Genomic DNA, 249,564 nt, shown 5'->3' with positions numbered 1-249,564 from the left:
AAAATATATGTATATGGAAGTATTCCAATTGCTGTTAAACCGTGTATGATGTGTGTGTGTATATAGCACGATCAGCTATAACGATTGGTAAAAAATATAAATGAAGAATCTTCTCAATAGACACCGTAGACATTTATAAGTGAATATTTTTTATTGTATTTAAAGGAAACGTGTTATTACTATTTGGCCTGCTTCTGAAAACGTACTGCAACTTCTATTTATGATGTTCCCTCTCTCTGATATTCTGTTTTACCGAAACTCTAGCCGTTATCGAAGTTTATTCTTTGCGTGCGCACATGGGAACAAAACCTGGAAAGAGTTTATCAACAATATATTTCAGATGATGTTAATATTCCATGGGAATATTGTTATGTTTCACGTATCAGTATGTTTATTTTGTTTTGTTTGTTTGGGGTTCTGTTTTTTTGTGTGGAGGGGGTGTATTTAAGGTGCACATAAAAAGCTATAACATTTCCATCAATATGACCGCCCTTGTAGCTTAGTGGCTAGAGCTTCCGCCTCAGATGCGGGAGGTCATGGGTTCGATCCCCGGCCAGGTCATACCAAAGACTTACAAAAATGGTACTAACTTGGCGCTCAGCATTAAGAGGTTGGTGTTAGGACTGGTCGGCCTGGTGACATGATAATGTGACTGGGTGGGGCATCATGTTACATATCTGCGGAATGATGTCCCAGTGCTGGGCACTACTATAAACTGCCATACTGCAGACATCGTAGCGATATGACTGAAAAATTGTTAAAGCTACGTTAAAAATCCATATCACACACACACACACACACACACATCATATTCAATATGAATGCATACTGTAGGCTCTACATTTATACTTTCTTGATTTGAAGCTGTAATTTGTACAGTTTACTAATCAGACCATGTCTCTCTAATTGTTACCGCTGACTACCGCTACTTAGACCATGCTATTACAATTGACTAATTAGACCATGTCTCAAGTAGTTACAGTTGACTACTTTGACCATGTCCCTAGTTTGTGATGTTGACTACTTAGACCATGTCTGTAGTTGTTACATTTTACTCAGACCTTGTTTCTAGTTGTTACACTTAGCTACTTTGACCAAGTATCTAGTTTGTGATGTTGACTACTCAGAGCATGTTTCGAATTGTTACTGTTAACTACTTAGACCATATCTTTAGTTTGTGCTGTTGACTACTCAGACCATGTCTCTAGTTGTTACAGTTGACTACTTAGATCGTGTCTATACTTGTTACAGTTGACTACTTAGATCATGTATCTAGTTTGTGATGTTGACTACCGAGACCATGTGTATAGTTGCTACAGTTGACTACTCAGACAATGTCTCTAGTTGTTACAGTTAACTACTTAGACCACGTATCTAGTTTGTGCTGTTGACTACTCAGACCATATTTCTAATTGTTACAATTAACTACTTAGACCATGTCTTTAGTTTGTGCTGTTGACTACTCAGACAATGTCTCTAGTTGTTACAGTTGACTACTTAAACCATGTATCTAGTTATCACAGATTACTATGTAGACCATGTCTCAAGTTGTTACAGTTGACTACTTAGACCATGCCTCTAGTTTGTGGTGTTGACCTCTCAGACCATGTCTCTAGTTGTTACAGTTGACTACTTAGACCATGCCTCTAGTTTGTGCTGTTGACTACTCAAACCATGTTTCTAATTGTTACAATTGACTGAATACTGAGACCATATCTCTAGTTATTACAGTTTACTACTTAGACCATGTTCTAGTTGTTACAATTGACTGAATACTCAGACCATATCTCTAGTTATTACAGTTTACTACTTAGACCATGTCTCTAGTTGTTACAGTTGACTACTTAGACCATGTCTCTAGTTGTTACAATTGACTGAATACTCATACCATATCTCTAGTTGTTACAGTTGACTACTTAGACCATGTCTCTAGTTGTTACAATTGACTGAATACTCATACCATATCTCTAGTTGTTACAGTTTACTACTTAGACCATGTCTCTGGTTGTTACAGCTGACTACTTAGACCATGCCTTTAGTTTGTGGTTTTGACCACTCAGACCATGCCTCTGGTTGTTACAGCTGACTATTTAGACCATGCCTTTAGTTTGTGGTGTTGACCACTCATACCATATTTCTAGTTATTACAGTTTACTACTTAGCCCATGTCTCTAGTTGTTACAGTTGACTACTTAGACCATGCCTCTGGTTGTTACAGTTGACTACTTAGACCATGCCTTTAGTTTGTGGTGTTGACCACTCATACCATATTTCTAGTTATTACAGTTTACTACTTAGCCCATGTCTCTAGTTGTTACAGTTGACTACTTAGACCATGCCTCTGGTTGTTACAGTTGACTACTTAGACCATGCCTTTAGTTTGTGGTGTTGACCACTCATACCATATTTCTAGTTATTACAGTTTACTATTTAGCCCATGCCTCTGGTTGTTACAGTTGACTACTTAGACCATGCCTCTGGTTGTTACAGTTGACTACTTAGACCATGCCTCTAGTTTGTATGTGATTTAGGTGACACTAATAAGCAAGTTGAAAATGTATATCTGAAGTTTTTGAAACAAAGCATTTTCTTTTAGTTCTTTAAATTTCTATCATGTCCTGTATGTCCACCTCCTTTTTATATGCTTTATAATTTGTTCCAATTCCTTTTAATCCATCTTTGGACTTCTCTTTTGAAGTTTTTATTCATTTGATATTAAATTATATTCCTTCGTCATTGCAATTTTCTACCTCCTTTAGCAGCGCGTTTCTTCCTTGATCTCGTTAGGCTGTTTGCTTCCGACATGTTTTGAAAACTTGTTGACGTCCGTCGATGAGTGAGGATAAACAAAGCACTGATTAGGAATTCTTGCCTGTTTCAGAAGGGAAATGGAAGTGACTAGTACTTACTTAGACAGTCGTTAACTATTTCTCACTAAAACTGCTAATACTCACTTCTGTTAAATTATTTTTGAATATTACAGAAATTGTTAACAAATAAATACACCTGAAACAAATATACTGTATATTTCTCAGCTACGATAAGAAAGCATTGAAAAAGAAAGCAGCAAAAATGGCTTCTTGAAACTATAATAAACAAAACTTTGCACACGAAATCGAGAAAAGGCAACATACATGAACAAGATATACAAGATATTCAAATAAACAAAAAGCTAAATGGAATTGTAGGGTCAGAAGATCCAGATAAGCTGAACTAGTTCAATGCAAATACGGAAGAAATGAAAAATTTCATTAACTGGGAATTAACTTAAAAAAATAATTTAAAAAAAAACAAACGAAACTGAGCTGTAAATAAAATATCAAATACAGCTAAATAAGGCCCAACAGCATAGACAGCGAAGCTGTGAAACAGAAAAAATATAGATGCAGCGTCCAACGTCGAAGCAGGATTTGACTGTGAAGACAGTATGAGTTTTAACGACGAATAGGATGGAAACGAAATGATCATTTTAGAACAGAATTATCGAATAGAAATTATCAGATGGTAATGAGTGTTATTCAATCAATTTATAGAAAGGAGAAAAAGAAACGAAACAAATCATAAAAAAAAATACTACTTGATAGATACAAACTTTGGTTTGATAGCTGTCCTGTACAAATAGAAGATATTGACAAATTTGAAGATGAATTTGGTATATCAATCATGTGTATGAGATAGTGGAAGATAAATACATTAGGACAAAGAGAAGAAAAACAACCGAGAAGAAAAACATCTTAATACGACACTTGTGTTTAATCAAGGTTGCGACGAAGGCAGCAACAAAGAAAATAGAATGACGTTGGAATGAAAGGTCCCTTGATATTGGCGTCAAGCCAGATAATCACACGTCACCGACAAAAGCCGATCTTAAAGATGAGCTTCATATTTTCAATATATCATGGCAAAATTATTAATGCACAAAATAGAGAATGTTACAATATAGGCATTACAGTCAATATTATGTCTGAAAAAGGTTCTATCGTAAAATTAAAGTATTTTGAAAATCAATTAAAAGTTACATTCATAATTTACTGCGACTTTGAAATCATTTTGGATAATCATACAAAGGATGGATTAGAAAACACGCAAAAAAGAACCAAACAAAAGGTGAAAAAAAGCCAAGCGCATTCCGTCAGGGTTATTTTTGTCCCTCCAATCAGTACACGTGAATTATAAACCAATAGTTTCACGAATTACAGTCTGCATTCAATGCGTTAGGTAATAATACAAAACTAGTGTATGGAGAAATAACACCGAAGAATGCAAAATCTATGATCTCCACATGGAAGGATGAAAAACATTTTACCTCAGCCAACATTTGTCATATGTGAGGGACATAAATCGTCGCCCTAGGCGACTTGTTGTAAAGTAGCAACTTGGCAAAGGCAGCTAGTGCCGAAGGTACAATGATTTAATGCAGAGTAACAGTTCATGACTGGTACATTCAGAAATTCTGAACATTATAAATATTCAAAATAATACCAGTATTCATTCATTGCTTGTTATGGTATGACTGGAATCAGTTCTTTGTGCTAGTTAGAAAACATAATGATCAAAAAGTAACGATCGTACCGAACAACGAGGAGAAATACATATCATTCTGCAAGAATTTTATGGATCTTGTATAAACTCAAGAAATGAACAATAAGGTTTGTAGATAGCTTTAGATTCATTTTGGGATTGTTGGAACAATTGTCAAAAAATTGTGAGTGACACAGATTTGTATAAATATATGAGATGTTGTCAAAAGCTACAACTTAAGTAGTTGAGAAAAGACATTAACTCATAAAAATATAGAGATATCCATTGGCATTTATCAGTGTATTCATGATGTTATGACACATTTTGAAGACATATTCAGGATGTTATGACACATTTTGAAGACATATTCAGGATGTTATGACACATTTTGAAGACATATTCAGGATGTTATGACACATTTTGAAGACCTTCGTGACCTTTAATTAAAGAAAGACAATGTACCGCAAACTTGATTCTACTCGCTAATACAGTACTCCATTTTATCGCATGATGCTAGTTTGAAGCTTGTGTTGAATTTAAACTGTTAACAGATTATGACATGTTTCCAAAGACTGAGAGTTGACGACGAGGAGGAGTTAACATGATACCAAGAATTATACGAAGCTGCTGATGATAAGGGAAAAATTGAAAATGACCACGATTATAATAAATCTAAACAAAAAACATTCATATGTACGTAAACATTAAAAACTTTTAAGAAGTGTCAATGTATCCATAATACCTGTAAAAGGTCTTAGATGGTCAATTACTGAACAAATTATATGGGGAAAATTGGTAAAAATACACGAAAACAATGAAACCGGATATGTCCTAGAGTATGATTTGTGGGTACTTAAAGAGTTATATATGTTCTTCAAGGATATATATATATATATATATATATATATATATATATATATATATATATATATATATATATATATATATATATATATAATAAACAGGGAACACAATAACTGTATCAAAATGATTATCTACGTTGAAAAACGAACAAGACGATTTACGTCATTCACTACAGACATTTAAAAGTTTTACATAGAACTAGGTCAAACACTTCAAAAGGTTTACAGAGCCTTTTGTTTTGGTCAAAATCCCACACTGAGTTCAAAACGAGGTAGATATAAGAGTCATTAACGATTTCTAGAAAGAGCTTTTCAAATGTCTGAACAACTTTGTATTTTGTTATCAGACGGAGAATTTGAGAAGAAAGAACAAGTCTTAAAATGTCTTCTTGTGAAAGTCAATTTTCAAATGTAAAAAAGGATGTTTCATTCACTGAGAAAATATTTCTATATCAGAATTTTCTTAAACCAATTCACGATGGTTTCGTCGAGCATGTGTTCTGGAAGTGGTTAATGTATTAATTCTGCTACAAGAAACTGATAAACAAGTATGATGAAAGAATTAAACTTTTTATGATTGATACTGAGCCATTGTGTATCTGCGCTGAAACTGACAAATTTTACGCTGACATGAGTGAAAACATTTGACATCATGACAATAATGATACTAGAAATACAACGCGTTCAACATACTACGAGACAACAAAATGATACGGGGATTTGTACGAAGTTGCTGTTACGCGTAAATTTATTTACGTTTAAAAATATGATACAGATATTGAAATGTTTGATTTTATACTACCTGCATTCATGGGGGGGGGCGTTTCTTTTCATGTCTTTTTTTTTTTGTTTCGATGTTTTTTGTCTGGGTTTTTTGTGTGCCTTTTTTTAAAAAATTATTGCACAGCTTCTATGTTATCTATATAGCAAACCTCAGCACAAACGGCACTGCGGCAAAAACAATGTACGTAATTAAAGACTGCATACATAGGAGTCTAAATCACTCGAAGACGTGAAACTTGTTTGAGAGTATCCTACTGGTCACTAGCTTTTATAATAAGCATCTCTAAAGATCTTATTCCACTAAGAAAAAAATATAATGCCAGTACATGTACCTTAAAGTTCGAATGCCAGTACATTTACCTTAAAGTTCTAATGCTGGTACGTGTACCTTAAAGTTCTAACGCAGATACGCGTACCTTAAAGCTCTAATGCCGTTACGTTTACCTTAAAGTTATAATGACGTTACGTTTACCTTAAAGTTCTAATGCAGATACGTGTACCTTAAAGTTCTAATGCAGATACGTAATAAATATACTTATCACATTCAGAGTCATAAACTTTAACTTATCATTAGTCAGTTTCGTTGATAACCGTGTGTTTGTAGTTACATATATACATACATACATACATACATACATACATATGCAGGTAATCAAGCATGTAAAAATAGAAAACTCGCACACATGTCCATTAGGCGCACTACTTTAACCGGATGTATATGGTATTTAGTCTTTTACTTCTGGTACTATTCGGCCTGATTCTGTTTCATTACTCTGTTACAACGAGTCATGATTTTTATTGTTCTTTCCAATTCAGGCTTAATTCTATTATTTGTATATCAAATATGATCCTCAGTTCAATGTACCAATAACCGTTGTCCTAGTCAGTATCTTTACAAATATAATCATACTTTAATACTGACTGCGTGTACTAACTTTATGAACTGTGCATTGGAAGAAAATAAAAAAACTCAAGCACAATCAACATAATAACAGATAACATTTCTGAACAATGGATAGACTTTAAACGCACCATTACATCGTGGAATTCCTGACACAACCATGTATACTTACGGGTGCAATTGCAGATTGACTTTTGTCATCTAGGTTATCCACGATACGGCCCCGTCCCCCCCCCCCCCAGGACAGGATCCATCTGCAAATATGCCCATAATAAATCGTACACTGCTTAGTGATTGATCTGTATGCAGTTGGCAAATATTAGTACGATTAGAAGTATTGGAACAATTGTCATCATATGGTTGTCCTGAGAAGAAGAGAGTAATTATTGTCGTATTCATACGCCCAGGAGCTTAAACCATTTAACAAGGCAAGGTAAAACAAGACAAGCATTTAAGTTTCTAAAATACACATTTTTTCCCAAAAATATTTAAAGAAACAAAAAGTGAAAGAATTTTAAAAAAACTAACAATGAATGAATTACTAGAATGTTATCCTTAATTGGACTATGAATTTCACATCAATCCGGAAACTATCCAAAGGTATTCCAAATGAAGATTATAATGTGTTTATGTGCTAACGTGCTAGCACCACTGAAGAATCACAATTCTAATTCCAAAAGTTCTTACTGCATGGTAATCACGTGAAAGTGGAACATCACGAAAGTCCTTGACAGTTTCATATCATGAAGTAGAACTATTTAAATGTTCAAATCCTTGAATACTTTCACAAAATCCTCAAAGTACTGTCTGTTTTAAAACAAATATTTTCCAAGTCTAACGAACATATAAAAATATAACTTTTTCCTCTCACGAATCTTACACAATTGGCATATGAACTGAAGAATCCTAATGTAGTGCTTTAATTTTCTTATATAGCTTCCATGTGTGTAACAAATCAACAAAATCTGAATCACTTTGAGTGACGTTCTAAACGTATTGTACATGTACTTTTACTATAACGCAGAATTTAAAGAATTAAAATCATCACAGTCCAAAGACTGAAATAAAACTGTATTATTAATTAATATATATTACAGATATCCGTAACAACATTCACAGCAACCATCTCTCCAACGAATAGCGCGATGTTCTGTCTATAAAACCTTAAGATGAACCTTTCATTTCTACATAAGAGTGCTTAAGAATACAGCTGACATTGTGAACTAACAAATTAAAACGGATATTTATTTTTTATGTATCAAGTTTAAACAATTTAAGAATCTGATTCTACCTATTTATCACATCGATTGTATTGTCACTGAAAAAAAAATCATGTAACGCCACCTTACTTTCTTAAGGAAAAGTCAAGACTGATAGAAAAAGCATTAGAATTCACATGTTTCATCCCATGCATATTTAAAGCAAAAAAAACAAAACAAAAAAACACAAATAAAACATAAACAAATGTACCTCCTGAGAAATGAGAGCCAAACATTCCAAGTTATAGAAAATCAGTTAATAAAAAAAAATTAACTAACGGTTCAAATCGCATTCTTGTATTTGCAATCTTGAAGAGTAAAAACAGAATTGTTCGTCTTAACTGTTGAAGACACTGAACTTCTGCATTTTGTTCCCACCCATGCATAGCTAGAAAAGTCCCTTTCTGGATCTTATCGACAGAACAGTGTGTGTGTGTGTGTGTGTGTGAGAGAGAGAGAGAGAGAGAGATATTTAGATTTATGGCCACAGTATTATCAGTGGAGTGGATGGTAAAAAATATCTATCTTGGGTGTACCAGTTTTAAATACAATATAGTTCATCCGCACGCGACTAGATAGCCCATATTATTTTAAAAATATGTAATAGGTATCACAAATGTCTTTGAGCGTTTTATGATACAACCAAGCGCGCACAAGATCTACCCCACGCACAGCTTTTCCTTGCCAGGAATAGTCATATACGCTTATGCAAACCTAACCGCTCATGGACGGATACAACCCTGCCCTCCCGAATAGTTACATAATGTATCTATACCAGAACGACTGGCATAGATAGGTGATCATGTAACTGATGCCTGTAGACGAGTTTCAGTGGGGGGATCCTGTGGAAGGGTCGCTTTTCACGGACTTATGCGAGGAAGACAGTAACAATGACGTTGGGTTCGTCGTCGAGGTTGAGCCAGAGTACCCAAACGGGCTTTACCATGCACATGATGATTACCCACTGGGCCCAGAAGCGTTGTCGGTGCACCACAGGTGGTTATCCTCGTATCAGGGTAAGTTCGTGAGCGGCAAGTTCGCTGGATGCACCAAGCTGGTTCTGCACCTACAACGGAAAATCAATTTCGTCTACGTACGAAACCTTGAGCAGTTGTATCTATGGTTGGGGATGCGTGTGTGTAAAATCAATCGGGTGCTGATATCAACAAAACATTCTTGGGGAAATTGAAGGATGAATACGTGGACAAGCTCATTTGGGGAATTAGAAGGAATGCACCAAAAATGTGCTCTATCTCGGTTGGTTTTATAAAGAATATTATGAAAGTTAAATCAGTCTTATGAGTGGTTGCGCAAAGGAATCTCAGGCAAGACATGTACATGGAGTGTCTTCTGTAATTACATGAATTCATGCACGCATCAAATTTTAACTTTTGGCGGAGACTTCACATGGATGTGTATAATTGCAGAAGGGTGAGATTGTCCCTTGTGGACACAAATTGATGAATTTTTCATGACGGAATCACTGCTTAATATTACGAGCACACACAGAATCCAAACTAGATCTGGGTGAAACTGTGTATTCGTGGGAATTACTTGTTATTCTTCTCGTGTAAACGCTTTACTAGGAGGCGTTGCCGGTCTTTGCCCACTGGTGCGTTGGTTGTCCCAGAATATCAATCCAGTCCGAGATTGTGAATGAATCAACAAACCACGCCGGAAGTAGCACGACATTTTCCTCCTTCAAACTCCTCCGGGGCAAACAAATAGCAGGAAAAGAACCTTGTGTGACCGTGATGCCTTTATGCTGAATCTCATCAGGGAGATTTATACCCGTGTGTTTTCGTTGTTCAATATTCTATGACCAAAAAACCGCATCACAAATTCTAGGGAGAGCGCTTCACGATCCAATAACAATTCCTGCAGTGATTGTTAGCATATCCACGAGGGACCCGCACATGATATTTCACCAACAACACAGCAATGGCTCCGAGAAAATCTATTCATGTGTTCGCCTGTAGAATCCGCGGCCGTGTTATTGGTTCACGTGCGTAGATTCGTTTAAACGCGTCAACGACACTTGTTGAATCTTTAGATGTCAGAGGATTAGTTACCTTGTACCTGCTGGATACATATACGATGTTAGTGCTTATTTGTATAAGTGTACCCGAACAAGCGAGAGAGAGAAAAAAAAGATCAGTCTGATGAACTTCTTTGGGGGTTCTCAAGTCACTGAGTTTATATCAAGATATAGCCTCCGTATTGCACCAGCGACCACCGAGTACAATCTTGTTTCCTTTGACAAATGTCAGGCGATTCTTTATTCGATGGCCGGTGGCGCAGTCGCATTCATGTCATGTCACGTTGGCACATTTACATGCACAAGGATCATTTGATGTTTCAGATCGAGATAATCTGGCCCAGCTATGATGTTTGTTAAGGATACAGTCAGCATAGTATTACAGACGTCCAAAAGGCGATACAGTATTATCTACAGTATCTTCCGTCAGAGAAAAGTTTAAAAATGGATTCGCTGAGCTTCGAGAAGAACTTCATGGTCGTTCATTGTCGTTTCCCCCTAGGCATATATTCGGATTTTGTAGATATGTCCACAAAGCTAGTTTCGGAGTCAAACACGGAAATATTAAGTCGAAACGACAACAATAACTACGATGCAATTAGGCGTAACAATGTTGTCGCTGCTGGCAAAGTCGTATTTTCAAAATCAATGTTGTGGATGCCTCTGATTATCAGTTCGTTGACCACAGAATCGCATTTTGTTCTCGTTTATGGCGTCTCGAGGAACATCAACGTTGTCTCTGGTGAGCTCACCACAGACTCGACAGAACAATACATTCAGCAGATATCAGGCAAATAACTATCCATTAAGGTATTAGTGCACCAAGACACGTGTTTGTGGCATTTCCATCTATCAATCAGATGCGTGGCGGACATTAGACTAGTGCAATGATATTTGACAATGGTGAGTGGCTGAAGTTTTATTGTGATTATGCGGTCATCATGAACCCTAAGAAGAAATTTTTCTTGACTTAGCAAACATCATGTAGGGACCAAAAAAAAACCTAACACGATCTGCAGATTTCCCAGAAAGACTTCACCGCACTTTTCTCAAACTCGTAATTGTTTTCACAAACTTGTAACTGAATAGAACAATTAAAACTTATGTCATATCACGAAGTTACTTTTGGCCTTATCCCCCAAATCAGCTTGCGAAAATAAAAGCGTAGTAAGAAATGAGTGTATGGTCAAGTTGAAACTTTCACAATAAACCTGACCGTAGTTATCCCCGTGTTGCTAACCCAAGCACAACTTAATCAGCTAAATGCGGGAAAAAAACTTTGGTAACAATAAAGCTGTCGAAGTTAGAGGTGACGCAGATGCAAAAGAGTTGTGGAATATTATCATTCCTTTTGGCGATTCTAACATTGTTGGTGATTGAGGTTCCCGCGATCGCAAAACCGGCCGCGTTTGAAGCTGTCGAAACTGTATTCGGGAAGGCTCTGAAAAAGGCGGTCGTGGAATTAACAAATAAAAAAGGCAGCATGTCTTCCTTTATCTGGACGGACTCAACAAATGCGGTCTTCTGCTTGGGCGTTTTGTGGACTTGCTGAGGCAACAACTTGGAATGGCGGGAATTGCGGCTACAGCGACTATCATACTAAATATAGGCACGCCAATCGAATTTGTCATTGGAGCAATACCTATAATAATTGGTGTCGTAGCAAAAACAACTTTCGTTACGATTACATCAACGAGTAAGTGTTTATTCAAAACTTCTCGTGGCCGCCCAATGTAGTCACTGATACAATTAGTAAACTATAATCGGTGGCCGTCGAAGATAAAACCCTTATCACGTGCGAGTTCGAGACCGTCTTGTCGGAAATGGAAAACTTTCGAGGACTTCGAGCACATATACATAATAAGATTTTTAGCGCCCTCGAGATACAACTGAAACAAGCAAATGATCTGCTTGCAATGAAATCGAGTAAACGGTACCGAAGACGCGGACCCGTGTTTGTATTCAATAATATATTATAAGTAGCATATTTACATCGTAAATATTTGGTAGATTATATTACTCATTGTTGGAACGGAAATGACCTTCCTTTTATCTTGTTTTCAGAAAATATCTTGATATACTTTACAAAAGTGCCACGTTTTCATTGTGTGACTTATTTCAAATTGTCTGCCGTCAAGATCTCTGCGTCTGCGAAACTCTTACAGGTAAGAGATATTATTCCCATTCTATTCCAAAGCGGTTAATATGCCTGGCCTAACAACAAAATTTCATTAAATTTGTGTCTTATTCATTGTTAAGAGTCCGTTTTTGAGGGGTGGGGATAGGGCTGTATTTTCTTTTGTTTTCTATCGATATTTTCTAAAAGTGAATGTTTGCTCTAAGTAGCTACTGTTCCTAATTATCGTCCCATATTTGCGGTAAATAAAATTATGATTCTTGACAAGGAGTGAAAAGAATTTAAGCCGTCTGTGAAGAAATTCCCATTCTCCGGCGATTCCCGAAACATTTTTGGTTGATGTCTTGTTGTGTGTTATTTTTGTTGTCTGATTGCAATACGAGTAACTTAGTCCTCCAGCGTATCAGAGAACTTAAGATGGAGCCTCAATTTCTGGAGACTTTGGGTACATGACTCCCAGTATAAAAAAAAATGTACAGAGAGCTGTGGTACCTAATATATTTTCAATATTAAATATTTTCGAAAGTAAAAATAATAAATGATTGTAAACTCCATATGAACCAAGTATTCTCTTAAAGAAACGTTGATCATAAATGTTTTTTTAATTAAAAAAATATAAAAAAGCAACATTTAATATAGCGACGTTTTAAATTAAAAATCTTATATACCTGTAGATGGGATCCTAGCTAGTAAAAACTTTATAAATAATGTGTGTATCGCTGGTTCTGTGTTGCAACAGTCTTGGCAAAATGTGTTGTGATAACATCAAGGCCATCAAACATTAAATATTACTTTAAAAATTGTTTGTTTATGATGATTGCACTGTAATGGTGTGTGTGTGTGTGTGTAGAAATTTGCCATAGATCTCGAACTTATTTGCCAAAAACAACAATCTTTGATAAAACAGCAGACTTATCTGCGTGTGGTCAAATGGAATTAAGTTTTATAGCAAGTCTTATGGAAAGTAAAGGTCAAATGATAAATCCATAAGGCATTCCTTGCAACTATTTTCAAAAGTTGGCTAAGAAACAATAGCGTGGTCCTTATTTGAATTAAAACAAAGAACTCGATCACGAATCATTTCTGCTTCTCCCTTTTTTCACCATATGTTTTGTTTGCAGCACCATGATATGTCGATGTCTCTTCGTAATGACTGACCAGTGTAGTACAAGTTCATGTCCATCATGCCAAAAGTCTTACTTCCGTTTGAGACTTGTGTTTATGTCACTGTTGCGGAGAATTAGTGTTCCATGAATGCTGGTTATTGCTCCTCGTTAATGTGCGGAATAAATTAAAGTGAGAGGGCATTATAGCTGTTAGTGGGTGTGATGTGCCCCCATATATAACTGCCGTTTTTATGTTGTTGTTGTAGGTTTAACGCCATTTTCAGCACAAGATAGGCTATACATGGCGGCCAGTATTAATGGTGGAGGAAGAAACTGGGAAAACCCTGGAAAGAACCACCGACCCACGAGAATCTACTGGCAAGCTTTCTCATATACCCACATTGACCGAACCTGAGACTCGAACCTACGCAGACAGAGGCGAGATGGCAGTGACCCGTAACGGTGAGCGCTTTTGACCACTCAGCCACTCGGCCCCCCCCCCCCCGCCACTGTTTTAATGCAAATGTGCTCCAAACTCCGAAAGTGGCAAACTGACGCACTGATACACTAACATCCACATAAGCGGGTACTTTACTACAGCAGTTTCAGTAGGCTAATAAGACATCAACCTTTGAAAAGAACAGAAATAAACTGATATGTGTGTATTTTTGTATACACCAATATGACTTCAATGCTGGTACGCGCATTTACGAATCCATGTAATGCCAATCTACGACGAATTCAGAAATTTAAGAATGTATCTATATAAAAAAAAAACACGATTCAAAGTGGAATTAAATCTACATGAACTAGGGATTTTCGGCAACAACTTGAATCGCGAGGTTATTTGGCACGTAAGATAACTTCGAGTATGTTCGTGTACTTCAGAGAACTATCGACACAAATAACCTGTTTAGCATGGGCACGCAAATAAAAGACAACTGCACACAGGATTACAAGATCGTGAAAAGAAAGTCACCGTTCCCTTCTCTTGGCAGCATTAAGTAGGTTTACTTAATCAAAATCCCACACTGGGTCAACAATTACAAAAACATTATTTCCTAAAATGGAATCCATGACCTACTTTTCCTGCCCCACCCCCACCCCCGCCGCCACTTATTTTTATGTTTGTTACACCTACTTGTTTTCTTTGTGTTTGGAGCTGGTGGTCAATTTCTATTTTTTTCTCTTTCTAACCAAACAATAGTATATCGAAACCTTGACGCTTTTTGAAAGCTAATGTTTCAGTTCTATTATATAGCTAAATTACAGAATCCCCCTGCATAAATATAACTAAAACGACAAATCGCCATGAAGCCATGTTGATGGGACAGTAACACGAGGAGGTCTCTGATATTTGCAATCTTTCTTTTCGCAAGCAAAATAATGACTAATTCATTTGTATTGATTAGTATCAACTTTACTTTGCTGTCCACGAAAACCATTGAAATGACACAAAATGAAAACTGACCCCGCTGTCATTTCATGATGGACATAATACTAACCTTTGGTGTTGTGGAAGAAAGAATATAGTATCACTGAACATAGCGTTGATATGATATTAATGTACCAATGGAAACGATAGTCTCCGCAATCGCCAGGATATCAGTTCAGCGAACGGCAGATCGATATTTGCATAGACCACACACTGTTTCAGTTCATTCTTACACGTTGTGCAATTTCATCGCTTTCTTGTTCGCACAGTGAATGTTTTATATATCCATAACGATAGTTTAATTAACTTGTTGGTTGGAAATCATCAGCGTATTATTTTTTAATACACGGAATTTCATTATCAACGTTTTTTTATATGCCCCAATGCCTGCAGTTTTGTACTTGTTCGTCCGTCTGTCAGTCACATGGATCTCGTAAGCACGAATATAGACAGATTAAATTTGATCGGCATGACTGTATGCGCATGAAGATGAAATTCATCCTCCTTTCCTTACCTTCCCCTTCTGTACAAGCAGATGAGTTGCCTCCCTAAGTATGTAATGCCAACTAACCAATAGCGTATAACAGCGGTGCATTATATATCAGCCGAAAATGGTGGAGGAAATTGACTTCAAAAGGATACTTAGTACGTTTAATATCAAAAGTAAAACTAGAGAGAAGACATTACAGGTGTATTTGCTAGGAACAGTGTTCAGATTTGAACAACTTAATTTTTTATTGAATGCGTTGGCTTGCAGTCGCATCCACTGAAATTCGCAGACCTTAAGAATAGAAATATCTGCTCGATCTGCCAAGGTGTAGATAGAGTGAACATATAGAGTGTTGCTGATGTCGTTCCTACCTTAGCGGTCGAAAATGAAACAAAATGCCAAAGGTGATACCACTCACCATCGGCGCCTGGAAATTAGCATCCAGATATCGGCCCTGAATGGAACTAGCCTAGCCGAGGAAGGAAAACTCACCGAAGAAGGAACCAGGTACGCATTTTCTGGAATAGCCGAAATAAAAAAGAACGACATGAAGCTGGTCTTTGATTTTCCATTGAATCACAGCTAAACAGCAGACTCACGAATCTCCGAAAGGGCATAAATGATAGGCTGGTGCAAATGAGACATACGCTGTCTAGAAAAAGACATGCAACGATCTACAGCATCTATACACCCACCATGACCAACCTATATGAAATCTGAAACAAATTTTATGAAAACATGGAGTCGTTTATTGTAGACGTGCCGGAGAAAGATATGCTCATCATCCTCGTTAACTTAAATTCTAGAGCCTGCGCAGGTTACCAGAAATGGCTGGGCGTCATCAGCAAAATTTCTTTGGCAAACCCCGCCTGCGTTCCAAGCACTGACATCTCGTTGACTACATCATCATGAAGAGAAGATACAGACATGATGTTCCAATGACAAAGGCGAAAAGAAGTTCATAATGATGCACTGACCACGGTTCGTCATATAAGACCTCAGTATTCGGATTCAGCCTAGCAAACGACCAAAAGGCAAGAAGGCGTCTCAAAAACTTAGTCTCAACATTGAAACAGGAGATTGTGAAACGGGTTTGTTGAAGAACTCTGCAGCCAACTAGTAAAAATTGGTGTGAACTCCAAAAACATCACAAACTGGCATCAGTCGGAGACTGTGTACTTGACTGCATCAAAACCATAGGTTCCACCACACGTAAACACCAAGACAGGTTTGATGAAAATGCAGACACAAGGAGACGACGACATGAGACACATCGACTCTAAAAGCTCTTTTTAAACGAAATCACGTCATCAGCTAATAAGACAGCCTCCAACAACATCAAGTGGTCTGTTCATAGCAAACTGAAGAGTTGCAAGATGGCTGAGCATAAATCAGGTTAGATTTAGTCCTATGCAGACAGGAATGACACAAAGAACTTATATGATTCGTTGAAGATAATCTATGGGTAACGGTCATCAGGAAACAACTCTAATACTGGGTACCGATGGCACCACACTGCTCATTGACAAAGAAAACATACTATAAAAAAGGGTAGAACATTTCAAGAAGGTCCTCAATAGAAAGTCAACAATGGTAAGGAGGCAGTTAATCGATGGCCCCAAACAGAAATACACAAGTCTTTCGCTGATCCACCAACGCTAACCGCAACTGAGAAAAGCAACTGACGTGATGTCAACGCTGAACGAAACCGAGAAAGCAACTGACGTGATGTCAAATGGGAACGCAAATGGAACAGATGCTATTCTAGCAGAAGTATGCGAAGTATGAGTATCACCAAAGGCTCAAAAACTAACTGAACTCTTCCAGCAAATGTGTTCAAGGTGCTGCAGCGACCAACAGCAGGCAAAATCCTAGCCAGAATGATGCAGCATCGATTAAAGGCCCGTGCCTGTGGGTCAGTGTCGTATCATAACAGGACGAGGGAGGATATATATGTGTGGTTTGCAGCTCATCAGAAGGTGAAATGTCAACACAACTCCAACATGATACGACACGAGAATTGCTGAGGCAGTGGATAAGCGAGAGCATCGTAACTCTCGGACTTCAGCAAGTACTCGTTTGATTAAGCAACCTAAAGCCGCAGTCCCTGATCTGTCAATCTGATTAAAATCAGATCTCCCCTGTCCTACGTGAAGATCTGACGACGACCGCTTAGGGGTCATGTTCTGGTGACCTCTGAATTAGCCAGTTGAAATTCAGCCTTCAAAAATCTGAAAGTGAATCAAATCGTTCGATATACATTCATGCACTTCATTCTCACTGCTCATTCTCCAAATGCAAACATGTAAGACATCTGATTGGATGACAAAATTAGAGTTTATGGTAATAACATAGGTTACGAGAACACGACTCCTAAGCTGTCGCTGTCTGATCTTCATGTATAACAGTGGAGATCTGATTTTAATCAAATTGCTGTCCAGTGTGCCAATTTGTGCCCTGAACTGTTGTTCAGGGCACAAATTGGCACAATCACTACCCGCCTCCGAGCTTAAATAATATAAACGTCGTGGTGATTTACAAGATTACAGGCAATTATATAAACGTTATAGCGCACGGGCACCCTCGCGGTTGAGATGCAGATTTTTTTCTCCATGTGCATTTGATTATGAAACTTTACCGTAACACGGATGATGCGTTTAAATCACAAGCCCGTCGATTAAAAGCGAATCCTCTTTGATTTTAAGCCGCATAGACACTGGGGCCATCAATGATGAAAATGATAAAACGTTTGCAAGAATTTCCGAGACGTTGGAAATATTCACCAACGCAGGGTCCGCATGAACTATGGACTAATTCACCAAAGTTCAGCTTCATAATTCCCCGTTAAAGTCATTCCGTGGGTCAAATTATATTAAAACACGCATGTATTCCGCGACGAGCAATAATCAATGTGAGAAACGATGGCAAAAGATGTTTTTAATGGGCGTGCACCCCGCGATTGATAACAACAACCTTCCAAGAAAATATAAACAATACCTGGGTGAACATAACTTTGCAAACATTGAATTTTCTGTACAAGTTACAGACATCAGTAAGTTTGAGCGACTTAACCCTGACCTGGATGTAAATGTGTTTGTTTGTAATAAAGGCATGCAGTCAACTCGATTATTAAGAGCGAGAAGCTAGAGTGCAATATTTATTTGTTATTGTTGCACGGTCATGGTCGCAGTAACAGTATGCAGGTATAAAAGATTTTCCATGAATGGTATACCGGCACTGTAAGTACGAAAGTAGGAACTGCATTTCCGTACATACGTTGTATACAGGTATGTAGCACATAACCTTTGATAGCTGACCATGACTTTCTCCGCACTGGAATCAACGAAAAACGACAACTCACTGTCACGCCAGAGCGAGGCAAAACATTATAAAATTTACTGCGCCACAACAAGAATTAAAATTTATGTATGTAGTGTACGCGGACATCGAATGTATTAAGATTCATGTGGACAGTCCGATGTTCTAACAAACAGTCGAGGTTGCAGAACAAATCCCGTGCGGGTTTTGTTATACTGTTATTAGATGTGACGGGCAAACTGAGCCCCCCAATGGCGTACCGAGGCAAGATCACTGATGAAGTGTTTCTTAAATCGCTAGAGGTTATAGCGAAATAGATCCAACCCAACAGTTCTCCTCGCCCGCAGTCACAATTATCACCAAAGATGACATTTGCGAGTTTTCCATGGCCACTCATTTCTGGATTTGTGATGGTCCCTTTGCTACTGATGCCAAAGTGAGCGATCATTGCCACATTACTGGTTTATACAGAGGGAAGCAAACAGCGCATGCAAGCTACAGTCGCGAAATGTTCCAAGTGAAACAAAAAAACAAACACATCTTGTGCTTCATAACCTGTGTGGATATTATGGTCACCTGATCATGATATGGGTCTCACCAGCAGCAAAGGCACCAATAAGGGTAATTCCCCAACAAGATAGAAAATTACATGATGTTTATGCTAGGCAATCTTCAGTTTACTGATTCGCTGAGGTGTTATAATTACTCGTGAGCAACCTTACAGCGAATGGTTATGGTAGTTTTAAAAATTATTGGACGTGAGGGTGATGCCAAAGATGGAACGTTTACCTTGGTTACTCGTAAAGGAATTTACTCTTACGGGTATATGATCGATTGGAACAAATTTGCTGAAACTCAGTTTCCACCCATTGAGGCATTTCATTCGCCGTTGTCTCGCGAAGGTATTTCCACCAATGACTATAAGCAAGAGAAGAATGTCTGTTCCAATTTGGTTGTAAAAACCTTGGCGAATGTCATGATCTGTACTTTTAGATCAAATATGATTCTGTTCGCGGATGACGTTGATACTTGTAGTGATACTGCCATGCGCGTTCATAAATTACATCATTCACATAACTTTTTCTTTATTTAACGCTACCGTTGCAAGCTCGGATGGACTACCACATAGGCGTACATCTTGTTACTAAAGTACTGCATGTAATTGAACCTTCACCAGCCCCGCAAACGCCTACTGAATTTACCGTGTCACTTAGAAAGTACGTTTAAAAGTATACAAAATGCATATTAACACTTACGGACACTCAACCACCCGACGATGCGCCCACGTGGAACTGACCAGGTTTCCCACTAAAGAGGATCTGATTCAGTTTACTGGCCGGGTTGTTGTTGACATCGACCCGCAATATCTTGTGAGTTTCCAATATCAAAATGGAAAACTGAAAACATCTAACGTCGACATTCCAACGAAGTATTTTTTTGAGCTGTGAGACGCCTTCGCCAAAACTTGTCCCAAATCAATGGATTCGGGGAATTAGAAACGTTGGCGTGTCGGTGGAATTTATCAAGGCTTATGATGATGTAGTCGAGGCTGTGGTGAAAGAAATACACGAATGCAAAGATCCCTGAGTTGCATTCACCACCGCATGTAGTAAAAGCATGGGGACCGATCAACGAAATATTAATCACCGTGTTAATCACACACACGCACAACGAACGTGCTAGCCGATTCATGAGAAATTGTAGACTTGTAATCAATGATACTCTGGATGATATCGATAGATCTAAACATCACTTATCGTAATGGTACACTAGTCTGGATCGTATTTATACATCTTAAGAGTGTTTCATACCTACTGGGTTTAATAAAAATGTAAATAAATGGTATTACGTTTCATATATCATCCATAACACATGTCTGACGTGACAATAAAACATCTTTCCATGTACAATATCAGTAAAAGTAATCGCAGTAGATGACATTCAGATCGAAGGACTCTGTGTTTATCATGACAGGTACTTAACCGTCTTTGAGTTTAAGATTAGATTTATCATTGCATAAATTATCGATTCTGATCGCGGAGAAGGGGTTGCGGAATTTGCTCACGTGATGTATCGGCTGACCAGTGATGCTAACATTAATAACAATTTCTTTCTTCTTGTAGATGCATATCTGCTTGTAAAATATGGGATAAACATACCTTCGTATATGTTACAGTGTATCTTTGTTGTGCGTCAAATAAAACTCAACAGCTGGGACCACCCTAATGTACAAATACCAACTCGATGCCAGCTTGGAAATATTGCATTAGCACGCGAAAACGCCCAGTCACAGATTTCACAGCCAGGTGTCTAAATACCGGTACTCAGGGATTGTTTTTACAGCGCAGAAGTGGAGCCCACAAATACACCCCGGTTGCATTCCCGTTGATTATGTTGCACAAAAATTTACTGAACCAAGAGAAAACTCTCCACTGTTATTCAGCAAGGATGCACTTGTCTCTGTAAAAGTGTTTTGGCGATGACATTCATTCAACTGGTAATCAATATGGTTTTATATAAACGTAATGCCATGTTCCACTATCGCCGAAGATTAAAACAATTCCTATGATTGTATGACTTCTGTACCAGTAATAAATGGTAACCGATTGGAAGTGCGTGTGCGTGCTCCATCTGAAGAAGGCAAAATTGTCGAGCTATTATTCTTCGCGATAACATTATTAATATAAAAACTATGATCAGGCCTCAAACTTGTCCATGTGAAAAAATAAATGAAATCACCAAAAGAACTGTGCTACTCAAACTACAAACGTGTGTGTGTGTGTGTGTGTGTGTGTGTGTGTGTGTGTGTGTGTGTGTACTCTATTTACGGAATGACCTCTGCGACTACTGTTGTCCTTGGTGTTGCTGGAATTCTGACCATATCAGGTACATCCATCGGATTTGTTGCTGGAGGCATAACAATAATATCCTGGGTTGTGGGCGGTGTAGATAAAATAATATCTCCCCGGTTGCATTCACGAATACATATCTAATCAGAACTTCTCCCGGCACAAACTGGTATTAATACAATTACCAAACTTGACTCAGTGAATACTGGAGACACAACGACTAGCATGGCTGAGTTAAAAACTCTGTTGGCGGAAATGGAAAACCACCGGCAATTCCAAGCACAAATACAGAACCATGGCATTAACAACCCTGATTTACAGGCAGTTAAAAAATCGAGTAGATAATTTAGGCGCGCTCATAGAAACTTCACTTATGGGGCTAAACTCGTATGGTTTAGGTATTTGGAACCATTTTTTATCATCACTAGTATAGTAGTATTATGAGAGCGGTTTGTTTGGTTCCGGATCGAGGTTAAAGCCTTCTGCCTCGCACGACTTTCCTCTTGCATAAACTCCTCGTAGTAGTGAAGTGGGTCACCCTAGCGTCAATGGGAATTAGCATTACAGAGACCCCTGGGTCACTCTAGCGTCAAGGGAAAATTAACATGGAGAAAAATCGTGGGTCTCTCTAGCGTCAAGGGGAATTTAACATGGGAATAAATCGTAGGTCAATCTAGCGTCAATGGAAAATTAACATGGAGAAAAATCGTGGGTCAATCTAGCGTCAAGGGAAATTGAATATGGGATTTTTTTTATTTTTAAAATAAAAAAAAATTTAAAAAAAAAATTTAAAAAAGGGGTAGGCAATTGAAAGTCATTCTCTTTTCGAGAAATGTGGGTGGCCCTGAAAAGGGCCTTTGGGGTTTTTCTTCTTCTTCTTCTAACTCCTTAACTTCTTCCACCATCCTCTTATTTTTTCCATCATTCCTTTCTTCTTCTTCTTTTCTGTTTCCGGCATCCAGTCCGGGTGACCCATGGCTCGGAACTTCTCTTGGATTTTCATCCAGTTTGAGTTTAGTTTCACTAGTTCTTCCTTTTTCTTTCTATTTTCTTCTTCTTTTCTTTCCTTTGACCACTTTTCTTTGATCTTCTTGACCTCTTCGGTCAGCACATTCCTCATTACTTCTTCCGCTTTCTTAAGCTTGTCTAAGCCCCACTTCACAAAAGACCAATCTGTCCATTCTACAATGTCTTCTAAAAAACACCTTACACTCGTCACATAAACTATGGCTTCTTTCAACTTACCCACTTTCACATACGGTGGGTTAATTAAACCTCTGATTCTCTTCTCCTAATCCTCTATCATTTATTTTACAATATTGATGGCTAAGTGGAGGCTGGTTACTTGTCTTGAGACGAAGTCTTTTGTCACTGCATGCCTCCATTCCTGTTCAAGCCTATCTGCTACATTCAATCTATCCACCATCCAATACCAACTTCCCACAAGGTTGTTATACAAAGCTGAAGCTGCTGGCATCTTCTTGTTTGCTTATTCCGTAGAATGGGCTCCAATGGCAAACACTGTTAGTTTTATAGTTAAAGCACGGACGTGATGGAAAACATCCCCCTAAAAACATAAAATTGATCTTACCTAGATCGTGACCAAAAAACAACGCGCGGACGTGAAGGAAAACATCCCCCTACTTTCTCATTTCATATAATAAAGCCCTAACTATACTCTCCACATACGCTAAGAAACAATAAAGAAACCCATAATCTACTATTCACACTAACTTACGTGAACTGTTACAAACACATACCCACTAACACACAAACACATACACTCACACTATTTAAAAAGAGTTAGTGTTTATATTCACACTACTCTACCTACACACACATTGGCAAATGGATAGTTATTTCTTTTCTTGAGTATTGGGTAGCCCTGAAAAGGGCTGTTTTTTTTTTAACTTCATGGACACCTGATTAATGGTGGCACCTTCCAGGCCTGGCGCCACATATACATCTTGTTCCCCAGTTGCTTTTTGCTTTTTTGGGGAGAGAGCAGAGGCAGGATAAATAGCTTCAGAATCCCAATTTTCGGTCTCTGGGATTCTGAAATTTCTTCTTCTTCTCTCCTTTTCCTCCTCTTCTTTGTTTCTTCTCTCCTCCTCCTCCTCTTCTTTGTATCTTCTCTCCGCCTCTTCTTTGTATCATCTCTCCTCCTCTTCTTTGTTTCTTCTCTCCTCCTCCTCCTCTCTCATCCTTCCCTCTTCGACAATGGCCTCCGCGGCCAGTTCGTTCAACAGCCGCCTGGCATATTCCAGATGCACATGAAGTTCCAACAGTTTCGCCAGTCTCGTGTTCATTCTGGTGTTGATCAATCAACAAGGGTAGCTGGACTGCCGAGCGAGTTTCAATTTATACTAAAAGTGCGGACGTGAAGGAAAACATCCCCCTAAAAAACATAAAATTGATCTTACCTAGATCACGACCAAAAAAACAACGCGCGGACCTAAAAGAAACACTCACTCACTTTTTTATGCTACCCATTACTATTGTAAAAAATTTTCATTAATCACTTCAATAGACTATTCACATACGCAAAGCAATCCAATCTAACCACAAATCTACACCTCAAACACCAAAAGAAAGACATGATCTTAATCTACTATCCTCACCAACGTACGTGAGCACTTACAAACACACAATCTTATACAAAAACACATACCCTCACATTTTAAAAAAAGAGTTAGTGTTTATATTCACACTACTCTACCTACACACATTGGCAAATCGATGGTTATTTCTTTTCTTGAGTATTGGGTAGCCCTGAAAAGGGCTGTTTTTTTTTTGGTTTTTTTTGTTTGCTATGGCAATCTTTTAGTTTCTAAGAATGCGATGTCCTCTGAGGATAGACTTTCTGGCGATAGGTCTGCTTCTTCGGAAAGAGAAGAAGAACTCTTTGGTGTCGATACGACAATTCGACAAAGCCTCTGTCAGGTTCAGGTTGTTGCTGCTGTTGTTGCTGTTGCTGCTGTTGCTGCTGTCTCTGAAGTCTGTACTTCTCTGTCCATACTTCTTTCTCCCTGTTCACTTCTTCTCTGAAGAGCTCTTCTATCAGGTCTTCAGTGACTTTTAACATTCTCACATTCTCTATTTCTTCTGGCTTCGGTATCAGACTGTGTCTGACCCTATGCAAATTCACGTAGGCTTCGTTTAGCTTAGCTAGTTTGGAGCACATCTTCGTAGGAGGATGAGTCGACAATGGATGGTTAGTCTGGAAACAACCCGGTTCTTAAAGTCAAAGCGCGGACGTGAAGGAAAACATCCCCCACACGGTTTTCGAGCCGCAACGTTCAATGAGTGTCATGAGAGGGATAGAGAGAAGTCAAAGAGCATCAATCCAACATTCTTATAGCCAAACAAAAGACAAAGGCATTTGTTTTCAAAACACAACATTTTTTATTCAAAAATCACTTAACACTAACCAACAACAACTCTAACATTTTTTAACAATAATCCAACATTATAACATCAAACATTTTTTTAAAAAATGACAAACATTTTTTCAATTCACAGTCTACTTTAAACAGGGCTGACAACGTTGTGAATGAAATTGTGATTTCCACTGTTGGAAGTCATTAGGCCATTGATGGACACTACGTTTCCTAGCTTGAGACAAAAGATAAGCATAATGGTCACAAAACCATCGATCTACTTTCACATCGTTTCTAGAAGAAGAACGAGGATCAAAATGAGTCACTAAATGTTCTAAGGAATAGCCCAGGCTGCGATGATGCAGAAAATACACACAATATTGTCCACACACCAAGGAATCTGTGCCTTGTAATTTCACATTATTGAATCGGGTGGTTTGAGCATTTCTTCTCATAAAGTCAATGATATCGTCTTCCAAAGGAGGCAATCCGTACGAATCGAAATATTCCACACATCCTTCTTGAGGAAAGTAGACGGCTACCCAGTGGGTTCCTGGGAGATGACTGCCGTCCGTGTTGATCACGTAAGCTAGATGGTCTTGAGGTTTGCGATGAGGGAGTTCATCTTTAGCACAGACGACAGGATTCCAAGAAGCCGTATACGAACTGTGGTTCAAAAGGTAATAAAGTTCCAGGTATCCATGTTTTGTGTGTGTGTGTGTTTTCTTCTTCTTCCTCACAGGTAATAATAAGTCATCAATTCGATCCTGACTTTTTGCTTGAAAATGTCTGACAAATAACCGTTTCTTCGTTTCGTCTCCATCACTCTGATTCAGGAGAGCTTCGATACGATGGATCTCTTGAGTGGTTAATGGTGGACAAGAATGTTCACGCAAGTCTTTATACCACTGATGCAACACGTCTTCGTCCGAGATGAGACTCCAAGCTTCGTCCAGATACTCGTCCAATTTTTCTTCTTGACTCAACATCAGGCATTTATCGTGTTGAATTTGACTGGGATGATCGTTTTGACATCCATAACACTCTTTTTTGATCATTTCCGTCATTTTTTCCACCAAGTGTTTGGCAAAACAGGAGATTAAATGGGCTTCTTGTTCTGGCCATCTTGACTTCATCATGATCGCTTCTTCTTTTTCCATGGTCTCCTCACATTCCATCTCTAAAGTTTCTTCTCTAGGCAAAGAGGGATAACAATCTTCCATGACTTCTAATAATCTAGAATCACTTCTCTCAAACTGTTGATTTCTATCGTATTATCGAATTCGGCATACAGGATGACGTTCACTGTGTCGTCCAGTGGCTTTGCAAACTGAAGTTCCACACGAATTTGGCCGGATTTTATAGGGTGGAAATGTCCCTCGTCGCTGCCTTGGTCTGGAGTGAAATCAAAAGCCCACAAAACGTAGCCTCCTGCATAATCATCGTACGTAATGCCGTGACTGGTGTTGGTTCCTAACTGACCGGTGGCTTCGTCCAGGGACAAGTACGATCTCAAGTAATTCATTTTATTCGGAGAAAAGTCAGGTTCGAAAGGTCTGGTACACAAGGTCTTGCCATCGCGACTGACTTCGATTTTCTTAACGTCGAAGTGTTGAAAGTTGAAAGGATTTTCAGCGAAGGCTCCGTTGAAGGCTGAATTCAAGACCATACCAAGGATTAAACGCTTGGGTAACTGTCCTTGAAACAGATGATCTTCGATCATGGAATGATGGCTAGCGGGAATGGTGAACGTTTTCACTTCCACGCGTCGTATGGGATACTTGGCGGTCGTTCTGCTCAACGTTTGACTGATGTCATTTCCCACTTTGGGTAACACTTCCACGCGTCGTACGTAGAGTTTGGCCTCCTCGATTTTGCTTTTAGGATTGCCAGTCTTAATAGCATCACCATCTGCCAACAAATGGAAAGCGGCACTGCTGAGATTCAGTCTCAAGCGGACATTGACCCCGTTCAGCAAATATTTCTCTTGTAACCACATGTCCAAATGCAAACGATCCATCAGTTCTAAATTCTGTCCATCTTTGATTTTGTTTCGTCTTTCCTCAAAGCCGTCATTGTCAAATTTTTCAAACTTCTTCGCTTCGTCAGGTTCCCATAGCACACAAGCATTGAGATGAGTATTCTTGGCATCTATTCCGTACGTCAAGAGATTTTCCAGGTAGGCACGGTAAGGGTAAGTATCCATGCTGCTGACCAGTTTGTTATTCAAGTACAAGTCCACTGAGCTGAACAAGGAATGCATGAAATTGTTGAGGGGAGCTATATTCTAAGCAGTGGCATCTATTCCACCGTTATCCTTATCTAGAACTTTGACTTTCAAGTACAAGTAACTGCTATTCAGATCGATGTAATCTTCGGGCTGTCCCTTGATTTCAAACTCGATGGGAGCGGAATCCGTCAATGAGGAAACGGGAGGAAATTCCACCCACTGGGATTCTTGCATGGTCATCATGGTGGGGGGCATGGCAAACAGATCCAGTTCCGCCTTGGAACAAGCGCAAGACTCTCGGTGCATCATTTTGTTCTGTTCTTTCTCAATAATCGAAAACGTCTAAGTCTCGAACGGTTCTTCTTTTCTTGATCTTTCTCGCTTGAAGTTTGGTGAAAGGGTGTTTTCTTCGTCGTCTCTTTCTGCCTTGTCCTTGCTGAATGCCTGACTCGGTAGCGTGCAGGGTATTTATAGGTGTGTCTCGGCGGCCCAAAAGGTCTTTGCCCGTTTGCAGCAAGACATTTTTGCCTGCCCTCATGAAGGCTTCTTTTGGGTTTTGTTTGTCGATGATGAAATTTTGGAGAAATTCTTTGCCTTGCGTCAGTGCCGCATCTTTCTAGGCGTGCAATCCGCGTGTCACCATCAGTTTCAGCACCGGGGCCACCGAACGAAAGGCCGATTTTAACATATCTCCTAAACCGTGTCCTCGCTGTCGTGCAACCCCTCGGTACACTGGATACATGACTTACGAGTCGTGAGAGAACCGTTTTCGAAAATGGAGTTTCACCGTGACTTTTCCTTTGGTGAATGGAATATTTTGTCCCAAATCTCCTTTTATAACAATGTTGACCGTGTCCAAATACGACTTGCTGACAGGCAAATAGTGAGGATGGACAAATTCGCGGTGGACGTGATAAGTGTTTCCACCTTCCTCGTCATTGGTCGTGGTACTATCCACTTTGAAAGGAATGACACGCAGTAACGGTAAGGAGGTGTGTCCCATCACGTTATACTCCACCACATCGGAGTACACAAACATCAAATTCAGTCCTTCGTTCACTTCTACCGGGGCATGAAAATACTGGGCAAAAGTATCGTTGTCGTAAATGACTGGTAATTCTCCTTTTTCTTTTTCTACTTTCTTCCTCATTTTCATGTTCCCGCCCAACATGTCAAACAATTCAGGACAAAATACAATGGACACGATTTTACTGTCAGAAAATTTCATCAGGAAGCGACGAGCTGCTTTGTGGTATTCCAGGGTGACACGTTTTCTGGCATTCTCCAAAGCTTTCAGAAACACGACATTAAACCTGGAGGCTATGGTGCTGACCAAATGTTGACCACTAAAATAATAGCGTTCGGGAATGAACAAGTGGTAGGTCCACGTTTGAGTTTTGTCATTATAGGTTTTCTTGTCATATTTGACATTGGGGGAATTCAAGTACTTTTGCACTTGCTCGTCATGAACTTCCACATCAAAAAAGTTTTGATTCACAAGGACATTGCAGACTTGGGTTGGGTAAATGATTTCCACTAAAGCCACTTCCCAATGGGCTTCGTGATCTAAGGGGATGGCTTGAGGTAATTTGGCCGTGTAACAGCACAACGTGTTCTTGGGAAACACCTCCATGGAACTGTCACTGGGTAAGGTTAAGTAAAATTGGTTTTGGTGACTCATAATTCCAGAGTTCTGTGGCTGTCCGAGGGGTTACTGGACGGCAGAGGCGTGTCTCCGCTCAAAATGGGGTTGTTGTTCTTGTTATTGGAGTGGTGACTGACACTGGCACTGGACACTAGGTTCCCGTTGTTCCCGTTCGAAGAGAATTTCAGGGAGGGATTGGGAAGCAGGTAACCGATGCAACTGCTCAATAAAATGGTCCACAATTGTTTGTCTCCTTGTTGCAAACTCAAATTGGCAATGGCTGCCCCGATGACACAATACACCACGAAGATTTGGCAGAAAAAGACGATTTGCGTTTTAGGCACACGTTCTCCACACCACACCCACAAGGGTTGTTTTTGTAAATCTTGCACAGAAGAACTGGGTGAAGGAGTGGTCGACGTAGCTACGTCTGTGTGAAAGGGCATGATGGTCACTTCTTTTTATAGTCGATGACTTGCGAAGCGTCGATCCAAGAATCAAAACTGGGTGGATATCCTTTCCAACGTACTTTGACTTCTTTGACACGTCGTTTGCCCACTTTACGGGTTCTGCGTTCGAGAATGCTTTCGATTTCATACACGTCGTCTTCTTTTTTGGTCACACGTTGTAACTCGGGCAAATAAAACGTTCCTTTGAGCACTTCTCCGTTCATGTCTTCCAATTTATAGACGGTAGGATGACGGCCATGCACTCGTTCAGTGACACGAAACAATTCGGTCGTCCAGTTAGGTAAGTAACCTTTGTCGAAAGTGCGTTTGGTTTTGCCAATGCGCACCTAATCTCCTACGGCCAAGTCTCCACTTTTCTTGGGGACAGCCCTCGTCGGGGACGTACCAAACAGGCGCTCAAACACCAACACTTCGTTGTCGGGAGTCACGTCTTGCGGGGCACGTCCAATGCTTCGATGGTAAGATTGGTTGTACGCTTGCACCAGGTGCGGTAAGATGTCGATGTACTTCAGAGTGTGGTGATGCGTAAAATATTTCCACATGCATTCTTTCAAAGTGCGTTGAAAACGTTCCACGATGCTGGCTTTGGTTTCGGGATTCTCGGTGGTAAAAAAATGAATGTCACGTTTCTTTAATTCTTTTTGGAAAGCTTGGTTCAGAAATTCGGTGCCTTTGTCCGTTTGCCATCGAAGAGGGTGACGACCGCTTTGTTTCAACACCCGTTGCAGGGCTCGCACTAACTCGCTGCTCGATTTGGAAGTCAAGGGCACGACCCAGGCAAATTTGGAAAAGACGTCGATGACACAAAACAAATATTTGTAGCCACGATTGGAACTGGCCAAATGAGAGACATCGGCTAAATCGGCTTGCCATTGATGATCGATGCCTTCCACTCGGGTGCGACTTCTGGCAAACTTGCGTCGAATGGGTTTGTGTAAAGTGTAGGTAGCTTGTTCTTGTAACCATCGTTGCACTTGAGGTAAACGGAGACTTTTCAGTCGAGTTTTAGCAGCACGATACAATTTTTGAACTCCTGTGTAACCTGCAGGATGCGAGGGATCGTAGTAAATGCTGGCTAAGACTTTTTCCATTTTTTGTGTTGGTAGGTGTGTTAATAAGTCACCCACTCTTCGGTGATGTTACTTTGGGTGGGTCGAAAGGGTGGTTTGGAAACGGATTTACGTGTCCGATGGTCTACGGGAGTAGAAGTCGAAGGTAGTGGTGGTGGAGGTGGCAATGGAATGGCTTTGGTCTTCTTTTCTTTTTTCACTTCTGGTTTCCCTTCTTTCTTTCTCACTTCTGTCGAAGGACGATTGGACATCATCTTTTTAACCCAAGCTTTCGTTTCTTCTCGTTGGGGTGTGGGGGACGGGGTCAACAAGGATGCTGCAATCTTACTCGAAATGGGAGCTGCTGACGGTGTTTGAAACACTTCTCGCATATCTTCTTCCTCAGGTCTTCGTGTGGTAGCATCTCTGGTGACCCCTGGGGATGGTAGTAGTTGTTGTGGAGTGATAGTGATGATGGTGCTGGACTTTTCATCAAGGTCTTAAAATCTTTCAGAGTGGGTACAGCTGTTTCGTCTAAAGCTTTCTGGTGAAAGAGTTGCAGTCGTTGCAAGAGTTCACCGTACTTTTGCGATGTTTCTGTTTCGGACAAATCTTGGCGATCCATCAAGGACTGCAATTCGTGTTGTAACTGGGACATCTCGCTCAAATTGGGATTGGGAGGTAAATGCGGGGTGCGTTGTTCTTGCCAACGATGGTATTCCATCCATCGTTTGTAAGGCACTAAAGCTAGTTTTCGTCCTTCCATGGGGTTGTCAGGGGTCGATTCTGAGATCTTGGGACTTCCGAGGGTCTTTTTATCTTGCTCCCACCAGTCCTCCCAACATGGTTCCCAAGACTCCTTTCAGCAAGGGACCTAACAAGAGGGGTAAATTGCATCCACGTTGGACCAACATCTTCTTCTTTTTACGAATCGGAATTTTCTTTTGAACCATTTGGCGAAGAACGTGACGATGTTTGCTTAAGCATTGTTTCTGGTGTTTGGACAAAGGGATCGTGCCTTTCAAGACGTTCAAACAACATTCGCACACGGTATCGATGACCTCTTTGGAGGCCGATTGAATGAGTTTTTTTCGTAGAGGTGGAGACGTTTTAGACAGGACAGATAACATGTCCCCATGTTTGACTAAACGTGGCGGTAGTCCTTTCCTTTTTGTTTCCTTGGGGTTTTCTGGAGGGTGACATTTTGAGTCTTCAGGAGCACCAAAACACTGATACCCCGACTTGGTCACAGGCCTTTTTTATACTGGAACGCGTCGCCACTGATTGTCTTTACGTCGTATCAACTTCAGGACAGGCATGACACGTCGTGCAGGGGTACGCAACGGACTAAATCGAGCCAGTTCTTGCATGGACAAATCCAGTAAACTTTGTAGCATGCCCGATCTTTCTTGGACTTTGATTTTGGGAGAAGGTACTTTGTGAGCAGCAGCCACTGCCACTAAATTGGAGGGTCCTGCCACTGGGGAAGTAATTTTTGGGGTCATCAACGGAGAAGTTCTTGGTGTGATCAACGTCTCCAAGTACTCTTCAGTTCTTGGTGTCATCAACGGAGAAGTGGATGAACGTGAGGCTGCCGGAGACACAGTCACTGCCGTGGCAGGTCGTGGTTTGCGAGTGTAAGGTTGCGTCCTGGCCGAAGAAGAAGTACCTCTCTTGCGACTAGTTTTCTTCTGTGGACTTTTCTTTTTCTGGGGGCTTCTTTTCTTTTTCCGGGGTGGTGTCTGGTAAGAGGAGGGTCCCGCCACTGGAGAAGTTCTTCTTCTCCTTGGGGACCTGGTCTTTTTCTTTTTCATCTTGGGGCTTCGTTGGACTTTTTTCTTGGGTATAACTTTGGGGGTATTAGGATCCCATCTTAAGAGAGAGCGAATGATGACCCCTCCTAGAGTACCACTCCCTCCAGGTTTCAAAATGATTTGTTTTTTGGTTTGAGTGTCGATGCGGGGATCGGCCAGTTGGACCAAAGCGACTTTGTTTCGATCGAAAAAGCGTTTGGTTTGATGAGGAATCTGAATGATTCCTTGGAGTATTTGACGTGCCATCACCGTGAACCATCGTAAGACTTCTTTGAGACTAGCTTCTAAGACACGAGCTCGTATTTGTGGATTTTTTTCTCGACTGATGCCATAAAAGGCACGAATCAATTTGACGGGAAGATGCGATTGAAGGGACGTCATGTTCACACTGTGTGAAACAGACGAGAAGGGTCTGAGGTTTTTATAGATTTTTTTATGTGGAGTGAAATTAAGTCGAGGACGGAGACGTGTACAGGACAGGCTCTCCGTCTTGGCACCAGTGGTGAAACAAGTGGGTACGAAATCGCAAATCCTCGGGGGTCGTAGGTTTCAAATCGACGAGTAAATAGGCGTGTGGAGTTTAAGTGGCATCGTCGTACGCCTGAGTCGGCCAGGGAGTTCCTAACTGTTTGGCTAAGACTTGCACTTGCGATTTATCTCGAGGGCTTTTAAACAAGACCACGTAATGCGCATTGAGACTGATGGTGCGATGGGCTTTACTTTGTTGAAACAAATTTTGGGTGATGTAAACGACACTGGCATTACGGTGATGCCCTTTGCGCGTGAACCACAGTTTAATTTCTTCTTCGTCTTCTCCTAACATGTCGTCAAAAATGACCAAATGGGTTTGACGGGAGTCAGAGACGATGCCGTCGTCGTCTTTAGGAATGCCTTCCACAAACACGATGGAATCGCCTTGACTTTCTCGCAAGAGGCTGTACGCCGATTGACACTCTTTGTAACACCACACGATCCGTTGAGGTGGCCGATCAATCAAATGATGTTTATGTTCGATCAAACGTTTGACGAATTCGGTTTTGCCTGAACCGCTAGGTCCAGCAATGAGCATGTTAAAGGGATGGCGAAGATACAAAGCCTCCCAACTGGCACGATCTAAGTGTTCGTCGATGACTTTGACAGTAGAGGAAGAGGGAGCAGAAACAGCAGAGGTAGCCATTGTGTGAGAAATGTCACTTGTGGCACGAAAACAAACAAGACAAGAGTTTATATACTTTTTCAGAACACGTTTATTGAATGTTTTTTTTTCAAACATGAATACGAAAGACAAAAATACATAAAAGCCAAAGGCTTAAGTACAAGGATAAAAGGCACATGATAACCATTAACGTGGAATAAAAACAAGTGTCTGTACAACATGTTTTGGGTAATGTTCTAACCAGTTTTATAGTAGGGGGTAAGGTCACACAAGTGTCCTCCCGAAAGGGTCTTTCAGGCTTGTCCACGACAGTCCCGTCCTGGGTGACGGGTTCTTCTGGCACCGTCACTACCACAGGTTGAAAAGTAACTTTTTTCCTTGAACAACTCTCGTGCTTACTGGGCCACTTCTTGGGTCCAAGCCTCAAAATCCCATTCTTTCCAGGCACGGACATCTGTCCAATGGGGATGTAAGTCACAAGCTACACACACATCGTCATACACGTCTTGGGTAGCTAAAAGTTGACGAATCTTTTTTTCCCGTAGAGGTCGAGAAGTATCCAGATGAAAACGCAAGGCTTTGAGCAAAAGGGGTTTTTCGTGACCATTTAAGGCCATGGGGATGTGGTAAGTACTGATCGTAAAAAGTCCACAAAGAATCCGCTGATAAACGAAATCCCAGAAAACAAGTCACTAAGACACACACCACTTGTCCACCCCAATTGAATGGATACAGTTCTTGTAATAATCGATGGTAATGATCCACGGTTTGAATATGGTCATTGAGTTCCTTCGACGGAATCTGTTCAATCACTTGTGACATAAGCCGTGGCATGGATTCCTGTTTTTGTACTCTCTTTTTTTCGGAAGCAATACACGTACATTCTACCCAGACATCTTTGTTCTCCAGAAGGAAATCTAGAATACTGTAACCTACAGTTCAAACTTCGATTAGAAGTTTTCTCTTCCACTAAGTAGATTCCATGTAACATATGTTGGTAATCCTTTAACTCGTCTTCCTCAATGCGTTGCTCTAGGTGAATCTCGAAGTAACCAAAATGATGAACATTTCGTTCATTCACTAACTCACAAACAAGGTCTGACCACTGAAACAATTTCTGACGAATCAGTCCTCTTATACCATTCAGGTACCAGTGGTTAAAGATCTGGTGACGTAACGGATGCAATTGTTCTTTACGTTTGACTTGTATTTTGACCAGCTCTCGGTAAATCCTTTCTCTCAGGCAAGCCCAAAATGTTCTCTTGTAAAGTATCCATAAGTATATACACTGTTTTTGGAATCCTTGGGTGGTGGCCAATAGCCTCGTTTACCTTTGTGCCTGATGTAATATCCACTCGTAATCAGTCTTCTTATACTTTGAAACGGAGCATAATTTAAAAACGGTTGAATAACTTTGCGTTTGCGTTTCACTTGTATTTTGATCAGTTCTCGGTAAATGCGTTCTCTCAACTCCACAGGCAAAGCACGAATGTTCTCTAGCAAAGTATCCATGAATAGGTCATACTAAATCCTCTTTGGTCTGACACAAGAAATGGACTCTTTGCTCAAACATGGTTTTACTTCAGTGTCGAATTTAAATCGTATAGTCACTAATTTACACATTACAATTCGTTCAGAAGTTTCCTCTTTCACTAAGTTGACATTGTGTTCAAGATGTTGGTAATTCGTTAACTCTTCCTCTGGAGTTCGATGCAGTAAGTTTACAATGATGTAGTAGATAGAATCGTCCATAACAAACCAATCCTTTTTAAAACTAGGGAATCGTTGATCAATGTCTGTCCAATGGAACACTTTCAATTGAATCAGTCCTTGTATAGCCTTCAGGTACCAGTGGTTCAAACACCGGTGACGTAACGGATGCAATTGTTCTTTACGTTTCACTTGTATTTTGACCAGCTCTCGGTAAATGCGTCCTCTCAACTCCACAGGCAAAGCACGAATGTCCTCTTGTAAAGTATCCATGAACAGATTATGGTAAGTTACTTCAATGTCTCGGTCCCACTAAGGGTAAGTAATGACAATTCGGTGACCATCGAGCATGTTCTACGTAGGCCGAATCTTGCGGTTCCCAGTGGTGAAGTGACACACCGCAACTGAAGCACTTGAGTTTATCTTCTTGGCCCAAGTAGAAAAATCCGGCTCTGGCTAATTCTTCGGGGGTCGGTCCTCCCAGATACTTAGGCCATTTTCCTTTGAACGATTGAAGACGATTTTCAAAGTCGCAGCATTCCGACAAACGCACAGGAAACGAATATTCGTCTTTCACAGGTTCGTTTCGATGAGGGTTGGGTGACATGAACAGGAGTTTGCTCAGGGCTGGATGACACCCGTAGGGGGGTAGACGTGAAGGTGAACATTCCCCTTTAAAACGAAACCCAGTAAAATGTCCAAGAGGACGAGCGGCATCACTTTCGCATCCCTCAGGTTTGACAAGCACAGCATCACTTTCCATGATAGGGGTAGTGACACTAAAGTTCCCATGATGCTTTACGGCATTGCTAAGGTCACAGCGTACAGCATCGTACCCATCGCAAGGCTCACAATCGCATTCCACTTCAGAAGCCTCACACTTGAATTGTGCCTTTCTAAAAAACTTTTTGTTTTGTGTTTCTCTGAAAGTATTCATCTTGTTCGCTCGGTCTTGGTAGTCACAATGAACTATCGATCTTCCCTAAGGTTCCTTTTTTATATACAGACCAACACCGACGTGTCCATCCGGCAAGGTGAAATGATTGGGAAGTCGCACTCGCTTCTGGTACACGATTTGATAGACTGTTTCCAAGGGCCGACTGACGTTGTGATGAGTGGGTAAACGTACAATCTTGTTAGGTTGGTGAGTGGTCACTTTAAAGTTTCCATCCTCTCCCGATTGCAAGGCTTCTTTCAATACCCCAAAGTTGACCACTCGACTGGTACGATAATTCAGAGTCAGTCCTTTCACTTTGCACGTCGTGTGCACTTCTCCTTGTTTGTCCCGGTATTCGTAGCCGTAATTTTTGGGACCGCCACTGACGTAACTTAGAATCTTGTCTTCGGGATGCTCGTCTGTCCAGGCTCCTAAATGGTCTCCTTCGATGTCAGGGTCCTGTTGACTCGGGTGATGGATGTAAATGCAACTGTCCGTGTCAAGGTACAGGACACGTTCTCCTAACAGTTCTAAAGCTTCGTACAATTTTAAGCGAGCATGAGCTGTCACGTAAGCCGCAATGATGACATTTCCAAAAGGGTCGTCTTGTACAAAGTCCAGATCTTCTTCGTAATTGACCAAGATCAAATCCTCGCGAACGACGTCCACGTGTTTCATGTATTTGGTTTTGTCGTGAATCATCTGGAAGTAGCGGGAAGGTTCTGTCAAATATTCCGTCTTGGGTAAACACGGTCGTTGTGCCATTTTACCCCAAAAGCAATTTAACATCACTTTGGCAAACGATCGCCTGCCTTCGTTTTTCTCGATGTGGTCTAAAGTGATGCCTTCTTGTTCATTGTATTTCTCTTTGAATTGTATTTGGTCTTCGGGACTGTGACACCAGGAAGGATAGCCGCTGGCTTCTTGTTTCAGTTTCAAAAAGGCATCCACGTAGTCAGCGAAAATGCCTTTCTGACTGGGATCACCCTTGTGGTATTGTTGTGTCTTGGGAAAGTGGCAAATTTCGTACACTTCTAACAGTTGGTATCCCATGTCCAGAGCTTTGAACAATTCTACGCTGACCCAGGTTCCCGTCAAGGCACGTTCTTCCTGGGTGTGCTGACAAGGTTGGTCTTGGTTGCACGTTTCGGTACAAGTACGGCACAATGGAAACATCAGTTTGCCTTGACAATGGTGAGGTAACACGGGATGGTACAAGTCCGTGGGCGGCAAAACTTTACACTTGATGAAGCCTTCGTATTGTCGAATGTTGACCAGGTCGATGTGTTCCGTTATCAATTGCGGGTGCCCTACAGGAAAGCGACAATATTTGCACACGTAGGGATACAGTGAACACACGTCCAAGTATTTGATTTCTTCTCCTTTCTCTTCCTCGGCTTGGTACAGCAAACAGGTGGCATTGGTCCTTCCTCCGTACAAACTATCCCTCGGGTTCAGCGGGTCCATGAAATGGTAACTTTCCACGAGGCGTTTAAACTCGGGATCGGTTTTCATACGGTGATCGTACTCGTGTTCCCACATTTCCACCACTTGGTATCCTTCCTGTTCTAACTTTAGGCGCCGCTGGCAAGTGTCCTGGTACAAGTCTTCCATGGTTCGTTGTAAAAACTGATTTCTAGTGCTACCATCAGGGTAACAGACGGGACATCCGTGAAATAAGTAACCGTTAAACTCGTACACGATCTTGGGGTTTTCTAAGTCCCAGCCATCGACCGAATACGTTCCGATGGTCTTTTCACCTCCTCCGTTCCGGGCATGCTGAATCCACTTGTCTTCCTTGTCGCACAAGTAATGTAACCAGCGTAGGGCTTTGACCGAGTATTGACGTTTGACATAGTGGGTCGTTTGGGGGCTGATGACAGCTACGGTGTTTTCAGGCATGAATCGTTGTATCGTTGTCGATACACTAAGGAACACGCTTTGGCAATGGTGCAAGCTTCTTTCAAAGGATCGACCCCTCCGTGTTCCATGAACAGTTCTCGAAATTTTCCACAGCAACGCCGTAAAATGTCCACGTCGGAACGACAATACTTTAGCATTTCTTCCTGAAAGTTGAAAGGGTCCGAGGCGTTGTTCGGTACGCATGTTGTCGGGGTCGTAATAGTGAGCCTCAGGTAAATGGGGTAGAACCGCGTGTTGATTGGCTTCCGTATTGAAAAAGTGTGGAAAGTACCCTTTAGCCATTTCTGTCATTCCAAACGTTTTAGGCATTCGACTAAAAGGCATGGCCAAATAGCTCATCGAATCTTTAAACTGTACTTGTCCCACTTGCATGAAAATGATTTTGGCTCCGTTCAAAGTCACTTGAGGACGTTCGGTGCCATGTTCCGTATAGTATCTGAAAAGAAACTGTCCATCGTATCCATCGTATCCGGAGAAATTGTGAGCCATCACCGTGGCATGACGATGACAATCTCCGTAACATTCGATGTCCTCTTGGCTCCACGTCTTGTCGATGGGGTCTAAGACCCATTGGGCAAAATCGGCTAGCGTGTTCGGTCCTCGAAAGATTTTTTCACGCCCTCCAGGAATCTTGCTGCAGTGAGGGCAATGACTGTAGATAGGTTCTTGAATGCACTTCTCGCACGCTCGATGAGCCACGCAGAAATTAGGAATGTGAATGCCAGTCTCTTGCATGCATTCGAAATCGAAAAAGACGAAATTACCTTTCTTCTTGTGACCGTCCTCTTTCTCTGGTGGGGGTTGGTATTTTTGCACGTAGCATTGGTGTTCCAAGTCCACGATGTGGTGACAAATGTGACATTTTTTCTTTCCTCGACATACGTGTGCCTTGGCATTATTGGTAAGTATGCCTTGTCCACAGGTAGGGCACATTCTCAGCAGTTGACAAGCACATTTCTTCTGTGAACCTTGCGTCTTCAAATGTTGTTGGTAACAGGCAGGGCTGACAAACGTGCGCAGACAAGTTGAACAAGGCACTGGTTCTTCGCTCAGACAGGGTGGAGAGGCCAAACATCCTGAGCATTTCCATCCACAATGCTTGTGTTGCTCTCGATTGTTATAACCATAATCACATTTCTCACAATAATAAATATATCCCAAGAATCCGGTGATAGTGGTAATGGTATCGAAATGGTCATCGTGATAATAAACATGAATGTATTTTCCGTCCTTAAAATCTTGGCCTCGAAACAACAGAGGCCCGCGCACTTCTTGAGGGTGCACTTTCAAGGTGTATCGTGGAGCTAGGGCATCTTGCAATTTTTGCATCTCAGGAATGCCACAGGGTGTGTCTTTGGACAGGCCAGCTTGTTGCAACAGGAGTTCTGCTTCGTTTCGTTGTTTGGCTCGGTCCGATTGCTGAATAGTTTTCCAGGCTCTTTTCCATTCTACTGTATCGTTCTTGTTGGCATAGGTTCGTCCCACCACGATGGCACGGGCTAAACACATCTGGTCTTGAGGGTTGTTAATTCGGACGAGACTTGTTTTGGTGTTGCGAAGGTCGTCCACCAATAACATCTTTTTGCGTCCAGTCCCTTGAGGAGGAGAGACGTGCGTCATTCTGCCTCTTACTTTCTTCTTCTTTCTTCTCAAATGAATAGGATCGTTTCATCTTGAGTGCAAAACGTCAAATGACTCAAGTTTAAACACCATAGACTAATTTATAGTCATGGCAGACCAGCGTATATAAAAGGGTGTGTGTCTTGTCCTTTCACTATTCATTTCACTCTCAAGCCGAGGACAACGATGGAAGAGACTAGCCAAATCGAACGTTTCGTCAGAGCTTTGCGAGGGGTCATTAGAAAATTCTCTTCAGACCAGCCCACGGAGTACTCTCCTTCCTTTCGAGATAAAAGTCAAGATACTTGCTATATCTGTCAGAAGAAAGGGCATTGATCTTCAGAGTGTCCAGACCGTCAAAAAAGAAAAAAAAAACAGGGGCTAAAAAAGACAAAAGTAAAGATACCTGTTATTATTGTCAAGAAAAAGGACATTGGTCTCCAGATTGCCCAAAAAAGAAACAAGAGGAATCAGAATAAAAGAGTAATTCTTCAGAAGAAGAGAGGGATTCTTCAGAGGAAGAGAGGGATTCTTCAGAGGAAGAAGAGGAAGAAAGAAGACAATTCTACTTACAAGAGGCAAAGAAACAGGAGAAGAAAAGAAGAAGGGAAGAAAATGAGGAGAAAGAAGAGGAAAAGACGGTGAAGAAATTCAAAAAACAGAGAGACTAAACAAGGAGAAAGAAGAAGTCAATGAACTTTATATTAAAGTGTTCTGTTGTGAATTGTGAATTGGATTGTAACAATGGAGAAAAGAATAAATTAATTATATAAGGTAAGTGTCTTTGAGTTTTGATTTTAAAATAAGAACGGACACTCACGCACTCATACACAGACACGTACTATAGGGGGTAAAATGGGTTGTTTGTTTTTCTTTTTTTTTTTTTTTTTTTAGTTTTTGGCAAATTGAAACGCTATCTCTTTTTGAGAAATGTGGGTGGCCCTGAAAAGGGCCTTTTATTGGTGTAGGGGTGAGTTTAAGCAATCAACTTTAACTGCCTTAAGCCTTTGCCACGGCCAAGGCCTACTTCTGGACTGCGTACTGTTGATGATGATTGGGTTGAAATCACTAAGGGTGGTTCGGTAGGCTTAGTCACAGGGTTGACGTGTTTAGCTCGGGAAGGTCGTATTCTCTTCGGTCGTAATAAAGAAGTCTGATACATTTGTTTCAGACTTCTTAACTCCGCTAAAATGTCCAACAGTACCGTGACCGTTTGATTTTCACCCTCTTGTTTCTTTGCTGCTACTTCTTCTTGCTGTTGTTGCTGTTGTTTTTTTTTTCTTACCTCTTCTTCTTGCTGCTGTTGCTGTAGGAGAAAAGCTTGTTCCGCTTCCTTTTGTCGTTGTATAAATTTCTCCAATTCTTCTTTCTGTCTCTGTCTAAAATTCTCCACTTGCGGTAACGAAGAAGGTAACGAAGGTTCCGGAACAAATTCTTGCGAGGTAAGAAAATCCACAAAATCCCAATTCACCTCTTCTGAAAGTAAGTCCGGGTTCCCTTGGGTGGTCTCCCCTGCTGGTGCACCCCAATGGATCGTTTTCTGAGTTTCCGTCATGTTGAATCACTGTCGCATAGATTGACTGAACACAAGCGCTAGCGAATCTATATAGACCACGTGACGTCACAGACTGCTCTCTTCGGATTGGATGCGGGCTGACTGAATTTTGTCACGCGTGTTCGGATTGGTGAATGAACTCAATCCGTTTCAATCCTTCCACTACCTATAAATAAGCGCAGTTCACTGCATTAATTCACCTGTTCTCGTCGCTTCACGATGTGGACCACAGTCGAATCGTCCACCCTTGTGTCTTCCATGATGTTTAGGACAGACATGCTCATGTATGTCCGGTCCAAGTGGACCGTTGTCGACAAGTCAGACACCAGTCTGTGGATACGAAGAGTGTACGTAGAAAGACAAGGTTGCCTCAAGAGGACACTGATTTATGGCCCTCGAGTAAGACGCAGCTTGAGGACAAGAAGATGCCGCAGATGCCCTTTATGTTAATGGATACATTAACATAAACCCAAAGGCCCTTTTCAGGGCCACCCACATTTCTCGAAAAGAGAATGACTTTCAATTGCCTACCCCTTTTTTTTAAAATTTTTTTTTTTAAATAAAAAAAAAAATCCCATATTCAATTTCCCTTGACGCTAGATTGACCCACGATTTTTCTCCATGTTAATTTTCCATTGACGCTAGATTGACCCACGATTTATTCCCATGTTAAATTCCCCTTGACGCTAGAGTGACCCACGATTTTTCTCCATGTTAATTTTCCCTTGACGCTAGAGTGACCCAGGGGTCTCTGTAATGCTAATTCCCATTGACGCTAGGGTGACCCACTTCACTACTCCTCATGGAAGCATTGTTTGGCGGATTCTCCTTCGCATGCACTAAAGTTTGACGTGATAACAAAGTAGGGGTGGGGGACAGACGACTCTGACCTAGAGAAAAAAAAAATTAAAAAAATGCTATTAACATTCTACTCAAAGAGCAATGGATATAAACTGACCCATTGCCTTTTAATTTTATTGTTTCGCGTACAAGCTCTGTTTTCTTGGCACTATATTTACCAAAAAAAATATTGTGTATACATTTATTTATGAATAACAAAGAATTAAAACTATCTTTACCGTTATCGTTTAATTGTTATATTCCAAGCAAAAACTCGAGAGCTGCGATGGTTCAATGCTTAGCGTACCGGACTCACGACCGAAAGGGTGCAGAATGGTATCCTGCCATCGGACCAGCCTGGGCCAGCTGCCATGGTGTGTCCTTGGGCAAGGAACTTTACTCCAACTGCATCGGCACAAACTAACCTATTTGCGTTGCTGTGCCGTGAAGCATCTAATTAAACTGAACCAAAATCTGAGTAAAATGTCAACCAGTAAACCAACTTATTTTTTTCTCCATTCTTACCTTTGAAAATGTTGTAAATATTAATGAACGAAAATATTGTAAGTACGATAATAACCCCATTAAAATTTTCATATATGAAAAAGAAAAAAGATTTTATTATATTAACACATTTATAATATTACACTATTAAGTGATCTCAAAGTTGTTCAAAGTCAACATTATATTTGTTGCTCTGGAATGGGATTCAATTCAGTAAATTCGAAAATCACTTAAAAAGTCCTTTAATTGTAGCGACATTAGTAAAACAAGTTTTACAAATTGATGGTTGGGTAATTTCACATTTACTGTTTGCAATCAAATTAATTAAGGGCTTACTTATCAAGCAGAGCATTAAACAGAAGGTGAGAGCATGAGACAATTATAGCGGCATCGATCAAACAGTTATTCCATTAAACGCGAAGAAAACAAAGTTACATAATCATTCTCAAAATCTATTATAGCGATAAAACTACTATTTTCCTTTCGTTATCATTTTCTTTATTATAATTAATACAAGGTCCACTATATTAGTAGAATATTGAATTATGATATTGTATTGAAGTAAATCGTAAATTTGACAGGGTCCCTTTTTCATTATTGTAGTATAAGTTTTATTTAGAACTATTAGGATATAGGATAATAGACGGGATAAAGATAAATTACACATAAATCTAACAAAAGCATGAATATACACAGACCAATATGTACAGAGGTGAAAAAAAAGTTACTGAGTGGGCCCTGTTTTCACGAAATTTGTTTGTCAGTGTTAGTAACTATTATATCTCATTAAAATAAAGTATCTGAATTTTTTCCAAGATAAATGAACTGGTCTAGAAACATTTCACTATTAAATTGGCTTTGCAATACGAAAAGTCTTACAGTGTCAACTTGTCTGAAATCAGCATGGCTTTTGGTCCGAATCGGCCCGTAATTTGGTTCGAATAAGCTTGGTCTAAAATTAGCCACGGTCTCCAAATCAGTCTGCACCCGAGGCAAAATGCTAATGGGGGTGTTTGGAAACAGCTCCTTGTCCCCAGCGAGAATTGAACCTGAGACATTTGAAGCTAGTGTGCAAACCATCTCTGATACATGGAATGTCTTCAGATGCTCGGAATTGATATTAGATTGAGAAGTAGCATGTAAGATCGTACAGAGTTTCCTCCCTTGTTTACGATCTCTACTGATGAAAGCATAAAATTCACTTGACGAGAAAGTGAACCGGTGGATGTTCATATGGTATACTTGATTTAGCTTTTGGAAAATGTTGAGGAAAGTCAACATTTGATCACAGAATTATGGATAGAGGAAAATCAGCACCACCCAAACGCCCCATGAAGGGGAAAGGTAATATTAACGTTGTGTGATTGAACTTAATAACTGGTATGACCTGGTTCGCTATTGTGGATTGTAAGTCGAAGGGGAAGTCTCAAATCATAATTTGATAATAATAATAATAATAATAATACAAGTCTTTATTTGATGAGTGTGATAAAGTTACTGCAAAAACTAATTTCCATTGTGGCCCTTAAATATCTACATGTGTACAGGCAGATATGTAAAATACTGTTCGGAAGCAGAACATTATACAAAAAAAGTTTACTGTATTGGTGTAACTGAGCAACTAAGTGTGGATTCAACACACAGAGCATTGTGTACACCAACATGCATGATTGAAAACTTTTTCATTCACACACACACACACACACTCCCTCTATCTTCTTCTTCTTCTTCTCTCTCTGTCTCTGTCTCTCTCTCTCTCATTCACTCACACTTTATATATACATGTGCATAAACAAATACACAACAAAGATGGCCATAACTAGGTAAAGACATGATCTGGATTGCATCTATATCAAACATCTGTGATGAAAGGAAAAAACTGATAATGTACAAGTATGTTCCAGAGGAACCCAGCACATTATTGGAAGAAGATGCTTCATTAACATCTGTAGGTACTAGGTAGACAGTTCCAAATGACTGAACCTGAGAAAGCCAAACTATTTTTAAAACAGTCCAGTTTTAGCTTAGGAAGAAGAAAGTTATTAGATGACATAGAGCATTGCATCGATAAGCTGGAAACTGTATAGATATTATTTGTCTTTGTACTGAACATATCTTTTAATATACTTAAGCATAGAACCAGTAGAAACTTTATTTAAAATTTTAGCCTTTCTTAAATATTGTTTCATAGATAGTCATGATCTTCAGATCCTTCATACATTAATGTACATTATCAACAGTGTTGTCGTTGATAATTCTGATTGCTTGTTTTTGAAGTCTTTCCACTTGTATCACATTTGTTTTAGAAGCATTACACCATAGAATGTTGCAGTAGTCCAGATAAAGTTAAATATAACTTTTGTAAAACACTATCAAGTGGTTTAAGGTTAGAAATTCTTTAATTTTTTATAGTAGTCAAATATTCTTAGCCATCTTTTTGGTAATATTAATGATTTGCTCTGACCATAATATGTTGTTATCAACTTGAGTTCCTAAAAGTTTGTCTTGCACTTGCAGTTCCACATCATTAAAATGGATGCTGAGAATATATCTTTAATTCTTTTATCTCTTTATGTAGTGGTTATCAGCATCACTTTGGTTTGGCTCAATTAATGACCATTCGATTATGTCTACACCATGTAGAAAGTGTTATAAGAGCATTGTGTATATTTCTTTTTACTGTAGTTTTAGCTGAGCTAATATCATATAAGGTGATGTCATTAGCATAGAGATCAATTTCAGCATGTACCATATGCAAATACAGATCATTAGTAAATTTAATAAATAGTAGAGACCCTAAAATAGATCCTTGAGGTACTCCACATGTCACAAGTTTTTTTGTCTGACAAATGTTTATGTTAAATTTTTGTTTTTTCCTTTCCTTAAACCAATTTAAGGAGTTGCTGTTGAGCTTGTAAAGTTTTAATTTTACAGGTAAAATATCAGGATCAACAAAATCAAAACTTTCCTAAAATCAACCAGCACAACTCCCACATTCTGGCTAATCATAGTAGTGAAGGCAATTTATATTTAAAGTTAGGAAGTATATCAGATTATAGGAGGTGGGGAAAGCGTTAATGGAGATACCAGTGAGTGATTTTGAACCAAAAAATGGTGTTAAATATGAATACAATATACTTACTGGATGGGGGGGAAAAAAACAGATGGCATACCAGTCAACCCTTCATTTCAGTGGAATTTTTAAATTAAACTTAGAAAAGGCAGATAAACAAGACAAATTAAAATACTGGCAATTTAAAGGTAGAATACATTTTTCATTTATTTTCTTGACACAATTTAGCCCAGTGGGATCCAGTGCTACAAAACCATATAGCCCTATAAAGAATAAAGATATTTATTGATCAAAATACCTTTGTTTGAAGATGTAGACTATGGAATTAATGGACTTCAAATCTTAACACAGAATTATGGAATAGTCAGTTTGGCATAGTAGTCAGTAGAGTGTTAATTCAAGAATGTTAAACTTTGGCAGTGCTGTTGTTAGTGAAAAATGAGCAGAGTTATCCAGAAGACAATACCTGTGAGCTTTGAAGGGGAGCTCTCAGTACAGTTGTTGTAGTTGTTGGGTTTAACGCCATTTTTCAGCACACGATAGGCTATACATGGTGGCCATTATTAATGGTGAAGGAAGAACCCGGGAAAATCCTGGAAAGAACCACTGACCCACGAGAAGCTACTGGCAAGCTTTCTCAATACCCACATTAGCCGAATCCGAGACTCGAACCCACGCAAAGGTGAGATGGCAGTGATCTGTAACGGAGAGCATCTTAGGCCATTCGGGGCCCCCTCTCAGTACAGAATAATATTCATACACAGATAAGAAACAGATTAAGCTGAGAAACAATTAATAGATTAATCAGGGTTCCTGTGCCCTCCAGATCTTAAGGAGGTCCTGGAATCCAATTGGAATTTGAATTCAGTGAAAATATCACGGAAACCTCCTTGAAAATTATTTTTTATTATAAAATGTTTTGGAAATTGATATTAAACAGCACAGCTAAAAAATTTGTTAGAGAAAATATGCTATTTTCCCACTGCTACTCTGCAGTGAATGATTTTGTATTAGTTATCATAACATGTTGGTAGCCATGATTTAATCTGGTAACAGAGATTTTTGCAATTGTGTCTTAAACTGCAGTGTTGACTTTAATCAATGTATCTGACTTGAAAAACGACTCCTGAAATTTGTCATTTTCTCATTAAAATCCCTTGGAAAACTGGAGAAAAATAAAATTATGCTGGTGCATGAGTCCTGATTAATGCTCATACAATTAGAGGCAACATCTTTTAAAGATTTTGATTTCAGTTGGGGTCTTACAGAGTTGAGCATGAAGAAAGATTTGTTGTTGTGATAGGGTTTAACGTCATTTTTCAACAGAAGATAGGCTATACATGGTGACCATTATAAATGGTGAAGGAAGAACCTGGGAAAATCCCAGAAAGAACCACTGACCCACAAGAAAGGTGAGATGGCAGTGATCCATAAAAGCAAGTGCTTTTGATCACTTGGCCACTCTGGGCCCCCAGGAAGAAAGAAAATCAAATTTTCCTGCTGTTCTTATTTCTATGATGTTAATTTTTTTTTTATCTTTTTCGTCTGTTCTAGCTCTGCCACCACCTGGTGACTTCATTGCCCTTGGAAAGCAAGCAAGGTGTGGATCTGACCCTAATCTTCAGAAACTGGGCACTACTTCAGGTGAAAAGAAACTTCCAACAGCAGGCATTAAACGTGAATCATCTAGCATTCTTAACTCCAGCTTGGCACCAAAGAAACCAAAGCTTCAGACACAGGGTCAGACATTTACCCCTTTGGGTAGGCCTGGTGAGACAGAGCGCAGGGCCTCCCCAGCACCCAGTGTCAATTTTCTCTTTGAGGAGTCGGCAATTGAAGGTAATTTATCTGTTATGGGTAACTATACTTTTCAATGGAACAAATAAAACTATTGTCAGAGACTAAAAGATGACTGTAGTTAAGATTTACTATCTAAGCGTAGTTATGTTTTTCAAGAAGTTTGGCTAATGATAAAATTATCAAGCTTATATTAAGTAAATTATACTGGAATGTTTATGCTAACTGTATCTTATCCGCTGTGACAGAAAACACAAGATTCTTTTGCAGTAATTCATTTTCCAAATTAGACTTGCTATGCCATATTTGGATATCCTACAATATGTTATGCAATGCATATCATATTTACTATGATCTGTTTGTGTTTCCAAATAAGTTAGCAATGTCCTTATATGGCGTACAAAAAACCAGGCTGAAAACGAAAGTAGTTATTGGTTGAACTGTGGCAGACAACCCAGGTGAAGATATTGGATAAAGAAGTAAAAGATATTTTACACCTTTTTCTACAATGATATGCAGCAGTTCTGGTATTAAGCAAGAGGAATATTTAATTTCAAGTGTATGTAAGGGACATGTTTTCAAAAGTCTTGACAGTAGGCTGAAAAAGCTTTGTGTGTGAATCACACCTGCTGCTCCATTGATACACATTGGTTCATGTTAGTACCTTGTCCACAAAGTAGGGGTACTAATAATTGTACTAAATTGGTAGCTAGATCAGGGATGGTCCTGGCTTTTAAAAAGCTGTCGCCAAAATAATCGCCAACCTCAATATTTTGTCGCCAATTTTCAAAAAGTGTCGCCAAAAAAAGTAGTGTACATTTTTCCAAGTGTTAATTTAGTCTATTAATGTAACAGGCAATGAAAATTACAAAAGATGGATTAGTTAATACTTTAATTACAACAAGCATTAACAAAATGTTACAAAGTGTTACATGAAGATCCGTCGCGATTTTAGGGCTGCCCACTTGTTGAATGCAGTTTCAAAGTCTAATTTTTCACATCTGTACATGCTGATTCTCATTAAATTCTCGAGAGATGAGATGCAGAGCTTATTTCTGATGTCAGTTTTCATGAGGTTCATCTTACTGAATCCACGTTCACAGTCCTCAGTGCTGGCAGGTGACACCAGTAGTCTCTCAGCAGCCCCCCCCCCCCTTTATGGATAGCTTCACAAAGCTTGTAGCGAATTGCTTCCTAAATCCCAAGAATGATCACTGAATGCTGTATAAATTTTCTCGACAAGAAAAATAGGATCTCCATTCCCACAAATGAAACTTACACGAGTCAATAACTGGCAATATTGGACCGTATATATAAGCGTAAATTCACACCCAATTTAGGGATTCTTTCACTCCTGTATTTTGAGAAATAAATAATTATTATTAATTATGCAAAACTGTTTTTTTTTTTTTTTTTTTTTTTTTGCTATTTCTTGTTGCGGAGTTTAAGTCTCTGCAGCCGTAACACGGGACTGATGGCAAAAGGAAAAGATCAATGAGTAAAATGCTGCACTGGCGACAGATGTAATTGTGATTGAGATTTTTTCCATTTGCTTTGTATTTATACACAGTAGTCGGTACTTCAAAGGTTATCAGTTTTCTATGAAGGTTCAGCAAAACTATTGTATTGGTATATGTATAAAAAAAACAAAAACAGAAGGATTAGCCATATAATTAATTGTATCTGTTTTATTCGCGTCTTCAGAAGTGGGTCAGTTGTAGGTATAGTGCGGTAGCATGATTGACTGTATCGCAGCATACAGTACTCAGCCCAGATGTCAGCATAAGCAGCAGGGGGGGCGAATCCGACATTTTGTCCAATCGTTATTTTGCTTAATTATTACTTTCTGCACTCAGCGGATCCGGTGTAGTCAGCGCCTGGTAAAAAAAAAACGACGACGGTCCATCCTACACGACGGTGACGTCATTTGGTTTAATACACTTTTCTGCGCGCCGATCCCAGCGTCGTCAGCGTCCGGTAAACACAGCGACGACCGCGTCGATGTCATTTCCCCCCCTGCTGCTAAAAAGTTATTTACAATGATTTTACAAACAGAGTGATCACTAACTCCTCCTCTTGTAGATCAATTAGGTTATTTGACTGATCAGTAAGTCTGAAATTAATTCTCGTTAAAAACCGATTATGGCATCGCATATAGACCGGATTAATCGGGCTCTCAACGATTAAGAATCCGGGAGGGGCTGTTGGCGAAAATGAATAAAGGATATACCCCTGTTGAGCTTGATTTGATTGCTTGGTATCTACCTGGTAACTCCCTTCGATAACATCACACACTAGATTGATTGCTATCACCGATGCGATATTTACGTTGTATGGAGCAATATGCCTACCACCATCTTCGTTATCGTGTCTGAGGATAATTGATGGACCGAGAAAATCATTAAGAGACTTTCTTAGTTCTGGCGCGTTGTATCCTGGAAACTTGAAATCGGGTAAATCGGCTTCTGTGATATTATACTCGGTTAGGAATTTTTGTTTATTATCATCGTTGTTATCGGATATTATTTTAACGATTCGCTCATTAATATATTCCATGTCTGATATAAGTTGATTTAACACCTCAACGTGTTTTCGTGCCTTTGTTTTCCGTAGTTGTTCTAGTTGCAATTGGTAATTATGATTAATCTCGATAAAAACACTAGCGATATCATTTAAATTAATTGTTAATATGACTTGCGATTCAGGAGTTTCCTTATACGGAAAATACCATTGCATGGTATCCCTGTCTTGAAATATAAACTTGCTGGGTAATAACGTGCTTTTTATAATAGACAAATCATCCAGATAACTGGTAATAATTTCATGATACGATTGCGCATTCGTGTGCAAATCCGCGGGGATTTCATTAGGTGGATTCTCGGGCCAACCTAGTATGGTTCTTATTGAACTGTTATAAATATCAACCATATACCCCGGTGTGCTTATTTCAATCGTCGACGATAACGTCGGTTCATGAACCGTAATATCGATTTTTGATTCTTTTCCTGTGATCGATTTTATCCTGCGTTGAAATTCTTTATTGATTTGTTCTACTTGGTATGACCCAGTTGGTATTGTAACCTCATTCCAGTCTGGGGTCCCATCGGGTTTATTTGTCCATGCAAAAACCAGCGAGTTATTAGGTTGTTGTCCGTTAAATGCTTCCGCTCGGATATTAGGCCAACTGTGATATACTCGCAATTTTGCCAGCGCTATTTCCTACTGGAATCGGAGAAGGGAAGTTTACACTGAATTCTGGCTTCGTTGATGTTATCGATATCATATTTGTTTGTACCGGAGTGGTGTTCTCCGCGATCCGTTGAAGTAATTGCAACCCTTCGGGGTTCAGCGACATTATTATTATTCGCTGTTTCTAGTGTTTAATTTCAACACCGAATATTAACAACCTGCTTGTTTTCAGGAGGATGTTTTAAGCCCATTGAAGTGGTTTCAGCGACGTGGTTTCCAGCTTCCAGTTGAAAATCCTCGATTTTTGACATCGCGGAGTCATACAACTGGACCATCGTGGAGAATTCAGCATCGGATATAAACGAATTATCTATCGCCAACGAGATAAACCCGGATAATTTCGAGTACGCGTCGGATACTATTTGATGTTTTACTGTATACTCGTTGAGTTTTTTCTGAGAACACGATGATATCTTTCTGGTGATTGCGTTGGCGACTCCAGCAATTGTTGTCGCCGCGGAGATAGCGATTGGAACAGCGATCGGGGCCATCATGGTCACCGTGGATAAAATAACACCGGTACCGGCTACTATACCTGACACCGAGTACACGACCGCGTCGATGGTGGTTATTTTTCGACGGTATTTTTTTATTTTTACACGGTATTGTTCGGAAAGCGTTTTCAAATTCGCGGAGAATTCTTTTACGGTATTGAATCGATATTGATGTGACGTCGGTGATACCTCTGATTCAATTACCTTGGTGGTCATTTTTATTTTAAAAGAGCTAGTGTTTTTAATTACTTAGATCCGTTACAAATTCTTAAATGTTAAATGTCTATCGACGGCATAAATTGTAAACTGTTCAGTTGCGTCCTTGTCTATAATTGTTGATATTGTATTGTTAAACCCGGATGAACTCGACGATAATATATTAAACTGCATCATTGAAACCAGTGTCAATCGATAAATACCCTTAATAGTTGCGGTGATTTTTACTGTATTCTGTGTAGGAGTCCAAGCGAATGATCCATGATGAATTGTGTATACTGTGTTGATGGTGTTTTCATGAGGGATTTTTATTTTTGTCACCTCCGGTAGTCTGTCTTTAATCGATTCAACGTTAATTTTGATTGTTCCTATTTCCTGTGTATGCGCGTCTATACCCTTTTTGTTCGCTGCAACATCAGTTTTGATTGTTTCTATTATCCGTTTATGCGCGTCTACATTATTTATGTTCGTTGCAACATTAGAGCTGATTTTTTCTATTATCAGTTTATGCGCGTCTACATTATTTATGATCGTTGCAACATCAGTTTTGATTGTTCCTATTTCCTGTCCATACGCAGTGATATCATTTATAGTTATTGTAATTTCATCCGGTCTGGTATTTTTTTTACCAAAGAATTTATCAATGGTGTTATCAGCCCTGTTAAAATTTTTTCGTAACGTGTAAAATTGGCCCGACAGCGTTGTAAACTCCGAAATAGTACTTTTTATCCCCACAAGATTCGGTTCGGTTACCGTCGGGGTTCCAAAAAAACTAGCAGTAGTGAGTTGTATATCGGTGACAGACTTTTGTATCCCCTCGAACTGATTTGCTTGCGCGTCAAATTTATCATACAAATTTTTTAACGAATCCGACACGGATATATAATTGTCGCCAAGTGTACTTATTTTTCCATTTATCGTCAAAATGGATTCACCTGATTTAAGTCGTCCGTCATCGGTATACAACACGATAGTGTTCTCGGCGGCATCACGCTGTCGTATTAAAACGTCATTCAGCGACACATTACTGGATTTCAGTTTACCCTGGCGGTCTTGAAATACAACTATTTCGCCCGGGTCAACACTGGTTAAATTTAACGTATCAGCGATTTCATCCTCAATTAGTTTTTTTATGTCATCGGTGGCGAGCGTTTCCGTGGGTTTTTTCAGCGCCGAAACCGGTCGTCCCCAGATATCAATCATTATTATTGTAAAAAAAACAGTGTTTTTAATTAACCCGCCGGGCCTCTACGACCCCACTAGTGTATTCGTTTACAACCACATGAGGTGGTTTCCGCGATGATGAAATCGCCGCGAGTACGTTCAATACCTCACGGCCGCATATCGGTGGGTCACTTAATTGTTGTGTTGGCAGCGTGGAATAAAAAACCGGGGCTGAACACGCCCGGATATACCGCATGAACTCGTTTGGCGGGGCTAACCCGTATGAATCAAAATAGACGATCGCACGCGGATCAATTGCGTATGCAACCCAATGAGTTCCCGCTCCGGAGGATTTATCGAGGTTAATTATACCGGTTTCAATATTCCTTGGTTTTGTCGGTAATCGATCCCTCATAAAAACACCTCTGAAGTTTTTTATCGCTAACGCGTTTGCGGCATCTATTAAATCAAAATTAGACATAGGAGTTAATAAACGGTTTCCGGTAGTCTTAGACCCTTTCCCGAGTACCATGAATACGGGGTTCCCGGTAGTCTTAGACCCTTTCCTGCTACGGGTCGTTTTTTTTATAGCCTTTCCCGGTTGCCTTCTTCAATGCCATTCCCGCCGCGGTACCAACGGCTCCTAACGCCGCCGCCTTCGCCACTGCTGGGGCCGCCGCGGCAATCAACGCTGGAATCGCAGCTAACAACGGAAATATCCCACCGGTCTTTTCCATGTTTTTAATCGCTGCAGCCGAAAAATCTATTTGAACACCCTTTTTATTCTTCATCGCATCATTGAAATGTTTTATTTGACGCGCCGTCAACGATATCTTATGATTACCACCTGCCATCTGTGACGGCTTTAACGTTATTGTGGTTCCACATTGTTTAGCCGACTTTGATCGTAATTTCTTGACTTGACCATCGGTCAACTCTACATCGGCAACATTATACGACATTTTTATTGTAAACGCGTTTATGTTTTCAATTACATGTTTTCCACTGGTGCATCAACGATTCTCATTCGTCCACCAACACCTTCCAACAGCATTGATTTATCGCTGAGAATGACAGCAACCGCTCTATAATCGGCAATAACGCCGCGAGTTACATTAGCTCGGAAGTGTATATCAACGACGGATTGTCTTGTTAAATCAAGATGTTCCAGCGAAAAGTAATAGATCGGATATAGTTCTTTGAAATCATGTTGTGATATTTGCAAACCAGTGTCGACGTTTTGATCACGACTCATATACGACAGCAACCGATGGTACACGCGTGCAATATGGTTTTGACCGTAATTAAGTTGTATATCCTCAGATGGTTCCTGCTGGCCGTTTATTCTCAGCGAGACGTCAGTAACGCCTAATCGATCAAATATCATATGGCTGGATAGTTGATTATCAACTCTCGTCATATCCTGCAACGCAACAAATATATGACGCGGAGCCGAAATGCCTTGTTGTGATGCCAGGTTCCATGTAAATATACCATTGATATTTGATTGCTTAGTATCTGTTGTTGTTGTTAGCCAACTTAGTAATGATTTTCCTCCCTGCTCCATAAAGGATAGCAATCGTGCCTCTGTGGTAATGGATGGAGTCATTACTGGCATCCACAATAATATTTTAGTTAAAACGACTTTACCAGGGTCATTATTTGGATTCGCAAGATCCGCTGGAATTCTCCAAATTGCATTTCTATCATCACCTTTTCGCACAAGCACCACGGTATGCTTTGCTCCGTAGATAACTTTTCGCACGTTCCTACAAAATCCAAATATATGATGCAGTGGAATCACGCATGAGAAAGATCTACGCGGCCCTGTTAACATTGATATGCGTGTTGCAGCTCCGATGTTAAAATTAGGATCGCTGTTTATAATCATATTCTCAACATCAGCGTTAGCGCTATCAGCATTATTTCTTTGGTCGTCTTACCACAAATTGCGAGTTTCCAGCAGTGTTTCTAGTATCCTTTGCAAACATCATAGATGGACCCGCTGATCTTGTATAATCGTCGGAATATCTTGCTAGCCCGATTATTGTTGTAGCAACATCAACATCACGTTCTATTGATTCAATTTCTCGCCCGTCAATGAGATATTTTGCGCTCTCAAATAGCGCCATTACGCCATTATTGACTAAGCCAACTTTGGTACCATCTGGATACGGTGCTGGTACAGCAGGAGTATCGGCCTCTGTTACAAGTTCTCCTTCGATTTCAATAAACGCTTCACACGGCAAAAAATATTTACTGGTATCATGGACTTGAAGTTCAATTCGCGATCGTATGTTGGGTTGTACTGCATGATAGGAATAAAATTGATAATTACGGACAGAATCATCCTTGTGCACTGGTGCGTCCATATCAAACGCCGGGTCAGCTGTTCGTTTAAACATTTTATTTAATAATACGTTGATGCATCTAAATCATCGTCGTCGTTTTAAATTCTTCGAATTTTGTCGTGGTTTTAAACCACTTCCCGCTATTATGTTTGCGATGTCATCTTGATTATTGTTTACCAACGACGCTAGTTTTTCTTCCACGGCGTTATTTATTACTTTACTGACATTTGCAGGCATCACTGTCGTTGATGGCATCACCGGTGGTTTCTGTTTTCTTTTTCTCACCAACGACATTAGTTTGTCCTTTGCTGCAGAAAACGCCCTTCCGGCGACATCTCCAATAGCACTAATACCCCTATCACGAATAACATCAGTAGCCTTCATTCCTAATTGTTTAGCTAACGGCGCCACTTTTGGAGCCATTCTTGTAAATAACCCCGCAATGGTGCTACCGAGACCGTCTCCGTACCACGCGCGGTATACGGGCAATCGTGAGTTTACCACGTAGACGCTGACTGGTTTATCATGGTTGTAGTGTATAATCATCTTTATTATAAAAAACACCAGTGTTTTCCAATTAGTGGTTGATCACCCCCCCCCCCCCACCGAATCATAAGTTTTGTCAAAAACATCGATTTTCTCTAAATGATTTCCTGGGGTTTTCATCGGCGGTAAAAATCCGCGTTTTTTGTCAATTTTTGTCGTTTTTTGTCGGTTTTTGTCAGTTTTTGGTAAAAAATATCGATTTTCTCTAAATGATTTCCTGGGGTTTTCACCCGTAAAAACTAACCAAAAACGACCAAAAACTGACAAAAAACGACAATTTTATAATTTTTTTAATCATCCACTAACTCGTCTATGAGCGTTCGATATGCATTAATGTCCATGATACCACCGGCAAATAACCACCTGCAAATATCAGCGGCCTCATTGATTATTTCCGGAGAGTTATTTCCGGCTCGTTTTCCTCCGATTAGTATTTCTAGCCGTGATATATCACTGAGAACATTACCAGGACAAGTAACGTCTTTACCAACAGAGTATCCTTTTCCGTGCTTTGGTCTTTCACTTTTTACTTTATTGTGGAATATTATATAATTATTATCACGCGGTGGTAATTCATTTTTATGTTTATTTGCCAAATACACTATTCTTGTCCAGTCCTTTAACGACCTTATATTTTTATCGTAGCCGCTATTGATATGCTCATCTCATGAATTCTTATCAAAATTTACGGCAGTAAAATCAATCAATTCTTCATCGCTGAAGGCTCTGATTTGATCTATTGTGCTCTTTTTAAGAACATTACGGGGTATATTCCCCTCTTTCCGTATTTCTTCCGGTATTTCCTCCGGTATTTCTTCTTCTGGTTCTCTTGCGGTGGCGCCTAGTTCTTCCTCGTCGGCCATTGTAACATAAGGTTCTTGTGGGTCCGTTATAGCGAGTGGTGGCGGCCTCCGTGTTGTAGCAACCGCTATTTTCGCAGGGAGTGTTTCCAGAGACTTTTTTGTTTGCTCGGTCTGAGCCGCTATCTTTTCAAGCGCATCGAGAACGGGTACAGTTGCCGCCGTAACATCTTTGGTCGCTTTAGTTACCGGAGCAAAGAGCTGTTCGCTTCCAACAGCAAAATCAGTTTGCATTTGCTGCCGCGTTTGAAGTTGTTTTCGGACCCTGTCTCGTAACGGTATGAACTTTTTAAGCGCTGCTAGCCGCTCTCTGGCTAGCCGAGTAGTAAGTGATTCGCCTACCATTATTGCAATTGCTCCGTAATTTCTAATTTCCCGCCGAGTGTGGCGGGGGGGATATATCCCAGGGGCTCCAGGGAGTTTTCGTCTATAATCCTTCTAATGTTTTTAATTTTATTAGAGATTTCTCGACGTCATTCAAAAGCCTGTCCGAGTTTTTTTTGTACTGTCTCAACGGCAGTAAATAGTCCAATAAATGCATTTACGTCATTGCCATACAAGTTTTCATTGATCGTATATTGTAATCGCTTTATAAAAGAATACTCGCGTGGCAAGGTATATCGACCTTTCTTTGATTGCTCATTAATAATTTCATAATCGGACAATATTTTTTGGTTATCAAGCTTATCAGATAATTCAATTCCTTGATTTTTTAATTTTAAAATCTCGGTTAATATATTATTGATGTCTTCGATATTCATATTCTTATAAAACATCTTATTTCTAATATCAAAAAAAAATTATTTTACAAAATGAACCCCGCGTATCAATCCCGAGGTGTGTTAACATTCGCTGAAACATAAAACAGAATATTACAGTTGTTTGTAAAGACAATTTATTCCATCAGTTTTCTTCCGGAAGAAACAATTTATTAATTGTAATAGACTGTAGCGTTCACACTGTCGGTAACTTTGTCACTCGGTGATATACCATCACGAGTTATGTTACATATGAAAATCGAATTCTGCGCCCGGTCTTTTTTGAGATCGCTGAATTTTGTATTCCTTCTGCAACAAATTGTACTGCGGGCACACAAATATCAAAATATCTACTGGCTTCATTCATCGACTGAAAAGTTCTTTCTTCGTGCGTTATTGTATCAAATGACTTTACGGGTTTTGCTTTTTTTGAGTATTTACCGGTTCCGCCTTTTTTGGTATTCTGACTTTGCGAGATAGCTTGCAAGTTTATAAGAGAATTATCAGTCTTATTATTATTAATATGATCAATCACAACCCCATTCTCGATTAATCCGTTAAATACTTCAAATACAATCCTGTGAACATAATAGCTTTTTCCTCCCGCAGTAAACATCAAATACCCGCGATTATTTACGGTACCAACCGGCTTCTTCAGTCTGCGGTTTCTAACAACGCCGTCGCGAGATGCCTCGTAATTAACAAGCACGGGATGCTGCTGAAATTCTTGGTTCATTTGTATAATAATACTACTTGTCTAATTCATTATTTGGTTTAATTATAAACCTTGCAATGTAGTCCTGAGGAGTTTTGATGACTGAGTCAGCGGTGGGGTCAATGACGGCGTTTTTTATTCGTTTGTCATAATAGCGTTTTAACTCTCTGTATCGCTTTCCGCCACAATTGATACACAACTGCGATTTTCCTCTTACACCAACGTGGCAAACCAAGCACGGTAGGGGGCCAAGAGAACCATTATGAACGCTTTGTAAATGATACCCGCAGAATTCACCTCTACATGATTTATTGCACGGGGTTGTCGACCCAATCATCAACCATTTGCATTTATTCATTATACTATATTCTTTTATTTAAATACTTGTTTTAATTATATGGAGGAGTTCGAGAGATTAGCAGCAATTAAGCCCTGGAAAAATATTAAGTTCAATCTCGATAGAGCCCTCAAGGACGCACCAAAAGCGTCAATAAACGATAGAACCCTGTTAAATAAAATACGCGATTGTATCAATGAATTCAAGCGTGATGGTGCATCTCATAGTTGGTCAACATTTCGAATTGATGGTGTTGTTGATGCTACCATGAACGACAACCGCGCGGCAACGATAATATCACAACTTGGCTCCAGCAAGTATTTCTTCAGAGTAAAATTCATTGTCTGGGTGGAATCAGGTAATTGGATCATACGTGATAAATTTGAACCGGTTCTCAGCGACAAGAAAACAGTCATTGTTAGCCGCGACTCCAAGCCAGGGCTGTTAACCGGAATTGACAGACCATACTATGAACGAGCGTATCCTGAAACAGCAGTTGTCTATGGAATATACCCGTTAAATAAGAAACCTGATATCGGAAAACTAGCGCCGATGAAACAGTCAACGGGGATAAATTGTGTAGCAGAACGAGTAATAGAGCATTTTACAAATGCGTGTCGAGGAAATAAATTGACTGATTTACGACGTAGAAAAATAAACCAATGGGAGAAGACAGTGCGCGAGCGAGGAGCAACCATCAGCGACATAGCGAGATTAGAAACGTCGCTGAGATTTCCAATAACCGTTACAACGATAACCGGTGAAGTATTATATGAATCAAAGTATAAATCAAATGGAGCCCCAATCAAAATTATTGATCATAACGAACACGCGTGGATGCCCGCGGTCACAATATTTCCACGGGATAGAACAGTAAAGTATATCCCGGGGGAATTCCTGGGAGAGTGTGGTTTTCTCGCGGAGAGGAAACTATTTGATGCTATTGCCTGCTTGTGTAAAAACGACCCTGTATCAGTGTGGTTACTTCGCAGCGCTGAAAACGACATGGATGCCTTTGATCAGTTTGTAAGACCAAACGGTGAATTATATCGCACTGAAGCGTTTCACAACAAGATGAAAAAAACCGCCATGGAATTTGAAGAGCATGATGAACAACTGCTAACAAATTGTTTTACGATTCCATCGGTTGCGGCTCATGTTGCAGCAAGGAAAAATGCGTGGAGACCAACGCGCAAGGAATTTCTACCGGATGTACAATCCAGTTGTTTGGAATATTATCACGGTGGACTATGGAACACTGAATACAACCGCGACGCTATGATCTCGGTTGATATGGTTGCCTGTTATCCAGCGAGTTTTCTCGGGTATGGATCCGCCGCTGTGTACTTAACGATTTGGACACCCCAGACATGAAATGACTCGTGTTGCTATTAATGGACCACTGCCTGATTTTGATTTAACCGGATTCGCTCGCATAGTATCATTTGAATTCGCGGCAGGACTTCATCGCTGTTGTTATATTTGGATCGGTAGACACATGGCTGAAAAGAGATGGCTTCCAATAGCGCTGCTACGGTTTATGATTGATTGTAGCATGCTTGTATCGTTGATTGTCAGTGACGCGATTATATCATATCGGGCGCAGACTGAAGTCTGGTTACCAGAACCAGAGCGTCTAGATAGCATAATTGCCGAATCCAGAAAACACATTGATGCCGACGAGGAATATATCATCGAATGGTCCAAAAAGATATTCAACCAACGAAACTGCGAGGCAAAAGATCTCGGTAGAAGAATAATCGGTAAGTTCACACAAGGTGGAAAAAACTGCGACTACAAACGATATTGCTCACGGCTGATTATAGATGACGCAGAATATGATTTCGTAATCAAGGACGCAGTGGCGAAAAATAGATACGTGAACTGCAAAACAGCTTTCTTGTCCAATGGAACAAAGTTGGGTACAGTTGTTACCTACTTCGATGGAGACAGCCCGGCATATCCACATTTGAGGGCGTCTATGCTGGGTTACGCCGCTATCAATTTATTCTCAATGATAAATAGATTTCCCGACACCGCGGTTAGAGTAGCTGTTGATTCATTTTATATAGACGTAAAGTACAAGGGAAACATAGCCGAGTTTACTAGTCCGGACGAGAGTTGGGGTATATGGAGAATTAAAAATGAAATACGACACGATTATTCCCCGTCAGCAGATGTCACTGTTGAAAATAATTACTTACGCGGTGATAAATTATCAGAATGGTCTAATGCACCACCGTGTTCTGATCCAATTTGTAGATATAAAACAGTTTATTTAAGCGGCTGTGGCGGGTCAGGAAAGACGACTCGGGCAATTGAATTATTTCGAACGCGGGCAAGTATAATCGTGCTTACACCGACCCATAGACTAGCGCGAGAGATAAAACAACGAAATGTTGACGCCGTTACTTATCACAGCTTTTTTCGATACAGCGGCGGTGAGTGGACTCCTGATCGAATGGGGGAAAAATTTATTCCTGAGGTTATCATCTGGGATGAGATATGTACTGTTTCGTTAGATACTTTACAAATGTTTCTTGAGTGGTTGCTGCGCGCGAATACAGCGGTAATCATGTGTGGCGACCATGGTCAACCACCACCATTTGTCGGCGAGGGTCCACATGATTGGTTAAAGGGTTTTGTGGACTATTATGAAGAAACCGATACTGATTACCGAGCACTTGATGAACAACTGCGCGAGGTTAAAAAATTAATCAGATTACAGCCGGATAGAGTTCAATGTGAAATAATCCGCGAGGTGATTCCGGAAACGCCGTTAAATGAATTCTGGGAAACATGGAGACCAAACGATTTGATTGTAGCGAGTAGAAAGATAGTCAGAGACACACTTCAGCGGAAGTTGTTTGCGTTGCATAAGGAAAAGTTTCCAACGCGCCCAGTGCCGTTATGTTATAGACCCGCGGACACACGGCGGCAGAACATTGAAGTTGAAATCCCGGGCCCGACAGCGTCAGGGACAAAAAAACAAATTCTTGTGCTGAATGATATTGTGCTCGTTGATATCAGCGTCGTCGAGGACGCGCTACGTGCTGATAAATCCCCGTGGACGCTAGGATACGCAACAACAATACATTCCTCGCAGGGATTAACCATCACGGACACAATTGTTTGGATGGTTGATAATCGCATCGAATGGTCAAATCTAGTCTATCTTGCAGTGTCCAGAGTACGGAGAATGAATCAGCTTTGAAGAATTGTTATTGACGAAGCCAGTGACAACGATGACATTATTGATGCTAGCGTCATTGATAGAAAACTCTCGGGTTACCGCCAACAGGATAAAAAAAAACAGCGGCATTTTGATATTGATGCCGAATTAATACTTTCGTTACGACAACAACAGAATAATCACTGCGCGAGTTGCAATTGTGTAATGCGCTGGCGTTATTCGGATAAAGACGCTCGCCAATTTACCGTGGACAGGATCGATAACAGTCTCGGTCATGTCAAAAACAATGTGAGGTTAACTTGTCTTGAGTGCAATAGACGCAACGGCGCTAGTTAAGACCACGCGGGGGCAATTGAGTATCGTCAGGTATCACTTGTAGTTGCTCGCGTGTAAACCCCCGCTGTGGGGCAGTTGAATCCAGTCTATAGATCGGTGGTCTACCAGTTGATCGTGTTATCGTTGATATGTTATGTGTGGTAACACTCCAAATAGGATCAGTAGCTCTTTTTTTACCGCCTTCAAGCTCTCCTGGTTCATACAGATATCTAACAGTGACATCACTGAGAATCGGCTTGGAAACGCTATCTAGTTTTGATCTTCCGGGTATATACTTCTTTTTAATCGCGTCACTGGGCTTCATGTTGATTGCTTGGGTAATCTCGTTATTTAATGCTGCAATTACACCTGGCAACCTTTTGACCCATTCACGAGATCGTTTTTCTTGGATGAATTCCTTCGCGTATTGATACCCAAATAACCGTTCAGCAAGAGTCCGATTGAATCGTTCAACAATTGCCTGATCACGATGTAGCGCAGTATGACCTCGTCGTATCGCGACGCTATGATGTTTCAGCGTTGATAAAACAGCGCCGCGAAATTCACTACCAGGATCAACTTGTAATAGATTTGGCCAGCGCAGAGGACCTCTTCGATAAATCCGCTCAAACGCACCGGCTACTTCAGTTGCTGACTTTGTTTTCAAGGGCTCCGCTTGTTTGTATCGACTCGCAACATCAACTACGGTTAGCGCGTATTTGTAACCGTTGTCATGCGGCAGAAATAGTATATCAGCTTGATGAACTTCATTGGGTACGGTAACATCAAAGTCCGAGAAGTTGATTTGTTTAGGCGGTGGTAGATAGATTTGCCATATAGCCTGTTTGGATAACCAATTAGCCGCAGTGGCCTTTGTTACCTTTGCAGCGCTTGCGAGTTTACCAATTGCGGCCTTCCCCTTCCAGTATCCTCTCGGAGAATAATAGATGGATTCCATGTTGTTATTATAAACGCTAGCGTTTTCAATTACCAGCGCAAGAAGCTCCGCTTCCAATCATTAATTTACCTTTCATAGCCGATTTTACCAACCATGAAGCCAATTTTTCTTTGAATGATTTATCAGGAATAGCATTTAACGCGTGAATTAATTTTACATCCGCGATATGACGCTGTTGCAAATCACCGCTACGATAAGCTATATCATGTATCCGACATGCTTCGTCGATAGTGTTTATTGGATACTCACCGGGTCGCGGCTGATTTTGATCATTGAGTCTGATATCTAATCGTGTTCCGGGGCCACAGTAGCTATATCCTGGGAGGTGCTTTTCTCCTGGATACTTTGCCCACGGTGTTCCGGGGAGTTTTGATAACTTGGCTGCAATATCACCTCCTCGCTTTTTTTTAAAGCATCCCCGGGTCTAGCAGAAATAAATCTAAATTTCTTTGTACCGCATTGTACGCACTTACCAGTAAGCGCCGATCTGTTATTTCTTGTTGTAACGGTTGTCATATCATTTGTGCCAGTACGCACTCTACACTTCACACAATATAGATCCATAATTTATGTATAGAGATATGAATATAATTGATTTTTCGGCGACTAAAACGAGAGAACCAGTTAAGCATGTTGCAGCGTTACCAAACTCGATCCGGATGATTATCATCGGACCATCTGGATCCGGCAAGACGCAATTATTACTTAATTTAATAATGAGATGGATGAAGTGGGATAAGTTGTATTTAATCGCCCCTAGCGTAGATGATCAACGATGCTACGAGGTGTTGAAAGACTTTAACGAGAATGCATCAGCGATCGCTGAAAAAAATGTTACTGAGTTTATTACAGATATCAATGATGCACCAGGTATTGATGATATTGATGGCGACGTTAACAATCTAGTCGTGTACGATGATGTTATGTTAGACAATCAAAAAAACCCAGCTAGGATATTTTCCAGAGGCAGGCATAAAAACACCGACGTGATATATGTCACTCAACGATACACTCAGATTCCAAAAGTAATCAGAGACAACTGTAATATTCTTGCTGTATTCAACGGCGTTGATACACACACGCTACGAAATATTTGGCAGACATGGTGCGGCGGTGACATGGACTTTAATGGTTTTCGAAACTTTTTTAGTCATGCTCAGTCGACCCCACATGGATTTGTAACGATAAATTTACATGATCCTCGGACACGATATCGTATCGGACTTGACCAAATATTCGGTTAGTTTTAAATAATTTTCATTGTAAATAACTTTTTAGCAGCAGGGGGGGAAATGACATCGACGCGGTCGTCGCTGTGTTTACCGGACGCTGACGACGCTGGGATCGGCGCGCAGAAAAGTGTATTAAACCAAATGACGTCACCGTCGTGTAGGATGGACCGTCGTCGTTTTTTTTTTACCAGGCGCTGACTACACCGGATCCGCTGAGTGCAGAAAGTAATAATTAAGCAAAATAACGATTGGACAAAATGTCGGATTCGCCCCCCCTGCTGCTGCATAAGCAGATTATGATGTAACAATGTACTGTAAAGATAGGGTTGTCAATAAGAACAAAGGATCGTTTGTGTAACAGATTGATTCCAATGCATTGCTTAGTCACGTTTATGGCTTCCTTTCGTTCTGGCTTTAAATTTATTCAGTCCAAATCCATGATTGTATGTACAAATTAAATAACCAAAAAGTATGTCGCCAAAAAAATCGCCAGATGGGATATTTTTGTCGCCAATAAGGAAAAAAAATCGCAATTTGCGACATTGGCAAAGCCCAGGACTATCCCTGTAGATACTCCAGTTTCCCAAGCTGCTTTGGCTTCTAAAAATGTTCAAAATAGTCACTCAAAACATCATTCTAAACTTTGCCTTGATATGTAATGGCCTCCATCTTGTTTTTTTTGTTGTTGTAGGAATGGTATTCATATTATATATTTGTATTTTGAAACATTCATATTTTTCGGGTGAATAAAGTCCTATAAAGCATCATTAATGACATCTAAATAACCCCCAATGTTCATTGCACTTGGCCACTATGATGCATTGAATGACATAAGTTTGATGCAATTATGTAATAATTATGCCATTTACAAAGTGAATATGACACTAGCAATTAACCTCAGTACTGTTATCATGAATTCCTTGCAGTGGATCCTGTTGCTATTTTGGAGGAACTGTCAGCAGCAGAGGATGATGAAAATGATGAGCGAGTGGAGGGACTTATCTGTGGAACAGTCAAACTTCTGCGCAGCAGTCGGTCCAAGCCAGATCATGTTGTCTTCCTCAGTCTCATGTACTTGGCTAAGGCCAAGCCATCAGTGTTCAACACAGAGTTGGTGATAGAGGTGAGTCATTTCATTGTTTTGTCTCATTTGCATTAACAGGTGGCAAGACCCAGATATGTATCTGGGAGGTTTTGGGGTTTCTTTTTAAAATGGCTGCAATAGTAGCTACATATGTACCTAGTACCTAGTGAGACTCTTGACTAACACTATGCAGTGGACACTATTGTAAATGCAAACGTAAATGGATTTTCAGGCTTTGTATGTGACTTTGAAGATACTAATATATATGAACATTTAAATATAGAAATAGGATGTCAGAATGATAAAAGTAGTATGAAGACAATCTCAGTGAGTACCCCATTGCATGATGACATACATATAATTGATATGAAACTAAATACAAAAGGTTTTAACATAGGTCACTTAAATGTACAAGGTATACAAGGTATAGTGGGAAAAATAGACCAGATTAAGTTAATGTTGTCTTCCGAGGAAAATAATATACATGTTTTAGGACTCACTGAAACCAAATTAAATGCTAACCACAATGATGATCTATATCACTATCAGGGCTACAATAAACCATTACGTAGGGACAGAGAGACAGCGTGGGGGCGGGTCTTGTTGTATACATTAAGGAAGATGTAAATGTAGAAAGGCGACTTGACTTGGAGTCACATGAAATTGAGAGTATCTGGGTGGAAATTTTTTAAAATAATGCAGAATCATTCCTAGTTGGTTTCATTTATAGGCCACCTTCCTCCAAAGCAATTTGGAATGATAACTTTTTGAAACAAATGGAAAATGATCTAGCACAGGACCAGTGATAGAAAACAACTTTAATGAACTGAAAAAGTTTTGCAGCAGCAAAATCTCTAAGAAAGTATGTTTCTCTATCCCACCAGTATCAAAAAACTTTGTTAAAAAATGTCTCAGTGAACTTGATAGCAAGAAAGCTACAGGACTTGATCAGATTGGTCCATGACTCATTAAATCTTCTGCCTCTGTTATTATAGATAGCATAACATTCATAATTAATTTAAGTATTGTAACCTCATCTGTCCCTAAAATATGGAAAACTGCAAAAGTAACTCCTGTTCACAAATCTGGTTCTAAGGATGACGCTGATAACTACCGACCAATCTCAGTGCTACCAAACTTGTCAAAAATTTATTGAAAAACTTGTCTATGACTCATTCATGTCATATTTAACCAAACACTTGCTGTTACACCCTAATCCATCAGGCTTTAGACAGAAACACTTCTGTGAGACTGCCTTGATCTTCCTAACTGATAAATGGCTTCAAGCACTTGACCAAGGTAGAATAATAGGATCTGAATTTGTATATTTCAGGAAAGCTTTTGACATGGTGGATCATGAAATCCTACCAGTGTGATGAAAGAACAATTAGATGGTTTAGTTCTTACTTAAGTGAGAGAACACAACATGTTTACATAAATAATGTTCTGACTGAACCTGGAACAATTAGATATGGAGTACCACAAGGCTCAATTATTGGTCCATTACTATTCATTTTAATTATTAATGACCTACCACTTTTACTAAGAGACTCAATATCATCTACAGATCTCTATGCAGATGACACAACATTGTCAGACATCCAAAACACAAAGCATGAACTCGAAATTTTTTTACAGAATGCCCTAAACAAACTGGAAAACTGGTGCACATGCAATGGCATGGTGGTAAATACTGGTAAAACTAAAATATTACTTATCTCAACACGGCAAAGAAGGACAAATCTTGATAGTGATGAAGTATGTCTGACATGGAAGGATAAAAATTTGCAAATGGTCTGTCATGATAGACTACTTGGTGTTTTGGTAGATAATAACCTATCATGGACTGAACATATTAAACATGTCAGTAAAAAGTCAATTCAAGTTTATGGCTTCTCAGTAGGATAAGACATTTTCTCCCAGAAAGGCACAGAAAACTATTTTATAACAGTTACATGCAACCCTATTTAGACTACTGTAATACAGTATGGGGTAATTCAAATGATAAAAACATAGCAAAGCTGGCACATCTTCAAAAAAGAGCATTTGGGCTAATATCAATCTAGAAAGAAAGCAAGGAAAATTTAGCTGGTAAGTTAAAAATATTACCTATTAAAGACCGAATCTGTTTGAGAAAAGTCAAATTAATGTATAGGATATCCCATAATAGTGCTCCTGAATATTTACAATCACTATTCCAGTATAGGCTACCTGGTAATACTCCCCATCTGTGATCCATGTCTACCAAACAGTATAAAATTCCCATTGGTCTCATTACTATTAAGCCGTTCTACATGTCTTTGTAATATGAACATATCTGACATTTTGTCACAGAGAAGTGAAATGGGGAAGTAATATGGACGTTTCTTCCATTTGTCTATAAGTATAAGGATTGGAAAGATATTTTTCATCATTTATGGAGGGCTGAGCTTAAGAGGTATGGTGTAGCATATTTCCTAACATTAATTTATTTTTTTTCAATGAAGACTTGCTTTTATTGGTAAAAAATAAAATATTTGTTAAGAAATGTCTTTAAAAATTATTAGTGTAAGACATTATTTATTTAAAATTTATTGACAAACAAGTACCCTTATTCCTGGGGCCCCGAGTGGCCGAGTGGTCTAAAGCACTTTCCGTTAAGGATCACTGCCATCTCACCTCTGTCTGCGTGGGTTCGAGTCTCGGATTCGGCTAATGTGGGTATGTGAGAAAGCTTGCCAGTAGCTTCTCGTGGGTCGGTGGTTCTTTCCGGGGGTTTTCAGGGTTCTTCCTCCATCATTAATACTGGCTGCCATGTATAGCCTGTCGTGTGCTGAAAAATGGTGTTAAACCCTACAACAACAACAACAACAACAACCCTTATTCCTCGGATAATGATAATCGAATGAATCAAATAAGGAAACAGTTTGTCCCTATTACTCAATCACAATTTGGACTAAAGGAGAGAAATTAGGTTCAATGATTTTGATTGAAATCTGTAAGATTATATGAAAAGTAAAAAATAAAAGGCTGTTGATTTATTTGTCCTTTTACACTAATACCTGGAATTATAGATTGTAAGTTTTCCACAGTCAGAATGTGTGTTAGTATCAAGATAATTCCATTTTCTGCAATAGTGGTCTGTATAGCAAATGGTAATACACTTGCCATACATTTATTTAGTCCAATGTTCAACCAAAAGAAGATGAAATCTTGCATTTTTTACCAGATGACATTAACTAGTAACATTTATTTGATACTGCGAATAGCAAAAATGTGGACTTCACATTCATTGTTCAAGTGCAACTCACTGATAAGCCATCCTTCAGATGGATCTGACTTAAAAAATACACCCAGACTTATTAGATTGTTAAAGAAAAATTGGCTTTTATTAGCCTCCTCCTCCACCCCACCCCCAAAGGTCAACTTATAATTGAGTCTATACAGCATCGTTAATATGCAAACTCTCATCTCTTTCTAGTCTATACACCTCATCCTTTTAATTTTTTTCCAAAATAAGGAGAAACACAGCTGATGGAACATGTTATTTATTCTAACAAATATTTAAACTCTGGAAATCATGCTGATAGCTGGTATCATATGGGTTTTCAAATGGTCAGCTTGTTAGCAGTACATATTGATACATATTACAATACAATTTGTTATAGTGCAGTATAATTTTAGATAGCAATACTAACTTCTACTGTCTACTTTTTGTGACTTTCTAGGCCATGTGTAGCCTGCTGAAGCGAGATCTGAGCCTGAACTTCAAAGCCAAAGGCAATGCCTTGACATCAGTGATGGCCTGTAATGTGCTGACAGTGGCTTATGCAGAAGAGGAAAACTGGCCTGATGAATTTGTCAAGGTTTGTTGCTTGATAATGTGCATCAGATGCCTGCTACATTTATGAATAAATGTGAGTGCCAAAGCAGATAGTTGAAAGTGGAGATGTGAGTACACAATGATCACTGCATCTTTTGATAAAAACTATTCCTGAAATGAAAACACAGCTATTTTTGGTAGGAGACTGCTTACAATTCTTTTACATGCAGAAACTTTTTATATTGAAATAAGTTGAAGGTTGGTCTGTAGTAATTATGCCATGTTTGGAGCCAGCAAACTAGTTTTGTCACTATAGGCATCACTATGATATGGCCTTTTCAATGGAGTTTTACACTGACCGTGAGCATGAGACATTTCTTATAGTATTTTATCTTGTTCTTATATCCAGATTTTTAGAAGACTTTCAGGAGATATTTTGAAGGAGATTGGCTTTCCTTGTCTTTGTTGGCCTTTCTTTTCTCTGTTGGTATTTCTCAGTGAAATACATTACTATATCATTTATTTTCATGAGACTTAATTTTTGTGGTTTTGTACAAAAATATAATTTTGTGGTTTTGTAAAAAAATATATTTTTGTGGTTTTGTAAAAAAATATATTTTTGTGGTTTCTTAAATTCATGGTTTTGCCTGTAAAAGTTTGCATATTAGTGGTTAGTTTCATGGTTCACCTCTTCGGATACCCAAATTAAAGAATACAGAAGAGCAAATGACGGTCACTTGAATGTTTAAAATAGTACTACCACATGTTTGAGCACAAAGCATACCCAACAAGTTCAATGCTTATAATGTTTTTGTCTGAGTGAATGGAAGCTGACACAGCCAACAACACAAAAACAATACTGCCAGCTCTATGAGCATAAATAAGACAACTGTCAAGATCAGTCACTTAAAATTGTCTTCTTAGTGCTGAATAACAAAGAAAGATGAAACCACCAAAGTGTGAAGATGCTCATTAAATTGAAAGACAGTGGAATCACTCCTTTTTTTGTATCTGCCTCATGAACAAACCAACTTAAACTAGTAGACTAGTAAATAAAGAATACCAAGAAGAATTAAAATCATACTTCCACAACCAGTATGCTAAGTCATGCATGCCACCATGGAAAGGAAGATGTTACTGGTGATGATTAGTACACTGTATTAGTGAACCTTGTGACTTCATTAATCATGCCAATTCACACAGAATGGATAACTGCAGTTCATGTAACAATGAGTGAAAGATTGACGTAATTATTAGTGGTTTTGGGAAAGCTGGACTTCTTTAATTCAACATTTGGAGGTCATTTACCTTACATACATTTGTGTGTACCATGAAACTTGGGTCCCATGATGTTGATACAGTGGCTTTGTGAAAAAATTAGTGAAGTGTGAGCTCTAATACTCTGCTGTAATTAGCATACCTACATAGTATTTCACTAACAATATGTTTCAAGTTCTAGTACTTTACATTTTTGTTCTTTTGGATTAAAAATACATGAATAAAATGAAATGTGCTTTCAGGAGAATTCAAATTGTTGTTTTTTAATGAAGGATCTTTTTGTACAGTATTACCCATTTGTCTCTACGTCCTCGAGCTTGAGGTGATACTGTCGACATAAGTGGCTCTTGAAGGGGCGGGGCTGGAAAAAATTCCAAATTTAACAGACATGTGAAATTCATCTTTGAGGTGAAACTTGTCATCAGTTCATAGGATGTACACTTAGAGAAAATAAACAATATAAATTTTGATCAAATGAAGAGAAAAGATGAAACCTGTTTGAAATACACTTGTATATTGACAACTTATATTTGTATTACCTTTGTGTTATATAATCCATGCACATAAAACAGTCCATGAATTTGGATATAGGTCACATGTTAGAAAATTCCTGTATCAGTACCATCTTGTTAGAAAATATACACAGTGTGTAAACACGTTTAAATAAAGGGTAGTTTCATTTTATGTACTTTATAACCATTGTCAGTCCTCGTGTGTCACGGAACAATTAACTAGCAGTGTGAATCTATTGTTACAATATTGACATGCATGTACTTAAATTTGCCTAGATTTTGGGTTACTAACACAACAAACTTATACTTTTTATTGAGGCTACCAAGGGAAAGAGGCAACTCATAAGGAAATGAAAACTCATCACCAAGTTTCATATTAATTAAGCACAAATTAAACTTTTTCTTTCATAAAACACTCACAAAAATTCTAGAATATGCAAACATAGTAACGCATATTATTAAGATTATCTATAGCATAGTCAAAACATCAATTTAAAATGGAATTTAATTAAAATTTAAATTAATTTAAATTAAATGCTTTCAGCTATCCTTACAGTGTTATGTTAAAATGAAAATTTTTCACACGTCTTTGAGAGATGCCCCACTTTCAATTTTCTTAGCGGCCAGATATTTAGTTTCAAGAGATTGCAGATTTAATTTGGGTTTTTTTGCTGCCTTTGGTACCCATTGTAAGCATAACGTTACTTTTTTCCTGTCAATAATGAAACTTTTATGACATAGTAAATTTGTTCCAATCATCAATAACTTTGGAAGATGCAACAATCAGTCAGATTTCATTGCTTTTATACAAGTTTGGTGCTGACTTCTTTTGATATAGGGTGCATTGTTTTTTTATAAGATTGTAGCTGGCTTGTTTTGATGAAGGGTGCACATTCTGTTGAAGTCCCCACAAAAACCAACTTCCTAGTACCAAATATGCCCATTTGTTAATTCAGCGGCAGCGTTACAGCCTAGTGGCAACAAACAATTGTAGTGCAAAGTAGGAGTCTGAACTGGCAGCTTGTCGACATAAACAATAAGAAAAAAAAGAATTTTTTCAAGTTGGGACTGAGGGATTCTGTTGACATGCACAGTTATGTTTTCTCTCAACATAAGCACAACAAATTTAGTAGTAGATATAACCACAGGTCTAGGACTTGGTATTTTGGTTGACATAGGCAGGTTGTGGACATAATTGATGTGGATAATAATGGGTAGGATTGGATAGGTATTAAATTTGATTTTCATATTGATTATTCTTTCTTTCATTTTCAGTATTACTGATTTTAAATACCTTAGGGTTTTTCTCATTTCTCTCTATCCTTGTCTCAGATGTCGATTTAAGGTAATGAGTGGATATTACAGCTAACGGATCCACTGAACAAGCATTCGAGATTGCTACTATTCCATCCATGTCCAGAGATTCCCTTATTTGCTCATTGCTCCTTTCAGGGATTTGAATTGTGGGGAGGGTTGCAACAGCAGAGATCTTTCATTTTGTGACATGAAAAAGGAAATCATGTGTTGTCAATGACTGGTGTCACATCCATCATGTCCACTCACAGCACTTATTCCCAGATGGCAAACATCTTTTGCTTTCACTTTGAAGACAAGAAGTTAGCAGTTAGCCTGTGTCACATTCAAGGGATAAGACTCATGATTTCAGACACATTCATATTTCATGGATGAGATGAATTGGGCTGCCACAAAGTAATCTCTGACCATTTTTGACATATCCAGATCACACTCACTCACATTATTCCTAAGTAGAATCTCTTCTGGGTTTTGACACGGCCAAACTCATCCAAGTAGAATCTCTCCTGGTTTTGACATGGCCAAACTCATCCAAGTAGAATCTCTCCTGGGTTTTGACATGGGCAAACTCATCCACATAAAATCTCTCCTGGTTTTGACACAGCCAAACTCATCCAAGTAGAATCTCTCCTGGATTTTGACATGGCCAAACTCATCCAAGTGGATTCTCTCCTGGGTTTTGACATGGCCAAACTCATCTAAGTTTAAGACATTGTCTTCTCCACTCGCTGAAGCAGCTATCATACATGACTTAAAGTTTTTGATAACATGAACTTCAGCATGCAGGACGAATGAACTACATATGAAATCAGTAGATTCAAAGTACATGCAGATCCTTTCTGATGGATCATTTGTTGTAATGAACAGCCTGGTTCCATCTCCAGAACAGCTTGCTGTCACTAGTCGTCCAACAATAAGTGTTGGTTCCCTCTCCTTTATCGATCTGTTGAGAGACACAAAGCTACAAGACCTGACATACAGTATCCACATAATCTGTAAAAGACTATTCCTACCGCTGAATGTAGGAATGCAAGACATATCCCAACAAGCGCTGGCCACCTGGCTGGAGGGATTTGTTGAATCAGTGTACTCTTGACTTTCACAGGCTCAGGTAAACTAATGAAAACTTAAAAGCTCACAAAATATGAGTGAATTCCATGATCCTGGCCTTGAACATAATGCCTCAGTTCAAGTCATAGTGGAGTCAGCTGACTGGTATGCCCAGTCTGCCATCTCTAGGTTCCATTTGCATGGAATAGCCTTTCTATGGAGAGAACTGAGTCTCATTTGAGTTAGTGGAAGCTGCATAGACTGTGACCACTTTTCATTCATGAAAGCACAAGCTTTGACCCAGACGTGAATTTGCCACTCTCGCTGGATTTGCCTGGGAAACTTCTGATCATGAGATCATAATCAAGTGAAGAATCTCACAGGGATCTTCCATGCACTTGTATAATCAAATTGTCTCTTAACTAACATTATCTATTAAGTAGAGCTATCATGCTCTGACACGGGTAGAGGTAGGATGTGCAGAATTTCCTTCTCTTACCTATTGTATTGATATTGGATCAGATAACATAATTGAAGGAGAAATATTTTTTTCCAGTAATACTTGTATGATCACATTACAAATAATCCCCCCCCACCAAAAAAAAATCTGAGCAACTTTTAAGGTTTCACTAAAGTAAAAAGAAAAACTGGCACATCATGGTACTACAGTTGTGACCAAATGGGTAGAAAGAGGAATTAACTTATAAGAGTTGCTTCCCTTAGTCTATATAGACATGATAATGCTTTTTCGTTTATGGGAGAGCAGGATGTAATGTGATCAGGTAAGTATTATTGAAGAAAAATAGTTTACTAAAAAAAAATTGCATTAAAAAAAAAGTTACAGGTCACCATGCTTAAAATAAACCTCCAGTGGTGTGTCGAAGGATATACCAGACTTAATGGAGATAGCAAGATACAGGTTGAAATATTTCAATTTTGCCAAGCACATGTATCCCGATGAGTCATTTGTTTTAACACATTCTGTAATCAGATTTACAGATTGAAGAAATTGGATTGCAGAGTAAAAGATTTTTTGTCAAATCAACATGTTATTCAGAAAGTTGATAGTCTTGACACGGTATATTAGGTTGGTGTAAAATGACTTGCTTTACTTTGCAGACTTCTTTTAAGATATGTACGATAAAGGCGTTAGTGATCACTAATGGCAGTTAGTGTTCTCAGATGTTGTTTCATTTTAATAAAAAGAACATTTTTGAAAGTTTAGAGGCATGTGCTGTTGTCTGCAAATTGTTGTCATGAGTATTTCCACAGGTGATGTATTTTTGAAGTAGTAGAAATGAACAAAATTACTCAACAAAGGACTATGCAAAACTTTCATTAGTTTGGAAAGAAAAATTTCAGGTAAAGAGAGGAATTAATGAAAGAAAATACATGATCTTATTTGATGACTATTATATATATGAGTTGGATCCAGAATAGTAAATTTCATAGTGCATTCCCATTTCTGGTATACTAGACAATAGTACATAAATATGGAATGGGGCATGCAAAATTATCAATGGTAGCTTTTCAATTAATTGTATTATTTTGTTGTCAATGCTAAGGTAACAGACTGTTCTTTTCCATTTTTCTGATGTCATAAAAGCTGCCATAAATTGGTCATCTGCCTTAAACCAGTATCTATCTGTGACTAAAAGGAGAACAGATAGATGAGTGATGTACCAGTTTCAAAAGTGTGACAGAGAATTTTAATCCATCAGACATGTGCATAACATCACATATGAGGCTATACAGTGTGCAGTTGGCCACAAGTAATATGCATTGCACAAAAACACATATGAGGATATAAAATCAGCAGTTGGCCACAAGTCATATGCAAGAAAGTACAGATATAAACAGTTCAGTTTATTGCATTCTTTGCCAATCATATTGATAACATGCCATTTGTTTTTGCAGGTATACATAGAGGATGCTCTTGGAGAGCGTGTATGGGTGGACCGTGCAGACTGTAAGGGGTTTGCAGATAACATCCAGACAGCATTTAATACCAACATCCCCAAAGGCAGCTCTTTAATGGGGCCAGAACCCAGCAAGGGGGAACAATCAGGACCAGGTGAGAAATTAAAGATTTATGACTATTAGTATCGGTGGTATTACCTTGTTGTCAATGATACTACCTGCAGAACCATGTAGATACCATTGTGTATGCATGGAGAAAAAATGTACACTGGTATGATTATTGCCATAACTCATACCTAATGGTAATACAATTTTCAAATAACATACATTTGTATAAATGCATGTTACATACCTGCCATATTCCCAGACAGTGTTGGTGGGGTTGGGTTGGGGAATTAAAAGTGTTTTGAGGTCTCAAGGTGTGTTGGTGCCCATGATCTCAAAAAGTAACATTGTCAAATTTGAGAATAAGTTATCTTTTCATATAAGCCTATATAAACATACTGGAAATTTGGATTTGATAAAAAAAGAAGAAACTAACATTTTCTTTGAAGCATTTAATATCAAACAAACCAGAAATGGTAGACTTAGCATTGTCCAGAATCATCGCCACACACATGGAGCCCATGATCACATAAACACAATGACATTAAATATAAAAAATATACCAAGGTTTTGTCTTTAAAATCTATTGGACAGTGGAATATGTTCTTAATTAGAAGTAGTCTTTGCTGCTTTCTACAGTTCGTTTGTGAGGAGGGAGTTGATAGTAATACAGATGACATTCATCTTGACACTTATTTGAGGTAAACTTCCCCAAAGACCTTGTTGAGTTTTTCTCAGCGTAGAAAAATATCTTTCTGCATCTGCATTGCTGTGAGAGAGTGGCAAACAAGCTGGCTAGTGTTGCTATGATGTACGTACCAGAATGAATAATATCAATATAGTTTTTGCAGTGTGAGAAAAAAATAAAATTCTCTCCCTTGCTGATGTGCTTCACAAAGTCAGAATCTGTCCAGGAGTTCTGAAATTCAGTTGTGCTGCGTTTTGCTCGTTCTGCAGATGCTCATCTTTACCTAAATCAGGCTGCACTATGATATTTTGCTAAAAAAATAAACCAGACTTGCACCTATTCCAGCTATTGAAATAATCATGTTTTGTATCTTAAAAATAGAGTAAAATCCAATTTAAAAGAAATGCTACCACAGATAATAAACTTGTCAATACTATTTAATACAGATGGCTTAATCGTTATGATTGTTCCTATAAGTCAAACTAATTCTTTTGTTTCACTTAGAGTACTTTGCTTATGCAAATTAGCCTAATGGGCTCTCCCACAGCCTAATGGGCTCTCCAACAGCAATGCTCAAAAGGACTTAACATTGTATCATCCTAGCTATTATCAACCAGTCTAATTAATCTGGGAAGTAGTGTTTTTTTTTATTTATCTCTGGTCACTTGTTTCACATATGTATAGTGGTGGTCCAAAAATTGGGGATTTGGGTCCCCTAAGATTATTGAAAATGTGTTTTTCTAACCAAATGGGGTTTTGGAGTCAAAACTAGGGTTTTTCCCCCCTTTTCTTCTTGTCTGGAAATGTCTGTTGAGTACAAGTTTATATTTTTGCTATGTCCAGATAGCCCTCCATTACTTATCTGCTTTTCACTCCACCCTGTCATGGATAAATTGTCTTCCATAGGAAGCCCATCATCTGTCAGCTGGCAAGATGACGAAGATTCCAGAGCTGGTGACAGTGAAAGCAGTGAGAAGTCAAACAGTGGGGTTACTGAACAACAGAATATTAATGTGTTTCCCAGGTAGGCAGAATAAAGAATTGGTAGTTTATTAAGAGGTTTTTTTGTAAAATAACTAAAATGAATTACATCATGTGTTGTTTTTTTTAAATATAATACAAATCTGTGCATTCACGAAATATGAATAGAATCTTGTACGAGTTCTTAATTTGCAAAATAAAATCTGTAGTGTTAAAGTCTAATGATTTCTCTCAAATTCGGCACAAATAAGAAGTGGAAAATCTACATTAAAATAGACAATTAACCAAATTACCTCTGATAGAGAGGTCTTGAAGGTGAGAATGGTCTCATATTAGCTGTCTTGGATTGTAGGTTTGCAAACTGAATATAACATGTTAATTGAAATATTAATTTTAACTGTTTCTGTGATTAATTAATAATACCCATATGTGTGAAATTAATTTCCACTCTTACCCATGAAAAGGATCCAACAGGTCTCATGTAATACATTATTCAAATTTTCTTTAGCTTTAGCTGTAAGAAAGTTATTGATAGCCAACATTTTCAGTCTGAGCAAATAACCTGAGTAAATAACTTGTAAACAAAAATTGCTTAATTCAGGCCAGAATGTATGTGCTATCTTAGCCTTGAATCCCTTTATTTCCCTCTGACCAATTTAAGGATTTTGATCAGTTGCCATCAGATGCTTGTCTTTTCTTGCCTTTGTTAATCAAGCACCAGTAAATTTTGCATGTTCTTTCCTTTCAGGTACCCCTATCAACATGATAACATTGAATCCTATGTACTGGAGGTAATTAAGGACCAGATGAATAGAAGGCAAACGATGGATGCCACAGCTCGAAACCTGATCCGTTTGATGACCACGACATGTGGCTATGGGGAAGTTCGGCTACTTGCAGCTCAGAAACTGGAAATGTGGCTTCAGAATCCAAAGGTACAAACAATATATGAAATCATGATAGACATGTACTCTATAAGTATAACATTAACAATTTACAGATTAATTAAGTCAGCTTGATTTGTTTAAATCCAATTTACAGCAAACACTTCTAAAAAGTGGGTTTTATTTGCGAGTCCAAACAATATCAAAAATGTTTATTGCATTTACAACAATTTGCTATGCCGAATTTTAAAAATCTGCTTGTGCTGGTTCATATTGGCTTCTCTTGATCTGCATGTACCACATACATGGTAATTACATGTATCAGATTAATGCTTTAATTTCACAGCATGTACCACAAACATTGTAATTACATTTATCAGATTAATGCTTTAATTTCACAGCATGTACCACAGACATTGTAATTACATTTATGAGACTAGAGCTTTAATTCACAGTATGTATGGGAAGTTTATCAAAAGTAAAATAAAAAAACAAAACAGTCAAATAATTTGGTTTATATGACATTTGTTATAGCTAACTTTTGTATAAAATTAATATGATTATTTGCTGCAAGAAACAAACTGCATCAATAGTATCCCAAAGGCAGTGAAATCAGCAGTAGTCATCTGAAACGTGTCAAAATTTGAAGGTAAATCTGAATTCCAGAATAGATCCCTTGGATTGTGTTTTTTATATTTGAGGCTTAAATCAAGTGTAGATACCAATTTCACTTGTTAAGAATAACACTACATGAGTAAGATTGTATTGCCATATTTCCCTTATATAATTTGCACTTGTGTAATTGCACCCCTTTCAATCTTGTGCCTATATGTTTTGCACATCCCCATCTTTGGCATACACCATGCCATGTACCATGTAAATTTTTAAAATGTACCAGCATAGATATAGTGTTGGAATTCCACCTATTGCAAGTTAAATACGAACATAAAATATATGTGAAAAGCTGAACCAGCAAGTTTTTGGAGTTTCATGTTCTGCAGTTTTTTTTTGGCATACTAGATTTTTTATAGTGCATACCATACTGACTGTCTTGGGACACTATAAGTCATGGAACACACTTAGTAGTTTTCAAAAGTAATTTTTTATGACCTACAAATGTTGGAACATGAAATTAATGTCATTTTTTCATGTCTTTGGATACCAACTTTTTTTACTAATCTATCTTAACATTTTTAAGAAAAATGATTTGTGGTTACTAAAGGACTATCATAATGAAATATTGCTTGGAAATGTTATAAATTAATATAATTTGTTTGAAAAGTCAATAAATATATTTAATATTCATTTGTTTTCTTATTTTTACCTGATATAAATATGTATGATTTTATTGGACAATGGCAAGAAGTGAGTGTTAGTGGGATGTTGTCCCCATATTAAAAGTAGCTTCATCCTTTTGTGCAATTGTCAGAACTGTAGATTTTTTAACAGTTAATTGTTGGGGATTAATGTTGTAGAAGATATTTGTAAAGACAAAAATTCCTCTTCACCTAGGTTAGTTTCTTGATTTAAACAATTATATGGCTTGGATCGCTGTCAGGAAACAAAAGACAAATCTGCCATTATAAACATATGGAAAGGCCCAAACAACCAGCTGGCCAAAGTCAAAATTGAAATGAATACTGTGGAAAGGTCAGCTGAAACACAAAACTAAAATGGATCGATGAGGATCAGTTATGTGAATATAAGTTTTTAATATGCCGTATATTATAAGAGATTTGGGCATGCTTGATTAATTCCCTTATATTAGTAATATAGTATATATCTGGTTACAAGCAAGATGAAAACACACATTGGATAGGACATTGAAGAGGTAACAAAATAGGCTATGATGGTTTAGTAGTCGAGTTCATGTATTTTTGTTTAAACTCTTTAATAAACATGCTGTTATTGATTAAGCCAGTCAGTGACTAGGTCTTTTTGTGACTATCTACTATTCATCAGGATCTTTCATTATGCATGCTGGAATGACTGATACTGCCAGAAAAATGATATTTAGCTTTTCTTTTCCTGCATAATTTGGGCACCCCCAAGAAATGAGCAATAATTCGGGTGAAAACAGTGTTCACAATCATGAATCTGTACCTTGTTTTAAAGATTTGCATTTAGTAGGAATTGCTTTCTAAAATTGGTATGTGTTGTCACATAAAAAGGAAGAAATAGTGTTTGAGAGAAATGTTTTGAAGTGAGTAAAATGTGTAATTTCACTATATTTCTATTTCAGTTGGCTAGGGCTGCCCAGGAGTTACTGATGTCTGTATGTATGAACTGTAATCAACATGATCAAATGGATCTGGATGTCATAGCTCAGATTATAAAAATCCGTATGAAAACCAAACCTCTTATCAACCACTTTCTCAACTGTATCAGGTATGTGACCATGTTAAACTGTCCTTAACATCTAGTAGGATCTGGATCTTAAAGCGTTTTTCACAACTCCATCACCCAGGAAGTTTAATTTGATTGGTCAACTCATGACCTTTACAAGTATAGGTTATCATTCCCATTCTTATTGAAGCAAGAGAAATATCCTACAAACCCCAGTTTCTGTTTTCCACATTTCAAGCTCAGAAATTGAATTAAATTTATGAAGAGTTTTTGAAGACCATATATCTTTTTTTAACAACAATCTTGATGATTTCATAAGTTATATGTATTTGTTTCTTTTTCTCCTTCTACATATGTACATCTGGAAGCTTGATGTTGTCAATTCCATTCTTTCCAAGACCTGCATGGATGTTTTGATAGTCTTTATTGTCCTTGAACCACTCCTACTCTGTTAAACCTAGAGAAAAGCTTGGGTCCTTGATAGTCCTGTAGAAAGTAAAAACATGTTTCGAATCTTGATCTTGCCCATTGGGGTGTGGCTTGTTGGATTGTTGTCTTTTACATAAGTTTCAAATAATCTGCAAGTTTTTTGTCAGACATGTTTGAGAATTGGCATGTATGATAGTGACCCAATCATAAACACAATTCAGACTGGTACCCCATGGTTAAGCTTTCCCACCATGATCTTAGTTTATTGGGCATAAAATGACACATTTATACCCCCAGTGACCTTGCCCCTGGGTCAGAAACTTGGAGACTATTGAGATCTTCACATTATAATCATATAATCAATTACTGGTAAAGGAAAAGATGTTATACATTGATTGACTTTGAGCTAGGGTCCATGCTTATCCACCAGGTAACTTGGCACCTGGGTCATAGTTTGGAAACTATTGAGATCCCACCATGTAACAGTTGGGCATGAAAAGCCAAATGCAGACAGCCAACTGACATTTGACCTTGGTCTTAAGTGTCTCAGACCTCATTGTTGAGGTTAGTATGAGCAAATGCAGAAATTCATGTTTTACAGAATTAAAGTTTTTTAAGTAATTGAAGTATGAGCAAATGCAGAAATTCATGTTTTACAGAATTAAAGTTTTTTAAGTAATTGAAGTATGAGCAAATGCAGAAATTCATGTTTTACAAGCACAGAATTAAAGTTTTTTAAGTAATTGAAGTATGAGCAAATGCAGAAATTCATGTTTTACAAGCACAGAATTAAAGTTTTTTAAGTAATTGCATCAGCAAAACTAAAATTGAGTGTCAAAAATTATTTTTACATCCCCAAATGGTTTCAGTGATTATATATAGTTTGACATCAAAGTACTCTTAGTAAAAAAGTTTGTAATATATGTTTGTTTCATTATGAATTTGTATGTGTCCAGAGAATTGCTGAATCAGCATCCTGAGAACCTGAAGATGGTGCTGACCCATACAGTATATAATGAACTGTCCACTGCCAGAAATCCAAACAATATGTCTATTATTGGAGTCATCTTCCAAACAACACCAGAGCAAGCAGCCAAGGTAAAGTGCAATATAATGAGATAAATTTGTTAAACCAATACCTCTTTGAAGTAGTATTTTGGTAAACTTAAGTTATTTGCAGTTATCATGGCAAAAACCTGTCAGCTAGACAAGTTTTGGAAAGTAGTGCATCATATATTTAATAACATCATTGACCAATGTTTTGTATGATGATTGGTAAATCTGTTTAGTAAATTCTTCCTTTGTCTTAAACTATTGGATTAAGAAACTAAGTTAAGTGTATGATATAAAACAAAGACAGAGATCTGTAATATTAGGTTTACTATTTTCTCAATACAGATGCCTTGTTAGGGTCACATGCTCTTTGTATCAAGACAAAACGCACATGGTTGCATGAAAATAAATGGCTAGTTAGTCCTGAATGAAAATGGTTCTACTGGGACATCCTGAAAATCTTTTTATTGTAACTCCTCCTGAATGGATGGATATATCAAAATGGAGTTTTCACTAAAAGACTCTTTAGGATGTCTAGTTGGTTGATATATGAAAATGGTGCTGATCAGATGTCCAGTATGACTGACATGTTAACCATGTTGAAAATCTGTTATGTCTAATCCTCATTAGTGGAAAGTCATATTGACATGAAGTTTTTACCAGAAAACATCTTGTGATATCTAGTTGAGCCTAAATGAAAATGATTTCTATACTCAGCAGTTAAAAAGAAGAAATGGTCTTATATTTTATTCATCAAAATTGCTTTCATCACCTTTATCCAGAAGTGCTACTTGTGTTACATTCCTTATGTCTGTCATCTTAGTTGATGATGCAGTGGAATGCAGAGTTAGTATGTACATGTTGAATGGTACTTGAGTATTGAAAAACAATTGTTGTATGTGCGGCATATGGTTGCACTTTGGCCTTAAGACTTGATAATACAGGTGCAAAATGCATGGATTGAATGGTTGAAATGTGGTCATCTGTGGAGCACATGTAAAACTTTTCTGCCTTGGATTCTATTCATACCTATGTCAGTAGTTAATTAACTTTTTTTAACCTTTGAAGCCACCATAATTTAGTTATCCATAATACAGTTGTAATTATTATTGTACAAATTTATATTTGAATTGTGTTTCTTTCTGATTTCTGTTCTGTTCTTTGTTGGCATCTAAGATGGCAACTTAGTTTTATTTAAAGATACATGTTCATTGTAGTAAGTTATGACTATGTGACTCTTTGCTGGACTGATCTGCCATATTTTGCCTTATAGGCTCATGTAAGTATGACTTTACAGCAGCTTGATTATTTCTAGCACCTCTGTTTACTTGAGATCACTGTCAAATCCATAACCCATTGTGGCTTTCTAACTAACGTGTGTTGGCTCCTTGGTCATCTATTATATTGCTTCCACTTGTATATCAGGGGGGTTAGCGCCAACTTACACAGTACAACAATATTTTCACATATTACTCGCAAATTAGGCACACTGTTGTTGTAAGAACAACTGATTCTAACATTTTAGGCATTGGAGTATCAAGAAAAACTTTCACCAGAACCCCAATAAATGACTTTAAGTTTCATTTGACCTAATTCACTGATTTTGAATTTGTGTTTCATGGGATGCACTTCTTTGTTTAAAAAAAGATACATGGAGCTGAAGACTATAGATGTTAATGAATGTTAAGGAATGACACTATCAGCATGTTTATAAATTTACTTAGAATTCATTGTTTTCATGGGGTAACAATTCTCATGGATTTCATTGCTGACACAAATCATGAATTTAAAGACTTCATTAGTTTCTAGAAACACTAAGAAACATTTTTACAATCCATGAATTTAAAGACCTGATGGAAACTGTAAGAAATGTCTTTACAATCCATGAATTTCAAAACCTAATTGATACCCACAAAAATTAAAGAATTCCCAGGTTATTCAGAGGTTTAAGACATTTTTATTTGTGCCAACTGTTTATTGGCCAAAGTATGGATCTTGCTCTGCTGTTCCATTTCATTCCTTTTTAAATTCTGATAAAAAAGATTTCTGCTCTTGGTTAAGCACAGTTACAGAATTGATTTTATTGATTTCTGGTCTTTTTTCCCAGATTTTGGCAGAAATCTTCCTTGATTTGTTATCCAACAAAGAGGATTATTTACGAGCTGTCCGTGCCCTGCTCCGTGAGGTAGTGAGAACACTTAGACACGAGATAAATTTTACAGCTTTCTGCCTCGGACTGATGCAAGACAGAAGTGATAAGTTATCTGACCTGGCAACAGACATCAAGGTATGAACCATGCATCAGGACTAATGCTGTCAAGGATGCTGAGGTTTAGGCATAAAGTGTTGTGTTAAGGTTTTGAAAGTGATGTAAAATTTGTCATACTGTTGTGTGCAGGGAACTTGAGTCTTTGTTGTTTTAATTAAATCCTTTTCACATGGATACTTTTTTTTAAAAATGACACTGGGACAATGATCCTGCTGTTAATATGTGAAATATCATAAGCTACCCTTCCTCTTTTTAGTTACAGGCTTTATAAAAATATTATGTACACAAGACTTTCAAATTTAAAGTGAGATGGCCACAATTTAGGTTTTCATGCAATTTTGTTTTTTTAAATGTGTCTCAGTAATTATAATGTGAATAGGATTTATGCAAACATGTGTCTTTCATATTAAATTAGCAGTTTAAATGTGTCTCAGTAATTATAATGTGAATAGGATTTATGCAGACATGTGTCTTTCATATTAAATTAGCAGTTTAATTTCTTTATGAATACCTTGTCTCATTACTTTTATTTCAGACCATTGACAGCATATTCATTGAGCTAAAAATGATCCTATCTAATACATTCAGATGCTGGTATTTATTTCATGAAATAGTATAAACATCCAAAGGAAATTCTGATAGATTTTAGCAGTGATCTCAACAGGAATATTTTAAAACGTTGGGGGGACGTGTGTGGTAGTGTCACAAAAATATTTTAAAACATTGGGGGGACGTGTGTGGTAGTGTCACAAAAATATTTTAAAACATTGGGGGACGTGTGTGGTAGTGTCACAAAAATATTTTAAAACATTGGGGGGACGTGTGTGGTAGTGTCACAAAAATATTTTCAAAATACATGATATCATTGCTTTCTTTAAGTTATATGATGTTTTCCTGACAAAACTCATTAAGGTCTTTCCATGTAGTACTCTGTATCTTTTGTTTCTTTAATTACCCAACTCCCTCTACTGCCATGTTAAAGTCCTTTTGGTAAAGCCTTGCTACAGGGTAATTGAGCATCCAGTGTGAGAGCCTTTCCATGACACACCCTTGATCCTGTTCATGGTTTAAGTGGACTTTTCATTATCTGAAGTAAATGAAGCAAAAAGTTCATTAATGCGTATAAGAAAATGTTGAAAACAACCTGAATCCTAATTATGTGAACTACCAAGGACAAATTCATCAAAGGGTCAGGACAGCGACATGTTTTTAAGTAATGAATGAATAATATGGTGATGCATATTCCTTTCCATTAAGAACAATATGATGCTATATTTGTTATGTTTAAAGTGTTTTATTTACCTGCTGTAGATGCAGCTTTAATTGCTTATTGTTGGAAAAATATTTCATATATAAATGAACATATAATCCAAAACTTTTTCTGCAAGTTTTCAAAAGAAGTAAAATTTGAAGAAAACAAATAGTCATTATTTTACTTGGATAAACAGATACAGAGATCCCAAGGGCAGCACCCTCTTAATATGTTGTTGTGTTTGTTTTAGTTTACCAAAACCATTTTTTTGTTTCTTGCACAGAGTGTATTATGTAAATTTAAGAGCAACTCGTGCAATTTTTGATCATGAAATTGTTCTCATCACATGTTCTGAAAACTAACAAGAACAGTAACAACTACAACAGCAGTAAGAACTACTACTACAACTTTAAAAGCAAAATAATAGATTGTAATAGTGCAATAGAAATTTTATACATTCACCTAGCTCCCCTGACCCCATTGTTAAGTAGATTCAAGCAAAAAATTGTAATATGGGAGACTTACCATCTGATTCAAACATTTCATTCAGGGTGTTTCAGATCTCTATATATAGTATAACTTATAATATAGTTTTTATTTAAGTCATTTAGGTCTAGACAATTATATTTTTAATTTTATAAATCAGTGGCTGGCAAGCACTATAGTAAAGTACAGGTACACTATGATGTAGGAATCTCATTCATAGGCCAAGGCCGATTGATAGGTCAAATCAACAAATATGTCAGTCAGGTATGCCCTGCTTTAATTCGATTGGAGGTCATGAAACATCACATGAAACTAGGAGTGCATTTGCCCTGTTAGAGCTATCGTGCATGCACTAATAATTGTTGATTGGTTTGAGATCATCACATGACTGTTTGAATTATTTTGAAATAATATGAGTTAACTGTTTCAGAGTCTTTTAGTGAATCAGATTCTGTTGATTTGTTGTAAGTATTGATCAGATTTATGTGAATTTATTCAGGGACTTGAACATTTAAATAATTATGTTGGATTCTGTGAAACTTTCAAGGACTTAGTGATATATGAATTCATTGGAGTAAAAACATTTGGATTTAGAACTGATTCTTCAGGGGTGTTAGCACATAAACACATTAGGACCTCTAGTTGGAATACCTTTGGACACTTTCCATAATAGTGAGAAATTGATAATACATTTTAGGATGATATTCTAGGAATTCATAGACTAAAAGTTATTTTTAATTCTTTCTCTTTGTTTGATTTTATATTTTGGGTTTACCTTAATCTTGTTACTTAAGTTTTAACCCCTAGACTTAACACATTGATCTTAAATCTTCCATTAAGTGTTCGACCATTACTTTGCTTTCATTTCATTGGAGAAATCCTGAGGATCTTAATTGGAATCCACAAAACCTGTAGCAAATCTTCTTAGCCAGTTGGGACTAGCTTGTGCTGGGTAATTTTATGTTTGAACAGTGGTTTGTCAGTTTTACTAAATGAGCACTAAGGATTTTACTAACCTGAAAAGTAATATGTGCCACACCTATGAATTGTGTACAAAGTTTGGTCCAAAAATATTAAAAATGTAACTGTAATTACAGTTTTGTTAGATTTGACCTATCACCCCCTCAGGAACTCCATGTGAGAGGCCCAAAATCTCGTACCCCTCTCACAAATGGTTATCATGTGGGAAACTTATGTACCAAGTTCGGTAAATTTCCAATAAGTGAATTAGGGAATTGATTATAGACAGATGAATGGACACTAAAGTGGGTGCATAATTGCTATATAATGTCACTAGATTCAAGTATGATATAGTTTTTAGCTTTACTGGTGGACCAATAGATATTTTGCAATGGCCTATTGTCCATTGTTGGTCATCTGTCTGTACAAATTTATTATGATTACTACTCTAAACAAGTTGGATGATTCTCATAAAACATTCATATCAAGATCTTGTTGGTCCTCAGTGAAAATGGGTGTCACGTGGGCATCCAACAGCCGACACAGTAATCTTTAATGGGTGTCACGTGGGCATCCAACAGCCGACACAGTAATCTTGAATGGGTGTCACGTGGGCATCCAACAGCCGACACAGTAATCTTGAAAATCTCCATCTTAATCACAATATTAGATTTCACCAGTAGTTTTTTGTGTGATGTATACTTGGTTTCAAAACATACAATATGGCAACCTTGGCAGACATCTAACAGATTTCATTATTGCTACATTTGTCAAAATGTAAATATTACTTAAATTGTTCAGATATGTGAGGTACATTTAGATTATAGCTTTGGCTGACTTTTGAGATTTAGAAAGCCAGATTCAAGAGGCAACACAAAAGGTAACCTATGCATATACCTGTGAATCGACTGTCCTTCAGTCTTATGACAATAATGGTGCACAGTACCTTTGCATATACCTGTGAATACACTGTTCTTCAGTCTAATGACAATAATGGTGCACACTACACGGCCAAACCACCCAATAATTTTACTGACTTGCACATTGTTTTTTTTTAATGTACTTTAAACTTATAAATCCAATATTTAGTTTTAGATGATAGAGATTTATTAGGTACCATTTGTCACAGTACTTTTGTCTTTCTTCACAGGAGCGATTTTTAGTGTCGATTGCAGACTTGGTGACCCTTTGTATCCTACTTGGAATAACCCCAGCTATCAGAGAGGCTGCTGCTGCTAGTACACGTGGGGAGAGAAAGGGTATGTGAAATCTAAATGTACATATTTAAATGCTAGTTACGAGTGCAGATGCATTGAACCTTGTGAATGGTTTGCACTTTACTGAAAGAAGAACCCTACTGGGTTGAAAGGTCAAGGTCACTGACTGAAGGTTGCTGACTGAAAGGAGAAAATAGTTTCTGTACAATAACTCAGTAAGTCCACTGTCCACAGTTAGAAACGTTATGAATGGCTTGCACTTTGGTGAAAGAAGAACCCTACTGGGGTGAAAGGTCAAGGTCACTATGAATGAAAGAAGAAAATAGTTTCTGTACAATAGCTCAAGAGGTCCACTGTCTACAGTTAGAAACATTATGTTTGGCTTTCGTTAATAAAAGTTCATCTGTCCTGTATGAACTATTAAAGTGATAGAAACTTTACAACAGTTTTACATTTTCAACAAGAGCTGTAAATATTGGAGAACTAGACTCTGTCTGCTAATGGACCAACCATTTGGTTTTGGGGGTAGGGAGGAGTTTCTTTCAAACTGTATTTTTTTTTCTTCTATTACCTCAACATAATTAGTTCTTTTCAACATATATAATTGGTATAATAAAATTTTTGTCAACATATTAGAGTGGGAATTTTTCTAGGTATTTGAGGGCTGGAATGTTTGGGTAAAATATTCTTGGCCCCCACCCCTTCAGAAAATTAAATGGGAAATCCCTTAGTTTAATGTAACAAGGAGAAAAGTCTTTTGACTTAGTTTATCTAGCAGAATACAATTTTGTTAAAAAAATTAAAGCATGTTTCATTAACCGAATAAAATTAACTTTCATGAAAAGTAGCCCAAGAGTTGTGATTTGTCCAGAATATTTCCTTTCATACCTTTATGTCAATATTATGGCAGTAGATGGGATTTCTTGGTCTCTCTATGTGTGTAGGTTAATCTGTCATCAGTGTCCATGCTTAAACTCCTATACAGGGTCACTTGCTAACATTAAACTAACATTGAGGGTGCACTTGGGATTAGTATGTGTTTACCATATAGATAAACATATAGAGGACTCATTCTTTTATTATTTTATTTTAGGAGAGATAGAGAATGTAAACTTTCAACCAGAAACACTCTGAGATGACCACCAAAATCCAATTACTTGAGAAATTTACTTGCTTATCCACTGCTCTTAAAGTGTGTATAAAAACTGCTTTAGTTCCTGGAAAATATATTACTATGTATTTAAACTCTTTCATCCCATGGGTGTTATGAATACCTATGCTATGTGTATTATTGTTCATGATTATAGTTTTTGTAAGTGTCATTTCAATAATGACATTTTTTGAATACTAATATCCTATGAATGTAGTTTGCATTTTAAACATGAGTTATGCATTGAATGGGTATTCATTTGTATAGTTCCAAGGTTGAGTAATTCTGTTAGTATAAATAAACATGTGATATGGTAAAGACATATGTTCTTGAAAAGGCCAGGATGACCTAATTTCAGATTAGCCAAGATTAAAACAGCTGATCTTGTTTACTTATGGAGTATTTTTAAAATGCCAAGATGATTAATTCAAGCCTCATATTGCATTTTCTATTGTGGTTTAGTAGTATATAAAATATAATTATTATTTAGAATTAGGCATTCTTTTTAGTACCACCTTTCTTGAAAGATACTGAGTTATATCAAGAGGAATTCATTTAATTTAATCATTCGTTGAAATTACAGTGATCAAAATATCACAGATTGATTGGAATATTAGCTGCCATGGAAATACTGTGAATTCATTTGGAGACTATTTGGATATTTATAGCTATAACGGAATTACTGTGAATTCATTAAAAGACATTTTGGGATTGTATCATAATGATTCTTCTGTACTTTTTTTATACATCGTTATGATTCAGACCATCATGAGGAATGCCTTTGGAACTCATTTGGATTACTTGATACTTTTGGAATCGATAGAACATTTAGGACTTATGGGTTTCATTTTTAATTCTTTCAGTTTGTATTTTAGAGAAATGAACAATATCATCAGTTTCTCTAAACTTGTTGGTTTTCAGTCTTTCTTATTACTTTTTTAAGACCGTAGAGTCGTAACATGGGTTACAGCAGTAGATAAATAATATAAATTAATGAGTTAAGTGGAGGCATCTTGACAATTTCTATGTAATTTTTGGCCATAGAAGTATCTCTGACCTGCATTTCAGGTTCTGTGACTTTGTTGAAATATTGTATTAAAAGTTCCCTTCTTCTTGCTGTTTATGTTCTAGTCATGAAAATTGATAATTTGATCCCTTTCATAGTGCTACAATGCTTTAAAACCAAAGAAGGTCACTGTTACTGACATTGTATGCTTTATTATAAGGAGTTAATTATTTGTATTTATTATCACATTGATCCATTCATGCCAGACCTATATACATCCTACTCAGAAAGCCCATTGTGACCAAGATAAATGGAAGAAGGAAACACGTCCATATTAACAACTATACTTACTATACTTATGTATTATAATGTGTTACTCTCACCAGGTTAATTGTATTGTACATGTGAATGTGTTTAGAAATTATGATAGTAGACTGCACACTGTTATATGGGGCCTTACCTGTGGTAAATGAAGGTAATTATTGATGTATGAACTGTGTACTGCTGACTATCACTCCAAGGTTACTCAAAGGCTGTGACTTTCACTCAGTAATATCTGACTTCTACAGGTGGAAAATGCTAATAGCTTTTCAAGCAGATTTTAAGAACAATGATTTTTTTAAAAAAATGAATACAAAATTACCTCTTATCTGTTTGTTATCAACTTGCTATCTCTATCTTTCATATACTAGAAAAGAATATTCTTTAATTTTCTTGTATGTCCTGCCAAATTAAGTAGGGAGGCAAGAGGGCGTGGATGTAGGTATGTGGTTTCATAATATTAGTATGCACTGCAATACTGGCCATATAGTACCAATTAAAAGTTCAAATTTCAAATCTTAAAATGATTACAAGCTAAAATATTAAGATAAAATATTGCATATATATATTTTGTTGGGAAAGGGGCCAATATCATTTTATTCTAAATTTCTTTTCTGCCTGATAGTGTTTACGATGGCTACTATAGTTTAGTGTGTTGTTTAATCAGTGATTACACATTCTGGTTTTTACACTGTTTGTGTATCTGTTATGTGTAGTAATTACAACAACAAAAATAAAAAAAGAGTGCAGTTTTCATTTCTTAATTGATTCAGCACTGAGGCATCTTTTGCTACAAAACTTTGTTGACTTTAAGGATTAAGGAAGAAGCATATTGAATTTGGAGTGAAAAGGTAAAAGCCAAGGTAACAGTGAGTGAAAGAAGAAAAATGGTTTCTGCACAATATTTGTTTTTCATCACAGACCTGGACCAAACTTTGTCAATGGCTTACACTTGGGGTAAGAAAGAAGCCTGTTGATTTTAGGATCAAAGGTCAGGGGTAGTGATTTGAAGAGGAAAAGAGCTTTCTGCACAAAAATGTCAGTTATTTACATAAAGGACTATGAAACACATGGGAGGCACATAATGTGCCATTCATGGGACTCTTGTTTCATATTATTATTGTCCTTTGCCATACCATGCATGCACATTTTAAAATGGCTGGATGGGCAATCAGAAAAATGTAATTAACAAAGGTTTGTAGTGTGCATAGTGTTGAGATATAAAAAAAAACTTTTGTTTGGAACATGGAACTTGAGATGTAACATTTAGTGAACATGTACTATCTGACTTTTGTACATGCTCAGCTTTGTGCAGACTGGACTTATCGTCAAGGTTTTTGACAAGCTTTTGAAATGCTATTTTGAGAAAAATCTCAGGAGGAGAATGTGGCATAATGACTGCAAATGACAAGGGATACAACTCTCTCACTTCTATTGTAATAATTATTTAGACTTGTTTCCTCAACAGTTGATTTTGTAGTAGAATTTAAAACCATATATACTTGCTTCTAAGGTGAGCCCATCTGCAAAGTGCACAGACAAGATCTGCCATCACATAATACGTCGGCAAATCTCTTTTCTGTGCAGTTAATTAGGAGTAATCAGTAGAACAAACAACATAGACCCTGATATGCAGAAACATTATACTATGGCAGATCAGAATTTTAGTTGTTTGCAGTTTGACTCTAATTACAAGTGAGTATATATGGTAGGTTCAGCTACATTTAACAGAGATTTTAATATAATTAAATCCTCTATATCTTTACCAAATTGTTTGGATTTGTATTGGTTGTATCTCTTTCAGAGTTAGAAATGTTGTGCAAATACCAGGACATGGTTGCCATGATAGAGCGGGATGCCATTTGGTGGCTACATGTGGTGGTACCAAAGTTTGGAGAACTGAAGGCCGTAGAATATGTTCACTGGTAAGATGCTAATTATTGTAGAGTTTACCTTTTTCTACAGGACAATTTTGGCAAATTTAGCAAGACACCATGTTTAAAATTTGAATAATAATTGCATATGTAAAATAAGTATAAATGTTTTTGAGAAATAAAGCACACATTGGTCTTGATACTTTTGTGTTATTTGTATGATGTGTGTGTGCATGCATGTGTGTCAAACCTGTCAATAGCAGCCACTCATGGGATAAGGCAGAAATAACAGTTGCATACAGGTGTCCACCATAAACAGGTTTACCCTTTAAAACTGATTTTCAAACCAATTCCAGGCACTAAGTACCATTATTATTATTATTATTATTATTAAGATTGTTTTATGATCATTTTACAACAAAATCATAATTATTGGTATATGTTGTTCTCTTCCAGATTTATGTTCCACACAAGATATGAATCAGTGAAGGGTTCATTTCATAAATCTTTCCTTTTTCATTTTGAGAATGACTCCACTGATTTTGTGGATCGCTCTTTACCCATGAAATTGAATGGTTTATTCCCAAAGTTGAACGAGGCAATTTCACACCAGCTTCTGTGTTCATCTTGTATATGTTATGAGGTCAATACAGTGTAAACATTTCAATTAAAATACAGTATAACAAGCCTAAGTACAGGTTTCTTAGTAGAAACTGACAGTGTCTGATTTGGACCTTTTTTATTGGTCAAAAAATCTGTCCTTTCAGACTTGAAAAGCTTATTAATGTTTCCAAAAATACAGTGTTGTATAAGTTAGTACAAGTATATTAGCAAGAAGTTGAGCTTTTGGATTTGAATAGACTTGGACTGAAAAAAAGTGGCACAGATTTGATTGACTTAATGTTATTGATGCAGTGAGATTACTTGATAATGTTTTCTTTCATAATGTACCAATACATGGTTCTCTGAAGCAAAATTAAATGAAAAATTGTATTAATGTTTTAAATACTTTGTTACTGAAGCCTCTAGTTTTGCGCCTACCCCATTCTCTCCCCCACATCTTGTATAGCCAACATGTGCACCATTTTCTTTAATTAACAGATTTTTCTGGATATTGCTGCATAGCATGATAGCTTTCTATTGACCCTGACAATCACTTTATAAACCCTGACAATCACCTTGTAGACCCTGACAATCACTTTGTAGACCCTGACAATCACTTTATAGACCCTGACAATTACTTTGTAGACCCTGACAATCACTTTATAGACCCTGACAGACATATTATAGTGGAGATTCATGATCATTTATTTTTAGCTTGATAAATGCCCTCATTAACAATGCTTAAGGGCAGGCATGACAAGCAATTTGTGTCCTATTGTTCTTTGTTTTCTTTCTTCAGTATCCACAAAGTTTTATTTATGGAAAGTGCAGAGCATTATTATAACAAAGACAATTGGCCTCCAGAATCTGATAGAATGTAAGTACATGGTGTTGATGATGCAGGGCTTGAAAATTTCACTTTTGACTCACTGGTCCAGGACCAGTAGGACCATACATTGCCTGTTCCAACTGCATTGCCTGACATGCAGATATTTTCTGCAGTGCATTACCGTAAATGAAAGACAAGAAAAATAAAATTAATGCAGACTCAAAATTCAGACAACTATTTTATTGCTTATTATATCATGGATATGTTTTATCAAATGTTTGGTTGATGAAGATCAAGCTTAGACTGGTGATCGTTGTATTGTACACTTAATTTGAAGATTTCCTTTCCAATTTTACGCCACCACTCTTTCACTATCGATTCACTTCCACTTTCATCATTGCACTTTTATGACCTTTTTCAGATGTTTTAAGGATTAGAAAACATATTTTCTTCTTTTGTTGAGTGCTGCTTACAGATAAAAACATTTTGTAGCTGACCTCAGACCACCATGATTTTCAGGCCCTGTGATGATAATGATGATTAATCTTAAATTGTGTTGAAGGAGTTGCATCTTTTTCATACATATATGCACACATGCATGGACTGATTCACATGGCTCAGGATGGCAAGCGGGTAAACATTATGTGTAGAATTTTGATTTATTCCTTGCGGGCACAGATTGGGGACATTTTTGCAATATTATATATAATGGATGATGGTTGAGTGTGTATACTTAATTGAGTATATTCTTTAATTGCTAACTTTTATATTTTACATGAAAAGGTCAATTTCATTTAAAAAGTACCATAACTTAGATCCTATAACTTACAAATGGATTTTTGAACTGTTAGTGCTTGCAGGAGATAGAGACAGTATTTCATTTTTGACCTTGTCCATCAGATGGTTTTAGAAAACATGTCAGTTTGATAGTAATTTATGAGTAGGATCCCATAGTATTTGTCTTAGACATGAATGAATTTGCTCACAAATTTTGCAGTATGAAATTGATAATAGTGTGATCTGAAATGCAATGCAACCAGCCTACACCAGCCACTGAAAATATTGGATCTCTACCAATTGAAGACTTAATCCCACCTTGGCCTTTGAGGACTTTTGCATGACATATTCCAGTTCATTCCCCAATTAGGCAAAATGTTTTGGTCACTTTTATTACTGGCTTCATTCTGTTTCAAATAGAGATAGGGAAAACATTTTGGCCTCAAATTACCCAATAATAAATTCTTGCGTTTTGTACATACAGCCTTTTATTCTCATTATAGACCCATGTTGCGGTTGGCCTCTGAGTGTCCAGTCCAGGAAGACACTCTGATGAGGATCCTGGTGATAGGGCTGTCCAGAGAACTCCCTCTTGGCCCTAATGATGCTCTCGAGATGGCAGATCAGCTGATGAAGCGGGCAGCAAGCCTTTATACCAGTGGTAGCTATATGTCATTTCATGCAAAGGAAATCTGATCATAAAAGACAATATTTATGAATCTCTTTTCTTAAATTTATATGAATATTTTATCTTTTTATAAGAGATTGACACCTGTCTTCAAAGGACATAATTGTCTGGACTTTTCACCAGGTCTGTCAACCATTCCTTCATTTTTTGTCCCTATATTTTTTTCGCTATAATTTGTCCAAAACCTTGTGACAGCTATATTTGTGGATGAACAGTTCTTTTATTGGAATGGAGTAAAGCGAGCTGTATGGAAACTTTTGGAACAAAATAAAACATTAGTCAAGTACATGAAGAGAATATGGTTCTATACTTTTTGCAAGAATTTTAAGTCAATTGCATTTTGTATGAAATCAAGAGGACCATGAGAACGGAACAGCGGAAGTTCATATCAAACAAAACCTGACTGAAAGGTGACAACAGATGATAACCTAGTCTATCAAGCTGGATGAACAGACAGATTGTTAGATAGATGTATAGATAGATGATAATATATATGTGCCTGAATATGCATGATGCAGTTATTACAAGAAACTTACCTTCTTATTCCAGGTAGGGCAGTGTTACATGTTGAGAGATTTGAGCTTGTGGATGCCCTTTTCAATTTGTGTACATACAGACACCCTGATAACATTGTTCTTCCTAAAGGGTAAGATAAATATGTGTTTTCTTATGTTTCAAAGTTTGATTTGTTTCTGTAATATTTGTTTCTGCAGAGCAATTTTTTTACTACTTTGATCACTCTAGTAATGTGAAAATAGGAAAGTTTAAAATTTCAGAATTATTTTGTATACTGTTATGACTCTTTGGTCATAAACTAAGTAACAGAAATGAGCAAAAACCAACAAGTTCTGTAAAATTCAACAAATAATGTATTTGCATGGAATACAAAGTGAAAATTTAAAAAGAACTGATAGCATTGTGAATTAAATCCTATATAATCCTAACAATTCAATCACAAGTCCAAAAGTATAGTGTTCCAAATGAATTCCAGTTTTAAAAGTCCTGATGTATTAATAGCCTCAAATATGATAATGTGCCAACAGTCTTGATGTATCACAGTGATATAATTCATAATGATCTTGAATGAAATAAAAATAATCCCAAAACAGTGATTTAGTCCAAGAAGTATTAATGAGCATTTTTTTAAATTCCAGTGAATAATTTAAATCAAATAATTCCTCTCAAGTAAAACCTGAGCACAACATTAAGACTGATTCCACTTAGAATGTATAGGTAGGAATGAGTAATCCTGAAGAAAAGAACTTAGATACCCCTCTGCTTGACCTAGGTCACAATTACCATTTTCTGAATAATACTCTGTCATCATAATGGAAAATTGCTCCAAACTAAACAAAATTCACTTCTGAAACCATTTAAAGTCATAATCAAGACTGTATCTATAATTCAAACTGAAGTAAACATTTTTAAAATTAATAATGATCTTAATACACAACTTATAATGGTAGACATGTATTAGCTACATAATATGTTGCTCACAGAATAAATATCACTGCTCATGTATACCCTTACAATCTATAGTCATGAATAAAACAAATCAAACATACAATACAAATTAAATATACATAACAATAAACATAATGTAAGGCAGCCCATATTATGATATTATTTGTTCATCCATTAGCAGTTTTGATTCTTCACAGTAACTTAGATCTCCACCATCTAAAATTACCAAACTTTGTGGAAGCTTGCAGTTGGGATAAGGAAGAAGCCTATGAATTTCAGTCAAAATTCAAGGTTATGGAAAGAAGTAAAATGGTTTCAGCAAATTAAAGTTAGTTCTACATCACAGACATGGATCAAACTTTGTGGCTGGCTTGCATTTTGTTCAAAGAAGAAGCCTGTTAAGTTTGGGATCAAAGGTTAAGATAATTGCAACTGAAAGAGGAAAATAAAATTGCACTAGAAATTTCAGTTCTTGGTAATTAGCCTTTACCAAATTTTATGGATGAATTACCTATTGATTTTGGAGTTAAAATATTAAAAGTCAAGGTCACAGAAGGAAAAGAGATGTTTTTATACTTAATAACTTTAGTTCTGGACCATATACCTAGGCCAGAGTTTGTCGAGTGGCGGGCTTGTGCTTAAGGTATGAAAGAGGCCTTTTGATTTGGGGGTCAAGATGTCAGAGGTTGAGGTCATGAAGGCTCAGAGACAAGTACATAGAGTTAGTACATAAAAGAAACCTATAAATCTTGAGGTCTAAAAGTCAGAGATCATGATCATGGTCAACCTAATAAGAAAATAATGGTTTCAGCACTGTAAGTTAGTTCAAGACTGCTTAGCATGACCAAAGGTCCAGGTAATTAGACATCTTGGTCAATAATCTTGAGAGTCGACTATGTTCTACTAGTGCCTACCTAGAGGACTGTTAAACTTGGAGTAGTTACATTCACAGTAATCCTGTTTTCTGAATTGTTGACCAAGTGCCATAGAGCCTCATTTGGTATTGTTTCATGAAGGTGTTAATCACAGTTTGGGTAAAAGGACAGTGTGAAATGTAGTGAAGCATGTCTACATTTTACAGAGGAGATATCATAGCATGGTATCCAGTAGCATCAATTTTGTTGCTGTCAGTGTTAAAAAGTGAAATTAGACGGGATCTTTTAACAGTATCTTGTATTCCATACATATTTTGCAGTTAAGCTTTGTATATGTTTCCCATTTATACTTTATATACTTGTACACATGCTTGAGCATGTATAGTTTATGTGCATACATATTTTCTTCTTTCAGGTACAATCCACCAACTTTAGCTATATCAGCATTGTACTGGAAAGCGTGGATCATGCTTCTCATTCTAACAGCCTTTAATCCATCAACATTTGGTAAGCTTTCTTTCATTTTACAGTTCTGTTATAGCAAAACACCTGCATTAAAAGACCACCTCAGTTGGTACCACATTATTTCTGCAATAATTTAATTTGTATGGTAATGTTTTGAGTAATAAATAAGGCCTATATTGGTCCAAAATTTACCATTTTTTATTCATGAAAATGTGTATATGGTAAGTTTTTTTACTTTTGTTGGAACAATTTTTAATGGTACATTTTCAGAACTTGTTGCTGGCACTATGTAGCTATTATTGTGCTTGTGAGCCATTAAACACTAATACATACATTGTAAAACAGCATTTGATGGTCTCAATAATGCTTACATTGTTAATCAGCTGCTGTGCTTCAGACTGATTCTTTAATTCTCATTAACTGGATAACAAAATTATACACTTGGTTCCAGTCCAATAATATTAATGGACCAGTTTAAGATGGATGACTCTGCAACCATATATTAATTTTGGGTGCAACATTTATGTTGCAACATGATGTGCTTTGGGGGTGTCAAATGATTTTGCAATAAGGTAGACCACAAACCATGCACCTTCATCTCTCCAGTCCTGGATCAAAAAGCCTGGGTCATGGATACTTTATCTTTTTGGATTGGTTTGGGGTTTTAAGCCACACCTCCTCTCCAGATATTTAGGTACTAAGGACCATACAGAAAATTACAGGCCAGAACAGTAAAATGGTTCTGAATTGACAAATCCTGTGTGAATTTTCTGCTCAGTTTTGTTAAGACATTTCCAGAAAAATCCTGGCAAAACCCAATCTGCTCATGCAACCCCAATTGTGGGTGTTTGATCCTTTTGCAGACAGGCTTCTTCTTGCCAGGATCAGGAAAATCATGGGTGGAAAGAAATTTGAATCTTCAGTTGTTGAGAGAATCTTTCAGGCCGGAATGCTTTTCACTTTAAGTCTTATGAGGGAGTGTGGTGTGTTTTCAAATTCTCATGAAGGGGTATCAGCATCATCCCTAAGAGTGCCTTAGTTTTGCAGATGATTAACTTTTCACTGGTTTGTTAGGAGAAAAGGTTAGCTTTTATTAATGTCAAGCTCTACTACTCCATAATTTCCAGTACAATCAGGCATAATAAGATCAAGGTCTGCATTGTTTGTTCTACTGATTTCTTTTAACAAACTAGGGTACCTACCCATTCGTAATTACCTGGGTAATCAAATTAGCCCATTTAGTTAAAACAAAAAATAACATGTTTACAAGTTCAGAAGTGAACAAGGCACAGAATACTAAGTACAGTTCAAGACTCGTGTCATGTGACATTGATCCGTCGTAGACCTCCATATGCACCCCTTTTCGCTATGTATGTCAAACATTTTCCTTATTTTCTATTTTTAGTATCTGTACATGACACATTTTGAAGAAAGCAGATGGGTTTCTTGAATTTGAAACAGTGTGTCACAAATTCTTTATAGCTTGATACACACTTATGTAACAGAGCAATCTATACTGAAAAAAGATGGTGCCAAAAAGTAAATGAAATGGGCTTTATCGATGTGACTCTTGGATGTTAGATGATTAAAAATGTTAGAGGAGAGGGATTTTACTAAACTGAAGACATGTTACATCAGCAAAAAGACAAATCAATAGCACTTTAAAAAAATTTTGAATGAGGCATTCGACAACGATGTAATGGAGCATTCAGTGTTGGTGGACTTGACTTTATGACCTTTCAGCTAAAATTGAACATGTAGACTAGTTAAGGTGTATAATGTGAATAAATAATTGATCATATTGTTTTGTGTCTGTATAAATATACTAATCTATATGGAGTTAGCTGATTTGTGACAAGAATTTTAACTAACTGCAGATCCCATTAAATAGTAAAAATAGATGTATGCTTTTCATACGCATTTTGGTAATTATGGCATATAATATATAGATTACTCTTTTTAAGTTCAGATTGCACTTTTATGCCACTCATATTAGTAATAATTATGATTACACCTCTCAATGGTGTTGACATGTATGAACTTACAACAAAGTAGTTCAGATTCACATTTAATTTAATTTCCCTTTGACTGGTTACCTGGGTAACTGATCATTAGGATTGATGGGTGCCTGTATGACTTTTCTAAACTTTTGACATCATTTAATTGAACTTACAAGTTAGTATATATGGTAACAAAGGAATAATTGGTGTGCAAAACTCAACTACCAAAAAAATTACAATAAAAAAGGTCACATTCATATTGCTGTTTGTTTCATCATCAAGTAATTTTTATTGCTGTTGTGATTAATGGGGTCAAGTTGAACACTAAAGGAATAGCAGTTAAACTCTTAACATCACAGAAAGTAAATTAGTTTTTGACTGAAAGGACAATAATTACTTTGGCAGTTTCTGTTTAGATGTATTGACATTCAGTTTTTTGCATTTACTATTTTGAAATAAACTACCAAATATATTTAACTTGAAGTTTCAGTCCATTTTAAGTATGTTGAAAAATAAATACTACAGTTTATATCATGCTAATGATTGAATGCCTTACAATGTTTTGTTCATTTATGGCAGGATTTGCAGCCTGGGAAAATTATCCAACACTGAAATGTTTGATGGAAATGGTTATGACAAAGTATGTTCTGATGATCTCTCTCTCTTCTCTCTCTCTCTCTCTCTCTCTCTCTCTCTCTCTCTCTCTCTCTCTCTCTCTCTCCACCTCCCTCAACAGACAGTTAAGCCCTGTTTCATCTATCATTCAGAAAATGTCAATCTGTCAGTGTCAGCTGTCTGTCTCAACAGCACTATTTAGCCTTGCTTACATTTGCATATGGTATTTTTTTTTCAGAGTTAGTTGCTTTCATCAGTGTAAATTCAAATTTTGAAAGCTGATGTTATCCAAAACTAAGTATGCTATGTATATGTGGTGACCACACACTTGGTCATTTAATTTGGTAAATTCTACCTTTTACAGGTTTATTAAATCTTAATGTAGTATTGCAACTTGATCAGATATAGCTTTCACTTGATGAATAAAATTGAATAACAATGTATCCAAATACCACAAATCTAATTTAAACAAATCTGAAGTAAATTGGGGGCCTTCGTTATAGTAGCACTGTTCCATAGTCACAGGGCTCCCTTCACTTAGTTTGGGCCATTACCAAGTTTTATGCATTCACAACTTTGCTTTTGACCCCCAATTTGTGTTAGTACTTAAATGTACTCAGTCAACTGTTATGTCCATATACTTCATACATGCTTCTTCCGGTGCATGTATGGAGTATCGGCTGATGATTGTTATCATAGCAGTCCTCGGGATCAGACATATCAGCCCCTTGCAGCTCCATATACAGGTGTTGGACACTCTTCACAGCCTTACAGACTCTTCCAGGTCTTTCTTCCTGAGGTATTCCCATAGAAAAATTTCAGAGCTCAGCTGGTGCAGTGTGCTGTGACAGGATTTGCCCCCATTATGCCAAAGAGTATTTATATTTGCAATAAAGTTTATGTTGAACCTATGTATTGTGCGTTATTAAAATTATAATTTAATTGATTAAATGTAGTTTAAGTAATACACAGTACATCCTTCTCTGGCCCCTTGCTGGGCCCCTCTTTGTCTACTATGGTTTCTCTGCCCAGACAATATATGTTAATAAGCTAATAACTAAATTTAGATACGTTGTCGTGTTGAACCAATCAGATGACTGGGTTGGAACATGTGATCAAACATTGTGTCAGTTAAGGCATCAGTCATATAGCAGCTAGGATGCCTGTACAGATGCATTCCTTTCAGTGCAGATGCTGCATTTAAATCTTTAACATTATTTGCGGAAAGAACCACCCTCCTCCCCATCTTCCGCCATGATGTTTATTTGGTACAAGACCAAATTTTACCAGTACCAATACTAATAAGCCATTCTCGTCAATGCATGTTTTATCACTTGCACAAAGTGTAGAAAATTATCTTGTAAACAATCCTTTAGAGTAAAGATATTGAATGAATGTACTTTCTACCTTTACAGAAGCTGCATTCAAAATGGACATTATCACATGTCAACACCACAACAATACAGTTCATCCCACACAGCATCGCGAATTTGTTCTTGTCTGTAACTTGGAAAATTATCTGGTTAACATCATTAAATGTAGCTAAAAATACCTAATTTGTTTACACAATATATTTAAATCATAATAGTTATAGTGTTTCCATGCTAGTTGCGAGTGTAAGCCTTCAACTTTAGCATCGCTAGATACTTGACTCACAATAATATATAAATAGAAACCCATAACATTCTAAACCAAGCTGGTACACCCCAGCTGGTACACCCCCTTTACCCCTCCCCACAATCACTTGATGATTCATTTGTTTTGAACAAGATGAAATAAAAGCACCAATGGCATTGTAAAATCAAATCCATAGTGCCCAATATTTTTTTTTAATGACATCGATTACTGTGCCATGATTATATATTCTTCAACACAACAGAATGAAGCAGAAAGTGACTGATAGGAGTAACATCTATGAACAGAAAGGGGAGTGCTTTCATTTTTATTATTTTTAGCTTGAATATTAAAGTCTTGCAATCCATCAAAGAGATATAGCCGACTCTCCTTCTGGTGCTGTGTTCTTGCTGATGGTCACTGATCAGAGTCTGGAGGGATATGGGACTACAACTGTATGAATGGAATAAGTTGGCTTCTTACAGATTTTGATGTTGAGACAGTTAACTTTAAAGACTTGAAATACATTTTACATGAATACTGACAGCCTAGTCTCTTTCTGGTACAGAGGCAAATTTTATCAGTAAAAACCAGCATATATGGCTGTAAAGAAGCCTCTGATGATCAACAAAAAGGATTGATTTTCATGCACAATATTGGTCAGTTACAATTTGCTCCTAGTCACAAGTCAACTCTAACAAAAGAAATTTTTTTTTTTAAAGTATAGTCCTACATGTACATGTACTTAAATTGGCCTAGATTTTAGACAGCAAGATGAAAAAATTATTTTCTTGCTGAGGCTACCAATTGGATGTCGCTATTTACAGTGAAATAAAAACAACTTTAAATCACTGACATTGTTAAAATAACTTAAGTGTTGTAAAAATGTGTGACTTGTTAATTAATTGCATTTAAAAGACCTCCTATCTTCTTTTTTTGGGTCTGCAACCAGGCATGAGTAGATTTGTCTGATATCTCGGGACCTGGTGATTTTTTGACACCCCAACATAATTGAGATAACCAGGTTTGACTGTATAAACACTGATAGTTCTGGACCATAGGGTACTAACAGTATAAATAATTATAGTTCCAGGCTATAAGATACTAGTGCTGGACCATAGGATACTAACATTACTAGTATACGCACTGATAGTGCTGGAGCATTGGGTACTAACATTAGTAGTATAAACTTTTAAGAGTTTTGGACTATAGGGTAGATTCATTACGATATCTCCATATATCAGCATTAGATGGGGGAGGGTGAGAGGTCATCTCTAGATGACTGTTGTTACATTTTGTGTTTAGGTTAGAAATTCACATTCTGTATTGTAAAACTGGTTTGGTTGGCAGTTATTTTCTTTGAACATGTCTTTTTTATTTTATCTAGATCTCATCACATTTTCTAATGTACAAATTCAAATAGACTGTGACATTTAGTCAAATCTGTATGAATTAAATCATTATTAAAATAATTTCAATTCATTTTTCAGTAATAACAGGTTTCCTCCACCTACCACAGCTACAGATGAAAACATGATTGAAGAAATTAGGAGTCGAGAAAGACAGGTAAAATAAATAGTAACAAAAAGCATTGATATTGGTCCATGCAATTACAATTTGTTATGTTGGAAACTAGTAATTCCTTAAGCCACTGATGTGGTACAAGGCTTTTCTGATTAGACAAAAAAGGTGAGTATGGGATGGCCTGTGGTCATTCATCTGTCATCTGTTTTCCATCAGTCATTCAGTGTCCATCCTTCTCTTAGCACAAATTTATTGCCACTACTTCTCATATTTTGTTTGGAGGATTGTCATGAAACCTTAAACACTCATTCACCCCATTGTCAAGTTGGAGGATTGTCATGAAACCTTACTCATTCACCCCATTGTCGAGTTGGAGGATTGCCATGAATCCTAACACACTCATTCACCCCATTGTCAAGTTGGAGGATTGCCATGAAACCTTACACACTCATTCCAGGGTTCCCACGCTATCAGGAAATTGGGGAAAAAGTGGGGAGAAATGATAATTTTTTCCTGACCGTGAAAAGTATTGATGAAAGTCGGGAAAAACATGGAATTTTCCACCACCACATTTACACCCGAAACACTCACGTAATTGAATCGTAACTAAACTGATCATGAGTTAAATTTATCAAGTTCTAACCAGAGGATACAGTATGGATCATTTGTTTGCTTGCCCAGTGGATTAGATTCATCTATAAGACTTTTATTTTCAAAGTCAGCTTGATATCCGTATCTTTCCTTACATGGAAGGTATGAAAACCAGTCAAGCATCACAAGAGGCCAACATGGTGGTGGCAAAATATAGCGGCTTACCGGATGGCCTAGCAAACTTTAAACGTTGTTAGATCGAGTGATACATGCATGAAATAGATATGAAAAGTGCTTATTTTCTCAGAAATTGTGAGTATTAAAATAATTATGTCGTCAATCTGCTGAAAGAGGAGATAAAACTGCATCGTTGATGAAATGTGACCTGGTAATCGCGATTTGCACTGCTAATCACATGAGTACACAGATCTAACAACCCACATTTTCAAATGTTGTAGAGAAGGAAAAAAAATATTAACTGGTTGTAATAAAAATACAAAAACAAAAGATCACAAAATTCTCCATATTTATATGTTCCGAGAACAACTTCTGGAGTTTTGTTGTATCATGTGACTGCCACGTTGACGTGTGCTCTCTGCTTGATAAATCAGACTGGCCAGATTGCTGGCTTTTACAAAAAGTATCTGCCTTTCATTTAATATAATTGAATTTCTGTACAACAACATTATAAAGGAGTTTGTTGCTGATATCACGTGACTATTGGACTTCCGATGTTGCCATTTGAGATTTGTGAAGTCATGTGATTAGTAATGCAAATACTGGATCAGGTTTCATTTACGCTGTAGTTTCGTCTTGTCTGTCAGCAGATTAACCATACAACGATTATAATACTTGCCATTTATGAGAAAATAAATCATTTTCCTTTCGATTTCATGCAGATATGAGTCGATGTAACATAAGTTCAGAGTTTTTAGGCCTGCTGGTAAGTGACTACCATATGTTGCTACTGCACGGTGGTGGCAAAATCCAAGCTTTCGATATGCAGTTGCAGTGACCCCACACACGTAAATAAATGTCCAAATACAAAAACTGGGGTGGGAATATTCGGAGAAACTCAGATTGGAAAACGGACTGCTATTCGTTTTAAGCCAAATTTGTAGTCGAAGTTGTTGAATCTCAGAGCTGAAATAAGACATTGTCGTCCCTTGTATTATATGTTTAAAAACAATACGAGCCCCTGTAGCAATACAGGTTTGGGGACTGGTTTAACGAATTACAAGTTGATTTTACAGAAAATTCAGTCCTTGTTTCTACAACAGTATATAATTTTGAAGGTCTTTTGTGAAAATTTAAATCAACTTTTTTGAAAATGTTTTTTAAATGATGGATTTTTAACAGAATTGTCTTAAGGAGATTAGGTTGTTTGAAAAATCTTGTTTGGGATTTTATTGGCACAGATAAATTTAAGCTCAAACTCTTTTTGTTACAAGACAAGATTCAGATTATATGCGTTTATTGTTTTATTTCTACTGTAATAGGAAATGTTACTTTCTATACAATGCACACACACACATATATATATATATATATATACACACACACACACATTGCTATAGAATTCTTTAGAATTAAAGGTTTGAAAGGAAACAAAACATAATTTATGCTAATTATATTGATCCCACTTAGCAACATAATGCAGCAAAATAAAGTTAGAATTTTTATTCAGTACACTGAAATGATTTTACATGCCAATTTATAGGACTAAAATCAAACTTGTTTCATGTGATACATTTTGTGGTTTTGTACATGATCATCTTTTCTGACTTCAATGTTTTTGGAGAGCCTTGACAGAGAAACACCTTTAGATTTAGAAAATGCATGTTTTATAATCTAAAATGTTCTTTAATTCCATTCAGTAATGGTTATATGTGAACTATAAAAATAAGTAATTTCATCCTGGAAATGACCTGGAAATTTATCTTTAGAAAAGCGTGGGAACGATGTCATTTACCCCATTGTCAAGTTGGAGGATTGCCATGAAACCTTACACACTCATTCACCCCATTGTTGAGTTGGAGGATCACCATGAAACCTTACACACTCATTCACCCCATTGTCGAGTTGGAGGATTGCCATGAAACCTTACACAATCATTCACCCCATTTTCGAATTGGAGGATTGCCATGAAACCTTACTCACTCATTCACCCCATTGTCGAGTTGGAGGACTGACATGAAACATTACATACTCATTCACCCCATTGTGGAGTTGGAGGATTGCCATGAAACCTTACACACTCACTCACCCCATTGTCGAGTTGGAGGATTGCCATGAAACCTTACACACTTATTCACCCCAATGTCATGTTGGTCCTAAAATATGGTGATGCTCTGACTTCCACAGCAGCCATCTTAAAAGACACCACTACTCCTTCAGAATGGATGGTCATATCAACATGGGATTTTAACAAAAATAGGTCTATGACGTGAAGGTGGTCCTAAATAAAAATGGTTCTGGTCTGATATCCAACATGGCTTCCTATGTAACCCTCCTGGAAATCGTATCACTGCTCAAAATAATGAAAAGTCATAGTGAAATAGGGTTTTCACCAGAAGATTCCTTATGACTTGTGGTTGATTCTAGATGAAAGTGGTACTTCTAGGACATCCAGTATGGCCACAACAGTGGCCATTTTGAAAATATTGTTATCATTACTTCCTGAATGGATAATCATATCAACATATGGTTTTCGCTAAAAATTTGTCATGGTGTCTAGTTGGTGCCAAGTGAAAATGGTGCTGATTTGATGTCCAATATGGCTATCACAGCAGCCAGCTTTAGATTCTTATCTCTGTTTCTCCTGAATGTAAAGTTATATTGACATTGCATTCTCACCAAAAGATTATTTATGATATTTAGTTGGTCCTAAATAAAAATGGTGCTGCTCATATATCCAGTATTGCTGGCTTCTACAGTTAGCATCTTGAATATCTTGTTGATGCTACTACTCCTGATTGGAAGGTCAATTGATACTGTGCTTTCCAATGAAGACTTTAATGATGTCTTGTAAGTCCTAAATGAAAATAGTGCCATTTGCACATACAGTATGGCCTCCGCAATGGTAATTTTGACAATATTGTTATGGCTACTCCTTCTGAATGGCTGGTCATATCAACATAAAGTTTTCACTACAAGATGTTTTATGATGGCTAGTGAGTTAGTCATAAATAAAAATGGTGCCAGTCTGACATCCAATATGTCCACCACAGCAGCGGCAAATTTGAAGTCTTTTTATCATTTAAGAATATTAGAGATGGTTTCAACACTAAGCAGTTGAAAGGAAGGCATGATCTTAGCTTGAATTCCTTGAAATTTTTTTGGCTATTTGATCATCAGTCCCATGAAGGGACTCATGTTTTTAAAAAGGTCTGGAATTCCATTATCATTTTATAATGGCAAGTCTTGTAGTTTTTGTTCCAAGTTCTGTATTTCTTTCATTGACCTGCTATGGCTCACATTATCTTAAATGAAATAGTAAATCAAAGAAAGTCCGGATTAATAAAAAAAAAAAAATGAAATATGAATTAAATATGTATAGTCTTTTTCCATGAAAGTCATGTCTCACAATATATGTGTATGTCACTTGGTGTCTTTTCTTTAAATTGGTAGGTGGCAGAACAAGAAAAACAGGAAATTTTGGAATTTGAGAGCTACCTGGCAGCATCTACCACCAAAGTGACCATAACAGAAGCCAACAGTCATCTCATTTCACAGTTGACGACACTGGATCCTAAGTTAGAATTACATCATATATTTAATTATTTTCAATATATGAACTAGAGTGAAGTACTCCCAGAGGCTGTCTGACACAAATGTTGCATAATGGTCAATACATTATCTTATTTTTATCCAACATTCATCAAGTGTTAACTTTTGATGAAAATTATTTTCCTTACTCCCTCTCTTTCATACTTCCTGCTTGTTTCCTTTCTTTTTCTTTCTTTCTAAACTATGTAGTACATCTAATGTCCTGACAGTGGTTTAGGTATACGTTCCCTTTGCAGTACTAATCTTGATCCCGAATAGCAGCTTCTGCAACAGCCAGTAGTTGCTTATAAATAGGTGTGTTTTCCTCATCTTCCAATAGACCTTTCCAACATGTCAGTCCACCTTAATTTGCATCACCTCACCTCATTACCTGTAGCCAGTGGGAGGTTATATTTGGCCATGGTCTGAATAAACAGTGTTATATATATAATGGGCATTCTTTCCTCAAACAGTACTTTAATAAGTTATATATACATCAGCTTTGAGCTGGAATTACTTGAAAATTATTGCTTGAGTCAGATTTGAAAGTTATATTTTAATTTCAGAGTTACAAGACTGTAAATTGTGCATTATTGTTTATGTATTACAAAATTATCATGAAAGTTCCTTTAAATTCCACATAATGCTAAGACTGTTAAGAGTAAAGATGGAGCTTTTTAATGATTGAAGTTAAGTTTTTAAAGTTGAATTTTACCCAAAGACTGTTGCTTTAAGTACAAAAATTTTTCATTAATTTTTGTGGCATGAAATATTTCCATTTCATATCTTCTTTACATTCATTTAATTGTTCTAGCAATGTATGCTCTAATGTCTATTCATTTGTTCCAAGAAATTAAATATTTTACTTTCATTCAAATGGTATTAAGTTATATATTTGACATTTTTTATAGTGGAATAGCACGGCGACCACCTCAACAAGTTCTGGATCAACTAAAGGCTTTGAATGAAAGTCTTAAAATTGGGCAGATGCTTTGTCGCAGCAGAAGTCCAGACTTTTTGTTGGATATTATTCAGAGACAGGTACGTGAGAAAATCCAAGATATATCTAATATTAAAAAATATAAGTTACTTAAAATTCCAAAATGTAATTGTTCATGATTGCTGTAATATTTGTGTATCAGAGTTGTTAATTATCATAAGCTGTACCTTAATTTGATACATTCACTGTAATAGGGTTCATTTTATAATATGACATTGTTCATTTACTTCTTGATCCATATGTCAGTTTTCTTTTTCCACACAATACATTTATTTGTCAACCATATACATTGCCCAGAGTTTATGAATGGCTTGCAATGGGGGTAAGAGAAGACACCTGTTGATTTTAGTTCAGAGAATGAAAATTTCAAAGGTCAGGGTTATAGTAATGCAAAGAAGAAAAATATTTGCTGCACAAAAACTTCATTTATGGATAGTGTTCCTTGACTTTACTTCATGGACAGCTTGTAATGGGTTTAGAAAGAAATCAGTTGATTGTATGGTAAAGAGGTCAATAGTTTAATATCACTGTTAACTTAAAGAAGTAAATGGTCTTCAGATGATATTTTTAGGTTAGACCACATACCTCACCTGATCACACTTGTAGCAGGGAAGAAATCTATAGATATTTAGGTTAAAAGATCAAAGGTCAAGGTCAGTGTCATACAATAAGATATTCTGTTTTGAGATTTTTAAATCTAGGTCAACTACTGTTTCCTGAAAGGGATGGAGCTGTGTGTGTGTGTGAGAGAGAGAGAGAGAGAGAGAGAGAGAGGGAGAGGGAGAGAGACAAAGAGAGAGAGCACTTTATAATACTATGATCTATAAATCTTTCCAGGATTTTGAACATATAAATTGAATAACACATTTCTCGAATAATTGCTTGTGTAATGCACAAGAAATATGACTCTACAGAAGCAGAGACCTTTCCAGTGAAGATCTCTTACATACCTTCACAAATGAATCTTCATTAAAAAAATTGCCATTTTTCCCTCTTCAGGGCACATCACAATCAATGCCTTGGTTGGCAGAACTGGTGGAATCAAGTGAGGGGTCACTGGATGTCCTTCCTGTACAGTGTCTTTGTGAATTTCTCCTCCATGAACCCCAGGACACTGTTAAGGATACTATGGATGATGAGACTGCCAAGTTTGAGAGACATAAAAAAAGACAGGTAGGTGATCTATGATTGCTGTCTAAATGAGACTGCCAAGTTTGAGAGGCATGAAAAAAGACAGGTAGGTGATCTATGATTGCTGTCTAAATTGATGAGGAGACTGCCAGGTTTGAGAGGCATAAAAAAAGACAGGTAGGTGATCTATGATTGCTGTCTAAATTGGATGATGAGAATGCCAAGTTTGAGAGGCATAAAAAAGACAGGTAGGTGATCTATGATTGCTGTCTAAATTGGACAATAAGACTGCCAAGTTTGAGAGGCATGAAAAGAGACAGGTGGGTTATTTACGATTGCAGTCTAAATTGATTTGGAGCCAACAGTGAAGTTAACATTTTTGATGTTATGAAAAATTCCTAATTTTATTCAGTCTAAATTGTTTTAACTTGCTAATCAGAAGTATGTACATTCTGCCAAATATACTTTGATGTGAATGAGATTGCCTGTCTTTCTTCCTTCCTAAGGGTTTGCACAGTTTATGACTTGAAGAAATTTTGGCCTGCAGAGATACAGATTAAGTTTAGAACAGCAGTGGTATCTTGTTCCTTTTGATGTTGGAAATAGTCATTCATCTATCTTCTGTCTATTGAGTTAAAATGTCACACATATGGTCTGAATTGCAAGTGGTGTATCTGTATAATTTTACTGTTCAAAACAGTTCCTACAGGTATTTCATGTGAATTTTTAGGACATGCCTGCAGTTTAAGTAAGAAAAGCATGATATATCATTAAGTGTTTTATCTGTGAACATCTAATTAGAAATTTGGTTGAGTTTCTAAAAATATATCTCTAAATACATTACCCAATCATAATATGTTAGAATTTGTCCACTATATTTCAAATCCAACCACCACCACCCCAAACCCAACCCCTCAAGTTAAAATAAGCAGTACAGTTTAAATGCTGTCTATTGATGGAGACAAGTTTTCTGGCTATAGGAAAGTATATACTCTGTTTTGTACTGTTTTCATGCTCCACTTTTATTTTGAATGAATAATGTATCATCTCATTTGCTAATATCGTTATGCAACAAATTCAGTTGGCACCATTTTAACTGCTGACATGGCGATCACAAGTACTTGCGGACCATTTCAGCACTGACTAAATAACGGTGGAGGATAGACACCCCACTTGCATCAGCTGTATGGGTTGCAATTCAGACCATATGTGTGACATTTTAACTCAATAGACAGAAGATAGATGAATGACTATTTCCGTAAAAAAAAACTATTGCATCCTTGTGGGAGCTAAGTAATGTAACAATTAGAGACTTTAATGCTATCGGCATTGCTGCTGCCACAAACATGGTAGAAAACATTCTCTCGACAGTCTTTGAAGCTGAAAAGTGCACTGATTAAGACTCACCTGGTGCCATTTTCATGGACCACTTGCACTGTTCCAGTTCACTGTCACCCTTGGAGATAAAGCCAGACTTGCGTCTTATGGTGCAACATTTGGGACCAGTACTCACATGATACAGTTGCCTTGCTGGGTCAGACACAAAACTTCCCAATACTGGTTAGTGATCTTTACAAGGATAACCAGTACTGGAGCCCATCCCAGGACTTCATCCAGCACTGGATGGTTCATATTTTGATTTGGACATGGTCAAGGTTGGGATTGGTTATGATAATCACTACAAAATCTAATCATCCTAAGATCATCTTGACTTGAGCAGTCTTAACACATGACCACTGCTTCCAGTGAGCTCCATTATACCAAGTGCTGGCTTGTTGATATTAATAATGCCATGCATCCACTGTTTGTGATAACCAGCCCAGCTCTGCCACGGACACAGTGTTTCTCACATTTACAAACATACCAGTTTCAGATGGCTCTTTATATTGATACAACAGATATGGTACCAGGACTATCATCAGGCCCAACCTGGTACCAAGCCAGTACTGGCTACAGGAACAGTCCAGTCACAGATGCTTGACACCAGCACAGTTTGATGGAAGACACTTAGTGAATGCATGGAGCTTACCATATCCTAACAAGGACAGATTCCTGTCCTTGTCAAACTGTTCAGATGGCTTTCATGACACCCTTGTTAAACCTATCAATGCCTAAGTATCAACAGGCCTTAATTCTCCAAGTGCCATATACTGCTCATTTACTGTGTCCCAAGCTTATACAAATCACATTTGGATTTTGCAGTCTTTTAGTAAGAGGTCCCAGCCCTAGACAGCAGCATTTTAGGAATAAATAAACCCATTTATGTATGCATAAACCATAGGTCCTTTGTGAACATTAAGCAGTTGATTACTAAATGTCTTAGCAATTGGGTCTATGCTTGATTAAGTCGGTTTCCATTTTCCAGCAGGTCAAGTTGAAGTTCAACTTTCCATTGGAGATACCTGCTGAATGTTATGCTTTGGAATTTGGGATCCCAAATAGCACACATTCTTAATAGAGCAGCACAATGCATGCCTCTAACAATTTAGCATTCTCAGTGAGCATGCAGTTAGCATACAGGAATGCATTCATCACAACTTTTACTTTTCTAAAGGACCACAATAAGACAATCATTAAGTCACAACTACTCTTGTCAAATCTGATCTACCATGGCCTGTTAGAAGAAGTCAGAAGACAGGCAACCAAAAAGGCTGACCCCTCACAAGTTAAGCATCGAGACCATATATTTTATTTTCCAGGAGAGATCACGGAATCTTGAAAGAACCTTTTCAGCCATGACTGAAAGATAAACCTTTCTACATGCTTCTCCAACTTTTCACTTGTTGAGGACTCAGTTTCCAAAGCACACAGACAACCAAAATGAGGGAGATTAAAACCCAATCCCTCTTCCCAGCAGCCATGTCAAAGAATAGTATAATCTGCTCATGCTGCGCTTCTCAGACATCCAATGGGGGGGGGGGGGGGCTTCAGTATTTTGCTATAGAATGGGAGAATCTATGCCATGGTTATATATGGGTCCATTTTGGAGAGCCTTCAACTTACTTCCTATGTTAAGGTATCCTTTTGATGCTAATGTTTCAGGAGACCCATACAATGCTGTGAGACTTCAGTAGAATCATGGACAGCATCATGTTTATTTTTCCAGACCAGCTCCATTTCCACTACCTGCAGTTACCTTAATGACATCCTGTAAAAACATCAGATGAGTTTTACCCTGCTTCAAGACATGCATGCTCTTGATCCATCTTGGATTCCTTGTCAACAAGGAAAAATCCTATTTGACAGTGTTTACTTAGGTATTGAATTCTTTTTACACTGTGTCTCCACCTCAAGAATGTGCATTCAGCAGCATCTTGACAGTGACATCCATTCACTCAGGGAGTCACACACCAGCCCTAACCTTTTGCACTTCTAAGGCATTCTTATTGAGACAGCAGACCTTCTTTTCCTAGGCCATTTGTTTATGAGACCACTTTAGATGATCCTTCTTTCATAGTGGCAGACCAGGCACTGCCGACAAGGTCTTGGATAGCATGAAGTCCCATCTCAGCAAATTGGAGGACCTTGACTGGCTTGTGTTGGGCATGCCACTTCAGGACCAGCTTCCAGAAAAAATTGTTTCCATTGATGCCAGCTCATTTGGGATGGAATACCCAACTCATGCCCTCCTTCCTAGAAGTACTTGGCACCTTAATTAGCAGTCATTGCACATCATTCTCCAGGAGGAAAGGCCATGGGAGGAGACAGTATTTGGCAAGGGTGTTCTAATTCAGTCTATCAACTTGACTGTTGTCAATTGCATCAGGAGGCAATGGCAAATGTGAACCAAATCCTCAGACAAAATCATTCAAACTAGAAGGCCCACTGAAAGTTTATAAAGACTTGTGGATGTTTTTCTACCAACACTTTGAATGAAAGCACAGCAATCTTTTTTTAAACATTTGTACAAATTTCCTCCTTAGGCTATTCAGAGAGAGAAAGCCCCACTTCAAGGGCTAACATTGCAAAGACATTTTCAACTTTCTGGTTGACTTTGATTTCTCCACACTGAAATCTCTTGTTCTCTGCCTGAAATGGAACCTGCAATGGATTATGACTTGGCTGAACAAGACTCCATTTGAACCCTTTCGTGAGCTTCAATAGCTATTTCTTGTATAAAACCTGATTTCTAGTTGCCTCGGCTATGGCAGGTAGAATAAGCAAGCTATATGTTCTTTCAGTTGACCCACACTATCACAGTTCTGTCAAATGGCCTCAGTTGGCTCCTAGTCAGATGCAATTAATCCTGTTTGTTAATTCCACTTTCTTTCTTGGCCCCTTCATCCTGTTGGTGCCCACAGGGCTTTAAAATGGTACCAAAAGTGAACTGAGAAATTCAGGAAAGGGAGGTTTTCCTACTGATTATGTAGGTTTATTCTTGCAACTTTTAAGGAAATTAACCCAAACCCAGATCAATTTCTTACAGATTTCAGGTCATTGTGGTATCCATGAGCTTAGCTGTTGAGTGGAATCGCTCCCTTACCTCAGTACTACAGATTGTGGGTTGAAGGTCAGAGTCAACCATTTGTAGTTTTGCCACAGATATGTCCCAGCCCAAAAGAACTCAGTTTGATCTGGTAGGTCTAATATCACTCAACCCATTCTGGACCATCATAGGAATATGGTCATTTGACTTCCACTGCAGTATTTTTCACTGTCACATTTTCCCAATATACCAAGGCAAACTCTAGCTTCTGGGCTATTGGTCTAAAGCTGCTTCACATTTACTAGAGTCTGGGACAGCTCTTGAGTATTGGGTTGTAACTCCTTCCTCCTCACACCCATTCTTATATCATATTGAAATCAGATAACATATTTGAATAAGAAACTGATATTTTGAAGGTTAAATAAGATTCTTTGATAAGACTTGTTGTGTCCAGATATGTGCACATCCTCTGAAACCCTCCCCACACTTAATCCCTGTAGAGTGTGTATCACTCCAATATTAACTGATGACTAATCCCTATATCCAAATGGAGACTACTCTTGTCTGACTTCATTCCTAGGCAAGGAGATAAAAAATTAGCACAATTGTTGCTGACCAAGTCAAAAAGCAGTTATAATCTTTTGTTGGGGGAGGGTAAGCTCAATTTGTGAGCAAATGGATGTACTCCAAACATTGCGATAGGTTCGGCATTATTGATGAAAAAATATTTTTTCTTTGAAAAACTTGCATTTTATCCCTCTCCTATATTCAATGCAGGGTACATGCATTTGTTCCCCTAAGTAGCTTCAAGAAGACTTGATAGATTGTTGTAACAGCACATTTAAAATATACTAGATAAAGCCATTTTTTATTTCAGCATCATAGTTTCAGGGCATCTGAGTTAATTAAAATAACTTTTTAGAGTTTCATTACATCTGGGCTATGCAGGATTTCAGACCATTTTTCCTGCAAAGTTTTACAGGGTTATATCCCTTTTGTATTGATTTTTTTTGTTATAGTAAGAGTATGTATGTAGTAGTGTTTTAGGGCACATTAGCACTTTTGGCTGTATGATGTCATTACTTACCTTGAATTACCCATATTTATACGATGATGCTTGATGATAAGTCCACCCCTGATTTACAACATTTTGGCAGATATCATAATTTGATAAATAATTCCAACACCAACTTTTTTTGATAAATTCCCAGCCCCCAGGACTTATCATGGGAGACATACTGTAGATATATAAAGTTGCACTATAGCAAAAAGATGGATTACCTTCAGTAATTATCAATTATAAATGACTGGAACTCCTGTCTGCATTATTTAAGTGTCAAAAATAGAAGATAGGTATGGGGAAGATGTGGAAGTTTGTGGGCAAGATGATGCATAAATAAGCTTACAAAAGTTAGGATGTTGAGGTGGGATGATGTAGTACATAAATAAGCTTACAAAAGTTAGGATGTTGAGGTGGGATGATGTAGTACATAAATAAGCTTACAAAAGTTAGGATGTTAAGGTGGGATGATGTAGTACATAAATAAGCTTACAAAAGTTAGGATGTTGAGGTGGGATGATGTAGTACATAAATAAGCTTACAAAAGTTAGGATGTTGAGGTGGGATGATGTAGTACATAAATAAGCTTACAAAAGTTAGGATGTTGAGGTGGGATGATGTAGTACATAAATAAGCTTACAAAAGTTAGGATGTTGAGGTGGGATGATGTAGTACATAAATAAGCTTACAAAAGTTAGGATGTTGAGGTGGGATGATGTAGTACATAAATAAGCTTACAAAAGTTAGGATATTGAGGTGGGATGATGTAGTACATAAATAAGCTTACAAAAGTTAGGATGTTGAGGTGGGATGATGTAGTACATAAATAAGCTTACAAAAGTTAGGATGTTGAGGTGGGATGATGTAGTACATAAATAAGCTTACAAAAGTTAGGATGTTGAGGTGGGATGATGTAGTACATAAATAAGCTTACAAAAGTTAGGATGTTGAGGTGGGATGATGTAGTACATAAATAAGCTTACAAAAGTTAGGATGTTGAGGTGGGATGATGTAGTACATAAATAAGCTTACAAAAGTTAGGATGTTGAGGTGGGATGATGTAGTACATAAATAAGCTTACAAAAGTTAGGATGTTGAGGTGGGATGATGTAGTACATAAATAAGCTTACAAAAGTTAGGATGTTGAGGTGGGATGATGTAGTACATAAATAAGCTTACAAAAGTTAGGATGTTGAGGTGGGATGATGTAGTACATAAATAAGCTTACAAAAGTTAGGATGTTGAGGTGGGATGATGTAGTACATAAATAAGCTTACAAAAGTTAGGATGTTGAGGTGGGATGATGTAGTACATAAATAAGCTTACAAAAGTTAGGATGTTGAGGTGGGATGATGTAGTACATAAATAAGCTTACAAAAGTTAGGATGTTGAGGTGGGATGATGTAGTACATAAATAAGCTTACAAAAGTTAGGATGTTGAGGTGGGATGATGTAGTACATAAATAAGCTTACAAAAGTTAGGATGTTAAGGTGGGATGATGTAGTACATAAATAAGCTTACAAAAGTTAGGATGTTGAGGTGGGATGATGTAGTACATAAATAAGCTTACAAAAGTTAGGATGTTGAGGTGGGATGATGTAGTACATAAATAAGCTTACAAAAGTTAGGATGTTGAGGTGGGATGATGTAGTACATAAATAAGCTTACAAAAGTTAGGATGTTGAGGTGGGATGATGTAGTACATAAATAAGCTTACAAAAGTTAGGATGTTGAGGTGGGATGATGTAGTACATAAATAAGCTTACAAAAGTTAGGATGTTGAGGTGGGATGATGTAGTACATAAATAAGCTTACAAAAGTTAGGATGTTGAGGTGGGATGATGTAGTACATAAATAAGCTTACAAAAGTTAGGATGTTGAGGTGGGATGATGTAGTACATAAATAAGCTTACAAAAGTTAGGATGTTGAGGTGGGATGATGTAGTACATAAATAAGCTTACAAAAGTTAGGATGTTGAGGTGGGATGATGTAGTACATAAATAAGCTTACAAAAGTTAGGATGTTGAGGTGGGATGATGTAGTACATAAATAAGCTTACAAAAGTTAGGATGTTGAGGTGGGATGATGTAGTACATAAATAAGCTTACAAAAGTTAGGATGTTGAGGTGGGATGATGTAGTACATAAATAAGCTTACAAAAGTTAGGATGTTGAGGTGGGATGATGTAGTACATAAATAAGCTTACAAAAGTTAGGATGTTGAGGTGGGATGATGTAGTACATAAATAAGCTTACAAAAGTTAGGATGTTGAGGTGGGATGATGTAGTACATAAATAAGCTTACAAAAGTTAGGATGTTGAGGTGGGATGATGTAGTACATAAATAAGCTTACAAAAGTTAGGATGTTAAGGTGGGATGATGTAGTACATAAATAAGCTTACAAAAGTTAGGATGTTGAGGTGGGATGATGTAGTACATAAATAAGCTTACAAAAGTTAGGATGTTGAGGTGGGATGATGTAGTACATAAATAAGCTTACAAAAGTTAGGATGTTATGGTGGGATGATGTAGTACATAAATAAGCTTACAAAAGTTACGAGGGGGCCCCGAGTGGCCGAGTGGTCCAAAGCGTTCTTCGTTACGGATCACTGCCATCTCACCGCTGTCTGCGTGGGTTCGAGTCTCGGATTCGGCTAATGTGGGTATGTGAGAAAGCTTGCCAGTAGCTTCTCGTGGGTCGGTGGTTCTTTCCCAGGTTTTCCCGGGTTCTTCCTCCACCATTAATACTGGTCGCCATGTTTAGCCAATCGCGTGCTGAAAAATGGCGTTAAACCCAACAACAACAACAAAAGTTACGATGTTGAGGTGGGATGATGTAGTACATAAATAAGCTTACAAAAGTTAGGATGTTGAGGTGGGATGATGTAGTACATAAATAAGCTTACAAAAGTTAGGATGTTGAGGTGGGATGATGTAGTACATAAATAAGCTTACAAAAGTTAGGATGTTGAGGTGGGATGATGTAGTACATAAATAAGCTTACAAACGTTAGGATGTTGAGGTGGGATGATGTAGTACATAAATAAGCTTACAAAAGTTAGGATGTTGAGGTGGGATGATGTAGTACATAAATAAGCTTACAAAAGTTAGGATGTTGAGGTGGGATGATGTAGTACATAAATAAGCTTACAAAAGTTACGATGTTGAGGTGGGATGATGTAGTACTTTACAAGCAGGTCTGTGATTTTGAAGACTTTGTAACAGCTAAAATTGGTGTTCATGTTTTATCTTTGGTATTGTTTCCAATTTTAGATACAAGTTATTTGTTATCCATGCATATCTCTTTAGAGCTGAAAAGAATCATAAAGTGCTGTGCATATTAGAAAAATATGTTGTTGATTGATACGTAGGTTATATTAATTGGTGTTTAAATTCCTATTTATACATCTTGTCTATTTAAGAAACTGCATAAACAGGAACAGTTGTTGACAAGGCTGCAGAACCTGGTGCACAGTGCAGAGGCAGACAGCAGGACAACATACGAGGTTCTGGACTATTTCTTGAAAAGACTTTCTTCTCATCAGATTGCCAGCAGAGCACAAGCAACGAAGGTACAGGAAATTGACTTCATTATATATGGTGCTAGGCAAGAACTGTTATATTGAAACATGTTTTTTTTATGGAAGCCTTTCTGTGTCATTGCCATTCTGACTGTCTCTGGCATTATCTTTCTGTCTATCTGTCTCTTGGTGGAAACCTTTCTGTGTCGTTATCTTTCTGTCTCTGTCATTGTTATTCTGTCAGTTTGTCTTTAGATGGAAACCTTTCTGTGTCAGTGTCATTCTGTCTGTCTCTGATGGCATTGAATATATTTGAGACTGACAGATTGACTGACATATACATAGACACACAAGCAGGCACAAAAACAACTAATGTATATATTCGCTTATAAGTCAAATTCAACTGCAAACTGCACAGACCCAGATCTGCTGTTGATGAATAAGCCACCCAGTCTTGGTCTATCCAGTTTGTTAAGAGTAATTAGTAGAAAAACAACATAGACCCTGATCTGCAGGCATATTATGCTACAGTAGATCAAGATCTTTATTGTTTGCCCTTTGATTTGACTTACAAGCGAGTATAAATGGTATGTGTGGTGTGCTGTTGTATTATTAAGGGTCACATGATTTAATCAAGGTGGTTCATGCATCCAAGGAAAGCTTATGTTGACAATATGTAGTATAGCCAGATTAAGTGATAATCATTATCAGTAATCATGTATTAAAGATAGTGTCTTTTTTATAAGACAGGTTTTCATGATGAACCAAAATTTATGTAATTCATTATTTATAGTTGATCCTTTAAAAAAGACCTTCAGCATAAATTGTTTCTGACTGTGATTGCAGTTAGTGACTCATATAAGTCACATGCAAATTTCCAGCAAATGCCGAATTTAAGTATAGGTCTGTTATATATAGGTGATTACATGCCAGAAGAAGCAAAATTTATATCTGACCTACTTCTTAGATTTTTCAAAGTGGTTGCTTATTTCATATTTTGTGATATATGTTTGCTTTTTTTCATCATAAATATTGGTAATGATTTGCACTCAGCAGATGTAATGGCTGTCAGCTTCAAAAAACTATGAAACTAAGTTGGAATTTCACTTAAAGTATGTTAGTCTTAACCAACCCTCCATGTGTCCCTTATTTCATTTCAAAGCACAAAATTGGGGCTTATATTTAAGTATCATGGTTTGAAAGTAAGTTGTGTAGAGGTGCATATTCTAGCAGGCAGAGCTAAATATAGGTAGCAAAATTACCAGTTAGGTAGAAAACTTGCATGCTAAATCCCAACCATTGTTCTTTTCAGTAAATGTTCATAACACTTTGTTGTTAGAGTCCATGCATCTAAAAATCTTGCCTTCATTTCTTTTTCTTGTCCCCCAGTCGCAGATTTAAAACTTTGAAAGATTTGGTAAAAAATGTTTGCCAATTCTAACACAGGTAGCACACTTAAATTTTGGTTGACAGATTTCTGCCTACTCCAGATAATTTTGCATTCTGAGTAAGTACAGTGAAATAGCGTTGCTAATACTGCTGTTGCAGGGTCTGTGCATGGTGGTGTCCAAGTCCCAAGTGAAAGTGAGTGATGAGGACAAAATGGATGCTGACCAAGGAGAAGTAGAAGAAGACGGACCCTATACCTGGCTTCTCAAGGACTTGCCATCCCTCCCCATGTTCTCTCAAGTCAAAATTCAGACATGTACAGCGTTGAGACAGGTAATTTGGTAGAAAATCAGTCATTAGAGCTGAAATGAATATCTGAACATTTGAATTAGTATACTTTGTGCAAATATTTCAATAGAAAACTGGTATTGAATATTTATTTGTTTACCCAGCAAGTTTGACAGCAAAAGAAACAAACAAGGCAAAAAGCTAACTATGCAGCATTGAAATTAATAGTTTACTAGAAATAACTTCAAACCTGCTAAATCACTTGAAATTCAAAACCTTGAATCACAAGATAATCATACATTAAAAATTATGAATTGTCACATTGCTCACACCATCACCATTTCTGTTCATTAACGTGTAATATGGCAAGTTGGTGAAAACCATGATATAGTAAAGAAGTCACATCAAAATCAAATCCTTTTCACATCAGTGAGACAGAACTCCAAAATATTTATGAACAGTTTTTGGCATTTTTTCAGTTGGGAACAGTTGTAGTTAATCCTTCAAACAATTACCAATCTCTGACCCCCTATCATCTTACCATGACAAGTTAACTCTGGTATAGTTCTGCATTGGGTCTTTCATTAAAGTTCTGAAGTCATTACACAGCTATTGAATTGTCAGTATGCTTAAAATTTGTCACTGTCCTTTTGTTTTCTTAATGATGCAGATGTCAGTTTCATTTCAGTAAGATGTGCCATTTTACATGGAACCAAATCATTTAGATTGTAGGGGTGACGATTTTGCTTTTACAACAATGCTTTGCTATTCATTTTTTTCTGTGCATATTAGTACAAAGCCCTCATTCTATGTCTATTTTGAAAATGACCAAATTGTCTGTTGGGAACCACTCTTTATTCACAAAACCCATGTATGGGTTTCAGTTCAACATTTATTTATGGAGTCTGAATATGAGTTTCTTATGACTTAGCAGGAAACCCCAATGTCCGATTCTGATATTTTAAAGTAAGTCCAAAAGCCAGTACTGTCAGATATATCAGGCATGTACTAGTATGACAGATATATCAGGCATGTACTAGTTTGACTAATTCCAGATATACCAGGCATGTACTAATATGACAGATATATCGGGCATGTACTAGTTTGACTAATTCCAGATATACCAGGCATGTACTAGTATGACAGATTCCAGAGGCTTGCAGTCAGCATATCCATCTTTAAGTATTTAAATTGGCCATGTGTTTGTTTGATTTTGATTGTGGATGAATCACTTCCCAAAGCAATATTTTATATCACCTAAAATTTAACTGAAGATGTAATCAGATTTTTGCATAGTAAAGACCATTTATCTTTGTACTGAATTCAGACATGATTTTTCTCCATTTAAAGGGGAATTCTGCTTTTCTCATGACTTGAAACAGATTTTTCTTGATTGGTCCGTTTTTTATATCATCTCCAATCTTTTTTAAAAAATGGTCTTTCCAGTCCCAATCCACAACGACCCTTGTAAATTATTTGTTCCATATACATGTATTAGTTAGCACACCTCACTCATAAAGCATATTCTGATTGGTCAAAGGTTTAAATTCATCAAATGAATCTTTGTGTAATGGAAACTGATGGCAATGGAAAGAAGAAGCATGCTTGCAAAACATTTCATCCTGAGTTGTTAAGAATGAGCATGACACAAAAAGTTTAGATAAAGGTTTAAAAAACATATTGAAATGGGAATGGCTGGAGCAAAAAGTTGATGGAAATTTAATTGGTCAGTTTATAAGAAAACTGAATGCTAGAAGACTGGCATTTTGTGACCTCTGCAAGAAATATCTGAATTATGGTAATTGCAGTTGGAAGAGTTTATAACAGCACCTACAAAACAAGCTGCAAACAGAAAAACTGATGCTCAAAAGGCATCTGGAAAAAGTGCAATTAATTACTATAAGAAGAAAGATTTCTTGATTGAGGGAACAGATGTAGCCCTCTGTCAGAATATGCACACTGCATGTCGCCAATACAAGCACTTGAAAGGAAAAAGGCTTTCATTGAGAAGGAAAAGGACTGATTGCACATTGAGCCAAAAAAGTCATTGGTGACAAAAAGGAAAGCTAAAGAAATCGTTGCCAAAGCTGCAAAAAGAGCTTGACTGGCATATCAACAGGTTGTATCCATTGGAGAAAATGACAAGTGAATGTATGTGATTAGTTGTATACAGTTGATGTACTTGGGTGTTTATTTTACAGATTTGTTATGAAAAGAGAGAAGTATAATATATTGGCTGCAAAAATTGACAAATTATTGTGACTTAATTATGATGTGAACACTGACATGCACATGAAATAACTTAATAGTATTGGAGAACAAATTCATTTGACTATAAATATTGTGAAATTATTGAAGTAAAGTTTAACATTTTTGGTAAGTTTATTAGTTTTTCAAATGGTTGTTTTGGTTTATTTTATGATCTTAAGTTTTACCAGGAACAGTTTTTTATGAGTGTAAAATGTGTTGCTACCCCTCGAGACCCCACTGGGGGAGGATCCCCAAACCCCCTTACAATTTTTTCAGCTTTTTTTTATGGAAGACCACAGTCATGTATGTGGATTTAAAGGCAAACAGGGAATATAACACCTACATTGAATTGATTTCATTTGAATCATCAAGAAATGGATTAAATATAATGTCATTAAATGACATTTAGATACCTTTCTTCACATTGTTTTCACTGCAGCTTAGGCAAGGGGAGGGGGTGTCAACAAATGCCAAAGTAGACAGTGAAAGATATTGCATTAAATAATTTATTAATAGTATTCAATTTTCAAAATCATATTTCAGCAAATATTCAAATAGAAAAATGTAATAATTTCAGCTATAGTGATCATGCAGGAATTACTTCCCTACAATATACTATAGTGGTGTCAATCCATCACAGACTATACCTCTTAAAACTTTCAGGTAAACACAAGTATTGGGCAAGACATTTTAAGTCCTGATGTATGCCCATTGTCTAAAAGCTGTATTTGGAAGCTGAATTAATGAGATCAGACTGGATATACATATTACTTTAATGCATATATAAGTTTATCAACAATTAAGTGAATTCACAATAAAGGCTATAATTCAGAAATCAAATATTTTATATAAAAAGAAGAAAGAAAAGGAAGTGCCCGTTTTATTTTATCTTCACTGTTTTTTCCCCCCTGTAGGCTTGTCAGATTGAGACAGATCCAGCCCTTGTCAGTGCCTACATCATATTTCTATCCCAGTATGCAATGGATCAGAACTTGCATGAACTCGATGACCTAGCTCTGGTAAGCAAGATTCTCCTATTATTTGTATAGATTTCTCAGCTTTACATCTCCTTGCTTCAGCCAAAACTGAGGTTTAACATTTTGTTAATCGCTATGTATTTTTTATTAGTATAACAGACTGACAGTTGAGAGAGAGAGAGAGAGAGAGAGAGAGAGAACATGACAGTAATTTGAGCAACATTTTGTAAACATGATAATTTGTAAACATGGTTGGCTTTTAACTGCACTTTCAGCACTTTATTATAACTTAAAAGAATTTGTGTTAAGAGTTAACGTAAATCTTTGTGAGAATTAATGTATCTTTGTGTTAAACGTTAATGTAAATTGGTGTTAGGAATTAATGTATATTTGTGTTAAGAGTTAATGTAAAACTGTGCTAATAATCAATGTATATTTGTGTTAAGAGTTAATGTAAATCTGTGCTAATAATCAATGTATATTTGTGTTAAGAGTTAATATAAATCTGTGCTAAGAATTAATGTATATTTGTGTTAAGAGTTAATGTAAATCTGTGTTAAGAATTAATGTATTTTTTTTTGTTATGTAAATTTGTGCTAAGAATTGATTTATATTTGTGTTAAGAGTTAATGTAAATCTGTTAATAATTAATGTATATTTGTGTTAGGAGTTAATGTAAATCTGTGTTAAGAATTAATGTATTTTTTTTGTTATGTAAGTCTGTGCTAAGAGTTAATGTAAATCTGTGTTAATAATTAATATATATTTGTGTTAAAGAGTTAATGTGAATCTGTGTTAAAAGTTAGGGTAGATATGTGGTAAGAATTAATGTATATTTGTGTTAAGAGTTAATGTATATTTGTGGTAAGAATTATTGTATATTTGTGGTAAGAGTTAATATTTATTTGTGGTAAGAAAAGTTAATATATATTCATGGTAAGAAAAGTGAATCTACATTTGTGTTAAGAGTACATGTATATTTGCTGAGAAAAAAAAACTGTTACTTACACAGCATGTAGCCCCAACTATGTTCTCTATATTCTGAAAGTACTTTGTGATGTTGGTGATAACATAGACCCAATACCATTGTGACTATTAATTCTGCAAGTCCAAAAAGACCCCAAATGTCCATGACTTTTTACTTTTATTTTGAGGTCTGTGCGAGAATCAACTTAAAAAATTTGCAGAAATATTTTATTTTATCATTTAAATGACTTGCAGTATTCAAAGAAGAACATATCCATATTGAAAGTAAATTTTGTGTGATTTTCTGATTTACGCTTTGAATGGTTACAAACAGGGGTCCCTTGCTATGATGTATGATTTTATGGTGGACAAATTGATCATTATAGCTAAACATTCATATAAAGAATTCTTTTTAATGTACACTAGAGTGATATGGGGTTCACTTAATGTTCAGTAAAGTAGTACTGGGTTCACTTATTAATGCTCACTATAGTACTGTTGGGTTCACTTAATACACACTAGGGGACTGTTATGTTCACTTTATGTACACTCAGGTATCACTGGGTTCACTTAATGCACATGAGACTGATATTGGGTTCACTTCTTAATGCATGCTAGAGTACTATTGAGTTCACTTAATGCACACTGTAGTCCTGTTTGATTCACTTCATACACACTTGAGTACCATGGGTTCACTTAGTGCACATGAGACTAATATTGGATTCACATATTAATGCACACTAGGGTACTATTGTGTTCACTCACTTTATGTACATTTGAGTACTGTTGGGTTCACTTAATGCAGACCGCTCCGTTGGCCTTGTGGTTAGAGCATCTGCCTCGGATGGCTTCATACCCTGGCCGAGTCATACCAAAGACATATAAAAATGGTACTAACAGCTGCATTGCTAGGTGCTCACCATTAAGAAGTTAGTGTTAGGACTGGTTGGCCTGGTGTCAGGATCATGTGACTAGGTGGGACATCATGCTACATGTCTGCAGCATGATGCCCCATTGTTAGACATCACTGTAAACTGCCATACCACAGACATCAAAGCAATATGACTGAAAAATTGATAAAGCTACATTTAAAAAATCCATATCACACACACACAGACACTTAATGCAGATGAGAGTAATATTGGGTTCACTTCTTAATGCACACTAGCATAATATTAGGTTCACTTAATGCACACATGAGTAATATTGATTCACTTTTTAATGCACACATGAGTAATATTGGTTCACTTTTTAATGCACTCTTGAGTGATGTTTGGTTCACCTTGTAATGCACACTAGAGTAATATTGTGTTCAAAATGAGTGTATTATCCAGAAATTTGTGGTTGAAATGTTGGTCTTAGTTAGGGCCACTGTTGGAAATCAGGCAGCTATATTAAAAAGTAAAATCCTACTGTTGTCGTTGCTTCTGTTGCAGGACATAGCCCAGCTTATTGTGGAGAGGACAACAGTCATCAACTATATTCTTCCACAAGAGGGCTTCACCAGTAAGTCAGCAATGGCTAATCAGACACTGGAGGCTCTTATTTCACTTTTCATCAGCTATCTCAGAAAGGGCAGGGAACCAAACAAGGAAATTTATCCATGGGTGAGTTCTCTTACAGCTTATCTCCAAACTTGATTTGCACAGTTGATACCCACACAAAATTCTTTTGGACTTATATGTTGACACTATGTTAATTCTATAGACATAAAAACCATTATGGAATCAAAACAATAATGGCACTTGGAGCTTTTTATATAAATAAAAAGTCAACTCTTTCATATTTTCTTTTTTGTAGATATTACAGTCAAGACCAGTTTGTCTCATTGTGAATTCATTTAAGTAAACAAATAAATTTGCTGTAATGCCTACATTCTTGCTAGTCTGCTTTGCCATTCTGAATTTGTGAAAGTGATATTGATATACACCATTGAGGGGTTGAATAGCTATTGCGTTGCACCATGAAGACATGCACCAAGGCGTTTTGTTTAGCTATCAAGTTGCACCAGGAAGACATGCACCAGGGTGGGGTGTATAGCTATTGAGTTGCACCAAGGAGGGGTGTGTAGTTATTGAGTTGCACCAGGAAGGCATGCACCAAGGAAGGGTGTATATCTGTTGAGTTGCACCAGAAAGACATGCACCAAGGAGTGGTGTATATCTATTGAGTTGCACCAGGAACACATGCACCAAGGAGTGGTGTATATCTATTGATTTGCACCAGGAAGACTTGCACCAAGGAGGGGTTGACATGCATGAAGGTGAGCCTGTATAACTAATGACATGCACTGAGAAGGGGCTGTATACCTATTGGCATGCATCAGGGAGGGGCTGTATAGCAGTCAACATGCACCAGGGTGGGGCTGTATAGCTTTCATAAATCATCATGCATTATTTGATTTATCAAAAGTTTGCATGCAAGTATGTTATGATTTTTGCTAATTCTTAATGGAACCAGGCACTTTAACCCTTTACCTCATAGAGCATAGTGACAAAGTGCAATGTGCTATAAATAGAACACCTATTACCTAGTCGACCACATATGCATAGGCCTGCCTGTGAACTGTTAAGCAATGTAGTGTATGTTACGTTTTACAGCAATTTTAACAATTTTACATTTTTGTTACACATCAATTATATGTGGAAAAATTTAATAGTAAAGTCCGATTGTTATAGCTGTGTAATTATTTTTCACGGAAGAATTTTTTATGTGCTTTAAAGTCTTGAGAGAACTCGTTTACCGTCATGTCAGTGAGGCAGTGTGACCAACTGTAGCTGCCATTTCCCATACTCGAAATTTATGTTTTTCGTCTGTGTCTACATCACTAAGTCATCTGAATTTGATAATTTATAAAAACTTATTGCTGCCTACATCAATATTGGAGCCTTTACCTAAGTTATTGAATTTTTCGTAGTTGTGATTCTAATCGTGAAAACTTTGTAAGTACTGAATGAAATTCGCGACCGCCATTTTGGTGAGTGGAGATTACGACCCAGTTACTTTAAATAGCAGATATTGACCAGTGCATAAACAGCGACCACGTTATCTAACATAATTGTCATTCACAGAAATGAATGTAGCATCTAATGGGGGTTTTCCCCGAAGGTGGCACTACAAAAACCAGCTCAAAATGGCTGATGTTTACAGCAGGCATCAAAAGGCACTTCCATGCAAATGGAGTAGAGGCGTCAAAAGGCGTTTCCATGCGAATGGAGTAGAGGTGTCCAAAGACGCCTGCATGAGGTAAAGGGATAAAGCTCAAGGACTTGTTTTCAGAAGAGTTAATACTAGGGTTAGTGCCAATGCTTGCTTAAGGTCATTGGAGGCACATCTGTTTCATAGGGCTTTATACATATTCATTTTTGACATGACTGCCTCTTTGTGAATACATTTTTCAGTAACACTTACGTTAACATAATATATTTTTCAAGAAGAGATCATTAGATCTTTGTTAGTTTTTATCATGTAAAGAAAAAAAATTGGATCCTAGGCTCTATGCACACATGCCACCTGTGCCAGCCCTAAAATTTCAGACACATCTTACTAAACACATTAACCTCCCAGATGAATGGGTCAAACCTGAATAGAGTCAGAAGATCAAAAACAGGACCATGTTATTTACTTTTATTATTGTTTTATTATTATTATTATTGTAACTCATATCAGACAAATGGCAGCTTTATAGTGAATTGAACTGGGATTAGTAGGGTCTTTTTTATTATGGTGCTTAATGTTTCAGTTCAATACCCAGGACCAGATCATTCTGCAGTGGGAATGTGGTGAATCAGCAACAATGCATATTCTGGTTGTTCATGCCATGATCATACTGTTGACATATGGGTCACCCGAAGGTACGTAGTTTTTGTCCAGACAAGAGAGAAAGAAAATTGTTTTACCTCCATTTTGTTGATAAAACTGTTGGTACTAATGAAAAAACTGAATTTTTAATTTCTTATTATAGTTCCCCACTAAAGTTTATGGTGTTACAGATAGTTTGCATCCTTTATGTACCTTCAAATATATAATTTTAATTGCAGGAATTATTAGTTTTCAGAGATTTCTGAAATGTTTCATGTCCAGTTTATGTATTTTTACAACCATAGGTATTCCATGTACATGTTACTTTCCATTTTGTAAACTGTTGTAATACATCAAAAATGTTCTGTGGCAAGAAGGGTGAAAATTAAAGATATGTCTTTCTCTTTTTCACATTATGAGATTGATATCAGAAAAACATTCATATTTGACCATCTGGTACATTCACAGACCTGTAAACCCAGCCAAGCAAAGGTCATAGAATCAGACCAGTCTGATGGTAGCACTGTGATTGAAATTTGATTAATATTCAACCCTATCTGTATTAGCAGTTCTCATATTCATCTTTATCTGTATTAACAATTCTCTGACAACATGAATTTGAGTCTGAAATTCAACCTTATTTGTATTAACAATTCTCTGACAGTATGAATTTGAGTTTGAAATTTGACCTTATTTGTATTAACAATTCTCTGACAACATAAATTTGAGTTTGATATTCAGCCTTGTCTGTATTAACATTTCTCTGACAACATGATTTTAGTTTGATATTCAACCTTACCTGTTTTACCATTAATCTGACAACATGATTTTAGTTTGATATTCAACCTTATCAGTATTAATAGTTCTCTGAGAAAATAATTTTTGATGTTCAGCCTTATCTGTATTAATAATTCTCTGATAACATGATTTTAGTTTGATACTTATCTAAACCGCTTTGGTGGCCTAGTGGTTAGAGCATCTGCCTTATATGCAGGAGGTCATGGGTTCGATCCCATACCGAGTCATACCAAAGAGTTACAAAAATGGTACTAACAGCTGCCTCGCTTGACGCTCAGCATTAAGAGGTTAGTGTTAGGACTGGTCGGACTGGTGTCAGGATAATGTGACTAGGTAGGACATCATGCTACATATCAGCGGCATGATGCCCCAGTGCTAGACATCACTATAAACTGCCACACTGCAGACATTGTAGCGATATGACTGAAAAATTGTTAAAGCTACATTAAAAATCAAAATCACACACGGCCTTATCTGTACTAACATTTTAGTTTGATTTTCAACCTGTTTTTCTTAGCACATCTCATGGTTTTGGTTTAGCTTATTCTGTGACCAAGAGTACCAAGTTGTTTTTATTTTATGCTCTCACTGCTTGCAGAGTGGGCATTTTGGTTTGCTCATGTACATCTGTATATTCATCCATATTCCTTTCTAATGAATTTGTTAGCAAGATTGCACAAAAGAAAATCAGCATAGACATGTGAAATTTAATATTGATATGTTGATGTATATGCTATAATATTGATATGTATATGTAAATGTATATGCTGTAATATTTATATGTATATGTAAATGTATATGCTGTAATATTTATATTTATATGTAAATGTATATGCTATAATATTTATATTTATATGTAAATGTATATGCTATAATATTTATATTTATATGTAAATGTATATGCTATAATATTTATATTTATATGTAAATGTATATGCTATAATATTTATATTTATATGTAAATGTATATGCTATAATATTTATATTTATATGTAAATGTATATGCTATAATATTTATATTTATATGTAAATGTATATGCTATAATATTTATATTTATATGTAAATGTATATGCTATAATATTTATATTTATATGTAAATGTATATGCTATAATATTGATATGTATATGTAAATGTATATGCTGTAATATTTATATGTATATGTAAATGTATATGCTTTAATATTTATGCTGTAATATTTATATTTATATGTAAATGTATATGCTGTAATATTTATATGTATATGTAAATGTATATGCTTTAATATTTATGCTGTAATATTTATATTTATATGTAAATGTATATGCTATAATATTTATATGTATATGTAAATGTATATGCTGTAATATTTATATGTATATGTAAATGTATATGCTGTAATATTTATATTTATATGTAAATGTATATGCTATAATATTTATATTTATATGTAAATGTATATGCTATAATATTGATATGTATATGTAAATGTATATGCTGTAATATTTATATGTATATGTAAATGTATATGCTTTAATATTTATGCTGTAATATTTATATTTATATGTAAATGTATATGCTATAATATTGATATGTATATGAAGTTGACATGGTAGATGATCAGGCCATTACAATATAATCACATTTTTACACTTTTAGGACCAGGCACTTTTTTTAAAAGAAAAAAACCCACATTTTTTTTTAACAAAACCTGATTGAGTTAACAAATGAAATTTAATAGGCTTATTTGTTTTCCTATGAAGATGACGTGATTAGTTTTTGGGGCTTTTGCATTATATTTTTTTTTATTTTGTACCCATTTTTTGCTCTTTTTGAACCTGGTTATTTGTACACAAAGCTTGGTAGCATGCTTAAGTAAAAACCATTTGAAATAGACAAATGAAATTTGATGGGCATTAATCTGTAATTGTCCTGATTAAAGTTTCCTACCAATACAGCACCTTTTCAAATTTTATTATACATTTTTAAAACATTTTGGATTTTGTTTTGGATAAAAACCTTTCAAGCAGTTTAAAAACAACAACAACAAAAAAACACTTGTGGTAGACAAATGAAATTTGGTATGCTTGTTTTGAGGCCATCAGGTCAAAGATTAATGTCGCTGAGTGGAATAAGAATAATGTTTAGGTTTACATCATAGACCTGAACCAACCATTGTGGATGCTTGTACTTGTAGGAAAAACTCTATTTATTTTGGGGTTGAAAGGCTGAAGGTCAGAGTTGCTAAGAGAAGAAACATGCTTTCTATAAACAAACTTTTAGTTATCTAAATAAAAGATTATTAGACGTGTTGCAGGCATATATTGTGTCATTCATGGTACTCTTATTGCACATCTATTCAGGTCATAAGCACATGTTGGTATTATTTCACTATTTTAAAAAATGAAAACCCTACATTTTTCACTCACAGTTGGTGAAAAAAGTAAATGGCTTAATTCAGTGTTGTAAAAATAGCAGATAAGATTTTATGTCTGAAACTTCTATCCCATTTCAGATTTTAGCAAAAATTACCAGGAATTGTTAGACACATGGTTTCCAGAGTCAGGCTCTCCCCCATCTGCTTACCTTCAAGACACATCAGAGGAAGCACTGCTTCTTCCAGACTGGCTTAAGCTTCGCATGATCAGATCCCGTGTCCAAATCCTAGTTGATGCAGGTAATATCACAACTACAAGATCAGTCTGGAATTCATAGATCTGGTTCATGCATTAAAATAACAATATTGTTACTTACCTTCTTTGTCATCCCATGCTACTTAGGTACACAATTTTGACTTGAAATAATGTAATTGTAGCTCTTTGGCTACATTGCAGTTTGGAACATTTTGAGAACAAAAAGATGAGTTTCATTTTAGAAGAAGTTGCAGATTGGATGATATTCTGGTTTTGATTCATTTAAATTCCTGTTAAGTTATCTATGTTTGTTAAATACCAGTACCCTGAGTGCCTTGATATTAAAGACATGTAATAAGTTTTGTCAGTGCACAGTTGAGATGTATAGCTGGCATTTTGGATAAAAAGTTCTCCAAAATACAAAGTGGAATCTTTATTTTATAATAGAGAATTTCACTCAGTTAAAGTGAAAACTATATACAAAATTTCAGAAATTGATCGTCTTTAGTTTCTCCAAACACTAAGCAACTTGCAGATATGTTCTGAGAAGCAACAATGAATTATCTTTTTTGTACTTTTGAGATTTTGTAAGAAATAAGCTTTACATAAAAGACTATTCATGTAACATAATTGACAACAAATTTGACAGCATATATAGCATGTAACACAAATATATTTAGAGAATGTAAGGTTCTGTTATGGGAGCATTTCATTTTTCAAAATTTTATATAGTGATCATTACATTTATCTTTAATTACAGTAGACTTAAGGTATCATGCCATCTTAGAGAATCATCAGATCATAGTAACAAAACTTGTATTAAAAAAATACATTAGATAATATATAGGATGTAAGCGACTGTAGTACAAGTCACATGGGTCATGTAAGCACATTTACCAACTTAAATTTAAAAAATAATTTTATTTTTCAAATCTAATTGTAATATAATTATAACAAAATTTATTCATTCATGATTATGTGTGATCTACACATTAGTTGTCATGTTTAAAAATTCCAGACGAAAATTATCGATTTCTATGGACTTTTACAATGGCATTTTGGCATTACACTGGTTCAAGAAAGTCAATACTGGATTGAACTGTTACTAGTGCAAGGTGAATCAAGGTACCGTTGCATGAAAAAGAAGTAGCCCACATCTTCATCTCCTGTATGGATGTTCAGCTATGAATAGGAGAGAGGAGTAACATACAATAAGTTTAATTCTTAGCTTGTACATGTAACATTTCTTAAAAATAATAATTTAGCATGATGTAAATTTAATTAAATCTGAATTGACAGCCATGTTTCTAGTCTTTTACATGTATGAAAGCACATATTTATATTGGAAAATAGGTATTATGTACAAATTTAAATAAAAGACATGATACCATACAGAAGATATATATGAAGTTACATAATATATTGCCTCCAATTTAATGGACTTTTGTGCCAAATATTTTCTTCCTGCAGGTGTTTCCCCATGCTTTGTTTGTAAAAGATGACATGTTATGTCTCTGATTATGTTTGTAGTACAACTTTTTCCCTTCCATGGGTGCATTCCCTCTTACATCACAGTGCGCAAAAAAAACGGTTTAAACGAGATCACCTTACTTGCTTGATTGTGCCAAAAATGTTGAAGTACGTTATCACTGAATTTGTCGTTAAGCATTTTTCGATGAATTGATACAATAATCTTCAATGGAATTTTGATGGACAAGGCACAAAATAAAGTGAATAAACACCATTTAAAGGTATGTGTTATCAAATTCTCCAAAATGACAAATGTAGCTGCAAAAAGTGATTTCGAGTGCTTACATGAGCTATGTGACTTGTACTATAGAAGAATCTGTTTGATGTCGATCATAAATTGTTAAGTGTGTCATTTATGTAAGTAGAGTTAATTGTCTCTTATTATGTTCATAGCCCTACAAGACCTGGAGCCAGCCCAGCTGTTGCTGTTTGTGCAGTCTTTTGGAATTCCAGTTCACAGCATGAGCAAACTATTACAGTGCCTGGACAATGCGGTCACCTTGGATCCAGCTACACTTGAGGAGGCTGTGGTGGATAAAGCCTACATGGCTCAGCTGATAGAGGTCCAGCATCGCCGGGGTGCCCAAGGTGGAAACAAGTTTTACCAGCTTTTGTCAGATTCCCCATCATCACAAGAAGTTACAAGTAAGTCAGCATCTGACAACAAAAAGATTGTTCTCAGACATACCAGTGAATCTACATTTTGATAAACAAAAGCTTTTCATCTCATTGTACCAAAGATTTAGGTCTAATATATTTGTTTAGTCCATCTACTCTAGGACCACCAGGAGGGAGAAAACAAGTCCTACCAAGTAATTTGAGTCCCTACTAGGCCACTAAGAAGGAAAAAATGTCCAGCTTGCTTTTAGCCAATTTTGCTAACTTCATATAGCCCAGCTGTGATAGGTCTTGCTGGAATGCCCAAAATGCTGTAATATCACTAATTTTCATGGGTTACCAATTACCATGGATTTTGTTGTTGCCCTGAACCTCAGATTTTAAAACCCAATGAAAAATAGCCACATACAATAAAGAAGCCTCCCCCACCTCTTTATACAGTTTTTCATTCCTAAAGATCATTAAAGCTATTTGATAAATGAATGTTATTTCTGTAATCTGGTTAAAAAAATATTAGGTTTGAGACATTTCTGTTTTATTTTCTACCTTTTAAAAAAAGAATTATAAATCATTTTATATTAGTTCAATGCACACATATCCATACAGTTTCAAGTAGCTGTCAATTTTGCTCAGTGCCTTATATTGATATGTTGTGAAATAAATAAGGATATAAAGAAAAGAGTTAAAGTATAAATGAAAGAAAGAATAGGGAATGGTACTATAAATGAAACTTAAATTTATTACTTAATCAAATCAGTTCTCATTCAAGTGAAACCTTTGTTTGAAAAATTTAAATCCTTGTTAAAGCATGTATTATTTTATCCATGCATGCTTACTCCAATGAACAACATGGCTGTAAAATGCTAAAACTATTGCTTGAGGCGCAATTGCTAATGAAACACTTCACTGATTTTTGTACAAAACCATTGAATAACATTGCATCACTCAAGTCAGTTGGTACACACAAGCTATATATAATTAGGTCCGATCTTTTGCACATTTCTGTGTGAGCCACAATTATACAATCAGTATCAATCTGTTTCACTGGCAGTGTTTTAAATAAAATCTTGTGGTTGAGGTTGGTTCATACATGGGGCAAGATCACACAAAGGAGCAATTTGATTGTTTTTATTTTTCAATTTAGTTAGTGTCTTCACACTTGGATTCGCTCAGAACACCTCAGATGTTGACACAGCTGGCTAATTGCATTGAGCAAAGGGTAGCTTGTCACATGTTTGGATCACATGTGGAATGATGACATTATCCAAACCAAGGAAGATATAAATTGATTTTTACCACTCTTAAGACACTTTGTTGACACCATGGTGATTGGAAGGTAATTGATGATGCAACTTTATGGACAGTGTTTTAAGGAAGAAATCATACACACATACTTTAATAAACAGTTAGTAGCTGAGTACCTTTTGTCTTCATTGGCTCCCTTTAATGTTGAGTGTTAGTGATTTATCTTGACAGGTGTTTGATTTGTGCTCATACAGATGGTAGTACTGTTTTAACCACTGAAGCATCTATTTGTTGTCTTCATAGTTTCGTTTCTTTTTATTCTTTATATGAGATGTTTGGTGAGGTTAATCAATAAACATGCAAACTTTGACAGGCAAAACCATGAATTTAAGTATCCATGGAACTTTTCCAAAACCATGAAAAATTGAAAATAACAAAAATAAATTATACTACAAGAGATAACATTCCTTTACTGTCTACCATTATAGTGATACCTGTGTTCTTCCAAGGGCCTTTTAAGATAGGAGGCCCAGTTGAAGATAACAAGCTACCCTTTCAAAGATGCTGGTATGCTTCTAGTCCATACCACTATACATCCATGATGGTCTGCTAAGATGTACAGGACAGCATGTTGGTTTTGTTAGTAGATGTGCTAGTTACCTTTTTTTTTTGTACCCTTATGGAATCTTGTCACTTATTATGTTTTGATTGTGAGTCTCATTTACTATGAAAGCACGATAATTCACCCATTCATTAGGATGTAAGACCTAGTTTAAATACTATTATATAGGTTTTTGGCTTGATAACCATGTTGTATAGGCTTGGTGCTTGATACCATGTTGTATAGGCTTTGTGCTTGATACCATGTTATATAGGCTTTGTACTTGATACCGTGTTGTATAGGCATTGTGCTTGATACCATGTTATATAGGCTTTGTACTTGATACCGTGTTGTATAGGCTTTGTACTTGATAACCATGTTGTATAGGCTTGTACTTGATAGCCATGTTTTATAGGCTTTCTGCTTGATAATCATGTTATATAGGCTTTGTACTCAATAACCATGTTTTATAGGCTCTGTGCTTGATAACCATGTTGTATTGGCTTTGTACTTGATAACCATGTTGTATAGGCTTTGTGATTGATGACCATGTTGTATAGGCTCTGTGCTTATCAGTAGTATTTAGTAAACTTAAAGTGTTGTGGTCACATGGCAGCAAACTTGAATTGCAGTATTTCAGGTAATTTCACAGCAAACACAAAATTCATCACTTATTCACCATAGGAAAAAAATCAAGAGTTTTGTTTAACTTCAAAATGAAGTACTTTTTGGGATAAAAGAAACTGATATTATTAAAGAAACACACCACCACCCCTCAGTGGTTGAGAGGACCCTTGCAAGTTTACAAGTTATGAGGAGTGGTGGTGGAGGAAGGTTTGAGTCACACAAAAGATATGAAATGCAATATATTTGATATAATGGTGTTCAGTAATTATAAGAAATATGTAATACATGAAGTGGTTTTATCTTTGTTTCTAAACATATCACAGTCTCCTATCTGTAAACCAGTACCAGTCTGCACAGTTCCCTGGAAATTAACCAGTTTGTGTGCTTATTTAATAGTGCCTGGAGGGTTATTGCAAAATTTGGGACAAAACCAGTAGCATTATAACATTATATCTTGTTCAGTGCAGTTAATAACTGATTTAAATCCTTTTGTTAATGTTGACATCAAGCGCAGATGCACTGGCCAGAAATGTTAAGTTGAACTGGAAACAACTAAGGTGGAGACTGCTGCTGAAGCATATAAACTTGGAAATAAAGTTCTTATCACCGAAAAAACAGGATGATTGCCCAGTCAAAAGATGCAAATATGATACCATTTTTCAATTATCTTGGACCAAAACATTTTCATGCTATAAATTGAACAAAAATGTTGGCATCACATGCAATTTTTGTATGAAATCCAGAAAGAGACATCTCTCTACATCAAGGAGGGTTGTGTAAATTTCAGAAGTAATGTGCTTGATAGTTGATAGAGAGATAAGAAAGTAGAATATTTGCCCATAAGTAATGTGCTTGATAGAGAGAAAAGAAAGTATACTATTCACCCAGAACTCTTTTTAAATGGTAAGTTAGGTGAACTGGTAGCTATATGATGAGTAACCCCCTCCCCATTAGCAAGCAGTGGTACTCTCCCATTTTGGACAATAGAAGGAGAGTTCAGCATTTTTTTAAAATTCCTGGATGTAGCACTGCATACTACTTTAAATCATGGAAATTCTCCGATGTTGCATGTAAGAATAATGAATATTATTAACAAGAATACAAATGCAGAAGTTCAAGAGTCATTCTAAAAATGTCAGCAATTCAAAAAAAGAAAAATTCCTTGTTGATTTACAACCAATTTTTACATCATCAGGTGTTAATTACGGCATCCATTGTTTCCACACTTAGAGTCTGGTACCATGCTCAATTTATAATTAGTGGTCTGATTCTTTTAATATGCAGATAATGCCAAAAATTCTCTGTATTATCTAGAATGAAACATCCAGAATTCCAACTCTAAAGACTGCAACTCGAAGGAAGAGTAAAATATCTGTTGGTTGGTAACTTGCCATTAATTGATTAAATAAAAGTAAACTTAATTATTTAATACTTTTCAAATCAGCATGACCAATGTATGTGTGTTTGTTCTAATGTCTATTGAGTGGGATTCCTTCAGGAACTCGCAAACCTCTCAAAATTATATTGGTAGATCACCTGCTACAAAGGCATCACTTACGTTTGATAACACTGATCTGTAGCATCACATATTAGGTCATGACAATTGAGAAGACACAGCAGGAGCTCAGTGTTGGGAAAAGTTTTATTTTGAGCAGGTACAATCATGATTAATGAATGATGCAAAGCTGGAAACTTTCCATCTTACAAGTAACCTAGCAATGGATTTTCAAAGCTTGCAGGTTGTACCTAAATTTTTTAGATCCCAGATCTCAGCAATGAGGATTGCATTAGTAATGATCAGACACTTTTGGTTGCCCTGTATGGTATTTACTGGCATTCCCTACCATCTCTGGATTGCATATTTTTGGGCACCTGCCACTAGGGCAAGATAGATGGAATTAGCACCTCTCTGTCCATCTGTGTACAGTCTTGTGAACACTGTAAAATTCACATTTTTTATTTTATTTTAGCAATGTTTACTTTGAATCTTTATCTTATGAAGAATATGGATTAGATCAGTGATTAGTGTATTTTGCTGCTATTTCTAAATGCTAATGCCATATACAGTAAAAACTGTCTTGAAAGGCCATCTGTCATGAAAACCAGATTTGTTGCTTTACTGGTCAAAAACCAGAAGAACATATGGAATGGCCTGTTGTCCATTTTTTGTCATCCAGTGTTTGTCGATCCATTAACACATTATTGCTGCAGCTCCTAACCTACTCAAAGGATTGCAATGAAAGTTTGAACACACATTCAGCCCAAGATCAAGTTAGTCCTAAATGAAAATTTTGCTGCTCAGACATCGCTTACGGCTACCACTGCAACCGTCTTGAAAATATGGTTATTAAAACTCCCCCTGAATCAATGGCAATATCAACATTGGTGCATTACTGAAAGACTTCTTAAGAAAATGGTGCCACAGCAGCCATCTTGAAAATCTTTTTGTTGCTACTCTTCCTGCATGGAAAGTCACATTGGATTTTTACCATATTGATATGTTGATTTTTTATGATAGCTACCTGGTCCTAAATGAAAATGGTTCCATTTGGACATCAGCATTCTTGAAACTTTTGTTATCACTACTCAACCTGAATCAACATGTGGTTTTCATTAAAAGACTTTTTATGTCTAGTTCATCTCAACAGAAATGGTTCTACTCTGAAATCCAATATTGCTGCCATGGCAGCTTTCTTAAAAATCTTGTTATTGATACTCCTTCAGAATGGAAAGGTATATTGGCATGTTGTTTTCACCAGAAGACTTCTTATGATGTCTGTTTGGTCCTAAATTAATTTTGGTGCCACCTGGACATCCATTGTGGTCACCACAGTGGTCATATTTAAATGTTATCACTACTCCACCAGCATGGATGGCCAAATCAGTATGGGGTTTCCTCTAAAAGATTAACGATAATGTCTTTCTGGTTCAAAATGACAATGGTACTGATTTGACACCGATATGGTCACCATGGCAGCCATCTAAATCTTATAATTGCTAGTTCACCTAATGGAATATTTTACAGAATTAGGATTGGCCCAAGTGGCCGAGTGGTCTAAAGTGCTTGCCTTTACTGATCACTGCCATATCTCTAGTTAGGGCCCTTGATCAGTTTAGAACTGCATCCCACTAGCTTGTGAATTATCTTGCATTATTTGTTTGAATTAAACTAGATGTACACAGAAGCTTCCATTCAGCAAAGTCTAGGATAAATTTAATGATGAGTAGATTATGACTATTTACAGAGTTATGGTTCTTGGTGAACATAGCATATGCATAGAATAGGAATCCCACTTGCTTGTGAACACTTTATTATTTACAGTTTTTGTTTCATTTCATCCAGATTTTCATCCAGATTTCCCGAAAAGCTTTATTTTAACAAGGTCCAGTTCTAACCAATGATTGACTTAGAGCATCCTAATGGCATGTGAAATGTCTAGCATATTTCTATTTTTAAGTATATTGTTACGAAATTTCATATTATCAAGATCTTGATTTCATTTTCAAGATGGAATTTTGACCATATTTAACATAAATATTGCCTGTGAATGGCATAGTAAGCTTTCATACATCTAGTTCAATCAGTTTCAGCAGTTTGTTGGTTGGCAGAGGAGGATTGTGGCAACTTTTTGTTGTTGCAACACATTACAGTTTATATCTCAGCCTCATAAATATAAAAATATTCACACCTATATATCAGACTCAAGTGAGTGTTTAAATAATGAAAGCAGTATCCATATGAAAATCTTAATTTTGATACTTGTGATACTGAATTATCAGAATGCCATTTAGCATGTGATATTTTTTATTATGTTATGGCCTTTGAACTGTGACATATTTTTAAAATATACTATGGTGTGTAATAAATTTCATAAATCTCTGGCTGGCAGAGGAGGATTGTGACTGCTGTCATTATGATAGAGTTTCCAGTTTAAACCAGTAGACAGGGTAGACTGCTGTCATTATGATAGAGTTTCCAGTTTAAACCAGTAGACAGGGTAGACTTCTGTCATTTTTTTCCAGTTTACATTTTGTGAAGAAATCAAAATGAGGAGTAATAAACGTAATCAAAATTACTTTTACATGGAATAAAAATACTCATTTTTGAATATGTGACATGATTACTTTTCAGTCGAGGAAGATATGACTGATGTTAGAGAGGACACAATGTGGAGGACAGCAGGGGTCAAGGACACAGGGTCACAGCAACTAAGCCACTCTGAGGTCATGGATATATTGTTGAAGGTACAATATTGAAGGTTGAAATATTATTGAAATAGAGTAAAACTGTAATTCTTTCTTATATTACCATAGAGTATATGAATGGTAAACTCTACAAGACTTATTCAACTCACATTTTTGCCAAAATAGCAAAACCTTTTTGAGATTTTGTTAGTAATGTGCAGCTAGATTACAGTTTTAACTGATTCCTTTTAAAGCTATGGAAAGAAATAGTTTACTGCTTCTTTCCTATCCCCAAGCAAAAAGGAACTACCTGCTGATAATTATTTTCTGTCTTAAACTCTTGTAGATATTTGACACCAGAGGACAGAAAGCTTCTGATGTAGAGACTCAGTTTCAGCAGTTGCTGCAGGTAAGAATACAGCTTAAGACACAAATCAAGTCTCAACAAAATTGATCCTCCTGTCTAATTATGCATAGATACTTTGGGAATATAAAATTTATGATATAATGTTCATAAATCTGTCTGGCCATTAGAGTCTAATTATGCGGTTGATACTTTGGGAATATAAAATTTATGATATTATGTTCATAAATATGTCTGGCCATTAGAGTCTAATATAAAATTTATGATATAATGTTCATAAATATATCTGGCCATTAGAGTCAAATTATGTGGTTGATACTTTGGGAATATAAAATTTATGATATTATGTTCATAAATCTGTCTGTCCATTAGAGTCTAATATAAAATTTATGATATAATGTTCATAAATATGTCTGGCCGTTAGAGTCTAATATAAAGTGGTAGCTTTACAAAAGGTTATGGCAAATTCTGTAACTCTGAAATGTCAATCAAATATTGACCGTAATTATTAGGGACCACATTTTCAATGGGAAAACAAATGTCATTAATGCTAGGTCTGGCTTTAAATCTGAAGGGTTGTACTTTGTAATATTCTTAATTGTGAAGAAGAAAATTGGATATCCGTAAAAACCACCAGTTGTCCTTTATACTATTCAGATAAATGTTGTGACCTTTAAATGAAAATTTACTTAGAAGCATAAGATCCTGGCTGGGATAGCATCATGATAATGGACTTGATTTACACCTATGTAGTCCTGGTGCTGTAGTCAAGGTAGCAAAAGGTAGTTGATTCTGTCTAAAGTTTTGTCTTGCATAGGTGAGACATGGCATCACTTTTCTGATGACATCATTGTGGTAGGCAAGCAATGATGATGTTAATTTTTTATATGCCAGCTAAAAGAGATGGTACATATTATGTTATGATGCTGTCTTTTTTCCATCTATTAGCAATTTCATTTCTGCACAATAACTCAAGTTGTCTGACAACTTACGTTACCAAACATTTTGGCTGGTTTGCAGTTCGGGTTTAGAAGAATATTATTATTTTGGGGGTCCAAAGGTCAAAGTTAAAGTTAAGAGAAGAAAAATATGTTTCTTTTCAGATACATTACCTTATCATAATAAACAAAAATACATCAATTATCTTGCAAATCTAACACTCCCAAGCTTGTCTTTGGCAACAAAATTGCTAAAAATTGTTTGCATTGCTTATCTAGTGTGAAGTAGAAAAGAGTGATCTCCCCTTGTATAGTGTGATTGGTACATTCATACTTCAGTTACTACTTCTGCTCATGCAAGAAAGCATGCTTTCCACTTTTCACTCTCTGAACAGTTTGAAGGAGTTTCTCAAATAGGGAAGTGTACTCCAGCTATATTTCCCTCTATAGTTTTACTTGGTAGTACTTGAAGAATTCACACTTTATTTGTCTAAATTTGTCTTTGACATGGTATGAATTGTGTCAGTTAACTGTCTAGTATTACATGCTGCATGAGTGTTCATTTAAATATTTTAGACATTGTGTTCATCATTTACATCTTATTTACAGCAAGTCCAGTATACCCTTCAATCATTTATGAATCAGATTCTTGTCGGATGTTGAGACAGAAGATTTTATGTGAACTAAATAGAGAAGCTTTTTGATGTACCACCAGAGAAGAACTTGGGCTTTTTGAGGGAATACAGCTTATTTAACAAATATTTACCAAATGTTTTAAGGACATTTGATGGGCCATCAAGCTAGAAAGTAGCAAATTCAGTATTTGCTTCAGAAACTGTCACGGATCAGATTCACTAATTGACATGTATTCTTATATCAGAGTTAGAACTGTATGTTTATATCAGAGTTAGAACTGTATTTTTCTATCAGAGTTAGAACTGTATTTTTATATCAGAGTTAGAACTGTATTTTTATATCAGAGTTAGAAAGTAGCATACATTCAGTATTTGCTTCAGAAACTGTCATGGATCAGGTTCACTAATTGACCTGTATTTATATATCAGAGTTAGAAATTAGCATACATTCTATATTTGCTTCAGAAAACTGTCATGGATCAGGTTCACTAATTGACCTGTATTTATATATCAGAGTTAGAAATTAGCATACATTCTATATTTGCTTCAGAAAACTGTCAGGGATCAGATGACGGCTGTCGAGATCCTTCAAGCTCTTCAAAAGGTGAGCCAGCCAGATTTCTTTTTATCTACATCTTTGCTCACTGTCATAGTGTATCCATGCCTCATACAAAAAATATTACGAGATTGAAACAACTATTTAAGATATATCAAAGTTGTACAAAAAGTCTGCAGGATTTATACACAATACACTTGCTGAGATATCAGTGTTTTACCTGAAACCTACAGTATTTATAAGTAATACCTTTGCTGAGATATCATTGTTGTACAAAATGCCTGTAGTATTCATTCATCATGCACTTGCTTAACGAAGAGATGAAAAACATTTGGCAATTTTTAAGTTTCGTAAATAATAAATATTGAACATAATTAATTATCTGTTACATTTGTAAATTTAGGTTATTCCTTATCTTTTTTCTTTAAATTTCTGAGAATAATAAAGTGCATATACCTTATGTAGTAACATGTACATCACTTCAACCCAATTAGTAACTCAGCAATGTTTGGTTTCGATATTATTTCTGCTGTTATTTTTAAATTGTATTATTAAGAGTATGAACATGTAAAAAGGCTTTTTGGAAGAACCCTCAGCAGTAGAGTTCTAGAACTTTTGCTGTTATCAGAAGTAAAAGAAATTATTCAAATCACATTTAATTGATAATGCCTTTAAAAACTGATTCTAACCAAGTCTTGTCTAGTTAAGGTTTTGATATTTATGTTTTTTTGTTTTAGATCATAACTAATCCAGGCACAACACAGCTCTGTCAAAGTATTGCCCAGTCTGCCAGGGCTTGTTCCCTATATAAAGTTCTTGTTTCAAAGCATGTGAGTTGCTTTAAAAGGTGACCAACAAATACAGTGAAACCCCTCAAAACAGAATCCCCAATATCCCAAATTACCCACAAGATCAAAAGTTTTCTTTGGTCCTGAATTATATTTTTAATATCATAATTGTGGGTTTTTTCTTCAGTAAACAGAAAATCCTATACTTTAAAAACTGAAACAAATTTTTGGTCCCACATTTCAATTTTACACTAACCTCTGCCCTCCTCTCCAGAAAAGTTAGATTCACATGACTGATTTTCAAAGGAGGCAAACCATTACATGCATTTAAGTAACCATGACTGTTATTTGACTTTATATGGATGTAAAGATGTCAGAATAACCCACTGAAGTCACATAAGCACTTTTCCAATTTTCCACCTGCACAGACAAAACAAAATTCATTCTCATTTCCTCTGAGATCACCTGTTTTTTTGTTTAGAAATTTAATGGATTTTTTCCTTAAAAATCAAGGCTGGTATTGATGATGCTTTGCATGTACTTCTGTTTTTGTATACAAAATATATATTTTTTCATATCTGCAATGCCATCAGTTAACTGAAAATATCTCAAAACCCAAAATTAAATTTGGTGGTTGTTTTTGAGGGCTTTCACTGTACATTATAATAACTGTTTCAAGATTTTATAGATTCATATATTAGGGCTTTTGATAAATCGGTACATAGTTCTTAACATATTCTTGTGAAGGTTTTAGGAATTACTAATGGTTTTCTTGCATTTTTTTTTACTTAAATTTTTAAAAATTTGAATTATGAAATTATAATATTACAATTTAGGTGACTATTATCTACTTTACAAAGAAAGTATTGAAATTATATCATATTAAATGGAGAAAAAAAAAAGTAAGTTTAGTTCCATTTATCACATGGTCAACACAAAGGGGAAATTTTGAACATATTTCTTCTACAAGTCACATTTTACACATGAAAAAATGTGTCAGGAATCAAAGCCTTTTTGAAAGACACATTCTTACCAAATTCTGAGTGTGCTCCAATAATTTAAAACCAGAAATCAAAAGATATACAGTTCATATTATTCCATTAGAAAGAAGAACTTTTGATAATAATAATATTACATTTCTGATTATAATGTCCATTTGGTTCTTGCTTAAGGGAGACACTTTTCAGTGTTTCAAACAGTAACTAAAAATTTCCATGGTGTCAGATCAAATTAAACTTACTTATATTCCATACTTATTGGATGACACATACTTATTGTATGCCATAGACAGCAATGATAATTTGATTAATCACTGATTTTGATCTTGTTGCCTTTTTTCAGTATACTAACATTTATTAAATTGCAACAAGAATCATCATACTGTATGCCTGGGACAAAAGATTTGGATCTGGGCTTATAAAATATTTGTATTTTATTTCTTGAGACTCCTCTTTGCTGTTATTTAATGTTCATCCATCAGTAATTGTTGAAAGTTATCTCACCTTGATTTGTTGTCCTTGATGGTAAATAAAGTGATAGATTGTATTGTATTTTATGGTATCACATTTACAGTCAAGAATCGGGTTCTGCAGTCATACATTTAAGAATAACTTTTTATGGGTGCTTTTTGTTGCCGTCAAAGACATTCCCATCCTTTGATGATAATAATAGCAAGCAGTTGATAGAGCTTTTGCAATTACAATTTAATTAGTTAAAAAAAACAAGAAAAGGCAAAGATAGACTCAAGATTTACAAAACAGAGGTTTAACATGTTTCTTTTTATCTCTATCAGTCAGCAATCAGTGAACCCCTGCTGCATCACATGAGAACACTGTCTCAGTCTCTGGCGACCCAGAAGTCACAGCTGGCTGCAATTGTACAGCAGTACCTTAAATCCCATGGCAACCTGGGACAACAGAAAATGGATCAAAGTCCTGTATTCTTGAACACAAGCAACAAGGATTTTCTTGAAGGTATATATGGTGTGATGATGCAACACTTTACTAAAATATGCACAATGCACATATGTTTTGATACCAACACAAGCTCATTTTTCACATGACAGTTTTCAATGTATCATTATGTGACCTTGACATTTACCTTTCGAGTTTAAAATGGTCGTTCATTATAATTCCCAGAGTTTTCAAAGAAAAGTGGGAGAGATAGTATCTCCATTTTAGTCACTCTGTCCAGCCAACCATCATAATTTTGTTTTTGCTCAATAATCCATTTATGATGAAGGAATGAAATTTAGTATACTTAATACAGAATCATTAGATCTGTTTCACATTGGCATCCTATCATCAAGGTTAAGGTAACATCAAATTATTTTACATTTTCCATGACCATTTCCCTTCAACTTTGTAACTTTCAACTGTTTGAGATTAAGGGATGAAATTTGATATACTTCTTCATCATCACTAAAAGGTGTATTGCATACCACACTGAGATCCTATCTTGAAGGTCAAGGTCATGGCTCAATATTTCACATTTTTGACCCTTTTGTTTCTTCCCTTTAACTTCAAAGCTGGTTGTGATTGGAATACAGTTCTAGGTGCTGTCAAATTTTCCTGAATTGGAAGGCAGGGCTGAGGACTGAAAGCTAGTTCAGGAGAGGACGGGTGAGATTTGATATGAATAACTATAAAATGTGGGGGGAAACATACTGCTTGACTCTAACTACCAAGTTATGTATCACATATTTAATCTCAAATTTATTTTTCTCATCTAGACATCAGTAACCTGGTTCTGTCAGATTTGGTATTCAAAATATGTTGGTCAAAATATGCAAACTGTAGGAAAATACATTTACACCTTATTTTGCTTGTAAAGCAAAGACACAGTGTAAGTTTCACTCTCCTATGTCTCCCTTAAATTGTTTTGCATTTAGCTATATTTTGTTGAAGCTTTTTCAAGTAGTCATGAAAAATACTTTTCTGTAAATGTGTTACCCAATCATAATACCTTAGGAGAACTGCTATTACCTAACTAATCCAGTCCTCCCAGATACAACTTTTAGCTGAATGGCGCTACCAGTTGTCTGCCAACCTGGGTGGTGGTCAGGCAGAGTGATCTCCTCATAGGTATAAGGATTGGCAGCAAAACTTGCGAACCTGTCAGTTACCACTGCCAAGGAGCATGCTGTCATCACAAGAAACCTCACAAAAGCCAGAATACTCCATCTATATTTCCAACATTTTTTCCCTCCTGTTCTGCCTGTTCAATTTGTTAACTCTTTGTCATCATCATCATGCATTAGGTACTTACACAGGGAGCCTAAGTGAATTCACATTATGTTCATGCTATAATTATTTTAGTACTTCCAAGTCTCAAGCACTTGTATTAAAAAACTACTAATGTATATGCAATTCCAGTACAGTTGAGGTATATATTGGTGAGTTTCTATTCCAAGGAATTTTTAATGTCTAGGTGCCAAGCTTCAGTTTGTTTACTTGTACAGGCAGTTTATGAGCCTTTCCCTACAGGCATAATTGCCTCATAATGGTGTTGCCACAGTTCCTTTTTATGTGCATGCTTTTGTGTGTAATATAGACAAATGGAGCTCATGCATGTTACTATAAATGATGCTGAAGTCATGTTTCTGTACATAAGTATTCCATCATATTTAAAGAGCACTTAGGCATTCACCTGTGCAACTTCACATGATAGGTTTGGGCTACAATATGTTTAGATGCATGCATATCTTTATGCCCTTAGGAAACTCACTATACATGATTCTGTCATTATTTGTGCATACAGGTGAGTTTCCTTTACCATATCATCCTTAATTGGAACACCATGCTTCAATGGTTTGACCTGTTCATGCCATCCTTGATCTTCCCTGCAGGTAGTATTGTAATATAGATTACTATCACTGTTTTCCAGATAACCATCATTTGGTCATTTGGTATAGATCTGTGCCCGCTCTGTATTCAGACAAGGCAGGTGCAGGCCCACAGGTTGTTACTTCTCCCTACAGCTGGTATTGTCATTACCTTTTACCTGTACACTTCATTGCTTTATAAGACTGTTATCAATTCCAGGTCAACCTTTTAAGATTTTGCTCTGCACCAACATTGTTTTAAAGACAGGTGCAGGGCTATACAGTTTTATAGATTTTGCTTTTTTTTTCTTACAGATAGAAGCTAGACCTGCTTTCGTCATCAGTTCATCTGTGGTTCTACCTTTCCCATACACCAGTATTTCATTTTGAAAAAGCCAGCAGTCAAGGGTGATATTGCAGCTTTGGTGATGACACTTGGCCATTAGTGGACAATGTCATTGCCATGACTTTGATGGCGGGCTTCATCTGTGGCTCTCTTCTAGCGGGCGGAACATAGCCTTATGTTCTTCCACTTCAAGTACCTCAAGGCTAGCATGGGAATTGGTCTCTAGAACAGCCCAAGTACTGAACAGAGCCACTCAACACACCTTGGTCAATGTCGTAACCACAGCTACAAATTTATAATTGGCCGAATGTAACTAAGTGATCTCTGCTTGCACTTTCCTGAAGGACCATAATGAGGCCAAGCTACAAGCACAGTCTTTATCCTCAAACCTTCTATTTAATGGCCAGATTGAGGAAGTCCACAAACAAGCCACCAAGGAGACCAATTCCTACCGCAAACACTGCATCAATACAGGGATAGTACGGGAAATCAACAAAAGGACCCAAGGGCGACACATAGGACACAAACCTCTGAAAACCATCAATTTGAAGCTCCATCCAGCAAAAGCCACAGTTCTCACAAACCAAAGTGAATAAACACAGAGATGGACCTATTGTTTGCTCCAGCATTTCTCCTTCAGACGGTTTCCTCTCCTAAAAAAGGATATCATCTCCACTCTGCCCCCTTCAACACATCCTAATTGGTGGAAGGCCCCAGTTCTTCACTGCCAGATGGGACAAGATTTACCATGGTGATCCATGGACTTGACCAGTGGTTTCTGAAGGACTCTGCATTTCTTTTTACACTCTTTGTCTGCTCAGAGCCCCAACAGTTTTACAAACATCTCAATTCAAAGCCACCACCTTGCAGCAAGAAATAAACTTCTCCTTAGAAGGGTGGTAGAACATTCTCAACAAAAATGCTCTGGGGTTTAATTCCACACTTTTCTTGATCCCAGAGGCAAATGGCACACTGTGTCTGGTCATTGACCTAAGTGCCCTCATTCAATTCATTCATGCCCTTTGGTTCTCAATGGAATTACCATGGTGCATTTGGAATGCCATCCAAGAGGGAGACTTTGCCATCAGTCTGAACTTAAAAGACGCATACCTTCATGTCCCTATTCACCTTCCAGGACATTCCTACGATTTGCCTACAACATCATATACTAATTCAGGGCTCTCCCATTTGGATTCAACATCAGCACCTATATCTTCACTCATCTGATGAATCGAGTAATAGCATACAGTGCTCCCCCTCTTATATAGCCACCCCTTCTGCAGGAAATTGGCCTTATTAGACAGGTGACCTTTCCTAAGGGGGACTCAATTTTTAGTGAGAAATATATGTAATGTATGTAGTAAAAAAAGCTGCATATAAAGCATTTAATATCTTCATAACATTAATTATTAAAAGGTTCTTCTTGTCTTAAGAATAGACTTATTTCAACTGAATATACATAAATATTTCTTATTCTTGATGTAAGCATGATATGTGAGCAGGTATTGCTGTCATGCACATTGCAAAACCATTCAAAAACACCATTTAAATTTTGGTACATACATAATTCTTTTTCCATTTGCTCTATTTTCCCACTGCTGCTGAATGATCTCCTTATCAGTTATGATGTTTATTTGAGTCTTTTCAGCACAAAATTGTTTTATTCTAGTCTTTTCTACATAAAATTGCTCGGCAGTTCTCCCTCCACACCCCACCTGATGTCGTCGAGTAGAATAGCCAACTTTCTTCTATGATAATACGTTTTCATTTACGTGATGACATGTTTATGTTTTGTAATGATTTATTTGGATGTTGCTAACTATGCGATTTAATTATGCAGACGAAACTTTTGTCAAGTGGACAAAATGCCTCCTTCATAAATGAAGCGATACATGCATTGTCACATTATCTTTTCGGTCTTTATCTGGTACCCTGTTTTATATAAATTTAATTTCTCTGTTTGTTAATCCACAAAATCTATTTTTAGCCTATGCTGACCATGTTATGATCTTGACAATTATGTGTGGTTGTAATCATCAAAGATAAGAACTCGACAGAAATGAAGCCCAAAACACTCTCACAACATTGTTGAACCTATTTCGTGTAAACGTTGGCTTTTATAGAAAAGGATATAATATTAATCTTAGTATTACATGTACTTCAATCAACACTTCTTTCAGTAATGGAAACCTGACATTGGGAGACAGGTATCAGTAGTAGAGACAATCTGATTACTTACCTTACGATATAAATTAATAATTGGTTCTGGAAGGATTTGAAATAAAAAGTGGCCTGTTTGTGATGGGAACATTTTACATTTTCGTACTAATATGCTGGTCACATTAGAGGGATGGCCATTCTTGAAGGGTACTTTTGAAGACAAACTCGTTGTTGCCAAGGGATTCTGGCAGTAAGTGGGTGGCCGCTGGTCAGAAGGGCTGTTCAAGAGGGGGACTACTCTATGTCCAGACCATTTCTATGGTGGCAACGTCAAGTTATCTGGATGACATCCTGCAGAAATATTAGGTGAGTTATAAACTAAACACGACATGATAACCCTTGTGATAGCCTTTCACTGTTGGAAAGAATATTTATATGGCAAGGGGGTTCTCATTCTGTCCGACAACTGTACAGAGGTGACTTATCTCAATCGACAAGGAGGAACCAAGTCCCATACCTTTGCATCCTGATGTGAGACATTTTAAAGTGGTGTTGTCAACAACAAATACAAGTACAAGTCTTGGTCCTGGAACATTCCTGGAACAATCAGCTATTACAGTCTGAATGGTCTCTTCATCCCTCGGATTTCATTCAGATATATACCTGGTGGGACTGACCATTGACGAACCTGTTTGCAACAAGGTAGAATGCCAAACTCACAACCTCTTTATCTCGAGTCCAGAACTTGAAAGCCTCAGCAGTCAATACACTATCAATCGATTGGAACAGCCTGGATGCATATGCCTACCTTCCAACACTTCTGATTCCAAAAGTGATACAGAAAGCAAGAGAATCAGAGTGTTGCCTTATCCTTATTACAATACTCAGATGGGAAATTGTAGATGAACAAACTCATCAATCTCACAATGAAAACTCCTTGGAAAATTCATTTTTTTCCCTCATCTACTCAAACATCGTGATGGCAGTTGTTTCATTCCTACCCAGAGCTGCTTAACCTGCACATCTTGATCACATTAAACAGGCCCTCAGAAATAAACAATTCTCACAACCAGTTGTGGAGAGATTCACTCTAGCAAGAAGGCCCACTACTTTGAAAGCATATGAAGACAAATGGCACATTTTCAACCAGTGGTACATAAACACATCATTCCCCTCCAGGTATCTATACCACAAATAGCTAACTACATCTGGCTTTTCGAAGAGAAAATGTTCATACCAAGTATGATAAAAGGTTATCAGTCCACAATTACTGACACCTTTCATCATCATGGAAGAGAGGATATCAGATAAAACAAGGACTTATCTGACCTTTTCTCAAACTTTGAATATATACAACCAAAAACGTTAGCCTAAAGTGGAACCTATCTTGGGCATTAACCTAGCTGAACAAGACACCTTTTGAACCACTTTCAAGGGCATCCTGGTGCACAAGTCCTTCTTTCCCATGGCATTAGTGACAGTAGGCAGAATTAGAGAATACATGCTCCATAAGCAGACCCATTCAATCTGGTAGGACCTATACCCGCAGCTGAACAGATCAATCTTCCAGGTCGACTAACAGCTTCTTAAGACCCGGCTTCACAATTTCTGCTGGATTTGCAGGAGGAAATATTTTCCCTGTTTGAAGCTGCTACCTGACATGGAATCCCCACTCCAGTCAGGTTACCTTGAAGCTGTCTGACATACCTTAGGGAGCTAGAGATGATATCTTCGGGGGAAAGGCAATGTACCTCCCTCCACCTCTTAAGTGTTCTTCCAAGGTATTATGATTGGGCCACCTGAAGAAGAAACCAATTATTCTAGTAAAATTTGTTTCATCAAGAATATTTACCCAATCATAATACACAAACACTCTCCCAACCTACCTGCAGTTACATCCATAGAGAATATGCCTGACACTCCAGTAGTAACTGACAGGTTCACAGGTTTTGCTACTAATCCTTATACCTAAGGGGAGATCACTCTGCCTAACCATAACCTAGGCCGGCAGACAACTTTTAGATCTCTTTAGCTAAAAGTAGTATCTGGGAGGACTATATTTGCATGGTAGTAGTAGTTCTTATAAGGTATTATGATTGGATAAGTATTCTCAAAGAAACATATTTTACTTCAAAAAATTGTTTTACTTGGGGGGTAGTACTATTAGTAAAAGTATGTCACAGTGACCTACTTCTGACACTCCAGTGATTCTTGCATTTTGCTTGATTTGTCTGAAGCAGTTGCTTGAACAGTCGAGCAGTATGATAAGGGCACTTGTTAAATAATTTATATTTACCTTTATGAGCACCGGTCACTGACACATTTTTCTTGATCCCCTGAAACACGGCATGCAGCAGACCATCTTATTCCAGTATCTTTGTTCTTTACTGTTAGATTTAAAGACCATGGATCAAGATTTGGAGGCAAGACTTGAGTGTTTTGTTGAAGAAAAGATGACATCATTGTCCGACAGATGCTTGGATACAAGATCTAATATAGCCTGCTCAGTTCTTTTAGAGAGTCAAGATCATCCAGAGTAAGTGTAAAACATGATTATCTTAAGCCTATAGGGACATTTTAATACAAAATACATATTTATTGAGGTTTCTTTTGTATATACCAGGCCCTTTTATTATAAAAAACTTTCTTGACCATAAAACTGAAGCTTTATTATTGTGCAACAAAAATATTAATTATTCATTATGGTTGTTTTCCCGTGTTAACTTTATACTTTTTTAACCATGGAGGATAGCAATGTTTTAACATTTTATCTTTAACAAAGTTGGCAGGGTATATAGAAATCAGTTCTATCCATCCTTTGTGCTTTTGTTTTCAAAACAAAACCACAAAACTGTAAACTTGGTACACATATTAGACTACTGGTATGTATGTCTTTTGTTTTTGTACGCTTTCACTGTTTCTAATGTTTATTTTTATTTTTATGTCTAACCATTATCCACAGATTTATTTCCAGGGCAAACATTCCACAACTGTTCAAGATATTTCTTTGAAATTTGGTACACATATTTGACTAGTAGTTTAGATTTTAGATTTTAGTTTCATAATTCACCATTTTTCTTTTCATTCATTCATCCATTATTCATACTTTATTTTCTTGAGCAAAACTCCCAAAATATCTTATTGAGACTTAGTACACATATTAGACTGGTGGTTTAGATGTTTTTTGCCTGTAGTTTCAGTAGTTTTAGGTTTGATCCATTTCTTCCTATACATTTCCACCATTTAAAATTTTGTTCTGAACAAAACTCCAGAACCATTCAAGATATCTCCATGATATTTGGTACATATATTAGACTTATGAACCAGATTGTCCTTTACAACTCTTCAATTTCAGTATGTTTTAATTCTTTTGTCGATTTATCTGTCCTTCCATCCAGGGTTACTGCAACTTTGTGCTTGATAAAATGGCACCCTTGGTGAATTTTGCCTTCATTGCCTCCCCTCCTCAAACTCTGCAAAATGGTTCACTCCATACTTGTATCACCCACCTTTGACAATGTCCCTACCACCATGCATCAGTCACACATTGTTTTCTTTTCAAAACTCTAAAACCACTGAAAATATCTCTGAATTTTTTAATCACATTTTTGATAGTGGTGTAGATGTGCTCTTCTTCATCTGTTAATTTATCCATCCATCATTTACACTTTCTTTTCCTGAGCATAGCTTCAAAACCATCAAATATTTGAAAAAGTGTTTGAATATTTTGTTATAACTTTTTGTATTTCTTTGAACCTGTCAGTAAATTTAGCACAGATTGATAGACAAAATGTTCTAATTTATCCGTAGCTGCAGATTTAGACTTGATATGTAACACAGGTAAATGACAGTGACCTAAAAATGTCAGGAGGATAACAATTCTGCTAAAGAGGAGAAGCATACTGTAAAATCTGGGTACTCTTAGGACCCCCTTCTCCTGGTATCAAGGCTGATTTGGATATGGATGTAATTCTGACAATTGTAATTCTCTATCACGTTCTTCACTTTTGTTGAAGATAATTGTACATCCACTTTTTGAAAGACCATTGTCTGTGATTGGTGAGTGGTGAGTGGCTCCTGTGACGGCAGCAGTGGATGAAGATGCTGTTTACTTAGTGGAAGATATTTCTATTATTACCAGATTTAATTTGTAACCCATTTTTAATACATTGAAAAATCATTTTAAAGCTGTGAAAGGCTCTATGCAATATGGGTCCCACATTTGTTGATAATTGATCAGAAATAGTTGGGTTGAAATCACCGCTTCTCACCAAATATGAAATGACTGACTTGAACCCAACTTGAGAGAAAATGAAAAAGTTTAAATTGGAGAAAACGAGTAGCAACCACAATTGTTTATTGTAGTCAGACTTTCAAGAGAGTTTTATCTGCATTATTTTCTATGCTAAAGGCCCATTCTTCAAGGTACCTGGTAGTTTCATATGACATTTTTTTTAATGCCTCCAATATGTTACAGGAAGTTGTGGAACACTGTAGAACCACCCATCCATACACTATTACCTGAGGTATCCATTAACTCCATCACAATGCAGTCATGTTATCAGTGATTTGCAGATGATTTGACAGTAAATAGTTTTCTAGTGTATGAACAACATGTCGTAAAGTGAATACAAAATGGCATTTAAATAGTGGATAATCAGGCTGAAAAAGTGTATAGATTTGCATGCACTATTGTCAGAGGCTATTAAATGTAATAATGTTACATTACACAGACATGTAGCATCATGTCTCACTCAGTTACATTATCCTTAATCCAGGCCAACCAGTCCTAACACTGACCTCTTAATGGTGAGTGCCAACCGAGTCAGCTGCTAGTACCATTTTTATAAGTCTTTGGTATGACTCAATGGGGGTTTGAACCCAAGGATGCTCTGACCACTTAGGCCACTGTAGCATTCCTATAAGATGTAATAATGTACATATATTACACTATTGCCAAAGTCTATAAGATGTAATAATGTACATAAATTATACTATTGGCAGAGTCACTAAAATGTAATATGTACATGTATTTCACTATTGCCAAAGTCACTGAAACATTATATGTACATATATTAGACTAATTTACAGTATTATATGTCAGCCATATTGAATTGTTGCCTTGATCTTTTTTGGAACAAGAACAGTCTAGAATCTAGAAAACAGTTGTGCATCTTAAATGCATGGTATTGCAGGATTATTTGACATTCTGTCTGCATAATGTGAGTACATCATAATACCTATTTCTTGGTTGGGCATAGCCCTAAATATTATTATAGTGTGTGTGTGGGTGTGCATGTGTAGGTGTGGGTGTGTGTGCTGGGTGTGTGTTTTAATGGCACATCAGCATATATTACCTTTAAAAAGCTTAGTTCCAAGAATGTACTGGTACAATTTGAAGGAAAGTTCTAATGGGTATGTCATGTTCATGGAGTTTTATAGTACATGTTATGCTACATTTCAGGAGCAACATGCTGCTGTCAACAGCTATTCTTTTCATTGATTGGCTGGCACTGCTTGACCCAGAAGTCATAAGGTCAGCCCCTGATCTTCAGCAAAAGCTCATATTTGCCAAGAAAAGAGTACCATCTGCCAAGTTGTCAGAGCACCATAGCAATTACAAGCCCTACTTACTGGCCCTACTTACTCATCAGAGTAGTTGGGCAACACTTCACAGGTGTATTGACTGTTTGCTTAGGAGGACAGATGGTTTCAGGTTAATATCAAAGTTTCTTTTCTCATTTACCCATTGTTTATTTCCAACCGTTGCTGACATTTATAAGGCCTAGCTTTTTATATGCCTGCCATAAGACAGATATGTAATGTTACGATGCTGTCCATCCATCTGCTTGCTTGCGATTTCATTTCAACACAATAACTAAAGTTATCCACCAAACTATGCATAAACCATGCACCTGAGGTAAAGAAAACAAACTTTCAGTTTGGGTTTCAAAAGGTCAGATGTCAAAGTCATTATAACAAAGAAGAAAAAAAAATTCTGCACAGTTAACTAAATGTCCTCACCCATTGCCATTTACCAGAATTTGTGAATGGCATGCACTTGGGGTAGGGAAGAACCTTCTTGATTTGGACTAGTAGGGTCAGAGGTGAAGGTCACTGTGAGTCACAGTAGGAATGGTCTTTGCACAGTGACTTAAGTTCTTCACCATCTACAGTTACCAAACTTTTTGGATGGCTTGACCTTCAGGTATAGAAGAACTCTATCAGTTTTGTGGTCAGAAGATCAAAAGTGACTGACAAAAAGAAGAAAAATGGTTTCATCATAAAAACGAGATTTCCCATCCATCTGTAGTTACCAATCTTTATGGATAGGATGTACTTGGGATACAAAGCCCCTATCAAGGGGTCAAAGGTCAATGTCACCTTTCCTCAAAGAATAAAAACGGTTTCTGCACAATATTGGTCTATATCACATAATTGGTAAAAATGTTTTTTATGGCTTTCACTTGGGGTAAGTTAGAAGCCTCTTGATTTGGTGCCAAAAGGTCAAAGGTCACATTATCTCAAAGAAGAAGAATTTTTTCCACACAATAATATTAGTTCTACATCACAGACCTGATCCAACCTTTGTGGATGGCTTGCATTTGGGATAAGAATGAAGCATACTGATTTGGCGATCAAAATATCTAAGTAATTATAGCTATGACAGAAAGAAGAAAAATAGTTTGCTAGTGTTTGTAGGTGACTTAGATGTTGGTTACAAAAAAAGCCCATTACTTTTGGGGTACAAAGGTAAAAAGTCAAGTCCGCCATAATTAAAAAAAGAAAAATGTGTTATGCATAATAACTTTTGTTCTAGATAAAGTACCATTTCCAAAATTAGTGGAAGGTTTGCATTCAGTATATGAAAGAAGCCTATTGATTTTGGGGTCAGGAATTTATCCAACCACTGCATATTTACGTGGTAAATATGTGATGCAATTTCAATACAAAATGAAATTTGTTTAACTTACATATTCTGTAGTCTGTTGTTACAAGTCATGTACTGCAAATATCCGGTCACAAATACATTACAGTAAATATGGGAATTTCTGCATCCAGGAAACCTTCTTTCAAATGAATATTGCAATAATGTAACGTTTAGTTGTGAAAGTGACATGTTAGGTAATGTAAACATGGACCCTCTACTGCATTCTAACTGGTACTGTATAAAACAATGTGACATCATGAGCATTTGACATTTTGTTGAAAAAATATTTTGTTTGTGTAAAATGCTATGTTTATTTGGAAGGATGCTTGTTCTTTGACTTACAGATTGTAAGAAAGTTATAGTCTGTTTTTGAATGTTAATGCTAGTTCAGCTTAGTTTGGGACTATCTTATACGTACAACAAATGAAAGGTGCAATGTCTGTCAGAATGAACAAAATTATTCATTCTTTCTATCTAAATAATTTCCACTGAAATAAAAACTATGCGATAAAAAGAATCTCAAAAGGGTAATGATTTAATATTAAATTTATGAAACTTGTTGAATAATGCTCACAAAGGCTTGCAAAAGCTGGACATTATTTAACTCATTGAATAAATTCATTATTATAAAATCAGTACATATTTGAGATCCTCTATATCACAGTCTAGCATTGTGTTTTAATATGTCATGATGTAGGATTGTATTTTGATACATCTGTGCCTTTATGTCATTGCAGTAATTATGACCCATCATCAGTATTGGATTTCTTGTGGGCATGCATTCACATTCCTAAAATCTGGCAAGGTAGAGAAAGAAAAGTACAAAAGGTTAGTATTCATAAAAATCTTTTTTTATTGTATCACTGCAAAACACTCCATCAAAAGCAAGAAAATAAACATTTTCTTTGTATATATGCAGATGGATGCAACTCTTACAGGTTATCTCGGGGCCCCGAGTGGCCGAGTGGTCTAAAGCGCTCTTCGTTACGGATCACTGCCATCTCACCTCTGTCTGCGGCGGTTCGAGTCTAAGATTCAGCCAATGTGGGTATGTGAGAAAGCTTGCCAGTAGCTTCTCGAGGGTCGGTGGTTCTTTCCGGGGTTTTCCCGGGTTCTTCCTCCACCATTAATACTGGCCGCCATGTATAGCCTATCGTGTGCTGAAAAATGGCGTTAAACCCCACAACAACAACAGGTTATCTCCCTTATCTACCTGTTATGTAGTGATCATTATATTTTTTTTTACATTTACTGTCATGCTGTACAGATGTCCTTCATAGAATCCATTTAATTTTAAATTTCAAATCTTCCGTCTTTAATTTTCATTGATATAGTAAGTCAAAATGTTTTATATGGTGCATTTCGGTTAATTCTTATGAGTATATTCAGATATTGGCACATGATTGTGCTGTATTTCATAACATGGTTTAAAATATTTCAGTTCATATATATGTATTGTATGCACTTGTTTGTTCCACTACCTCATTACAGAGATGACAGCCATGAAATGTGAACTATTTAGGCTGTGGAGGATGGACATTAGATGTGTCAATGCATATAATTTATATTTGGTCCAGACATGCAATGTGTATACACTTTAGAATGAAAATACTTTGTCCACTGTTTTGAAAAAGCAGCTCAAGGATCACAAAAACAAGAATGCTCCAATGCATAGTAGCAAGGCTTTTAACATACACCTTATGTCTCAATCAATGATTGCTTACAGCACCAGAACAAACCATCCTTGAATACATTAGAATAGTTGATTACTCTCATGGTTGATGTCAAAATTCCCTCTCCACCCCATCAACCCCATGAAGATGCTGAATAGTGGCAAAATATATTGCACATGTGAGTGCAGTAATTAATTACTGGTTGATGTTAAAATGCCCTATCCACCTCCTATGCAGATGCAGAAACAGAGCCAGAATATTCTTTTTCTCTGAATTCGGTTGAAAGCACAGGCGATTCCAATCGATCATTGGAATCACATTGATACAGTATGACTCAAAAGGCTTTGTTGCCAATATGTCTATGAGTAGAAATGGCATTTGCATATTATCATCCCATTATAAATGGATAAGCCTAGGATTCTGCCACTGATGCATGAATTAGGCTCACAAACAAATAGGACTGTGCCCATCAGGTATGAAGGCTTGCAGTCATGTAGCCCATCCATGTATGAAAGTACTAATAAAATGAGCCCAACATTAAGATTTGCATTTTATCCAATATGATATGGATGGACAGTCCTTACCAACCATACCATACCAGCCAGCCAGACTGCAAGATACATGTCATCTTTGGTACACTGTTCCAGTCCTGCTGTACAAACAAGCTCTGTACAGTTACAGTGGTCAAGAGTCTGTTATCTCAGACTGGCAAGTTGGCCATACAGGCAGGCAACGTAGCCTCCCAGCTGTATTGATCACACTGCACCAACCAGCCAAACCACAAGGCATAGATTTTCTTTGGCACACCATTTTGAATGCTGTCCAAACCAGAAGAGCCATATGAACAAGCTGTTAATTCTACCTACAGTGCACACAAACTGACACTGAACAGGGATGGGGGCCGTTATAACCTGCCGCATATCTGGGACAATCTGTTAACATTGCTCACCATTCCATCGAGTGATGTTAACAGTCAGTAGAGATTAAATCAGTCTGCTGATGAAGTCCTTAGTGTGAGGACGAAAGCTTCAGGTTAGCTTCTCTGATTGAACAGTTAAAATATCAAATATGTATGAGAAGGAACAATTATTGATAGGGAATCTGCTGTGGCAGTTCTCAACAGAGACAGGTTTATCTTTTTTCTCCTGGCCAAGTGAATAATAAGTCATTATATGCCCTGATTTTCTTAGGCAGGCAGTGAGGAGAGAGAGAGAAAAAGTTTCTCTTTCCCCAGGCCTACCATCAATCATCAGCAATACACCATCAACCATGCCTTTTGGTCTACTACTTTGTCTTCTCCAGTTTTGGGCCTTCAACGATATGCTTTTGGTGTTGGTGTGCCACAGAGATGGTGACGTTTCTGCATGACAGACTTCCTTACTTCTTTGTGTGGTGGATAATCAATTCCAAGAAGGCAGACCTTGTCCCTTCTCAACATTATGGTCCATCAAGATATGGAACCCATAACACTTGGCGTCTTTCTCCAAACATATTGAAAGAATCATACATTGGAGAAGGCATCAACCAAGTTGTTGAAGTTGGACCTTCAGTAATACATTAGACCAAGTCATATCCCATTTCAGGACCTCCCATTTCAGGACATTCTTTGCAGAGAGGATTGAGTTCCTGAACAACACACTGCAAACCGTTTGATAAGCATGGTTTTTGATTCATGACATGACCAACCTTACTTGTTTGCAGTTCATATTGCATATATAGTACAGATAAGTCTGACTTTATATCCCTTATTTAGGACAGAGAAGTCAGACCTTATCCCTTATTTAGTACAGAGAAGTCAGACCTTATATCCCTTATTTAATACAGAGAAGTCAGACCTTATATTCCATATTTAGTATAGAAAAGTCAGACCTTATCCCTTATTTAGTATAGAGAAGTCAGACCTTATATCCCTTATTTAGTATAGAGAAGTCAGACCTTATATCCCTTATTTAATACAGAGAAGTCAGACCTTATATCCCTTATTTAATACAGAAAAGTCAGACCTTATATCCCTTATTTAGTATAGAGAAGTCAGACCTTATATCCCTTATTTAATACAGAAAAGTCAGACCTTATATCCCTTATTTAGTATAGAGAAGTCAGACCTTATATCCCTTATTTAGTATAGAGAAGTCAGACCTTATATCCCTTATTTAATACAGAAAAGTCAGACCTTATATCCCTTATTTAGTATAGAGAAGTCAGACCTTATATCCCTTATTTAATACAGAGAAGTCAGACCTTATATCCCTTATTTAGTATAGAGAAGTCAGACCTTATATCCCTTATTTAGTATAGAGAAGTCAGACCTTATATCCCTTATTTAGTATAGAGAAGTCAGACATTATATCCCTTATTTAATACAGAAAAGTCAGACCTTATATCCCTTATTTAGTATAGAGAAGTCAGACCTTATATCCCTTATTTAATACAGAAAAGTCAGACCTTATATCCCTTATTTAGTATAGAGAAGTCAGACCTTATATCCCTTATTTAATACAGAAAAGTCAGACCTTATATCCCTTATTTAGTATAGAAAAGTCAGACCTTATCCCTTATTTAGTACAGAGAAGTCAGACCTTATATCCCTTATTTAATACAGAGAAGTCAGACCTTATATTCCATATTTAGTATAGAAAAGTCAGACCTTATCCCTTATTTAGTATAGAGAAGTCAGACCTTATATCCCTTATTTAATACAGAGAAGTCAGACCTTATATTCCATATTTAGTATAGAAAAGTCAGACCTTATATCCCTTATTTAGTATAGAGAAGTCAGACATTATATCCCTTATTTAGTATAGAGAAGTCAGACTGTGTCTCTTATTTAGTACAGAGAAATCAAACCGTATATCCCTTATTTAATACAGAGAAGTCAGACCTTATATCCCTTATTTAATACAGAAAAGTCAGACTTTATATCCCTTATTTAGTATAGAGAAGTCAGACCTTATCTCTTATTCAGTACAGAGAAGTCAGACCTTATATCCCTTATTTAGTATAGAGAAGTCAGACCTTATCTCTTATTTAGTACAGAGAAGTCAGACATTATATCCCTTATTTAGTATTGAGAAGTCAGACCATATATCCCTTATTTAGGACAGAGAAGTCAGACCGTATATCCCTTATTTAATACAGAGAAGTCAGACCTTATATCCCTTATTTAGTATAGAGAAGTCAGACCTTATTTCTTATTTAGTACAGAGAAGTTAGACCTTATCCCTTATTTAAGACAGAGAAGTCAGACATTATATCCCTTATTTAGTATAGAGAAGTCAGACTGTGTCTCTTATTTAGTACAGAGAAATCAAACCGTATATCCCTTATTTAGGACAGAGAAGTCAGACATTATATCCCTTATTTAGTATTGAGAAGTCAGACCATATATCCCTTATTTAGGACAGAGAAGTCAGACCGTATATCCCTTATTTAGTACAGAGAAGTCAGACCTTATCTCTTATTTAGTATAGAGAAGTCAGACCTTATCCCTTATTTAGTACAGAAAAGTCAGACCTTATATCCCTTATTTAGGACAGAGAAGTCAGACATTATATCCCTTATTTAGTATAGAGAAGTCAGACTGTATATCCCTTATTTAGGACAGAGAAGTCAGGCATTATATCCCTTATTTAGTATAGAGAAGTCAGACTGTATATCCCTTATTTAGGACAGAGAAGTCAAGCCATATATCCCTTATTTAGTATAGAGAAGTCAGACCTTATATCATTTCTCAACTTTTTGTCCTTCAAGATATGGAACTCTTAAGACTTATCAACTTGATATCTTTCTCAAAAACACATGCATTGGAGAAAGCATCAAACAAACAAAAATCAGAAAATTTAATACAATGCCAAATTAATACAAGTGTTTGTCCATGGCCGATTGAGGTTATTAACCTTCTGTACTAAATGTACCAGACACCCGTGAACACTGGCTTCTGGAGTTGGACAATAATAATATCTTCTATAACAGTTTTAGGAACAATAATTTGGAGTTCTCTGACTGTTATGAATTGTGATTGTACTTTGATATCATGGAATAAAATGTTATTTTTTATCATATGGTGTCTCTTATACCTTGTCAAAGGAGGCAAAATTTTATAGATCAAAATCACTTGAACCAAATTGAATTTCTCTATTTGATAATTAATGTTTACAATTGCTGCTTTGTAATCATTAATTACATTAAAGTTTTTAAGCATCTATGCAAAAATGCTTTGTCTAACATGTCAGACAGATTGATTTCTTCCAGTTACCCCTGTCTTGTAAAACTTAATGTCCAAACCATTGGTGGTCTGCAGTCTGCAGTCACCGTTTGTTTTAATAAGCAGTGTATGATAATTGGTTCATTATAACTATTCTCAAGGATGTAAAGTGATACTGTTTGACAATAGACATTTAGTGTTGGTGTGCCTTGCATGACAAGTAAATCAATGCTTTTGGTGTTGGTGTGCCATGCAAGTCAAACAAATCAATGCTTTTGGTGTTGATGTGCCATGCAAGTCAAGCAAATCAATGCTTTTGGTGTTGGTGTGCCATGCAAGTCAAGCAAATCAATGCTTTTGGTGTTGGTGTGCCATGCAAGTCAGGCAAATCAATGCTTTTGGTGTTGGTGTGCCATGCAAGTCAGGCAAATCAATGCTTTTGGTGTTGGTGTGCCATGCAAGTCAAGCAGATCAATGCTTTTGGTGTTTGTGTGCCATGCAAGTCAAGCAAATCAATGCTTTTGGTGTTGGTGTGCCATGCAAGTCAAGCAAATCAATACTTTGTGTGTTGGTGTGCCATGCAAGTCAAGCAAATCTATGCTTTTGGTGTTGGTGTGCCATGCAAGTCAAGTAAATCAATGCTTTTGGTGTTGGTGTGCCTTGCATGACAAACAGATCAATGTGACCAAGTTCTCACAAACAGGCTAAGCATTACAATAAATTCTGTATTTCATCATTTGCATTTCAGAATCAGGCAAAAGATGATGTTTTAGCACTGACAGATGTACAGCTTGTATCTCTCATCCAGTTTATTGTTGAAGAGGCCAGTAATACTAACAGTGAAATAGCAGTTGAAAATAGAAAGGAAAGTTTGGCTTCCCGTGGTACACCTGTCACTGTTAGTAACAGGATGGAACTCTTAACATGTTGTCTTTGTGATAAGAAGGAAAAGGTGAAGGTTGTCGTCAAGCACATACATGATGTACTAAAAAATAAAAGGTATGGGAAGAGTTTTGTACCAATCTATTTATTTGCCTCACCATGAGAGTAGCAGTGGCATACAGTGTTACCCTCAACTGTTCATCCATCTCTCCAGTTAGGTTTTGCATTAAGGTCAGTTTTCAGGCACTGTAATTTCAGATTTATAGCTCTGCTGGTCATAGACTCAAAGAGCCAATAGGATGGCCTGTTGTCTCTTGTCCAACTGTATCCATCCTTTAACACAAGTTTGTTATCTCTACTCCTAAACTACTTAGAGGATTACCTGAAAGAAAATTTACACGCACATTCATCTTGAGGTTTTGCTGCTGAGCCATCCGATATGTCCACCGTAGCAACCATCTTTAAAATCTTGTTATCGTTACTTCTGAATGGAACGTCATATCAGTATGTTGTACTAATCAGAAGACTTCTTATGATGTCTAGTTGGTCCTGAATGAAAATGGTGCCACTTTGGTGTCCAGTATGGTAGTAATTGCAAAAATCTTGAAAACCTTGTAATTGCTACTCCACTAGAATGAATGGTTATATCAGCATGGGGTTTTCACTGAAAGATATTTTGATATACCTAAATGAAAATGGTGCTCATCTGATGTCAAATATGGCCATCACAACAGTCATCTTGAAATATTTTTGTTGCCCTTCCTCCTGAATGGAAAGTCATAAAAGCATTAGTTTTCACCCAAAACCTTTATATGGTGCATACCTGCCGTAACATGCTGTGTAGCACAAAAACACGATTTTGGACACCCATATGCTCCAACACAGCCGTGTTTTGAAAAACATGATTTTCAGGAATCTTAGCCCCGAAATATTTTCAACAACAATGAAAAAAACTTTATTTCTTGACCACCATGATCTGTAGTATGAACAGTCCTTCTTAAAGCTGAGCTAAACCTATCCTTGTGGTGTACATGCTGATACAAGGCAATTAAAAATTAAGGCAGTCCGAGGTAGACAACCACCTTTCAAAGATTACTTAATTGGCTGACAATAGCTATGTTGAAGTGTTGTTTTGTGTTAGAATGAGAAAGTCCATTTAGCTAATTCACATAGGTTAAAAAAGTACACAAAATAGAACAACCCATTTCATCTCGCTGTTAAGTACTTCAAACAGATGTGCTGAAGAACAGATGTTATTACACACTGAATTGAATGAGAATGTTGATGTTATCCTTAATAAAGTTTGTGATCAGTGGCATCGTTTCTTTGAAGTAAGATTTTTACTCCATATATAAACTGCTAAACAAGATTATTTCATTTGTAAGAATTGTGTTCAGGTGTGATTCATTTTTTAAGAGTGTGATTCGGAAAGCAATATGCTATAAGAAAAAATTTGCTTCAAAACTCCAGCATGACAGAATTTTACATTGTCAGGCCCACCAACAAAGTGGATTATTTAATTCTTTGCACATACTGTAAAAATCATGTCAAAATGAAGTTGAAATAAGAGACCACCTGTATGTAGCATATTTGACACACTGAATTGATATTCATATTATATTATTCTCTTTACTGTTATTCATTATCTTGTTAAAATACTAACTATTAATTGATCCTCAAGCTCCCTATTAAACTTTAGAAACTAGCAAATTTTATGCATATATTTTGCCATCCAGTGGATTTTAAAGACAAAAACTTGATGTATGTTTTTATTTAATATCAGTGTGGTTGTGATTTTGTTGGTGTGTGCATATGTGTATGTATATGGCATTGATATGTGACAAAGATAAGTCTACCAACTATATCATTCTTTGTAAGTATTAAATGCTTTGAAAAAACAGACAAATTAATTTATTTATTCAGATTTGAATTTCCATTTCTGTAGGCTTATATGAAAATTGAATAACATTGCTTTTTGTTGGTCACATACACAGACTCCTCTTAAGACCTCAAAAGACTCTTTTTGAGCCTCAAAAACCTCGCAACACTGTCAGGGAATACGGCAGGTATGATGGTGTCTAATCAGTCTTAAATAAAAATTGTTGTTGTAGGGTTTAACACCATTTTTCAGCACAAGATATGCTATACATGGCGGCCAGTATAACTGGTGGAGGAAGAACCCTGGAAAACCCCATGAAGAACCAATGAACCATGAAAAGCTACTGGCAAGCTTTCTCACATACCCATGTTAAATAAAAATTGTGATGATCTTGTATCCCATATTGCCACCACAGCAATGACAGTCTTATTGTTATCCCTCCAAAATGGAAAGTCATATCAACATTCTGCCCAGCAGACACCCAATATGGCTGCCACAATAAACATATTGATTATGTTGTCACTTATTTTCCTGAATGGATGGTCACATCAGCATGGGGCATAAGTCTTCTAATATCTAGTTTGTCCTTGATGATATTGATGCCATTCTTACACACAGTATGCTGCCACAGTGCCTAACTTATAATCTTATTGCTAAAGAATATCAGAGATGGCTTCAACAGACAACAGTGAAAAGAAGGAATGGTTTTATTTTAAATATTTGTTTTGTTCTTTTTCTTCTCTTAGAGCTTCAAAATAGAATCAGAATGGTACTTTGATCATAACACAGAAATCACAAGATCTGGAAACTTTCCAGCCATTCCATTTGTGAGGTACCCCACTGATCTTAATTTACCAACAACTTCATTGCAGGTTTTATATAACCTGAGTTTCGCATCTTGATCATTTAGTTTTTGTTGATATGTTTATTATCTCCTACAAAACTTTAACAAATTAGAAGGACCACTCTGGTGGCCTAAGTGGCTGGAGCATTAACCTCAGAAGTGGGAGGTCATAGGTTCAGTCCCCGGCTGAGTTGTACCAAAAACTAACAAAAATGGTACAAGTAGCTGCCTTGCTTGGCACTAAGTGTTAAGACGTTAGTGTTAGGACTGGTCAGCCTAGTGTCAGGATAATGTGACTGGGTGGAACATGATGCTAAATGTCTACGGTATGATGCCCCGGTGCTAGACGCCACTATAAACTGCCACTGTAGACATCATAGCGAATTGACTGAAAAATTGTTAAAGTTGTGTTAAAAATGTAAATCAAACAAATCACACAGATAAGTATATATGAATACCACATGGGATGAGCACTTTTCAAGGCTTAAGTTAGAATGATAAGTATCTAGTGCAGTCGTATTCTAGGATTAATTATTGATTCACAATCTGCAGTTTCCCTTTTTTAGAAACCACATATTGCTATCATCAGTGCCCATTATGTTCATTACTAATATAATAACTTTAACATTCAAAGAAAAAAATGTAGTTATAGTGTTAAATGTTTATGATGATTATACTTCTTTTTACAGCATTAAGTCGGAGCAGAGCCTGTACCAGGCTTTACTTATGGAATTGTACTTAAGGCATCCCTACCTTCTCACATGGGTGTCCAGCCTGAAGTATCTGATGACAGACGGACAGATGCACACTAGCATCTCATTGGTAAAAGAGCATTTTCAAACTATCACACCCTTTTTGGTTTTTGGTAGGCTGAATATTGTCGGTCTGAATATATATATATGTGTGTGTGTGTGTGTGTGTGTGTGTATATATATATATATATATATATATATATATATATATGTCTCTCTCTCTCTCTCTCTGCATCTTGGCTTGACTTTCTTGTTTCCTTCATTCCTTTTTTGTCTCATATATGTCACAGTCATACATCTATCACTTTCTATCCCATTGCATTTGTTTTGATCTCTAACTTCTGTATATCAGTGTAACTTTTATGTTTCATTTTATCTTCAGTTGCTTCGTGTAAGTCAGTCCATTAGTATCTTTTTCTGAATTTCTTTAAGATGACTTACCAACATTTTCAAACTACAAAAATTATCACTTTAAAATCCTTCCTGCTGGAAGTTCCCTCATCCATAGCTGTACATATAGAAAGACTTATGAGCTAACAGGATGCATTGATAAAGAATGAATTTCAGATAACTGATGCATGATTATTTCAGGTTTATATGAATTCAACATTAAAAAAATGTAAAAGGACCAAGGCCTAAGGATTGTCAATTACAATTCTTTGCAGGTGTATGACAGCAAAATAGATGTCTTTTTTTAATATTTTATGCCCCTACTTTATGTCTATCAGTCCATCCTTCCATCCCAACTGATTGACTGAGAAGCTGGCTAGCAATATTGTACAAAAACCACTCAATGAAGCAAAGAAATTTGGAAAGCAGATTTGTATGCATATGTAGATGACATGATAAGATTTTCATGTCATTACAGCGATTTTACACAATATTTAACTTTGTTAGCTCAGTGAAGTAAAACCGCTTGAGACAAACATGAAATTTGGCAGGCTTATTAAATTTTTACAGTAATAGCTGCATCTGCCATCAAAGGTAGACACTTCTGTCGGAAATAGACATTATGTTACCTGCGCAAATAACTTAGATCCTGTGTTGTCATGGTTTGAAGTCATCATTTTTTATTTGGTGAAGTTTTTTTCTTATTCAGAAAATGGAGTGGTATAACCATTAAACAGAGTTGAAATGGACTTTGTCTGCCATCACTTAATCTGCCAGCACATCAGGGTTTTCATTATGACATAAATAGAACAAAGAGACCCTGACCCAGTTTCACTAAATTTCTGCAAGCATTTCCTCAAACTGAGATTTTCCATTATTTTGCTTATAATATTTCCGACAATATTGGGATTTTGTGAGAGGTGGAGATAGTAGCACGATTAACTCCTTAGACATAAAATTGTACATCAAGGAGTCTTATTCATGAAAATTGTATTGCAAAATTCCTCAAAGTTGAGAAAATCCTCGATTTTTCAACAAAGATAAAAAAATTTTAAAAATCTGGAAAATACAGGATATTTTGATCCTTAAGGCCTTCTTAATATTCAATGATAAACTTATAATTCCAAATCAAGAAGTAAGAAATATAATGGGGTTGGTTGTGGTTTAATGGCACTTTGAGTACATGATTGGCTACATCATGTTGAAATAATGGGATCTAAATGCCTTTCACAAAGACACTGAGACAGCCGACCCGAGCTGGCCTGGGTGGGTATCAGACCCTCGAGTCTGTTTCTATACCAGCTGAGCTGCCATGACTTCCCCTAGAAAGATTTTGAAAAATCCCAATTTGTTTAGGAAAGTTTGAGATGTTTAGTGAACTGGGATTTGATCTTTAGACGTATTAATTGAGGTTCTGAACTTGAAGCTGTTCTCAGGTTTGGGAATACAATAGCTCATACACTATCCTGTGAACTTATGTTTTTTCTTCATAGGTATCAATGTTCTTAGTTTTATGAAAGTGACACTTCATTGGTACTTAATTTCAAGGACTGGGTAAAGAGAGCTTCTATTCCTTCCACAGAAAAATTGTTTTTTGTCTATGTCTTTAAATTCTTTGATGGTATCAGTCACAAAATCCATAGATATTGGTACCCACAAAATCCATGAAAATTGGCACTCCATAAAATCCATGAAAACTGGTACTGCACAAAAAAATAGAGAATTCATATTATCATTATATTTCAGATGGACACAGTATCCCATCGTTTGCTGGTTAGCATTGGTAATCCTGGCAGAGGAAAGAAAGCTGACACGAAAATGTGGGATGCAAATCTGGCATGTAGAAAACTTGCATCTGAACACCCCATTCTCATACTCAGGTATTTCTTTTTAACCAAAAGTACTTCATCTCTCTTAAAATAGGTATGAGTTGACACCCAAGGTCTCTTGCAGAATAGCTTATTAGAATATATTATTCCAACTTTACCATCACCTGAACCAAGGTAACTCATTTGATAGAGTATCAGACTTGCAATCCAAGGGCAATTAACTCCAATTTCCTCACCATGATATAGTCAGTATGGTGTTTAATGTGCTTTTATAAGCCAACTAACCAACTTCATGCAGGCTTAAGTAAATTCTGGATCAGTCTATAAGTTTAGCTCTGTAGGTTTATTTATTAATATTATGCTTATAAGAGTTACCTTTCATCCAGGCCTGCCATTGTTGTGCTTGAAAGTCATTAAAATTCCTTTCAACCCAGCCTGCCATAGTAGTGCTAGAAAGACATCAAAACACCTTTCATCCAGCCCTACCATGTTAGTGCTAGAAAGACATTAAAATACCTGTCATCCATTCCTTCCATGTTATTGCTAAAACAACATTAAAATACCTATCATCCAGGCCTGCCAATGTAGTGCTAGAAAGACATTAAAGTATCTTTCATCCAGGCCTGCCATGTCAGTACTAAAAGGCACGAAAATACCTTTTTTCTGGGCCTACCATGTTTGTGCTAGAAAGACATTAAAGTACCTTTCATCCAGGCCTGCCACAGTTCCATTGTGTTAACCCTATCTATACCTTGGCAGATCACAAATATTTCAGAGATTTGTTCTAGCAAAAACTATTGGATTTCACAATCTGTCTCCCAATTAATCAATTGCATGTAACACAGACCTGCCAACTCTTATGATTTTTCCATAAGTCTTACGAAAATTACCTTTAAAATATAGACTTATGGCATAAAAGCAAAAACTACAGAAAAATGATCATTGCCAAAAAATCTGGAAATTTTTTTCAGCCATATTTGATTTGGATCTGGGTTTCATACTTAGAATTAGTGAAATTAGTCAGGGAACCAGACTAACTTTACAGCAGCACCTTATATGCTTTGAACTGCACCTATTTGTTCATGCGAAGCGTCTGCATGATCAAACTGTTGATTATAGAATTTTTTTATATAAAAATGGCATGCAGCAAGTGATGCATGTTTAAGAGAAAAGGGAAAATAAGCCTCTTGAAAAGTGTAATAATCAACACAGAAGAATAAAAAGGAATATTCAGAGTATTGTGAATACAAGTTGGAAGGGACACAATTACATTTTTTGGACATCACATGCCATTTTGAGTATGACTTACGGCAGGAGATATGATTGCCGTCATCATGTGAAATGGAAAAAGAAATTCCAAGAATTACGTCAAGTTGAGAGATAACAACAAGCCATAGGGTTTGGAACTAGAGTTTGTGCAACTGTACTAGTGGTACATAAAGTCTACACATATTTTACAAACTTTTCATTTTAACATAATGTTTATCTTCACTGCATGTTTCAAATACCGAAATTTTAATTACATTTTCCAGTTTTTCAATAGCAGTTAATGATATTTTTTTTACACCTTACTGAAAACTGGTCAAACTTACAGAAAAAAATCAACTGTCTTACTGAGATGGACTCATCAGGGTTGGCAGGCCTGTGTAACAGTGGTGCATTGTATGTCTGCTGAAAACGGTGGAGGCAATTCACTTCATAAGGATACTTTTTAAGTTTAACATCCAAAGTATGACTATATACCAGAAAGAAGCCATTACATGTGTATTTGAGGGAAAGGATGTATTTGTACAAACACGGACCAGCAGTGGAAAATTGCTTATTTATGAGTCCATTCCAGTTGTTTGCTCAACTTGTCTCGCCCTTGTAGGAACAGTGTTCAAATTTGAACAGCTTGATTTTCATTGGATATGATGGCTTGCTGCCTCATCAAATGAAATTCACAGACCCAAAGCACCAAAATATTGGAACAATCTGCTAAGTCGTAGGTAGGCTTAACACATCATAACCTTGGCTAGTGAAGATGGGCCTACCACGGTATTGCTAGAAAGACATTCAGATACCTTTCATCCAGCCCTTCCATGGTATTACTAGAAAGACATTAAAATATTACTTGAGCAAATTAAAATAACACAGATTCAACACAAAATAAATTCAAAACAAGTTTCTGTAGCAAAAAATAAAAACGTATGTTTGGTGTTGTATGCAGCTTAGAACACATTAAGACTTGAATTGTGGATAAAGTTCTAGAACTAGGTTAAAACTAGGCTATTTTGAACTTCCTCCTCCCTGTGTATGGTGAGTTTGGGGCTTTATAGATGGTTCTAAATGAAAATGATGCCTACAATATGACCAGCCTGGTGACCATCTTGAAAATCACTACTCTTCCTGAACAGGTGTTCATATTAACTTTGGGTTTTCATTAAACACTTCCGGTGATGTATAGATGATACTCAATGAAAATGATGCTGCTCTGGCATGGACACAATGGTTTCTTGAAGGCTTCTTATGATATGGAGTTGGTTCTGAATGAAAATGTTGATATGATCAGTATGGTTTCCTCCGCGGTTATCGTGAATTTATTTTATGATTACTCCTTTAATATATGGTTGTAATGACATGGGGTTTTCACTAAAATACTTCTTGTGGTTAAAAGACACTGATCTACCCCTAAATTGGTTTGATGATCACTTTGACAATTTTATTATGGCTAATTCTCCTGAATTGATGGTGCTATTGACATGGACTTTTCACATAAACACTATAGCGATATGTAGCAGGCTTTTTATGATGTCTGGTTGGTCTAAATGAAAATAAAGTTGATCTGTCCTCCAGTATGGAAGCCATGGTGGCCATCTTGAACATTTTGTTTTATCTACTACTCCTAACTGGATTAAAATGGTACTGCTCTTAGATCCAATATGGCTATCACAACCACCTACTTGAAAATCGTATCGCTTCATTTCTTAAGGAGATGGTCATATTGACATGAAATTTTTAACTAAATAACTTCTTATGAACGTCTAAATGGTCCAAAATCAAAATGGTGCTGACTTGACATCCAACATGTCCACCAAGGACACAGGGTTTTCACGAAAAACTTTTAAAAATGGTGCTGCTCAGACATCCAGTATGTTTGCCATAGCAGCTGTCTTAAAAATCTTGTTATTGCTACTGCTTCAGAATGGTTGATCTTATTATTAGGTTTTTTAGTAAAGACTTCTTATGATGTCTAGTTAATCATAAAGCAGAGTGATGTCCCTTGGACATCCACTAGGGTCGTTATGGTGGCCATCCTGAAAATCTTGTTGTCATTAGTCCTCCCAAGCAGAGGGTCATTCTTATTATAATATGTAGTTGGTTCTAATTGAGAGTGATGCTAGTGCAACATCATAACATTTAAAAAATCTTGTAACTGCTACTTATCAAAAAACGATGGCCTTCCCAACATTAAAAAAACAAACCTCTTTCTTAAAATATATAGTTATTCCTGTATAAAATGATGCTGATCTCACTTCCATAATAGCAGTCTTGACAGTCATCCGGAAAATCTTGATATGGTTACTTGTTCTGAATGGTCATAATTATTTCGCATTTCCCCTTCAAATATGTTCCCCAATCACATTACATTAGAAATGTTAGCCTGCTATCTAGCAAATCAATCCCTACTAAAAGACGAAAATAGTCAATTCCTATTTAAAAAAAACACAAAAACAAAACACAGTAACTCTTGCCCATTACCTCCCCATGGCACTGCCAGGTGTTGCCAGTTTTTAGCTTTGCTGCTGCACAGAGCTTGTGTTGTACAGTTCATCCTTCGACAATCCAGCCATTTTTATGTTTCCATAGGCCCATCCAATGTTCCTTTCATGCTGTTTTGATAGAATTGTGGTTTAATTATTAACTAAGCATTATGCATAAGTTTATAACAGGGCCATAGGTTTCTGATATGACACCTTTAATTCTCTTTTAGTTACAACAGTGTTGTAGCGACTTAGAAATGTCATAAATATTACTAGTTTCTGCTTTAATTTTTGTTTTTGTGTTGTTTCACTGGAATGTCTTTCAAATATTTGAAGTGCAAGAAATTCAAGGCAAGAGGGGATACTGATGATCCCTGCATTGTCTGTATGAAACGAACTCCAGTGTCACCCTACAACATATACAGCATGTGGTCAGAGAACACCTGGAGAGCAGTACTCTAAAAAGCAGCCACATTGAAAGAAAGGAGGTCAAAGTCAAGGAAGACAGATCCAACATCCTCAGCCTTCACCCAAAATCCACTTCTTTCGCAAGCCTTGTGGGGGACCTTGTGTGGAGGACACTGGGGTTCCTCCCTTCAAAATTTGTCAGGTGCAACCCATGGCTACAGGGAACTGAGGGGATACAGGAGGGGTCAGTTATCATTAGAACATATGCATCTTCTGGCACAGGAGAGGACGATGCAACTCTTTACATCTGTGAACATTTTGCCCATTTTCCATCGCCTGCAGACACATTGAGTGAGTATTTGCCCAATTTTAGGCAGCCCAGTGGGGTAAGTCCCCCCTCCACATGTCAGGCGCATAGGGTTCATGCCAGAACCATTGGATCCAACTCTTAATACTGCTGCACCATCATTGGCTGTCCTGACATCACCAGCCATCCAGTCATCCCAGCATGGGGACCTTTCATTGAAATGGTCCAGCCAAATAGTGCATATGGGATTCCTAGTGATAGATCTCTCTATCTAGCCATGCCATTGGCTTCTTATCACTGCTATACTGGGGATTTCAACAAGAAATCTGTCCATTCAGTGAGGCATTTGGAACGGCCTGTAACAGCAATTGCCAGATGATCTTATATACCACCAGCATCCAGGCTGACCACACGCTATTCACACCAGCTGGCAATGCTGGTTATCTTTGACTTTCGATTACTCGCTGCCTGTCCTCAAGGGAGAGCTAGTGACATTGCCAAATACCACTGGCTAGAGTCATTGATTCCACCCGGCATGACTTATACAGAGTTACAAGCTGACCCAGACCAGGACCTGGTACACAGAGAATGCGATGAGACACCAGCAAATCCATCTTATTCAGATCCAACTATGGAGTTCAGCTTTCATCGAGGAAATTAATTGGGTGTTGGCGATTTCAGAATGCCCTCCACCCCATACCACTACCCTGGATTACAAAAGTCAAGGCATTTGTTGATTTTGGGGAGGAGGAAGAGACGCTTTCTGGCTCATTCCCCAATCAGCAACGATTTAAGAGATTAACAACTGGCTTTTGGATTGGATTGATGACCTGTGCAACTTTAAGGCATTTTTCTAGGAAAGCCTGATTCCAGTAGCTTTCTCCTCTTGCTTGTATCATATGCACTTCAAAGACTTCAGTGTGGACTGTCCCACTCTTAACAAGAATTTGGCAGATGTCCACATGTCAGCTTCATTGTACTACAAAGTGGATAAGAACGTGTTCCATACCATGTCTAAACTGGTTCGGAACATCATGGCGACATCATCTATGTTAGATTTGGCCTCATTTGCAATCTTATGGCTCGCCAATCAATCCAAGAATAGCCATGCCTGATGTTGTTTTAGGGTTTAACTCCATTTTTCAGCACACGATATGCTATACATGGCGTCCAGTATTAATGGTGGAGGAAGAACCTGGGAAAACCCCAGAAAGAACCACCGACCCACAAGAAGCTACTGCCAAGCTTTCTCACATACCCACATTGGCTGAATCTGAGACTCGAACCCACGCAGACAGAGGTGAGATGGCAGTGATCCGTAATGGACAGTGCTTTAGACCACTCGGCCACTCGGGGCCCCAGCCATGCCTGAGACACGATGTCCAGGAAGGCTCTGGTCTTAACCCATACTATGGCCAGTGCCTTGAATGCTTCAGCCAATTTAGACCAAATCTAATGGGACAAATGTCTGTGATCAGTATCGCTTAAACCATACCATACTTTTGCTTTACCGATGACCCTGTTAGGGTCTCCGTTTCTGTTTGGAGGACAAATCGAAGTTCAGAGGCAGGCAGCTCAAAAACTGCCACTCCAACTTACTGCTCACCCACACACATATTTGGACCCTCTCATTCCCAACAGTGTGAAGGAATGCTCAGCGGCCCCAAGACAGGGTTTGATATACACCAATACCAATCCCAACCTAATTCTAGGAGACCATGGCCTAACCAACATAGTAGGCAACAGTGCAGAGGTGAGAATAAACAGATATTTTCTGCCTTCAAGCCTCCAAACCATAAGCATTGACATACCCTCCCCTCCGCCTACAGGCAGTCTACCTGTGGGCAGCCAACTCCTGTGTTTTCAGCTCACTGATTTCCCTCTTCCCTCAAAATGGGTGGGTGATCCAGTTTATTTTGGAGGGGCTTCATGATTTGTTCATCCAACCCAACCCCCTCTCCTCTTCACGGAAATCCCGGCAGATCGAGAGAAGGATTCCTTCCTTCAACAGAGATATGGTTGCTCATCTAAAAACAGGCAGTGCAGATTCCCTGGGGTTTCATTCACAGCTGTTTTTTATTTGGAAAGCAAATGGCAAGTTGAAGTCCATCATTGACTAGAGTCACCTCAACCGATTCATTGCACCTCCAAAGTTCATGATGGAGATGGTGAGGTCAAAAAGGACGATTATGCCATCAGTCTCAACCTGACCAACTGTCACATCCCTATCCACCCCATCTCCCACAAGTTTCTCCATTTTGATGACCACAATACTGTTTATCAATTCACTGTTCTTCTATTCAATATCAGCCCCTGGGCATTTACCCATGTTATGGATTGCATTGTCTCCCTGGTCTGGTTGACATCATCTACAGTGATGGCAGCATACTTGGTTGACATCGTCCACAACACATGGTAAGTTCTATCCTACTCCACGGCAGAAATTATTAATTTTCTCTATTAGATTTTCATGGCATTTTAGTGAACCAGGAAAAAGCCAGTCCTCTGTCCATGCCAGAACTTTGTCCATCTGGGTATGAGTTCTCAACCAACTGGAATCTGATGCAGCTTCCTTGTGTTCGGGTAACCAGAATTGTTGAACTCAAGTCCATTTCCATCAAGACTTAGATTTCAGCAAGAGAGTCCTTGCAACTCCTCAGTTTATTCAATGCAGCAGTGGATCTGATCCCACTCAACAGTGGCAGCCCTTTTCAAGTCCTCTTGATCAAACAATCATGATCACACCTGAGATTTCATCATTACTGTGTCATTGGCACAACCCAGGTTGGCTGACCTAGGAATCCCACTGGGGAAGTCCCAAGCGGAAATAAGAGTATGCACCAATGCCAGTGCATATGGTTGGGGGTGCCCACCTGTTGCCAGACTTAACTACCATCAGCAGCATGTGGGAGCCAGGGGAATTGCCTCTGCACATCATCATCCTCAAAATAAAGGATATCAATGCCTTTCACTTCTGGGAAATTGACTCTCGAGGAAAACAGTTGTCATTACATCCAGCAACTCGCACCAAATCACCCAACCTGTGTGTTGTGATTTGGCAGTTTCTGTGTTGGTGCAGCAACCTCCAACTAACATACAAATCAGATACATTCCATGCAGACTCATTGTCTTGGCTGACACTGTATCCAGGAGAAGTCAGGTCCTTCACACCATATGGTCTCTCAGTCAGTTGGTTTTCAGTCTGATATGCGCACTTTGGCAATGTCACAAGTTACCCATGCACCACTCCGGTGGCCTAGTGGTTAGAGCGTCCGCCTCAGATGCGGGAGGTCATGGGTTCAATCCCCAGCCAAGTCACACCAAAGACTTACAAAAATGGTACTAACAGCTGCCTCGCTTGGTGCTCAGCATTAAGAGACTAGTGTTAGGACTGGTCAGCCTAGTGTCAGGATAATGTGGCTGGGTGGGACATCATGCTACATGTCTGCGGCATGATGCCCCAGTGCTATACATCACTATAAACTGTCACACTGCAGACGTCATAGCGATATGACTGAAAAATTGTTAAAGCTACGTTAAAAATCCAAATCATACACACACAAGTTACCCACCTTTGTCTCTCCCATTCCAGACCCAGAAGCTTGGCCTTTGGATGTGCTATCAATAATTTGGGAGGGGTTGTGGGCCTTTTTCTACCCTCCCACGGTCCAGATGCTGAAAATAATCCAGAAGTTACAGGTCAGAATTGCAAGATGATTCTGATAGCTCTTCTCAGATGGGACAAAATCTGGATCACCAATCTGCTCAATCTAGCGATAGATCTGCCCAGGAAGATCCTGGCCAACTCGAATCTCCTCTAGCAACTCCGGCCTGGACCGCCTTCTTCTGCACACTTGGCTAGCCTTGCAAGACAAATAATTTAAACCTCCAATTCTGGAGAGAATCTTGAGAGCAAGAAGGCACTCTACTCTGAAAGTGTGTGAGGGAAAGTGGTACATTTTCAAGGACTGGTGCCAGACCAATAACATTGTCCCTTTCAGTGCCTCAATCCCTCAACTGGCTGACCTTTTTTTCTGGCTCTTTAACGAGAAACAGCTGGCAGCCATCATGATCAAATGTTACTGCTCTATGATATTGGACACATTCCAGCATCATGGTACATATGTTATTGGGAATGATAAAGACCTTTCAGACATTTTAGCTTATTTTGATCTCAGTCGACCAAATACCCTCATCTTGTTTCCAAAATGGAACCTGCCTTGGGTTTTAACATGGGTCAGTTCAAGTAAATTTGAGCCTCTAGCCCCCACTTAACTTAAGTTTCTATCATGCAAGACACTGATAGCTTTAAGCTACATGGCCTTTCCCTCAACCTGAGCTATCTTCAGGTCAGATCGGATGGTTCGGTGGTCCTCTTGACACAAACAGGTTTTGTAGCCAAAAACACGTTACTATTGTCAGTAACCAAAGAGTTGTCATTCGTTCCCTCTCTTTCATTGACAAGACAAGAGAAGCAACCATTCAATATCCTGTTTGTGCAGTCAAGCGCTACTTAAAACACACTAACAAGTCATGGCATGCGCAAACTTTTCCTCCTGGTGAAAACTGGGAAACAGGATATCACCCCTCAAGCCCTTGCTTCGTGACTGAAGTGGGTTATACGCTCAGCATCACACAAGATCAGAAGCACCTCATGAAGATTACAGCTCATGAGATTCAAGCCATCTCAGCAAGCCTTACATTTGAACATAACATTTCAGATATAGTGGAAGCTGTTGGCTAGCATGGATCTAATTGGACCAGTGGCAGCAGCACAGATAGCCACCAGACCTACCTAAATTGATCAACACAGCCTTTTAGCTTCACTGGATTCACCGGTGAAATTTTATAGCTAAGAAGATTTCAACATCATCTTAACTGTGGATAAGTGTCAAGGGTCCCCAGGCTGTGTTGCTTATGTAATTAGGAGAACGGGCTATTGTTCACATGGGGAATCCATCTGTTCTTTCTCAGAAGGATACTAGAAGTAGAGGTTGGATGCTCAGCATCCCCTCCTCCTGTTACTTAGTCTTTTAATGTAATGTGATTTGGGAACATATTCAAAGGAGAAAGCAAATTTTTAAGTAATTTATGTTTCTTCGAGAATATTTACCCAATCACATTACTTAAACACCCTCCCAACCACTCTGCCATGTGAGCATCCTTGTTAGCATCTCGCTCAGCTAAAAACTAGCAACACCTATAAGTACCAAGGGGAGGTAATGGCCAAGAGCTACTGCCCTTTGTTTGAAATAGGATAAGATGATTTTCATCTTTTAGTACGGCTGGATTTGTGAGGTTGCAGGCTAATATTCCTAACATAATGTGATTGGATAAGTATTCTTGGAGAAATATAAATTACTAAAAAATTTGCTTTTCTTTCAAACACTTATAGCAGGGTAAAGCAGGTTCTGAATGAAGAAGTGTGTTCATCTGAACAAAAATCTTATTACTCCTCCTCTTGGATGAAGAAAGATATTGACATGGTGTTAAAAGAATTTCTGCAGTATTTAATTATTCAGGTCTGACCACCAACATTCTTCACTTTTGTGTAGGAGTTTTGAAAGCCTGACCTAATTGACTTTGGAGTCAAGTCAAAGTTAATTGCTTGCATGTTTGTACTTCGTTGTACTTATGAACACATGGCCCTATATACATGCAAGTGAGTTTTGACCAGATTTTGTACTTTTTAGTTCCATTGAACAAACAAAGTTTTTGTCAAAAGATAATTTAGATTTAATCAACTTAGTATATGAATATATCTTGACATTGTCTTGAGAAGTTTAACGGTTATCTATCAATGATATTGGGTTCAAAAATGATCATGACAAACAATTTTACCCTGTACTTACAGGTATCTTTTGAATATGTCAACTCCAACAATGAAGAAAATATATTTGTTACCAAATCTGAAATGTCAGAGATGGTTCCATTACTGTTGTTAAGGTTATGCTCTACAGTTTCATATTTTGCATTGTGTTAGAATTTTAAAGGAAAATAATTTCCCCAGGCTACCTCACTCGTTATACTGGCTATTTAAAAAAGACCTTTTATATCTTAGGTATTGTTCAAAGAACCTTTAATTCCCGTTATTTGGTGTATGATTGATGGGTGTAATATGGGTTATAGAGTATGCACCTTTAAAAAAACTGTTAGCTCCACCTGGTCATTTTCACTTCCTGATCTTCAGAGGTAAATTTTTAAAACAAAGAGCCAATATTTTTTATACATTTTATATATTTAGTAATTCGTTCATGCACTTTCAGAAGCTGGTATTGTCTAGTCTGGCAAAATTTCTTTTCCCTATTGTAATAGCTGCTACAGATAGTGTACTTTAGACTAATTCAGGCTGATTTTTTCAGCACAAGGGAGCAGTCATTATAGTTAGCAGTGTGCTTAGATTATGTTCAATTTCCATAAGTACAATATCCAAAGATATGTCAGCCACATTACATCAAAGTAGCATAGATGTGTGCCAACATTCTCTCCACTGTGCATGTTTTAAATGCAAACAACTTCACTTACATATGTCACTCTCTCAAAAGTACATAATAACTGGTGAGCGCCCCTTAAGATATAGAAATTGTCTTTTCTCAAATTCCTATATGTTTATTATCATATTTTCCAGTGCAGAAGAAAACCCTGCTTCGTGATATATCCCTTTTCTTGTTTCTACATATGTTGACAAAATTGTTTGTGACACAGCTTTATGTAACAATAAGCCCATCCTTACAAGTTAAGCTCATGGGCATGTTAGAGGGGAAATACTGTCAATAATCAAATTAACCAACTGTGAGATAGACCAATAAGACAGATATGATTTGTAATGACAAACAAAACAGTACTTCTCATTTTTGTGTTACATTTTTTGGAGTAATCAGATAAGTAAAAGTTTGATTTACTGGACTTGACTATATATTACTTTTTGTCCTGCAGACAGTTGCCTGTGATTGCAGCATTTCTAAAGGGAAAATCACAGTTCAGCTTTGCAGAAATGCGTCACCGTAACTACCTGATGACCTTCACTCATGTCCTTGGGCTTCTGGAGCTTCTGGAGCCCCAGATCTTCCAACAAGAGAACCAAGCCTTGGAAGATGTCCTGGACCCCTTCTTTTCTTTGATACAGGTTATTTATGTGCCACAGATAGTTACGTTTAATAATTTCATTATTACATGTAGCTAATATCACATGATGCTTGTATTATTTATGTATGTAAATGTCTAACATTAGGAGGTTGTCATAGATGCCTTCTGGTCTTGAATACAGTAATGTGCTCATGAGTGCCAGAAATGTCATAATGCCATAATATGCCATAGAGTGCTAGAGGGTATATTAGATTTCCAGGATACAGTAATGTGCCCATGATACGAGATAAACTTTATCATCAATAAACATAAATATAATATTGTTCATATTACACACAGGAAATATAGCCCTTGATTTAATGGATCTTTAGCTAGATACATGGGCATTCAGTATCATCTGTGTCTCATTTGCTTTTTCACTCCTTTGAAATATTTGTCCACCAAATATTTAAAATATGTGCCAGTTAACAGTCTGAGTAGCAGCTCAGTTTTGTGCCCTTCAGCCAGCTGTTATAAAAATTACGTAGTTTGTTTTGTTTTCTTAACTCACCTGGCCATAAGGTCTAGTGGCTAGTAGTTCAGCTACATATCAGTCATCCATTTTATGTCCATTTTTTTTCTTGGTCAGCATTTGCTTGTTAATACACCGGAGGCAGTGCTTTTGATCCAAGTTTGATTAGGCTTAGAATGTAGGTTTTTATGCTATAATTCATAATGAGATACTGAAATTTATCATGGGGGAAAAAATTATATTGCCACATGGGTGATACCACTTGACAGTGATGAAATCACTTTTGGAACTGTATTCTTTTTCATTTAAGAAATATATATGTCTTTATGCTTTTTATTGAGACCTGTATTTCCGTATTTAAGGGAGGAGGGAAGCTTGAAGATTATGTTAATTTGCTTTTTAGTAAAGAGCCTTGCTCAGTGGTTAATGTGCCAGTCTCGTAACCAGCATGTGAGGGTGAGAATCCTTATGATTTAATCAGCCCAGGTTGGTCACCATGGCCTGTCCTGGGGAAAGGCACTTTATTCTAATGGCTTGGACCTAATTACCTACTTGTGTTATTATGTTGTAAAATACCATGGTAAAACCAAACCAAGCCTTTCAGTGTTTTTGTGCAATTGTTTTGTGTGTGTGTCTATATATATATATATATATATATATATACATACATATATATATATATATATATATATATATATATATATATATATATATATATATATATATATATATATATATATATATATATATATATATATATATATTCACAATTCATTAGCATCATTTTAAGACCTTAAATTGTGGGGTATGATTTGAGGGTGATTTGTAAATTTGCACAGTGGTCTTGAAGCTATGAGCCAGCCTTCCCAGTCGATAGGTCTGGTGAGGATTTGAGTGGTGGGAAAGGATGTGAATCAAAACTGAGCAAAACAGTCAGACAATAGAGCTGCACTAGAACTGTGGAAATGGGGTGGGTGGGTGAGTGCTTATTTTACGATACTGCATAATGCTTAGTTTTCCATGTTGTTAATATTATATTAATCATAATCTCAGAACTTAAGTATATGATTGGATGTGTTTCAGAAGGTTTGAACATAAAGTTAACATTTATGATTGAAATATACATATATTCCTCTAAGATCAGATATCAATATTTTCTGCATTTTTCGCATGTGAAAATATATTAGTACCAATATTAGCATTAATGCAGTTCTTACCTTTATCTTTATTCACTCATTAGAAACAACATCATTGTTTTCATCATTATTCTTCAAGGTGCATGGTTTAGAACAGAAGCAGTTAGCTCCCCTTATCATGAAGTTTGTCATCTTTCTGCACAAGTTTAGCAGTTATGAAGCTCAGAGAGGTGCAGCATTTCTTCAAAAACATGTCGGCTTACTAGGGTGAGTTCATGTTGTTCGTAGGTAAGATCTAGAGTTTTTTTAGAACAAAACAAAATCCAAAATTATTTTGAGTTAAAGTGACACTAAATCCTAAAAATAAGTGAAATTAAAATGAAATCTGTTAATAAGTAACATTGAACATTCCATTGAATACTTTTATGTTAATAAAAGGTTAAACATTTTCGTTGAGGTCAGGCTAATTAATATTCATGAGCTTTAATGATATAGTTGAGGATGAATATTTTCGAAAAAAATTATATATCGCTTTTAAGACAAATTAATGGTCATTTGGTTTTTTATTACTGAAGTGAAAAGATGTGAAAAATATTTATAAATAAGATTTACATATAATTTGTTTTATAATTATGACCATTGTGAAAAAATTTCAAATTTAAACAGTATGCTTGACAGATGATTCTTATTTTTCTGTAAGAATGTTGAGATTATGATAGACATAGATTTTCTTCTGTCATCTGTGCAGGAGTCTTAATTTATGTATAAAAAAAAGACCCAGAGAATTTTAGTTTAAATTCCTTAGTAATATAAATTGGTTCTTTTTCTCTTTACATAACAGTGTGTTTAGCAGTATATTGTTATCAGTTTAGTTTTACCATATTGTAAAATAAAAGAAAATTTTGTGGTTTTTATACCTTTCAGATGAATTAAATTTTTTATAGCTCTGGTTATTTTCATTGGTAACATCATCAGAATCAGGAAAAGATAATTAGTTTCCAATAAGTTATATCAACTGCTCTGGTGACCTAGTGGTTAGAGCGTAACCTCAGAAGCAGGAGGTCGTAGGTTTGATCCCCAGCCAAGTCATACCAAACACTTACAAAAATATTACTAACATCTGCCTTGCTAGGCGCTCAGCATTAGTGTTAGGACTGGTCGGCCAGGTGTCAGGATAATGTGACTGGATGGGACATCATGCTACATGTCTGCGGCATGATGCCCCAGTGCTAGACATCACTGTTAACTGCCACACTGCAGACATCGTAGCAGTATGACTGAATTTTTTTTTAAAGCTGCATTAAAAATCCAAATCACACACACACACACACACACACACACACACACCAATAAGTTATCTACCTTGATGAATTTCTATATGCTTATAACATTAAAACTTCATGTCCTCTCCATTTTTTAGTTGGTTTATTTCTTGATTGCTGTATCACTAACTAGGTCGAGAGCATAAAGATCTAGTTCTGATTTATATTCATGTTGGAGTGGGAAACATTCTTCTTTTACATTTCCTATTTATAACAGCAAAATAGATGAAAACCAAGAGTTTTGAGGCAAATGGAAGATTGCTTATATTCATTAACATTTTATACTATGATGTATATCAGTTACCAGTTTTATTCTGTACTGTAAGTCGACTAGTCCACAGTCAGCATTTACCAAACTTTATAGATAGTTTGCACTTTGGGTAAGGAAGAACCTTATTAACTTTGAGGTCAAAACATTAAAGTTCAAGGTCATTGCAACTGAAAGAAAATAAATGGTTTCCGTACATTGACTTGACATTATCTACATCTGAAGTCACAAAGTTTCATGAATGGCTTGCATTTTGGGGTAAGGAATCTGTCTTGGAGTCAGAAAGTAAAATGCCACAGTCACTGTGACTGTAACTAAACAAAAAATTGTCTAAATAAAACAAAGATAGCATTGCATCACATACATTGGCCAAAATTGGTGGATGACGTGCACTTTAAGCCAATCAGTTGAAGGGTCAAATGGTAAAAGTCACTGTGACTGAGAGAAGAAAAATGTTTTCTGCACAATAACATTTTTTCTTTATAACAGATTTGGACTGAACTTTGTGGATGGCTTCCACTTTGTGTGAGGAAGAAGTCAGTTGATTGTTGCTTCCAAAGGTTAGAGTTAAAGGCCACTGTGACTGAAACAAACAAAAATTCTGCTTAAAATTTTTTCATTCTCAACAGTGTGCCTTTACCAGCATTTGTAGATGACTGACTCATTCGGTAAGAAGGAAGCCTTTTGATTTGAGGGTCAAAACGTCAATGTCACTAGCTGAAGGAAGGAAAATGGTTTATGCATACTACTTTAGATTTAGATCATGTACTTTGCTCAAAGTTGTGAAGGGGTTGCATTTAGGTAAAGAGGAGGCCTATTGATTTGGGGGTTAAAGGGTCAATGGTTGCTCATTTTGGCTTAAAGACAAACTGGCTGTTACAGAATAGCTTTGTTTCTGAGTAAGTTTCTTGACCAAACTTTGTGTATGGTTTGCACAAAGGGTAATAAAAAACCTGTAGATTCTGAGTCTGAAGGTCAGAGTGGTCATGGTCATAGGTTTTTGCACAAGAGCTTTAGTTTTAAACTACTTAAAAGGGCTCTCATTTCGATCACCTGAGTAAACTGTACCCCACTTATAACTACATAGAGAACTATTAAATATGGTGCAGGCATATATTATACCAAATCATGGTACTCTTTTTGTGTATTTTCAGTTGGGTTTTTTGTTTTGTTGTCAGTTGCATGTACTGTATGTAATCCTTGTTTTCATTTCTGAAAAAAAGTTGGTTTTAAGAAAAAAGACAGCTCATTAAAAGATTTCCAATTGGTGCAAATTTCACACTGCAGATGTTCTTGACATTTGCTCCCGTGAATGACATTACCTGAATGATTATAATGCAGTTAATTTCCATTAAAACATTTAGTAAAACTGTTCAATTTGAAAACTGAGTTCATGGGGTTTTTGTACTGCTGTAATTTGATTTAGTATTCAATAATATAACCTATATGATCAGGACAAGTTCTGTGCATGTTTGATATGATAGTGAATAACACTGAATGCACTCGCTATAATAAAGCAATATATTAGAGTGGCCACTGATTGAGACTTGGTCACTAGTACATTTTGATGCATTCCCATGATAAAAATCATAATTTGCAAATCATTCAGTTATTTTCATTTTATTTTGTGCTGTGTTTACTAAATAATCAATCCAGATTTTAAAAACAAAGGTAGTTTAAAACCAGGAGTAAAATTCCCAGTCTATTAATATTTATTAAAATTAATTATCAGAACTTAAATTACTGAACCACACTCACTTACGACAAGTTAGGATTATCATAGTTGTACTCAATAAAGTGACGTTTGTGATCAGTAAGAAAAATCAGTACAGAAATATCCATCTTTGTTGTCAAATTTATTAAATTGTAAGCCCACATAAATGGAACTTGTCACTTTGTTGTCTTGCGCACAAAAATGAAGCAGATTTTAGTAACTGGTATTTGTTTGGTTTTTTTAAGCTCGTAACAATAACTTTTATTTTATCTTGTACCCAAGGTTTTGGGCAGCCACTCGTGTACCACTTTCAGGTCAGCCTCATTGCTTTTTGCTGTTGTGTATTTGTGGCATTTAACAACAAAAAGCATTTATGAAATACCTAATACAGAGGTCTCTTACTATAAAGCCAATCAATTTACTCCCACCCCTCTTGTATCATAAGTGTGGATCCCATGAAATTGGTTAAATTACATTTTATTGTTGCTACTTTGTTGTTTTTACTTAAATTTAATTCTTGGCAGATGAGAAACATTGCATTATTAATTAAATTGCCTATGTTTTGTTACTGTGCACTGTTATGACACATCCTTGTTAAAACATACTTTAGTATAATTTGGCTGAATTTGTAGTATATATCTGTTTTATGGCATAATACAGAGAAAGTATTTTGCATGTGCAAACTTCTTACCTGCAATCATACGTACTGAAGGTTTATTTCTATGTCTAACAAATGTCTTTTTAGGGCTATCTCTTCACAGTATCCGGACTTCTCTATTCTAAAGTCTCTGTTGGCTGGACTCACTTTAAGAAGGCAGAACCAGGAGGAGGCAACTCCCACAGTGTCAGGTGACAGCACCCCAATTCTTCCTGCCACACGACCCACCTCACCTTGGACTGTCAACCAGCTTATGCCCTTCATACAAAGAATTAAAAAAGAATCGTGTCCTGAAGGTAAGACCTTTTTGTCTTCCTCTCATACCTGAAAAGCATTCTTTGCTTACCAAAGGTCATTAAGCCACTTCTGTTCTATATCAACCCATGGCATTTGTAGCTAGCTGAAACCATATTTAATACTCTGCTGTCTGATTGGATGCAACTGAAAGAAACTGATCCAATCATTTTACTTGTTACATATACTGAGAAAGACAGTTGGAAATGATAACTGTGATATTCATAGATGTCACATGTTGCAGTTCAGCTTCTCTAGTTTAAGTCATTCATGTTTCTTTTGAGTCTAGGCATGAGGACATCACTGAATTTGCCATATTCAGCACATAACAAGTTCTCTCTCGCTGACCAGTTGCTTTCACTTACTAAGAGAAGTAACTCCATCACGTGCAAGATGTCATTGATCTGTCTGTTTTGGCTAGCTGCGTAGGCTAAGTGTCAGAGTGGAAGAAAGCAGAGTGATGACCCGTGACTGAAAAGATACCGGAAAGCATGCCCTAAAAGATTGTACTGCTCTTACACATCTGTTTGATCTAGAGTGCATTTATATCTCAGCCCCACTTCTAGACATTTAGTTTGTAGCAACTTAATAATTAAAAAATACCTCTTATATTGTGATTGCTAAATTCATACAAGAGATGGGGTGGGGGTTTACCACCAAAATTATTTATTTGTGATGTGATTATAGTCTTTTTGTAAATAGAGTAAGCCCTTTGAAATGAATGAAATTTATGAGCAACACATTTTTGTATCACAGCCTAGATCAGCAATATAAGTTTATAATAGCAAGTAAGAGACAGGTTTTCAAGATAAAGAAAATGGAAGCTGCTCAACTAAATACTTTTGACAGTACCAGTTTGTGACTGCCATTGAATAAGATTGAATTGATCACATGCACATTCTGTGTGAAGTGATTTATTTTTTACAGCTCCTATGTCACAATTTTTTCCCCTGCACATGGTCAAAGTCAGAAGGACTTTGTAAGTTTCCACCAAATTTGATGCAAGACTTGATCTCGTACGTATATCAAATACGAGTTATGTCCCCTGTTTGACTAAAACATTTGCCTTTGCATCCTGAAGCATGGTTTCTTTCCAACAAACCATATTTGTGTGGAATTCATGACTAAATTAAACTTCCAGTGAATGAAGTTGGTGGGGTGGGGAGGGGTAATATACTGTAGTCAACTTGAATATCCAACTGTCCACTTTTGTTTCGTTAATGTCTCGAAATCTTTGGAATATCCTGATGAAACTTGGAATGCCTTTGTTTCATGACTGAAATCACTGAACCAGTTTCAGAAGTTTTCTGCTCTTGAGGCCTTCCCAGTTTGCACAATAATGCCAAACAGCTATCAAATAATAATGATAAAATTACATAAAATGTAATGACTTCTCAAAAACTGTTGAACAGACTTTGACGAAATGTGACAGAAAGCACCCTTGCATGATGGCTGCAAGTTTTACAAAAATTCTACCAATCCACCATCAGATATGGCCAATATTACATAAAAAAGTTATTTAATGACTTTTTAACAAACAAACAAATCAATACAATTTAACCAAATTTGAGAAAATATATCCTTGCATGAAAGTCTCATATAGTAGAAATTATGCTTATCTGCCAACCAATAAAGCCACCAATACCGAAAGTAGAAAAACAACTTTAATGAACTTCCCAAGAAGAATAACGCTTTTTCATTAAATTATATTGACAGCATCCAGGCATGAAGTCCGTTCAGTTTTGGACAAATGGTGCCAATCTGCCATCCAATATAGTTGCAGATTACAAAAATATATAAACCTTCAAACAACTGTCAAAAATGACTATCAGAATTCATCCAAATTTAGCAGAAAGCATCCTGGTCTGAAGGCTGGTCAGTTCTCCAATCAGTCATCAGATTTGTCCACAGTTTTTTAAAAGACTTTAAACAGCTTCTGAAATTAACCTTGCTCAACAGAACTTGACCAAAGTCACAGCATTCTGGCAGGAAGGCCTTAGAGTTCACAGAATGATGATTATTCACAATTGAAATAGTGCACAATACTTACAATAGAAAGACCTTTAAATGATGTTCTGAATAGTTGCTTCAGAGAACTTGACCATTGTCAGCAGGAAGCATCCCCGCACTGCAGTTTTTGCAAGTTTTCACAGACCATGCAGATCAGCCATCAAATGTGGCTGCAAAGACTTCAAATAGAAATGATAACAACACACCGTCCAGTTAGGTCAACATTACTTCAAAATAACTTCTTTTCAATAATTCTGAACAGAAATTATATAATAAGAAACATACAAGCGTGCAAACATTTAAAGTTTGCACAAATAACACTGGTCTGCCATTACCAAAAATAGAAGAATTTTTAAATGTCATATTTAACATTTCACATTTCAGTTTGACAGGAAGGTCTTTAAAATGCTTACAAACGATCTGCTTTCCAATACAGTAATTATTGCACAAACTAAATTGCCTATATATATATATATACACACACACACTCTTCCATCAGGTTGTTAATGTTTTATTACTAAAAAGTCAAAGAGTTCATCGTTTCTTTATGTGGGATTTGTAGCAGACCCATCACCCACTCCCTTGTTCAGTTTGCTGACGTATCAGTTTCTAGGTCCTGTTTGGATAAAGACATCAGGCAGCTCTCTCAATGATATCTTGTCTGTCCCAGAAATGATGGAAGATAGGATGGTACTTTGTCATATTGCCATTTCTATTTGTAGCATGATATAGACTTGTTTATTCACCCACTTGTATTGTTTCAGGTCTTAATTTAGAAAACAATTGGGTATTTTAGGTCTTCATATCAGATAAAGGATGTTCAAGTATTTGAACAGATTAGTGGTCTGAGCCTCCCAGTTATTTGACCTCGATTTTCCTTTAGAATTGACAGATAATGTAAGCCACCATTTCCTTGGTATAAACAATATTATTAGGTTTTATCTTAATTAAATTCAGCAAATTTTTGTTAGACACACCAGTACATAAAGAATTGAGTACTTTATATACTCACTTATAAGATTAGCCCAACTGCAAACTGCACAGACCCAGATCTGCAATGACATGATGCACTGGCAGATCTAGGTCTGTGCAGTTTTTTAGGAGTTCTCAGTAGAATAAATGGTATAGGCCCTGATCTGCAGGTGCATTATGCTATGTCAGGTCAGGATCTTTGTTGTTTGCATTTTGACACAACTTATAAGTGAGTATATAAGGCAACAAGCAAATATCAGATATACTTGCTTATAAGTTGGGTCCAACTGCAAACTGCATGGATCCAGATATGATGTTGCATAATGCATTAGCAGATCTGGGTCTGTTTAATTTGTTAGGAGTACTTAGTAGAATAAATGACAGGCCCTGATCTGCTGGTACATTATACAATGGCAGATCAGAGTCAATACAAAGGGTTTGAAACTGAAGAATAGTGTGTACTTGTTCATACATGTATCATGAACCGAAGGTCATGTGATACTTCCAAGAACTTGTTCACAATATTTTTAAGTATCAAACCATTAACTGTTAAATATTGAATAGATAAAATGAAAGGATAATATCAGGACACATGATTGGTAACTGTCAGAAAGGATACTATTTAAAGGTGTATGTGTTGATGCTGATGGAATGATTTGGTTTGGTTGGGTTTGGTTTCATGAGATTTAATGCCATTTTTCGGTGCAGTGAATGTTAGGAATTGAAATCTAGTATTCAAAAGCCACTCATGTCATTGACATCAGTTATGTATAGCTGTTGTTCCCTTTAGGGAATTCATAAAATGGCAGATCAGACATTATCCAATTTTTTTTATTGAAAACCCCAAAAATCAAAATACAAGTTTTTTTCCAGTATATAAATTTAAATAAGAAATTGTGTACAAGTGTTTTTACATATGAATTAACAGTAGTTGAATTTTGATGGACTTTTGTTGTCCTATACACATGCTGATTTATACACATGTGGCCAAAGGCATACAAAAAAATGGACCAATCCAAGCATGTTTTAGATGTGATGGGGGAGGGGATATTAATGGAGTAACCTGGAAGCTGAACATGTCTAAACCGTACCACTGACAATGTTTCCAACCCAATTACAATTTCTTACTACACAACAAAAGCCAGGTTTAAAAATATGACCTTAAGTGTGGACAACAGTTCTTGTATTGCAAGTGTCATGTGATATTATTGATCTTTAAAAAGTGCAGTTCTTGTATCACGGGTGTTGTGTGATTTTATTGATCTTTAACGAGCTCAGCTCTTGTAGCACGGGTGTTGTATGATTTTATTGATCTTTAACGAGCTCAGCTCTTGTATCACGGGTGTCATATGATTTTATTGATCTTTAACGAGCTCAGTTCTTGTATCATGGGTGTCGTGTGATTTTATTGATCTTTAACGAGCTCAGCTCTTGTATCACAGGTGTCATGTGATTTTATTGAGCTTTAACAAGTGCAACTCTTGTGTTACGGGTGTCATGTTATCTTATTGATCTTTAACGAGCTCATCTCTTTGCATTGTGGGTGTCGTATGATTTTATTGATCTTTAACGAGCTCAGTTCTTGTATCACGGGTGTCGTGTGATTTTATTGATCTTTAACGAGCTCAGCTCTTGTATCACTGGTGTTGTATGATTTTATTGATCTTTAACGAGCTCAGCTCTTGTATCATGGGTGTCGTATGATTTTATTGATCTCTAACGAGCTCAGTTCTTGTATCATGGCTGTCATGTGATTTTATTGAGCTTTAACAAGTGCAACTCTTGTGTTACGGGTGTCATGTTATTTTATTGATCTTTAATGAGCTCATCTCTTTGCATTGTGGGTGTCGTATGATTTTATTGATCTTTAACGAGCTCAGTTCTTGTATCACGGGTGTCGTGTGATTTTATTGATCTTTAACGAGCTCAGCTCTTGTATCATGGGTGTCGTATGATTTTATTGATCTTTAACGAGCTCAGCTCTTGTATCACGGGTGTCGTATGATTTTATTGAACTTTAACGAGCTCTGCTCTTGTATCTCGGGTGTCGTATGATTTTATTGATCTTTAACGAGCTCAGTTCTTGTATCACGGGTGTCATGTGATTTTATTGATCTTTAACGAGCTCAGCTCTTGTATCATGGGTGTCGTATGATTTTATTGAGCTTTAACAAGTGCAACTCTTGTGTTACGGGTGTCATGTTATTTTATTGATCTTTAACGAGCTCATCTCTTTGCATTGTGGGTGTCATGTGATTTTATTGGTCTTTAATGAGCACAGCTCTTGTATTACCAGTGGCATGTGATTTTATTGATCTTTAACGAGCACAGCTCTTGTGTTACGGGTGTCATTGATTTTATTGATCTTTAATGAGTACAGCTCTTATAATATGGGTGTCGTGTGATTTTATTGATCTTTAACAAGTGCTTCACAGGCCAGCATTAGGCTGATAATACTGATTTACACATGCTCAGCCTCTCGCTTTCTCCAAAATGTCCCCCACCCCCTTATGTCTAAAGTATGCTGGAGGGTGTTCTATTTTCAATGAGTCATACTGGGACAAGAATCAGGACAGATTGAATTATCTATGGACACTGACAGTTAGCTGCACACACACACACACACACACTCTATTTGTCAGTTTATTTTTATTGTATTACATGAGTTCTTGAGACATGCTTTTTCATTGGTTTGGTTTTGGATTTGTGGGGTTTAAGGCCATTTTTCATAGTGGTCAGAATTTTTGGTGGAGGAAAAACCCAGGGAGAACCACTGACCTACAAGAAGCTACTGCAAACTTTCTCACATACCCACAGTGGTTTAACTCAGAACTCAGATGGACATATGTTGTTGTTGTTGTTGTTGTGGGGTTTAACGCCATTTTTCAGCACGATAGGGCTATACATGGCGGCCAGTATTAATGGTGGAGGAAGAACCCGGAAAACCCCGGAAAGAACCACCGACCCACGAGAAGCTACTGGCAAGCTTTCTCACATGTCCACATTGGCTGAATCTTAGACTCGAACCGCCACAGACATAGGTGAGATGGCAGTGATCCGTAATGAAGAGCGCTTTAGACCACTCGGCCACTCCGGGCCCCCAGATGGACATAAGTGAGATGCATGAGTAATCTGTACAGACCACTTGGTCACTAGAGTCCCTGTTTTTCATTGCATTATGTGATATATTATTAGTAATAATCACATTGCGCAGTCATAATATTTACTCTAAAGATTTCATCATATCTTTTGTTGTTTGAATTGTTATTTGCACTTTTTAGAAGTTTGCACTAAATCATGTAATGCTTCATTTAAAAGCCATTGATGAGGTGAATATGAACTTTGATGGACACATAAAGTTGTATTACCTTTGCTTTGTGTTGGTCAGTATAAGGTTTACTATTAAATAAACATTTATAATCATTTCATCAGAGGTCTGTGATTGTATAATATTTAACAAAGATTTAAATAATTAATGTCAACATCATGCAAGCTACCTGTATATTATCAATACTAAAATGTATCAGTTGTACCAGAGTCCATTATGGTTGCCAATGACATAATCAGAAAAGCCCATTATTCAAGGATTATGGCAGAGCATATTCCTGACACTTGGGTCACATTCTCAGGATTTTAATAAGCAATGGACCTTTCCAAAATTTGCACAAAGTCTCTACACAAACATTTGTATAAGAAAATCTTTTCTAATGCACCAAAAATAAATAACATTTTATAGCCTTGTCACTTAAACTATAAAATAACCTTCTGCAAAATTTGAGGAAAATTCGAGCAGTAGTTTCTGTCATATCTTGAATCAGAGTTACTATAGTAGTTCCTTGAGTTGTGAGAAACATTTACCATAGCCAGTAAAATAGCTCCAATGTCACAGGATTCATACGGTCTTTGAAGGTCTTTGATAGTTTGGGAAAAATGAGGTAGCATTTTCAAGGCCTTGAAAGTTTGGGAAAATTGAGAAGATTACCCTGAGGTCTTTAAAAGTCTTTGAAAATTGAAATAAACCCAAATTTTTTTATTTCTTTCCATAATCACAAATAAATTATCCAAGGTTGTTAGATTCGGATGTAGTCGAGTTTTCCTGTTTTTTTATTTTGATGACTGATTCAGTTTCATTTCATCATTAAACAATATTGCAGTATTTTGCATTCGTTGTTTGCTCATATAACATAACTTGTATACTAAATGTTAGCAAAAATAGGTCTTGGAAATCTATATTTGTGGTCTTTGAAAGTTTGGAAAAAGTCTTTGAATTTATCATTAAGAATTCTGTATGAACCTTGAATGAGCTAACATTTCTTACTGTGAAATGACCCAGTTACAGACTTCACATAGTTATTTCAATAGACAGACAATTCCTAATCAACCTTGCTTAGCACATAATCAGTACTTGTCTAATTATCCATGGCCAATCAAAGAGCTATCAAGCTTGTGAGTAGTTGCATAGTGTTGCATAATGTTAGACAACACATGGTAGACATAATCATGGACATAGACAAATTTTATTTTAGAGTTGGAATTGTGTTTCCATAATATTAATAATAACGAACTGGTATTGTCGTATTATATTAGCATAGTAATTTTTTACATACAGCAGTACAGGTCTAACAGAATTAATATTTATTTTCTTATTCTTCTTCTTATTGTGGATCTTGGAACTCATTTCTTCAGTAAGACATTAAAGAATGAACAAAAGTCATTGTCATGTGACCTCAAACCCATGACCATTGCATTCAGAGGTAGTTTTTCTCAACCAGTGCTCTTGGCAGTCAGTTGTTCCCATGTCAGCAGGTAACAGTTATATACTGTTCACATGTCAATAGGTGACAATTATGTATTGTTCACATGTCAGCAGATGACTTGTACTGTTAACATGTCAGCAGGTGACAATTATATACTGTTCACATGTCAGCAGGTGACAATTATATACCGTTCACATGTCAGTGGGTGACAGTTATCTCATGACCAAGGTTCCTGTAAATGATAACATGATATGTGCATTTAATGATGCTGTACATTTAATCAGTTTACATTTAATGATGCTGTACAGTGTACTTACATTTAATTCTGTGATACAGGGTGTATATATTTAATGATGATGTACAAGATATGTAAATTTAATGATACTGTACAGGATGTATACTTTTAATGACCCTGTACAGGATGTATACTTTTAATGATCCTGTACAGGATGTATACTTTTAATGATACTTTACATGATGAATACTTTTAATGATCCTGTACAGGATGTATACTTTTAATGATCCTGTACAGGATGTATACTTTTAATGATACTGTACAGAATGTATACTTTTAATGATCCTGTACAGGATGTATACTTTTAATGATCCTGTACAGGATGTATACTTTTAATGATCCTGTACAGGATGTATACTTTTAATGATACTGTACAGGATGTATACTTTTAATGATCCTGTACAGGGTGTGTACATTAATAGTTATGGTTTTATTTGTAGATGTATTGGGAGTTCTCCAAGACTTGGATGAAACCTCCAAGAGAAAGATTGATATCCTGGACCACTTTGTGGTAAGTATACATATAGCTTAGACAAGATACTTTTTTCTGTGGACTTTTTCATGTACCAAATTTTCCCTCTATTGTATTTTTTCTTTATGAATTTTTATAATTTTTGATCATGTTATTGACCTAATGTTTTTGAAAGTATGAAAATATCTAAATTCTCTATCAGATTACTCCATTCGCATACAAGTGCCTTTGGACACCTCTACCCGATTTGCATACAAGCACCTTTGGACGCCTCTACCCAATTTTCATACAATTGCCTTTTAACGCCTGTTGTAAACATCAGCCATTTTTAGCGGGTTTTCATAGCGCCACCTTCTGAGAAAACCCTCTATTAGACACCTCATTGATTGCTGTAAATGACCATTACATCAGATCACATTGTTGCTGTTTATGCTCTGGTCGAAATCGGCTATTTAAAGTGACTGGGTCATATTATCCACTTTCCAAAATAGAGGTTGCGGATTTCGTTCAGTACTTTTCACGATTAGAGTCACAACTATTAAAACTTAAAAAACTTAGGTAAAGGCTCTGATGTTGATGTAGGTAGCAATTAGTTTTTTAAATTATCAAATTCAGATGACTTAGTGATGTAGACGCAGACAAAGAACTTGTAAAATTTGAGTATGAGAAATGGCAGCTACGGTTAAAAAATTCTTCCATGAAAAATAATTAGACAGCTATAACAATTTGACTTTACTCTTAAAGTTTTTGGTACATAATAGATGTGTACCAAAAATGAAGATGGTTAATATCGATGTTAAACGTAACATATACTACACTGCTTAACAGTTAACAGGCAGGCCTTTGTGTATGGAGTCAAATAGGTAACAGGTGTTCTATTTATAGCACACTGCACTGGGTAACTTTGCTACATGTGTATCAAAGGGCTAAAAAGCCATACACTCTATGAGGTAAAGAGTTAACTGGACCAGGTTAAGATTTCAGGATCTTCACAATGGTCTGCTTATGGCATATGTTCAACTAGCCTTGTACAGTACTGTGCTTTTTTGGGTCCAGTTTTTTTACCACAACACACAGAATTTTATAATGATTAGATGTTCTTTTACAAACATTCTTTCTTTTATAGGTGGACCTAAAGAGACTTATGCTGATTAGTAATGACCAGTGCCGTAACACAGCACATGCCCTTGTCATGAGGTTCATTAGGCAGAATCCCAAGTAAGAATGGTTCATTTGAAAATTTCACAGTAAACTGACACTTGGCCAGCATTCAGAATATATGCCTGCAATCCTAAAACCACCATTTTCAGAAAGAATCAGTAAATAGTTAAAGAAAATTTAGCAGGTCTGAAAGCGAATTTCGAAAGCTTATTTCATTTAATTATATTACATTGTAATATTCTTATCCTTTTTACTACCCCAAAGATACTCTACAGGACAGTTTGCATATCTCACAGATACCTCTGCTAATTACATTTAAGGGAACCCAGGTGGTCAAGTTGTCTAATAATATGGGGCCCAGGGGGCCAAGTTGTCTAATAATATGGGACCATGGGGCCAAGTTGTCTAAGATGCTTGCCTTTACAGATCACTGACATCACGGACATCTCACTGCTGTCCACATGGATTCTAGTCTCAGCTTAGCTAATATGGGTATATGAGAAAGCTTGCCAGTAGCTTCCAGTTGGTGGGTGGTTCTTCCCAGGGTTTTTCTGGGTTCTTCCGCCAAATATCCAGGATGCCATGTATAGCTTATCATGTGCTGAAAAATGGCATTAAACACACACAAAAACAGACAAGAAAAACTTATCAAATTCATTGAACTATTTGGTGTTGTTGGGGATGGGAATAATCATAAGTGTCAATCCATTTGCTCATGAGTGAGATCAACTTTTTGAAATGTGTCAAGTCCACAATTCAGCCTTAAGAGCTGAACAGTATAAGTTAGTGTCATGTCTGCAATTTCAATTTAGAATTGTTCAGTTCTATTTGCATTTTTTTATTTAAGTGTAAAAAAATGGCAAGAATGTTATAACCCTTGCAAACAGTACTTGTATCAGGTTAAGTTGGCTTCCATGGTGTATCACCTGGCAAGGTACTTTACTCCAGTTGTATTAGTACAATTTAATCTTTTATGTTTTGGTTTGCCATTAAACACCAAAAGAAGAAAAGCCTTTTTTAAATACAAAAGCAAGCCATGTCAGAGCTTCCCCAGCTCATAATCACATTGTCTAATTATCAGCATCAACCAGTTGCTAATTAAATGTTGTATATTTTTAAAATTTAATGAGTGAGAGCCATGCATATTTATTAGGTGATTTTGAGTGTGATTGACAAAGCTATTTCCACTCAGAAAGCCATGATTCTGATCTGATTTTCATCAAAACTGGAATATGGGCTTGTATAAAAAGGGATCTGGGTGACTGAGTGCTCTAAGGCAGATCACTCACCTCTTTCTGTAATGGTTCAAGTCTCAGCCTGACCAGCAAGAGTGCATGAAGCTTGCCATGAGCTTCTAACAGGTTGGGGGTTCTTTCCTCCACAAAATATACTGGCTGCCATATATAGCCTATCACGTATCTTAAAATGGTGTTAAACCCACAAAGAAATAATAATGTTCAAGATTTTGGGCAATTAAAAAAATTAGTGGGATCCACGCATATTAATGAGCTGATCTTGCATCTGATTTGCTAACTTTGTTACCAGTTTTGAAGCCATATTATGGATATGTTTATCATTAACAAAATCTGGATGATATCACTTATGAGCAAGAGACTGTACATAGTAATATTTTAAATGTACCTTAATTTTATACATACATTTTATCAAGTTATAGTAAAAACATAAAATCAACATGATATTAAGTTCTGAAGATTGTTTACGTAAAATATGTTTTTAGAATACTACGCAAGACTGCTTAGTGTAATGGTGAACTGTTAAGTTATGAAAGCAGGTAAGTGGTATCAGGCCCACATGGGTTTCTTGTTTAATGTGACTTTTACACTTTTCGGTTCCATACTTCATGTCTTTATGGCATCACTCATCAATATCCATTATTCAGATCACTTCACTATTTAGCATGGGTCTTTTAAAATCTTCATCTGTATCTATTTATGCAGTGATGAACAAGATAGCATAGGGAGAAAGTTCAATATTTCAAAGAAAAAAATACTGCTTGTAAAGTTTTAGAAGTCCTTGAATACTTGTAAAGTCATTTAACAAGACTTTCCAGGGCTGTACAAACCGTGTTCTGATCTTTACCGCCACTTACCATTATGATGTAGCTACAGTTGAAGAAGACTGAAATAATTTGTAATTGACAAATAATTAATTTTTGGATCATTTTATTTCAATCTTTGATATGGAAACATAATTTCTAAATTTTAATTTTTCAGACAAGGGGTAGACTTTGTATCCACTTTCCTGCAATGTCTGGACAGTAAAAGCCCAGATATTGTTAATTCAGCCCTACGGAACCTGCCTGAATTTACTGTTTTGTGCCAAGGTAGGTATCATTCTTACATTAAAGCCATTTTATCCAGCCAGTTATCTGAATGTATTGAAATCTGAACAGATTTCCTCTATTAATCTTTCAGAAATTTTATCTGTCCAGATTCTTTGTTAATCTGTTTGAAAACAAGTTGGGACCAAAAGTTCCAAATTAATAGGCTTTACTGGTTGTAATTGTCAGTAGCATTAGAGAGTTTGTTCTATAGAATTGTATAAAGATATGCAAAAATTGATTTTTCATTCTTAATTACATAAGATCTTTTTTGGGGGGGGACAGTTTCTTCATACTTTACAAAAAAAGGTATTCATATATTTATGTCAGTTAATGTTAATGTGAATGCTGATTATTCATTTCTCTTTTTTATTATTTCACTTCCTTTATATTAGTTTTTTGGGGGTTGGCTGAGTGGTCTAAAGCACTCACCTTTAAAGATTGCTACCATCTCGGCCTATGTGGGTATGTGAGAAAGCTGCCAGTAGCTTCCCATGGATTGGTGTTTCTAATTGGGGTTTTCCTGGGTTCTTCCTCCTCCACTTATTCTGGCTGCCATGTATAGCCTATCTTGCACTGAGAAATGGCTTTATACCTCAAATTAACAACAACTTTAGGTTTTTCTTTACATTTACATGCTAGAATATGGATATAAGGTTTCCTTGAACTGTTTTTTTTTTCATAAATATCCAAACAGTAAAGAGGTCTTATGCTATAATGAACAATTTTGGGTCCTTACAAATTGCTCATTATAAACAAGGCATTTGTTATAACAAAGTAATCTCGCTCTGTTTTTATGCTATCTGGTGTCCTATGTTTGTGTTTGTTAGATCAAGGAATTCATATTATCAGGGTTTTTATAGATAGGATTTACTGCACTAATGTGTGAGCTATCTTGATTATTTGGATAATACTGCACTCATTATAACACTTTGCATAGGAACTATAGGTTTTATCACATTGTATTCTGAATGTATTACAATCAGGTACAGCACCCCCACATTATAATGCTGTCAGTAGGAACTATAGGTTTGTCACATTGTATTTTGAATGTGGTAAAATCAAGTACAGCACACCCCACATTATAATGCTGTCAGTAGGAACTATAGGTTTTATCACATTGTATTCTGAATGTATTACAATCAAGTACAGCACCCCCACATTATAATGCTGTCAATAGGAACTATAGGTTTTATCACATTGTATTCTGAATGTATTACAGTCAAGTACAGCACTCCCACATTATAATGCTGTCAATAGGAACTATAGGTTTTATCGCGTTGTATTCTGAATGTATTACAATCAAGTACAGCACCCCCACATTATAATGCTGTCAATAGGAACTATAGGTTTTCTCACATTGTATTCCGAATGTATTACAATCAAGTACAGCAGTCCCACATTATAATGCTGTCATTAGGAACTATAGGTTTTATCACATTGTATTCTGAATGTATTACAATCAAGTACAGCACCCCCACATTATAATGCTGTCATTAGGAACTATAGGATTTATCGCATTGTATTCCAAATTTATTACAATCAAGTACAGCAGTCCCTCGTTATAATGCTGTCATTTGGAACTATAGGTTTTATCACATTGTATTCTGAATGTATTGCAGTCAGGTACAGCACCCCCACATTATAATGCTGTCATTAGGAACTATAGGTTTTATCACATTGTATTCTGAATGTATTGTAGTCAAGTACAACACTCCCTCGTTATAATGCTGTCCATAGGAACTATAGATTTTATCACATTGTATTCCAAATTTATTATGATCAAGTACAACACTCCCTCATTATAATGCTCTTCATAGGAACTATAGGTTTTTTCACATTGTATTCTGAATTTATTACAATCAAGTACAACACCCCCACATTATAATGCTGTCCATAGGAACTGTAGGTTTTATCATATTGTATTTTGAATGTACTGCAATCAAATACAGCACTTCCTCATTATAATACCATCCATGAGAGCCATAAAGTTTAATGCTTTATAGTACACCACCTTATAATGATGTAAATGATACATGTAATTCTCCTAATGAATAATGAAATGGGATCGATGACACCACTCACCTTATAACAGGACTTGTGCTACAATGAAGGGCCTTATAGTGAGGGAGTACAGTAATTTTAATTTTGTACAATTTTCAGATTAATAGCTGTAGGATGACAATATATTGGATACATTTTTCAGGTTTCTTTTTCTTGAAAGATTTTTTTACAATTAAGACAATGGTACACGTTTTCTCAATTTATTTCTTTTATTTTTGCTTCTGTATAATGAGTACCAAGCTGTGTACAGCATTGACCCAGATGTGCTTTCTTGTAAAAAAAGAAAAGAAATAGCACTGGTGGATCAGTCTGCCCTCTTCACACTACTGTTCTTTTCTTCCTTGTGGACTGTTCACTTATACTCTATCAGAGAACATTGTATGAAAACACAACAATAGTGCCCACTGCAACAGATATTATTACCACAGTATTTTGTTTCTGGATGAACAGGAAATACATATAAGCCTTCAAGAATTTATTGTGATGTTCATGTACCATTACTAATTGTGATTCAAAGTACACATCATTAAGCTGGATCTACCAGCACAAATTTGGATCTATGCTCACAGTTGGTTGAGGGTTATACACAGATAAATAAATTATTTGGTACTCTTGATAGCTGCTCTAATGTTGATATGAAGTGGTCCTCTCAGTTGAGCTTCATTTGCTAAATGGTCCTGATGATAACTTCAGTGTTGATATAAAGTGGTCTTTAGGCTGGAGATAGCTGGAAAAAAACATTAAAAATATTCACAAGCTTCAAATTGGTCACGATATAACGTTGTATGCGTCACTTCAGATAGAATCCAATAGTACAATAATCTATTGAGTTTTGTTTCCTTTTAGCTTTGTGGGTTGTAAATAATTATGTAAAGAGAAAAATGGTAAGTTTTTTAATCTCCTATTTACCACTTTGTTAGCAGTTTGCAGCAATGTACTTTATAATTTTTTTTATAGAAAAAGCTGACGTTATTCTGCAGAAAGCTTTTACAGTGGGGATCAACAGCTCCATCGAGACCAGCACATACATTAGCGAGACTCTTCAGCTGCTAAATCTGGACACCTCATGAAAGTCATTCTTACATATTCTCTGTTTCCAAAATGGAAAACCACCATTTTAGCGTGCCTAAGCCTTAGGGGTGCTGATATGATGACATTCATGTGTCAAACTATTAGGTAAATCCCAAAGGAGTGAAGTCTCTATACAGATGATGCACAAAAGCAAAATCTGCAGGTGACCATGTGTGATATTTTGGTCAGCATATATCAGGCAAGATGAAGAGTTCTCCTAAAGCTAAATATATGAGTTTATGGATAATGTACAGTTTGCTCTGAGCAAATATTTGCCAGAACATAGAAAGAGTTTGAGTCCATTAGCTCAAAAATATTCTTTCAAGAGCTTCAACCAACATTTGTAAATAAAAAGCATGAATTATTGTTATTCTTACATAATTCAGATGCTGTGTGTATAAACTCAATACCAGATAGCCACAAAAAGTGATTTTAATGACACCAGGCTCTACTCAAGCAACATTATGAAATTCCAATGTACCATTAGAGTTGACATCACAAAAATGCACGTTGTCAGAAAACCCTGAACAAGCCCAATCATGTAAGAATGGAGTGTAAATGCAGATCCATGATGAATGAAATTAATATGCTGATGGCGAAAGAAAATTACTTTATAAGTTGTTGTAAAAATGAAATCAGTCTACAGTTTGTTGAAACAAGTTCACATTTAAGATAGTGAGTCAATAGGCAGCTGTTATAATAAAATTGTTGGGAACATCAGGTGCAAATCCTTTAGTGGATGCATTCTAAGATGTCAAGACAAAAAACTAGTATGCCCACCCATATATATATATATATATATATATATATATATATATATATATATATATTATTTTTGTTCCTTCAGTTTTTGATTATTGTCTCCCTGTATGCAAGATCAGATCATAAACAAATTCAATTTTAATTTCACTTTCCATTTTTGGAGAGAGTGAGAGAGGGGAGATTGTTTTTTAGAGGTAAATAAAATCAGATTTAAAAGTTTGCAATTGTCTTTATTTTTTTTAAACAATATGTCAGTACTAAACAGGCTTTAATAGGAATATGTATTTCCCCTGACAACTTGTGTTGTAATAGAATTTTTGCACCTTAAATTTGACTTTGATTTACAAAGTCTACAAATTGTTTATTTATATGGAAATCTGCATATAATGGGTCAAGTATATTTTCCACTCACATAAAATGAATTAAAGTTTAGAACAATGTAACTAATACTGAACTAGAGAATAGTCTTTAGAGTTGTCTCTCTTTGTTGCAATGGGTCCTGCACAAGGAAGTTATGACTGTTAACACTAATTTTATTACCTTGATTTTCACAAATTTCTAACATCCTCTTTGATTTTGTTTCAAGGCATTTTTTATATTTTGTTTGCCTGGCATTAATGCCAAATGAGCATGTAGTATGGTTCAGCATCTATTATGCATCATATTTCAGTATTTACTACTATGAACTTTCCCAAAACCACTCAGTTAGTTTTGACTAAATTTCACAGGCACCATCTAATCATTTAGTCGCACATAGCTGTGAACATTATGCTGATCCACCATCAAATATGGCTGCTGTGAACAAAAAAATGTAACTACTTTTGAATGATTTCCCCAATACAGCTCAGCAGAATTCAACCAAAGTTTACAGAAAGCTTCCAAGTATTAATGCCTTTCAGATTTTTTAAAATGATGCTGACCCATACAATATATTGCTGCCATTACTGAGAATAAAAGTCCATAAAATAATTTCTCAATAATTATTTAATAGACCATTCTGGTATAATGACCTTTTAGAGTTGTTAAAATTTATGCTGATTTCACACTGTTATTAAAATTTTAAAAACCTGTAAACCAATTCCTCTCAAACCTGCTCGATAGAATTCAAACAAATTTGACACAACTTCCTGTGTAAAGACCTTTCAGTTTTTTTTTACAGATGATGCCAGTCCACCATAAAATTAGGCTGTCATTGCTAAAATAGAAACATCTTTAAAACAACATCTAAAACTACTTGACAAAACTCAACCAAATTTGATAATGCTTTCTGTGATTGAGGATCTTTCATGTCTGTATAGACAATGTTGTTCCACTACCAAATATGGCCACTTTTACTAAAATAGAAAAACCTTTGAGGTTCTTTTCCACAGTTTTTTACTTTTCATAGGTTAGATTTTTAAAGAAGAACGATCTCCCATGTTTTCCTCACTAGATATTTTGTTTATTTAAAAATGAACTTGTATAATGTATGTATTGTTAAAATAAATGTTAATTCCCTTTATTTTAATGTATGATGGATTGGGGTAATTTGTTATAGAGCATACACCTGGGCCTTGCTTCAGATGTGTACCTCTTAAAAGACTACATGCACCACTTGGTCATTTTTACTTCATGGGCTTCAAAGGTAAATTGGAAAAAACAAGTCAATGACATTTTTTTATATAGTTATTTTGTAATTTCTTTATTGCACTTTCAGATGCTGGTATTGTCTAATCTGGCAAAATCCATTTTCCCTAATTTTATAGCTATTTAAGTTAATGCACTTCAGACGGGCATATGCTTATGTTTTTAGCCATTTTGATCAGCTGACTGCTTTAGATAGTGCATAGTTTCCATAGTTACCATATGTAATGAAATGTCAGTCCATTAAAGTAGCATAGAGGTATGCCAACATTATCTCCAACGTGCATGTTGCCAATGCAACACTGATTGTCTCTATTTCTTTGTATAAATAAGATGAACTTGTATCTACCTAACCACTTCTGTTGCTGGATATGGTTTTTCTTTCAGTATGAATGAAACATTTCAACTCACTAGAGTTGCATCGAGTAATGAAAGCTGAAAAATCGGCTTAAAAGGAATGTGGATGTAGCGCTATGACATGAGAGAGATGATCTATATCAATAGGTTACTCTGTTCAGTTTGTGGGGTATGTAATGGTACAGTATTTAGTTTGTTGGGTTTGTGATGGTACAGTATTCAGTTATTGCATTATATCTTTTTGTGTAAATGAGAAAGAAATTCCAGTGAAGGAAATGCTCTTCTACTTAAAGAACATAAAAACAGCCCAGAAACACCTGGTTGCCAAAACACAAATCTGATGAAGAAGATGCCTGTCCTGTAATATTTCAAGGTAACAAACAAAATAACAGGGTAATGTCCCTTAAGAAAAGGGTAATGTCCCTCAAGAAAGAGGTAGGGATGCTGAGAGGGTATGCTATCAAAGTGTCACACGAGGTTGACAGACATAAAAAAAAAGAGTCTCATGAAACAAAGGCACACCAAAATTTGTAATACAAGAAACAGAAAAATGAGGGGTGACATATGTATATACTAAAAATTGTGAATCAAAATATGCATGCTATTCATACACTCAGTACAAGAAACAAATTTTTACTTTCTTCTTAAATACTTTTTGTCATTTGCATATATATATATATATATATATATATAGGATTGATAAATAAGCAACTCATAACAGATTTGATGTAAAGAAATACCAGTCCTGAAATATACATATGTTAAAGGGATAAATGTACTTTTTCATTTTGACAGCAAATGTAGTACAGTTTGTAAAAATTAAAGGACAATAAAAATCAGACCATGGCAAAGGATCACATTGGGTGAGGAAACAAGCCAAAAGATGTAATGACTAAGGATGGGACTATAAGCATGTTTTGGAATAAAATTTTGGCTCAGAGATGGAATGAATGGAGAACTGGCAGTGGGAATCTAAACATGAATATCCCCATGAAAAGGACAAAATGAAACCCAAGCAAAATAAAGATTATTTTTTTCTTTCTTTTATCATAAACCTGTTTGTATTTCTTATTTCTATTTCCTTCATATTGCCCAAAATATAGATCAGAAAGAGGGGAATAGACACGAGAAAAAAAGCATTTTAACATTTGGACATCCGACAAAGGTGGTGGGGGGTAACCTCATAGGCTTGGTAGTTTATCATCATAGTACTCTGAAGGTGCTACCACCACCCACACCGAAATATATAAATTAAAAAATATATAAAGTATCAAAGAAAATAATTAACAAAAATAACACACTATATAATAGGTTTAATTTTTTTTAAATAGTTTTGAAAATGTGGTGATGTAAGTGCTTTGAAGCAGCCCAGGTCAGCTAGAGGACACCTGACAGCCAAGGTCAGCTAGAGGGCTCAAGGTCAACTAGAGGTCTCCTTACAGCCGAGGTCATGTAGAGGACATAGGAACTGGTCTTGTATTAAGTGCATGCATTGAATGCCTTGTGACACAATGGCAAATAGGTAAAAAGAGCAAATGAAACATGTGTATGAATATAGCAGTCCAGAAAAGCACTTAGAAGGTTTTGATCCCATGTACAACTTACACAAAGAGCAACACAAAAGTCCAAATTGAGAACAAAGTACTGTCGTGTAGGAATACAATCAGCAATATAAACTGCCCCAGGTGGTAATAACTATTTCGTTTCTGTGGACTACACCCAGAAGCAGTGGCTTGGGTATTGGGGACTATGCATTTTGAACAAATGTATGGCAGGGTGTAGTAAAATAAACTGAGATTTATTTAGTTAAATAAAACAAAATGTAGTAAAATATACACTGAAATTTGGTAACTTACATAATTCAGAAAAGAAGACTTAAATAGTTGATTAACCTATTCCAAAATGACATTTAATGCTCCATTAATAAGTTTCTAAAGTTGTAAAGAATTAGCCCACACAGGATGGAGAGACAGCTGAACACAGGGGATGTTATCACAAATTAAGACTTAGGTACATAAATGTCATATAATGTTAATTCAGCATTTGACATGCCAGGAAATAAGTGAAAGTACAAGGTTGATGTTTGATAGGGATGAATATTTAACTGCATGTAGACGGGTTTTAATCAATATGAGTAAGATTATATAGAGGCAAAGCATGCTGTGTATAGTTACCATTATCATATACTATCCAATACAACCATCATGCTGTGACATCTACTAACACCCAAGCTATATCATCAACATGTTTGATTTTAGTGACCTACTGACAAGTGGCTATATATGCATTTTGTATGTATCGTCACCTATATCTTGGATCATGTTGGAGGGACATATAAATTTGTGAATATTATACTGATGCTATAAATATCTAATATCAGGGGAACCAACTCCTAATGAGACTAAAATGGACGTTACTAACAATTGTACTAAAATTTCTCAATTGTACTGGAATTGAGTTGAGACTCAAAAAAATCCAGGAAAGTGAAAAAACTGGGCTTGCCTAAAAGTAATACTAACATTCTGAAACTGGACGGGACTTCATGAGAGAGTGAAATAATTCAGGAAAAATGTTTTAAAACATTGGCGTAACCTAAAAGTATTACAAACTGTACAGGAAAACATACCTTTAGGAAAAACTTCAAATGTTGACAGAGAGAATATGAAAGAGCTTGTCAGAAAATATTTTCTTTCTATATAACAAAACACTATTTTTTTCCTGAATCAACAGTTTTTTAATCAGCCCTACCAACCAAATTTCAACTATGAAGATGGAAAATACAGGCATGTCCCTTCCTCCTAATTTACAAATACATTAAACATTAACATATTTACAATGTTAACATCATTGTGCAGTCCGAATAGACCTCCAGTTATGTCATACTGATACACGCTACATTTCTGTGCTAAGGAAAATAGATAAATGTTCACAAAAGTTCCTTTTTATTTTATCATCACGGTCAAAACAGGTAATTAAATGTCCCAAGGGAAATGAAAGTCTTGATGAAGAAAACATACAATATTATCTACCTTGTAATCTCACATTATTGAATTGAGTAGATACACTATGTCTTCTTATAAAGTCAATGATTTTGACTTCCACTTGAGGCAATCCAACAGAATCAAAATATTCCACACTGGTCGTTTGAGAATATAGACGGATACCTATTGGGTTCTTGAACGATGACTGTCGTCCATGTTGATGATGTCTTTAGGGTTTTAAGGAGGAAATTCATCATTTATACACGCCTCTAAATTCCAGTAAGTTGTGTACGAACAGTGAATCTAAAGACAATGAAGTTACTAGGTATCCATTTTTTTTTCAATCACGTTCTCGGTTATTCATTATTTTCACGGGTAATGATAAGTCATCAGTTCACACTTTTCTTTTTCCTTGAAAATATGTCTAGTGGCTCATTGAACGGACAGTCTTTGTTCTCTATTGCTAGAGACCTTTGATGTTTTTATCTCCAGATAAGTCATTGAAGGTAAGGAACGGCTATGCAAGTCTTTATACCACTTTCTCAAAAGCAGTCTCTTCTGAGATAGGAGTCATTACTTCTTGCTGTTGTTGTTGTAGGGTTTAACGCCATTTTTCAGCACACGATAGGCTATACATGGCGGCGAGTATTAACGGTGGAGGAAGATCCCGGAAAGAACCACCGACCCTTGAGAAGCTACTGGCAAGCTTTCTCACATACTCACATTGGCCGAATCCGAGACTCGAACCTACGCAGACAGAGGTGAGATGGCAGTGATCCGTAACGGAGAGGGCTTTAGACCACTCGGCCACTAGGGGCCCCATTTTACTTTTTGTAAATACTCTTTCAACGTTTCTTCTTGACTCGTCATGCAATATTTGTCTTGTAGTTTCTGACTAGGATGATTGATTTGACATCTAAAACAATGTTCTCTTGCTAGGCCTGTAATGTGTTCAGCCATGTCACGAGCTAAACAGGCTAAATGTTCTTGTTCTGATCATATTAACATTTTGTCTTCTTCACTTGTGGTTTGTGACTTGTTATCGTTCTTCTTGGTCTTTTTCTGGATGATAAACATCCACATTGTCTTTCTCCATATGTGCGTGTTTTATTGATTCTTTTATTTTTCTTTCTTGTAAGACTCTAAGATCACCTCTCTTTTACTATTGATTTCTAGAGTATTGTCTTCAGTGTAGCAGTTCATAGTGATGTCTAGCACTAAGGCATCGTGCCGCAGACATGTGGCGTCATATCCCACCCAGTCACATTGTCCTGACACCAGGCCAACAAGTCCTAACACTAACCTCATGATGCTGAGGGCCAAGCTAGGCATCTGCAAGTACCATTTTTATAAGTCTTTGGTATGACTCGGCCTAGGTTAGAACACGTGACCTCCCGCATCAGATGTGGACGTTCTTACCACTTAGGCGACCGGAGCGATCATCAAAAGGTCTAGTACACGTCTGTTATCTAGGTGACATCTGTCGTCGACACGCTGAAGTGTTGGAACTAACAAGGATTTTGATCTGTGGTTCCGTTAAGGGCCACATTGCTGACGATGCCAGTGAGCAAACATTTTGATAGCTTTCCTTGGAAAATATTATATCCGACCCTGAATCGGAGTCCTGAGGCAATCATTTCCCAAATTGCATAATTATCTTGATTTACTTTTGGCGGTCGTAAAATCCAATATTGTGAGTATCGTCATACACAGTCAACTCTGTGCCGTTGAATTTGCCCAAAGTGTCAGGTTTCCATACCACTGAAGCATACAGATGTGTTCTTGGATTCTTTTCCATTAATCAGGATATTTTCTAGGTACGCTCGGTAAGGTTACGTGACCATACTGCTGCTCACCACTTTTCTATTTTAGTACAGTTGTTGTTGTTATAGGGTTTAACGCCATTTTCAGCACAAGATAGGCTATCCATGGCAGCCAGTGTAAATGGTGGAGGAAGAACCTGGGAAAACCACGAAAAACGACACCGACCCATGAGAAGCTACCGGTGAATTGGCAGTGCTTCGTAACGGTGAGCGCTCTAGACCACTCTGTCACTCGGTGTCCCCATTCTAGTACAGATCCATTTTGCTGAACAATGAATGCATGGAAGCTACTCTGGCATCGGTGCATTGGTTGATGTTGTCTACATTGAGAACTTCGACTTTCAAGTAAAAGTAACTTTTATTCAGATCAAATCCGATAGTTAATGAGGTAGTCAAAGACTACACTGGATGAAATTCCACCCGTTATAATTTCCTCACAGTAGCATGACACACAGATCAAATTTTGACATGGAACATGTGGAAGAATTTTGGTGCGTCCTCTTTTTTCAGTTAGTACTCAACAGTGTCAAAATCTCTGCAAGTAGCTCTTCTTTTCTAATTAATTTCCTTTGGGGTTTTGACGTTTCTTTCTGCTTTGCCCTTGTAGAGGAGGAATTATTTACATTGCAATAAGCTTCGAGCGAATTTGTACCGAGGTTTTTTTCTGTTTGAATCAACACATTTATTCCTGCTTTAGTCAATGCTTCTATAGGACTTTCCTTGTCGATGATGAGTCCGTTTTTTAGAAATGTTTTCTTCCAAGCTGCATCTTTTTCCAGTTTTCACTTTCAAAACTATTACCTGTACAGTTTGTAAATGTTTTGTTCTACCATTTTCACATTTTGGGAGAACTTTTGTTTCAATCTAAGACACATTCCTTACCAGTTTAGAAATTTCAGCATACTTTAAGTCATATTTTAAAATTTTCCGGACTTTTTCGGTCTATGCTAAAGTCCGGTACAGTTTCGGAATTTTCGTACCATTTTAGTCTATGCCAAATTTTTAAATCCCTTTTACATGACAATTTTCTGTCAACGCGAAAGTCCGCTACAATTTAGGATTGTTTGTACTACCTTGTGCCTAAGTCTCCGCTTTAGTCCAGTAGAGTTTAGAAACTTTAGTACTACTGTTAGTCACAAAATGTTACTTGTATTATGAGTTGGTTCCCACTGAGTATACAGTACTTGTTTATATGATCAGTAAAATATATGCAAATTTGATGACACCTCTAACATAATTTTAGGTATACGTAATGCTTTATACTTAAATCTCCGAGATTCATTTACAGCCACTGGGTATGAGGTAACTGCACATGGCGTGTTGGTGGTATAACGGGGGTGTTGGATGGATTAATGATTGGGTGTTGGTCATTACACCAGCATGTTGATGGTATATTGTCGGGTGTTGTATCGTACATAACTGGAATTTGGTCACTAAACACGATATGTATGAATAGTATATGTGGGGTTTGTTTCGCTACACATGATGTATTGGAGAGTATGTGCGTGGTATTGGTCAGTACAAATGACATGTTGGATAGTAGATGACTGTGTGTTGGATCGTACGCAGGGTGTTGGTTACTACATAAACACTACTACCCTTTGCTTGTGTGTGCTTGTATATTTTATTCACCTTTTACATTCTGTCGCTTCTTGTGTGAGGGTATAGTTTGTGTCTATAAATACTCATACAATTGTGTGATAGTATGCTTGTATGTACGTACATAGAGCGTATGTCTATAAATACTCCTACAATTTTCGTTAAGTAGTGGGTATGGGTGCTGGATAGTAATAAGAATAGTTTAGCATTACATTTCCCGTAGATCAATATAATAACACCCACGTGTTAAACTTTTAACAATTTTAACATGGGATTTTCCGTAGACCCCTATAAATTTTCAAACAAGAAAATGTTATTTAAAACTTCTCGGGTGAACATTACATTTCGCGTAGAACCTTAAAATAGCTCCCATATTATACCTAGGGACAATTTTAAAACGGGATTTCCTTTACGTACCTAAAAAGTGGCGTATATTGAGGACAACTCTAACAATGTTATTATGTAATCCTATTGGAAGTCAACAACTTTCAGTACTGTTACCATTTACCCTCGGTGTTAAACTTATGGAAAATTTCAACGTAGGATTCCCAATAGACCCCTATCCGGACCTGAACATGTAAACCTACGGGTGTAATGTTACCCCCACCCCCTACCCACCCATACTCCCTTCAGTGGCCCCATACAACTAATATTATCAACATAATACTCTTTGCTCGATTATGTGTATCTACGTGGTATCATGCTTATACTACCTCTAATTCTGTTATAATCAGCATAAATGTGTGATAATCTGTCATAAGTTCAAGTTTTGTACCTGATATCTTTAAAATGGAATCATTTGCTGACCTTGTTCCCTGTACTACTAGTACACTGGGTCAAGTTTTGTAGTTTGCCATACGTGTATTTAGAAGCATCTTGAAAACGTCGAACAAGATCAAAACATTTTTGTTGAGTCGTAATCGCAAAGATCAAGTTAGTTCGACTTGAAGTGCGAAATAACACCGTCCACATAAATATCAGATGATAGGTTTAGTGTCTGAATCTTGACTACAAGTTTTCTATTGATGGTATATCAGTTTAATTGATTATGTCATAGATATCCATTTATTCCTACGGGTAAATGTCTCTCCTTGAACATTTAGGTTGTATCACTTAAAATTCTTCAGTGTTTCTGTAAAGTTTGTCATTTGCATTTATAGCCAGCTGTTGTCATGACTGTCACAAGAACCAAAAGCTAACTGCAGATCTAATCGTTCTTTTAATTGTTATTTCCTTGGCATCCTTCATTAACCTGATGAAATTTTTCATCGTTGTTTGGTGTTAGTTTTACCTCATTGTCTGGGTCATTTCTTATAAGTATTTTGAGGAGCAGATGACTATCATAACCTGATATGATATGAATTAATAGTGGAATGCCCTTGGTGAATCTAAAATTCAAACTACACTTTCTCTGAGCACCATTGTACTTTCCTAGCGTGATCATGGCTGCAATCCTTGACTTTTAATATTTTACACTCACATATATGACATGTACTCGTAGAGTGAAAATGTTTCTCGTCTTCATTCATGAATACCGTAGGTTTGCATTTTTCATTTCGTTGTAGACTGGTCTGATTATCGTACCCGACCAGTTATAAAACACCTGTATGCAATCGTCAATCTACTTAGCTGTTTGCACTGTCCAGGATGTACTGCCTTGATTTATTACAATTTTGTGGTAAGCAGCTAGTACACTTCATTTATGATATCATAGTTTCAGAGTTGCAATAAACTGCATATGGGGCTTTCAACTGATGAAGATTTCAAAATTTGACAATTATCTCTAGTCAGGCATACTTTGTATAAAGTTGTCTACTTTTAAACTGTCTATATGGTTTGATAACTTTTCTGGTGCATTGGAAAACTGTAAACTTTGTAAAAATAACTATATCTTCCCATCATTCTTGCTTTCTGTGCTGATGCCGATCTACATGAATGTTGTGTCCCACCATAATGGTATTTTTCATTACTACAAATAGAATGAACTTAACACTATACTAGTTATTTTCTGTTGCTGTAATTGCTCTAATATAATCTTCAGCTATTTTTACACATTTACGGTGACGTGATATTAGTGTTTAATGTTTGGTACATTCTAATATTTTCACAGAATATATATCATACCAATGACTGCATCTAACCATCTTATATTTGATGACCTCTAATGGTGATTTTTTGTAACGGAGTATTTAGCACTTTTTAAATGTCGCCCAAAAAAACAAAAAAAAAACAACATTTATTATCTGTTTTAGTCACATTCATAAAAACCATGTTATTTTTAAGCCACTGGGGCAAATCTGTATATAATCTTCCTCGTGTCGATTGAAACCTGTCTACATGTAGCTAAACATTCATTCCTATCAAACATCTGCCTCATGTGTTCGATTATATCCTGAGCAAAATGCCGAATTAACGTTATATGACACCTTCCATTTCACCTGTGTTCAATATATTCATCTGACTTAAAGAAAAGCTCTACTGCATAAGTGTAAAAAAAATAACTTTGCTTTCGTTTTTTCTTCTGTTTGATTCGAAATGTCGAAAAATGTTGAAATAAAGCGTATGACCACTTGACAAATTAAAATGGTCATATACGGTGTAAACAGTGTGGGAGTGGATGTTGATGTGCTTTCACATTAATTTATGTGACAGTATAAAATGTGTTGCCGCTGGGATGAAATAGTTTGAATACACAGTGATGAACTATCTTTTAAGTATATCAGTTTTAATATGCAGTTTTACATCTTGGATAAAGCAAGTAGTTTTTTTGTTGTGTAATATGATCAAGAGGTCATCTCTAAGTTTTATCTTTTGAAAGTTTACTTTGTATCCACCCCACACCACACCACCACCCACCCACCCACCCTCTCTCTCTCTCTCTCTTCTCTTTCTCTCTCTCTCTCTTAAAATAATAAAAGGACGAACCCTCTATATGTTTGTTTATATGGTACACAAACATACTCATCCCAAATTCACAGTGCAAGTTTAATGTTAATAAGTGAAGCTTTATAGGAGATATATCATGGATAGATAAGACAGATTCTGTGTGATTCAAAATGGATTTGCATCACAATTTTTTGTTTATATTGGATGTGGTAGTCGTCAAGGGGATCCTGTCTCTCCTTGTTTGTTTTTATTAATAGTAGAAATTTCAGGTATTATGGTTCGAAACAATAATGATATTTTAGGCATATTCATAAATGGATATGAAATAAACTGGGACAATATGCTGATGATACATAGTTCCTTTTAGATGAATCGGAGAATTATTTGTATGCCTCAGTAGAAACGTTAGACGCATTTGCATCAATGACTAGAATTGAATATCAACATACTAAAAATAATAAGAATAGGGGCATTAAAGAATTCACAGCAAAGATGTGTACACATTTAGGTTTTGATTGGGTTTCAAATTTCTCTGTATTAGGAGTTGAATTATCCGTGAATACAGAAGACATTGTGGAAATTAATTGTGAAAAAGAAAATTAAAGATGTACAAAAACTTGTAGGGAAATGGAATCGAAGAAAATGAGTAATATATGGGAAAATTGTTGTTCTGGAATGAATGGCCTTACCGTAACTGACACATTTATTCTTTTTGTAACCAAATCCAACAGCATGTGTTCTAAAACGAATCGAAAAACTTGGGTTTAAAAAAAAATATTTAGAATAACAGTCCTATTAAAATAAGTGTAGCAACACTTATTAATAAGCTTGAAGACAATGGATTGTACATGAAACATCAAGCATCTTTCATCAGATCTTTAAAATATGTATTGGGTAAACTGTTTGCTGACTAATCATTCTGAATGGCAAAATATAATCGACAACTTTCTTAATAAGTACAATCTGTCCCATTTCACACCTTTTCACTTAAATGATTTGCAGATATCGAGATTTTCCAAACATATTTTTTTAAAATTCGTTTTGGAAGAATTATTTTTTGTTTTTTTTTTAATCATGTGCAGAATTTATAACAATAGAAAATGGCAGAAACTTCCTTGAAATTTCACAGGATGGTGTCTGGATCGTAACTGTCGAAGGGTGTAACATTTATATATCATTTCTAGGATCAACAAGGTTTATACTAATCATATGAAGGGTTTTGTGATCTACATAAATTTTCACCCAGATTACACAATATTACTATATTATACGTGCACAATATTACTGTATAATACGTGTACTGTATTATATGTGCAATAAATTTGCAACATGAGAAAAAAAATCTCCCCGAAGAATATTGAAGTTCTATTCAGGAATCAAACAGGGATGCAGATATATATATATATATATATATATATATATATATATATATATATATATATATATATATATATATATATATATATATATATATATATATATATATATATAGATAGATAGATAGATAGATAGATAGATAGATAGATAGATAGATAGAAAGACAGTATTATATTATTATTTATATAAAATAATACTATCATACCGGTTAGAGAATTTTTTAATTCATACTCAGAATGACTGTGTAGATAGATGCATGAGAATTAATTACTAGGTTGTAATGCGAGTGTGTCTGCTACGCACGAGTGCATATAACACCGAATGAGTAACATCATGTTTGGGTGATGTGTGCTTAGAGGTGAGGGAATATGGGTTCGTGTGCACAGGCAAGGCGATGGGTGCCGTTTACTGGTGGATCTGGGTTCGAATCTCCGTAGAGTACGAATTACAAATTCTCTAACCTGTATGATGGTATTATTTGTATTAAAATATTACTTCTGCCTACTATTGTCAAGCATTTTTCTATAGGAATCCAGGGATAGCACTTTTCTTTCTGTTTGGCATATATTCATAATTCTCTCTCTCTCTCTCTCTCTCTCTCTCTCTCTCAATATATAATGTACCAAAGCTCAAGAAACATTTTTAACAAAATTAAAATTCAAAATTCAAAAAGATAAGGATTGGTGGAATAAGGTATATGTGATTCCCTATAAAATTACTTCGAATACAAAATTAAGCTGGCTCCAGTTAAGATTTCACTATAACATACTGACTACGAATAGTTTGTTTTTTAATTCAAAATTTGTTTTGTAGCGGATAAAATGTGTTATTTCTGTAGTAATGAGGAATACGCAATGAAACATTTATTTTACAACTGTTTTGTTGTGAAACGTTTTTGTGTTCGGGTTTTAAATTTTTTGTAGAGTTGAGTGAATTTCGAGATTTCTGTAAATCTTATTTCATTTAGAGGTTTAAATGAAACTTGACAATCAAATTTTGTAAATCTCGTACTTGCAAAATATGTTATATTTAGATCGAAATTTCAACAAAAAAAAAAACAACACAACAACAAAACGCAAGAACTATACTTTTAGATTTGATATTTCGTTTTAAATTTGAAGCTAATAAGTCTGACCTGTGTGATCCATGAGGACAATATTCCTTTAGAATTTCCTGAAAGTTTTTTTCTTCATAATATGAAGTGGTGATCTTTAGTGATGATTCTGTTTACTACACTGTTTTAATGAGCTACTTTATTATTTCAGTGTATATTTTACTACACTCTGCCATACATTTGTTCAAAATGCCCTGTCCCCAATACCCAAGCCACTGCTTCTGGGTGTAGTCCACAGAAAGGAAACAGTTATTAGCACCTGGGACAGTTTATATTGACAATTGTATTCCTACATGACAGTACTTTGTTCTCGATTAAGACTTATGTTGTTCTTTATGCAGGTTACACATGGGATCAAAACCTTCCAAGTGCTTTTCTGAGCTGCACACTCATTTACCCTTGTTACCTATTTGCCATTGTGTCACAAGGCATTTAATGCATGCGCTAAATGCAAGACCAGCTCCATTCAACTGCCCTCTAGCAGACATTGATTGTCAGGTACCCTCTAGCAGACCTTGATTGTCAGGTTCCCTCTAGCAGACCAAGATTGTCAGGTACCCTCATGCTGGCCTAGATTTTCAGGTACCCTCTAGCAGACCTAGATTGTCAGGTGCCCTCTAGCAGACCTAGTCTGTTTCAAAGCACTTACATCGCAAGCTTTTTCAAAAAATATTGTTTAAATTGAATCTTTTTCATAATGTTTTTTTTTTCATTTATTTTTTAATTTTAATTTTTTCGATTTATTTTTTGTCAGAAATTTTTATTTTTGGGATGCTGGGTGGTGAGGGTGGCAACTACAGACCATTAGCAATGATAAACTAGCAGACCTATGAGGTGTCTCCTGTCCAAATGTTAAAATTTGTACGTATTTGTTTGTAATCCCATCTTCCGATCTCTATTATTGGTAGTATGAAGAAAAAATATGTACAAAAAAAAGAAGAAAAAAAGGAAGTATTTTTAGACATTGGTTCATCTTTTAATATTAGTTGGGGTGTCCTTGTTTAGACTCACGTTGCCATATCACCATTCCTTCTGTCTCCGAGCTTAAATTATATTCCAAAATTTGCTCGTTTTCCCCTTCTCATTTATTACATCTTTTTCTCACCCACTCTTTCTTATACTTTGTGTGTGTATGATTTGCTTACTTTGATTCACAATTTTAGTATATGTCACCCCATGTTTTTCTGTTTGTCACGATACCAATTATGTATGCCCTCGTTTTAGTATATGTCACCCCACGTTTTTTTTTTTTTTTTTTTTTTTTGTCACGATGCCAATTATGTATGCCCTCGTTTTAGTATATGTCACCCCACGTTTTTCTGTTTGTCACGATGCCAATTTTGTATGCCCTCGTTTTTCTGTTTGTCACGGTGCCAATTTTGAATGCCCTCGTTTCTTAGGACTATTATGTAAGTCTGTCTACCACGTGTGACATCTTGATAGCATAGCCTCTCAGCATCCTTACCTCTTACCTAAGGGACATAGCCTTGTTATTTGTTTGTTACACTGAAAATGTTAGAGGAAAAACATCCTCTTTATTAGATTTCGTTTCTCGGCATCCAGGTGTTTTGGGGCTGTTTATTTTTTTTTTTTTTTTTTTATTTTTTATTTTTTTTTCTTCTTAAAGTTGAAGAGTACTTTTTTTTGACTTACTTTCTTATTTACACAAAAAGAATGAAGGCAATAACTAAATACTCTACCCGGCACACATCCCATAAATTAAATAAATTATCCTGTCTAATAGATATCAAACAGCTTATCTCCACGGGTGTTAAACAACTTGATTCGCTTCAGTTTTCTTCGCTGAATGCGATCTGCTGAGCATACGCAGTTTGCTGAGGTCTTTCTTTCATGTTGAAAATAAAAATATACCCCGCAACTGAAGTGCTGTTTAGGTAGATACAAGTACTTCTTATTTATAGTTAAAACGTTATAAAGACATAAAAACAAACAGTTTTATTTCCTTTTTTTATAATTATTCAATGAAGATTATAAATATTCTTAAACTCAGAGCTTTTCGGATACGTCTATCGATATTCAAACAATGAATCGAATGTTTCTTTTAACAGACGTCTCATTTCAGAATAAATGTTAAAGTATGCCCGTTTGTGCAATTATTGTATAAAGATTTTTTTTAAGATTGCAATTTTTGTTATCAGATTTGAAAGTTATGAGTACGATTCGGAAAATATTTTGTAATATTTTTTAATATAAATATAGTTTTCAAGAAGGAGCATATAGAGGAGTGTACATGTATAAATTACACAATATTTTTGTACTGATATTTTTGTCAATTTTCGACAAATATTAAATTTATAAATTTAAACTCCTTTTGTATGAGTTAGGAAATGTTTATCATAAGTGACAGATCTCACTGCAAATAACACTCACTCCAAAAGCACTGAATGAAAAGAGATACGAAAGAAAAACCTGGCAAGCAACAGTGCAAAACTGATGAGAAACCAGTATAAGCGCTTTAAGAATCTACCAGACCCTGCAGGGCCGGATTTGGGGGATATTTGAGGTTTCTGGACCAACCCACCCCAGGCTAAAAAAAAATACACACAGAAAACTAATCACTCGAAATTTTACCATCGTTTCCCCCCACCCACCCCCCCCCCCCCCCCCGCTTCAAATGATCTGGCCCTGCCCTTTTTCGAAAAAACAATTGGTAGATTTCTAAAGCTCTTGGACTAGTTTCACACTAGTTTTTCAGTTCTTCCTTATATATATATATATATATATATATATATATATATATATATATATATATATATATATATATATATATATATATATATATAATGCAAATGTGTTTTGTGTATTTATATCGGGTGTTCGCATTTTTCCACGATTATACGTTACATATGTCTGTATTATGTGACTGACCACGGTCAGTAATTGAGTTTAGATCCTACCTGACTACTCATATCTCTTGTTTTTTTATAAGCAACATAGTACATAGCTATTATTTGTCTATGATTTCGATTATATATTAGGATCATTATTAATTGGAGGAAAACATGTTTACGGATGTTGAGTTCAAGGACTATGTTTATTAGAAATTAAGAATACATTATAGAACACAAGCAAGTTGTTTACGAATTTGATGTAAAAATTGCATTCGTCTGGTTCTGTTATTGTGTCTTAACATTTTACATAAATGGTGTTTACTTCAGAATTATTCATTCCAGTCTTATCTTAACATCAGACTTTAGAGGTGTCAATGTTAAGTTGTGTTCAGCTGTGAGGATTTAATTTATTTATTTAAATTATTGATTGGAGTTGCAAGGTGCTCTGGGACTAAATTATCTTGAAATTATTGTGAATTCATTAAATGAAATTTTTGGATAAGACTGTAAGCACATAAACTTCATTCCAGGCCATTGGCACATAAGCGCATTAAATGTCGGAATTCATTTGGATTACCACTTGAATTCAAGTGGAACTCAGTACTTTTGAACTTGTGATTGAACTTTTAGAACTATTTCGGATTTAATTTGACGACACATTAAGTACTTTTTTCAAGTTTCACTTGATACTTACTTAAAGGAAATTAATTTACAAAACTGTTTGGTTTTCGCACTTTTCTGTGAAATAGTTTAATGCCAGCGAGTCATAACATATGACAGTACAATTTTATAAACAAATAAAAAAAGGAAAAATCATCTGCGTTGTATGTGTTTTTTTTGAGAAGTAGAAATACTTCATAACATTGTTTGCAAAATATTTTAAGGTGGGTTCAGCCCAACCAATCCAGATATTGAGAATGTGTTTCTGACCCAAACTAATAACAATAGACCTGACCAAATACAAAAAAATTTACCAATCAAGTTCATATATAATCTTACAATTTAAATCTTTGGATAGATATAGTATCCAGACGGTGAAAACAATATATTTCTTTTTAACAGACCTTATCTTTGAAATCGTGCAAGCCTTTTATTTGGAACAAGATTTTCCAAATCCTAAAGTCAAACTACTGTAAACAAAGGAAGCAACTCGTGCAAGCGGAAATCACGCATTAAGATTTACCTCCCTTATCATTGTGATTTTTTTTTTTTTTTTTTTTTCCTTCGTTTCCGTACCATACCTATCTTGGGTAATTTCATATTAATATATAGCAAGTGGTTCTGTAATCAGTAGCATAAATCAGTAGAATCATAAATTATCAACACTTTTGCCCTCTGTACTGTTACGAGTCTATGCTCTTAAACTAATTAACAGAAAAGAATGAGAAGCAACAAGCTTTGTGAAATTCAAATAATAATTTATTTCCATAGAATACAGAGTGAAAATGTAAAGAAAAGGAACTCATGGAATTGCGAATTAAATCCCAAATATTAATAGAATTACAGAAACAAGTCATAATGATTAAAGTTATGAATAAACTTTAGTGGAAATCCAAATTAAATAGAACGCTGAAGGTGTTGATGTACCTGTGGTGGTTTGTATCGTAGTTTTGTACCAGTATTTTTTTGTTGGGTTTTTTTGTTGGGTTTTTTTGTTGAATCACAGTAATACAATTCCAGATTTTAATTCACTATAAATCCCAGTGAACGTCTTTGTCCAAGAATATCTTTTTTTTATGAGAACTCTGTATTTCCCAAGTAAAACACTTGATTTAACTGATTTGAAGAAATAAACTCCAGCCTAAATGAATTACTGGACGCAATAATAATACAGTTGATTCTGCTAGATCTTAAAGCATGAATTAATACTTCTTCCAGTAACAAGATTATATAGTACTCTACTTGACTTCATTTCACAATTATCATTTTCTAATTTTTTAAAAAAAAACAACTATTACCTAATGAAAATTTTTAATCTGGAAAGTTCTAAATGTTTACAATATACAATGTTAGTTATAATTAGAAGGTCTGTTACTAATGTTATAATATAGAACCTGGAATATATCAGGAATACCAATAAATTAGACCCAGACACAAATAAACATGTTTACTTCTAGTAATGAAGATCCTAATATTAAACCCATACACATAGAGAATATTGTAGCCATGTATTAGTTTTTTACAGAAGAAAAAAGTAAATAATTCAGGTCATGTATAAAATAAACTTCATTTTGGACAATGTTAAGTCCAACATAAACGTTTACATTACAATGGCATACAGTGCAATTAAAAAAATTAAAAATAATAATGCAAGTTATGTGTGTGTGTGTGTGTGTGTGTGTGTAGGTGATTAGAATTTTTAACGTAGCTTTAACAATGTTTCAGTCATATCGTTACGATGTCTGCAGTGTGGCAGTTTATGGTAATGTCTTGCACTGGGGCATCGTGCCTCAGGCATGTAGCGAGGCATCTGTTAGACCATTTTTGTTAGTCTTTGGTATGACTCGAACCCACGACCTCCCGCTTCCGAGGCGGACGTTCTAACCACTAGGCCACCGGAGCGGTCACAGTGCAAATTAAATATGCATAGCAGTACACGGTATAGAGACTCGTTTGCTCTGGCTTATTGACAACATGATTCACTTTTTTAATTATTTCTATCCTGTTTTGAATGTATAATTCTTTTGCTTGTTCAGATTCTATGTGTATTCTCGTTTTATATGCGGATGTAACATCCGTTGTTATGGTCCTACTAGCATAGGTCCTTTCATCGCCTAATAAAGCTGTTTGTTAAATTAACACTTTCAGCACTGCTGGTGTCGAATATGTCTACACTCCATCTTGCTTTGTTGATTATTCAATACCACATTTGTATCATTCCGTCAACTCCAGTTATCCCATTAGCCACGTTTCTACAGTATTTGTGTGTTCTGTAGAAAGTAATGTTCATGTTGTAAGGTCTAGGAAAATATTTGTTTATGTTCCTGTTGTAAGGTCTAGGAACATAGGGTGTTTATGTTCCTGTTGTAAGGTCTAGGACATAGGGTTTTATGTTCATGTTGTAAGGTCTAGGAAAATAGGTGTTTATGTTCCTGTTGTAAGGTCTAGGAAAATAGGGTGTTTATGTTCCTGTTGTAAGGTCTTGGAAAATAGGGTGTTTATATTCCTGTTGTAAGGTCCAGGAACATAAGGTTTTTATGTTCCTGTTGTAAGGTCTGTGAACATAGGGTGTTTATGTTCCTGTTGTAAGGTCTAGGAACATAGGGTGTTTATGTTCCTGTTGTAAGTTCTAGGAACGTAGGGTGTTTATGTTCCTGTTGTAAGGTCTAGGACATAGGGTGTTTATGTTCCTGTTGTAAGGTCTTGGATAAAAGGGTGTTTATGTTCCTGTTGTATGGTCTAGGACATAGGGTGTTTATGTTCCTGTTGTAAGGTCTAAGAACATATGGTGTTTATATTCCTGTTGTAAGGTCAAGGAACATAGGATGTTTATGTTCATGTTGTAAGGTCTAGGAACATAGGGTGTTTATGTTCCTGTAGTAAGGTCTAAGAAAATAGGGTGCTTATGTTCCTGTTGTAAGGTCTAGGAACATAGGGTGTTTATGTTCTTGTTGTATTGTTATGTATATTTAATTTAATTGTTTCTTTGTTAGTTTTACCGACTTTTCATTTCATTATATGCTATTATAATGCAACACTGTATGCTGGACTTGACCTTGTCCAAAACTGAGTTAATTTCTGCTTGACTGGATTTACTTTTTTTTTTGTTTCATTTTGTGTAAACAACTAATACGTATATAAATTATTCTCTATGTGTATTGGGTTGATATCAGGATATTTATTAATAGAAAACGTAAATATGTTTATTTGGGTCAGGGTTTCACTCTTTTCTAAGTGAATTTTACAGGTTATGGTTTTGATTTTGTAAACATCAGGATTATTCTAGAAGGATATATTCCATTAGGTAATGGTTTTTTCTTTTAGAAAATATTAATTGTGACCTGAGGTCAAGTAGAGAACTATATAATCTTGTAATTGTGAGGACTTGGTTTCGTGCTTTAACACGTAGCACTTTCAAGTTGTATATTATATGATGTGACCAGTAGTTTTGGGGCTGGAATGGCTTTTGTTCAAATTATTGAATTCAAGTGATAATTTTCAGTTGAAATACAAAAGTGCTCTGATACAATTCTTGGATATAAACATTCACTGGAATTTACACTGGATAGTACTAAATCCATCTTGATTCTTCCAGCTAATAAACATAAAGAGACTTATAATCCATTAATCTGGATAAATAGGATAATCCTCTTCCTAGTTGTGTACCATTTCATCAAGTAGATTAAGTAACAAAGAGTCGCCATACTAATTCTCGCGACCTAAAACAAAAAACAAAACAAATCTGGTTGTGACAAAATAATGCATGATTAAAAATACTATATCCAGCAAAATAATATTAGAGAACTTAGGTGTTTGTAAGACTGTTATGACTCTACGGTCTTAAACTAAGTAATAGAAAAGAGAGAAAACCAACATGTTTTGTAAAATTCAACAAATAATTTATTTCCCTGAATACATTGTGAAAATTTAAAAAGAACACTATTTCAAATTAAATTCCAGATAGTCATAGACGTTTAACCACAAGTCCAAATGTATCAAGTTCTAACTAAATTACAGTGGTATTCTAAATAATTTCCAATATTGAACGTATTGATGTGCTGTATTCTTGAACGTGTTAATGTACCACTAGCCCGAATCGGGATGATGTGCTATGAATCTTTTGATGTATCACAATGATATAATCAAAAAATGTTCCTATCTAAAATCACTATATATCCAAATTAATATTTTTGTCGAAGAATATTATTATTGAGCACTTTTTAATTCCGTTGAATAATAATTTGAATCAAAATATAAATAAATCCACTCAAACGAAAAAACTGAATACAAATATAAGATTGAGTCTACTTCAATACGGTAAGGTAAGGATGAGTAATTTTTGAAGCAAACAACATTATATATATATATATATATATATATATATATATATATATATATATATATATATATATATATATATATATATATATATATATATATATATATATATATATATATAACTAAGACACAATGATGGAACAAACGTGTAGGTCAGTCTCCTAAATAAAACATTCAAAGCTGTGGAAGACCCAAATAAACATGTTTCATTCCATTGATAATGATCTAAATATTTAATCCAAAATGATATAGAAATAATAATTATATATTATGTTGTATACAAAAAATATTACTGGTCAGCTACACAGTGAATTTGATTTGGACAACCTAAAGTATAATATGGCTTGTTGACAACATTATTCACTTTTTTCATTATTTGTATCCTGTTTTGAATGTATATTTATTTTGCTTGTTCAGATTCAATGTGTATTCTCGTTTTAGTATGCGGGTGTAACATCCGTTTTTATGGTCCTACCAAAACAGGCCTTTCATCTCCCAATAAATCTGGTGTCGAGTATTTCTACATTCCATCTTGCTTTGTTTTTTTTTATTCAATTCTATTTACAGAATTATAAATATACACCAGACATAAATGAAAGTGCTTTCCCTGAAAGAATGCTTGATAATAGTAGGCAGAAGTAATATTTTAATACAGATAATACTATCATACAGGTTAGAGAATTTTTAATTCGTACTCTACGGCGATTCGAACCCAGGTCCGCGGGTAAACGGCACCATCGCCTTGCCTGCACACACGAGCCAATATTCTCTCACAACTAAGCACACATCACCAAACAATGATGTCACTCAATCGGTGTTATATGCACTCGTGTGTAGCAAACACACTCGTTTGACGAACTAGTAATTGATTTTCTTCTAACTACACACTCATTCCGGATTCCTATGAAAGAAATCAAGGTGTATATAATTAATTATAGAGAATGATAAATATACACCAGACAGAACGGAAAGTGCTTTCCCTGGATTCATATAGAAGAATGCTTGGTAATAGTAGGCAGAATTAATATTTTAATACAAATAATACTATCATACAGGTTAGAGTTTATTTTTTAATTCGTACACTAATATATATATATATATATATATATATATATATATATATATATATATATATATATATATATATATATATATATATATATATATATATATATATATATATATATATATATATATATTACATTCAAGTTGAGAGAAGAAAACAAATATTCTTGGAAGTGAGGCAAGCTTTGCCTGCCTCTATTAAATCTATATTTATAAATATATTGTTGTGCATATAGAAATATCAGAGTGATTATATTATCAGCCTGAGTCTGTCTTTATTTCCATAGATAATATTTATGTTTGCGAATTCTAAATTATTTTGTACGACTTTGTTTACTTTTTATCATTGCAAAATATCATTTATAAAATTTTTAATTATGTGACAATCCCACAAGATGCAAGAGATTGTCTCTCCGTGTAACATGCAAAAAGGGCAGAGCTCGTTTGGAATATTTATAATTCTTTTCTTTTTATTTCTTTGTAGGCAAAGTTCTATGCAACTTTTTCATCTGCAACCATCTAGGATTTGAATATTTCTAAGTTTTTTTTTTTATTGCAACAAGAATAATTGTGCCAGTCGTCATCTTTTAAATTGACAAATTTAAAGTTATTTTTTTAATAGAATTTGATACTTCATTAAACAATAAATTCGTTTTCATATTATACTGCTACATCTCGTTTATTTTTTATAATAGTATGCACAGCAATATATTTATATAAGGTTGAGGCAGAGTTGTGTAATAATTTATGCTAATTTTTCATAGCACGTCATAACTGCAAATATACCTTGAAAATCTATAAAATTAATGCTAATATAAAATTTATTTTTAAAACTATCAAAACTTATCGAAGAACAGTGCACAATTATCAAATCATTCACAAATCGAACGCATTTCTGAAAACATTTTGTAATACACACTTTTTCCATTTATTGTAATACAAACTTTTTCCATCTATTGTAATAAACACTTTTTCCATATATTGTAGTACACACTTTTTCCATCTATTCTAATACAAAGAGTAAACCATATTTGTGCTTGTAAAATTTTCAACTGTGACGATATTAATGATCTAGCTAGCTCCAAATGTGCCTCAAAGATATCTAGCCAAAAATGATTTAGATCCTTTTTAGTTTCTTTAAGAAAATCTGTTCCAAAGAAAAAAATTATACATACAAAACATTGTAACAAACATTTCCATTTAGATTCATCATATAATGCTGTCCTAATCCATGTACTTTTCAACGCATTAACCAACTTAAATATATCAATCGTATTTTATTCCCCCTCACAACAGTCCTTCACCGTGATACTTCTTTTACTTTTGTCCTTTGACCTAGGCCATACAAACTTGCAAAGAGTGTACTTAGTTTACTAAAAACACGTTTTGATTGATTTGGTAATGATAATGAAAAATTCGTTTTAGAGATTGATATAGACTTTATCACAGTTATCCTTACAAATGAAGTTAACACCTTTTATTTCAGTCATTTAGCAGATTCTTAATTTCGCGAATTTTAGATGGATAACGAAGAGTTGTGGGATTTTTTTTCTCCAAGTTAGTTGAGAACATTATACACAAGATAACAGACTCAGTAACATCTCCGGTGGCCTAGTGGTTAGATCGTCCGCCTCGGATGCAGGAGGTCCTGGGTTCAATCCACGGCCAAAGACTTACAAAATGGGTGCTAACAGCTGCTTCGCTTTGTGCTCAGCATTAAGAGTTTAGTGTAGGACTGGTCGGCCTGGTGTAAGGATAATGTGACTGGGTGGGACATCATGCTACATGTCTGCGGCATGATGCCCCAATGCTAGACATCACTTTAAACTGCCACACTGCAGACATCGTTGCGATATGACTGAAAAATTGTTAAAGCTACTTTAAAAATCCAAATCACACACACACACAGAGACTCAGTACAAGCCCAGTTAAATTTATATTCTAGACAATATTTTTGTTGCTACCAGTTCTATCCAAACTAACTTTTTTTTCTTCAGTTCTTATACCAAGACCAGACAGTTTGGAATATTGATTAAAAAAAAGTAAAGCAGACATTAGAGATTTCTCTGAACCGTCAAGAGTGTGTGTTGTATCGTCAGCAAGCCGCCAAGAGTGTATGTTGTATCGTAAGCATGCTGAGATTGAACACATATGGTATTACCGACGTTAATTCACCAAATTTTGCGATTTTTTTCATCATATAAGCTAAAATCTCTATTATTAAAATAATAATAATAATAACAGTAATAATAATAATTATTATTATTATCATTATCATTATTATTATCATTATTATTGTTATTATTATTATTATTATTATTATTATTATTATTATTATTATTATTATTGTTGTAAAAAGAATGTGTTTGCTTGACAAGCTGGTGGACATTATGGATGTGTTATTTCACCGTTACTTTTTGTGTTGTTTTTAAACGATATTTTAGTCGATTATAGCAGATGAATCTGGCGGAGTATCAATAATAACAATGGAGCTATTTTTTAAGCTGCATGCAGTAATTTTATACCTTTCAAGACATTTCAACTGAACAACTTAAACATGTTTTAAGAAGTTTGAAGGCGTGTTGCTTATAATTAGAAACTAGTAAATTTTGAAATAAAGAATAACCGTAAATGACAAGGAGTTATCACCGTCATCATGAGAAATGATACTGGGGTTCTACTAGAATCGTAGCTAAATCATATTACAAGTATTTAAGTTGTGTATTTTCTTTCAGAAAGTCGTGGTATGTTTTTTAAAAAATACTCACCGCCCATACTCTAAAAACTGTGCATTTGTTTTAAAAGAAAATTGTCTATATTTGGAAAATTACCTATCCAAATTTTGCTGCTGCAATATTGTAAATAGTTTTGATGATGGATCTGAAGTTGAGGCTTAGTTTTCTTTTTGAAGCGTCAGATACAGAAAATTGTAATATGCCATATTGTAAATCCTTATTTGGAATATCAAACTTAAGACAAGATGTTTTTTTAATTGTTTAATCATATTAATATGAAAAATATTAAATAGATGTTAAAATATTAGTTTCGGTTGTGAAAATGCCGGTTGGTCGATTCCAGCAACTCTGTTATAATCTTCCATTGGAATGTAGTTACAGCTACACGTACAGGGTACGTAATGTCAGAGGATCATTTATTGAACATGGATTAGCTAATGTATTTCTTAAATATGGATTTTGTATTAATTTTTTTAAATTAAATATGCATTTCGAGAAATGATTATTAGATATGGATTTATTAAGGAATTTTTAAAATTAGATTTGGTAATGTATTTATTAAGTATGCATTTTCAGTATATTTATTAAACATGTATTTCGTAATGTATAGTTAAGACAAAGCATTGAAATGAGCGAGTATTTATAGAAAGGTGATTACAACGATGTGAAGATATTTTCATGCAAGAATTAAATGGTGAAATAAAATATATCGATCAATTACGTTTTTATAATGCACGACAAGTGATTTTACATGTGACAAAATTTTGATGAACATATTTAGAAAACATATATGTTACCCCTAAGAGTAAATATAAAGATAGGGGCATGTTGCCTTGGTTTTGTCTTGTACGGCATTGCAGCACGACTGACTTGGTGATCGACAAAATTCCCAAAGGTAATGTTTAATGTTCACCACAACACGACAAAATTGTTCATCATCTTGTCCGTTATCAAATCATACAGAGTATGTATGTATGTATGTATGTATGTATGTATGTATGTATGCATGCATGTATGTGTGTACGTGTATGTGTGTACGTACGTACATATGTATGTATGTATGTATGTTTAACGAAACTTAGCACAGTAGTGGATATATGATGCCAGTTAAAAATAAGTTTTACAAGTGTAAAAATTAAGAACATTTTCAAAGATATATCATTGTAACTAAATTTAAAAATTAAGTACTACGAGATAGACTATGCAAAATAAATATATAACAATTCTAGCAAAGGTATGTAAATTTAAAGATGACCGTTAATGATGTAAACTGGACGCCCGTCTTCGTACTCCGTCCAGAAATGCGTTTTGATTTCGTCCTATGTGATATTTCTGGAACATAATTTTAATATATTTAACACGGTAATAAAAATGGTATTATAAGATGTGTATTTTCTTCAAAATCTCATTCGTATAGTATTTCATTATGACAATAATCAGTCTAAGTGTCGGATTGATTTCGACAATCAAAGGGGTGGAAGGGGGAAATCTCAAGTACCTCAATATATTTCGTCTTCGTTTAAACTCGGATCAGATTTGGTATCGTCAAATGTTACAATTATCTTCTGTAAACTTCAGAAAATTTTAAATAGCTAATTTTAATTGTAAGGACCGTATCCAGCGTCTAAGCATGAATATTCAATCGATCTCTGAAGGAACTGTTCTGCTGTAAAATTTGTTCCATCTGAATCAAATCATCTCCATTTATATAACGTACGAGGAAGTTTAAATTAAATAACGGTATTATATGTGACCTAAATACGAGCATGAATTCTACTGTAGAAACGTAACCGCATTTTCCATTGCAACTGTTAAATACATGTACACAGCAATTGCTCTAATCTATGCATGTATTTATCTTGCTTTAAATCAAGCTGTATTTGTCATCAATTAAGAACTAGATAAATTTTCAGTGAACGGCACAAGTTTTATCACGTTAATTGTAAGTTTAGACGCAGTATCCAGGATCTAAAGATGAGTATTTATTTCGATCTCTTAAATAATTTCAACCGCTTTTCTGCTACAACTGTCAAATACATACAAATTGCTCCATTCTTTACATTTCTTTGTGTTCTTCTAGTTTAAGTCACATTTGTTACCATATAAAAGCTAAACAATTTTACCATATCAAAGATAAATAATTGTTTGCAGGCTGTACAACATTTGGTAAAGTTTACATTAATTTATTGGGAGTATATGTGTGTTTGATTTTTATTTTTAATGTAGATTTATTAATTTCAGTCATATATCTACGATGTATGCTGTGTGGCAGTTTATGGTGATGTCTAGCATTGGGGAATCGTGCCACTAACATGTAGCATCGTGTCCCACCAAGTCACATTATCCTGACACCAGGCCGACCAGTACTAACACTAACCTCTTAATGCTGAGCGCTAAAAGAGGCAGCTGCTAGTACCATTTTTAATAGTCTTGAATATGACTCGATCGGGGTTCGAACCCGTGACCTTCCGCATCTAAGGTGGACGCTCTAATCATTTAGGCCTGAGCATTATTATTGGAAATATATATGATCTTAGCACGAGCATAAAATTCTATCTTTTCAAATAACTTAAGCGCTTTTCCGTCGCAGCTTTCAATTACATTCAAATTGCTGTTTTTAAACATTTCTTCATTTTACATCAAATCACGGCGTATTTGGTATTGCTTCAAAGTTCAGTAAATTTTATACACACTGTAGAAGTATTTAGAAAGTTAAGCGTAATTTTAAGAACCATATTCAGGGTTTAAACACGAGTATAAAATTCCCTCTCTGAAATAACATGGACTTTTTTTCTGTAGCACCTGTCAAATAACTATTGATCTGTGTTATGCATTTCTTCATGTTTTATTGTGTCAGCTCACATTTAATGTCATTTAAAAGCCGGCAAAAGCTAAATATTTTTTAAATCGACTAAACACATTTGAGAAAGCTTATTTCAGATTTAAGTAGTATTAAGTGTCTAAACATGAGCAAAATTGTCATCTTTGAAATAAACCGAATATACTTTTTGACACAACTTTTGAACACAAATCAATTGCTCTATTGTATTTATTTCCTAATTTGTATGTATTTCATAATTATATAATTTCAAAGCTGAATAAATTTTAAATTTTACTGCATACCTTTTTTTCAAAAGATAATTTCTAAATTTATAGGCATTGTCCAGGAATAAACTTGACCATAAAAAGTTATTTTACAAATAACTTTAATTTTTATTACTTCCCTCCTCTCTCAGATTTGTTTAACTGTTCTAATTCATGCGAATCTTTATCACTGAGTTCGCTTTATTTCAGAGATCAATGCATTTTAATGGTAAAATCATTATAAAAATGCAATAGAAACTACCCAAAACAATTTATTAATCCCACTTCTATTACTTTCTAAAGTCTTGGATGCTTCTTGCCACTTTTTAAAATCATTGGCTTAATTAGTTTACGATAAAGCATTATTTTTACTGTCATTTGTTTCTTCTGAACACCAACGCTTTAACACTTAATTTTTACGTCACCATCTCTCTCTCTCTCTCTCTCTCAGTTTTTGACAGCTGTGCTGCTTTTCATGCTCGTTATTTAACTCATTAATTAATTAGTGATATAATGATGTGTATTGTAAATAGACGCAGCAGCACAGTTCTATTAATCAAATCCATGCATACACCGTAGAGTGAGTGTATGGTCGGGTAAACTAGTGTAGGCATTTGTGATGTATTATATGTCTAATACCTTACCTCATTTTCCGTACCCTGCAGTAATCCTTTCTATCTAAGGTCAATGGAGTACAACAAAGATAAAATCACGGATACATCGTCATCTCTCAAATCAATGCATGTGATCCAAAACCACTCATTCTACAAATGAATGTATGCGCGAAATGTTTTTTTTTTGTTGTTGTTTTTGTTGTAATTTCCGTTCCAAGGCACGCACAACTGAAAGATTATTTTTAATTTTTGTCTTCAAAGTGTATGCAAGATCGGCTGCTAAAGGCTATGTAACACAAAATGACTGTACGTGATCGCTGGGGTTCAGCTAAATTATGGTCAAGAGTCTTTGGCTCCCATAATACCCAGATAGAATCCCTATCAAAAGCATATAAGAGGAAGTCGCTTTATTTTGGGCTACTAATCTCTGAATATTTCTAATTATAGGATTGTCACTTCTATATTTGGTGTTTTTGTTCAGTTTGGAAACACTTGAAACTCTCTAGTAGCCGATATGAGTTCTATTGTAGAGTCGGAAAGATAACCCAAAGTGGTTTGTTTGTATTCGTACGATTACAAGCTTAATTTACTCTCCGTCATTCATACTGCGGAATCCATTCGCGACCTTTTTGCCGACATCACGTGATAATTATCTTTATCACCTTCTTCGTACTTGTATTTGGATTGGTTTGTGCTGAAATTAAGTCCAGCCTCGTTCGATATATATGCGCAATGAAGTGCAAAATTTTCAATACAAGACGGCAAAATTTAAAGAATTTTTTTCATTCCCGCAGCTTAGCCCACGATTATATGTGTGCATGCTAGTGGACATTTCTTCACTTCAGTAAAATGGTGACATTCGTTCTCCTTCTTGCAGTTATTACAATTCTGGCATGCTGGTAAGTGTATATATTCAGTTATTACAATTTTGGCATACTGATAAATGCATATATTAAAGTTATTACAATGCCGGCATACTGGTAAATGTATATATTACAGCAGTTACAATTCTGGCATATACTTGTAAGTGTTTATATATATATATATATATATATATATATATATATATATATATATATATATATATATATATATATATATATATATATATATATATATAGAGTTGTATAACTTTTATTCATATTTGCTTATTCGTCAACACGTATTAATTGTTTGAATAGAACTGCATTCTGTAAATGAAATTTGGTACAATCGTATGTAAATTATTAAATTCTTCCATACGTTGTGATGATTGTGCTGAGGTTGGTAATATAATCTATTCTTTAGTTTGTGCAGGTAAAGTTTTGCGATTGTGATGCATATTATGATACTTCCTAAGTATCAAAATCAGTGAATGTAACAAATATTGCTAGTTTGACACAAACAAATATAACTAAATTCTTCAGTAATTCCAAATGCAGTTGCCACATATTCAAACAGGGTTCCCATTCTTATGCGTGGAACAGTAGTTTATGAGGCAGCGCTCATGTTTTTTTGTTTGTTTGTTATTTCCATTTGGATATGAGGGAACCACTGTTCAGAAGAAAAAATATGCCAATATATTGAAATCATTTGGTCTACTTCTTCATATGCTAAAGTTAAATTTTACGAAGAAAAAGGAAGTTAAAAAATCTGATGGGTTGTCGATTGAGGAGAAGTGTACCCTTATTGGAAATATAGCATTGATCAAATCATTGAGTTTGCGAAAATTTATTAATTTGTTATCAGCAGTGTCCAGTCCTCCATTATGTATATAAAAAATGAATTAAATTGACCATTTGTTTACAGTTATTTCGAACAGCAAAACGGAAAGGGTTAAAAGAGGTATACTTTTATCCCCATCTTCATGCGGTGGTCTAGACATGGATCATGTTCCCCCTTTTATTCAATACATGACGATTACTTGGATTAAACGCCTTGGTAATCAGGGGTCGTTTTCACATTTTGAAGTATTACGTCTAAAAGCTCGCACTCATACTTTTATTGAATATTTTTCAATTATTTAAAAACAATCTGGTAACTGGGAGAGAAAAAAAATTATATTAAAAATTCAGAAAATAATCGTACTCTTGATAAATATGAATTTACAGTCAGAATATAAAGATTTGCTAAAGAGCTGAACAGCTATACTTTACGGAAAACACGAGGCATGGTCAAGAGAATTAGGGTGGCAGGTAAGTGATCAAACCTGGAAAAGAACTCTAATTTTCAGCAAAGAAGTGCGCCAAAGATACAAACCTAAATGACTTCCTGTTTAAGTTAATGCACATAATTATTGTAATAAATCATTTTTGTTAATATTTCATTGAAGACGATATATGTACTTTTTGTGAACAAGTTGCTGAAAATATGAACACGTATTTGATGACTGTCCAGTGATTGAAGAGGTTTGGAAATCATTTCCTGCGTTAAATAAGAATTATATACAAAATATTATGATTTTTAAAAAAAAATGTTTTCTTTGGAAATTACAAAGTTTGGTGATCTAATTAATCTTGTAATTTTTATTGCAAAATATCTAATTTATAAATCTGGTTGTACTTCAAGATATCTACATTTTACAAGTTGCGCAAGTATAGTTTATGCTTCAAAAAGCTGAACAAATTTTTAGCAAATCTTTATAATAAACGTACACGTTTGAGAAAAAGTTGACCCGTTCTTGAACGTCAATAGCTAATGCCAAACAGTGCATCTGTTATTGAGTTATGTATTTCAACATGATATTTTCAAGTGTGAGCAACAAACACCCTGTTAGCACACATGTATATTTTGTGTGTGTGTGTGTGTGTGTGTGTGTGCGTGCGTGTGTGCGTGAGAGAGATTATATTGAGATACGCTATGTAAACTATGAGTCAGGACTTTTCATGAAGTATGTATAACACCCAAAACACTGTCAGGTGGTGTTAACCGGAATCTGTCAAATCCTGTTGAAATTACACATACACTGTTGAAATGTCAATACAAAAATATTTGACAGAAACAGAAAACAAAAACATACAAAAAGTGTTTCTAATAAACCTTTTCAACGATAATTGACAAATAATTAACATTGGTTCTCGATAACAACGGAATGTCATCGATCATATTATTATTATTGTTATTATTATTATTATTATTATTATTTGTGTACATGCCAGTTGTGAAATAAAGATGAAGAATTGTAGCTTCTAAATACATTTGCAATTTTTGTTTTCGTAAAGTGTCTTTGAATATCCACCTTCAAATTCATGTTTATTAAACACCTAATTGCTTGTGAAGAAATGTCAACTTGCAGCAGTGTTGAGGTTCTTAAGTCCCGAGACAATACATATTTGGAACAGCTTTTCTTTGTTCGTTGCGGTAAGTGTTACAAATGATTTATATCCAAAACAAGAACAAGGAACCAAAGAGGGATTGAGAGACTGAACGATTTGAAGAAATAGGTAACAAGATACAAAACCGAATTAGAAACTGTAATTAAACGTTTTGATTATCCATTTCTTCCTGTGCTACAGGTACCTGAGATGGCACTTTTCTACGTTCAAGAGACTTGGACTTCAGGGTCCTCAACCAAGTATGATCGCTGGAAACCTACCGGAAATCATGAAAAAGGTAATTTCTAAACATTTATAAATTTTTAATTGAGTTTAACTTAAGTTCCTTATGTTTTACGGGATTATCCAGCCACAGCTTAATATAATTTGTTTCAAAGTGATTCCTTGAATGATCCACTAAGAGTAACTCGAACATTTTATGTCGTGTTATGACATCAAATAGAGGTATAACGGCAGACTGACGGACAATCAAACAACAAAAGATTGATAGATAGGTTGATTGATTTTGACGTAAATGTAACTTTTTTATTTTTTAAACAGGGTCAACTTCAGGCAATGATTGACTGGAGCAAACAGTACGGACGAGTATTTGGGTATGTTATTTTTCTGTTCGTAAAACTTCGAGCTTATTTAACTTTTTGATTTTAATATTTACTTTGACTAATTTTAAATTTCCTGCACGTAGACTTAAGTTGGCATTGCTTGCAATCGCTTTTCTATGCAGATTTTAATCGTTTACAGTTTAGAACATTTCGAAAGTTGCATACATTTTACTTATACATAATGCTGTTTAAAATTCAGCCGAATATACATGTTTAACCCAAAAATATAGTAATGGAAAGCAATGATTTTTTTAAACTTTAATTCAAACGTAGCTGAATATACATGTTTAACCCAAAATATAGTAATGGAAAGCAATGATTTTTTAAAACTTTAATTCTAACAGGTATTATGAAGGGTGGACACCAGTCATTGCTGTGGCCGACCCCAAGATATTGCGCCAAATACTCGTGAAGGACTTTGACAATTTCCGGAGCAGAAAAGTAAATACCATATTTGCATGTAAATGTTTTATAGTTTTTGCTGATTTATATTTTGATTTATAATAAAAATGAATGAGTCAATAAAACACATCAAAGGCCTAAAAGCTTATATATTTGTAGACAACAAATACTGGAATTTATTAAGTAGATAGAGGCATCAGTAGTATTGAAAACATCGACGGTATACTTTTTGGATACACCTATTAAACAGGGACACTTAGCATAATATCTGCTGCCTTTTTCAGCCTTTCCCGCTGGCTCCAAGAAAGGCTCTTGGCTTATTTCTTGAGAATGGTCACCAGTGGAAACAAAGCCGCTCGATATTAACCCCTGCCTTCAGTACTGGGAAGATAAAGAAGATGTTCCCTGTCATTGACAGTATGGTAGATAACCTTGAGGAAAATTTAAAAGTCAATTCAGCGGAGGACAAGCCGTTAGATATCTACAGGTATAGTTTGTCTCTCTTTTCTCTTGAGGTCACTGTCGTGGAATTTTTCTTTCATCTTTTAATGTACTTATATGTAGGCAACTGCTTAAGTGCCTTATTTTCAGTTAATCATATAGATGACCTAATAGTTTGACATTTTGTATCAACATTTAACCTTGACAACAGTTTAAACCTTCTTAGGAAATAAAGAAATGAATCATTCGCAACGTGTCTCGTTCATTTTTAAAGCAAATGAATGTCACTACCGATTTTTTACTTCTATAATAATTGTAGTTGTCTCTTTTCACTGAAGATCGGTTAAGATTCAACGGCCTCTTTGTTCTTGACAGCATTTACCAGAGCCTCACCCTCGACGTCATTGGGCGATGCGCATTTGGCTTGCAGACGAATGCTCAAACAGACCCCAAAGACGAGTTCCTGACCAACATTCGCTTCCTCTTCAGTGGCCTTAGCAAGACCTGGATCCTTTACTTAGTCAGTAAGTATAAGTACCCCCTGGCCTATATTTGAGATCTGTTTGATAAAACAGTCATCAAATCTAATCGACCGTCCTCATGCCGTCCTTACACAAAACAAAAGAGGTTAATCGCTTAACTTAGGGCTTCAGTAGGTTTCAGGATCTGAGTCTCCTACATTGTTACAAGCTATTGTCGAAAATCCTCTATACTCTGTTTTCGCACATGGATGACTGTGATAAGATTTCCTCGTCTTTCATAAATGTGCATACTTGTCTCGGAAGGTTGACCCAGCATCACCTTTCATGATGCCTGAGTGAGCCAATTAGATTTTCTCGTCCAAATAGAGTCATCGATTAAAAAAATCATTTCCTTAGCTGTATAAGATCTTATTGCATTGGTTCGTTGTTGACCTAGTTTTGTTTACCTATTTGATTGAGCAACGAGAAAATCATATCGTAAGCGGCCAAGGCTGAAAAGAAGGTTAGCGGATTTTCGCCCGTGGCATCAAAAAATTTTCTCCAAGCATTATAATTGTTAATCACTTTGTAAATATGTCAAGAGTGTTGCCAATAGGCACAGGTAATAGCTAAACTGTTTATACAATACATTTGCATTTTGAATTATATCAGCTTTTAAGCTTCCATTAAAAATTACCCGGAATAAGTAGTTGTTAAAAATAAGCTTACTCATAGTTTTCAGTAATAATAATGCTGTCTGAAGTACTCCAGCATTTGCGATACTGTAAATAAGTTCGTTCATAAAAGAGCTGAACAACCAATAAATGTGATCTAAAATTGAACACACCCATTAAAAAATATTTGCAATATATAGTCGGAGTGCACGGATCGCATTACAACTATGATGCACGCCGCATTTAATATGTCGAACCGCATTTTAATGCTTCACCATCTTTAGTTTGTACAATTTACCAACAATATACAAACAGAATCTGCAAAATATGTTGCTCGTGTGAAACTATGTGGTCTCGTTTACGTCTTTCAGTGCTCATCCCGATCTTCCAGTACTTTGTGTTCGCATTGAAGAATTTGGTTATTATTTTCGGAATGAATCCAGTCGTCTGGCTGAGGAACCAGCTGCGTGAGATCATCCGAATAAGAAAAGAAATGGGGGTTAGTATGGCTTATTATCCCTACCCTAGTGATACTCTATCTGTTATCACGATTCCTCCAAAGCCGAGAGTGTGAATTCACGATGCTGTATAGTTATGGTGACGGTAGGGTGACCATGGATGAAATTGGTGTCTTGTTTTACTCCAGCCCCTGAAACCCCAAGAAGGAATTCAAAGGTGAGATTAAGGAGAGTTAAATTAAAATGATATTTTGAAATGTGCTCTGATCAAGCGTCAGATATGCATTCAGAGCTGGAAGATGCGTCACGTAGGGTGGATTTTGAGTTATAACGCGTGGGTCATGGGGTTGAGGTGAATCTGGAAATGTTGCGGGGGTTCGGAATATAAGCAAAAAAATTTGGAAGATAGGCGATTGAGGGTTTTCTCTGGTTTATATTGGTTTTTATCAATTTGACTCAGTACTTATAACGATACTGACATTAACCAAATTGAAAATAACTCGTGGTTGTAATCGTTCAACTGATTTTTTATCTATTAATTTTGAACACGTTGAATAGATTAATTTCGTGATTGACTATCGGCTTGCAAATGGGTTTACATTTACATTTGTTCGTTTTCTTTTTAAATTTAAAGATATATCAATAGTTTTTACTAGTTGTCAAAGAATTATTTGAACTGAGCTTTCTTTTTTTCTTTTTTTTCTTATTTTGTTTGAGATATATCTTCAGATGTTTTTCACGACTTTCGATTGCATTTTTCAGTCATCACACAATGCTATAGACCTTGTGCAGCTGATGTTGTTCCCATCAACAAAATATTCCACTGGAGCCGAGAAGCAGCATTCAATGACGGATCGTGAAATTGTTGCGCAGAGTCTGACTTTTCTACTGGCTGGGTACGAGACTACGTCAGCAGTACTCTCCTTCCTGACAGATCTTCTCTCGCGCAACAAAGAAGTCCAAGATCGCTTGTGTGCTGAAATTGACCGCATAATCGGAGACAGACATGTGGACTATGACAACGTGCAACAGCTGCCGTACTTTGATATGGTGGTAAATGAGGTCTGCAGGCTGTACCCAACTGCATCGTTGTGAGTATTTCTGCATTTTAGCAACCTTGGGAAAATATGCATAATTTAACTGTATTCTTTAAAGACAATAAAGATTTTCCCCCAAGTTAAGAAAACAACAAGGTTCCAAATGTGCATGTGTAATGTTAGTAATTGATATTTCTATGAGTTAGGAAAATGTTTTAGTGAATAATACACAGGGCATCATATGTACCTGTTATACTTTAATAAAGACATACTAGCATTCGGATTTTGCAGTGGCAATTTGTTTTATACTTTCTTGAATTCTGACAATTCAGTTATGTTACTTACTTAAACTATTTCGATTTTTGTTTGGTGCAGGATCGTTACCAGACAAGCGGCCGAATCACGTATTTACAACGGCGTACTTATCCCAGCAGGAATGGCGATCCAAGCCAACGTTTGGGCTCTGCATCACGATGGACAATTTTGGCAAAACCCCGAGGCATTCATACCTGAGAGGTAAGTGTTTGTCCTGAACTCTGTTTAATTTTAATATTACCCGTACATGACAAAACGTTTGAATGGAAAATAAAATAAAATTTGAAAGGAAAAAGTTTGCACTCTGTATTTTGTGCAGTGGAATTACTGCTAATGAGATAATAGAGCAATAACTCGGTGTCTAAAACAAATATTCGTGATTATTGGGTCAATGAGATGGGCTTGAAATGTAGCTTTTTTCAGATGTTCCATATGGTATAAACGCAAAACTTGCACATTAAATAGCAAATTGTATGTAGATAGTATCTCGTTTCTTTCACGTCAAAAGGATTTATCACAAACAAAATAGTGGTCACAGTCTAATATTTATCGAACTTCAATATGTAAAATTGCATGCCAGACTATGCCAAAATAGCTCGGTAAGATATGTCAAATGCTTACGAAATTAAGATTATTTGGTAAAATAACTAACGAACGCAATGTCTCTTTCAGATTTTCGCCTAAAAATAAAGAAAAGATTGTTCCTTATTCATTCCTTCCCTTCGGGGCTGGCCCCAGAAGCTGCATTGGGGAGAGATTTGCCCTGTTGGAGATCAAGTTGACGATAGTAAGAATCCTGAAGAACTATCGCTTCATGCGACCTCACGATAGTGAGGTAGGATCTTATGCTTTTTGTTTTTCTTACACGGTCATGACATTATTTTCTGTACAGCAATGTGTTTCGATTGCAAGTTTGCATCCCTTACTCTTACTATACATCACGTTCCTTGCAAACCTATTTGAAACTACACAATCTGATGAAGTTAGTCATGCAAACCTATTTGAAACTATACACTCTCATGAAGATAGTCTTGCAAACCTATTTGAAACTAAACACTCTCATGAAGATAGTCTTGCAAACCTATTTGAAACTAAACACTCTCATCAAGATAGTCTTGCAAAATAGTCTTGCAAATCTATTTGAAACTACACACTCTCATGCAGATAGTCTTGCAAAATAGTCTTGCAAACCTATTTGAAACTAAACACTCTCATGAAGATAGTCTTGCAAAACAGTCTTGCAAACCTATTTGAAACTATACACTCTCATGAAGATAGTATTGCAAAATAGTCTTGCAAACCTATTTGAAACTAAACACTCTCATGAAGATAGTCTAAGTGCACAGGTGGAAATGTAGGACTAGACGATAAAAAATTCAGCAATACAAGTTATTTTGAAGGAAAATAATTTTTTAATGTATTTGTAAATAGACGAAGCACGTCTGAATATGCGATAATTCAGGCAATGAGCTCTATCGAGAACGTTGTCTCCTCAATGTGTACCTTGTCCTTTCCGTAAATTTCAGGATATGAAAATGCAAATATTGGTTTATCTCGATTTAAGTAAGTTAAACTGTTGAAATCTGATTTTTGCCGTTCGCCAGTGAACCATGTTTAATGTTTTCGACAATAATTTTTTCTTTCTAATGACTGAATATGTTAATCGATTGTTCCAGCTTGCATCTTTTGAAATAAAAAATATTACGGTGCCTTATTGGATGTATACTTATTATGTATTTATTGTCAGGAGCAGAAACCACTAGATCTTGTCTGCAGGGGTGCCATAGTCCCACGAGATGGAGTACAAATTAGGGTCGAACGTCGATGCTTATCATGAAAACGTGGATATCAATATTACACCATGGAAGGAGAGTTTGTGAATCCCCCACCTGTCCTGATAGGTCAACAGCTTCACGCGGCTTCACACGAAGCGATCTATCCAGTTGTGGCGTCATCACAAAACTACAGTCATTTGCCAGGCATCTGAAGACTGTATCTCGGACGCACCGAATAGGAATGGATAAGGATATAAAACTATGTAAAATGTTCTTGAGCGATCAGAGCTGTTTAACGAGTGTTTAGGGACCTGAAATTTTAATAGCACTTTATTAAATTTTCCGTTAACTAATGGAGAAGACTGGCAGAGATTTGGTCAATTCGATGTGACTACATGTAAATGTGCTTTGAAAGGAGCAGTCGTCGTTGTTTAAAAAAAAATTCAAGTTTAACTGTTGCTTGGGATGGTATCTTTTATACGACACTACTCTAATCAAAGGGCATGGTCTGATTCACGCCGTAGAAAGTCCGTTATTTCCACCCATTTTTGAAAAGTGTCGGAAAGGATATTTCCACAAGGTGGCTACAACCATCTCAATCGGAGATAAGAACTACAGATATATTAACTTATATTTGGACATAATATAAACATATACATGTATAATTATTGCGTAAACGGGCATATTGCAATTAGATATTACATTAACGTGTGCAATAACGACAAAAACTATACCCACGAAGTTCATATGTGCATGTGTTGATATAAGAGAGATTATGCCTTTGCTCTGGATACAAGTTAATAATGTCATTTTAATTTTAAAGCAAATGGAGCTTTTAGATTTGCAATTACATTGATCATAGTTGTATACAAACTCAGGGAATTAATATTGAAGAAATTGTTTTACTTGTATTTGCCAGGAAGAATGAAAGACAGTTTATTACAAAAATTCCTTAATCTAGTACATTGTATGAATACATGCAGCTCTCTATTTTTACGAAGAGAAATATTCAGAAGTGGAATAGTAAACAGGACAAATATCAGTATGATTACACTGTTACAATTTCTTGGTAAGCAAATTAAAATAACTCTCTCTCTCTCTCTCTCTCTCTCTCTCTCTCTCTCTCTCTCTCTCTATATATATATATATATAATACAGAGCATTTCATCTGGGACTTCTCTATGAAGACATATTGACGTGATTTTATTCTTTAAATTATTTGCTAATGTTACCAGTCAAAGGACCTTGCACATATGCGTATACGAGGTTTACAAAATTGTGTTCATTTGTACATATTTCTGGATGCAATAAAAACATAATGTGATGGATCTCTTGTTAATCAATTCATGGGTTACATATCCATGGAATATGATGTAGGTATTCCATTAAGATCATACCATGTGCGGCGTCCTCGAACCTCTCTCTCGCTATCATATTCAGAGCAACCAATAAAAAAATCCACTGATCGTACCTAAAACACTATAATATACTACACTTAGGCGTAACTGTCTAAAATACACAGAATTTAATTACATACTATTGTAAAAACACATTTCACACCGTGACACTAATTGTCGCCTGAGTATATGAACATTCATTCTTTCATTGGATTAGCACAGGCATATGTGCATTTCTGAATCATGCCGACTTGTGGGAAAAGTTTCAAAAAGTTATTTTAAAATGTCCCTAAATTAAAAAAATTATTTATTTTTCTGATATTACTTTAGACTGTATTGGAAATTTGTCAAGCGTATGCATAGTTGAAAGAATGGAAAATAAGTTAATTTGTAAAACTGTACACAATGGTGTCTTTTCATCATAGGAAAACGAGTGTCACGTATCTCTAGACAATTCACGACTTTCACTTTGCCGTTTACTTTTTGTCGCCTGTTGCAATGAAATGTGTGACCGGTACGTTGACCTCGTTGTCGGTGCGTTGTGGTTGACCAGTGTGACCTCTATGCATATTTTTCTACAAAGCCATAGACACTTTATAACTAGTACTTCTCAACAGTTAATCCAATTTCATTTTTTGGGGTGTGTGTGTGCTTGTTCAATAATTCATCTCTTGCTTCGTCAAAGCCACCTGCAAAAGTTAAGCTATCATCAACTTGTATTTTAATCTGTGCTTGTACTGCATATTCATCACGATCTCCATGTGGAAGATTTCAAATTCTTTCATTTCAAAACATGTACTACCTTTGGTCATTTTTGGGTTATTTACATAACAATGTCTTTTGCCTTAGTCGAAGTGAATGAGGGTTGTGGATAATATTGCATACCTGATATAATGATTGTGAGTGATAAACAAGATGTTTTTAGAATCTGAGTTAGTGGCACTTTCCATTGCGTCTTAGCTCGAGTGAAAAATGTATAAATATAAGTTCGGTAACCAAATTATTCATTCCTGTTTTAAGATCAGATTGTTGAATCAATTACAGTTGTGTTCAGCTGTACTCTGAGAGGAATTATTTATTTAAATTATTCATTGGAATTAAAAATTGCTCATTGACAGTTGGACTAAAACACAACTTTGGAATTACTATGAAATAATTAAAGAATATTGGTACATCAGGACGTTCGAGACTAGTGGAATTAATTCGGAACATTCTATATGTTTGGACGTGTGATGGGACATTTAGGATTATTTTGGATTTAAATCAAAACAGTGTAAGTGTCTCTTGAATATTTTCCCTTTTTAACTGAGGGAAATAAATTATTTGCTCTTTTTACTAAATTTATTGGTTTAAGTTTTCTTTTTGTTACATAATTTAAATTTTAGAGTCGTATCATTTTATTCTTTTTAATAAAAAAAAATCATACAATTGTATATCTTCAAATTCAAAAGCAATGTTTTGTAGTAGATGGACTTTGGTCAATTATTTCCAGTCTTCATTTGTACAGTAGGTACAGATTACATATTAACAAATATTAACAGTTCAACAAATTTTATGCACGAAGCAGTTCAAGTTTTAATTTTATATCTTCTTCAACGGGGTTAACAATTCGAAACAATATATACAATTAACACAATGTCTAATGCAACATTAAAGTCTTCCTTTGCAGCTGCAAACATCGTGCGTTTAAACAACAAAACCGGGGCTTACAACTGGTACATCATACAAAAAAGGATATCGAAGAAGTTGTAAAGCCAATTAGTCCAATGTTTCAATTAATTCGGTCACAACTGACTGCATGATGCCAGTCTTTTACCCTACAAAGGTGTTACTAAATAAATGTGTTCACCTTCTGTACAACATTTACTGTGCCCTTTCTCGGTAGATTAAATGAGTACTTGTGGTTCAGAGGGTAATTGTTTTCTATTCTGAAAACAAAGCATATAAATATGTTCAAATAATAAATTGCGTTGAAAGTAGCATGTAACAGAGGTACAATCCAAGAAAATCTCGTAGTATGCAGGGTATGGACACAGTGTGTCCGGCACAGTCGATTACCGCTCGAGAATTTAATCTCTTATTCTATGTATACAAATAGCAAACGTTTTATCGTTTTAGATAAATTAGTGAAATGTGTTAAGTTATACAGAGTCATAGATGAATTGAAAGAAAAACATGCAAGGGGAGAAATTAAAAGGGAAAGAGATTGTAGGAACAAATTAAATCACTAAGACAAAGAATACAAAATGAAGTGTACAGTTGTATGACATCAGCATGGGTCCTCGTCACAACTCTCGGCTGTTTGATATATATATCATTGACCATATCAATTACAAAAGTTTTCAATGTACTATTATCTGTGTTTCCAAGAGTCTCTACGATTTACAAATATTGTTTTTCAAAGTCACTTGTTCGTTTGTTATTCAAGCTAAAAAAATAATGAAATGATGACAACGATATTTTTGAGATCACAGAGAGTAGTACTTTACTCGGGCTTTGACGTTTTGTGTATCTTTAAAAAAATGAGCAGAAAAGAGGGGAGAAACATGTAATATTGGAGACTGGAAGAAGTTAAAAACTATGCCATGGAAGAAGTAAAAACTAGGCCATGGAAGAAGTTCAAAAACTAGGCCAAACAATTAACAAGGATTTAAATTAGAATAACAACTGTATCACAATATTTTGATCCAGTAAAATCAACTGCTGCAACTATTAGACAGCTTATAAAAAGACCTTTTGATACGTCTATGGAGAATAATAATTTGAAAGATTTTTTAAAAAAATGGAGAAAACAAGTTGATATTAAGTTAACAGTTATTAGGCAGAACTGTGATGGATGAGCAAACACAATCTCAGAGCTACAAGATGAGGACAGAAAGCAGATATTTTAGATGCAGATGATTTGTTTGCACAAAGACAAAGAGTCATTTTTACTATTGTGCTTGATCTAGAGACAGCGAAGGAAAGAGCACTAAAAGCTGAAATAAATTACAGCAAACATTATTTATTGCCAGCAGAACAGATGATAATTAGATGCTTTTGAAAGTTACATTGAGAAAATAGTGACCCTTACGAAGTGTAGGTAGATGGTTTAGGGATGAAATAATGCCATTAAAATTAGCTCAAGCTTATGAATTTAACAATATCCATCATTTTAAGCTGAATACAGCAAGTATTCAATAGTTACTTAAGTGCAATGTCATTCAAATGACCTAAAACACAACGACTTGTATACATCTTTATAAACTTGAATGTTGAACGTTTGCATTACAATGAGACAAAGAACGTTTATCTCACAACAGGTTTTTAAAATAGAATATAATATTCACACATGATAAAACAATCACGTACATCGTACCTCAAAGAAATCAATCTTCTAATTGCTGGTTTAAAAGCTCCTTAACTACCAACACCATACGCAAACATACCTCGTATCAGTATGACAACTGTTTTACCCGTGAACCGATGGCAGCAGAAGAAGTAATTGTCGGATGAGAAAATCTAGTGGTATAGAGTGTGTAGGAATCGATCATCTTTCAATTTATTTGATCTGGATCGAGCTGGAAAAAAACAAATACTAATGATAAAGGTATAGAAAAAATACTGAAAAAACCCGAAGATTTGAGTGAAAACAGAACATATACACTGGATTGCAAGAATTCATGATTTAGAGAACAAGGTTTATTTTTACATCAATATTGAAACAAAATGGACCATGTTTTTGCTTCCATTCATGCCTACGCTTCTGCTTATCCCGACAAATCTTGTAGCCCCCCAAAATGTAAAACGTCAAAACCATCGCATTCAAAACCTAATGATTTTAATAGCTTTATGTTGAGTGGATAAAAAACGAGAACGTATTGATCGCAATTATGATGGGTGTTGGTGTATATGTTGCTTACCAGTCTGCAGGGTAAAGTAAAACTTGAAAAATACCATTGAGCTTCCTGGTACTAACAGACTATTGTCGACGCTTTTCTTGTGATCTTCCAGATGGTGTCAGATTTAACATAACACTTGCAAAAGCCATTTGTCCGCAAAACTGAGTTCGAGTATCAATAATGAACAGAGCAAAATTAAGACAAAGATACACTTAGGAATTTTATTGCTATATTCTCTTTGATACAATCAAAATGAATTTCATAGCACGTCAGCAAATACGTATTTTTCTTCTTTAATCGTCTTTCTGTTTGGAAGTATTGACCGCAACGTCCCTTCTCTTGATAATGATAACATGCAACTTTACGTCTGTCTCTCTTTCGACTTGTATTCGAAGCTCCGCTTCTTTTACATTGTGGATAATCTGGAGTACCGTGTCTTCTTTTTCGTGATAAATATCTTGACTTTTATATCGACAGGAATGGTCTGGAGTATTTTCAGAAGTATTGTTGAAAGTGTATTTTCGAACTACTCTTTAAATCTCAACCAGAAGTGTCATCTGCTGTGAATTTTCCATCTTCATTTATTAAAACTGCATGTAGGGTAGATACATATGGGACAGAGATTATTCATGTGTTTTGTCTTCTTTCATGGTATAACATACTTATATTCAACACAAAATAAACCATCAAAGTTCATGTTTTTATTTCATTCCTTGTGCAACACATTTATATTAAAAAAGACAACGAACAAAAAGTTCATATTTCATTTCTTTATTAGTCACACATAACGTCTTTGTCATAATCAGTTATCACTTGTCTCCCAGTGTAGAATCCACGACATTTCCAGTCGCGTACATCCTTCCAGTCGAAAATCTGTTGGCTTTTCCAACCAGCTATATACACGTCTTGGTCAGTATGAAGTGTCGATACATTTAGACGAATGTTTTCTTTACACGGACGTACACAACTCGTATGAATCACTATTCGCAACATTTTTAACAAATCAAATTTTGGTGATCATGTCTTTGCAAGTACTGTTCATAAATTTGCACAAAAAAGTATTTGCTAGTAAACTAAATCTGTGAAATGTAGTCTCTGACACACCCGCACGGTCGCGCACACACGCCATCAAATTTTCAATGAAATCGTGTTCTTTTGATACTTCTTCGTAATTCACCAAGTCCTGAACATTATCAATGACTTTCTTTCATGGATTTGGTGTAACGCTGATGACAGAAATATTGGTCTGGAATGTCTTATAATGTCTTCGTAGCTGATCAACAACCACTAAACATTTTGAAATTAATCAGCCATTTTATAGCAATCAAATATCACATTTTAAAGCCTATAAGCCATGTTGGATGCATTTGTTCTTTGCTTTTCAAATTCAACAATGTAATTGTAATAGGTCGTTCTAATTGCTTTGGAAGTCAATATTTGTGTACCTAGAATGCGAAAATAGTCTTCGGTTCCTTACTTTTGGCTGACCTTAGTGTTGGATATGAATAAAAAATTGTCTTCTTCAACCAACACTTCTTGATGTGTGTTGGGTAATACAGAACGTCATCGTCCTTTGGCTTCTGCTTTCTCCTTGGAAAATGTGTAGTTATTTCATGACAATAGATAGTTGAAATATAACTTGGCTAGGTCACATCTCTCTCCATTTGTATAGAACATCCTTTTCTGACCTGGAAGAGTCACGACAGATCGTACTTCTGATCAGAGATTTACAAAAAGTCACTGAAAAGTATGTTTCCAACATAACTTCTGACTACTCCTCTCGAGATAAAAGTAAAGATACCTGCTATATCTGCCAGGAAAAAGACTTGATTCGAGACAATATATATCGTCAAGGAGACCTCTAAGACAAGAGAAAAGGGAGACAGACGTAAAAAATGCATTTCATCAGTGTCAGGAAAAAAGGACATTAGCCTTCAGGTGTTCCAACAAAAAAGAAAACAAAGACAATAAGCATTCATAAGTAGGAATAGAGGAACCCATTCCAATAAATAAAAAAAAAAGAATTCGAGAGAGGCAGAAGAAACAGTAGAAAGAAGAGTAACCCATAGCAATGAAGAAATTCGAAAGAGAAAATCAGTATAAACGTGGACTTTTGTGACATGTTGCGAAATTTCATCGCAATTCTGATTCGTCAAGAATATACCAAAGAAGATGTAAATGTATATTGGTCTTGATGTTTTTCTTACAGTTTGGATAAGATACTCAAACACACGTTTACGGACAAAACTTATAGGGCTGGATAGTAAATGTGCTGTGTTAGCAAATGTAGGGTATTGGATAGTATTTGTGGGTGTTAGTCATTTTACATTCTTCGTTCATTAATAGGTGCTGGGGTGTTAGTCACTCAAAATGCTAAGACGTTTATTATACACATCTTTCAGAATTTGCAAAAAGAAAATTTAATTTAATTTTTTAACATTAGCAAAATATTTGCAAGTTTTATATTTTTGTGGACGTATATAAGTCTTTGTTAAATTCAGTATAATTTGTTAATATTTTTGTTTACAAAAATATAAATTTGTAAATGTTTCACTTTTAAAATCTGTTTGTAATAAAATTATTCTATATTATTTATATTTAAGGGCATGACTTCTTTAAGTGGCACTTTTACTGTCGCTGAAATTAAAAATGAATATTCAGGACTTTTTTGTCTCCTATTAAATCCGTTAAAGTTCAGAATTTAAGTAAAACTTTTAGTCTAAGCCAACTTAATTTATAGTT

The 249,564-nt window shown here is 36.1% G+C and overlaps 2 protein-coding genes across 2 annotated transcripts; both read left to right on the top strand.

Annotated features, from left to right (window-relative positions):
- Positions 1-43,533: 43,533 nt before the first annotated feature.
- Positions 43,534-203,176, top strand: LOC149802330 (integrator complex subunit 1-like). The gene is made up of 46 exons (XM_089951540.1): positions 43,534-43,877; positions 47,161-47,445; positions 64,718-64,914; positions 68,583-68,720; positions 74,749-74,905; positions 76,451-76,568; positions 77,274-77,460; positions 79,652-79,797; positions 81,141-81,282; positions 83,345-83,524; positions 87,355-87,463; positions 91,703-91,823; positions 93,175-93,252; positions 94,485-94,642; positions 95,219-95,315; positions 97,424-97,515; positions 100,053-100,113; positions 103,193-103,268; positions 107,448-107,572; positions 108,497-108,626; positions 109,585-109,758; positions 118,627-118,776; positions 120,274-120,447; positions 123,567-123,671; positions 126,032-126,202; positions 128,338-128,449; positions 131,688-131,849; positions 133,729-133,980; positions 140,559-140,671; positions 140,958-141,020; positions 143,099-143,152; positions 143,842-143,934; positions 145,685-145,865; positions 152,616-152,757; positions 155,686-155,937; positions 157,890-157,980; positions 163,778-164,028; positions 167,324-167,456; positions 169,523-169,656; positions 181,000-181,189; positions 182,936-183,063; positions 186,846-187,054; positions 195,527-195,597; positions 196,685-196,776; positions 198,954-199,063; positions 202,082-203,176. The coding sequence occupies exons 1-46, from the start codon at positions 43,829-43,831 to the stop codon at positions 202,192-202,194; spliced, it is 6,366 nt and encodes a 2,121-aa protein (XP_089807666.1). The 5' UTR covers positions 43,534-43,828; the 3' UTR covers positions 202,195-203,176.
- Positions 203,177-232,840: 29,664 nt separating this feature from the next.
- Positions 232,841-242,606, top strand: LOC149802329 (cytochrome P450 3A56-like). Its single transcript, XM_089951270.1, has 11 exons — positions 232,841-232,964; positions 235,560-235,656; positions 235,920-235,972; positions 236,326-236,422; positions 236,668-236,870; positions 237,200-237,348; positions 238,331-238,458; positions 239,180-239,508; positions 239,830-239,970; positions 240,442-240,604; positions 241,517-242,606. Exons 1-11 carry the CDS (start codon positions 232,915-232,917, stop codon positions 241,604-241,606), a joined length of 1,500 nt encoding a protein of 499 aa, XP_089807396.1. The 5' UTR covers positions 232,841-232,914; the 3' UTR covers positions 241,607-242,606.
- The last annotated feature ends 6,958 nt before the right edge of the window (positions 242,607-249,564 follow it).

This window comes from Sinohyriopsis cumingii, chromosome 3, assembly GCF_028554795.1.
Source record: "Sinohyriopsis cumingii isolate HCF-2022 chromosome 3, ASM2855479v2, whole genome shotgun sequence".
NCBI lineage: Eukaryota > Metazoa > Mollusca > Bivalvia > Unionida > Unionidae > Sinohyriopsis > Sinohyriopsis cumingii.
The sequence above is the reverse complement of the archived record's forward strand: the minus strand, read 5'-3'. Positions and strand labels throughout refer to the sequence as shown.

Excerpts from the sequence above, each read along its gene's own strand:
- LOC149802330 (XM_089951540.1), top strand. The coding sequence starts at position 43,829 with ATGGATAGAGGAAAATCAGCACCACCCAAACGCCCCATGAAGGGGAAA. Across the intron at positions 164,029-167,323 it reads GATGTACTAAAAAATAAAAG|CATTAAGTCGGAGCAGAGCC; the intron begins GTATGGGAAGAG and ends TTCTTTTTACAG. Across the intron at positions 183,064-186,845 it reads AAACATGTCGGCTTACTAGG|GGCTATCTCTTCACAGTATC; the intron begins GTGAGTTCATGT and ends ATGTCTTTTTAG.
- LOC149802329 (XM_089951270.1), top strand. The coding sequence starts at position 232,915 with ATGGTGACATTCGTTCTCCTTCTTGCAGTTATTACAATTCTGGCATGC. Across the intron at positions 236,423-236,667 it reads ACAATTTCCGGAGCAGAAAA|CCTTTCCCGCTGGCTCCAAG; the intron begins GTAAATACCATA and ends TGCCTTTTTCAG. Across the intron at positions 239,509-239,829 it reads CTGTACCCAACTGCATCGTT|GATCGTTACCAGACAAGCGG; the intron begins GTGAGTATTTCT and ends TGTTTGGTGCAG.